A 288,358-nucleotide genomic window follows, 5' to 3' on the forward strand; every position below is an offset into this window, starting at 1 on the left:
AGATACAATTTTATAGCCTGAAACCTTATTATATTAAGATAGGTCTTTAAGTGCTGCAGAAATAGATGTTTCTGGGTTGGTCATGGTCACAAAGAACATCATCGCCACAAAGATAGTGTTCTTCATCACTTCAATATCCAAACAAGTCCTCATTAGTTCTTATGGTCCCATCCAGGGGTTGATTAATTAAATGCATAATTTGATTAAAACAATTAATCAGTTAAATGTCCATTTTATCTGGAAGAATAAACACCATTACATAAACAAATGAGAGTTGGTTGAACAAAATCTCCATTGGTAACGAATAATAAATAACGAACAATAAACTTATAGCCTTGACCACTTTGATTAAGGGATACAGTGTATACTCCAACAGAAATATCTTTAGGTATAGGAGGCTGCGACTTGCTGGACAAAAGATGTAACAGTACATTTCTCAAAAATGTTATGACTGCATACCGTTTTCCCTCTACTTCAAAAAGAATAAAGATCCAAAACGGTTTACTAGGATTGATATTGCTAGTATAAGAACTAAATGTCCTGTTTTCTCATTTGCCACCTAAAATTAATGTATACGTCAAGATATTAAACAGAATTTTCAATGTAATTACTTCGTAATGACTTTCCATGTAATTGACGTCTTGTCCTGATTTTCAAGTCTGGAGTGGTTAAAAAAGGTCCAAGAATTGTACAATGCACCGTAAAAAATTACTTAAAATCTGATGCATAATATATTTTTACGTTGTTAAAGAAATGTTGCGGCTGCTTAGAGAAGTTATTTCATCTCTTTGCAACATTTTTGTGTAAGTTTGACATTGCTGAACAGCTTGCAATTAAAAAAGTTCCACGATTGTTCACGTGACTAGGCATGTGACCAAGGACACAACTGAGCATGTCTGTTGGTCGCGACAATTACACTTCCTGGTTCGATCCCCTTAGATTATTAGTGGCGTTGCCGCCTCTACAAATACTATAGAGAAATCGATATTATAGTCAACTGTTAACATTTACAAAATTGCACCCGTCGAGTATAAACCACAAATTATGTGGATAATGAGCGATGACCTCAAACTACTATTTTTATTAGTAATCTAGTCTTACAGTAGTAGAGGATGTGACTGTCGACTGTTCAACGAAGTTGAGTCTTGACTATGAAAAGCTTTGTGCGTCTGCTATGCTTTTACTTGTTTTAAATAGCTTTTGCGCCATGGACACCGAGGGAATTGTGATCCGAATTAAAACACCCGCCGGGGATATGGATTCGTCTGTAGACTCTCCGTCACTGCTGGGCTTTAATGACTTGTTGGTAAGATCAATACTCACGCTTATTATTCGCTACTTAGTTAGCGAGCCATAGTTTAGGTTGAACAAATAGGACCAATTTGGGTAAATGATCATCAAGCCAGTAGTTTACGTTATTCATGTGTGGAGCTAAACGTGCCGAGAGGATTCAAGACAGTGGGGTTAAAATAATTAGTTTTCGAACTTGTTAGCCAGACAGCCACCTATAATGTAATTGGGCAGAGTTGCAAAGCGTGCTAACGTACACCTGACCATGCTGGTTAACCAAATGAGCACACGGATGTTGTAATAGTATGATTTTGTAAATAAAAACCAACCCATTCTGTCTGTTTGTGTGAAGGTCGCAATTAAGGAGGTTATGCCTGAAGCGACTATCACGGCATTTGAGTGTAAGTATCGTACTGCGTTCACTGTTGCTCTGAAATTGTTTTGACCTGTTATTTATCTGATGAAAAACGTTTCCAACGTACAAAAATGGCAAGTTCACACATACAAAGCACTGTCTGCAAGTCATTCATTAAAATCTAGGCCTACCATTAAAAGTATTGATGTCAAATTGTGCATGCAACAATATTGTCTATCCTAGCTCAGACAAATTAAGCGGGCTGTATTCCACAGAAATGCTACCCAATGTTCCCTAAATGTTTTCAAGTAGCTTGGTCCTGTGTGTACAAGCATACAGTGCATTAATTGGGTAAATATTTGTGTGGATAGGTTTTTAAGATTCTATATTTATGTAATAGGCCAACAAATTATATATCCTTTCTGGAGGAATATCCTTTCTTTAAGTATTGACCAGCAGTTTCATACATTCATCTAAATGCCTTGCATGAGCCTATTTTTGTTTTTAGATAATTGAAAGAATTGAGGAAACATTGGGTAGCATTGCTGTGGAATACAGCTTGTTTAATTTGTCTGAGCTAAGAGACAATATTGTTGCATGTAACTTGGCACAATTTTTATATCAATACTTTTAATGGTAGGCCTAGATTTGAATGAATGACTTATAGACATGCTTTGTATGTGTTTGTAACTTCGCATTTTTGTATGTTGAAAACGTGTTTTTCATCAGATATCATGTCTTTTTGTACTCTGTCATGAGTTAGTGATAATAGTAGCCTAATTCATATAAATGTAGACTGAGAGACATGCATACACATACATGCATGCAAACACACATTCTAGCTGAAAGAAACACGATTCAAGCATTTTTCTTTTATCATGAATGAGAAATAAATGAAAGTGTATTTTCTATTTTTAAATGGAAGCGTTTTCAATGGGCTATTGTACATGACAAACCTACAAATTGTTTATGTCAGTTGTGGGAGCCAAGTTACATTTATATATTTTTTAGTTGATAAAGAAGCGCAGTCTGTATTTTGTTTAATTGTTGAATGTAAGCATAATACTTTAATACAAGAACTCTGTGAACTCTGTGAAGTTAAAACGGTGACGTAGGTTACCGTCACTTTAAGAGAATTAGGACTGGATTCGTAAAAAACGTTGTGCAGTTGCACCTCAATTAGCTACCGAGCCACACGGTTTTCTTACCGTAGTACGATTTACAGATTTTGGAGAACTTAACTTTGAATACTCCTGTAGGAAGATAATGCAAACTGTGGAATAAAATTGCGTGTTCTATCTTTTACTACATCGGAGTCCTGTGGAAGTTTTTCCAACGCAAGTTGACGTACACGAGTTAAGCCAAGGCAAACGAGGAGCTGCAGCCCCCACATCAGTAGAGGATATACAGGGATAGGTAAAATTAAAATGTAGAAATGTGGCGTTGCAGTGTATAGCCATGCCTAGTTAAAAAGTATTGAACAGTAGAAACGGCAGAGCTGTGTATTTGACATTGTCACAAGTTTTTTAAGGAAATGGATATACGTGCCTTGAAGAAGTCATTGTCTTGCGCCAGTTTGTGTACGACCGGTATTGTTACCTACCAGACCGATGTGCAATGCTGATTATTGAGTTTAATTTGACAGCTGTCTGTAGGCCTACTATTATACTGTCGGTCTGTCATCTAGTTAGCGAGGTAGCTGACGTTAAACTCGGCCAAACGCGGAGCGGCGTAAAGTGTGGGTATATTTTATTTGTAGGCTAGTTGTGTAAATACGGACATATAAATTACTTTCCCGGAAAGGTTATACAGATGCAAAAGCAAGAGTTTAAATGTTTTATTTTTAGTTACCCAGTGAGGCAATGTAATGGACTGAGAGGTTTTCATGAGTCTGAGGGCGGCTCAAACTTGTGCTGTCACACCAAGAAGATTCGAATCTCTTTGGTCACACATCCAAAAGTGTTGCAGGCAGTCGCGCTGCCCAGTAAGCCAGTACGGAAGGAGACGTAGGAATCGCAGAATTTTATGATTTTAAACTAGTGCACTTCTATATATATATATATATATATATATATATATATACACGTCGTTTTGCATGTGTAGCCGATGACTAATCTTAACTCTGTAAGACGTGTTGGTCACCAGTCGGTACCCTGAGCCGACCAGAGGAGGATGGGTTTCCCCAGGCCCGGTTCTAGAGTCTTTTGCGCCCTGGGCAAAATTACATTTTGACGCCCCCACCCCGGTTCCATAGAACCCAAAATACATGAATCTCTAAACAATACCGATAGTGACCTAGCTAACGTTGGCTATATATAGGCCAACAGCAAACTGAATACGCTAGCTAGCTCCATGACGGATCTTTTACGTTAATCACTCAATCATACACATTAGAGCCCGACCGATGCCAGATTTTTGGGTCCGATGCTGATCCCGATTTTGGAGAGTCCTAGCCCACCGATTACCGATGTTTTGACCGATATTTTGTCAAAGTACAACATTTTCAGATCAATTTGAAAAAAATATATTTTATTAAAGTTTCTATATTTAAGAACATTTAACTTATAAGCAAACAAATAAAAATAAAAATAAACACACAAAGAACTTTTTAGATAGAAAAAGTAAAAGATATATCGGTCGGGCTCTAATACACATACGCTGTCAAATTAACTTCCTTGATGCCATTAAAAGTGAAGGCGGTATTGACAGTTCTGTAGACTATGCATTTGCAGAAATACAACCATCCATAGGCTTTATTACACAACTTGGGTTACTTCATTTCTATGTTACAAGCAAGTTACAAGCACAAGAGCCAAAGAGCAGACATTACTATGAAAACGTTATGAGACGTTGTGTTAATCACTCAGTCGTACAGCTATACACTCACCGGTCACTTCATTTGGTACACCTGTTCAACTGCAAACTGCACCCTTTAACGCAAATATCTAATCAGCCAATCACATGACAGCAGCTCAATGCATTTAGGCATGTAGACATGGTCAAGACGATCTGCTGAAGTTCAAACCAAGCATCAGAATGGGGAAGAAAGGTGATTTAAGTGACTTTGAATGTGGCATGGTTGTTGGTGCCGGACAGGCTGGTTTGAGTATTTCAGAAACTGCTTATCTACTGGGATTTTCACGCACCACCATCTCTAGGGTTTACAGAGAATGGTCCGAAAAAGAGAAAATATCCAGTGAGCGGCAGTTCCCTGGGTGAAAATGCCTTGTTGATGGCAGAGGTCAGAGAATGGCCAGACTGGTTTCGAGCTGATAGAAAGGCAACAGTAACTCAAATAACCACTCGTTACAACCGAGGTATACAGAAGAGCATCTCTGAACGCACACCACGTCATCCCTTGAAGCTAATGGGCTACAGCAGCAGAAGACCACACCAGGTGCCACTCCTGTCACCAAATGAAGTGGCCGGTGAGTGTATATGCTGCTGGAGTGCGTGTGATAAGAGAACACAGACGAGGTAGGAGCAAAAGTCAAAGAGAATGCCGTAGCTGTTTACTGTTAGCCACAGGAGTCAGCATTTCAATAATAACACATCCCAGTCGCTGTCTTTCTACGTCACTGAACAGGGATGGTCTTAAAAGGTAACGTACGGTACTTGCATACATGACGGTAACAGTGAATTATGTAACACAGTATAACATAACTATATGTGGCTGTTCGCCACACTGCATAATTAACCCCCTCAGTGCCAACGAAAGTGAAAGCAGGAACGTTATCGTCAATCTGTTCTGTACATATTTCTACAGTAGCCTACTGAAATCCAACATAGTATACATTACACAACTTATAGGCTTGGGCTAACATAACGTTACTTCATTATGTGATATTACAAGCAAGGCTATGATGAGCCAAAGAGCAGACGTTATGAAATTAGAGCGTAAGATTCAGATTACAATGCCTAGTGATAAAACAAAATGCAGGAAATAAAAGTGTCTTACCTTTTAGTGAAAATTGACCCGCCTGGCTTTTCTCATAGCAAAGGCATGCACTGTCAGTTAGGTCCAGTTGACTTGCAAGTTCATGCTCAGTAGATATTGTGGCCAGTCCATTCGGTCTCTGTTGAGCCATTGTTGATCGCAGGTAGTTTTTTTTTAATCAACTTCAGTTTGGAAAAGCTGCGTTCACCACTTGCGACAGTCACTGGGAGCGGGAGAAGCACTCTCAACGCAATAAATACATTGGGAAATATGTTTGACATGTCGTTCTTGCAGATGAATTGCAACACATTGATAGGTTCGGTTTTGGTCTGGATTCTTTGGCACAAAGCTATGAGTTCATCATACAATTCCTGTCCATCAATGTCCCGAGAGTCCCCGTGGGATAGGGCCTTTTCAATGGTTTTGCATTGATCGAATGCTGCATTACATTACATTACATTACAGGCATTTAGCAGACGCTCTTATCCAGAGCGACGTACAACAAGTGCATTGGTTTACGGTGTAGAGGTGCAAAAGAAACACACTAGAGTGAAGTAAGGATCATAGTGCCAGAAGTGACCACATCGATCAGGACTCCAACCCTGTAGAGTAACCTGTTCAGCAAACAACAATCCTACCAAGTACAAACTAGTACTGGAATTATATTTGCCTAATCAGACAAAAACAACAACAACAACAATCCTGCCAAATAAACTAACATAATCGTATTATCCTAACTAGGTACATTTGCTGCAGCTGCAGTTGCTTCCATTTCTTTAATTGTATGTATATCATAGTGAACACAAAAAATGTTGCTGTGTTCTTTCAGTTGTGAGAAGCGCTCTTCACCTGAATTAATTGCACAATCGAGGACTTGGTTGAAAAAATGAATTTTGAACTTTCCTTGTGGATCAGTGACCGGCTGGTCCTCGCTCTCATATGTGAAGTGCTGTTTCTCTCGACGAGGTCGAGCTGTGGCTTGAGTTGGAAAAGTGGGCTCTACTTCTAGTTCTTCTGCCAGCTGTTTGGCGTCTGTGAGTGCACCCGAAGAGCACTTGCCAGAGCGATAGTTCTGAAGAAACTGCAGGGTTGTGTTTAGCTGTGCCACGGCTTGTGGAAGATCAATGTGTACTACTTGCAGTGCTTTGCTAGATACGTTAACTTTGTATAAAATGTCATACCACACTACCAGGCTGCACATGAATTTGAAGTCCTTCAGTCTGGCTGCAATGTTTGCGCCTCTGCTCTAGATTTTACACCACAACTTCCAGTGGGATGAGTGTCTTCTGAAATGGAGAGCAGGGCATCATAAATGTCTCCTAATTGATAGCGAATGGCTTTAACAGCATCAACGCGACTCCCATTGCGTGTCACTAAGAGCTTTCAGTGTCAATCCGTCTTTAACGTGTCTTTTAAAAACATCCCAGCGATGGGTGGATGAGGAGAAGTACACATAGATTTTGTGAATGAGGTCAAAAAACTGGACTGCTTGCATACAGCAGGAGGCAGCATCGGACAATACTAAATTGAGACAGTGGGCGCTGCATGGAACGAAAAATGCTCTTGAGTTTAAGTCACAAATTCTTTTCTGGACTCCATTATGTTTCCCTTGCATATTCGCCCCATTATCGTACCCCTGCCCTTTCATGGCATCAATGTCTTTGCCATTTACCTGCAAATTCTGAACTTCTGTCATGCCAGCTCCACTGGTATCAGTCAGTTTGGTAAAGCCCAAATATGTTCTCTGATGCAGACAAGGCGAGCACCACCTTTGTTAACCACCACAAATCACACAATAATTGTAATTTGTTCAACTTTGGTCTGGTGTCAGTCTAACATAATTGAAAAATACTTGGCAGACTTGAGCATGGAAATAATCGTTTGCTCAATCTTAGATCTCAAAAGATCTATGATCTTGTTTTGAATGGTTTTACCTAGATAATGGTTGTGAATCTCTTTAAATGTAATCCTTTGCAGATGCTTTTTTATTACACTGTCAAAAAGGTTAATTGTTTCTATAAATTTCAAGAAATTTCCGTTGTTCTGTGCAAATAGTTTGTCAGAGGAACCACGAAATGCAATGTTCTGCGTAGCCATGACTCCTACCACTGCAACGAGTCATTCCAGTACCAGTTTCCAGTGCTGTGTTTCTTCAGAAATGATGCGTTGGTTTTCCTTGTCAATCGTCCTTCCTGATAGCAGTCGGACCTCGAGCTCTTTCCAGTTTTGATAAGAATTTATGTGATCAGAGGACTTCTCGTGGCTGTTTAAAAGGGTGGCAATGTGCTTCCAGTCATTACACCCTTGGCTGGCCAAAGCAAAGTTAGCATTTGGTAGAAAAAGTCTGCAGCAAAAGCAAAACACCCTGTCTTGGCTAACTGAATAAACCACCCATGACCTCTTCGCCGTCTCGCCTTTCGCTAGAATCCTCCTACTTGTTGCTGTCTCTCAGGAAATTAACACCCGTTAATTGTTCCGGTCCCTTCCCTACTGGCATGTCTCGCAGTGTGCTCATTGGCACACCGGGCCATTTACCTGGATTGACTTCCAGTTGACAGTCTTTGCTCATCTTTCTCTGCTTTCCGAGTCCGACTCACTTGCAGCAGTCGCAGTAGTTGTAGCAGCAGAGGGCGGCCTCTCCTCCACTTGAACCGCTTCAACCTCCGGTGGCTCGCTTTCGTCAGCAGGCCACTCATCATGCTCGTTGTCGCCAGTGGTAGCAACATTTTGCCGCTGCTGCTAGCCCTCGTCCAAGTTCAGTGGTGGATCCTGTACATAGATCCCACCGCCGGCGCCAGAAAAAAACTTTAGTGAACCCCTCTGACTGTTCACTAGTTCTTCTCTTTTCTTTTTATTTTTCCGAAATTCACTGCCAGATGGCTTGTGTCTCTTCATTTTTTCCATTTAGATGTGTTTAAGCTGGCTAGTTAGCTGTCTAACAGGCTGACCGTTTTCCCAGCCCCCATTTCGTATTTTCAAAGATATACAGTAACGCAATTGGTAACTTTCAGTGTGTTACATTTCATGATTGGACAAAATTGACATTGAGTTCAGAGTTCAACAGTAGTAAGGGGGGGTGACATCACAGTACACGCTAGCCCACATCCAGTGGCGTGTCCAGACAAATTTAGTAGTGGGGGCACAGAACCAAACAGGGGTGGTCATAAAAACAATAATAAATTTGATGTTCACACAGATAATATGATCACGTATCTCTCTATTGTTAGAGCCTAAGTCCACTTCTGTTGTTACTCCGTATACCACTTAAATCCAAATATAGTAACTTAAAAATGAGTGAACTAAATCATGCACCCTACTTTTTTAGGTTAACGTTTGCTGACTGACTGTCAATCACCATCATTTAACAATATAAAATGAGATGAGAACCACAAGCTTTAGCCTATAGCTACGTTAGCTTTTGTAATTTTGTTACAGAATCAGTCATATTTTCTGTAACGTTAACGTTATGCATTCACACGTAAAACAGTTAACTAATGTGAATTAAAAGGACATTACATTCATGCTGCTTAATTTAACGTTACAGAATAAAACACACAACTGAAAATGGTAGAACGTTATTCAGTCCAGCTAACCTAATGTTAACCGCTAGCCCATTTCAGCTAGCGATAGCTAACTAGTCTAGGTGTCTGGTACTAATTAGGGTTGAGCCGAATACTCAGACAAAAGGAGTATCCGGTACGAATAATGTACTTTTTACAAGCACGAGTACCATCCGAGTAAAATGTGTCAATATCTGTACTCGTGATAGGCCAGCCACACACAAAGCTCCTCCTCTACACAGAGCCTATACAAAGTTCACTGCTGCTGCGTAACACAACACAATCTTGCCATCGGCACAGCCACTCTGTCCACAGCGATCTATCAACTATTGTCATATATTTTCAATTAAATAAAGTTTGCAATTCTCAGATTCGGATCAACACATGATTCTCGCCATAGCTAAACACACATTTACTGGACATTCAAATGTAAGCACATATTACTGATTCTAGTTTCTAGCTTGCTACAGTGGGGCTAACTAGCTAGTTAGCTAGCGACTACATGATATAAGCATGTACTTGTATTTCCTAACATTTAGCAATCTCATACACACTCTCTACTAGCATCATTGACATCCTAGCATTCTTATACATCCACTGTACTAATGCAATATCACTTTTGTGCAAATTTAGAAGTTGTCACTCACCTGAAATCACAAGACATACAGTACATTGTGGTTAGCCAACTGTAACCTGGCGCGCTCTGTCTATGACTGTCTTCACACCGTCAGTTCATTTAAAAAACGAATAAAACCAGAGTAACGATAACAGCGTCTTTTACCTCTACCACAGAGTGAATGCGATGATAAGACCATTTTTGGTTACGCTGACCTATAAAACGCTATTCCAAAAGGAAAATTAGACATGTTATACATCGTTAGAAAGCTTATACTCTCATCTACTGAATGAATGAATTGTCAATCAAGCCAGTCTGTAATAAAAAGGGCGAAAACGCCATAAACGACACGTGTGGTATTACCCACAGCTATTTTGGAACGTACCCAAGCATCACAAATGCGCGTATATTTCACAAACGGATTGTCCAAGACAATATATGACCAATATATGGCATATCTTAGGGCTATTGTCGGGTTTATCTTGTCGCTATGACGGAATACGATTTTTGAGAGGTGAAAGAATATTTTTATGAATGCCCAGATAGACAATATTGTCCATTATGTCATGGGTGGGTGGTGTAGTTGCAGATGAGACTGCAGGGAGGGGGTGCATGTTAAATGAATGACCAGAGCGACAATGGTGGCGCGAAGAAATTCCGGCATAGTTGTCATGTATAGTCTACTAATGAAACTAAAACAAAGCGTTTCTGTTTTTAACTCATACTTTGGTTGCAGTAGCACTGAATGTCTGAGTTCAGTAATCTCGGCACGCCGGGGTGTCGACCACTAGGGGCTTTGCTAAGACTGTAAAATACCAACTTCCGGTTATGCCCCGTCCACTTCCGGTTTAAGCCCCGCCCATTCCGAGTACGGAAACGGATACTGATAATTTTGTTGGTTGAACAGATACAGATACAGGTACAGATAATGGTGTACTCGCTCATCCCTAGTACTAATGTTAACGATATATCAACTTCAGCTATCATCTTTCTTTTTGTTACTTAACTAGTTTTATTTCATCAAACTAAACAAACATGACGATTTAACCCTCTGGGGTCGAGAGCTCTGCCGGCGGAGCTCGACAAGATGAAATTAACTTTTGTTTCTATTTGGATGATTAACTTCACGTGCTGTTATCATACAGACGCAACAAAAACATTGACAGAAACCTTAGAATCGCGACTTTCCAATGTGCCCATTGGCAAATAATATGAATTGTTTTAAATGTTCTAAATTTGATTAATTAGATCATGTATGCTTCGTTAAACTTTACTCATTACTATGTGAATTTCGCTCAGCAGGAAGTCCGCCCAAATCGCATTCACATGTTAACAACATTATAATTACTCTCCATAGAAGGAGACTAAAGGAGGAGCGATGCGAGATCCATGTGAGAAATGCCAAGTCTGCGAAAGCGGGATAAAATGTCAAAGTGTCGCCTAATTCACTTCTTTTGAGGTGAACATTTCGTTTAATTTTGGAAAATGGTCCGTCCGGAAGCCGACACTGATGAAGAGCGGTGTCATTTCGAACAGCGAACTGATCCAGCTGAGGATCAACTTCATGCGTAAGTATATTTCTTATGATCATATTGGTAAATATGTGTACTGTATTGCAACGTATCTGTGTGTTCGTAGGAATATCCAGCAATATGCGCGTTTGTAAATTCCCACACTACGAACGATTCGAACTATTGCATCTCAAAATTATAGGCTATTCTCTCTGCGTCTGGTTGTGTTAGAAGTATCAGGTAGACTGTTTTTCGATCATATTGGTAATAAATAGCCAGTGGCGTGGCTAAGATTCTAAAACTGATGTCCTTGCACAATCGATATTAGCATACTGTTAGTAAATTCGGGAAATAGCAATATAATAACCACTTCGCTAAACAGACCTAGCCTACTTCAGATTGAGGCATTGTTATTGATGAGTTGCGTGTAGTTGAGCTGGAATAGCAATGTTTATTTAGTTTAGCTAATGTTGTTTCGTTGATAGCTTGCATTATTTGTAAATGTGTGCTGTATTGCATTCTCTGTGTGTTTGTAGGAATATTCACTAATATGCGCGCTTGTAAATTCCCACACTACGAACGATTCTAACCATTGCTTCTCAGAATTATAGGCTACCTCTCTGCATCTGGTTGTGTTTGTTTGGTTCTTTGTTTGTATATGATGTAACCATGTCACATTTCCTAAGTTTTGTTTTCATTAGTTAGTGCTTTGCCCCTTTTTTGTAAAGCACATTTAATTTTCACCTGTTGAAGGAAATGTGCTATATAAATAAAGTTTGATTTGATGTCACATTTCCTAACAATTTTGTTTTTATCATATTTACAGAGATGCTGATCAGGAAACACGGCCTAGTTCACCACTAGCTAAGAGGCCACGCAAAGCGTTGCAAGAGTACACCAGTCTCATCTCATCTTCCATGCGTATAGTTTGCTTCAATAAATGTTCTGAAAATCAAAAGATGTCTTTGTTTCTGTCTTCTAAATGGCTCACTGAGTCTTTGTCTTAGTGGTGGGGAGGCATGCGGCCAGGTGTGAATAGCCTACTTAGCTGGCAGGTCGTCCTACCCAATGCATATTCATTACAGAAAGGCCATTTGCCCTCCCATTCTCACCTGGTGTTGAAAAATAGTAGTCACAACACTAACTTTTAGCAATGTATTTTATATTTCTCATTGGATTTGCTAAAATATTTTGTCATCTTTTGATACCCAAGACCTTGATGAACACATTTCAGTGACCAAAAGTCTTATTCACAATTGTTCAGTGTGCTTTATTACAACATTCCTGTGCATGTTCAAAACTACTGTTTACAGTTTGTGTGTTTTTAGAGCAGTTTACAATCCACACATGATTATGACCTACTTACTGCTGCCATATTATTGTAGCTGAGTCTGTGCTGAAAACAAAGATATGAAACACTTTGGAATCACTGTATATAAAGTTGATGAAATTTACACAAATGTCAGAGCATCGCACAATCACCAGTGTGCCTTATTTTACCCTTAGACCCCAGAGGGTTAACGAAGGTAGCGTTAACTTACCTGGCTGTTCAAGTGATGCGTCCATAGACCAACAGATGTGGTGCTGGCAGGGCTCAAAAATAACTTTTTTACTTGGTAGCACTGGTGCTCCCAACTTCAAAAAGTTAGGAGCACCAGCAAAAATTTAGGAGCACCCACCAAAATGTAAGGAGCACCAACAATATATTTAATAGATTTTTTTATTGATAAAAACAACAATATAACCGTACAGTTTACATGTAACATAAAACGGTGAAAGTAGCCTTAAAAAAGCATGGTAGGCCACCACTGGGGCTTTACGCTATATCTTGGTATCTGCAATTACAGCGATGATGTTGGCACATGACTTGTCGTTGGCATAAGTCATGTTAATGCCGTTCTTTTTCATAAGATTGGTTTGGATTGGAACAGCATTGGTTTAAATTTAGTGTGTTTCACGCTGGCTCCGTGCTTAGTTAAACTCTCACACTTAAAGAGCATATTGCAGGTTGGAGACCCCAGTGAATCAATGTGTAGGAAAACGATGTCATAAAAATATACTTAACTTGGTGTATAGACGCTTTCATCGGACGCAAGCGTGTTGCCAATTATGCGCTTGGCCCTAAGTTAACTTCCGCTCTGTGTTTGTCAATGATTTTTCATTTTAGCTTTTGGTAACGCTAGCTAACGTTACCAATTTAGCTAGTTACTTAGGTAACGATAATAAATTGATCATAAACTTTTGTCTTCAGGTAACATTAGTTAACGCGTTAGCTCTCTGTGTCACGTGACACTGGAGTGCTGCGAAAGGGGAGTGATTGAAGGCTAATATTAACCAATCTAAAATCAGCATTAAAGGTAAGAATGTCAAGCTCACGTTTGATTGGTTAGAATGGTCACTGTCAGCTCACAAGGCAAATACTGAGTGTACTAACTAGCGAATGTACAGAGAAAGGGAAGTTCGACTGGAAAAAAGAAAGGTTGCACCAGAACAATTTCTCCGATTCACTCACTCTCACTCACTCATTGGCTGATCGAGACAGTCACACATGGCTGCGATAGGCTAACACGCTGGAAGCCGAGAGTTTTAAAAAGACTTGATTGACAACCTAAAAAGCTATCAAGTGCCAGATCCAGTAGGGGGGGCACCCGTGGTGGCCAATCAGATTTCAGTGTGGGTGGGTGCCACCCCTGGCCACCACGTAGACACGCCCCTGCCCACATCACTAAACTAGGCTGCTATGTCGGCGCTCATGTGCCGCCCCTCGACACCTGCCGCCCTGGGCGGTTGCCCAGAGTTGCCCAATGGACGGGCCGGCCCTGGGTTTCCCCCTTGAGCCTGGTTCCTTCCGAGGTTTCTTCCCATCTGCCACAGGGAGTTTTTCCTTGCCACTGTTGCATTAGGCTTGCTCCTGTGGGGGTTTAGGCCAGGGTTGTCTGTAAAGCGTATTGTGACAACTGCTGTAAAATACGCTATACAAATAAAATTTGATGTGATTTGATTTTGACTCTGTGAAAATTCCGAAAGCAGAACTGTCTGATGTGTGGGTGTATTTTGTTATTTTAGTGTCATTATCTGGCGCCAGCTTCTATAGAACCGGTAATGTTACCTACCAGACGGGAGTGCAATGCTGATTGTGGAGTTTAATTTGACAGCCGTCTGTACGCTGTATGCAGTCGGTCTGTCGTGTGGTTGGCAAGGTAGCTAATGTTAAACATGGTGAAAATCCTGAAAACGGAACTGTGTAAAATGCTGGTGTATTTTATTTTGATTTTCTGAAATATAAATGATTTTCCCGGAAAGATTTTACAGATGCAAAAGCAATAGTAAAAATGTTGTATTTTTAGTTAGTCAGCAAGCCATTGTAATGAGTTAGAAATTTGCTTCAGTCGGGGGGGGGGGGGTTTGAACCGGGGTCTATCAGTCGTGTAAAAAGTTTCAAAGGCGAAAACACTATCCAGTGAGCTATGAGGGGAAGTAGTCAGAGATGCACAGTTTTACTCGTTTAAACATGAGCACTTGTATATATGTTCATTTCTTGTTTGTATCCAATGTTTATATTGGCTGATGTACCTAAAATGACCAATGTGGAGACATTCTTTGTGGGCTAGGAGTATTTGAGGCAGGAAAAAGAAGGAGAAAACACAAAATCCCCTTAGTTTGGGGCTTTATTGTGTGGACGTGTGAAGTTGTTTGTGAATTCTGTCTGTTGAAATGGGGTCAGAATGTACAGAAATGACAGTTTGAGAGCAGGGTTGGGCCAATGTAAAAATTTTCAAACTGGTTTGATATTAAGCCAAATACTGGACCGGACCGGTAATACCGAATTTTACCATTAGGTGTCGCACGTGACTCAGCCGCTCCAGAGTGGAACTGTCATGCCAGTTTTGATCCGGGCTGCAAAAATGATCCGGGTGAGGTAATGACATTCTAAAACCATTGTGACGTACTTAAATTTTTGTTGCAGCGTTCGTTGCTATGCCGACGGTGCCAGCCTTGCTACATTCTTTGACGATAAAGATTCTAAGACAACTCAGCAATTTCTCTGGTTTAATGGGTTATTTTCCAGCCTGAAATGTGATCGTATTAGTAAATGGCTACACGTCATCTAACTTGCAAGTAGTTGGCTGTCTCCCTGAATATGAATTAAATGTTTTTAACAGAAAATAATAATTATAAATGCGATTTTATCCACGGAAATAGCTATACAAATAGGCAAACTAAATGTCGTGGTCACGGTCGCCGTCATAGACGTCAGAAGGAAATGTCACTGACAAAAAAAGTTTGCTCTCTTTGCAGTGGTTTGGGCTGGAAATGAGCTGTAACAGCAGAATAAGCCCCCGAAGTGAAGCCCAACACTGCCTACTGATCGTAGATAAGATCGCTGTGAGGTTGCTTTCCGTAGATGATTTCAGCTGCATGCTCCCATATTCCTGAAAATTCTGTAGTGGTGGCTAGCTATAAGTGCATACCAGCGTGTGTGCGTTGTGTTGATCGTAGCGTGGCGCTGAACTTCGGCTTACATTTTCTGAACCTCGGTGATAGTATATCAATGGGTACAGCAGTTCAATCTCACATCTCACAAATTAGTTAGCTGCTCCGCTAGCCTACGCTATGATCAGCACAACGCACTCAGGACTCATACACCGGTATGCATTTATAGCTAGCCACCGCTAAAGCATTTTCAGGAATATATGAATATAATTTGTGGGAGAGAAAAGAAATTCTACAAGTTTGCAACTGCTAAAGCATTTTTCTCTGTGAGTACAAATTCCACTGTCACGTGCTCAGTTGTTTTGCTCCAATAATACCATCACATAAGCCCTCACCCTTTTCCTCCATACGTAGTGCTGATCATTATGGCCAAACAGTTCAAATTTTGGATTTTTGGATTTTCCCACGCCATGAAGGGCAAAAAGGCAGTGGCTCTAAAGTTAGGCCCTTAAATACAGCCACAGGTGCCAATTAACTCCCAAATGACCATATGTCAAACTGAAGCTTCTAAAAAGTCATTACATCAATTTCTGGAATCTTCCAGACTGTTTAAAGAGACAGTCAATTTGGTATATGTAAACTTTCGACCCACTGGAATTCTGATATAGTGAATTAAAGCTGAAATAAATCTGTCTCTAATCAATTGTTTTAAAATGACCTCTGATGTAAACAAAGATGATGTCCTAATTGACTTGCCAAAAGAAATGTATGGTAACATGAAATGTGCGCCATTGTGACAAACTGAGTTTGAATATCTTTAGCCTCTGTGTATGTAAACTTTTGGCTTTTGAGTAATGATCTGCTTTTGGTTTGCAGATGAGGATGAGGTAGGTGACAGAATCACGGTGAGGAGTGACGAAGAGCTGAAAGCCATGCTGTCATATGTAAGTAACCCAGAACAACCCCAACCACCACCACCACTCCTGAATGGGTGAACAATGTTCGAAAGCACATTCTCACTAAAATTAGAGGCTTCATATTGTTTGAAAATGGCTTTGTATACCTTCTCAGTATGTTGAGCATTATCAATTGCTTTTCTGAGATCATCACAGGTTTTTTATCCTTGGCATGCTGTTTGAAAACGAACCTGAATATGCGCCAGACCAAGCTGTCAATGTTTCTGTTTTTATGTTCTGGTGGTTGCATTCCTGATGATGAAGTAGTTGTGTTCACCTGATGAGCAGTACCTTCGTAGTTCTTTTTAGTCATTTTGAATTAAAAAAAAAAAAAAAGCTGCCCAATCCAGGGCTGTATATATACAATTTCCACGAACATCAAGGAATGTACAACTGTAGGCAGCCACAGCCGTGCTGCATGCACAAACCACTTCGCCATTTCGAGAGAACTGAGGCATCCATGGTTCTCCTCCAAAACGTGGCATTCAACAGATACTTTTCACATCGCAGACCGCCGGTAAGCTAACACAGCGTGGGGTTGCAGGAAGACGTTTCTTTTGTGGCTATAACGTGCAGTTTTGCGAGTGCCCTTATTCACCAGTGGGGGTCGCTGAAGAGCAATGAAATTCAGAGCCCTATCTGACTGAATCCTCCCATACCCTGGGTGATGCAGGGGTTACCACGGTCAGCATTGGCACTGTCTGGATTCGATCTGAGGCCGTGTGAAATTTAATGCAGCGTATTTTAATGCGGTTTACACAAGTGTACCTCTTATCAGACCCCCAAAGGAATACAGACTGTTTACTGTGCTGACAGGGAATCAGTAGGTGTGATGAGACTGTGCTCATTTGCAAAACATCCTAATTAGGTTCTCCATAATATCATGTAATCATGTTTTGTATTGTTGGAAACCTGATGTCATGGGGAGCAAGTTGGTGTCTTTAGTGGTGGGGTGCTGACTAAAGATCTTTATACCTATGGGTCAGCACCTAGCCAGATACAAAGTTTAACCCGTGGTGGTATGCTTACAGAGATAGTGCAAGTAGGATTGTTGATGTACTATTTTGTTGTGATTGTGGGTTTATTTGATGACTTGGGGTTTTCTTTTAATCTTTGGGTATATAAAGGGAAAGACAATGGTTCAGGGCGACTCATCAACACTGTCTCCTACGCATCATATGCGTGTAGCCATTGAACTCCACACAAACTTATTCACCGTTGTATATTGCCATTATTAACATACTGTACAATAAATAGCATTCACTTTAACCTAGCATTCCTCTTTGACTCAAGATTACCACTGCACTCCAAGCAGATGTAAGGTCCTAATATACATATATTTTATTTATACTTTATTTAACCCCTTAGCACACATGCCAAATCTGGCCAATTCTTGTCCATTTAGGGGGTACCCTATTTAAAGCTTTATAATTCCAGATGTGAGCATCACAGAGACTTGAAAAATGGCTTGAATGAAGCAAGACATTTGTACCATTTACAATACTAACTTAGATTATTTTATATTCATAATTTAGGAAGAAATAAAGTGCCACAAATGCAATTGTCTAAGCAAAAAATAAAAAATCTATTTGTTCTTTTTTAGTTTGCAATGAAATACTGGGAGATTGCATATACACTCACCGACCACTTCATTATGTACACCTGGTCAACTGCGAACTGCACCGGTTAACGCAAATATCTTATCAGCCAATCACATGGCAGCAACTCAATGCATTTAGGCATGTAGACATAGTCAAGATGATCTGCTGAAGTTCAAACCAAGCATCAGATTGGGGAAGAAAGGTGATTTAAGTGACTTTGAACGTGGCATGGTTGTTGGTGCCAGACGGGCTAGTTTGAGTATTTCAGAAACTGCTGATCTACTGGGATTTTCATGCACAACCTTTTCTAGGGTTTACAGAGAATGGTCCGAAAAAGAGAAAATATCCAGTGAGCGGCAGTTCTCTGGGCGGAAATGCCTTGTTGATGGCAGAGGTCAGAGGAGAATGGCCAGACTGGTTCGAGCTGATAGAAAGACAACAGTAACTCAAATAATCACTTGTCACAACCCACGTATGCAGAAGAGCATCTCTGAATGCACACCAGGTCAAACTTTGAAGCAGATGGGCTACAGCAGCAGAAGACCACACTGGGTGCCACTCCTGTCACCTAATGAAGTGGCCGGTGAGTGTATACAGCAGGTTAACGTATACATGTCCTGGATCAAAAACCTCTTGACCGCAAGTTCATAAAATCTAAGGGTGGATATGTAGAACTACTAGAGATCTATGAAGCAAAAACTAAGCGTCTCCAAATCTACCCAAAATGTGTAAATTATGCATTGCTGTAAATCACAACAAATTCATGTATTTCACAACAAATCAACTGTTTTTACTCAAGAAAATCACTGTTGCATCATTTGTAAGTGGTAATTACAAGCTTTCAGTCAGTACAGTGGTCTAAAATAGCTAGGGGTCCAGAAACATATCCAAAATCTCTCCAAAAATGAATATAATGGTTTTTGTCCATTATAAAGCATATAAATGAGCCCCTTATGAAGGTTTAACCACGAGCCCTCTTTGGTCATGTTCAACTTCTCTTGCTCTGCGCAGATTAGACTATATGACAGGATTTCTTCTCTGTCATACAGCAAACCCTTTCAGTTGTTATACAAGTCAGCGAATCTGCGCAGACCGATCGGATCGAAAAGAGATGTTGAACACAGCAGTCGTGTTTAGATCTAGCTGATTATTCAGGGGAGTCAGTAATCTCCTGTACAGCAGATCTCCAGTATCAAGTGGACTAGGCTATCAAAGTTGCCCAAATGAATTCATGACCTCGGGAAATTAAAAAAAAAACATTTTTACACTGAAAGGAGTGCTTACTTCCTAGCGTTTCCCGCGCAGCTCCCAAGGATACGGGGGTAGATTTGTTTCATTATTCACAAATAACCCATACAAGGATGATCCCAGTTGACGGCAGAGAGCGCCGACGCGGGTCTGGTGGATACGGATTCCCACAATGTTGCTCTCCCGTGCCGTTTCATACCGACACAAACAGCACCGTTTCATACCGACACAAACAATAATTTTTACGGCACAAATGAGCACAAACCCAGCACAAACGAATGACTCCACTTTGGGCCAATTCGGAGATTGTTGGGGTAGAAGATGACGTCATGGCTAATAATAAACCGTTTCATATCTAAATAAACATAATGGCACTTAACAAAACAAATACAGCACATTTGTTTCTTTCAACAGCACAAATGAGCACAAACGTAGAACAAATGACCGCTTTGGAGCGATTTGGAGTTACTTGGGGTTGAAAGTGACATCACAGCTCGTAAAAAATAATGTGAAATATATCAAAAATCATACCGGCACAAATTATGATTTTTTTCGGTACAAACGCACCGCAAACGAATGATAATATTTTTATTCATGTTCTGATCACATGGGGTGCCAATTTAACGGAGGTCATACAGATGCATAAATAGCCCATGGTAGGTTAAACTTTGAATTATGGCGTTACTTAAGAGTCAGGGTGTGGAGAGGAGAGGAAGAGAGGAAAGAGGGATTTCCGCTATGTTCAAAGCCGGGAAAATGCAGCTTGGGCCAGGCCAGCTTGATCGGCGACACCAGACTCCCAACATGAACCCGTCAGTACTTCAAGGCGGTCCACACACGGTCCCAAAGTGGTGCGAAGTCCAACGGTACAGCGATCCAGGGTTATTCGGCGGGGACACCAAGGCTATGGTAGCTCCCTCAAAATCTATGTGAGCAATAGCTTGGGTACGGAGGGGGAAAAAATTGGAAAAGAAGAATTGGCCTCGGTGGACATTGACTGAAAATACCTGGCCAGGTGAGAAAGCGGTCTGAGCTGTCATTGGCTGTTTGGAAGGCACACCGTCATATCACGTCCGTCTTTCCCATTGGGGGCGGGCTTCAATAACGTAAATATGTATTCAATTTTGAACTAGTTGGATAATTATTTAGCAATGCAAGAAAGGTGAATATACTTTGTCCCCTGACCTTCGTCGGGAGTATTAAAAGATAACCATACCAAACATGATTACTTTTGCTTTAGCTTACGGGAAGATGAAGAATTATTTCTCAGTTGTGCAGGCTAGGGTACTCAGAAATGCGATAATGTAAGATTCTAATAGCCTGCACTCACTCGGTTTTTCAGACCCATTGGATATTGGAATCGTATTTGCTAATAATGCTTAATATGATAAGACTTTTCTCCATTCGCTGGCGTGAATGGAACGGCCATGAAATATCGAGGGTACCCGCTAGTTGTCGGTGATGTTCTATAGGAATACACAGCAATTATTTAGGCGCCGAGCTGGCACAGACCGAAGCTATCATACCTCAAGCGTGGTTAACAAGGAATGAACATTCATTACTATACCTCCACTACATGCAAGGAGGAATTATGGTGGAGAATTATGAGCATCTGGCATGAGGGGTCTGGCGATCCTGAAGGGAAGTGGAAGATCATTTTGAAATGTTGAAAGTAAAGGACACAGGCTCATTTGGGAGCTTATGCAGGAATAAAGCTTTTTGTGCCCTCAGAGAGAGGACTGCAGTTGCCCTACATACTGTATGTGGGGTATGTCGCTTAGTTTTAAATAACAACTAATTAGATTTTTTGGAGTGCTCTGCACATGAATTTATTATATGTTAAGTGGTCCATTTATTATATGTATACACCAGACCTGGGTCAAATACAAATACATATTTGCATTTGAAAATGGATGTAAATACTTATTTGAAGTATTTTCAAATACATTTATGCATTAAATATTTTGTATTTGGTTTATTTAAATAATTTTAATGGAAAACCAAATACTTTCACTAATGGTATTTAAAGATACATTCCTTTAAATAAATACTTTCCTGGGAAACCAAATTCTTTTTCAAATAGTATTTAGAGCCTTTTTAAAAATACATTAAAATATAAATACAATTTAAAAATTTTGAAATATTTCATACATACCAAGTCATTTGATATAATTAATTATAAATATTAAGTATAATAATATTATCATCTTTAAAACTAGGATTTATTCATCACAGAACACTATACAGTCAGTAGCCTATACAGAATACTAAACTGTCTGAAATATATAAAATATTCAGATGTGATGATTTCAATAATAGTGAACCTGCTTCCCACCCGTTGTCAACTTGCCAATCAAGCCAGCTGGCTTTATATACCCCAACCAGACATGCAGTCAATGGACTGGACAGGGGTTGCAGAGATGGCAGGAAAACCAAATCTTTAAGTGGTGTGTGTTAAGAGTGGTTGAGCAGCAGACCTGGGTTAAATACAGATGCGTATTTGTATTTATATTTTAAAATTCAGTATTTAAAATGTTTTTAAGACATATTTGAAAGTACATGCAAATGCTCCTTAAATGTATTTTCAAATACATTTTGTAATTTAAATTAAAATGTATTTGACCCAGGTCTGGTATACACATAGCCAACCGCTAGTAAAAAGGACATTGAATTTGTTACCGTCAGTGCATAACTGAAAGCTAGTGATAAGTTGGGAAGGTTGTGTATTTTTATTCACACTGAATTTGATAGGAGACCTACTGCCATTTTTTTCACAAAAGTTCATGGATTGTACCAGTTGTAGACTTGGACTAGCTTTAGCTTGTCATGTTATTAGCGGTAGGTAGCGTTTGGCCTAATAGTTTAACTAGACTAGTTATTATACACATGCTGGCATTGTGCCGGGAGTGAATTTTGAATGTGTTCTACAACGTCACCATTAGGTCAATTGCTACCATGTTCTAACAAATCTCTCATATGCTGTATATATAACTAATCAAGTGTTAGGCCTATATTGAGTCATTTTTTTCACAGGCCATATAGGAGATTTTATACTTATCATTTAATCATTATTAATTGATTAATGGGTGCCGGCGATCAGGGCCAGCCCTGACAATGTTGGAGCCCTAGGCGAGATTTTAGATTGGCGCCCCCCCCCCCCCACCTAATATGTGACAGGTGCTGGTGTTTTGGTCCGCAAGTAGGGCAAGGTCATTTTTCAGTTTTTTACAGATTACGAAAGTGCAGATTATAAGATTTCAAATGTGTCATACATTGAAATCTGAAAATAGTTGAAGAAGATATGCTTATTTGAATGTTGGTACTCCTAAAATCAAGTAGCAGAGAAAATCCCCTTGAAAGATCTTGAACTTTTCACACTTCTCACAGGGAGATAATGGGTGGGAACAATAGCTAGTTAACTCCACCCCAACCACTCCCCCACTAGAGTACCTGTAAATCCTTGCCCATTTAGGGGTTACCCTATTTAAAGCTTTATAACTCCAGATGTGAATACCACAGAGACTAGAAAAATGTCTTAAATGAAGCAATACATTTGTACCATTTATAATACTAGCTTAGATTACTTTATATTCATAATTTTGTAAGAAATAAAGTACCACAAATGCAATGGTCAAGGCAAAAAATCTAAAATGAATTTGCTCCTTTTTTAGTTCGCAATGAAATACTGGGAGATTGCGGATTTAAGTATACATGTCCTGGATCAAAAACTTCTTGACCACAAGTTCATAAAATCTAAAGGTGGATATGTAGAACTACTAAAGATCTATGAAGCAAAAACTAAGCAGTGTACCCAGCATCTCCAAATCTACCCACAATGTCTAAATTATTAACACTGGTCTAAAATAGCTAAGGGTCCAGGAACAAATCCAAAATCTCTCCAAAAAGGAATATAATGCTTTTTGTCCATTGTAAAGCATATGAGCCCCTTATGAAGGTTTAAGATGAAACATAGATATAATTTAAACATAATGCAAACATATAGTCACACAATGCTGCACAGTACCTAAATGTGTAATAATTAACTCTTGTATGTAGCCTATTTCTATACTCTGTACACTCCTATGTTTTCTTGTATGGGAATGGGACGATATAAAAACATTTTTCAGCCGTCCACCACGTTTTGGCAATGTTCCAACACTCTCCTCATCACTGTTGTATGCGTCACAAAAACCATTACACTACTAACTAACGCTTACATTACAGTGTGAAATATCCACATTACATAATACCACTAACCTATTTAAAGACACTCAATTTCTAAAATAACGTAATAACCGAAATATTTTGAGCAGTAATACTTACATAGCAATGATGAAATCTTATCTATGTTCAGTAGATGGAGACAGAGACAGTAAATCAATGACAGTTATATCCGCTTCTGTTTTGCTCCAGAAAACGATGTCAGATAGGTCTATCAGCAAACATATGGCTTAGCTATGCCCAGAAGTCCTCAATAATAATGGTATTTTCCAAGGAATGACGAAAAATCGTTGACAACGTTTCGTTAGGTGCAACATCTTTTAATGCTACCATATAGAGCGAATGCCATGGTAAGAAAATGTTCGGTTACGCTAACCTATAAAACGCTATTCCAAAAGCAAAATTAGACGTTATACATCGTTAGAAAGCTTATGCTCTCACCTACTGATTGAGCGTCCGCCATTTTAGCAACCTCACACAGTAAACAAACATAGGCTACTACCACACGGCTTTATTTATGGGCGGTGGCTTGACCGAAACAAAGTAACAATAGCCAACGAAATCAAACATGCTAATTAAACTGCACCCCCATCACGCCTCCAAAACCCGGCTGTAAGAATCACTAAAACAAGCCGACTTTGCTGACAAATGATAAGTATTTAGTGACCCTAAAAATGTTGTTTATTCTATTGAGTGACTTCTTCAACACTTTAACTTTCGTAATATGAAAAAAAGGAAAACAGTAAAAAAAAATTTAAAAAACCTTTTTTGCCTCCTAGCGTGATTTCAAGATTTGCGACTTGCGGACCTTTTCTCCAGCAGCCGTCACATATGTGCCCAACCTTAAACACTGAACACCACTTCATTTTTTAACTGAACACTTTAATGCAAGAAATTAAACATTGTAAAACAATATCAACAAGTAAAAGTAAAGTACAATATATAATAAATAACATATTAACTATAAATAATAATAAATCAAGAAACTTTTGAGAACTGCTAACAAGAATAGAAAAAAATACAAATAGGCAGAAAAGTGCAATGGTAGACTTCCCTTTCAAATCGTAACACGCCTTGACTTCTTTGTGTAGACAGAGAGCTTGAGGTCTTTTCAGAATAAAGTTGAGAAGAGGTAGAAGGAGAGGTTGGGTCACCTTGGTCACTGGGGGCTGGGTGAGAGGAGGTGGATGGAGAGGCTGGAGTCTCTTGTAAATACTTCATTAGAGAATCTTTTAGAATATGGAAGATACTAGACATGAGCCTTTAACACAAATAAAGACATGCACAGGCACACACCCACACACACAAGCACAAATGCAAATGTCCCTTCACTCAATAGGTTACACTCACTAGTTAATAAAACTGGTTAAAACATTTTTAAATATGAAATATGTATCTAAAGTAACATATATACTGAATGTGTAGATGATACATTACACATCATAATGCATTTGGTGTCTGCATTTTTAATGCAATATGAACGATAGGCTTGGGCTTGTCATATATGGGTATGTAATACATGAGGAAATGCAATACATTCTGTATTTAAAGTACTCTACATGTGTCAAATAGCCTGCCACTCATTCCCAAGAACTTGTGCACTGTGTAAAAAAAAAAGGCACTGGCTACAGCCTGAAATCAAAGGCTACTGTACTGACATCTAGCTAACTAGGCAAAATCTTACAGTGCATGCAGCAACGGCAGCCGTTAGAAAAAAGTAATCATGGAAAAATGTTTTTTTTATTTTTTAATGGCATAAAATGCAAAGCTGTATAGGCTACATGAACCGTGCACAAGATAGCTAGTTGCTAGGTGCTAGCTAGCTAACTGGAAGAACATAGACTATATTTATATAGCTAGCTCAAGGTATAGTACAATCACGTCATCAAATGAGGTATAACCATATTGTGATGATTTTACATAACAAACCAATGTAAGCAGTAGGCCTATTATGGAATTAAACTGGCTGGCTCCTACCAGACGCAAATTCTATCAATCAGCTGATAACAGGTCTTCCATCTGCTGACATTACCCGGCTAACTAACTAGCTGGCTAGTTAGTCTTTTTTTTTGAAGAAAAGCTAATCGAAAATAACTAAACATTAATGATGCGCACAATTGTGGTGATTCTTACCTCTATATTGTTCTTTCTTCTGCTGCTCTTCTTTGCGCTGCTTCCTGCCTTGTGCGCCTGATAATTTTGTCCTTTTTTTTGACTCATTTTGCAGCTGCAACTCAAAGGCAGACCTAGACGCTTAGACAGTCTTGTGTGTAATAGTGCGTAATATCGTGCATGCTATCATGCATTGGTTACATGTATCACGTCATGATAGCAGCAGTGTTTATTCCATCATGTTGTCAACTTGTGTCTGACAGTTCAGGGGGCGCAGTATGTTTATTATTGTAATTAAAAGGCTGTTTTTGTTGATAATGTTGTTACTGCATGATTAATAAAATTATGTTAGTGGCATATTCCGCTGCACTAGAAAAGAAAAGCGACACAACTCTGTTGTTGCCACGAGAGGGCGCACTATGTCGCCTATGCCACGGGCCGCCCCTGCCAACGATTGATTAAAGAATTGCATTAAATTTTCATCTCTATCTTGAAGTATCATCAAATTAAAAGGAAACTGTTTTATTTGACCATTTCAGTTCTTTGAGCATATTTCTGCCAGGTACTTTGCTGATATTTTTATACATATTTATCATCGCCACCAGGCGAGAGCCTGGAGGGGATTATGCGTTTGGTCACGTGTGTGTGTTTGTGTATATGTCCGCAGCTAATCTCGCATACTACTGGGCTGATCAGCCTAATACTTGTTGTGCATGCTGACAGCAGGCCAAGGACCTGAATTCTTGAATATTTTGCAAATCGGTCAAGTATTTTATTTGAATTAATTTCCATCATTGTCCATTGAAATACATTGAGTGATAACTCCTCACTCCTCCGAACCGGCCGGTAGGGGCCGCAAGTAATCAACAACTGCTTCCATTTGGAATGAAAGACCAGCGATGTAAAATGTCAATTTCAACGTTAAAATGCCAACAAAACAATGCGCCAAGTAAAGGGGTACGTTTATGTTTGAATCTGTGGCAATTATTTTGTTGGCATTTTCACGTTTAAATTGATATTTTACATCGCTGGTCTATTGGAATTGTTCCCGTCCAGATTGTTCCTGTCCGGATTTGAAACGAAAGTGCCAAACACTAACGTCAACGTTAGCTCTGTCTAACACATCGTGGCTGATAGGAATGAAATTAGCTAACATGTCACCACCGTTATGTCGGACAAGTAAGAATTAATTAAGAATATGTTTATTTTCTGAATCCAGCAGTTCCAACAGTCAGTGCCCTTGTTACAATGTCCAGCGCTCTGAATACTGAACACAAGAGATATTGCGTGCTAGAACCCCTCACTTAACCTACATGTAAAATATATTTTGTGTGATTTAATTTAATCATTATTATTTAAAATGGGAATTATTCATTAAATTGCCGAATTCATTGATAGGCCAGTCTACAGTGCACTGGTGGAATCAACCAACAAGTCTAAACCAGCTCTATACCAGGTTTTAAGATTAAATAATTGAATTCAATAAGAAGCAATCAATTATATTAATGAATTGGAAACATACATTCTTTATTGAATGCAGGCACTCTACTTCTAAATTACCCAACAGAAGACATAATACAAGACATTGAACAACTAATCTAGAAATACCAGAAAAGAGAGAGACAGAGAGAGAGAGACCGGTAAGCCAGACCTTGCCAAAGTATTACCCACTTCTAGTATAAGCGCCACAGGATGAAAGGAAATCAGCTACAAGCACACAACCAAGGAACCACCACCAAAATAAAAAGAGGAAAACTCTTCTTCTTCCAGGCTCTGAAACCAAATGTAACACAAACAACTTTCTCCTGTGGCCATCTTACCCAGCATGGCTTGAGGATGTTTGCCCTGATTGGGTGATGCCGGGTTAAGGTTTAGAAGAGAAAGGATTGGGGGTCAGACTAATAATAACTTGTAATATTGTATTTGTCTGCTTGCATTGATTGTGTAGCCTCTATTGTTGCATCAGCAAAGCTACCACACCTGGCAGGGGTCTGCACTCTACTGAGTTTATAAATGTTTTTACTTAGCAAAAATGATTTTTTCCGACTGTATTACCATATAATTGGCCTACCAACTAATCCATATCACATCCCGCCCTCATCTTGACATTTCCTTATAGGGACAAAATGTGAACAAAATGAGGGTTGCATGAGTGGTTATCTATTGGATAAACCTGTTTAATCTAGAAAACTGAGGGCAGTGAAAAAATGTCAAAATCACCTTATATATATATATATATATATAAAGGATATATTAAATATATCATTTATTTAACCTGGTAAAAGTCTCATTGAGATTAAAATCTCTTTTTCAAAAGTGACCTGGCCAAGAAAGCAGCATAAACATTGTTACAACAATAACACAAGAATACAAACAGACGAATACAACTGTCATACAATACAAATAAGTTAACACAATATCCAGTTAAAATGCAATACAAGGTCAAGGACACCTTATGGCTCAAAGAGTTGAATGTTTTTCAACAAATGCAAAATGGTGGAAAACTCAAAATGGTGGACACAATGACGCATACGGATTTGAGTCCATGAGAGACATGATGTGAAGTAGGATTCAAGTGTCTCACCCAAAAGGGCAGGCATTATGATTGTTTGAATATTGGAAATTCAATTTCAGTTATAACACCACCTTGGCCATTCAGTGCCAAAACTGGGGAATGAGGAAAATGGCTAATTGGATTGCATTTCCAAAATGGCAGCAATCCAAGATGGCGGTGACACAAGGTGCAGGTACCGCATGTATTCCTAATGAGTAAAGTAATCACTCCAATAAGTTTTAAATGTTGAAAAGACAACACCTGAACAACACATTTTTCAGGAATATAAATATTTTGTAAAATAATTGTGCTTTATAATGCCACTATTTGATTCTGTTGGGCCAATACTGTTGGATTGGGCTCTCCCTTAGGGTGGCGATAATAGGTACCAAATTTCATCAATTTATGTTGACTCCTTGGGAGTATTTAAGTATCATTTTTGTGTTAATATTTCATTCTCTAGCCCGAAATGGCTGGAAGATAGAAGAGAATGGCTAATAGCATTTCCGAAATGTCAGCGACAAATATGGTACAGATTTATGTTCCAGATGAGGAATTTGATCCCTTCAGCAAATTGTAAATGTCTAAAAGACATCACATTACATGCACTTTTTAAATAAAAAAAACAGCATTGTATCCATTTATACAGACACATACACCGATCAGCCACAGCATTAAAACCACCTGCATTTTTCAGCTTTTTTCTGATTTAAGATTTTATTTTCTCTGTTTGTACTCAAACAATTCACACGTGGTCAAAGTGCAGACTCCGAGCTTTTATTAAAGGGTATTCTTATACATTTTGGTTTCACCATGTAGTAATTACAGCACGTTTTATATGTAGTCCCCATTTCAGTGTTTTAGACAAATTAACATAATGTCAAATAAAAGAGTCATGTTTCGTATTTGGTTGCAAATCCTTTGCATGCCATGACTTCCTGATGTCTGTGACCTATCAACATCATCAGAGTCTGGATATCTTATTGTCAGGTTGTCCTACAAGCGATACAAAAACTCTTTCCATTTGAATAGATCTCTATGGGAATTGGAGGGTGGGACTAGATTCAGCTGTAAATTATGCTGATACAGTATGGAACACATTTTTTGGCTAAATGGCTTTCAGTCATCAAGGGTCCAAGGTATCAAATGAGCCTCAAACCACCGTGCTGCTGCCAGATATACAGTAGATACTACAACCATTGTTTCTCCTGAATATTTTTTCCAATGAGTTTAACCAATTGATTCTCGTTTTTCGATTTATGCTTTTAAAATGAAATGAATATCGAATACCCATTAATTTCTTGCTTTTTAATTTCTGTTCCTGAAATGGAAAACGATTGGCCAAAATACAAAGTACACAGATCCTTTCTCCGCAATGATAGATATTATTTGCTGAGGGAAGCAGCTAATTTTTTTTACATCGTATTAAAGGTATATTCATAACGGAACAGTTAAAGACTCTTCCTGTGTTCCAAATCTTATTGTGGTAACACTTAAGGTGAGGTCACATGAATTGGCATGAACTAATGCAGTTGCCAACTACTAAATATTGATAAGTAAATCTGTACAGCTTTGTTAATATATTCGTACATCATTAATTCATGTTAACAACTACATTTGTTAATGCCAATTCATGTGACCTTATTGTAAAAGTGTTACCCTACAGTGAAACCAGCTTTTAAGGTATTCGGCTAATTAGATAATTTGTCTAGTATAATTGGTGACAACAAAAACCTGCATAGACACTAGCCTTGCAGGAATGGATTTGACCACCCTTGGTGTTGAATGTCTGGTTTGATCCTGTATATCGCTGCTTGCAGCTACACTACATTGCCAAAAGTATGTGGACACCTGACATCCGACAACATGGGCATTAATATGGAGTTGGTCCACCCTGCTATAACCTTCACCTTCTGGGACATAATGAACTATCCACTGTTTGTTTATTACTCAGACATTATTTCTACAACATGTGCAATAAATTTGCCAGTTCAGGTTTAATTCAGTTCAATTCAGTTTTATTTGTATAGTGCTTTTAAGGGCATTGTCACAAAGCAGCTTACAGAGGTCTGGGCCTGAACTATCTAAGGGCAAGAAAATGTGTTCACGAGGTTTAGGAAAAGATTACCCTACCTGGAATTTTAAACTGCTACCTTTTTCTATCTCTCTGCAGTACTACAGCACAGTGATGGAGCAACGCATGAACGGGCATCTGCCTGAGCCACTCCACATCTTCCCCAGAGGTATGTGTGTGTCTGTGTGTGTTCATGGATTCGTGTGCACGTGTCCATGCCATATCAGCTTCACCACTATCAACATTTCTATACTATTAAAACACAGTACATTTTGCTGTTTGCAGTTTATATATTCATGTTGCTATTTGCCTGGTAATGCGGTTTCCTGTGCTGTTCAGTTGCTGTGGGTAATGCTCTGCCAGAGAAACAGTGCGACAGTGTGTTGTCTGTCTGTCTGTGTCATATATAAAGTATCTACATAAATCTCCATGCCATAATGACATATTTTTATGCAAATGGGGTATATGGGGTGTGTCTGATTCACAAAGACAATCATAAATAACCACTTGCCATAAGCATGCATAATTTAAGATTACCTGAAACCTGGCAGTAATGTGGCACAGTCAGTTTAAAAGCCATGCAATGTATCAATTGCTTAATGACCATGGCAGGCATCGCATTTGTAAATAGAAACCTCGTATTAACATGTTACGCGTGCAAGAGAGCAAATCTTCTGTGTTATTTAGAATTAAAGGCATATTAGGAGAATATGTTATGTTAATATTCAGCATGACAGGCATATGATAATTGCTTTATGTCAAAGGTGACATTGAACCTGCCCCATTTTATTTATTGTATGCTGTAATTTAAAGGAAAACTCCTACCTAAAACACTCTGACATTGTGTTTTGCATCAAAAATAGCAAATTATAACAATCGATTTTCCTATTTTGTGTTGTATTTTGAGCTGCGTTTTGTAGACACATAGTGATATTGCCACAGATGGTGCAATGGAGTTTAATGGAAGTGTGTGTCTTGAACTCGCTATAGCAGTGGTTCTCAAACTCGGTCCTGGGGGACGCCTGTGTATGCTGGTTTTCATTCCCACCTCAACAGCAATCCCAGAATTTTAACAAGCTGTTAATTTTTCTTAAATAGGTGCTTTTCATGTTTTAGAGCTGAGATTCCAGAAAGGGTCAGTGTGGGTACACACACCTGATTCTACTAATCCTAATCAATCACTAGAGTCATTGCTAAGCACCTTGATTAGTAGAATCAGGATCAGGTATGTGCGCCCACACTGACCCTTTCTGGATAAGACTGGGGACCCCAGCTCTAAAACATGAAAAGCACCTATTTAAGAAAAATTTACAGCTTGTTAAAATTCTGGGATTGCTGTTGAGGTTGGAAAAACCAGCATACACAGAGGTCCCCCAGGACCAAGTTTGAGAACCCCTGCGCTATAACAAACAAATATACGATATTCATCACTTTCAGCACTTTGGTCAGCTGTTGTTGTTTTTAAAGTGCTTTATAAATAAATTTGGATTGGATTGGATTCATTTCACCCCATTAGGGACAGCAAATCAGGTGTCTTGCCTTGAATCCCTGCTAATTAACTTTCTGCAATACTCCAACTGAGAGAAATCAGTTAGGCCTATATATGAAGAGGATATAGCTACTGGTTTCAACTAGGCTAGCAGCCTCAATAGTCCGGATTACAAAGTGTGGCTTTGTGTGGAATTGGAGCGTGGCCACAATCTCCAACTTTGATTTTGGCTATTTAGCTATCGTTCCTGAAGGGGGTGGTGAAAGTAGTTCTGAGTAGCAAAATAAAATGCTGGGGCAGATCCGGAAGAAGCCTGACAGGATAGCAAGTGAAAAATTGTAAATAGGGATAAGGTAAAATATATTGCAGAGAATAGATAATAAACCCAGGAATTAATTTCAAATTGCTGCTACATGTTTACTAACAATGTAAGTCTTTTAGCCTGGGATTTCCTTTAAGTAGGCTGTTTGACTGCACAGACACAAATATTTTGGCTACTTTATTAGGGGTCCAAGCAGCGAAGCTGGTGGAACCCTATTGTATCTGTTAGGATTATTATTATTATTATTAGGGGTCCAAGCAGCGAAGCTGGTGGAAACCTATTGTATTTGTTAGGATTATTATTATTAGGGGTCCAAGCAGTGAAGCTGGTGGAACCCTATTGTATTTGTTAGGATTATTAGGGGTCCAAGCAGCAAAGCTGGTGGAACCCTATTGTATCTGTTAGGATTATTATTATTAGGGGTCCAAGCAGCGAAGCTGGTGGAACCCTATTGTATCTGTTCGGATTATTATTAGGGGTCCAAGCAGCGAAGCTGGTGGAACCCTATTGTATTTGTTAGGATTATTATTATTAGGGGTCCAAGCAGCGAAGCTGGTGGAACCCTATTGTATTTGTTAGGATTATTATTATTCTTATTATTTTTCTCCGCTAAAAGTGTCTGAGGCTCAGCAACCATAAGTCCTAGAGCAACCAAATTTGGCAGGTGGGTTCCTATGGCCCCCCACTACTCAGGCACTAAAAATCACCTATGTCGGCCAGATGGTGGCGCTATAACAAAGGGTCATGCGTACAAGGCCATAACTCCCACACCATGGGGTAGATCAACCCAAAACTTCATGGACCTATGCATCTGAACGTGCTCTACAACTTTGCCATTGGCACCACCTATGTCCGCCATATTGTTTACCCGCCATTTTGACATTTTCATTGGGGCGTGGAAGCTTTCTCCACTAAAATGTCTGAGGCTCAGCAACCATAAATTGTAGACCAACCAAATTTGGTACGTGGGTTCCTATGGCCCCCCACTACTCAGGCACTAAAAATCACCTATGTCGGCCAGATGGTATGTTCGCCATATTGTTTTCCCGCCATTAGGACTTTATTATTAGGTGGGGTGCGGAAGAGCTGGAGCTCCAAATCTAAGTGTTACGACATCTAGTAAACTTTTTTACGGCAAGTGACAGCCATGGCGACACAAGTAATCCAACACCGTAGGGTCTAGTTTTTATCAGTGAGGGGAGGGTCTGAACGTCGGGGAAGCAATGGAAGACAGTGCCAGCCAGAGTACATGCTAGGCTACCAAAAGTTTGTTAGTAAAAGCTTTTTGAGAGGATCAATAATTACTATTCTTGAGCATGGATCCATTTGAAGGCAGTATCAGGTGAGTTCGTTTAGTCTTTAAATCTGTCATTATGCTGAGAAATAGCTAAACCATTTTATTGGTGGAGTTTCTGTGCACACGCGCGAAAACACGCTGGTATAATAAAACAATGATGGCAATACATATATAGTCCGCTTCGTTCTGTTGCTACCATAACATAAACTATCTTGTGTCTACAGCTGCAGTTTCTCGCTGCAATTATTAATATTGAATATAAAGAAAAGACGCAATTTATGCTGTAGTCTGCCAGTGTCTGAATAAATAATACGGTACTCTGCGCGTAGGTAGCATGGATGGCGAGTTGGTATTTCGTTTTTTGCTACTAAAAGTTTGTTCGTAAAAGCTTTTTGAGAGGATGAATCATTACTTTTCTTTGGCATGGATCCATTTGAAGACAATATCGGGTGAGTTCGTTTCGTTTTTGAATGTCGTTAAAAAGTTATTAGACTATGTCGGGCAGGAAATCATCCAAAGTGTGGGATCCTTTCGAGCGTGTAAAGGATGACCCCAAGAAGGTGACATGCAAACTCTGCATGCAAAGATGTGTTTGCAATGTAGGTGTTTTTTACTCTCTGTCTCGTAGCTTTAGTTTGGTCCCTGGAGTCCGGTTTGCTGGCGGACGTCCACTCGCTATGTCGGCTACAAAGCATGCGTGCGCTTAATGTGGTAGTAGAATGAATTGAAAACGCTGTCATCTTCTGCACGGCCGTCTATTCCACAAATGACAAGGAAATTAGGGCTACAACCATGTAGCCTACTCTATTTATCTGACTCGATAGCCATTTCAAAGTCAGGACCATAAACATGAAACGAATCACACACCACCAACTCATTGCTGCCGTTAACACTAGGAGCGCTGTGACAGGTCATTTGACCTGTCACTGAGATATTTCGGAGTTTAGGATTTTTTTCATTTAGTTACTAGCAAGCTACATCATCCGCATTCACTGACTTTTCCTAAATATTTGTTCTTTACGTACCAGCGTAGTAGGAATGTCAAAGTCCCGTTTGGAAAATGTTAAAAGCACCTTATTTCACTTCCGTGTGTGTTATAACAGTGTTGTTAAATTACGGCCGTCTTCAGACTAAGGAGTCAGTTTTCCTTCACCACACCAGGAGGCGCAAGGATATACTTTTCATCGCGGTGGACACGCATTTATATTTGTACGAATGTTTTATTTATTTTGTTATTAGAAATATTTGTTTATGTTTATTTTGAATAATACATTATATAATGTTTTAAATATGTGATCTTAAAAAATATTTTTATAGGCTATTGCGTTCGTTTTGTGATCATTTGTTTATGCCTATGCCTTTCCCTTGTGTTCTGAAATCATAGCCCTACATTTTATTTTTACAGTTATTATACAACTGGAAATTTCTAAATAAGGGTTAAAATAAAATTGATCCGTCTTCAAATGCATAAACAATTTTTTTTTTCAATTTTATGCATTATCATTCTCGTGCACAATGGCTGCATGCGACACGTTCACGTACAACAACAATGCTGCGTATGATATTGAAAAAACTAAATCTAAGCTAAAGAAACGACTACAATATAACAAGATAAAAATATATTCGAAGCGCTATTTGTTTCGGCTGTTAATTTGTTTATTCATAGAATATTACAGTGAATACGTCTTTTTGTAGGCCAACCCGGACGTTTCTTCCGCCATGGGTTCCCTCGGCAGATTGCCAATGCATTTTTCCAATAGGGATTTAGTTTTCTTCCGAAAATAAGACCTATGGTTAATTTATGCCTAAAACAGTTTCACGTTTTGTCTTACGAGTTCTATGGGTTCGCCGCTCACTCACGCTTAGCGTTCGACGCTCAGCGTGCATGCGAGCTAGTAAAACAAGAGTGGTTATTGCAAAAATGTGACCGCTCTTGTAGTTTCAATATAGAAACTTAGCCTACTTTTCAAAAGCACATGACAGCTTAGAAATCCACGGTTGACAAACAATCGTGAAGCTCATTTAGGCTTACGTTCACCACAAACCTTACTTTCGGCAGAAAACTAAATCCCCACGGGAGAAATCTGATGAGAACCCAATGCCAACTTACTTCCGGGTTTTAGGACTACAAACTGTAACACTATTGCAAAAACAATCTAAAATAAAGAAACCACTACAATACAGCATGATAAAAATATATTTGAATCAGCAGAACATCACTGCGGGCTGCAGAGAGAAAGTGGAGAAAATCCCGATCCTCTGATGACCTGACTGCATACCATACCCTGCTGGCGACTTTTACATCTGCCCTCACGTCTGCAAAAGTCTCTTTTTTCCAATCCAAGATCAGCGCATGTGTCTCTAATCCATGTAAACTATTCTCCACCTTCTCTTCCCTCCTCATTCCTCCTCCACCCCCACCTCCCTCTTCCCTCTCCGCAGATGACTTTCTGGCCGCCTTTGAAGGAAAGGTGGCTACAATCCGGAACTCCTTCACCCATCCAGTGAGCCCCCCAACCCCCCAGGACAACCCCACAGCCACACTGACCTCCTTTGAAATGCTGGAGGACTCCGATGTATTACAACTCATCACCTCTCATCGCGCAACCACCTGTCCACTTGACCCCATCCCATCTAAATTTCTCCAATCTATCTCCAGCGAGCTCCTTCCCTATCTGTCTTCCATTGTTAATTCCTCTCTCTCCTCTGGTCATGTTCCCTCTGTTTTTAAGACGGCTCGTGTTACCCCACTACTCAAAAAACCCACCTTAGACCCCTCCGATGTAGCAAATTATCGACCCGTATCCCTTCTACCCTTTCTGTCCAAAACCCTCGAACGAGCAGTTCTTAAACAATTAACCTCTTTTCTCCATCAGAACAACCTGCTAGACCCTCACCAGTCTGGCTTCCGATCTGGGCACTCAACAGAGACTGCACTCCTAGCTGTGACGGAGGCACTTGCCACTGCAAGAGCCTCACGCCTTTCCTCTGTCCTGATCCTTCTTGACCTGTCTGCAGCTTTTGACACGGTCAACCATAAAATACTCCTCTCCACCTTGGCTGGGATGGGAATTGCCGGGACTGCCCTGTCTTGGTTCGCTTCCTATCTTGCAGATAGGACCTACCAGGTCACCTGGAAGGGGTCTGCCTCTGCTTCCCATCCACTTGTTACGGGAGTGCCGCAGGGATCTGTACTGGGTCCTCTGCTGTTCTCCTTATACACCAGATCTCTTGGTTCAGTCATTAATTCACATGGTTTTTCCTATCATTGTTATGCAGATGACACACAACTCTTCTTTTCTTTCCCCCCCTCGGCCACACTGGTCAATGATAAGATCTCTTCCTGCCTGGCTGACATCTCCACCTGGATGGCCAGCCACCACCTGAAGCTCAACCTCAACAAAACTGAGCTGCTCTTCTTCCCGCACAAGACCTCCTTGCTTCGTGAACTCTCAATCACGGTTGATGGCACCACAGTGACTGCCTCTCACTCTGCCAAGAGCTTGGGGGTGGTCCTGGATGACCAACTGGACCTCAAGGAGCACATCAAGGCAACATCAAGGTCCTGCAGATTCCTCCTATACAACATCAGGAGGATTCGACCATACCTGACGACGCACTCCACCCAGCTGCTCGTCCAGGCTACGGTGACCTCTCGCCTTGATTACTGCAACTCTCTCCTTGCAAACCTGCCAGCTTGTGCCATACAGCCACTACAGATGATTCAGAATGCCGCTGCCCGGCTCATCTACAACCTCCCCAAATTCTCCCACGTCACTCCTCTGCTGCGATCACTTCACTGGCTACCGGTCGCTGCCAGGATCCGGTTCAAAGCCCTGACCCTTGCCTACACTGCCGCCAACAGGACAGCCCCCATCTACTTGCAGGACATGACTCAATTCTATGTGCCTGCTCGACCACTCCGCTCTGCAGCAGCAGGGCGTCTTGTAACCCCTCCCACCCGCCCAAAGGGATCACAGAGCTTCTCCACCCTAGCTCCCCAGTGGTGGAACGAACTCCCCGTCCCTCTCCGAACCTCCCCCTCACTATCCATCTTCCGCCGTGGCCTGAAGACTCATCTCTTCAGACTATACCTAGAATAACCACCACCATGCTGTGTATATATATATATATATATATATATATATATTAAAAAAAAAAAAAAAACCCTTTTCCTTGTCACTTGTTACATGTTGCCCCATCCCTGCACTTCTTGGTAAATTGTATTTGTCCTAATACTCTAGCTTAATCTTCTGCCTACTTTGGCTTTGCAGATGTTAGACCAGGATAGTGTTCATTGTTCTCAGCTAGAAATAGCTGTACAAAATAAGTAATTGTACCTTACTGAACCCGTGTTCAGCAGTTGTCTACGATCATGAAAATGCACTTCTTGTACGTCGCTTTGGATAAAAGCGTCTGCCAAATGAATGTAATGTAATGTAATAGCGTAGTTTGTTAGTTTATAGTTAGTCATGGTTTGTGTCGGCTGTTAATTAGTTTATTTATAGAGTGTTTCAGTGAAGACGTCTTTTTGTACACCAACTCGGACGTTTCTTCTGCCATGGGTTCCCTCGGCAGATTGCCAATGCATTTTTCCAATAGGGATTTAGTTTTCTTCCGAAAATAAGACCTATGGTTAATTTATGCCTAAAACAGTTTCACGTTTTGTCTTACGAGTTCTATGGGTTCGCCGCTCACTCACGCTTAGCGTTCGACGCTCAGCGTGCATGCGAGCTAGTAAAACAAGAGTGGTTATTGCAAAAATGTGACCGCTCTTGTAGTTTCAATATAGAAACTTAGCCTACTTTTCAAAAGCACATGACAGCTTAGAAATCCACGGTTGACAAACAATCGTGAAGCTCATTTAGGCTTACGTTCACCACAAACCTTACTTTCGGCAGAAAACTAAATCCCCACGGGAGAAATCTGATGAGAACCCAATGCCAACTTACTTCCGGGTTTTAGGACTACAAACTGTAACACTATTGCAAAAACAATCTAAAATAAAGAAACCACTACAATACAGCATGATAAAAATATATTTGAATCATAGCGTAGTTTGTTAGTTTATAGTTAGTCATGGTTTGTGTCGGCTGTTAATTAGTTTATTTATAGAGTGTTTCAGTGAAGACGTCTTTTTGTACACCAACTCGGACGTTTCTTCTGCCATCGGTTCCCTCGGCAAATTTCCTATGCATTTATCCCAGACGGATTACGTTTATTTAGTGCACTTGTTATCAGTGGACTTTCTGTGAGTTCTGATCAAGCATACCTTGCTCGTTGATGTATACACACACACACACACACACACACACAAAATATGCTAAAAAAATTATAGCTGTATCATATCCAGAGACCTATTTTCTGTGAGGTAAAAATGTGACGTGACACATTTGGCTTTTGAGGGACCAGGAAATAGGGGACATTCGTTTCAGGGAGTAAAGGTTTTGGGGGGAAAAAATCATTGTGGAAGCACGCGAGTGGTGACACGATGTCCGGTTAGGCTAGGCTTTGCAGTTGCTATTATGTATAACTCCACAATTTTTTAAAAACATAGTATTAACCTTTAGGCTACTTGAGAGAACAATAAATGTAACTATTACATAGCCTACAATCAAAAATGATTTCTCAAATGTGAAGTGTCTTGTGATGTGTTCGTGTGGTGTATGCTGTTATTCCGTTGAGTAAACTAGTAATAAAAATCTTTTTTTAAAAACAGTAAACTAAATAGAAAAAAAGAATAAAAATGTAGAAAAAAGTATAAGCAAGAGCGAGAGATTGTTGCGTAACTAAAAGTAATACAAGGCATACTTTGTAGCGTAACGAATTACGGCTAAGCAAAATACTTGTATTATTTTTTAGTAGGCTAACATAACATAATAATATTATGTGCCGGACAAATAGAACATTTTACCTCTCCCTGGAGAGATATCAACTTTCAAACATTCACACGTGGCATAAGTGAACCATTCTCAAGTGGGACATTCACATGTCAATCTAAGGGTAAGGGTAAGACCACTGATCTGTATGGGACATTCAACGCTCACCCCTCCCCCACCCGAGAACACAGAAAACTTCAGATGCTTTAGCGAAGCATGGCACAGCATGGTTATGCTGACCGTAATTTTTCTTACTTACTTAGAAACGAAAGCACATATTCATGCATGCACGTATAAAGATGAGACGGCATCTTGAGCAATGTGCTATCGACCGAACTTGCAATGTCAAATCACATGATGGCAAAGGCAGCTAAGCTTACAAACTCCGCGGCATATAGGCGACCAGCAGCTCTTTAGTTTGTTGGTCAGTTGGTCCACAAAAGTGTCCTCCTGTGGATGCATGCGCGGTCGCAGCTATTTGGGCTTGTTATTACTGATGTTTTATGTTTACTATTAACATTGAGCCTACTAATGTTTTATATTGATTTTCTTGTTTATTGATTTGATATCAATAAATACATTTGCTTATCCATAGATTGAATGGAAATTTTTAAATATTGTTTTCACAGTTGAAAATGTAGGTTTTGAAAATATAAGTTAGGTCTATTGAGGTGAAGTCTCCAATCGCCATCACTGGTGTCGTGAAGAGGAAGAAAATCACACCCCTCTGCGAAGCTGAACATTCACACCTACTGGGTTTGACTCGGGGCCATAGAGAAAAAACTATCAGCTCTGGTTTCGCTAAAGGCATCTAAAGAATTCAGTATTCTGGTGCTGGGGGAGGGGTGAGGGACGATTCAATGGATGAGCGTGAACGATCGTGCGTGAATAGCTGGTAGTTTTTTTGAAGCTATTATCATGAGTAGGCCTTTTAGGCCTACTGAGTAGTAAAACGATAAATGCCCAAAACAAAGATACAAGTGTCACATTTTTACTTGTTTTTTAAGTTTTACTTATTTCTAGTCATAATAGGTTCGGACCTTGTTTCATATTCAAAAATTAGAGCCTTGTACGTTAGGAACTGTGTTAGAAGACTGCTCACGCTGTCTGCGTAGATGCAACAGCACATGCATAAACTATCGGGATGCGTTGCGTGGGAATATAGGCGTCTCTGTGCTTTACCATGTCCACGCAACCATTGATAGGGTTTATGGAGTTTATGAAACTAATTGCCCACATAATTACTATTCCACTTTCAGCAATACATTTACAGTTACCAATCGGGAGAAACAGGTCGCTACCACTAATGTTACTAATGATCGGCACATGTAATGAACAATTTTCTTACACTATCATAGGATTGACAGCCCAAGCAAGAATCACGTCAAATAACCAGGAATAAATGTATCATTATTTATATTCTTTTAAAATATTTAAAATATTGCGATCGTTTCGTTATCATCTCTCTAAAATGTCTGTGAATTTCGTTTGTATTCCTACACAAACGAAAATCATAGTCCTACATAGTTATGCAAGTGGAAAAATTTATATAAGGGTTAAAATGAAATGCATCCATGTTAAAATACCACAATTTCTTCACATCGATTGCCCTGGCGAACAATCTACACGCAAAAAAAAACTACATTGGTGGGTACCATGAACAAAAAGAGGAGAGAAGTGCCCCCTTCTGCGAAGGCCCAAAATCAAGAGAGATTTTCCACCACGATCTGGAGAGCTGGACACGCTACACTTACGGTTTATCAGTGCAAGCCCAAGAAAAATGTGTGCATTTTGAGCACTATGCACAAAACCGTATCGATCGACAATGATGCCAAAAAACTGCCAGAAACCATCGCCCATTACAACGCAACAAAAATGGGAGTGGATGTTTTGGACCAGATGGCACGGCTGTATTCGGTCAAGGGGGGCAGTCGTCGTTGGCCAGTTTTTACAACATTTTGGATCTGGCTGCAATCAACGCCCATGTTTTGTACACGCAATGCATGAACAAAACAATTAGTCGGAGAAGATTTATTCTTGAGTTGGCCAAGGAGTTGCGTGCAAATCACATGACCGCAAAGGCAGCTCCGCGGCGTACCGTCCTAGCGCCCCTCTGCAGTCCAGAAACCCCCAACACACCACAGCGAGAGCGGTCACTAAAAAGAAAACGCTGCCAGGTATCCAGATGTGGAGGGAACAAAACTTGTGATATCTGTGACAAGTGTAAACGACTTGTCTGCGGCAAATGTACAAAAATGCAACCCAAGCTCTGTCTTGAATGCTGACGGCGTTACCGCATTACCAGCAGCTCTATTGCTAATGTTTTATATAGATTTTTTATTTATTGATTTGCGGGGTGATTCTAAATAATTCAACTTGCTAGCTATATATTTAGCTAACGTTATATTTTCAAAATCGTTTCAACTTCCTAACAATGTGCTGTATGCTTTTTGATCTAATAAAGCAAATTACTGAAGACAGGTGTCTCGTCTTTTTACTTTGTTGCTATCTCAATTTGACTTTGTGTGTGCGCTGAAGCGATAATCAGTTTTGAAATCCCACTTGGTTGCTAAGGTCTTATGTACAGTGCGGTATTATTCAGTGTTACGAATGGGTGTTTTTTGTAATTACGATGAATAAGAGACTTCTTTGGATTTCGAATCCCCAGTCGAATAGTCACAGCTAGCTAGGCTATGACCTGCTTGCCTGTATAGCCTACATGTTTTCTGGTCACCGGAAAAAACTCGTTTGAACAACAGGATTCTTGCATGTATATATTTGCCATGGTCTTATGTACAGTGCGGTATTATTCAGTGTTACGAATGGGTGTTTTTTGTAATTAGCCTACGATGAATAAGAGACTTTGGATTTCGAATCCCCAGTCGAATAGTCACAGCCAGCTATGACCTACTTGCCAGTGTAGCCTAGCCTACATGTTTTCTGGTCACCGGAAAAAAACTCGAAAAAAACGACAATATTTTTTACATGTATTTTTATAAAACAGAAAACCCGACCCTAAAATTCGCACGGGTGATGATGCGTTTCCCTCCAACGACAGTGATCAGTGATCACATGCGGAGGGAAGCGGCTAATTTTAAAAATCGTATTACAGTTATATTCTGGCAAATTGGCGATTTATATGTTGTTAGCCTATTTGATTATTAGCATTTATGATATTATGCATGAAGAATAAACTGTCAAATTTGTTTTTTGAAAAACAGGTTTGACCTCCCTACAATCTGTTTATTGTTAGCTTTTCATGACTCATTCTCTTCATACAGACATACTGTTTATTCTAAATACATTTATATTGCAACAATGTGTTGACTAGAATGCCGAGCCGTAACTAAAACATAACTTACTCTGATACTCTGACAGTCTAAAATCTCGCAAATATTTCATTAGGACAATGGGCTGGCAACCATTGTCAGCTCCTGTCTAATAAGCGCCATCTAGCGAACAATGCGAATATTTCCAGTTTGAAGGCTAATGTGTCATTTGACCCTGGCCGCGCGAAAAGTTATTTGAATGCCAGGAAATGGTCCGGCGCTCCTGGTGTTAAATGTGTTGATACATTTTTGTTTGCATTCTGACCTCAGAAAGCATTGAAAGTTTTCATTCCATGTTGAGGCTACTTCTCCGTAGGTCTGTTTATTTTTGCACTGATATTTCTCTTAAGTGTTTCAGTTTGCTGTATATTTATTTATTCGTTTGTTTATATAATTTATATGTATTTACATTTTAAAAGAAAAAAGAAACAAAAATATTTTTTCAATTTAGTTTTTTAACAAAAGGCTGTTTTTATTATCATTTGTTTTATAAGTTATTGTGTTGGTCTTACAAGTTAAGTTGTGTGATGTTATAGCCTAGTGTGTTGAAATAAATTAACAAAATGTTCAGTCTCCTTGTTCCGACACATTCAGAATCATTACCGCTTTTGCTGCTAGCATTGTCGTTAACAGGCGGCTCGCTTTGTGCGTGCACTTGTAAAATTTATATTTTAAAGGCTCATTATTACGGTTTTATATTTCTCTGTAATGTAGCACAGTGTTAACAATGTTACTCATAACATTCTCTCTCAGCCCTGGAACTCAAACCGTTTTCTGATGCCCCAAAAATATATATATTTAAATAATATCATAAACGTGCAACGACTAGTCGACTAATGGCTTGAACTAACGACTACTAGTCGACTAGGAAAATCTTTGGTCGGGGGCAGCCTTGTTGCAAATTTGCATAAACCTTTAGTGCATATTTCGGAAGTTATTCTCAACATAAAATGAACAACAGCAGGATCCAATTTACAAACTTATAAGCACAATTGACAAAAACAAAGACAAATACATCCCCCCCAAAAATAAATACATAAATAAATAATAATAATAAATAAAGAAAGAAAAAAAATAAAATTAAGAAAAAGGACATACTTCGCCACAGCAAACGTACAGCTGCGACAACCACCCCCCTTTCCTTTAATTAGGCAGTAGAAAGTCCAAACCGGAAGGATCTACCACATTTATGACTGGATGCCATATGTTAATAAATCCTTTCACATTGTCATGCAAGGTCAGTTTCTCTAAAGGCAGTCTTTTTAACACTTCCCCATACCAATCTTCCATTGAAGGCACATCTTTGGATATCCAGTATTTAAGGATCACCTTTCTTGCTATATATAACAGTATTCCAACCAACTTGGCATTATGTTTATTTTCCATATTGTTTACACCGGCTGCTAATATACATTGAAGGGGTTATAACTGTAGATTATTACCAATTATGGCCACTACTTCATCTGGCACGACATTTTTAAGCACAGCTTCATCGCCTAACGTTACTTCAGCTCACCCTAACATGTTCGCGTTTCGCCTACTTTAACTAACCTAGTAAGCGCGTACGGATCGCCTACTTCAGTTAACGTACTTAGCGCGTACGGATGCTATCCTGCATGCATCAGTAGGAGCTAAGGACACACAGCTTCAACCACTGATATAGATGTATGGACACACGGAGGACAACAAATAACGTTACAGAGGTGACGACGTGCCATAGCTAGCTACCTATATAGTACGGAGGCCAAAACGGAGCTTTACATTGTTGCCAGCAGTGTGTAGCCTTTTTTTGTTCATTACAGTGGTGGTACAAGTGACAAGCAGTAACTGCTACTGTGCTGTTAGCCTTTATTGATTGCCGTACAAGGTTCATGTAAAGTAGCTAGCACAATCTGATAGCAGTAACCCGTAAAAATGTACTATGAATGGTACTTGCTCAATCGAACGGTAAATGTGAAAAAACTTTCGCTTACAGTGAGTGCCACCAAAATTTTCTGTCACACCCTCAATAAACGGCAAAACTCCCAGTAGAACATTGAATTAAATCTTAACGTTATATATTTTCTGAAACGTTATCGATTCCACTTGGCCACAGTGAGTGAAACTAGGCTACGCGATCTGACCTTATAGTTTCTATGTACATTCAGTCAAAAGAATTCAGCCTTGTTGTTTGCTACCTAAACTTTACAGCACAGTCATTGCCGTTAGCATGCTTGTAGCATGAAGTGTCTCTTTTCAAAATCCATTACAACCATTCACAAATGACCTGGGACTTTGAAGTTATAAGGCGGTATCAAGTCTCCAGTGAAAACATTGTCCTGGCTATATCAGTCAGAATTGAAGTTGCGCCATGGGTCTGGACGGTTTTGTGCTTGTTCCAACTTAATCCGGAATTCCAGCTTTTTTGACAGTTCCAAATTACAACCCGCGTAAATGGAGATCCATAATAAACACGGGAAAATATACGCTAATTTTTGGCTAAATATAAAAATCATGAGTCAGCTTATCTGATGCTCCATCATATTCATTACATTACATTACAGGCATTTAGCAGACGCTCTTATCCAGAGCGACTTACACAACTTTTACATAGCATTTTACGTTGTATCCATTTATACAGCTGGATATATACTGAAGCAATTCCGGTTAAGTACCTTGCTCAAGGGTACAACGGCAGTGTCCTTACCCGGGAATCGCACTTGCGACCTTTCGGTTACAAGCCCAGTTCCTTACCCACTGTGCTGCACCCCCCCGTCCATAACCTGGATGCACAAAATGTGATTGTAGCAAGTGTTATCCTTAATTTAAGACAAGGGCGTTTTGTTTGTTAGCTACCTCTACTTACAGAATTTGTGCGAGGGAAGCAGCAAACTTTTGTAGGCGTGAATTACAGATCAATGTGGAAAACTTACCTAATATTTGCTTCATTAAAACTTGGTATAGTCTCCATAGTAATTTGCAAGTTAACACGTAGGGTGTAGTGATTTCAACTGAAAACTGAAATAAAATGAGCATTCCAGTCAAAGTATTAAAATAACAGACTGGGTCAGATAAATAATTTGATTTAATGTGGAGAACGAATGAGAGCTCTTTCAACCAGAAAATATTTACATTTATTCTACTTAATGAGTGACAGTGAAACAACTGTTGTATCAAAATTATTAGCAGTGCCAGAAGTCTGAGAGAGATCTTTCCAAACTTTGGCTAACAAAATAGCTACTCAAATGTACATTGTACCCCTTTCACGCACAAAACCCTATGTTGACATGGGGTATTGAACATGGATTCAACCGTCGTTTGGCACAATCACAACACATTATGGTAGGGAGGTTGAATGTTTTACTTGCAGTGTAATCAAATTTGTTATGCTAATTTGACGGTTTATAAGCATTTGTGCCTGCACTTCACCAAAATCAATAGGTTCATTATAAAAAATCTAACCACCATTGAAGGCATAATTACACATTACAAGAAAAGATTACAAGAAAAACTTTTAGATATTACGTGGTTATTTAGGTGTCCTAAAAACATTACAGCTGCCAGAGTCTTGAAGGAATTCAGCAACCATTTCAGCAGGAAAATGGCACCAAAAAAAATGGCACTTGCTGTCCCCAGGTGGGATTTTGTATTGGTGAAATGAAATGTTATTCAAATTGTGGCCAACCCTTGTTTTGACATCATGTTGATTGTTCAATTCTGATTTGTCCTATTTATGCTGGGGGAGAAGGCCCTATAAATTGTTATCTGACGTGGCTAAACAGCTTAACCTTGTTTTAACAACAACATTTTGACATGTATGTCAAATCAATTTTTGACAACTGCTTGCTACTAGTTTGAACCATGCTTGTTACTAGTTGTACCTAGCTAGCTAACTAGCTTTTCCAAACAGAACAAACTTTCAGTGGCACCTCAACCGGAACATAATAAGTAGCTAATTATAGCTGGCGCGCCACAACTTCTGACACAACTGAAATCCTTACTAGCAAGCTTACAAGCTAGCTTTGCCATAAGTCATTGGGTAAGGTTGCCGACAAGAAGTGTTGTGGACTTCATCAGCCATTCTCTGCCATCAGCCATTCTGTGTTTTCCCGTGTTACCCTGATCAAATTCATACTTGAAAAGCGACGATTGCAGACAGAAACAGCTAATATAATTCAGTTGGATTTGTCTGCTTGCTTTGTCTTGTGCGGTGTATGAAAGAAAGCAAAAGATTTCATGAATGTTATTAACTTTTTTCTTCAAATGAAAACAAACTATGTGCTTTATATTATTGGCTGTGTATCCAATATGTAGTAATAATATAAGAGCTTCTTACCTAAATGATATATTGGGTCATTTTCTTTATTTACAGGAAACAAGAACACACGATATTGCAGATTAAATTATTATTAAATTTTCAAACCGGTTTGATATTAAGCCAAATACCGGACTGGACCGGTAATACCGAATTTTACCACTAAAATCGCACGTGACTCAGCCCGTCCTGAGTGGAACATAATGAGAGCCCATGAATGAGAGTGTAGCGGCCGAGCGCCGTGTGCATCGTCTTCCCCCCCACCCACCTTTGAATGGTCTACTGAAATTTGATCTCCTTGTTGCTGGACTCGGCACTAAATTGCGCACGGCCTGTCGATCATTTTTTTTTTTTTGCGCTCAGACACTAGTGGCTCTGTCACAACAAATTTGATCCGGGCAGCAAAAATGATCCGGATGAGGTAATGACATTCTAAAACCATTGTGACGTACTTAAAGTTTTGTTACAGCGTCCGTTGCTATGCCGACGCAGACAGCCTTGCTACGTTCTTTGGCGATAAAGATTCTAAGACAACAATCAGCAATTTCTCTGGTTTAATGAGTTATTTTCCAGCCTGAAATGCAATCATATTAGTAAACGGCTACACATGTCATCTAACTTGTAAGTAGTATCTCCCTAAATATGAATGAAATGTTTTTAACAGAAAATAATAATAAATGTGATTTCATCCACGGAAATAGCTATACAAAAAGGCAAAATAAATGTTGTGGTCGCGATTGCGGGCGTACACGTCAGAAGGAAATGTCTCTGACAAAATCTTCAAAATCTTGCTCTCTTTGCAATTGTTTGGGCTGGAAATGAGCTGTAAGAGCGGAATAAGCCCCTGACGTAAAGCACAACAGGAACACAGCAGAAACAAAGCATTTACCCATGGCCTTACGCTGATTGTTAAATAGTCTACTTGCACCACTGTATCACCGAGGTTCAGAAAACGTAAGCCGAAAGTTCAGCGCTACTCTATAATCAACACAACGCACCAAGCACTCATACGCCGGCATGCACTTATAGCTAGCCACCGCTACAGCATTTTCAGTAATATGGGAGCATGCAGCAGAAATCCTCTACAGAAAGCAACCTCACAGCGATCTCGTCTACGATCAGTAGGCAGTGTTGTGCTTCACTTCGGGGGCTTATTTCGCTCTTACAGCTCGTTTCCAGCCCAAACCGCTGCAAAGAGAGCTAACTTTTTAATTTATTTTCAGTGACATTTCCTTCTGACATCTACAACGGCGATCACGACCACAACATTTATTTTGCCTTTTTGTATAGCTATTTCCGTGGATAAAATCAAATTCATTATTATTATTTTCTTAAACATTTAATTCATATTTAGGGAGATACTGCTTGCAAGTTAGATGACATGTGTAGCCGTTTACTAATACGAGGTGAGGGAGCTGTTGATAATTAGAAATGAAAACAAAATAAAAAAACTAATTGACGGGACAGTGAGAGACTTGAACGTCTACCAAGCTATTGCTGAACAGTTTAGCTAGCAAAACCAGAAACACCAGGGGTAACATTTTGCAAGGCAGTTGTTTCAAAAATATCACACAACAATCATTCATGAGAGAGACCATGTTTATTGTGCATGAGATACATAATTGCACGTGCCACAGCGAATCCCGCGGATTCTTCTTTGCAGTGTAAAGATGTTCATACCGGCCAAAAGGTGGATAAAGAACGTCTGTGGAAATTGATCAACACTAATTTTACCTCGCGTCTGCTACAGAATATTAACCCGGCTCGGCTGTGTAAAGATGGCTTTAGAATCTTTATCGCCACAAAATGCAATGCTGGCATAGCAACGGACCCGGTAACGAAACTGTAAGTACGTCGCAATGGCTATAACAGCTGTTTTAGAATGTCATTACGTCACCTGGATCATTTTTGCAGCTCGGATCAAATTTGTTGTGACGGCTCCATTTATAAACAAACATAATATTATGTTAAGCATGTTGTCATATTGCTTATTACTAATGCAGTACAAGTTGGATTTAGCGCCGTCGGCACTGGTTGCTGATGTAGGCTACTTTTTAATTTGCCAGAACGTCTCATAATGACAAATGCTGGTTCACTCGGTTTAAGCTCATACACCGGACCGGACCGGACCAGCAAAACCGGAAACCAACCCAACCCTATATGACAGCAAAGGTGGATTCATCTTAGGTCTCCTGGGAGGAACACTAAATGCATTCTAATACATTGGTTCTGTGAAGGCAACTTGAAAGCTTGGATGGCTTAACCCCCCCTCCCTATAATTGTCATAGCATCATGCTTCTTAATGCTCTGGTGTGCCTGTGTAAGCAGGTGCGTGCACTGTGATGTAGAACGATGCAGTTTAAAAAATCTAATATCTTTTCCTGTGGAACTCTGGATGCCTGGAGAGTAAAAAGATCTGTGAAGAAATTTTAGAATTTAAAAGTACTGTCCAAAATATTATAATTAGTATAGTTCCGACTTTTGAATGGACCTCAATGGGGAAATGTGCTTTTTGGCGCTAGAGACTTACTAAACTTCAATAACTATGTAACCACTGGTGTTTGCGAGCTTCACGGTGAATGCCGATCCCTGGTTCCCTGATATCGCTGCTATAATCATAGCACATACGCTACACAGACACTCAGCTGCCGCAAGAGCCAGGCCTGCAAATCAGTGACCCCAAGGCCAGTCTAGCCATTGTTTCCTTCTTGGTTTCTTACGTGTGTGTGCATGCCTTCATGCTTATGTATGCATGCATTTATATATGTGTACGCTTATACAAGCACATGTGTGGACATTTGCAGCGCTTCATACTCACATTCCAGCTCTCCAGAGCCTCCCCTTCCATCTTCTGCCTAATTTTTATTGTCACAATAATTTCTTTTTAAATCACTAATTTCTAGCTAAGTTTTCCAGTTTCAGTGAGCTATTCTCTACAACTCAATCAATTACTGTTCCAGCCGGCAAGACCCCAGGGATCCGGAACATTCACGGCCTGAAGGTATGCATTTTTGTTATGGTTTCCAAGAAAGCTGTGGAAGGATTGAGATCTGGAGTGCATCTTCTGCTTTTTAAAATATCAATTCAACCCAGGGAACCCATATCTTTATTGCTCCCTGTCTATTTATGCCTCTCTCCATCTGTCTCTCTGATTGCCACTTACACCTGTGTAGGAGGGTTTGTACCCTATTCCTATCTCATACAGGTGTTAGGAGTAAAGGGCTTCTTATTGTGCTGGGATGTTTACGTTAGGCCAACCTGCCTTCATAATTTTATTTTCTGTCAGAAGAATAAAGGCTGCAGGTCTGCCAGGAAAATTCAATTTTTCTAAATTCAGTTTCTGATCATTCACCGAGCTTCTGACTTGCTCAGGAAAAGGAGTAGAACGTGAATGCAATTAATTCTGCCTGTAGCCAATCATTCTTGATCTGTAAAAAGCGCCAATACATGAAGATTCATGCAGTCCATTTAAGATTACAATTGATAACTTGAGACCTGAGCCACCAGCCGCCGGCACATACAGGGCAATATTCAGATGAGATTTCTATGGTAGGGAAAACCCGGAAATCCACTCTGAAATATGTCCTCTAATTCCTGCTATCTTCATTTTAATAACAAGTATCTCATGTGGTACGTTATCAAATGCCTTTTGGAAATTAAAGGCGAATTTCACTTTATAACACTTCTGCTTCTCATGACTGATATTGTCCTTCTAATGAATGTGTCGCCCTTCATTTTTCGATTAGTTATTTCATTGTGTTAATATTTTACCCTGTTTTGTTGTTTTCCTTTACAAATGCAGGAAGTAGACCCAGGCAGTTTAGTGTCGAACTCGAGGATGCATATCATTGCGTGACTTCTGATGTGTGTGTACCTGCAGACAATAATATTAGATGGTCGTAGAAATAGTTGTTGTATGACTACTAGCTAGCAAAACTGAAAATGTCTGAGGATTAAGGAGATTTTGTTTTTAATCATGGGATTGTTGTGCCCTATCGATTCAAGCCGGAATACACAGAAGAGCTGGCTAATTTGCAGGCTGATCATGCGAGAGCGAGTCAGGAGCGGGCCGAGATTGAGGAACTTCAGGCTATTCCCAGGACAAACGGCAACTGGTGGTAGACATCCTATGTATCACAGACAGATGCGATAGCGTTAGCCAGCCCGCATAGTGCCTACCTCGAGCGGTTTGACCAACGATGGGAAAACGGTGGGTACTGCTCTAGGCTTCAGACGGTCGCCTTGGTAGTCGGTGCCTTCAAAGTGGTCGCTGCATACCTTAGTCATCGTTTACGAACTTCTTCAGGTGTTATGTTGGGGTGTCTGATTACATCCAGCCATGTCTGGCACAAAGTTGCATCGCGTGGAAAACTATGAAAATGTGCTTTCAAGGCATGTTTAATGGGGGCATTATAACAACCGGGTACAATGCACCTCATTATTACAACGATATCGCATCAAACAAAAGCTAGGAGACATTAGTTTGTTCGATTTCAACGCTAAGTTAACGGAATGTTTTGCTTCGCTTCTTCTCAATTTTGCCGTGAAATGAAATCGAAGAAGAAGAAAAAACCGGAAACTGTACTACTTGCGCTAAAAAAAAAAATAGGTTTTTGTTTCTAACGTTAGACATTTTAAATGAAATGACTAATCAAAAAATGAAGGGTGACACATTCATTAAAATGACAATATTAGTCATGAGAAGCAGAAGTGTTATAAAGTGAAGTTCCCCTTTAAGTATAATAGTATAATAATAATATCATAAACCTTGTTATAATCAGAACACTGGGTAACTTCTTCAAAGAACACTCAGAAGGTTTGTCAGGCATGTTCTTCCCTTGTGAAAACCGTGCTGGCTATCCCTTAGGATGTTGCTATTTCAAGAAATACTTCCAACTTGTCTGTAATGATGGATTCTAGTATTTTAGATGTAGCTAATGCAAGTTAAACTGACAGGCCTGTAGTTTCCTCGATCAGTATGGTCCCCTTTCTTATAAATTGGTATTATATTGTTATGCCCATCTCGGTATGGCCTTAACAAAGAAGGGGAGGTCCACACGGTAGCAACAGTTTTCCTAACAAAAGTTTATTAAACGAAATGTAAAATCAAGAAATGTGTGTGATCGAATCAGGAGTACTATGCAATGAAACAGTAGTGAAAGGTGTGGAGTGCACCAATGGTGAAGTGGAGAGAGTGTCAGTAAGCAGACACGGACAGAAAACAGTTATGGTCCTAAATGATACATACAATTAAAAATTGCAATTGTTTTTTCTTCACACCTTTCAATGTTTCACAGTTATTGACATAATTTTTTACGAGTACGACTTCATTTTTTACGATTACGATTCTGTTTTTCTCATGCTTGGGGTTTTGGCATGATTTTGACCAACCGCGAAAAAAACAATCGTAAAATGAAATCATACTCGTAAAAAATTCAATCGTAAACACGCGTGAGAAAAAACAATTGCAATTTTATTTTTTACATTTGTGAACATAACTTTTTCGTTTACAATTCTGAAAAATGCGTTTGATTTCATTTTTGCTGATCGCGAGAAACATTTCCACATCTACGCCTACAATTTTGTTTTTTACGTGTGCAATTTTTTTTCCTACACGGACAATACTTTCGATATTTTATTTTTTTTACTCGTGCAATTTTTTTTCCTATGCGTGCAGTTTTTTTTCCTACGCAGACAATACTTTTGGCACTAAATTTACTCCGTAAGTTACGAACAGGAAGTTCAAGACAAACAGGGAGGGCAGACGACCAGGGCCATCAGAGTATTACCTTGTTTCCAGTCCTCAGGTATTTCTTCAGTTTCTAAGGACTGTCTAAAAATACCTGCCAGTGGTTTAAAGATGATCACACCTAACTCTTTAAGTAGTCCTGGGTATTTGTTATCAGGGCCTGCTGCCTTATTTGTCTTTAGTTTAAGTCATTCATCCAGTACTTCTTTATCCTCTATTTAAATATCTAATCCTGAGTACTGAATATGCTTATTAGTAACCTTTTCTCTCATAAAACAAAATAACTATTTAAGGCATCAGCAATATCTTTATTCTTAGAAAACAACGCTACTTCGTTCCTGATGCACCTCATATTCTGTTGGACTTTGCTTTTCCAACTACAGCATTGAAAGAAATGTTTAGGATTACATTTAGCATCTTGGACAATTTGCCTTTTTGGCTCTTGGCTTCCCGTAGTTCTTTTTTAACCTTAGGACACATGTTACAATATTCAGCCTTATTAATCTCAGTGTTGTCATTTTTATATATCTTTTACAGTTTCTTTTTTCAAACTCTCTTGTGTGGCGAGATCGCTTCTTCTACTTACTTTTCCTTACCTTTGGAACAAATTTACATTGGGCCTCAAGAATAACCCTTTTGAACCAGTCCCACTTTTCATTCACAGTCTTGCAGTTAACCACTTCGCGCAATTCCCCTAGTGAATTTTCAGGCGTTCACCATGTTTTCCCAATGTTGCAGTTTAGGTCACATCTGGTGCATTAACCTATTAGCGCACACCCCCCAGTGGTCGGCACGGCGGCATGCCTAGATTGTTCAACTCAGACATTCATTACTCTTGTAACCAAAGTATGAGTCAAAAACAGAAACGCTTTGTTTTAGTTTCATTAGTAGACAATACACAACTATGCCAAATGAGGAGTTTTGCAGCGCAACCATTGTCGCTCTGGTCGTCCATTTACCAAGCACTCCCTCCCTGCAGTCTCATCTGTAACTACACCCACCACCCACGACACACTGGACAATCGTGTGTGTCTGGGAATAAATAAAAACATTATTTTACCACTAAAAATATGTATTCCGTCGTAGCTACAAGATAAAGCCAACAATAGGCGAAGGTATGCCAGTACAGTTGTGAAAAACACTGCTCACTGAACACTAAAATAAATGAGGAATTTTTCAAAAATTATAAGATGTAATTCTACTGTCAATATTTGCAACTAAATATGGAATAAATGTACAAATATACGTCCCTTTCAAGACGGTCATATATTGCCTTGGACAATCCGTTTGTAAAACATATGCTCATTTGTGATGCCTGGGTGATACCACACATGTTTTCTTATGGTGTTGTCGTCCTTTGTAGAACAATCTGGCTTGATCAACAATTAATCAACCCAATAGGTGGCAGAATAAGCTTTCTAACGATGTATAATATGTCTAATTTTACTTTTGGAATAGCATTTTATAGCTCAGTATAACTGCAAGTTTTGTCTCATTATTTCTGCATTATGCAGTCTGTGGTAGCAGTAAAAGACGCTGCACCTGGCGAAATCTTATTGATGACTTTCCTAATTTCTTAGAAAATATTATTATTCCTGAGAAACTCTGTGCAGGGCTAAGGCATACGTTTGCTGATAGACCTAGCTGATATACCATTTTGATGGATTAAGTTAGAACTGGGGAACGATGCCATTTATTCTGACTCTGTCTCAATGTACTGAACACAGATAAGATTTCATTGTCTATCTAAATGTGTTACTGCTGAAAATATTTTGGTTATTTGTGTTATTTTTGAAATTGGGTGTCTTTAAATAGGTTAATGGTGTTTCATAATGAGGATATTTCACAGTGAAACGTAAGCGTTTGTTGGTTTGCTAAGTAGTGTTTGTGTTTAACCCCTTAGTGCACATGCTAAATCTAGCCAGTCCTTGCCCATTTAGGGGGTATCCTATTTAAAGCTTTATAACTCCAGATTTGAACACCACAGAGACTTGAAAAATGGCTTTAACGAAGCAAGACATTTGTACCATTTACAATACTAACTTATATTAAATTATATTTATAATTTAGGAAAAAATAAAGTGCCACAAATGCAATTGTCTCTGCAAAAAATCAAAACTCAAGAAACTCACTGTTCCATCATTTTCAAGTGGGAATTACAAGCTCTCCATCAGTACATTACAGGCATTTAGCAGATGCTCTTATCCAGAGCGACTTACACAACTTTTACATAGCATTTTACATTGTATCCATTTATACAGCTGGATATATACTGAAGCAATTCCGGTTAAGTACCTTGCTCAAGGGTACAACGGCAGTGTCCTTACCCGGGAATCGAACCTGCGACCTTTCGGTTACAAGCCTAGTTCCTTACCCACTGTGCTACACTCCGTCCGTACACTGTACGCTGGTCTAAAATGGCTAGGGGTCCGGAAACGTATCCTAAATCCCCCCAAAATGGAATATAATGCTTTTTCTCCACTGTAAAGCATATAAATGAGTGCCGTAGGAAGGTTTAAGATAAAACTTTGATATCAGATTTAAAAATAATGCAAAAATATTGTCACACAATGCTGTACAGTACCTAAATGTGTAATAATTAACTCTCTACTCTGTACTCTTGTATGTTTTCTTGTATGGGGAAGGGATGACATGAAACAATTTTCAACATTCACCACGTTTTGGCAATGTTCCAACTCTTACGTCATCACTGTTGCATGCATCACAAAAACTACTAGACAACAACAAGCGCTTACATTGCAGTGTGAAATATCTTCATTGTAAAATACCACTATCCTATTTAAAAATTCAAAAATAACGTATATAACCTAAATATTTTGAGCAGTAATACTTACATAGCAATGATGGAATCTTATCTGTTTACAGTAGATAGAGACAGAGGCGGCAAATCAATATCTGCTTTTGTCTTCCTCCAGAAAATGATGTCAGCTAGGTATATCATCAAACATATGGCTTAGCTATGCCTAGAAGTCCTCAATAATAATAGTATTTTCCTAGAAATTACAAAAATTGTTGACAACGTTTCGTTAGGTGCAGCATCTTTTACTGCTACCACAGAGTGAATGCCTAAGTGAATGCGATGGTGAAAATTTTTTTGGTTACGCTGACCTATAAAACACTATTCCAAAAGCAAAATTATACATCGTTAGAAAGCTTATACTCTCACCTACTGTCAATCAAGCTAGACTATACTAAAAAGGGCGACAACGCCGTAAACAACACGTGTGGTATTACACACAGCTATTTTGGAAGGTACCCAGGCATCACAAATGCGCGTATATTTCACAAACGGATTGTCCAAGACAATACTTGCCCACTCAGTCTCAAAAGCGACATCTCTACGCCTAAACCCACTAGTATTGTTGTATATTCATTCAATATTTAGTCCCAGATATTGACTGTAGAATGACATGGTATAACTTTGTCTCGTTTATTTCGTTATTCAGTGAGCAGCGTTTTCACTGCTGTATTGGCATATCTTAGGGCTATTGCCGGGTTTATTTTGTTGCTATGACAGAATACGATCTTTGAGTGGTGAAAGAATATTTTTATGAATGCCCAGATAGACAGTATTGTCCATTATGTCATTGGTGGGGGGTGCAGTTGCAGATGAGACAGGGAGGGGATGCTTGTTAAATGAACGACCAAAGCAACAATGGTGGCACTGCTAAACTCCTTATTCGGCATAGTTGTCGCGTATCGTCTACTAATGAAGCTAAAACAAAACATTTTTGCTTTTAATGCATAATTTGGTTGCAGTAGCACTGAATGTCTGAGTTCAGTAATTTCGGCACGCTGGTGTGCCAACCACTAGGTGCTTTGCGCTGAGAGGTTAAAGTTTTTTAACTCCAGATGTGAACACCACAGAGACTTGAAAAATGGCTTCAAATGAAGCAAGACATTTGTACCATTTACAATACTAACTTATAGTAAATTATATTTATAATTTAGGAAAAAATAAAGTGCCACAAATGCAATTGTCTCTGCAAAAAATCAAAAATGAATTTGCTCTATTTTAGTTTGCAATGAAATACTGAGAGATTGCATACAGAAGGTTAAAGTATACATGTCCTGGATCAAAAACTCGTTCACCACAAGTGCGTAAAATCTAAGGGTGGATGAGCAGAACTACTAAATATCTATGAATCAAAAAGTAAGCATTGTACCCAGTGTCTCCAAATCTGGCATTACTGCCTTTGTCAGAGCATCTAGTAAAAATGAGTACGAGGTCAGTTCATATAACAAATGGAACAGTTGTGAACACAGGCGTTAACATTTGTCACAAACAAGCATGAGCAATCAATTCTACATAATTGAACAATGAAACAATTATTCAATTAGTAAGGTTGGCAATTCAAATTATTCATTTACAGCACAATTGGCAATTACAGCAAAATTAATTTTCCCATTTGGTAATTAGGTAAAAGATCAGTTTCAAACATGGTTCGACAATGACCAATAATAGATCATTTTTAACATGATAAAACAGTGAGGAGTTTTAGAGTTTTTACATTAGGCTATTCAAACATGTTGATGCAATCAGCAATTTTGTATTTACCGTACACAAATTCATTGGTGGATATTTAAAACAACAACAAGCGGCATCGACTATGACAACATTAAGTTACAGAAAACACTTGAGACTATAATCATCATTGAGTCCTGCTGGGGCCATCGTATTAAGTTTGTGAATGTGATACATCTCTCTTTGAGCAAGCCTTCTAGTCTATTTGCCAGCCTATAACGCCCTATTGTGAACCCGGAAATGTTGAGTACCCCAAAGTTTTATGTAAGAAATGATACAGTATGGGTCCCCAGCATTTAGAAACTGCTGGATGCTAACTTGCATATGTTTGGGCAATTAGCATAATTAGCATTAATTAGCATAATCACCTATATGGACAGTATTTCAGCAACTGCTTGGCCGATTTGGACAATGTTGAAGTGGTTTTGGGGGTTATTGAGGATGCTGAATCCATTTATGACATTTTAAATATTCAAAATGGCCGTTTAAACCAGAAGTGGCCATATTTCAACTCCCGGTGGGCCGATTTTGATGAATTTTGATTCGATTTTTGAGGTTGTTTATGTGCTTAATACATTGGACCTGCATTTAAAGCTGTTAAGTGTTGTCTTAATATAATCACTATCAAAAGTTGGCAAAGTGAGTTATGCTAATATTAGCTAGCTAACAAGCTAACAATAGCTAACTAATTAGCTAGCTAATGAGCAAACATTAGCTAAATGTTAGCTAAGCTAGCTTGTTGCTAATGTGATATAGGAAAACCTAGTGAATTCTTCTCCAGATCCATAGTTAGCATTACTATCTATCAAAAGTTGGCAAAGTGAATTATGCTAATATTAGCTAGCTAACAAGCTAATGTTAGCTAACTAACTAGCTAGCTACCCATGCTGTACATTTCTAACATAAAACTTTGGGGTACTCAACATTTCCGGGTTCACATTGCTGGCAAGTAGACTATTTGTAGGATATTGCCGCCCCGGTGAGAAGGTATAATGCGCTCAATGCCGATGAATCACAAGGATGAGGCCGAGCCATGGTTTTGTTCCATACAGTGACGCGCCATTGCGTATTCCACATTCTGAGTGCGTATGGCTGTTTTGTGTTCAGTGATACGGGTCTTCAGACTGCGTTTAGTCTGGCCTACGTAAGACATCCCGCAAATGCACGTGAGAAGGTAAATCACGTGAGTTAACTTGCAATTAATGAATTGCTTTATGGGGATGGTTTGGCCCATGATGGGATGCTTGAACAACTTGGAATTCACTGTATTGTTACAGCACGCACAATTTCCACAGCGGTACATACCGGTCAAGGAGAGCCATGTTGACTTGTCTGGAGCACTGTGTGTTTGCACGATGGTGTCTCCAATGGTAGAGGCTCTGCGAAATGAGAAAAGGGGAGGAGTTATGGAAACATCTTGTAAGGTAGGTTCAGCCTGTAGGATGTTTCTGTATGATTTCTTTGATGTTGTGAGCGCAATGGTTGAATTCGGTAATGAAACAGATTCTTTGTTGTTGTTTATTTTTGGCCTTGTCACAAAGGAGTTCTGATCGCGGGGTTCTAGCTGCACGTTGGGCGGCTTGTTGGATTGTCGTCATGGAATAGTCTTTTTCTTTGAAACGATTTGTCATTTCTTCAGATTTCAGTGTAAAATCAATGGGGTTCGAATAGTTCCTTTTTATCCGTAAGAATTGGCCGGTTGGGATGTTAGATTTTACATGTTTGGGGTGGTTACACATAACATGTAGGATAGAGTTTCTTGACATTGGTTTTCTGAATATGGATGTTTGAATTTTATTAGTGGCATCTTTGCTGATAGTTAAATCCAAGTATGATATTTCTGCATAACTGGATTCTGAAGTGAATTTGAGAAAGGGTGAGCTGTTATTGATGTAAATTACTAAATCAGTTAGTTCAGTCGGGTAGCCATCCAAAAGCAGAAGAACGTCATCAATATATCTCTTCCATAAATTAATTTTAGAGTGATAAGGGTTAATGGTAGGGTCATGTAGGCCTATCACATTTTGCTCCCACCTACCGACAACCAAACGGGCAACATGCCACCCAAAGCTTCTAACAACACCACTGAGGAATATGTCACCATGGCTCAAGTTTGTGAATTGTTGGACCAGCAAAAAGACTTCTACAGAACTTTGCTTGAACAACAGGAAAAAAGCTTCAAAACTTGTGTACTGATCATAGTTGATTCTTCAAATAAGAGGATTAATGATCTGTCAAAGCAAGTCTATGATCTCAAGGTGAGTCTGGAAATGACCCAAAAGGAATTTGATGATTTTAAAATCTCATGTAAAACTTGGTCCAAGACCTGTAATGAAACCAGGACAGATTTGGACACAATTTGCAAAAGTATGATCTCAACCTCAGACAAGACAGACTATCTGGAGGGCCAGTCAAGGCACCATAATATTGTTGTAGATGACATTAAAGAGTCTGGGAAAGAAAAGGTGTCTGAATGAAGAAAAAGTGAGAGAACTATTCAGTGAAAAACTACATCTGGATCATTTGAAAATGGAGTTGGATTGGGCTCAAAGGACTGGGAAGCCAATGTCATCATCAGAAAGGCCCCGACCCACTGTGGTCAGATTTCTGCGGCTGAAGGACAAACTTTCTGTTCTGGATAAAGCTAAAAAATTTAAGGGCTCAGGCATCTTCATCAATGAGGACTTCCCTGAAGCCATCCGGCAAAGAAGGAAATAACTACTCCCAGCAATGAAGGCAGCTCGAGAAAGAGGTGACGCTGTATATTTGAGATACGACAAACTTATTGTCCATCCACCTACCCAAATCTCGCCACAACAAAGAAATACCAACGCTCAGAGTTTGGCTCATTAGTCACCACCCTTAGGCATTTATACAGTACTTTGATTACTTAACCTCACATCTACAGCACATTATTCTTAACACATACTATGGACTACAACAAATCTGATTTTGAAGGCCAGATCTTTAAGCCCTTTGATCCCTCCGCAATTGACTGTTACAATTTTGATGTTGACCCAGACCTACATTTTTTTTCATCATTTTATGCCTCTAACCTCTGTAGTTTTTATAATGAAACCCAGTTAAATGACGTGTTTCTATGCCTCCAAATATATTCCCTATTTTTCATTTGAATATAAGATGTCTTTCCAGCAACTATGATAAATCCATTCATTATTTATCTTAACTCAAACATTTTTTTTCTGTTATTGCTTTATCAGAAACATGGCTTACAGTGGACTCTAGAGAAATCTTTAAATTACCCAAATACAATTCGGTTCACTACATAAGAGAGAATAAATCTGGAGTTGGAGTATCTCTGTTTATTCATGGTGACTATGATTTTAAAATTAGGGATGATCTCTCTCTGAAGTCAGATAGGGCTGGAATCTGTTTTTTTTAGAGCTCTCTGGTGTCTCTGGTGGAAAGAATGTTATTGTTGGTGTTATTTATCGCCCACCTGAGTCTGTCATCAAAGATTTTAATGAAAGTTTGTCCAGTTCTCTTGACCTGATAAACAATGAGGATAAACTCTGTTACATTTTAGGAGATTTCAGTATTAACCTCTTTAAAAATAAATTAGATACCCTTACTGGGGATTTTCTTAATATTCTTTATTCTAGCTACTTTTTCCCCCTTATTCATAAATCTACACAAGTTAATAAAAATTCAGCAACTTTGATTGATAACATTTTAGCTAACTCTTTGAGTGAATGAATGCAATCTGTATCTTGTATTCAGACTTGTCAGATCACTTTCCTATATTCCAGTACTCTTTAATCAAGGTTAATAGAGCTAAACATATCAAGAAAATAATGCACAAAAGAATTATGAGCAAGTCAAATATTTCAGAATTTAAAGACATGCTTGCCAGTATTTCATGGGATGATCTATATGAGGAAAATAATGCTGATTTTGCGTATCAAAATTTTATGAAAGTTATTAGCTTTAGTTTCAATGAATGTTTTCCAATTGGCAGCCCTACCAAGAAATAGAAGAAATACAGTCAAGACCTCAATAAGCCTTGGTTTACAGTTGATTTACTGAAGCTGTTGAGGAAAAAGAATAAACTGTGCAGAAAATATGTCTCAAATCCTACTCCTCTTACCCATGGTGTTTATAAATCCTATAGAAATAAATATATTCATTCCATCAGATTTGCAAAAAAGAAATATTTCAGTGAAAAATTTAAGAGGTGTTCAAAAGATATTAAAACTGTGTAAAGTAATAAATCAGTTGTTGCAAAGAGAAAAGACTACCCCAGTGCTACCTTCAGTCTTTTTGGATGGAGAAAATTCTCTCAACAATCCATTTGATCTAGCTCAAAAATTTAATACATTTTTTGTTAATATTGGTTATGAATTAGCTAACAAAATGTCTGCTTGTCATGGTAATTCACTGGATTTTATTCCAAGAATTATTCCTATTATTCCTATTTTAAGCCCCCTGATATCCAAGAAATAAGTGACATAATTGATGAACTAAAAACATCTTCAGCTGGTCATGACAATATTTCTGCATTCCTTGTCTAACAGGTGAAACAGTCAATATTGCAGCCACTTGCTCACATCTTTTCTTTGTCTTTGAAAACAGGCGTGGAGCCAGCGGATTAAAAAGTTGTCAAAGTTATTCCTCTGTTTAAAGCAGATGATCCATGTTGTTTTAATAGACCCATATATATTTTGCCATTTTTTTCAAAAATATTAGAAAAAATTATATACCAAAGGATTCTTTTTCATCTAGATTCTAATTCAATTCTTTACAAACATCAATATGGTTTCCTAAAAAATCACTCTACTTATTTGGCTCTGCTTCACCTGATTAACAAAGGTACATCTTCACTTGATAATAATGAATTTACTTGTAGTATTTTCATAGACCTTTCAAAAGCTTTTGATACAGTTAATCATCATATTTTATTGGAAAAGTTGCATAAATATGGTTTTCACGATACTACGTACAAATGGTTAAAAATGATGTCTCCAACAGAAGACAGTTTGTTTGTGTTAAAGGTTGTTATTCCAATAAGGCCAGTCTACTTTGTGGGGTTCCGCAGGGGTCCATTCTTGGACCATTATTATTCCTTATTTATATTAATGATTTGTCTGTCTCAAATATCCTTTCTCCAATAATGTTTGCAGATGACACAACCCTAGTTCTCTCTCATTCAAATTTCAATTCACTGATAAAGGATGCTAATGCTGGTTTAACTGCCTACGCTACATGGTACATGAACTGTGCAGACTACGCAGAAGTATACATTTTTGCAGAATTACCAGTTGGTTGATTGTAGCCAGCTAGCTAAATAATATCACAGATTGGAGGGCAACTAACATGTGTGTTCAATACAAATTAATGGTAATTTTTTTTTCAGTCAGTTAAACTGACTGGACATTATTGTCTGGTGGGACCACATCTGTACAAATGTGCAATTAGGCAAATGTGCCTAATTAGAAAACCAGGGTTAGTTGGCCAAGTGTCATGTTATGTTACCTTAGCTAACATTAGCTAGCTCTCCTACTAGTGAAATGGGATGTTGCTAGCTAAACATAAGCTTTTAGACGCAGCCTCTGGTTAGCTGTTTTGAATTATTCTGGTTTACTGGATGCGTAGGCACAAGCTAATTGCTTTCTCTAGAACTATAAAGGTCAGTAACAAAATCTAATTACGTGGCCTGTGCATGCTGCACAAGTACATGATCAGCCCGTTCACGAGTGCTGCACACAACGCAAATAGGGACTGAACTCATATATCAATTACCCTCCACTGTGTGATATTATTTAGCTAGCTGGCTACAATCAACCAACTGGTAATTCTGCAAAAATACAGTAATTGTGTGGGCACGCTCGTTAGCTATCATCAGGACTGTTTGCTATAGAACAACTAATATAAAACTGTTAATGCTGTGTCATGGGATTTTTAGTGCTCAATCACTATCTCTGCTGAAGAAGTGTGCGAGAGAAAACAAAAAAAACAAAAGACACTGTGTTTACTATCTGGACTCAAGACGCTGCTGTGTTTAAATGTTCTTTATTTTACGCAAGATCAAGCGGGAGAGTACTTCACACAGTATGTGGAATGAGTCTCAACATGACATGCAGTGAAATGGCCCTTTATGCCCTTCTAACATCATCAGATACTGCCTTTCTGTAATTTTCCTTCTCACCACCACCCTGACCTCGGGGTCATGCCTGGTTCACAATGCTTATCTTCGCCCCTTGACCAGGCCTCTAAATCAATTAGGATCTACTTCTTCATCTGGAAAACAACTGCTGTTTTCACATTCTTCCAAATTGGGACATTAGCTGAACAAAAACAAGTTTTAGTTGATTCTAGACACACACATAGTTTTCTTTGTTTAAATATAAGCACATCTGGGTAGTGTAGAGATATAAGCACTCGCCTGCCACCATAGAGACCCGGGTTCAATCCCTGGCAGCGGTACTTCCGGCTTGGTCAGACATTCCTGGGTTACTGCATGGGACAACCAGCTCTAACCTCACTAGGAAAGGTTTACATATGCCATTTATTACAAATATGAGTATTAATTAGCAGGAAACATGTCCGCGCTATGCTTATGCACTGAAAAGTTCACGATAATCTAATAGTGTTTATTACAATTAAATGTATATAATTGAGTTTAAAACTTGAAAGAATTATTTTTAAAAAAAGGCAGTTGTCAGTTATGGGGAATCCAGTCTGAATCCAGTTTTCTGGACCTTTAATGATGAACTAACTGTATAGGCCTACATTGCTTAATGTTTTTTTTCTTTTTACTCAAGATCATTGACTCAGTTATGCTTGTGGTCAAGAGGTGAATATCAGACAGCTGCCTGTCCTGTGTTTTTAGTTCATTTTTCTTTTAGATTTTCTCCACCATACTACTCTCTTCGGTGATTATTGGTAATGATGAGCTACAGTATATACACATCTCAACAAAAAAATGTTTTCAACATACAAAAATGTTATCTGCATAGTTGCGTGTCATCTGCATAACAGTGATAATTAACACCATGACAGCTTGTGATGTCCCCAAGAGGGAGCATGTACTTGGAAAAACCAAAGGACCCAACACCGATCCTTGAGGTACTCCAAAGTTTACCCTGAAATACTCAGAGGAATTATTATTTACCCTAACAGCCTGAGATCTGTCCGTGAGATAGGATTTAAACAACATAAGGGTTTGCCCATTGATACCAACTTATTTTGGAGGAGGATATGGTGGTTTATGGTATCAAAGGCAGCAGTCAGGTCAAGCAGGACAAAAACAGAGATACATCCACAATCAATGGAGGGAAACTGATCGTTCAGTACCCGGGCAAGGGCTGTCTCAGTGCTGTGATGCTTCCTAAAACCAGACTGAAACCTCTCATACACATCATTTTCTTGTAAAAAGAAGAGAGTTGTAGTGCTACAATTTTATCCAGAATCTTTGATAGAAATGGGCGATTTGATATAGGTCTATAGTAAGCCAGGTCTGTCCGATCCAAATTTGATCTCTTCAGAAGCTTGATTTCTGCCTTCTTTAAAGATATGGGAACATAGCTGGATAACAGTGAAGAGTTAATCATATGAAGAATTGGTTTGTTAAGAACAGGAAATAGCTCCTTCAGTAGTTTTGTGGGTATTGGGTCAAGAGTGCAAGTGGTTGATTTGGCAGAAGAAACTAGTTTGATTAGTTCACTCAGAAGTATGGGAGTAAAAATATGAGACTTTCCCTAACAAGTTGCACTTTTCAATCAAAGTTAAAAACGTATCTGTTTGCCGTTGCTTTTAATAAATATTGGGAAACCTACACTGTAAGTTTTAGTTTTAATTTTTCCCTCAACCTTTCATTATGCCATTTGGTTATGGTGTATGTTCTCCAGCTTTGTCTCTAAAAATAGGAAGACTACCATCAATTGCCGCAGTCAGAAAATCGCCATTCTCTCTACTCAGTTCATTTCCATTTCCTGGATTACTGTAAGATACAATTTAAATATCTCTTCAGTGTATCTCTCAGAAGGCAGAGAACTCAGCAAACAGATTAGATCCCATACCTAGGGCTTGCATTACAGCTTTCCGAAATATTTCTGCAGCATCACCCATTGCTTGGGTGGACTCAAACCTTGTTGTAGCCCATGCTGAATATTTATGATTTTTGCTTAGACTTGTCTAAACTGTTTTGGGACATTTAGCTCTAATTCGAGTACACAAATGAAAAGCGCACAGACCGCCTACTGCCATGTACTTCTCTATCTTACTCCAAAATGCTGAATTTGGGTTCTGTCTCTGCAAATCAGGTAGCCCTTCAACTATAATTTGTAAATCAGATGGGCTAAGAAGGGTGTGTTTTAACACCGCAACCATTGCATGCGTTTTTGCCCATCTGTGGGTCAGGAATTGTGTCATCAGCCACAGGTGCTATTGAGGGATTTAAAGAATCTTTTGGTGAAGCAGTGTTTTATTGCTTTGTTTCGGGGCTCAAAAAAGGATAAGCAGTGGTAGATTGGATAAATGTTTTTATTTTTTTTATTTTTACATTTTAAATCTTCCTTACATTGTTTCAGCTGTTTATCATATTCTTTTTTTTTGTTCCTACCATATCATTATTGTGCTTTCATGGCACAACACAACACACATTACAGCTTCTTTCTTTTTTTCATGTATTTATTAGGGCTGCTCCACCACTCAGTCATAGCTTGAGCAAGAGTTTGATCAGTTTGTGCTTTCAAAGCAAAATGTGGATTATCCTTAATCATACCACTATATCTAGGTACAATCACTTCTATACCATCTTTTCCTAATCTCTTCACTTATCATCTCTTTCTTCGTCGCTAGTCCAGCGATTTGTAACACTTCAGAGATTTTCAGATTAGCCATTATGAACAATACACAGCTAGAACAAAGGTGTTTAAATACTTGTCTGTAGCTATGTCCCCATGTGTAAGAGGGTTGCTAAGGGTAAGAAAATTGTTTTCTTCTCTATCATATTAAAGGGAATACAGGAGAAATTCCTATGTGTGTTACTATTATTATTATTATTATTATTATTATTGGTATTTCTTTTTTTTAACCTTACTCCCTTATTTTGGGCTCATATAGTGTCCGTGGTCCTTGGGCTATTAGACCAAAACCTAAACAAAGTTTATAGCACTATTTAAAATAATTTTATTATAGATAGGCTATTATGTTCTGTATAGGATATATTGTGTATAGCATATATAGCAAGCATATCACGTAGACGTAGCACAACAATACAGTGTTATTCTGCAGCCATTCAAGCACTTCAACTCGCGCACATAAAGTTTACAGACACAAAGAAAAAATTGAGCTCAGAACAAGCAAACAGTGCACTTTTTCTTGTGCATTCACTCGCATTGGCAAACAACCAAGGTACTCCTTTTGCATACACATTGGCACACAGCCCAGTTTCTCGCAACATACAGACTAGTCACTAAAGCAATCGCCCCTTTTACAAACGCGGCCCAGAATGTACATTCTACAACTTGGCGCTTGAAAGCACCCAATAACTGCTTCAAATACCTGAGGACTGGAAGTAAGGTAATATAATACCAATATATACGAAAGGGGATCATACTGATCCAGGAAACTACAGGCCTGTCAGTTTAACTTGCATCACATGTAAAATACTGGAATTTATCATTAGAGACAAGTTGCAAATATTTCTTGAAAATAGCAACATCCTAAGGGATAGCCAGCATGGCTTTTGTAAGGGAAGGTCCTACCTGACAAACCTTCTGGTATTCTTTGAAGAAGCAATTAAGTGTTTTGATTATAATAAGGCTTATGATATTATCTATTTAGATTTCCAAAAGGCATTTGATAAAGTACCACATGAGATTGTTAGTAAAATAAGACTGTAGGAATTAGAGGACGTATTTCAGAGTGGATTCGGAAGTGGCTACAGGGTAGAACACAAAGAATAGTAGTAGGAGGGATTTTATCTGAGCAGGGAACTGTTGGAAGTGTCCCACAAGGATCGGTACTGGGACCACTGCTCTTCCTCATTTATATGAATGACCTTGACAGGGACATATAAAGTACATTAGTCAAATTTGCAGATGATACAAAACTTGGGAGGCCCACCTAATGGTTTGAAATCTACGAAAGTATTCCAAGAAGATTTCAATAAAATCCAGAAGTGGGTGGGAACCTGAATGAAATTTAATATAGCCAAATGTAAAGTTCTGCATGTGGGAAATAAAAACATTAGGCAGAATTACTTCATGGGAGGAACAGTATTGGTATATGTGCTCAGTTTGAAAAAGACTTGGGAGTAATGGTTGATCAAAGCCTTTCAGGTTCTAGGCATTGTGCTGTAGCTGTAAAAAAGGCCAACAGGATGCTGGGATATATAACCAAAAGTATTCAGTATAAATCCAAGGACATTATACTTATCTTATACAATACATTTGATAGACCACACTTGGAGTATTGTGTGCAGTTCTGGGGACTGTACTACAAGAAAGATATAGAGGCTCTGGAAAAAGTTCAAAGAAGAGCAACCAAATTGATTCCGGGTATGAAAGATAAAAGCTATAATGCCTATAATGAAAGACAAAATGGGCATAAACCCTCAATTTAAAGAGAGGGGTTTGGGTGCTGGTATTACAAGTTAATTGAATTGCATGTTTATTATAATGCTGTGGGTTTTGCCTCTTATTGGCTGTGTTTGCCTACAGGTCAACACACGTTCTGGCCTCACCCAAAACTGCGCTCCTGCACCTCCTGATATTCTGCCAAACAACAGGTGAGTGAAATTTCAGTAATTATCCATTGGCTTTACCCACATTTGAGAACAGAACTTATTTGATTTATTGATATACTGTATGTCTTGAGTTGCTGTATATTTATAAGATTGGTTAAAAGGAGCTTTGTTCCGTTATCTTCTTTTTGCCCAGTTAGCTGCAGAATTGATCAGTGTAATATGAGTGTAGCTGTATGTTTATTAAACACTGACTTTCCGCCTCCAGAATATAAATTTACATCATGTTCCGCACATATACACACAAATACATGCATGCACACACCTGCTCACACTAGAGTTTGGGGCTACAATTTATGCATTTTTTGCCAGGGAATGTGTTTGGAAGGAATTCAGTTTATCAGACAAATAAATAGAATTCTGGCCTTATTTATTATCAATAAGTTCATAATTGGCAGGTGTGTTTAACAATATGTAATAATGTAATCTCGCATTCTTGGACAAAGATTATCATAAAAATTAAATATAAAAATGTACAACAGGATGCACTGGGGTAAGAAAAATAGGCAATTTGCATCAGTATGCATTTTAGTCATTGTGAGTAAATGTTTTCTCAAAATAATTTTTTTTTCCAATTTTTTCTTTAAAAGAAGCTGGTATGATCTTGCATCATTAGTTGTTTATTTTGATGTATTTGCATGTGATTAGAGGAATCATATCTTACTTATAACATTAAAAAAAACTCTTTAATGCAATTCCTGCTATTCACCACAGTGAGTGGGCCTAGTTGGATAGAAGAAAATGCGATAATTTGCTTTAGCCTGCGTTGCAGACCAATGCATTTTAGAAGACAATAAAATAATTTGCTGATCATTAAAAGCTCATCTTTTGGGTTCAAGTTCATCAAGTTTTGACAGAATAAAATCAAAATATTATTGCCAATCATTTTTTATACCTTTTATTGGCAACGATAGGTCATGGTGTGGAGGGGGCCAGCAGCTAACTTTAAATTGAATCTCTTGTACAGTTGAGGCCAAAAGTTTACATACACCTAGGCTAAAGATATTCAAACTCATTTTTTCACAACTCACAACTCTATGTTACCATTTCTTTTGGCAAGTCAATTAGGGCATCTACTTTGTTCACATCAGAGGTAATTTTAAAACAATCCATTAGAGACAGATTTATTTCAGCTTTAATTCACTATATCAGAATTTCAGTGGGTCTAAAGTTTACGTGCACCAAGTTGACTGTCTCTTTAAATAGTCTGGAAGATTCCATAAATTGATGTAATGACTTTTTAGAAGCTTCTGCTTGGCCAATTGTCATAATTAGGAGTTAATTGAGAGTTAATTGGCACCCGTGGCTGTATTTAAGGACTTACCTTTAGAAGCACTGCCGTTTTGCCCATGATACCATCGGAAAATCCAAGCAACCTCAGCTAAGACCTCAGAAAAATAATCCACAAGTCCACTTCCTCCTTAGGCGCAATTTCCAAACAACAAGGGAACCACAAGCATCTCTACAAACAATTGTATGCAAATATAAAAATTTTGGGACCACACAGACACTGCATAATTCAGGAAGGAGGCACAAATTAACTCCAAGCGCTGAATGAACTTTGGTCCGAATGGTTCAACTGAACCCCAAGACAACAACAAAGGAACTGGTGAAGGAGTTAGAGGCATCAGGTACCAAAGTATCTACATCCACCATTAAGAGTGTCCTACATCGCCATGACTTGAAAGACTGTCACGCAAGGAAGAAGCCCCTGCTCCAAGATCGGCATAAAAAAGCCAGAATGAAGTTTGCAGGTGATCACCAGGACGAAGACCTTGCCATTTGGAGGAGTGTTCTGTGGTCAGATGAAACAAAAATTGAACTGTTTGTTCATAATGATCAGCGCAATATATGGAGGAAAAAGGGTGAGGCTTTTAATCCGAGGAACATCATCCAAATGTGAAGCATGATGTTGTGGGGGTGTTTTGCTGGAAAAGGGACTGGTGCACTTCAGTAAATAGATGGCATAATGAAGAAGGAGGATTATCTAGAAATACTGAAGCAACACCTGAAGACATCAGCTAGAAAGTTGAAACTTGGTTGCAACTGAGTCTTCCAGCAGGACAATGATCCTAAGCATACCTCCACAGTTGTAACAATAGGGCTTAAGGCAACAAAGTGTAAGTATTGGAGTGGCCATCACAAAGCCCTGACCTGAATCCCATGGAAAATTTTTGGACTGAGCTGAAAAAGCATGTTTGAGCAAGGAGGCCCACAAACCTGTCTGAGTTACACCAGTTATGTCAGGAGGAATGGGCAAAAATTGGATTGTGAGAAGCTTGTGGAAGGCAGCCCCAAGTGTTTGATTCAAGTTAAGCAATTAAATGGCAATGCCACCAAATACTAACAAAGTCTATTAAACTTTTGACCCACTGAAAACCTGATATAGTACATAAAAGCTAAAACAAATTTGTCTCTTAGCTATTATTTTGAAATGACCTCTTATGGAAATAAAGTAGATGCCCTAATTGACTTAACACAGGAAATGTATGGTAACATGAAATGTGTGGAGTTGTGAAAAATTGAGTTTGAATGTCTTTAGCCTCGGTGTATGTAAACTTTTGGCCTCAACTGTATGTTTTAGTGCCGCTTGAGATTAGCCGCATAACCTTATCCTCCTGATGCAGGTTCTCAGTGCAGTTTTGATCCGATAGAAACTGCTCCATGCCTACTGCTTCATGCCTGCTGAGCTTACCAACTGTAGTGTGAGTGATGGCAGTGATAAGTTGAGACACAATGAGTCGAAGGCATATTTGAAATTCTAAGCATGGTTATTTGGTAAATGGTAAATGGACTGCATTTATATAGCGCTTTTATCCAAAGCGCTTTACAATTGATGCCTCTCATTCGCCAGAGCAGTTAGGGGTTAGGGGTTAGGTGTCTTGCTCAAGGACACTTCGACATGCCCAGGGTGAGGTTTGAACCGGCAACCCTCCGACTGCCAGACAATCGGTCTTACCTCCTGAGCTATGTCGCCCCCTATTTCCTGTACAGCCCAGAAATATCAATTTTGTTTATTTATTATTTTGTTTATATCAATTTTATTTATTTTTTATTGGTGGAAGGCTTTACATTTTCTGGACTTTGATCATTTTTACAAGCCAAGAACAATACACATGCACACGCATGCACATACACAGACACTCAAACACACACGCATGCATACACATACCCTTTCACATGAAACCATAGATGTAGACTTATATCCAAACCTGTGCTTTTAAAGTACTGTCACATACTGTATTTTGGAAATTAAAACCAATTCCATGTGTTTTTGTGAATTATTGTGTTTTTACTTGCACAGTTTAACAAAGTCATCAGCTGAGCTGAAGAAGATCCTGACAAATGGACAGGTGTGTCTTTGTGTGTATTAAATATATTTATAAATGCATACTGTTATTTTTACATGCAGTTACACAATTAAATATGTAAATGTGCAAATATATACTTCTGTCTTTACAGTTCCTATGGAGCTAGTTCTCTGGTTGCAACCACGCTCTTGTATTCATAGCTTTTTTATTTCCGATTTTTTTTCTCTGTACCTTTTAGGCCGTGTTCCTTAACAAAGGGGCTACACATTTTAAATGTTATTCCTACCTGGAGATATATATAGGACATATAGCAATGATTTTCATTTTTTATCTTCTTTATTTTCTTGTGGTTATTGCCTTGAAATTCCACCTAACTCATGATCTTTATTATTCATTATTAAAATAAGGTATTGTAAGCAGAGGTGTATGCTGCAGCTAATGCTAGCTAGGTGTTAGTTATTAAATGGAGCAATAGTAAACGAGGAACGGCTCAGCTAACTTGTTGCTTGTGTTTGTTTGGCTTATCAAGTTAGCCAAGCCGGCCTTTGAGGTACACAGCCTACAGTTGAGGCCCAATGTTTACGTACACCTAGCCGAAAGACATTCAAACTTATTTTTTCACAACTCCACACATTTCATGTTACCATACATTTCCTGTGTTAAGTCAATTAGGGTATCTACTTTATTTCCATGAGAGGTAATTTCAAAATAATAGCTAAGAGACAGATTTATTTCAGCTTTTATGTCCTATTTCAGATTTTCAGTGGCTCAAAAGTTTACATACACTTTTTTTGTATTTGGTGGCATTGTCTTTTAATTGCTTAACTTGAATCAATCGCTTGGGGTAGCCTTCCACAAGCTTCTCACAATACTAGCCAGAATTTTTGTCCTGACAGAGCTGCTCGGACACGCTTTTTCAGTTCAGTCCACAAATTTTTTATGGGATTCAGGTCAGGGCATTTTGTGGTAGCCACTCCAATATTTCACTTTGTTGTATTTAAGCCATTTTGTTACAACTTTGGAGGTATGCTTAAGATCATTGTCCTGCCAGAAGACCTAGTCACGACCAAGTTTTAACTTTCTAGGTGATGTCTTGCTTCAGTATTTCTTGATAATCATCCTTCTTCATGATGCCATCTATTTTCTGAAGTGCACCAGTCCCTTTTCCAGCAAAACACCCCCACAACATGGTGCTGCCACCCCCATGCTTCACAGTTGGGATGGTGTTCTTCGGATTAAAAGCCTCACACTTTTCCCTCCATAATGCTGATCATTATGGCCAAGCAGTTAAGTTTTTGTTTCATCTGACCTGAGAACACTCCTCCAAAAGGCTAGGTCTTCATCCTGGTGATCACCTGCAAACTTAATTCTGGCTTTTTTATACTGGTCTTGGAGTAGGTGCTTCTTCCTTGTGCGACTGCCGTTCAGGCCATGGCGATGTAGGATTCTCTGTTGGATGTAGATACCTTGGTACCTGATGCCTCCAACTCCTTCACCAGTTCCTTTGTTGTTATCTTTGGGTTCAGTTGAACCTTTTGGACCAAAGTTTGTTCAGCTCAGAGTTAATTTGTGCCTCCTTCCTGAACGATGCTGTGTCTGTGCAGTCCCAAGATTTTTATATTTGCATACAATTAATTGTACAGATGCTTGTGGTACCTTCAGTTGTTTGGAAATTGCTCCTAAGGAGTAACCGGACTTGTGGAGGTCCATAATTTTTTTTCTGAGGTCTTGGCTGAATTGCTTGGATTTTCCCATTGTATGAAGGGCAAAACGGCAGTGCCTTTAAAGGTAGGCCCTTAAATACAGCCACAGGTGCCAATTAACTCCTAATTATGACAATTAGCCAATTAGGAGCTTCTAAAAAGTCATTACATCAATTTATGGAATCTTTCAGACTGTTTAAAGAGACGTTCAACTTGGTATGTGTAAACTTTTGACCCACGGGAATTCTGATATAGTGAATTAAAGCTGAAATACATCTGTCTCTGATTGTTTTAAAATTACCTCTGGTGTGAACAAAGTAGATGTGCTAATTGACTTGCCAAAAGAAATTTATGGTAACATGAAATGTACAGAGTTTTGAAAAATTACGCCCAATACCCAATACGAAGGCAGGTGCCTCTAAAGATAGCGTTTTAACGGTAAAGGAACTTCAAAAGGCAACAAATTTGGGACGCACTTTAATGGCAGTACGACATCACAGAGAGTTCAGGAAACCAACACGAGATCAGTGTTCACTGTTACAACCATAGACTGTATACAAATTACCAACGGACAGACTCAGCGCATATAAATACGGATTCTGTTGTTGTAGCCACAGTTGTTCTGATTCTTTATTTAACCTCTTAGTGCAAAGCCCCTAGTGGTCGGCACGCCGGCGTGCCGAGATTACTAAACTCAGACATCCGGTGCTACTGCAACCAAAGTATGAGTTTAAAACAGAAACGTGTTGTTTTACTTTCATTAGTAGACGATACACGACAACTATTGTCGCTCTGGTTGTTCATTTAACACGCACCCCCTCCCTGCAGTCTCATCTACAAAACACCCCCCACCCTTGACAATAATGGACAATATTGTCTATTTTGGCATTCATAAAAATATTCTTTCAGCACTAAAAAATCATATTCCGTCATAGCAACAAGATAAACCCGACAGTTGCCCTAAATATGCCTATACACCAGTGAAAACGCTGCTCACTGAATAACGAAATAAACAAGAAAGTTTTTTAAAATGATACCGTGTCATTCTACAGTCAATATCTGGGACTAAATATTCTATAAATATACAACCTCATTGTTGGTTTTACGTGTAGAGATGTCCTTTTTGAGACTACGTGGTCATATACTGTCTTGGACAATCCGTTTGGGAAATATACGCGCATTTGTGACGCCTGGGTATCTTCCAAAATAGCTGTGCGTAATACCACACCTGTTGTTTACGGTGTAATCGCCCTTTTTAGTACAGTCTGGCTTGATTGACAATTCATTTATTCAGTAGGTGAGAGTATAAGCTTTCTAACGATGTATAACATGTCTAATGCTGCTTTTGGAATACTGTTTTATAGGTCAGCGTAACAGAAAATATTCTTAGCATCGCATTCACTTACGCATTCACTCTGTGGTAGCGAAACGTGGTCAACGATATTTCGTAATTTCTTGGAAAATACTATCGTTATTGCGGACTTCTGGACATAGCTAAGCCATATGTTTGCTGATAGACCTAGCTGACATCGTTTTCTGGGGCAAAACAGAAGCGAATAGAACTGTATCATTGATACTGTCTCTGTCTCCATCTACTGAACATAGATTAGATTTCATCATTGCTATGTATTACTGCTCAAAATATTTCGGTTATATACGTTATTTTTTAAATTGAGTATCTTTAAATAGGTTAGTGGTGTTATATAATGTGGATATTGCACACTAATGTAAGCGTTAGATGGTAGTGTAATAGTTTTTGTGAAGCATGCAACAGTGATGACGTGAGAGTTGGAACATTGCGAAAAGGTGGTGGACGATTGTGAAAATTGTTTTCGTGTCGTCCTATCCCCATACAAGAAAACATACGAAAGTACAGAGTATAGAAATACACACATGAGTTAATTATTACACATTTAGGTACTGTACCGCATTGTGTGAGATTTTGGATATGTTTCTGGACCCCTAGATATTTTAGACCACTGTACTGATGGAAAGCTTGTAATTCCCACTTGAAAATTATGCAACAGTGAGTTTCTTGAGTCAAAACAGTTGATTTGTAGTGAAATATGTGACTATGTTGTGATTTACAGCAATGCATAATTTAGACATTTCAGATAGATTTGGAGACGCTGGGTACACTGCTTAGTTTTTGCTTCATACATCCATAGTAGTTCTACATATCCACTCTTAGATTTTATGAACTTGTGGTCAAGTTTTTGATCCAGCACATGTATAGTTTAACCTGCTGTATATATGCAGTCTCTCAGTATTTCATTGCGAACTAAAAAAGAGCAAATTCATTTTTGATGTTTTGTATAGACAATTGCATTTGTGGCACTTTATTTCTTCCAAAATTATGAATATAAACTAATTTGCGTTAGTTTTGTAAATTGTACAAATGTCTTGCTTCATGTAAGCCATTTTTCACGTCTCTGTGGTGTTCACATCTGGAGTTATACAGCTTTAAATAGGGTACCCCCTAAATGGAGGATTGGCAAGATTTGGCTTGTGCGCTAAGGGGTTATGGACAATTTGGAAGTCACGTCTGTTTATGTGGACTTACGTGTGGCTTGACTATGAGTTGCCAACTTGAGTGCCCATCTCTGGCCTGATGTGTGTACATTAAGGGTACACCATACACGTGTTAGGGTGTGCTGTGAGTTTTACTCCTGTGAGAAGAGGAAGATATGAGCTCTGGGGAGAAGATTTGCCCTTTGAGTGCTGCACCATTCACCTACTGTAATTGCTTGAAAGTTGCTGTGTGGATGTCATTGAATGTCTGTGTATGCGCATGCATGAGTGAACGCATCAGTGAGATGGATTTACAGTATTAATCAGAATGGGATTGAGAGTGGGGATGAGAAGCGTGTCTGCTGTACTGCCATCTTATGAACTGGATATAAATGTTGTATTGGTCTCTTCTGCTATCAAAGAATTTTAAATGACCTGGTGTTTTATGGCCTCCCACATGGACTCCTCTTTGTCTTCCCTAGATACAATGCCACACCTCTTATCTTTTTTCCTGCACTTCCCTTCTTTTATTTGTCCAGATAAATGAGCAGGACATCAGAATCCAGGGGCTGCTGGGACATGGCAATGGAGGAACTGTATACAAGTGAGTCTCCTTAAAAATGGATCTGAGACTTGTTGAACAACACACTGAGAACATTTATCTCATTCCAACTGATTCGTTCCAGCGAAATAAAATGTCCCAACATTACCAAAATGTAAATTAAAATGCAATCATCCATTTAATATTTCCCTTTCTTTAATGTCTGAATGCTGCCATAATGAAAATTAAAATGTTAATTTGACATTTGAATGACATTTTCTTCTTGTGACTACAAGTGACTACAAAAAGTGCCAGTATTCAGATTGAAATTCTTTATTCAGATTGACAATTCATTTTTTGTGCCTTGAGTACTATGCTGCCAAAAGTGAAAATAGACGTACTATTTGGATGAACATTTTCATTTCCTCTATTAAATATGAATATGAAATAAAAGCAAACAATAACTGGTGGTTTAATCATTCAAAGACTGTCAAAGAGCGGTTCATTTGCACCACCACCGGAGGACAGTATTTTATCCAAAACAGTCTTGGGAACAAGGGAAGTTAGTCATAGATCAAACTATGGTTGTTTCCCAATTTAGGCTTCAGCCTCTTGCAAATTTCACTTGGGAGGATGTGACGCATGTACAAATAGAACAGTATACACTTGTGTTTAGTGTGTGGGAGGGAGCGAGGACAGAGCGGGTCATTTGAATTGAGACCAACTTCGCTCCCATTTATGCTCTGCAGTTTGGGAGGTAATCTTACTGCTGCACAAAGCTTTAATCAGTCACATACTGTGGGATGTAAAACACCTTTAAAATGTCTGCTCTCAACCTGTTTCCATTTATGTCTCTTTATCATTAATTAAGCGATTAACTCTATAAAAATATCAAAAAATATAGCAAGGTTTGTGTGCTTGCTGTTTTCTTTGTCATAAGATTTTATTGTTTTAAAATATATGTAGTGACAATCGGTGTGCTGTAAAAAGGGGGGGAAGTAAAGGATTACCTTTAAACCAAACAGTACTCAGTTTCCATTTATCTTGCTTGATTAACAATACAACAATTAATTCACTGAATAATCAAGTCCAATTTATAGCCTATAATGGTTAAGAAATGATAATGACAGAGGTAACTATACATGAAATTGTTTATATATAATAATAATTAGCAAAAACAATCCCAGTGCTTTCTCTGAATTTGTATCTCAGATTATATAAACATTTTCTTCTCATCACGTTAAAGAATGTGTCATTCATTTTCAAAGAGCATGCAATTTAGTGAAACATGTAAATTGGGAAACATGTCGTTGTCTGCAATGCATAACTCATAATTGAAACTAGAAAAATGATTTTATGAATATCTGTGCTCTTCATTGAGCATTTAATCTGCAGAATCTTCACATGACATAACACATTTTATGTCATCGGAAATGTGGATAGAGGAAAATTGACCCTCAAAGTCATTACAAACTACTAGTAAATTTCTTACCTAAGTTACTCTGACCGAACATTACATTGTCTGCTCAGGACTGGTCCTGTACAAATAATTAGAAAACTGGACATTTTGAACAAAAACGTCTGGCAACCCTAGTCGATATGTTGTTAGATCTTACCCAGCTCAGCTGTATCTTCCTTAGATACAGCTTGGTACCTGTTGCCATAGACTAGAAAGTGCTTGTGGCTTGTGCTTAGGAAGATACCAGCCACCATTTGCCATTAAAGATGATTCATGATGCTGCTGTCCAAGTTCTCTCATGTTACTCCTCTGCTGAGATCACTCCACTGGCTACCAGTTGCTGCCAGGATCAGGTTGAAAGTCCTGACCCTCACCTACACTGCAGCCAACAGGACTACTTACCTACTTACAGGACATGATTCAAACCTACACACTCGCTCGTTCCTACCACGGAGCTTCTTCACCCTACCTCCCCAGTGGTGGAACAAACTCCCTGTTCCTCTACGGACCACTCAGTCACTGCCCATCTTCCGTCATGGTCTGAAGACGCATCTCTTCAGACTATACTTGGACTAACTATCACCACTCTGCAGGGCACTCCCAATCTAGGATCGCTCTTATGACTTACTTACTTATCCTTCCACTTTTTGTATCTGTTAGGATCATTAGGGGTCCAAGCAGCGAAGCTGGTGGAACCCTATTGTATCGGTTAGGATTATTAGGGGTCCAAGCAGCAAAGCTGGTGGAACCCTATTGTATCTGTTAAGATTATTATTAGGGGTCCAAGCAGCGAAGCTGCTGGAACCTTATTGTATTTGTTAGGATTATTATTCTTATTTTTCTCCGCTAAAAGTGTCTGAGGCTCAGCAACCATAAGTCCTAGAGTATGGTTTCTCAACGGGGGCGTTCTGAGATTGCAAGGGGGGGCGCTGGAAGCACAATGGATGAGAGGGGGGCGTTGTGGCCATTACGGGGGGCGTTTGCCCAATATTAATGTTCAAAGAGAATATTGCAGGTTGGAGACCCCAGTGTGAATCAATGTGTAGGAAAATGATGGAGGAACTAGATTTTCATAAAAAAAAAAATACTTATATATACTACACTACACTACAGTGGCTTCTGGAGTCATTTTTGTGAGAGAATTTTACTTCCGCATCTAAAAACGCCAAACCGGAAGTGACGTAGCAGAAGGGAGGGCGGTCATGTTGAACAATAAAGAAGAATGGATCTCAACGCTAGTTTTTGACACTGAAGAGGTTGTAAATGTTTATGCAAACGCATATCACGGACCACAGCCTTATAATTATCAGCCTGCTAGGCGTCCAAGAGACCGGGAACAGACCAGGGTTAGAAGGAATAATGGTCAGAAGAGAGAAATTGAGTTGTGGTGTGAGGAGAACCAGTGGAGAACTGGGCAGGTGTCTTGGTATCCACATTATATAATACCACTAACCTATTTAAAGACACTCAATTTAAAAAATAAAGTATAACCGAAATATTTTGAGCAGTAATACTTACAAAGCAATGATGGAATCTTATATTTTCGGTAGATAGAGACAGAGACAGTAAATCAATGGTACAGTTCTATCCGCTTCTGTCTTCCTCCAGAAAACGATGTCAGCCAGGTCTATCAGCAAACAAATGGCTTAGCTATGCCCAGAAGTCCTCAATAATAATAGTATTTTCCAAGAAATTATGAAAAATCGTTGACAACGTTTCGTTAGGTGCAGCGTCTTTTACTGCTACCACAGAGTAAGTGGATGCGATGATGAGAAAAATTTTGGTTGCTGACCTATAAAACGCTATTCCAAATGCAAAATTAGTCATGTTATACATTGTTAGAAAGCTTATACTCTCACCTACTGAATAAATGAATTGTCAATCAAGCCAGACTGTGCTAAAAAGGTCGACAACGCCGTAAACAACAGGTGTGGTATTACGCACAGCTACTTCTGAAGGTACCCAGGCATCACAAATGTGCGTATATTTCACAAACTGATTGTCCAAGACAACATATGACCACTCAGTCTCAAAAGGGACATCTCTACGCGTAAAACCAATGATAAGGTTGTATATTTATTCAATATTTAATCACAATATTTTTATGAATGCCCAGATAGACAATACTGTCCATTATGTCATGGGTGGGGGTCTAAAATGAGCGCCACACACAACCGCGTTTTTGGTAACAGATGCAGCAGTGAAATCCCGTCTCTTCACCTGCACAAAACGCATCCAGGCACGAAAGCTAGCACCGTTCCTTTTCCTGGTAGGAAGGCTGTAGTTTGTGCAACCTGCACAAACACAATAATTTACCATGATGATACACGGTGAAATGCAATATAAAACTACTGAAAAAAGACCAACGCACTATATCACAACTGCTCAGACTCACTACTACTGCACATTGGGCGATGTGGGAAAAAAAAGGCGTTTTTAGGAGCTTTGCTCAAAACGGCCAATATTTCCTCTGAGTTTGTGCCCTTACGTCTTGTAAAAATGATTAAATCCTGCATTAACTTTTCAAATTGTCATTTTCAGACAAGGTTAAGTATACATTTCGTAAAAAATTTTACCTGCAAGGTGCTCTTTAATATTTCAGCTGTCCTCTTACTGTTGTGCTTTCCGTTGTGAAACACGTTTGACTGGTCTGTATCATTTTTCTGTGTCATTGCCCGTAGCAGTTGGCTAATTCATAGGCATATTTATGAGGAAATAATTGCTGGGCTATAGGCTGCCGCTATTGTGGCCAAAACATTTTTTCCTGTACAATCGCCTAGGCTTGTTTGATCTATGAAAAAACACAGCATATGCCCCAAAATAAAAAGAGCATGCCAAATTGTTACGAGATGTAGGCTACTGAGGTAAACAGAGAAACAAAAGGTAGGAACCAGGATAAACAAGGATGAGTTATTTAATTAACTATAATAAAATAAGCACGATTACAACGACCACAGCCAGCAAATGTAAGGCACTGAATACAAAAGATTAGACAAGTCATAAGTCATTTGCCCTCTGGTGGCAGCCAAGGGTTATGACACATAGCTAAAATGAAGTTCTTGTCTGAAAATTAAACAGCATAGGTAGGCTTGTTTGATTAAAAGAAAAATTACATAATATCACAAACATCAACAAATAACAACCTACATTTGGGGCTAATAATTCAGTTTTTGTTTTGGGGGGTGGGGGGGGGGATGGGATTTGAACATACGATAGGGGGGCATTCGTCTACAAAAGTTTGAGAACCCCTGTCCTAGAGCAACCAAATTTGGTAGGTGGGTTCCTATGGCCCCTCACTACTCAGGCACTACAAATCACCTATGTCGGCCAGATGGTGGTGCTATAACATGCTTAAAAGGTCATAACTCCCATACCATCAGTCAGATGAACACACAACTTCATCGACCGATGCATCTGAATGTGCTCTATAACTTTGCGATTGGGACCACCTATGTCCGCCATATTGCTTGCCCTCCATTTTGTCTTTTTAGTTGCAGCGCGGAAGCTTTCTCTGGTAAATGTGTCTGAGGCTCAGCAACATAAGTCCTAGACCAAATTTGGTAGGTGGGTTCCTATGGCCCCCCCCACTGCTCAGGCTCTACAAATCACCTATGTCGGCCAGATGGTGGCGCTATTACAAATGGTCATGCTTTAAAGGGCATACCTCCCACACCATAAGTCAGATCAACACAAAACTTCATCGACCTATGCACCTGAATGTGCTCTACAACTTTGCTATTAACTTTGCTTATGTCCGCCATATTGTTTGCCCGCCATTTCGACTTTTTTAGCGGAAGCGCTGCAGCTCTACATATGTGCCGGGGTCTAAGTGTTACGATATAGTAAAGGCCTTTACGGCAAGCGGCTAGGAGACATCCATGGCGATGCAACTAAGCAATCCGACACCGTTGGGTCTAGTTTTTATCAGTGAGGGGAGGGTCTGGACGTCGGGGAGGCAATGGAAGACAGTGCCAGAGTGCATGCTACTACAGGTTTGTTAGTAAAAGCTTTTTGAGACAATGAATAATTACTTTTCTTTGGCATGGATCCATTTGAAGACAATATCTGGTGAGTTTGTTTAGTCTTTGAATCCGTCATTATTCTGAGAAATAGCGAAACCATTTTTATTGATAGTATTTGAGTTTCTCTGCAAACACGCGAAAACACGCTGGTATAATAAAACTATGACGGTAAATATAGCCTAGGCCTATATATAGTCCGCTTTGTTCTGTTGCTACCATAATATAACAAACTTTCTTGTGTCTACAGCTGCAGTTTCTTGCTGTAGTTACTAATATTCAGTGTTGGGCAGTAGCGTCGCTACAAGTAGTGGCGTTTCTAGTTTAACTACTTTTCTCAGTAGTGTGGTGGTAGCGTCGCTGTTTTCTGAATCAAATAGCTTTTCTGTAGCGAAGCTCTTTTATTGACCAAGTAGAGTGGTAGCGTCCACACAAGCTACATTTTCCCAAGCATTTCTGAAGCTCAAGCGCAGCAGAGCTTTCTGCTGCAGTCTGAAATAAAACTGCTAAAGATCAGTGAGTGACGTCACTGCCATACACGGACCTGTATGAGAGAGATTCAAAGCTTAATATATAAAATATCTTTGGTGTAGCCGACAGAAGCACTTCCGTATGACGGTGACATCACGTACCAATCCTTGGGCTGATGCCTGCGACTTGTCTGCTGCAGGGGAATACAGACACACGTGAGCTTGATTTTACTTGATGAAAAGATAGGTATGTTGCGTAAACTTTTAGACAGTTTTGCTGCTGCTTTTGTTTGTGTTCATCAGATTAACCTACAGGGTCCAAGTTAAACTACACGGTTGCTCTCTGCACTTGGAACTGTACTTCCCTCTAGGGTTTTCAGCCCACTTGTCCCTGGTTACGGTTATACACTTTGTTGTACGTCGCTCTGTATAAGAGCGTCTGCCAAATGCCTGTAATGTAAAGATGGCAGAGGACGGAGAGGAATTGATCCCGAGTTTAAGTGAAACAATGGAGAAAAACTGTGTTCAGGTGCTTACTAATTTAAGAACACACATTCAGGTGATTCCCGAATAAGATAACTCAGCCATCGCCAACCAAGCTAGTCATCACAATTCAGTGCAGTCTGCAAACACCAGCTAGCAACTTGTCAACAGCTAACCACTAGCTAGCTACAATTTTTTCACTGTCTGTTCTATTGGCAGAAAATAAATAAAATGAAGCATGGGGAGGGGGGCTGCAAAAGACAAATTTAAACAATTAAACAAATACAGTACATATAGGAGGGAAGCGGTGGGGAAAAATGAGGGAACAGAGGAAACGTTGAAAAGTTTAGATTACTCTGAAATATGACTTTTGTAGTTTTTAACATTGACCAGCAGGGGGTACAACAAAAATGCAAGTCTCTACAAAACCAAAGTATGGTGGTTAATCAAAATGATTTGCTTGAAATTTATGGAGCTACTAGTACAGAGTGGACCTAATAAAAATACCAGTTTTTAAACTGCCAATTATATAGATAGAGTACTTTATTAATCCCAAAGGGAAATTAAAGTGTTACAGCAGCCACTTGACATAAATCAAAATACAAAAACAATGAGGTAGGTAAAAGAAACAAATACAATTAAAGGCTGAATTATATACAATAACTAAATAGACTAATTCAAATATAAAAAATAAATAGAATAGCTAAAACTAGAATAGAGACTAGAGAACCATAACCATAACTATAATATACTGTTTGTTGAGTATACACTGTTCAATTATGTTAATATGCTACAGTGTACTACAATGTACATTAGTGCAAGTCAGGTGCATGATTGTCCATGGATGTTAGAATTAAGTGTTCATTGATACTTGAATAATACAATATACAAATTATGGCTTCGATTTAGTAAACTACTTTTGCCATGTTGTAGCTTAGCTTGCCACATTTCTCTGGGGGGTAGCTTCAGTGTAGTGAAGCTTAATTTAATGTAGAGTAACTGGTAGCTTAGCTCACTACACTTTCAAAGTAGCTTGCCCAACACTGCTAATATTGAATATCAACAAAAGACGCAATTTATGCTGTAGTCTGCCAATGTCTAAATTTATAATACGGTACTCTGCATGCAGGTAGCAGGGAGGTGAGTTGATATTTCCTTTTTTTGCTACTATATGTTTGTTAGTAAAAGCTTTTTGAGAGGATGAATAATTACTCTTCTTTGGCCTGGATCCATTTGAAGACAATATCGGGTGAGTTTGTTTAGTCTTTGAATCCGCCATGCTGAGAAAAATCGTATTCCGTCATAGCGACATGATAAACCGAACATTAGCCCTAAGATATGCCAATACAGCAGTGAAAACGCTGCTCACTGAATAATGAAATAAACAAGACAATTTTTTAAAAAATGATACCATGTCATTCTGCAGTCAATATCTAGGAATAAATATTGAATAAATATACAACCTTACCATTGGTTTTACGCGTAGAGATGTCCCTTTTGAGACTGAGTGGTCATATATTGTCTTGGACAGTCCGTTTGTGAAATATACGCGCATTCGTGATGCTTGGGTACCTTCCAAAATAGCTGTGTGTAATACCACACCTGTTGTTTACGGCATTGTCGCCCTTTTTAATACAGTCTGGCTTGATTGACAATTCATTTATTCAGTAGGTGAGAGTAAGATTTTTAACGATGTATAACATGTCTGATTTTGCTTTTGGAATTGCGTTTTACAGGTCAGTATAACCGAAAATTTTCTTATCATCGCATTCACTTATCCATTCACTCTGTGGTAGCAGTAAAAAACGCTGCACCTAACGAAACATTGTCAACAATTTTTTCGTAATTTCTTGGAAAATACTATTATTATTGAGGACCTCTGGGCCTAGCTAAGCCATATGTTTGCTGATAGACCTATCTGACATCGCTTTCTGGAGCAAAACAGTAGTGTAATACTTTTTGTGATGCATGGAACAGTGAGGACGAGAGTGTTGGAACATTGCCAAAACGTGGTGGATGGTTAAAAATTGTTTTCATATCCTCCCATCCCCATACAAGAAAACATACGAGAGTAATGCCTGTAATAATAAATAATAATAATAATAATACTCATGAAACGAGTATCTGCTCTGATGTTGATCAAACTTTACGGACCTCTTTAATCCCAATGGGATCCAACGTGCTACGTGACCACTTGGCTCCGATTCGACCATTCAGCCGAAGACCCCTGGACACGACAGGCATCTTCCACTATTAATGATGAGCTCGACCCTTTGTGGGAGTTTCTATAAGGGTCAGTATAACACCCTGCCTTGATTTTGCGTTTTTATTTTGTTGTATTTTTACAGCCTACACGTCTAGCTGACATTTTCAGCTCGTCCAGGCTACTTGATTGTGGACCATTCATAATAACAGGCCCTCTCTTTCTCTTATGTTCTCCCCTTCTCTTTCTGTTTTCCTTCAGAATGACATTGCCAATTTGGTTTTATAGCACTCAGACTGTTTGGCCTACATCGTCGCGCTCTTGTCCAATTCTGCGCTGTCCTGTTCTTCACTCAACTGTGACCAATTACATGCAATCAAATCATCTGCATCCCTGCCTATCACCGTCTGTATGACTTTCACTTTTAAATATGGACGATAATTCTCGTTAGCCATCACTTAATGTGCTGTTGACATGTTTTCCACTTTTGGTATTTAGCTAGCTAATTGCATTATTCTGCATAAACTTTTTCAAACTTGTGCTTGTTTTAAAATGTCATAGGCCTAACTGTTTTAAAATTCTCAATTTCATTTCATGACTTCTCTCAGTTCTCTGGGACTCATTATGATCAGTCTAGGCCAGGGGTGCACAACTCCGGTCCTGGAGGGCCGATCTGCATGCTGGTTTTTGTTCCAACTGATTACCATTACTTGCAGCTCTATAAACTATGCTGCTTCACTCCTGTGCTTGAGCACAGTGAAATCTCTAGGATACACTTGCAGACTGTGACTCAAGCTGTTGCTTATACACATGTCAGATCAAGATATGATTGGGCCAATTCAATAAATGTTGGGAAACGTTGGCAAAAAATCCTGGATTGCCCCTGTTGTGCACCCCTGATCTAGGCCTACATCCATGACCACTGTCCATGTGCCTTTGTTCAACTTTTAAATACGGGCGATAATTATCGTTATAATTTCTAATGTGCTGTTGGCATGATTTTGGTATTTAGCTAATTAATTGTGCTTGTTCAGCATAAATTTTTAAAAAACTTTTAAAATACTCCCATTTCACGTTCCTATATTAATAATGTGCTGTATGGTGTGCTTGTATTTACGGTTTTGAAATAGCTTAATAAAACACGCACGTTATAAAGACACATGTCCGTCACATCTTTTTACTTGAATTTGTTGAGCACTGAAGCGATACGTTGTATTCATTGTTTGACTCATTCTACTGTCTGGCACCTACAGCATAGCCCATCGTATATCTAGACTAATTGGCTACCTACCGAAAGGGGGGGGGGGTGTAGCAAAGGCAAAAAATGTTTAAGACTATGAAAACATAACCTCTTGAGACTTCTTAACGGTTTATTTTTTATTATCTAAATCTATCTTATAGCTCTGAAGAGCTCTTGATACAAGGAATAACAGTTTGCAAGAGCTAAAAAGTACTTTTAGCTGTACTTTAAAACCATAAAAGGTTTGTTAACCCTTGTATTATTTGTAAATATTGAAGCAAAATAGGCCTGTATTTTGAGTTATGGTGGGGTGAGAACAATTAAAAGAGCACATTGTCCATCTAGAAGTTCTGTCTTCAAAAATAGAGCACTATATAACCAAAATTGATACTCAAGAAAAGTTACAGATTGCACTTTAAAAGGGACACTTCTGCTAAATTAACTCAATTACCATGACAAAATAGTACTTAGAATGTTTTATCTTTTTATTTAACAATATAATTTGAGCTGGGTCCACATTCAAAGCCCTCTCTCTCTGTCTCTCTCACACTCAATGACAGAGTTCACATGCATTGTCCATGCAAAAAAGTGAGAAAAATGGCTTTAAAGATTCTGTTCTGTTACATTCTAATTCTACTGAGAAGCATAATACAAAAATTTCCTAACTAACTTAGATGCTTGATTAATGTATTTTTTATTAGCTCGTTTTATCTGTATTCATTTCTGGACACTGCAGCAGCTTGTGAGACTGCTCCTCTCGTTATAATCATAATCGTCATTAGAATGCAGCCCTCTTTGTCAGCTGTAGCAACTGTAGCCTAACTCAGTTTTGCTAGCTCACTACATTCACAAAACCTTAAAAATAAACACTTTCCCTTTCGTTTTCATGGGAAAAAATCACCATGCTGTAGCATGGAAATGGAAGTAGTTGAATCACTCAAACATTTTAAATGCCCTAAAAATATATATTTTTTAAATTTGCGCTGTTTTGGCGATTTGCCAACAATTTGCGGTCGCGACATCTGACGGGCTTCTCCAGGTCACCATTTTAATCAGATGTATTGTACCATTATAACAGTAGCTCTAGATTAAAAAAAAAAAAAGGTAGGCACGTAGCCTACGTAGCTCAACTGGAACAGGTTCCCCTTCGGCTCAAACAAACACTGTTTATTTTCAGATAACGTTACATATTTATCACATTTATTTTTTACTTGTCCGATCAGACAACTGCATGAGGCATTCCACTTGCCCGAACAGAGTTAGGATCCGCCAGTTGTCATCACCGAATGATAGTTAACGCCAGTGCTTCAGATGGGCAGGAGCTGTCGAGACTTGTATATGAGTACCAACTCTTCTTTTGATTACCAACATTAATTTATTTAATTTAAACAGTATGTATTTTGAGGAGTAGGTACCGGCACTTATTTTGGTCCAATTAAAACACTGATTAACACTGGTATTTTTGTAATATTTGAAGCGTCGCTACCTACCTTTTCCTTGTCTTTCGGTGGCTGAAGAAAAAAAAGTGACGCTTTGACAGACCGTGCGACATTCGCGGCCTAGGCTCTTTTTGAAAATAAATATGTGGACGCGACAGTATGGATTTGAAAGCGCATTTAGGCAGAAATATTTAGAAAGTTTAACATTTTTAATTTATGAATTTAATATATACGGCAAAATCCCTGCCGCCACACCATAATAACATTAAAAAAAAAATTAAAAAAAATATATATATATATATATATATACTGTATATAGCCTATATATTAAATTCATAAATTAAAAATGTTAAACTTTCTAAAACCTTACCAGCGGAAACGTTGGTGACAGTATAGAGCCCACTGTCAGTGCAGTGTATAGGTGAGGGCACACTCACGGTAGTGTTGGTAATATTTTAGTGGCTGTACTGTTTTTTTCACTTTATATGTACACTGAACAAAAATATAAATGCAACACTTATTTTTGCAGCCATTTGTAATGTGTTTAAATAATACCTCAAATATTTGTTCTATGTGCACAAAGATCTTATTTCTCTTAAATTTTGTCCACAAATGTTTATATCACTGTTAGCTAGCATTTCTCCTTTGTCAGCATAATCCATCTCCTGCACAGGTGTGGCATATCAAGATTTTGATTAAAAGCCATGATCACTACGCAGGTGTTCCTTATGATGGGTCAATAAAAGGCCACCCTAAAATGTTGAGTTTTTTGTTGTTCAACACCATGTCACAGATTCCTCAAGTTAAGAGATCATGGAATTGGCATGCTGACTGCAGGAATGTCCTGTAGAGCTGTTGCCAGAGTAATGGATGTTAATTTCTCCACCATAAGACACCTCCAGCGTCGTTACAGAGATTTTGGAAGTTCATCCAACAGGCCTCACAACCGCAGACCGCGTGTAACCACGCCAGCCCAGGACCGCCACATCCGACTTCTTCACCTGCGGGGACCGTCTGAGACCAGCCACATGGACAGCTGATGAAACAGTTGGTTTACACAACCATAGAATTTCTGCACAAATCTGTCAAAAATCGCCTCAGGGAAGCTCATCTGCGTGCTCGACGTCCGCACCAGGGTCTTGATTTGTCTGCAGTTCTGTGTCACAATCGAAGCGAGTGGGCAAGAGCTCACCATCGATGGCCACTGGCGCGCTGGAGAACAGTCCTCTTCATGGGGACTGATGAATTACGGTTTCAGCTGTACAGGGCAGATGGCAGGCAGCGTGTATGGTGTCAGGTGGGTGAGCGGTTTGCTTATGTCAACGTTGTGAACAGAGTGGCCCATGGTGGTGGTGGGGTCTTGGTATGGGTAGGCATATCCTATGGGCAGAGAACTCAAGTGCGTTTTATCAATGGCAATATCATGATAGGATCCTGAGGCCCATTTCTGTGCCATTCATCCACCGCCATCACCTCATGTTTCAGCATGACAATGCACGGCCCCATGTTGCAAGGATCTGTACAAAATTCCTTGAAGCTGAAAATGTCCCAGTTCTTCCATAGCCTGCATACTCACCAGACATGTCACCCATTGAGCATGTTTGGGATGCTCTGGACCAGTGCATACGACAGCGTGTTCCAGTTCCCACCAATATCCAACAACTTCATACTGCTATTGAAGAGGAGTGCAACAATATTCCACAGGCTACAATCAACAATTTGATCCATTCAATGCGAAGGAGATGTGTTGCGTTGCATGAGGCAAATGGTGTTCACACAAGATACTGATCGGTATTCTGTTAATTTCATGGTATCTTCTTTTTTGTGGAATCTGTGACTAACAAATGCATATCTGTATCACATGAAATCAATAGGTAAGTGCTTAATGAATCTATTTCAGTTAACTGATTTACGTTTATTAACTTTGAACTCCATAAAATCTTTGAAATTGAGAAGTGTTGCATTTATATTTTTGTTCAGTGTTATATTATTGTTTATGGTCAATTTATAATGCACACCTTATTATGGTTATAGGGAGATTGACCCTCTCCTTGTAAACATAACGGTGACATTAAATATCAATATTTTGAGATCTTTTTGGGAGGGACAACTTTAGCTATTATGGGAATGTTGGTGAGCTACTATGTGGAGGCATTGGGTCAGGCAACAATTAAACCAACTTTCAGTAGTGACTGTCTGACTTCTGCTGTATTCTGGTATGGTCTGCCCAGAATATTGAACATGCTGCCCATCTTTTATTGACCAATTTTTAAGGTACAGAAATCAATGAGGACATGGTGTTTCCCTGTCCACCCCTGTTGACACACACACGCATGCATGCAGACCCACACTCACACAGGCACACACATTCACACCTGAAATGGTTACTCCCCCGGTTCCTGCTCTGGCTTATCTCCAGGGCCCAGGAGTTCAAAACTTTTTATCTCAATCAGATCCGATCAGATTTTGAAATCCCATATTTTGTGATCCAGTATCAGACAACTCAGCCTGATTTTGTCCCGGTATTTCAAAGCAAATCAGGGTAGGATCATCCTGATCCAAATTCGGACTTTTCAAGATTACCTGATCCTGATTATCAGTGCTTTAAAGCACTGGAACATTACTCAGAAAGATTACGGTTTTCTAATCTTCAAATTATATATAATATTCAGGGTCTTTAAAGGTGCAATATGTAACTTTTTGAGTGTCAATTTTTATGGCCCTACAAATGTAAACAACTTTTTCTTTTTTTACATCTAAAACTATCTTTTAGCTCTGACAGCTCTTGATACAAGGAATGGCAGTTTGCAAGTGCTAACATTTTTGTATTTTGATTTAAAAGCCACAAGTTTTGTTTGTAAACATGAAAGCAAAACAGGCTTGTATTTCGATAAACTATTTGGTTGAATGCACTGTTCTGAGAGGTAGGCTAGAGGCCACTGTAAATGTGACAGAAAAAAAGTAAATAAAAATTTTGCAACCATTGAGCCTACAAACAATGTATTATTTTAATTTACAAACTCTACCATCTTTTTTATATTGAAATGTATTTTGAAATGAATTGTATACTATATTTTGTTCTGGTAATCCACTCTAAATCCACCCTTCTACTGGGATCAAGGTAATCCTGATTTTTTTGATCAAAATGATGCCAATCCTATGGTAAAGTTTTGAACTACGCATTTTGAAGATTTGATCCAGATTAAAGCTAGGATTCGATTACCTGATCTGATCGGATTCCAAAGTGATCCCAATCCTGTTTTTTGGTTTTGAACTACCCATTTGCAGGATTTAACTCAACCCGATAGTCAAAATCTGATCAGATCGCTTTTGAACTCCTGGGCCCAGGACATGATGGCTGAGTGCTTTGAAGCTTCCCAGGTGTGAGACGAGGGAAAATGGTGAATTAGATGCCTGACAGACTATAAGCAGGAAAAGATTGAAAAATGTCAAAGTGGTTTTGCTCAATGTGAGATCTTTGAACAACAAAAGTTTTATTGTTGATGATTTTATTACTTCTCGCTGTCTTGACTTTTTGTGCCTGGAGAAACTTGGTTAAAAGTTAATACCACTGTCAATTGATTGAAGTTTGCCCTCCTAATTTTTATTTTATAAGCAAGCCTACAAGTTATGGCTTGGGAGGAGGACTTGCTGTTCTTCAGAAGAAGTTGTTCTTAACTTTTGCTCAGTGTCATCTCTGTGGTTTATTTGATTTTAATTCTTACTTTTTTTCTTTTACTCATACAGTTAAGATAAAAATGTTGGCCCCTCAAGAGAAATGAAACCTAAAAGAGAAATTTTCAGTTACAAAATTACAAAATTTACCAAATGGGGGCCTTTACACTGATTAATGTATCACGCTGTGAAGTGTGATACATTCATCAGTGTAAAGGCCCCAATTTGGTAAATTTTGTAATTTGTTTGAATCTTCTAGATTACAATATAACACATTTTTTGAACGTTGGGGCTGTAAAAATTACTACTCCTGTGTTGACGACTTCTAGAAAAATGGTAGCAAAATTAAGTATTGAGCTTTCAAACCACACCTGAACCTGTTGACTTAATAGGCTCAATCAGGTCCTGCTCAATAAATCAGCATTGTTTTTGACTAACTGGACTCAAATGAGCATGATTGGTGGCCTTTGAAGGCTAGAGTGAGAGGCATTGCTCTTTGTCGTGGTCGGCTCTGGTCATTGCCCAGCGTTACATTACATTACATGCCAGAGTCAAATATTGTTACCTCACTGTGATTTCCAGAAATTTTCATTATTTGTGGTGGAATGGGGTTATTGGGGAAAAAACAAAATCAATTTTAAGCTGCTTCGCACTAGAAAGGCCAGAGCCCATGCCATCTTTGAAATTTGAATTACTCCAATCCTCTTCCTTCCACGACTTTTCCTAAATATTTAGGCTTAAAATATTTGGGCTTAAAACAGTGTTTTTAAAAACAAAAACAATTGACTCATGAAAGAAATACAGGCTGTGGGCTACTACAGCTGGTGTTGGTACCCAGGCCACGTGTGAATGTGTTGGGCTCTCCCGGCACACTATTCAGCAACTGAATGACACTTTTATATGAATTGCTCGAACAAGCGCTATCAAAACTAATTTCACACATATAATTACTCAAAATTATTTCATTGCAATCGTGATGAAGTGTAAGACCTTTGGGTGGGGATGAATAACTGTGGGCTTTGTAGGTTTATAACTCCACAGAGATAACTCCTCAGACATATGTTCAGGTTTTCATTGACACTGAGACTTCGAATAAACTCTGAAAATGCGGGGTCAGTTTGGCAACTGCAGTTGGAATATGGCTAAAGGTAACTGCGTGAAGTGCAACTGATTTGTGTGTTGTCCCTGCTCACAAACCGCCAAAGCTGTTCGTTTTCTGTGGATTTGATGAGTCAGAGGCGGGAGACGCTGGGAGTGTAAAACCACACTTCAAACAGCGAAAGCAGGGGAAGGGAAAAGTGTAGCCTACTGAATTTGTTTTAATGGAAGAAATTACTCATTTAAAAATAATTAACTTTGTATTTCTTTAAATATCATTGGTGTGCAGAAAGGTCAACTACTTCTTGGCAACTTAAAAGTGATGCCTCTGAGTTTGGACTGATCTTGGTGCTTGAGTCCACAAAATAGTCAATCAGTGTGAGCATTTTTGTCTTTTCCTCTGGGATGACTACTTGGTAAATTTGTATGGCCTTCTATGGAATGTCATTCTTACAGACCCCATTCACACTCTTAACATGCTGTTCAATGTGGGAAACTTTGATTACCTTAATTTTCTCACAGCTCATGACCACCTTTTATTTATTTTATTAGCATTATCTCTCAAGAGGAGCCATGGCTACATTATCAAAGTTGACTACAGAAACTATTATTTAATTCTATTCTGTTGTCGCTACATAAGCATTTGCATATGCTTCAGCATCTTATATTTCAGTTTGATTTTTGCAGGCCATTGAAAATCTGATTAAACAGGTGGTGTCAAAGAATGCGGTCTAAACAATAGGTAATCATTGTGCTTTAAAAAACTTAATTGGTCATGAATTCTTTCATGTCACTGGGTGCTTCTGATCACTTGATCACTAGCATGTTTCCTTAAATGAAATCCTGTTGATCCCTGAGAATTGTCCAGAAAATGTGACCAGCGAAGAGTTAAGTTAAAGAATTAAGTTTTTCAGATACATACAGTCAGGTCCATAAGTATTTGGACAGTGACACAATTTTCCTCATTTTGGCTCTGTACGCCACCACAATGGATTTGAAATGAAACAATCAAGGTGTGATTTAAGTGTAGACTTTCAGCTTTAATTTAAGGGTTTTGTCAAAAATATTGTATGAACAATGTACAAATTACAACCATTTTATACATAGCCCCCCCCCCCTCCCATTTTAGGGGCTCAAAAGTAATTGGACAAACTAACAATCATAAATTAAATTGTCATTTTTAATACTTGGTTGCAAATCCTTTGCAGTCAATGAAGTCTGAAGTCTTGAGCCCATACTCATCACCAAACGCTGGGTTTCTTCCCTGGTGATGCTCTGCCAGGCCTCTACTACAGCTGTCTTCAGTTCCTGCTTGTTCTTGGGGCGTTTTGCCTTTAGCAAGTGAAATGCATGCTCAATTGGATTCAGGTCGGGTAATTGACTTGGTCATTGCAGAACAGTCCACTTCTTTGCCTTAAAAAAGTCTTGGGTTGCTTTCGCAGTATGCTTCAGGTCATTGTCCATCTGCTCTGTGAAGCGCCATCCAATGAGTTTTGATGCATTTGGCTGAATCTGAGCAGATAATCTAGCCCTATACACTTCAGAATTCATCCTGCTGCTTTTGTCAGCAGTCACATCATCAGTGAATACAATGGAACCAGTTCCAGTGGCAGCCATACATGCCCACGCCATAACACTACCTCCACCATGCTTCACAGATGAGGTGGTATGCTTTGGATAATGAGCAGTTCCTTCCCTTCTCCATACTCTTCTCTTCCCATCATTCTGGTACAAGTTGACCTTTGTCTCATCTGTTTGTAGGATGTTGTTCCGGAACTGTACAGGCTTTTTTAGATGTTTTTTGGCAAGCTCTAAGCTGGTCTTCATGTTTTTGAGGCTTACCAATGGTTTATATCTTGTGGTAAACCCTCTGTATCTACTCTGGTGAAAGTCTTCTCTTGGTTGTTGACTTTGATGCAGGTATGCCTACCTCCTGGAGGGTGTTCTTGATCTGGCCAACTGTTGTGAAGGGGTTTTTCTTCACCAGGGAAAGTATTCTTCTGTCATCCACCACAGTTGTTTTCCGTGGTCTTCCGGGGCTTTTGGTGTTCCTGAGCTCACCAGTGCATTCTTTCTTTTTAAGAATGTACCAAATAGTTGATTTGGTCACACCTAATGTTTTTGCTATCTCTCTGATGAGTTTTTTTTTTCAACCCCTCCGCCTCTTCCGAACCATCATGCAAACACAGTCAGCTACTCTGAGGCTTGCAAGCAGAGCCCTCAATATGTATGCTGTGTGAATGGAAGTATGACAACCTGTTTTATGCTCTTTTCTGTCTGTCTGTCCCCTCCTAGAGCTTACCATCACCTGGGAAAGCGGGTTCTAGCAGTCAAGGTAAGATGATTCTCCAATGCTCCTCTAATAATAATAATGTGTAGCACCCACCTGAGTAATGTATGGTAGCCATTTTGTGCCAGAACACTCACCACACATCAGCTCCAGTGAAGAGAGAGAGATCGATTTTTAGCCAGTGAAACTGAGGGATGAATCTTTTCTCCCTCTCCTTATTCCTGTGTCCCTCTCTCTCCACTCTCATTCCTCTCTCTTGGTGCTCCATTGTGATTTAACCACTGTTCGGACTCCGTTGCTTTGCCTGTGTGTATCAATTTTAGCACTGTCCACAGTGATTATCACTGTCACACACCTGCACTGCACAGCACTGCACAATGTTTGTGAGCACAACACAACCCTCAAATAATGGCTCTGAGTGTGTGAGAGCAACACAACCCTGCCCCTATGTGTGTGAGAGTAATAAAACCCTGCCTCTGAGTATGTAAGAGCAACCCTGCCCCTAAGTGTGTGAGCAAACCATTTCCCTTAAGCCTGGAAAAATAAAACTGCCCCATCCCTAAGTATGCGTGCTGATGGGAATTGTGGATAGATGCACACTGCCACACAGCTGTTCTCTGTTGGAAAGGCTTTGATTTAGCAGGTTATAGTTATCATTTATGCATTCATAGGAAAATAGAAAACAGATACAACATAATCCTCAGCAACCATCACCACCCTAGCATAAATCAGAAGCCATAAGCATATTCACCAGATGTTGCCAATCAGGCCAGATGAATAAGCAGTAATGTGACTGTCACATCTGTGTTTCTGCAACAGATGCAGGGCTAATTGAGCCAGACTGAGAGATTGTGTGTAATGGGCATAAAATAGAAAATAGGAGAGTTGTCACAGTTTACTCTACTTTCATTGGGGAAGTGGCATACCGGATCTTACGAGACAAAGCTGGGGGAACTGCACCCAAAAAAACACTGTGATTGAGGAGTGCAGAAAGATGTGGTGCCCTGTGCCAGGTTGCGTAGTGCAGAAAGCAGACATTGAGTACCATTGTTTGTCCTCAAAGAACATTGACAAATATGAGGAATGGCTGGTAGCAATATGAAACAAGAAATATGAGAATTGTCCGGTAGAAAAGTACTCTCATGTACGAGAATGTAGTCGTCATTTAACCCCTGATTGTTATGAACGGGACCACCATTCAAACTCATGGCGACAACTGGGAAAAAGAACATGAAGGACAGTACATGGAGTGGCGTACTAGTCTGAAAGAAGATTGGAAAGGTCACAGAGTTGCAACAGAGACCAGACAAAGAGGAAGCTGTGCAGTGACATCAGACAAGATTTACCAAGTGAAACCATTTGAAGAACAAAAGATGGCACTTAACCATGAGAGTCGAGAAGTTTTTGTAACTTCAATTACAGATTGCATCCCACTGCTTTTGAATATATATACATATACATTTATTTATGTGCATTGATATAAAAAAAAAATTTTTTAAACGTATGAAAGATGATGTCCAACGCACTTCAAGCCAGCTAAATAAAAGCGGACTGGATAGGTGCTCAACAGCCTTAACGGTCAAACTACAGTAAAAAAACAATATCTCCTTACCCCGACACTTTACTGGTACTGGCCCGAAATAAGGAACACTGGAGCACACTCAGCTCAGGTCAAAGCTAAGAAAAACACTTCTTTACTATAAAAAGAAACGTGTTCTTTTTCAAGTGATGAGGTAGTATAGCCTACCATAGTAGAAGTAAAGAGTAAATAAACATTGACATCCTATTTACATAAAGTTGTAATATGGTCTTGCCAAAATTTAATATAGGCTAAGAATAGAATGTTTGCAAGGTGTATCTTTAAATAATGAATTCAACTTGGAGGCTAAGTATTTATATGTAAAATGAGATACAATAAGCTAATTGTACAATTACAAATCTTGTGTTTTTTGTGTTTTTCGAAAACTTGTATAGTGTCCATCATTGTATAGTGATGGATACCCCTGTTGCATGGCAAACACAAAACAGGCTAGCAGAACACATCTCCTTCATTTGACCATGCAGTGCCGACTTCAAAATGAAGAGATAAGCTGCTAGCCAGCATTGCCTGAAGAAGAATTAATGAAGGTTAGGTCAACATAACAGCATAACCGCATTTACTAAACTTATGTTAGCGTACGAGTAGGCTACTTGTTCAAGTAACAAGCAGCTAATGTCATTCATCTTTTAGTAGTTTACTAGGTGATCATTTTTACTTACTTATTAGAGAGTCATCTGTTTGGACCTGATGGTTTGGGCTGCGTCTTCCAATTTATTTTGGGTAACAAGAAAAACTTCTCAAGTACTCCTCTGTTCAGAAACGCACTGGGGCTTCTGTGGCGAGTGAGGCAAAATTGATTACCCTCAGGAATCACATTGGCTAGCAAATGTACTCCTTTGTTCCACTCGTTGCAATGTAAAGATTCTTCCTCTGATGGCATTTCTTGACAGTGTACACAAACGCACCATGACAAGTTCTCTGCTCTTGGTTGCTGAGCTTCAACAGCATCACAGAGCTCCAAAACCGCTGCACTGTGCTAATTCAGAGTAATTCACTCTTGTTCTGGTAGTTGTTGGGGACTGTAATCTAGCTCAAAATCGATTAAACTGTCAATGTGCTCTTCACTTTCAAACACTGTTGAATCACTTACAGACGCTATTGCCATTTTGTCTGCTCGCTTGTGTATTGTTGACAAGGTAAAAAGAACTGTAGACATAGAGACAGAGAATAATGCATCACTCAATGAAGGCCACGCCCACGATGAGGGAAACAATCTGTTGTACTCCATGTCAGGGTACCCGAATTGGAATTGACTTCTCGATTTTTACTGCAAACTGCGGGTTTTAAGTCTGTAATATGGTAGCCTATAATGCACTTTGATAGGCCAGTCAGTGGTGTTCCCTAGTTTAGACCGCTTGAGAATGGTGAGCATTAAGGCTGTCAAAAGTGCCATGAAATTGAGTTTGAATATTAGCTTTTGTAATTAGTTAGAGTTTGAATATATTCAAATATCATTTGCCTATAATTCTCAAAAATAAGCTGCTTATTGTCGGGTGCAATATGCACGTGACGCTTACTCTGAACTGGCCTGCGCGTTATTTTCCACAAGCGGGCAGTAGAATAGAGGACATCGGTGAACTTTCATACTAGGTTACTACATCTGGGGCCTCATTTATAAAACGTATTTTAGATCAACTTTGTGGCGCGTACATAGAAAATCACGTCAAAGTAGTAGTGATTTAAAAAAAATCAGCATGACTCGATTTGACCGTGGAAACAGTTGTGGCTCTACGTCAGGTCTTCACTTCGCGTATGCACGCAAGTTCATTTTATAAATGAGCCCCCTGCAGTTTCTATAGCCTAATGCGCAAATGAATAAAGCACTTTCTCGTGGATGTAATTTGCCACAACTCGGCATTTATTAATCACAATAATAGGGAAATGATTGTTTATAGGAAATCCCTGTTTATTTCTTAACACAAAAACTATTCAAACGGCTAATACCTGTAGCCTAAAACAACACAAGTTACTTACTCTGTTTAGTTTGTTTAACTTTTTTCATCATCCAATTTTATCAAAATCTTCAGAACAGAAAGGAAACATAGCCTGGCATGGGAACATTATTTAGCCTAAATTGTTGACCAGATCTGTTGAACAAAGTGAGAAAAGAGACTGGCTCGCGAGGCTAGCTGACCAGTAACGTTAGGTGTCCATGGAGCTGAAAGTATCACCGGAGGTTATTGGCAAGGAAAACCAGACGATCCACTTGCTCTGGATCCAGGGAAGAACGTTTCTTGTTGGCAGAGGAAATGAACTTTGCGTGCATGAACATGATTCGCGGCATGAAATTAAAGCCTGTATATTCATCTTAATTACAAAACGTGGGATCCAAAACTAATATTTGAATGCTCAAATTTAGGTTCGAACTTAAAAAAAAGAAAAGATTTTCGATTAGTTTTCGAACTTCAAATATTTTTTGACAGCCCAAGTGAGAATACACTTGCCCTGATTAGCAATTCAATTTAAGCCTTAACTGGGCCCAAAATGAAGAAGAAATAAAAGCAAATCTATATTGGTAACAGCATGAATTAAACCAGTGACCATTATGCGCATCATACATACTTACCTAGGACCTAGGCTATGGCCTAAACTTACAAGTGCAATGTTTAATAGTTATTTTTTAATATATTTTATGGGATTTTCAGCTTTATTGGACAGGACAGTGTAGAGATTCAGAAAGAACAGGGAAAGAGACACTGAGACGTACGACAAAGTTTGCGTGGTCGGATTCAAACCACTGATGTCGCTGCTTGTAATATAATCCACTGACTCTTGATAATGTCTTGATCATCCAGTGATTTTGCCGATGATATACAAATCTATCTGCCTATAAAAACAAAAAGTAAAGATTCAATGCAGTCTTTGTTGAACTGCTTAAGACATCAAAACTTGGATGGATTTAAATTGCCTCAATCTTAACCCCTTATTGCACATGCCAAATCTTGCCAATCCTTTTTCGGGGGTTACCCTATTTAAAGCTTTATAAGATGTGAATCCAGATGTGAATACCACAGAGACTTGAAAAATGGCTTAAATGAAGCAAGACGTTTGTACAATTTACAGTACTAACGCAGATTAGTTTATATTCATAATTTTGGAAGAAATAAAGTGCCACAAATGCAATTATCTAGACAAAAAATCTAAAATTAATTTGCACTTTTTTAGTTTGCAATGAAATACTGAAATAATGAAATAGATTGCATATATACAGCAGGTTAAACTATAGATCTACTATAGATTTATGAAGCAAAAAATAAGCAGTGTACCCAGCGTCTCCAAATCTATCCAAATTATGCATTGCTGTAAATCACAACATATTCACATATTTCACTACAAATCAACTGTTTTGACTCAAGAAACTCACTGTTGCATAATTTTCAAGTGGGAATTACAAGCTTTCTGTCAGTACAGTGATCTTTAATATCTAGGGGTCCAGAAACATATCCAAAATCTCTCCAAAAATGAATAAAATGCTTTTTGTCTATTATAAAGCATATAAATGAGCCCCTTATAAAGGTTTAAGATGAAACATTGCTATCAGATTAAAAAATAATGCTAAAATATTGTCACACAATGCGGTACAGTACCTAAATGTGTACTAATTAACTCTTGTATGCACTTTGTATACTCTGTACTCTTGTATGTTTTCTTGCATGGGGGTGGGACGACATGAAAACAATTTTCAACCGTCAACCACGTTTTGGCAATGTTCCAGCTCTGACGTCATCACTGTTGCATGCTTCACAAAAACAATTACACTACTAACTAATGCTTACAATTACAGTGTGAAATATCCACATTATATAATATCACTAACCTATTTAAAGATACTCAATTTCAAAAATAACGTATATAACTGAAGTATTTTGAGCAGAAATACATAGCAATGATGATATCTTATCTATGTTCCGTAGATGGAGACAGAAACAGTAAATCAATGACACTGTTCTATTCGCTTCTGTTTTGCTCCAGAAAACGATGTCAGCTAGGTCTAGCAGCAAACATATGGCTTAGCTATGCTCAGAAGTCCTAAATAATAATAATAGTATTTTCCAAGAAATTACGAAAAATTGTTGACCACATTTCGTTAGGTGCATCATCTTTTACTGCTACCACAAAGTGAATGCTTAAGTTAATGTGATAATAAGAAAATTGTTAGTTACGCTGACCTATAAAACGCTATTCCAAAAGCAGAATTAGACATGTTATACATCACTAGAAAGCTTATACTCTCACCTACTGAGTGAATGAATTGACAATCAAGCCAGACTGTACTAAAAAGGGCTACAACGCCGTAAACAACACGTGTGGTATTATGCACAGCTATTTTGTAAGGTACCCAGGTGTCACAAATGCACGTATATTTCACAAACGGATTGTCCAAGACAATATGCGACCACTCAGTCTCAAAACGGACATCTCTACGCGTAAAACCAATGGTACGGTTGTATACTTATTCAACATTTAGTCCCAGATATTGACTGTAGAACGACATGGTATAATTTTTGAAAACTTTGTCTTGTTTATTTCGTTATTCAATGAGCAGCGTTTTTACTGCTGCATTGCCATATCTTAGGGCTATTGTCGGGTTTATCTTGTTGCTATGACGAAATATGATTTTTTAGCAGTGAAAGAATATTTTTATGAATGCCAAGATAGGCAATATTGTCCATTATGTCATGGGTGGGGGGTGTAGTTGTAGATGAGAATGCAGGGAGGGGGTGCGTGTTAAATGAACGACCAGAGCGACAATGGTGGTGCTGCGAATCTCCGTATTCGGCATAGTTGTTGTGTATCGTCTACTAATGAAACTAAAACAACGCGTTTCTATTTTTAACTCATACTTTGGTTGCAGTGGCACTGAGTTCAGTAATCTCTGCATGCCGGTATGCCGACCACTAGGGTCTTTGCACTAAGAGTTAATGAAAATAAGACTGAGATCATTATGTTTGGACAGCCTGACCTATTGGATGACCCTGATGGTACTCTTGGCCCTTTATCTTCCTATAATCGATCTTTTGAATCTTGGTGTGATTCTTGACAGCTCCCTCAAGTTTGATAAACAGATTAGTTCAGTTGTCAAAGCAAGCTTTTTTCAGTTAAGACATTTGGCCAAGGTAAAGCCCTATCTCTCTCCCAATGATTTCGAGAGAGTTATTCATGCTGTCATTACCTCTCGGTTAGATTATTGTATGTGGGTATAGATCAGTTGTCTCTTAGTCGTCTGCAGTTTGTGCAAAATGCAGCCGCTCGTCTTCTAACTGGGAAAAGAAGCGTGATCATATAACACCTGTATTGGCCTCCCTCCACTGGCTGCCTGTCCGCTTTAGGATTGATTTTAAGATTTTATTGCTTGTTTTTAAGGTTTTAAATGGGCTGGCGCCATTTTATCTAGCAGAACTTTTGCAGCATCATACTCGAGGTAGAGCACTAAGGTCGGCCAACCAGATGCTCTTGGATGTTCCGAGATCCAGGCACAAAAATAGAGGTGATAGCTGCGGTAGCTGCCCCTGATCTCTGGAACAGCTTACCTTTTCATATAAGAACTGCTCAGACCGTAGAATCTTTTTAGTCCCTGCTGAGGACCCACCTCTTCTCATTGGCATTCAATTCGAGTTGAGCTTGTCACCTTGATTTTATCTTCTATTGTGCCGTAATTTTTTTATTACTATGTTTGTTTCCTTTTATTCTTATTTTTATTTACTTTTATATTCGTTTTTTGGTATTTTAAGTCTGTTCAGCAGTTTGGTCAACTGTGGTTGTTGTAAATGTGCTATACAAATAAACTTTGACTTTGACTTGACTAATACGGTCCCTGAAGTGGTCTTGATTCGTTATTGGTATGAAGAAACACCTAGCACTTGTATTTCCTGCTCTTCCTTCTCAAAAAGGCAAAAGGGAAGGAATTGCAACCACCCCGGTGGCTCTTCGGTATGCCAGACTTGACTCTCTCTCTTGCTCACGTTGAAGTGGTATGCAGAAGTGGAAGTTCTGTTCTATAAGTTGGACTTTGAAGTTCAGAACCTGATTTTTTGAGCTTATATGGCCAAATAACATGATAAAATATAAAAACAAATAATTTTTTGGTGCAGTTCCCCTTTAAGGTTTCTGTGGTTCAGATGTGGTGTGTGTGATTCAGGTGAAGTCAAGAGTGGTGCAGGTGAGGTGTGAGCGGTGCATGTGAAGGTAAGTATATGATGTAAGTGGCACAGGTGAGGTACCAGTTGTGCAGATGAGGTGCCAATGGAGCAGGTGCTGTGTGAGTGTCACAGGTCAGGTGTGCATGGTGCTGATGTGGTCTGGGCCTGAGCAAGACTCAGCCTCTCTCTTTTTCTTGCAGGTCATCCCCCTGGACATTACAGTGGAGCTGCAGAAACAGATCATGTCTGAACTGGAGATCCTCTACAAAGTTGGGTTATTTAGGGATCAACTGGCTTCAAGGGGCTGTCTGTGCAGGCGGGGTCAATCTGGGGGTGGTGGTGATGAGGATGGGTGGGCAGTTGTGGTAAGAGTGCTGCGGGGACTTGGGTAGGTCTGGGTCTTCTCCCTGGTGATGCCAGCTGAATGTGCCCCCTGCTGTGAGGTCAAATGGTGCAGACTATAAATGAGACTCAGTGGTGCAGTATAGGTGGGAGGTTTTGCCCATACTCAGTGGAGAAAACAAGTTGAAGGCAGCTCATAGGGAACACACAAACACACATGTGATGCGAGTGTGTGTCTGTTCATTGTTTGTGTGTGATTGCATCCCTGTATAACAGTTACTCCCCCCCCATATCTTACAGTGTGACTCTCCGTACATCATCACCTTTTACAGTGCCTTCTTTGTAGAGAACCGGATATCCATCTGCACAGAGTTTATGGATGGTGAGTTTCCTGTCATTGGTATGCAGACCCATTTTCCCAAGTGTGTCTTTGCAGATGTGTTGTTTGTGTATGTTGAGACTAGACACATATTCTTGTGTGTGTTGCTGTTCTTGTTGGCCTGTAGGGGGCTCTCTGGATGTTTATCGGAAGATTCCAGAGCATGTTCTGGGCAGGATTGCTGTGCCAGTGAGTCATTGAATTTTCTGTGATTTAATGCATTTAGCCTATAGTACTTATCCCTTGGAATGCTGGGAGTTTATCTCCTGTCATTTTGGGTCAGGGTTTCATAATGTTCACAAGGAGATAATTCCATCCTGCTCTGCCCTGCCATGCACTGCCCTGTCCCACCTTGTCTTCAACAAGTGACTTTTTTTAAATGTAGCATCTCCAATCACATTCTCATTTGGAATGTCCAATTTGCAAGCTATGTGCATGCATGCTCATATATGACCCCTGCTGCTGGCTTGGGATAGTAAAGACAAGTGAAGTTCTCCTTCAAAACACCCGATGTCAGCCATCTGCTTTGTTTCACACCACAGCCACAAGAGTGGGGGCAGAGGAGACCCAATCATGCGTGTGCGCAGGGAGTGAGTCACGTGCCCAGATGGCCAACAAGTCGTTCGAGCACACTGCTATCCCCCTGACTGAATCCCTCCCATATATCCCTTAGGTGTCACAAAGCCTATTGTGTGGCCACAGTCGGCACTGGCATGGATCGGATTCCATCCAGGACCGTGGCACTCACTCATGCAACATATGACTTCTTTCAAAGGGGAACTCTATTGCTAAACTTAATACAGAAGCTATTCTGTGCCTTCTACCTTTAGGGGGGTCCAGGTAGGAAAAAGGTAGTGTTCATTCAGGATTTATTTTGTTGTTTTTAAAGTCTTTTCTGACCACAGGTAGTAAAAGGCCTGACCTATCTGTGGAGCCTGAAGATTTTGCACAGAGGTAAGGAGTGTGTGTGTGTGTGTATTTATTTGTGTATGTGTTTATGTGCCCTTAAATGATTCTGTTCTTCTATTCTCCCTCCAGATGTTAAGCCCTCTAACATGCTGGTGAATACACGAGGGGAGGTCAAACTCTGCGACTTTGGAGTCAGCACTCAAGTATGTACTGTGTGTGTCTGCGTGCCTTTCTATCACTGAACAATTTGACTGCAACTGGTGTATTTTCAGTTGAAAATCTTGCTAACTGCATTTTTTCCTCTCCCACAGTTGGTGAACTCCATTGCGAAGACATATGTGGGCACAAATGCATACATGGCGGTAAGTGCGATGAACGTTATTGTCAGGAATGTTTTTAGGGCACCATTGTGTTCCTTTGGTCTAGCAGCCATTGCAATGGTAAACAGGGTTAATCATGTTAGCATCACCTCTCTATGAACTGAGTGTCATCTAAGATCTTTTGTACTTTGCCATACATGCCTCCCTTGCTTGTGTTCATTGAAAAATCTACTCCTTCTTTGATACCCATTCACCGGAATAATTGCTGTAGGATGGAGATTAAGCACTTCTCAAAATGAATCAAAGTATTCATTACTAATTTTCAGATAGACAAGCTATCCATTTGTCATTGCTGAGTGGCTTTGAGTGTTGATGATTTGAAGATTGAGTGTTCTGTGTTTAAGTGCTGTTTAGCGGTGAGGTGAGCATACTGTGTGCTAATTAGCTTTGATTTGATTGCATTTCGTCCAGCCTGAGAGGATATCAGGGGAACAGTATGGAATCCACTCAGACGTATGGAGCGTTGGGATCTCATTCATGGAGGTAAGATTTCTGGCTAGTGTTGGTTAATCAAGATATTACCAAAAACAAGTAAAATGACCGTTATCCCAGGAAGAAGCAGATCAGAAGTTCGTAGTAAAAACAGGAAGATTTATTACGCAGCCGGCTACGGGAACAACTCAGCGAGAAAGTTCAAAATAGTACTGGTGGGTGATTAGATTTATACAGTTTAGAGTGGGTACATTTTGCATAATGTCAGTCTGAATCAATATGAAGGTGTAACACGCTCAAACGTATTATTTTTATTTTTTTTGTTTTTTTGTGCAATTTGAATAGTATTCAAATATTGAACCATCGTTTGACAGTCCTACTACTCATAGAAAAACAAATAAGGCACTCTAAATACAAGAAAAACAAACAGGAGCCTGTAACATTCAATCATTGGAAATGCCCAAATGTTTTGTCTAAATGTAGCCCTATTGGCTAATGTTTGATTGGTCGTGACCATCAAAAAAAAAGGAAAAATTGAGTAAATGTGCCGTCAAAACAATTCCATAATTTTGTCCTGCAGAACCTCAAGCCTAACCTTACCTATGTCCTTGGCTCCAATATGGACCCTACTCTAGCCAGGACTTGTCTGCTCACTCCAGTCGATTTCCTACCTGGGCACCAGGCAGGCAACGCACCATACGAGACTCCTTGTCAGGCTGCCTACACCTCTAATAACCAAGTCTCTCAGTTTTACCAACTCCCCTTTACTGGAGGATGTGGCCATCTGTACGCCACATGGCCCATCAATTCTACCTGAGAGAGGTAGGATTGATGAACCATACAAGCTGGGCAAGGTCAATTTCCTGCAAGGGCTGGGATTTGTTGGATACCGCAGCCTCTGAAGATAGTGTACATGCCCTTTTCTGTGCTTTCCCCCTACTGTCACCCCACTCTCTCCCTGCCTGCTCTGGAGGTCTCCCCATTCCCAGCTTTGGCGTGCACATCAGTTATTTAAAGGAAGTTCTATTTAGTTCTTGGAATTTTTCCAATTGTGAACTGTGGAGTCCAACAAGCTGGCCCTCATGATCAAGGATCCTTTTCTTGAGATGCTCAACAAGGTGGCAATGGTGGCAGACGAACTCCCCCGGGAAATTACCTTTTCAGAAGTTTTTCATTGATCATCTTGGCCACATTTTAACCCCCTAAGTATCTCCTTGTCTCTGCCTAAGTCTAGATAGAGTATTTCTGAGACAGAAACATCAAGACCTCAACTTAAAAATACCAGTTAGAAACCGGAGAAGATAAACAAGGCACTTTTAAAGGTATACTGCATGCAGTTTTTTTACGGTCCTTCTAGACTCCTTGAGCGCTCCAAGCAAAATGTCGAGGTGAGGTGGTCAGAGATCTTGAAAATGAATGATTCCATATAGATGGTAACAGTAATTTGGCAGTGTTAAAACGACCTTTTACACTGAGTACGCCCCTTAACATGTGAGAACATCATATGGTACTCTGTTGTGCAGCTATTTTGTGTGTTTCCTCGTTTGGTATTTAGCTATTCTGGATATTTAGTTGGAACTGGGATGTAAATATGGAATTGTGTGTGGAATATTTAACATTTGCAGGCCATAAGTACATTATGGGTGACTTCAATTACCCTGGTATTAATTGGGAAATGATGACTGGACAAGGAAAAAGTGAGGAAGATTTTCTAGATGTTGTTAATACCTTTTTTGCCACAGTATATCAATCAGCCCAAAAGAGGGAAATCAGTTCTGGATCTGGTGCTATGTAATGATCCGGACAGAATTTGTAGCATCGAGGTAATTGAGCTACTTGGGACTAGTGATCATTCTTTCTGCGCATGCCCACCGTCTTGACGTAAATGCCAGGTGACGTACGTTTCTCTCCACTGATCAAACACGTGATGTAGGGGTGGGCGATATGACCATATGTCTATGGATATGACAATATTAGATTGTGAACGATTAAAATGTCTCCACGATCTGCCTTTCCAGAGAGATCTGGAGTATCGGGCTACAGTGAAACTGCACATTCTATCAGTTGCACTGACAACGCTCATACAAGGAATCCAACGTTGTTTTCTCAGCCAAACCTAAAATCTATTTTTTTTGTACTTTCGCAATTTTTTTCTGTGACGGTAAGTAAGTCAGAGGTGGTCCAGCGAGTTCTTTTGGTTGCTAAGGGGATGTGTGTCGACCACCCCATATAAATGAATGGAACTTGACATAAATTTGCTAGCATACTGTAGAAGTGTCCTATCTTCCATATTTGAGATTAATTTGAGGAAGGGTGGTGACTATCAGCACGTCTAGGAATCTGTACATATTCACAGTTGTAAGCCAAGTCGCAGGATGCATAATAGCCGTTAGGAAAGCAGTTTGAAATTATTAAGCAATGTCTGCGCCGTTGCTTTTAATGGGTCGCGATTAGATCATTCCGAGCGTGTTGCTTGTCTTAAAGTTGATACTGTAAATAAGACTATTAATATAACTACATGTATATGTATGAAGTTGGTTTTTTACATTTAGAAAGTTTATTATGTGTATTGTTTATACAGGACTTACATTTTAATAGGTAACAATGTCCATTTATCTCTAATAAATATGAAGTAAATACACTACCGGTTAAGGTGATCGAAACACGTCCCCCCCCTCGGGTGGTCGATAATAGCTGCTCTCACTCTAGCTAGCTATATAGTTAGTACAGGTGCGCCATGGGTCTGGATGGCTGACACTATGGAGAAGTTGGTCCCTAAAAAAAATTTGACGTCTGTGATATGGAACTGGTTTGGGTTTTCCAAAACACCGTTATTTGCAAAGTTTGCAAAGAAAATGTTCGCACATCAGATGGCAACATGACAAACCTTTTTATAATCACCTCAAGAGAAAGCATTGTTGAATGTTAATACTTTGCAGAATTGCACTTGATTAAAATCTGGTACTTTGGTCTCTGTTATTCTTTTTCTTATAGGTTTTGTTCCCTTGAAAGGCAATATTTTCTTAAATAGGGATATTAGTTTGATTGCACTGTTCATTCACTTGCAAAATAGTCTTAAATACCAACATGAAAAATAATCGTGATCATGCCTGAAAATCGTGATATGATATTTTTGCCATATCGCCCACCCCTAACTTGATGTATTCATCACTTTTGCGCATGTCACACAGCTGTTCTGATTAAATGCGTCAGCGCATGAGAACACCAGACCGTATTAGATCATATCCAATGTAAACAGTTGACCCGAAATCTTCAATCGGAATGATTTTAAATCAGAATGAAAAAAAGTGTGCATGTAACCGCAGCTATTGACTGGGTGAAACTTTTTAGCTGAAAGACTGTGAATGAAAAGTGGGGTAGGTTCAAAAGGGTTATTGAAGCGCATTGTAAATTTATTCCAAAAGTAAGGAAAAGTAAGTTGAAGACGCGCTCTCCCCAGTGGATGAACAAAGCCATACGTGAGAGTTTGAGAAAAAAACAAAACAGTATAAGATATATAAAAATGACTCCCCTGAGAGTAATGAGGCTGAAGATTGTAATATGCGTCCTGAGGTTAAAAAAGAACTACGGGAAGCCAAGAGGGTCTTTGAAAGGCAGATTGCCCGAAATTCAAAAAATAATCCTCAACGTTTCTTTCAATACTGTAGAAGGAAAAGAAAAGTCAAAGAGGATTTCAGGTGCATCAGGAATGAAGAAGGAGCATTGCTTTCTAAGAACAAAGATATTGCTGATGCCTAGTTATTTTATTGAGAGTTTTACTAGAGAAGAGGTTACTAATAGACTGGAAGACATATTCAGTACTCAGAATGACTTATCAGATATTGAAATACAGAATAAAGAAGTACTGGATAAATTACTTGAACTAAATACAAACAAGGCATAGACCCAAGAGTACTAAAAGAGTTAGCGGAAATCATTTTTAAACCACTGGTAGTTATTTTTAGGTAGTCCTTAGAAACTGGAGAAATATAATAGCTAGATAGCATGCATGCTGTATCGAATTCAGTTCCTCTGATTGAAATAAATTCAGGTGAACTACCAATGCCTAGGCAGTTATGCCGCATTTTATCATTAGTGAATCCTGATGAGGGGCAGTCTTTGTTTGTGAAGTTGGCTACACGTCACTAAGATAACATGCAATTCAGTTCCTGATTGAAAGAAATGCCAAGCTAGCTAAGTTGCAACTATACTGAACAAAAATATAAATGCAACACTTATCAATTTCAAAGATTTAATTGAGTTCAAAGGTAATAAATGTAAATCAGTCAACTGAAATAGATCCATTGAGCACTTATCTATTGTTTTGGGGATACATATATGCGTTTGTTAATCACAGATTCCCCAAAAAAGAAGATACCATGAAATGAACAGAATACCGATCAGTGTCTAGTGTGACCACCATTTGCCTCATGCAACACATCTCCTTCACATTGAATTGATCAAATTGTTGATTGTAGCCTGTGGAATATTGTCCCACTCCTCTTCAGTAGCTGTACGAAGTTGTTGGATATTGGTGGGAACTGGAACACTCTGTTGTATGCACCAGTCCAGAGCATCCCAAACATGCTCAATGGGTGACATGTCTGGTGAGTATGCAGACCATGGAAGAACTGGGAGAACATGGAAGAAGTGGCCATCGAAGGTGAGCGCTTGCCCACTCACGTCGATTGTGACACCAAACTTCAGACAAATCAAGACCCCGGTGAGGATGTCGAGCACGCGGATGAGCTTCCCTGAGGCGATTTCTGACAGATCTGTGCAGAAATTCTATGGTTGTGTAAACCAACTGTTTCATCAGCTGTCCGTGTGGCTGGCCTCAGACGATCCCGTAGGTGAAGAAGTCGGATATGGCGATCCTGGGCTGGCGTGGTTACACGCGGTCTGCGGTTGTGAGGCCTGTTGGATGAACTTACAAAATCTCTAACGACGCTGGAGGTCGCTTACGGTGGAGAAAGGAACACCCACGACTCTGGCAACAGCTCTACAGGACATTCCTGCACTCAGCGTTCCAATTGCATGATCTCACAACTCTTGAGGCATCTGTGACATGGTGTTGAACAACAAAAAAACTCAGCATATAAGGGTGGCCTTTTATTGACCCCATCATAAGGAAAACCTGTGTAGTGATCATGGCTTTTAATCAGTATCTTGATATGCCACACCTGTGCAGGAGATGGATTATCTTGACAAAGGAGAAATGCTAGCTAACAGTGATATAAACAAATTTGTGGGCAAAATTTGAGAGAAATTAGATCTTTGTGCACATAGAACAAATCTTTGAGGTATTATTTATTACATATTAAAAATGGCTGCAAAAATAAAAGTGTTGCGTTTATATTTTTGTTCAGTGTATAAACAGTAACATCAGTTCCCATAGGGAGGAAGACATCTTGATGGGAGAACAGAATTGAATACAAATATTCCCCAACCTCGGGCATCTAGCTGCCTAACAAAACTAGCCAGCTAAAGTAAGTTTAGATCTAACAGAAAACAGCCCAACTTCATCCCCTTGGTGAACTTCAGTTGACGCCACTGAGGAAAAGCAATTCCAAGGTTGACTCTAGTTACTGAACGAGCCCTGTCAGCCTGTCTTTTTGCTTTGTTTTATCTAGGCTTCTTAGCATTCATTGCAGCAGCTAATAAGCAACAAGCACTTCTGGAATCTGATCCCAAACCACAGGCTCTGTAGCCACGCCCACCCCTCCCCTCCCCACACAGAAAAGCGTGCCACATGCAGAAACATCCCAAACACATTTTAGAATAACAAATACAGGTAAAAGGTGCAGAAATTTTATGAAACTAAGTAAAGACGTATATTTCCAGTGCATCATAAATATGCCTATGCATTGTTATTATACCCTGCAGTCTGCCTTCAACTATCTAACATTAAGCATTTAATTCATAGCACGAAAAAATAAGGACCAGATGCAGATTCAGTCAGGTTATAATCACCTAATTTAGCATTTACTAAATGAAAATTACTGAAAGAAAATACAGGTAACCCTTGTATGAGGTCATATTTTATATCTGAGGACAAAATGTAGCCAAATTTATCTAGAATTGGATTACAATAAACTATAGTTAATGTTAGCAACTTAACAATTAATTAGAACTATCTAACAACAGTTAGGACTGCTCCTGAGAGGGCGAAAAATCACAAAAAACCTTGTCAGCAAGAAGATGGCCGAATTAGCTATTTTGCCAGCCAAGTGCTTAACGGAGATTAAAAAAATTAACAATTTCACCTCTGTTCCCGAATGGCAACAAAGATTTTCACCTGAGGTGTCTTTCTTATGATATGGGTTTTAAAAACTCAATCAATTGCACACTTGAAAGCACAGTACAATATAATCCTCCTCCAAATCTTCCAGACTATTTGGAATTTGGAGGAAAGATACAGTCGCTATTGGGTGAAGTCTAGTCAGTGTTTTTGAGAAGCTAGCAGACATCTGTGTAGGACAACTGCAACCTGGCCTTAGCTCTGAGTTGTCATTTTTGTGAAATAAGACTATGGGCTATGTTTCTAGATGAGAGTGATGCCCTCCCAGGATTAGTGAACACCATCTCTTTTTAAAAGACCAGGTCTTCCCCAGAAAGTTTCCCAATTGTCTATAAAGCACGTTATTTTGATCCACACCTCTCCGATAACCCACAATTCTGATGTAGATTTTGACGCTACGCAGAATAGGGAATGGACCAGAGGATTGCAAATTGTAATAGTATTTTTTGGAAGTTTTAAATGTTCCTCCATTCCTGTCTCACTGACTATCTTGTCCTCTTTATGTGTGCCTCCAATCCTCCTCAAAAATGTCATTTGCAATTAGAGCCCGACCGATATATCGGTTTGGCCAATATATCGGCCATTATTTGACTTTTTTGACGACATTGGGATCGGCAGTTATGCAGCCGATGTGTCCTGATTTTTAAATAAGTATAATAAACAAATAAAAACATTGATTATTTATCTGTACTTGCCTGTTCGAACATTGTAATTACTATTTACTAGAATTATCCAGTAGAGGGAGCTCTAATACAAGTGTGAACTGCAGCAGCTGACGCGCTACTTCTGTAATAAGACGTTTGTCACTCGTGCCTCATCCAGTATTCTCCACTGCAAGACTTGTCTGCACAGATTCGATTGCCGCAATAAAGGTATGTATATTTAGTGAAAGTTTTTAATGAAATGCGTTTATACGACCACTATGTTTATCAATCCTCATTATCAAGCGAGCGAGCTAGCTAACATATTTGGTTCACTTTAGCAAGCTAGCTGGCTAGCAACCCTTTATGAAGTGGCAGTGAGCACATGAGCAGCGTAGGATCTACATTTCCAGAGGACATCGCTGTATTCTCAAATAAATAACCAGCCAAAATAAAATGGTGATTGAATGCATCACACATTTGTTTTTTATCTGAGATAATGATATTAGCTACTAGGCTATATGATGCTGTGTCAATAGCCAACACGTTATTGCAAGCGAGTGTGTCATCTAGTCACGCGTCATCGTAGCAAGCTAACCAGACAGTAAAAACTCTGATAAAACACTTCTAACGTGGATCATTTTAAGCCATGTTATCTAGCTTTGTCGTGATAACATGAGAGAAGGATTGCTGTTGGAGAAGTGAATCAACCAACAGTTAGCCTGGGTAACCTGCACGAAAGCGCATTGTAGTTTTTTTTCACGTATTTCATCCAGTCAATTTAATTTCATCTAACGTTACACTTGATTCACTCTTTAGCTCCGCTAGATAATGTCTTACTCTTTGAGATCATGTAGTAGAAATAAAATAAGAAAATATAATTCATTTAACTTACTGAGAATATATCATTTGAAATAATGAGGCTGTGTCAATAGCTAATGCGTTATTGCCAGCGAGTGTGTCATCTAATCACGCGTCAGAGCGCATTGTAGTTATTTTCACCACCGAATTCTTATGGACAGGGAAGCTTGGTAGATAAAGTTTTACTCTTTGAGATCATGTAGTAGGAATAAAATAAGAAAATTTTATTAATTTACTGAGAATAGATACTAAGAAATAATAAAAACGAATTAATAACAACAACAACAATAATTTTAATATTCATAAAAATACATGTTTGAAACTGGAAAACTGATTTTTTTAAATTAATTTTTTATAGATGACTGGAAAAGAAAGGAGTAAAAGCAAGGTGTGGAGTTATTTTGATTTCACACACTTAAAGATGGTGTTAATATATATATTTAATTTAATATCATCTTTTACATTTTTTTATCTAAAAAGTTCTTTGTGTGTTTATTTCTATTTTTATTTGTTTGCTTATAAGTTAAGTGTTCTTAAATATAGAAACTTTAATAAAATATAAGTTTTTCAAATTGATTTGAAAACGTTGCACTTTTTGACCGAATATCGGTCAAAACATCGGTAATCGGTGGGCTAGGACTCTCCAAAATCGGGATCGGCATCGGACCCAAAAATCTGGCATCGGTCGGGCTCTACTTGCAATGTCAGATGTCAGGTTTATTTCTGGAGAAGGGTGAAACTGAGAAGCAGAAGATGACTATAATCTAGAATTGCCTAAAATGCAAGAATAAAATGCAGCAAAATAACTCAATGGCTACATAAGTTACAATGCCTAGTAATATAAATATGAATTGTAGCAGAAAAGGTACAGATAAATATAATGTATGTATCTTAATGTAATAGTGTTACAGAATGCATCAAAGCTGTACTAGTTTTATCTTAATTAATTTTTCTAAGCCGAATACAAGGTATGTATACTGTATGATAGACCAGATGTATGAACTACCATGAATAATAATTGCGTTATGAGCTGACAATCGTCATTAAAATAAAAATGTGAAACATCACATCTTGCTATACAATTTCAACAAAAATCCAAGATGCTTAGACAGTAATGATGTGCCTACCGTGCTACCAAATGTGTAGTATGTGGAAGATGGATGACAAAAAAAGGTGACAAAAACATGTGACCATAAAAAGGTGCTGTTTACCTGTTTGAGAATGATTTCCTGAAAGACACATGACTGACAAAGGCTAAAGGTCCAGTAGCTGCATAGCATGAATATCCAGCAGGGAGCGACAAAAGCATCTGAAAGGTCAGTGATAACACAGAAAACAGAACACCCCCTGTCTATTACATGTCTAGTCCTAAAGAACAGAAATTCTGAAAGTCTGTATTTGCCCTTGTAGAGGTGATATAGCTCAGGAGGTAAGAGCGGTTGACTGGCAGTCGGAGGGTTGCCGGATCAATCCCCCGCCCTGGGCGTGTCTAAGTGTCCCTGAGCAAGACACCTAACCCCTAATTGCTCCCAATGAGTTGATTGGTACCTTGCATGGCAGCCTTTCACCATTGGTGTGTGTGTGTGAATGGGTGAATGAGAGGCATCAATTGTAAAGCGCTTTGGATAAAAGCGCTATATAAATGCAGTCCATTTACCATTTAGATTCCTGAGATGGGTATAAAGCTAATTATGGCCTGGTGAAGAGTTGGGCACCATCTTGTCCATACACCTTCATCTGTGCTTTGTGGACCTTCTCATCTTTGCTTCCAAGCTCAATATTTGGCTAGCTGAATTATTATTATTATTATTTCACATTTGCAGTGTTGAAAAGCATTACTTTTTCCATTTGTCCTAGAAAGCATTTCTGAGGCTCTGTACCTGATGTCGCTAACATTTATATAGATCTTTGATGTCAAATTTACTAGGGGAAGTTGAGAAAGTACCTACTTTCTGTGTAAGAAAGGGAGGGGTAAGTATATAAAGTCTGGGTTGGTGGACTCTGGACTCAAGGGTCTTGAGTTTGTGATAGCTAGGGTTGTAGGTGCCTTGTGAGCGAACCTTGGAGATCCAGCCGGTGAAAGTATTGAAACATGATTCTTCATGTGATTTCTATCATTCTCCCCCAATCTCTGCCCATAAGGGAGACATGAGATAGGTTGAACATCCATGTACAGTTTGTTCAAGCAAGTACCTTTCCACATGGGTACTGTTAGTGTTTGAGGGTACTCTGAGATTTTTGAAGGCCCCCATAAATTTGGTGCCCTGATCATAGAGAACCTGCTTGTCTGGGCTGCATATTGAGATGAACCACTAGAGAACCTTTACAAAGATTGATGTGTCCATGCACTCAATGACTACCAAATAAATGGCTCTGATAATTGGATATTTAAAGATGATGCCTCAACATCTGCTGTTTGAGTAACGTCTTCAAAGACAGACCAGATCCCAAACGTGACGACCAGCATTTGTGAATAGTGGTTCAGTGCTGTGTTGATGTGCATGTAGTTTGGCCATCAGATGTGTCTACAAAGTAGATCAGTTTATGTAAGGTCACAGGAAAATTATGCTGCTCACACATCTTTCATCGCAACTATCCACATAACAGTGGGTATAAATATGAGATGACACACATTCCACACTCTGAAATTATCCATAAATGTGAAAGCTCAGAGAACACACAAATGAGACATACGGTTGTTGACCTTCATATAGCAGGTAATGGCTGTAAAAAAAATAGCTAAATGCCTTACAATATTCATGTCCACTATTAAGGCAGTTAAGACAGTTTAGAACAACGGAAGCTGCGATAAACCTGCTTGGAAGAGGGGTCAAGTATATTTTGCCCCACACACTGAAACATTCTACAGGGAAAACGGGTGGAGAATTGCAACGGATGCTTACTGTAGTTTGCGATACATCATTGGAACTTTGATTGGAAACAAGAAGGTTAACTTTCTACGGAATCAAGCTTTGACAATGAACATCCAAGTCTACTGACCTCAAAACCCCATTGAAAGCTGAAGAGGAGAGTCCTCATGCAAAACCCATAGACTGATGAATTCTGAATAGCCTAGCCATGAATGAAGGGGTTCTTCAATTCTCAGATTCTGAATGGAGGAATTCAGAATCTCAGAAAATTCATCAGTCTATGGGTTTTGCTCATAGCTCAGAAGCTGTATGACAAACCCTGAGTCCTTCTGGAAAAACATTTTGTGGTATGATGAGGCTAAAATTGAGCTCTGCTATGTTTGGTGCAAACCAAACATTATTCCTATCATCAAGCATGGCTGTGGCAGCACCATGTTATGGGGCTGCTTTTTTAGCTGGAGGGAGTGGGAAGTTTGTTGCCATCATGGTCAAGATGGAGACAAATATAGGCAAAATCTGTTCCAGTCCACAAGAGATCTGCGTTCATATTCATATTCCAACAGGATAATGACCCAAAGCCCATGACAAAAACTATGAAAGAATGGTTTAAAAACAAGAATGTCAACATTCAAAGCTGGCCCACAATAAACAAAGTCTTTCACTTTTGGAGAGATGTTAAATAAAAATATTTTTCATTATAAATGTGAAATGTTTTTTTTTTTTTTTTTGGGGGGGGGGTATGCTGTCTTAAGGCACTGTAAATATTGATGCATACACAAAAGAAAAGAGCCATGTTGAAGATAATAATAATAATGTTACTTTCAAATTCAACTTTGTTTTTTTTTTTTTTGTTTTTTAGCTTTTTATTAATGAGCCTTTATTTTTTAAAAGTAAATAATCTCTTCTTTTGTTTTTATTCACAGCTAGCACTGGGAAACTTCCCCTACCCCCAGGTGAGTTTCAATTTACACACTTCACTAGAGCAGTGTCCTCCTGGTGGCAAGATTCTGTGCAGTGCAGTATATTTAAATGAAATGAGTAGTTCTTAATTTCAGTTCAACTGAATTTCTTTTGTATAACGCCTTTTTAGAGAGAATTGTCACAAAGGTGCTTTACAGAGACACTGAAAGAATACAATTAGCCCACTGCACTGGGTTATTGGTTGGTGGTGTCGGTGGGGGGTGTTGAGTAGTGGGGTCAGTTTTGGGTTGTTTTCTCAGGTACAAGTCAGATTTGGCCCACAAATTACATTGATTGGGGAATAATGTTAATAATTGGTGATTTGGGGGAGGGGTTGCAAAGGTCTGAGTTGCAAGGAAAAAACTACAAGATGTCAAAACAGCATCTTGATATTATCATCATGTCAGTTAAACAGTATGCCAATATGGTAGCCTTATAACAACTAGTCAAGGAATGGGCATCTAATCTAATCTAATCATATAACCAAGCAAAAATGAATAATATAACCTTAACTTTCGATGGTGAATTGAAGCTTCATGCTTTTCACTGCTGTATACTTGTCAGTCACTTGAGTAATTGTGATAGTCTGGGCCTTCTGTGCCTGTAGTATTCCCAAAATTTGAGACTTTGTGACAGCAGATAAATCTTTAGTTGTCTCAGTGATATAAAATGTCTGCTTATGCAGAGGTGACTGGTATATTCAGGTACAACATATTATGGCTGGCCCCGAACATTTGAATGGTTTGGAATTTGTTCGGTATATTGGCATTCGAATCTCAATTCAGGATTCGGGTGATTCGTTTTTTTAAATTATTATTATTATTATTATTGTTTGTAATTTGAGGATAGGTTAGATAACCTAAAAAAAAAACGCAACGGGCGTCACTCACTCTGCAAACGCTTCACTCCACGTGTTCATTAGCACAATGGCGACTACGAAGAAATCGGCAGTGTGGAAACACTTCAAAATTACCGATGACAAGAATGGTAAATGGACTGCATTTATATAGCGCTTTTATCCAAAGCGCTTTACAATTGATGCCTCTCATTCGCCAGAGCAGTTAGGGGTTAGGTGTCTTGCTCAAGGACACTTCAACACGCCCAGGGCGGGGTTTGAACCAGCAACCCTCCGACTGCCAGCCAATCGGTCTTACCTCCTGAACTATGTCGCCCCATCAAGAAAAAGGCTCAATGTCAAATATGTAACAAGCAACTGGCATACCATGGCGGCACATAAAATAACCAATACCTTCTTTAAAATAAAGAAGAAGAAATGTACCATTTACAATACTAGCTTAGATTACTTTATATTCATAATTTTGGAAGAAATAAAGTGCCAAAAATGCAGATTGTCTAGGCAAAAAATCTAAAATTTATTTTTAGTTCGCAATGAAATACTGGGAGATTGCATATATACAGCAGGTTAAAGTATACTTGTCCTGGATCAAAAAATTCTTGACCACATGTTCATAAAATCTATGGGTGGATATGTAGAATTAATAAAGATCTATGAAGCAAAAACTAAGCAGTGTACCCAGCCTCTCCAAATCTACCCAAAATGTCTAAATTATGCATTGCTGTAAATCACAACAAATTCACGTATTTCAATACAAATCAACTGTTTTTACTCAAGAAACTCATTGTGCATCATTTTCAAGTGGTAATTACATGCTTTCTGTCAGTACAGTGGTCTAAAATAGCTAGGGGTCCAGAAACAAATCCAAAATATCTCCAAAAAGGAATATAGTGCTTTTTGTCCATTGTAAAGCATATAAATGAGCCCCTTATGAAGGTTTAAGATGAAACATTGATATCAGATTTAAACATAATGCTAAAATATTGTCACACAATGCTGCACAGTACCTAAATGTGCAATAATTAACTCTTGTATGTATTTCTATACTCTGTACTCTTGTATGTTTTCTTGTATGGGGATGGGACGATATGAAAACAAATTTCAACCGTTCATCACCTTTTGGCAATGTTCCAACACTCCTCATCAGTGTTGTATGCGTCACAAAAACTATTACACTACTAACCAACACTTTACATTACAGTGTGAAATATCCACATTATATAATACCACTAACCTATTTAAAGACACTCAATTTCAAAAATAACGCATATAACCAAAATATTTTGAGCAGTAATACTTACACAGCAATGATTAAATCTTATCTATGTTCAGTAGATGGAGACAGAGACAGTAAATCAATGACAGTTCTATCCGCTTCTGTTTTTCTCCAGAAAACGATGTCAGATAGGTCTATCAGCAAACATATGGCTTAGCTATGCCCAGAAGTCCTCAATAATAATAGTATTTTCCAAGAAATTACGAAAAATCGTTGACGTTTTAATGCTACCTTAGAGTGAATGCGTAAGTGAATGCGATGATAACAAAACTTTCGATTATGCTGACCAATAAAACGCTATTTCAAAAGCAAAATTATACATGTTATACATCTTTAGAAAGCTCATACTCTCACCTACTGAATAAATTAATTGTCAGTCAAGCCAGACTGTACTAAATAGGGCGACAACGCCATAAACAACACGTGTGGTATTATGCACAGCTATTTTGGAAGGTACCCAGGCATCACAAATGCGCATATATTTCACAAACGGATTGTCCAAGACAATATATAACCACTCAGTCTCAAAAGGGACATCTCTATGCTTAAAACCAATGGTAAGGTTGTATATTTATTCAATATTTTGTCCCAGATATTGACTGTAGAATGACATGGTATAATTTTTTAAAACTATGTCTCATTGGTTGAATTTGCATTAATTATTGCGATCGCAATTTCCTGGAGGGATTAAAAAGTGGCACCAAAACAAGGCACCGAAACTTGCGTAGTGATTCGGTCCGGTCGGTGCTGACCATTAAGGCGCCGGTTTTCGGTACCCAACCTTACTTCTGACTCCTGTGTCCATGAGACATTATCCTGAAAGGCTTGGGGATCATCCAGGTATTTTTTTTTGCAAATATAAGACGAGAATTGATGTTTCCCTTGGTTAGCAGTGGTTTTCTCCCGTAGCAAGGCGGAAACCACCCTTTTTTTCCCAGTCTCTTTTTTATTGTGTAGTCATGAATATTGACCTTCGCTGTGGTTAAAGAGGCTTGAAGTTCCTTGGATGTTCTTCTGGGATCTTTTGTGTCTTCCTGGATGACTTGTCGCTGTGCTCTTGGAGAAATTTTGGCAGGCCTCAATGTGGTTCAGTAGAGTCCCAGAGCCTTAGAAATGGCTTTGTATCCCTTTCCAGACTGATATATACTGAACAAAAAACCCTCCTGTGCCATCATTTGTTTGTTTACTTTTGCTGCAGTGAACTGTTTTGGGAAAAGCTAGAAACAGGGAAATTCACTTATGCAGTAGACAAATTAACATAATGTCAAATAAGAGTCATGTTTTGTATTTGGTTCCATATCATTTGCATGCCATGACTTCCTGATGTCTGTGACCTATCAACATCATCAGAGTCTGGATATCTTATTTTCAGGTTGTCCTACAAGCGATACAAAAACTCTTTGCATTTGAATGGATCTCTATGGGAATTGGGGGGTGGAACTAGATTCAGCTGTAAATTATGCGGACAAAAATGGAACACATTTTTTGGCTAAATGGCTCTAAGTCATCAAGGGTCCAAGGTATCAAACCACCGTGCTGCTGCCAGATATGCAGTACATACTACAAGCATTGTTTCTCCTGAATATTTTTTCCATTGAGTTCGACAGGAACATTAATCAGGAGAAACAATGATTGTAGTATCTATTGCATATCTGGCAGCAGCACGGTGGTTTGAAGCTCATTTGATACCTTTTGGTGGAGAAATGAACACCCATGACTCTGGCAACAGCTCTACAGGACATTCCTGCAGTCAGCATGCTAATTGCATGATCTCTTAACTCTTGAGGCATCTGTGACATGGCGTTGAACAACAAAAAACTCAACATTTTAGGGTGGTCTTTTATTGACCCCATCATAAGGAAAACCTGTGTAGTGATCATGGCTTTTAATCAGCATCTTGATATGCCACACCTGTGCAGATAATGTATTATCTTGACAAAGGAGAAATGCTAGCTAACAGTGATATAAACAAATTTGTGGGCGAAATTTGAGAGAAATTAAATCTTTGTGCACATAGAACAAATATTTGAGGTATTATTTATTGTGCATTAAAAATGGCTGCAAAATTAAAAGTGTTGCGTTTATAATTTTGTTCAGTGTATTTCAACAAATTTTTTCTCATCTCTTCTGGAATATCCTTTGATCCTGGCAGTATGTTTATAGAAACCTTGTGGGGACTACTTCACTTTCATGTTAAGGTTCAATATGAGAGTATGGGTGTTTTTATAACTTTTTTCATTAAATGGAACCCCTCCTGTTAAGACTTGTATGGCTTAATATGTTGTAAATGCCCTCAGCTATGGAAATATATTGTAAAAACCATACAAAAGATTTCAGTTTTTTTTAACCCCAACCCTTATTTGAAATGTTGACCTATGCCATTATTTTACAGCGCACTTTGGGTAGATGACGTAAATTGTTGCACTGGAGGTGAACTCCATTGTTTTGTTCAGCAGTTGTGGTTATTAATAGTGAAAAATATTAATACAATACCACAGAATTATTTGTGTGTGATGTGTTACACGGGTTATCTGTGAAGAGGGTGGATTTAATAAACATCTTAGTGTATGAGCACATATTATCATTTAGGGATTAATCTATGCATTTAAAGGAGGTATTATCACCGGTTTAAGCTCATATCCTTATGTTGTTATTGATCCACGTCGTATATGTACAATAACATTACATCAATTAAATTAATGTGGATGATGACATTAATGTGGATGTGGTGATTTCAGTTTCACCAAAAATCATAGTTTGACCCATATGATAAAGTGACTTTGAACAGTTGCTGCTGGAAAGCACAGATCTTTACTAAGGCAACTTTTCCATCTCTGTTGGCATAGGCGAGCAGTTGCCACACAGACACGATCTCTAGGCTGTCCTCGATGCCCAACACTCGTCTCCTCCGATCATCATCGTTCTGATTTATTTGATGAGGGCTGTCCTCGATGCTTTCCTCCTGAGTAATGTCCCGCTCTGGTTTGAAACGAAAAGACTGAACAGAAGACATTTTATATGTCGCTCAATGGAAGAGAGCAATGGACCGAGACCCATGCAACCATTTGATGTCATTACCCAGAGTGCATTGCGATGGTAATAACAATGGCGACCTACAAGATGAAGGATTTAAAAAAATATTTAAATAACTAAAATTTTCATGTGGTTTAAATAACATATTAATATAATTGAAGGTATATACACCATATTAAGGCCTACAAGTCTTAACAGGGCTGTTCCCTTTAAATAAATTAAATTACATTACATTACATTACAGGCATTTAGCAGACGCTCTTATCCAGAGCGACGTACAACAAGTGCATAGGTTTCAAGATGTAGAGGCGCAAAAGAAACACTAGAGTGAAGTAAGGATCGTAGTGCCAGAAGTGACCACATCGATCAGGACTCCAACCCTGTAGAGTAAGCTTGTTCAGCAGCAAGAATCCTACCAAGTACAAAGTACAAACTAGCACTGGAATCACACCTAATCATACAAAAACAATCCTACCAGATACACTAACATAATCAAATTATCCTAGCTAGGTACAATGAGCTGAACTATAGGCTAGGGAGGGGTGGGGAGAGGTGCAGCCTGAAGAGATGAGTCTTCAGTCTGCGTTTGAAAGTGGTGAGATTCTCTGCTGTTCTGACCATCACGGGGAGGTCATTCCACCAGCGAGGGGCCAGGACAGACAGCAGACGGGAGCGGGAAGTGCAGACGCGAAGAGGGGGAGGTGCCAAGCGTCCAGAGGTGGCAGAACGGAGAGGTCTGGCTGGTGTGTAGGGTCTGATGATCCTCTGAATGTACCCTGGTGCTGACCCCTTAGCTGCCTGGTATGCAAGCACCAAGGACTTAAATTTGATGCGAGCCATAACAGGCAGCCAGTGGAGGTCAGTGAGCAGGGGGGTGACATGGGAATGTCTGGGGAGGTTGTAGACCAACGCGCTGCAGCATTCTGGATGAGCTGCAGGGGTCTGATGGCGGATGCTGGCAGACCAGCCAGTAGCGAGTTGCAGTAGTCCAAGCGGGACAGGACCATCGCTTGAACCAGGAGCTGGGTTGCGTAGGTGGTGAGGAAGGGGCGGATTCTCCGGATGTTGTACAGGAAGAACCTGCACGTTCGACTCACCGCCGTGATGTTCTGGGAGAGGGACAGTCTGTTGTCCATCACCACTCCAAGGTTTTTTGCGGTGGGTGATGATGACACCACAGTGTCCCCCAGGGAAATAGAAAAGTCAAGAAGGTTAGAGGATGGAGCAGGGATGAAGATCATCTCCGTCTTGCCTGGGTTCAGCTTAAGATGGTGGTTATCCATCCAGCTCTGGATGTCCCTCAGGCAGGCAGAGATGCGAGCAGAGACCTGAGTGTCAGAGGGCGGGAAGGAGAGAAAGAGTTGGGTGTCATCGGCATAACAATGATAGGACAACCATGGGCAGAGATTACAGGACCAAGAGATTGGGTGTACAGGGAGAATAGGAGGGGACCAAGGACAGAGCCCTGGGGAACTCCTGTGGCAAGGGGGCGAGGTGCTGATACTGCACCAGCCCAGGCGACTTGGAAGGAGCGACCGGAGAGGTAGGACTCAATCCAGTCAAGTGCTGTGCCACAGATCCCCATAGCTGCCAGGGAGGACAGGAGGATGGGATGGTTGACGGTGTCAAAGGCAGCAGAAAGGTCTAGGAGGATCAGGACAGATGAATGGGAGGCTGCTTGTGCGGCGTGAAGCGACTCATTGACCGAGAGGAGTGCGGTCTCTGTCGAGTGGCCAGGTCTGAAGCCAGACTGGTAGGGGTCTAGGAGGTTGTTCAGGAGAGAAAAGAGGAGAGTTGATTAGAAGCAGCTCGTTCAATTGTTTTGGATAGGAAAGGGAGAAGGGAGACAGGACGGTAGTTCTGGATGACAGAGGGTCCAGAGTGGGCTTTTTCAGCAGTGGGGTGACGTGGGCCAGCTTGAAAGAGGAGGGGAAACATCCAGAAGACAAGGAGGAGTTCACGAGGGAGGTGACATATGGGAGGATGTCAGGTGTGATGGTCTGGAGGAGAGAGGAAGGGATGGGGTCAAGAGCACAGGTGGTAGGGCGGTGGGAGAGTAGGAGCTGGGAAACATCAGAGTCAGTGAGGGAGAGAAAGTGGAGAAACAAGGGGAGGGAACAGAGCTGGGGAGTGGGGAAGGGTGGTGGTGGACGTGAAGGAGCTGCGGATGTCTGCAATTTTTCTCATCGAAGAAAACTGCAAAGTCATCTGCAGCGAGGGAGGACTGAGGTGGGGAAGGAGTGCTGAGGAGAGAGGAGAAAATGGAGAACAGCTGATGAGGGTTAGAGGCAGATTTATGGATTTTTGTTTGATAATAATTAATTTTGGCAGAGGTTACAGCGGTAGAAAATGTAGCTAGTAGAGACTGGTAGGCAGACAGGTCGGATTGAGCCATGGATTTCCTCCACTTCCTCTCCGCTGCACGTAGGCTGGCCCGGTTGGTTCGGAGGGGGTCAGACATCCACGGACTGGGAGGGGACGAGCGTGCCTGCCTGGAGACTAGAGGACAGAGAGAGTCAAGTGCTGAGGAGAGCGAGGAAGACAGAGTGGAGGATGCAGAGTCAGTGGGAAGGTTGGAGAAGGATTCAAGAGTGGGGAGTGAAGCAGTGACACTGGAAGCGAGAGAGGAGGGAGAGAGGGAGCGGAGATTCCGGCGGACCATGACAGTAGGAGTGGATGGAGGGGAGGGAGGGAGGGGAGTAAGAGGGAGGGAGAAGGAAATGAAGTGGTGGTCAGACTGGTGCAGAGGGGTCACTGTGGGATTGGAAGAGGAGCAATTCCTCAGGATAACCAGGTCTAGGAGATTGCCAGCTTTGTGTGTTGGTGGGGAGTGCATTAGGGAGAGATCGAATGAGTGAAGTAGAGGCAGGAAGGCTGCGGAGTGGGAGGCATCAAGGTGGATGTTGAAGTCTCCCAGGAGGATCAGTGGGGTGCCATCCTCTGGGAAGGAGCTCAGCAGGGTGTCGAGCTCATCAAGGAAGTTTCCCAGGGGCCCTGGAGGGCGATAGATAACTACAATATACAAGTTAACAGGATAGGTGATTGAGACAGAGTGGTATTCAAAGGTAGAGATGGAGAGGTGAGAGAGGGGGAGAACAGAGAATTTCCAGGAGGGAGAGATCAGCAAACCTGTGCCCCCACCACGGCCAGATGGGCGGGGGTGTGAGAGAAGGAGAAGGAGGAGGAGAGGGCTGCAGGGGTTGCAGTGTTGCCTGGTGTGATCCAGGTCTCAGTGAGGGCAAGGAAATGTAAAGAGAGGAGGGACGCGTAGGCTGAAATGAAGTCAGCCTTCCGCGTAGCAGACTGGCAGTTCCATAGCCCTCCTGCGACCGTGAAGTTGTCACAGGGGGTCAATGAGGGATAGCGAAGGTTGGAGGGGTTACGTCGCCGCGGGGGGCCTCGCCTGCAGAAGCGAGTTCTGAAGGGGAGAGAACAGGTTGGGATGGGATGGGCACATAGCATAGCAGTGAGGACACAATGACACAAACTGGGAGGGAGCGACGCTAGCGTCGCTCCAAGCCAGACTACAAGCCCTAATTAGCAAATCATTTTGGAAATGTGTCTTGTGTTTACTCAGCTGCCCTTTGTGGAATGTTGCATTTTATCTAAAGATTTGAAACCATTAAAAACCATTTAATTTTTTTATTTAGCAGTTTTAACTGCTAACACGCTTGTTTCATGTCCAGCACTCTGAATACCCAACACAACTGCATCAACAGTTACTTATTCAATATGCAAAATAAATTTAGTTGATTTAATTTAATTTTTATCAAAGATATCAATTATTAGTTGCCCAATTTGTTGATAAGCAGAGCAACCTGTTGGATCAACTTTTATCAAATGTATTAACAACTTACAACCAGATTAAAATTTAGAAATGTATTCAGTTACAACAAATATTCATGTCTGATCTAAAAAAAAAAAAAAGAGGTTCAACTAAAAAATATATGAATGTTGCAGACTGATTACAGTCACAAGAAATTAATGAAATAAAATACCAAACCACAGCTTTCTCCCAAAATAGTCCCATATGAAACCAAGATCAAAGTCCAAAGAAAGCCGAATATTCCAAAAAGCCAGGGATGAAAATGTAAAAATGTCAGGTGAACTACTTTCTTCCTCCTTACTCTGATTATCTAAAGAAAAGTCTGCAATTTTAAGTTATTATATGAGGGAGGCGGCGTGGTTGAGAGAGAGGGGCCAACCTGGCTACTTTAATTTGGTGAGGTGTGAAGTGAGGGTGTGTGGATGCAGACAGGGACTGTCTTATCTGAAAACTTGACAAATTTTCAAGTTTCAATTTTCATAAAGTTGCTATGTTGTTGGAAGCAGGGCTAAGCACTATGATCAGTTCAATAAAGATCAGTTTTGGGATGGCAGGTATGCCATCCCACCAAGTAATGCTTGCTGGGGCAGCATTTCCCCATACCCCGAGATGGGCAGTATTTCTGTTACTTGTATTTGAAATACGTATTTCAACTACTTTTGAGTATTTTGTATTTTGCTGATTGTAGTGACACAAATGAGCTGCAATGTTTTGGGTGCACCTAAATTAGGTGAAATTGGTGAAAGGTGAAAAATGAAAAAGTTAGGTGCACCAATGTAAAAAGTTTGTCTGGAGCTCTGTAGGCTGTTGCATAGCTAGTGGTTAGCAAGTTAGCTTGTCAGTTTGGTTGCTAATGGGAAGAGGGAGATTGGGAGCTTGTACACATTTTATGTTCATGATAACCTTATCAAGAGATGTCTGACCATCTAATTCTTTGCACTCCCTAACTTAGTTGTTGCTCAGTTGATGAGAGCCACTTAAAATGAATAGTGGCTAGCTTCCCTTGAACAACATTAGCCTAGTAGTTATGCTGTATCACCATGTGTGCATGCGTGGATATGTGTGCAAGTGTGTTTATGCCTGGGTAAAATATGTACATATACAGTACAGGCATATGCATATACAGTAGCATTCTACTTCCTGTTCTTCCTTCCTGTATGGTGCAAACTCTCACCAGAGCCTTGTGTACATTATAAAAATCTGAATGTTCTTCCATTTTTTACAAATTCAGAATACCCAATGTTACAAATGTATTTTCCTGTATTTTGAAAATACATGTATTTTATCTTGATACATTTTCTGGCTCCAGTATTTTATATTTTATTTTGATACAGTTAGTTGAGGGGTATTTTGTATTTTGTAACAAGATACATTTTGATGTATCTTTGCCCATCTCTGCCCATACCTATACAATACTGAGAGTTTGGCACTTTCTAGCATTTCCTACAGAAATGACCAAAATGGCTCCCATCCCTTGAGAACATCAACTTCTGTACCTTCTGACCTCATGTAAACAGACAGAATTCACAAATAGCTTCTCAGGTCCACAAAATAAAGCCCATTTTGTGATTTTTTTTTTTTCTACCTTTTTCTCCTGGCGATTACATCATCACAGGGCTGGCCCTAGGATTTTGGTGGCCCTACACAAGTCTGTAACCTCTCCTCAAAGTACATCTCAGATCAAAGTCGCTAATTGCAGGATACTCAAAAGTACAGGCAAAATGGACATATTAAAAAGTGCACATTATGGTCACCATGTTTTGCGTGGAAGCCAGGTAGCTTGCTAGCTAACTAACAATTGCCAAACATAATTAAAACTACTGCTTTTACAGCTGTATTGTCTTAGTTATATTTATGAAAGGTATTCTCTATCATTTCACATGCAAACCTCACATAATACTGTTTCATTACTAGGGATTGTTTCGATTTTGACAATACTCGTGTTAAAAAAAAAAAATCCTTTGAAACTTGAACTGATAGTCTACTCTGTGAAGCACCTTTGTGACAGTAAAAAGGGCTATCCAGATAAAATTTAATTGAATGGCATAATCTACTTTCTATATTAAAACAACATTAACAACAGTGTAATGTGGCTTGGGTCGGAGTTTGTGGCCACACATTATTATGAGTAAATAACCAATTTGTACTGGAAGCTAAAAGATTTTTTAAAATGACACAACAGAACAGTCCTGCAGCTTTTGCTTTGGGTGTTAAAAGTTTAGTGCTAAGCTCACTGAGGTGATTCAATCCCTGTTTTCCCATACCACAAACGGCAGGGAGGGGGTGCTTGTTAAATGAATGACCAGAGCGAAACTCCGAAACTCCATATTCGGCATAGTTGTCCTGAATCATCTACTAATGAAGCTAGAACACTGAGTTTGTGTTTTCAACTCATATTTTGGTTGCAGGAGCAATGAATGTCTGAGTTGAACAATCTAGGCATGCCGGCGTGCCACTAGGGGGTTTGCGCTAAGTGGTTAAAGGCAAGTTCAAAGCAAAACATAAGCAGCTGTGCCTCCATGTTTACGATGCCACTGTGACAATGAGCCGGAAGTACATATGTGCCGTTATATATATATATATTTCTTTGCAAGATCTTTTCAAAGATTTTGTGAGGGAATGCAAAAGTTTTGCGAGGATTTTCTTTTTTTTCTTACCCATGTCCCTTTAGGGCCTCTGTTGAGTGATAATTTGTCTGTAGGCTAATTTCTTTAAATCTGCACATGTAAGGGTGTAATATATTTTTCCTAATGAAAGTGATTTAGGCCACAATAATTTACACAACAATGTACTCTATGGCCACATTTCACCCCTCCTATATGTAGATATCAAATAAATAAATTCATAGCCAGGAGGTAAAATAAGATTATGAAAGATGATTTCTTGTCAGCTCCCAAATAATTCAATTTTAAAAGAAAATGTAATTATGTCATGGCATCCTGCTGGATAAGAGACAGTGTGTGTTATGTTAGAAATGTTTTATTCGGAATATAGTTCTGTAATAACAGTCTGTTTAATGTAATCTGTTGAGAGTGTTGTCGATTATGAAACACTAATACATTTTCTGTTCTTTGCAGATTCAGAAGAACCAAGGGTCTTTAATGGTGAGGGATCTCTATGCTCTGCCTGGAAGGGAAGGGGGGGCTGCAGAGCTTAAACTGCATTTTATCAATAAAAAATCAACAAGCAGTAAGCACTTAACTAACAGTGCTATTTATTTGTTTAGCGAATGCGAAGTGCTTAAGCAAAGCAGTTGCCACCTATTCTCCTGTATGGAGAGTGACTAGTCCTCTTAGTTTTTGGAGAGGACTGGCTTCAATGATATGCTCCATTGTTTGCTCCTCTCCACAAGCACTCAGTGGACTTAGGCTGCTGTCCCCCCTGTGAAGACTGGCTAAGCAGGGGCCATAGCCAGTCCAGAATTTATTGAGTGCTGAACATTTTTTTAATGCCTGGGACTTGTTTGGTGGGGGCTGACACCAGGGGCTCTATCTCAGTAACCAAAATGCAGTTGTGCTAGTTAGCAGCTGTCATTTTCCCATCTAGTGCCTCCGCTGTTAAAATAGCAAATGACCCTGTGCCAAAGTGGGGGGGGTTGGTCTTTAAATGAGTGTATTGCTATTTTGATGCAACTACAAGTGTTTGCACTATGACTAACCAAAATGTGGTGTGAGCACTAGTGGTGTGTCGTTCATGAACAATTTGTTCTTTTTGAACAAATTATTGTTAATTGTTTATGGCTGTTCTTATACTGCATTGTGGACCTGTATTTTTTTTTTCTTACATCCGTCTGTAATGAGAAGAATGACAATAATGCAACTTGAACAATTTTTAATTTTAATTGACTGTAGTTAAAATGATAGCAACAGTTCTGGCACAAATCATGGACAGAGACAGAGTTTGATGATTAATTCAGTATTTTACAATGATCTCTCTTTTTGGCATAAATGTAATAAACCTAATATCAATAAAAAACAAAAATGTAGAAATAATTAGCATTCAGTGAAACACGCAATAATCATTACACATTCCTATATGTATTATCATACTGACATAATTGAGTAGTCTAACATACTGTATCATACCGGTGGAAATCTTATAGCTTGATGTATTGCTTTGTCCTGTATTTTTCTACATAAAACAAATTATGTTTGCTGATGCTCACAGAATATGATTACCACTCGTTGTCAATGGTTTTGCCAAGAATGGTGTAGAAGAACTTGACTGGCCTGCGCACAGAGCCACAGTGCCCGACCTCATTAATGCTCTTCTGGCTGAATGGATGCAAATCCGTGCACCAATGCTCCAACATCTAGAATAAAGCCTTTCCAGAAGAGTGGAGGTTATTATGGCAACAAATATGGGACCAACTTCATATTAATGCCCATAATTTTGGATGAGATGTTGGATGTCAGGTTTCTACATATTTTGGACATGTAGTGTACTAATCGTGTGTGAGAATATACATATAGAAGGGTATATAGGAGGTGGTTTTACCTCTTCTATACCCTTCCGTATGTATGTGGTATTTACATTCTATATCAAGATGTGACAACTGTGTTGCATGTGGACAGACTTGCTGTTTACTCGCTTAGCAATGTCTATGAGTAAGTAAAGCAAGTCATACCTGTGCTGATTTGGAACCAGAAGACAAATAATGGAAATTAAAGTATTTAAAACATGATGAAACCACCACTCATCCAATCCCGCTCAGTTCAGTTAAGCCATACCATTGTGAATTAATAATGGACTCTGCGTTTATCATTTTTCTTTCTTTCATCTCCGCAACACAGAGTCAGTTTACTTCACTGGCATTGGTTTTATTTTGTTCAGTGAAACAAAAGATATTATTATGATTATTTCTTAGTTATAGAATGTAGCATTTAAGCTACTTAGCCACAAGTTTAATAGGAAATGAAACTGACCCATACTTATCATATAGGCAATGTTCTAATTCTGAATGAAAGAAAACTCAAACAAATTGTTGGAATTTCTTAACAAAAATGATGGTGAAGATAAATGACAGAGTCGGGAGTTCCTTTTTATAATTCAATAGGATGACTGGTCGGGAAGAGGTACAAGTACGATCTTCAAAAGTATGAAGTCCAATACATGAGTTTATATAGTTTTCGGAGACAAAGAACTGTTGTTCCAGCCTATGCAAAGATTTCATTTACTAGCCAATCATAAATTAGGATCAGGGAGCCCATACCAAGACTTGACTATGCGGGCTGTGGGACAAGCAAGGATTCATTAAAATATGTTTATTTTCTGAATCCAGTGGTTCCAACAGTCAGTGGCCATGTTAAAATTTTCAGCACTCTGAATACTGAACACAAGCGATATTGCGTGCTAATACCCCTTATTAACCTATATGTAAAATATATTTTTTTTTATTTAATAATAATAATTATTATTATTATTATTATTATTATTATTGAAAATGACAATTATCAATTAAATCACCAAATTCATTGATAGGTCAGTGCACTGGTGTAATCAACAAACACGTCAAAACAAGCTGTATATAAGGTTTCAAGATTAAATAATTGAATTCAATATGAAGCAATCAATTAGCTAAATTAATTGAAATCATACATTCTTTATTGAATGCAGGCACACTACTTCTAAATTACATAACAGAAGACATTACACAAAACATTAAACAATTAATCTATAAATACCAGAAAAGAGAGTGAGAGATGGATAAGCCAACCTTGCGAAAGTATCACCCACTTCCAGTTTAAGCGCAACGGGATGAAAGAAAACCAGCTAAAAAAACACAACCAAGGAACCACCACCAAAATAAAAAGAGAAAAACTCTTCTTCAAGGCCCCGAAACCAACACAACACAACTTTTTCCTGTGGCCATCTTAAATACCTTACCCAGCATGGCTTGAGGATGTTTGCCCTTATTGGGCGATGCTGAGTTAAGGTGTAGGAGAGAAGGAAAGGAGGGTCAGACTCATTTATGACAAGGACTGGCCTACCTAAAGATTGCATTCAAACTTAAAGAGGAATTGGGAAAGGGAAATGTTAGGCATGTAGCCATGCTGGGTCTCCGACCCTCAATATGACATCCTGTGTCCTTTGGTTTGTCTCTTCTGAGGAGGTGAGACCCATAGATTGTCTGCCTAGATTAGGGTATCAGTGGATTTGAAATCACCATTGCTTTTTATTGCTTGTGACAGGGAGGCCGAGCCACATTCTTATTCACCATTTCCCTCTCTAAGGCTATAATTTAAGCACTCCGTATCTGACAGGGCCTAGAGGTCCTTTAATCTCCTAAAGCACTTTTATTTATACTACAGCTGGAGAATCTCCTCTGGCTTACATTCCAACTGGAACATGGCATGAGGTGCAACAGCATACACTTAGATATATAGACTTTTAACAGTAAATTTTCAGAAGTACGTTTATCAAGTCTATATGATATTTTATATAATTGCTTGTATAACATTTTCAGTGGGTCAGTTTTTTAATCACAACCCAGCACTCCCACCTCTTGAAACAAAATTCTGAGATATCAGACATACTTTCTTAAAATACAATTAGATACTTTAAGAAAAGGGGAAGGGGAATTGGGATAAGGTTAGTCTGCCTCACAGGTTTGATTAGTATCTCTGTGAATGCTAGCATTCTCAAAGATACCCCTCTCAGTTCTTCGGCAGGGAAATTGTTTGTTTTCCTTCAGTAATCTGTTTTGGAGGTGTATTGATGAATGTCATTTGAACGAACACAAAAAAATAACATGACTATAAAAGTCAGGCACCACAAGGCTTAAATTTTTCTGATCATTAACTTACATACTAAATATGCATATAATCTACAACCATTCTCCTAAATGTATAATATAAAAAATGTATATGTAAAAAAAAAAAAAGCTATAATCAGAGTGACAATAGAAAGTGGCAAAACAATTTGAGAAAATAAATTTGAATGAAATTCCAGTCCCAGCAATAGCTTGACCTGCTTGGAACACTTTAATAACAGTGAATCTTTTCTGGACCTCTTTTACAAGACCTTTTGCACTATGGACACTTTTTTCAGCTTTATGATTTCAACCTTAGCATTAACATTTACATGCAAAGTTCAAAGTTCCCATTTCATGGGCCCTAATGCTATCACTTAGATTTTCCAATTTGTCTATTTCATAATCTATGCTCACTGACCATATATGTGACTCTTAAGTGAAAATTAGGAATATGCAGGGTCTGTAAAAGAACTTGTCCCATATAGGTCAAAGAGTAAGGGTTTGGGGTAAAACAGACTGGTCTCCTAGAACAATAGTTTTCACTAATAATCACTTCGCCTGTCCCACACCAGTAAGTGTGTGATAATTTGTACCACCCAGAGATTTGGCCACTTCAAAACTGTTGAACCAACCGGAGATATCAGTAGATAGGATCACGTGACATGACAGGTGAACATGGCGTGCTAGGTGATTGCTACTCATCAGACCGAAATTTGTTCGTCCAAAATAACCTGTTAAATAGATATTTTTCCTGATTAATTACTCAAACTCCGCTGTCTGAAGTCGGCATTAAACAAATGTCTACCCAAGAACGTAAAACCAGGCAGACAGCAAAGTCCCAGAAGAAAAAAGACCACAAGTCTGCTCACACAATGCTCACACAATGGAATCATCAGAAGACATCCAAGATGAAACGCTGCGATGGGCTCAGTGTCTGTGTTCGGAGAAACAGGATATCAAAAAGGGATTTGAGAATAAATTTGATACTCTCCAGAAGTCTATCCAGACAATGAGTAAAGGCACTTAACAGAATCTCTAATGCTGAGAAACACATAAGTTCCCTAGAAGACCAAGCCAACACCGACGGTGCGACGGTAAAACAACTGTCCAAGGTCGTGAAACTTTTGCATGAACGGCTTATTGATCTCGAGAGCAGAGGAAGAAGGAATAACATCAGACTCACCGGGCTGAAGGAAGGCGCTAAACAAAATCCTCCGATATATTCTGGATTTAGAAGATAGCGACCCGCTCCCCGAGATCGACCGGGCTCATCGGACCCTCAGACCCAAATCGAACCCCGGAGAACCCCCTCAAACCATCATCGTGCACCTGCTTTGGTGGGGCGACAGACAGATCATCTTACAGGCCTCTAGAAAGAAGCAGACGTTGCTTTGGGAGGGCCAGCGCTTCTTCGTTCGACAGGATTTGGCAATGGAGGTTCAAAAACAAAGCGCTGCCTACAAGGATATCATTGACAAAAAGTGAAGACCACCGGTCTGCAATTTGGATTACTTCATCCTGTGAAGTTTGTTATTGTTATTGTTATTATTATTGTTATTGTTAATGTTTTTGTTGCGTCTGTATGATAACAGCACGTGAAGTTAATCATCCAAATAGAAACAAAAGTTAATTTCATCTTGTCGAGCTCCGCCGGCGGAGCTCTCGACCCCAGAGGGTTAACACAACACTGCCAATGATGATCCAGTGACAGCACTAACCGCTCAGTCCACCAGAGACTCTATAACTATGCCCGCCACCCACTCCTGCCCCTCAAATATAGGAGAGACTAAAAAGATACGTTTTGAGCCTAGCTTTAAATAAAGTGATAGTGTTTGCGCCCCGAACATGGGCAGGCAACTTGTTCCACAGGAGGGTAGCACAATTGGAGAAGGCTCTACCACCTATGGTACTTTTAGCTATTCTAGGAATAACAAGGAGGCCTGCACCCTGCGAATGGAGCATTCGTGAGGGAATATAAAGAAGTAGTAAATCATTTAGAGGGCATGTTTATAAGTTAGTAGACTGTCTTTCCAGTCCTGGAGGAATACCTGTAATTTAGTAGAATGCCATTTGTGCTCAAGTTGGCATGAAGATTGTTTGAGAGCACGAGTAGGGTCATTGTACCTGGGTGCTAATTTCTTATAGCGGACTTTCCTCTTCATAAGAGGTGCGATAGTATCCAGGGTTCTGGAAAGTACATAATTTATGTTGTCTGTCAGCTGATAAATTGAGCTAATGCTTGCATTTTTGTATGCGTGTGGGCGGGAGCCCATGTAAATGGAATGTAAATGGAATTCAGAACATTGTCAAAAGATATAAAATCTTGATATTGACATAGCCACGTTACAGGAGACCCATTTGAATATGGAAGAATCACTCAAATTAAAGCAAAGATGGGTGGGCCAAATGTTCTCCACCCCAAAATCTAGAGGCACTAGAGGTGTTAGTATTTTGATATCTAAGAAAATATCCTTTAATCTAATTGATTTGTTTAGTGATAAGGAAGGTCGATATTTGGTGTTACATGGTACATTGCAGAATGAAAAATGCACACTAGTTAATATTTATGCACCAAATTCTCCCTAAGCATCTTTTCTGTGTCCTCTTGGCACCCTCTTGGCACAGTATGCTGACAGCCCTATTCTGTTGGGTGGTGATTTTAATCTACTTAAAGATGCCTCAGTAGACCGCTCAGGCCACCCTCTTCCAATAAACAGAACACTACCAAGCGCCTTTAAAGAGTTGTTAGAATCACTGGTATTGGCTGATGTATGGCGGTTACTGAATCCTCACTCCCGTGAATATACATTCTATTCCAAGGTGCACAACTCTTATTGTAGAATTGACTACCTCTTAACATCCAGCTCTCTTATTGAAAATGTAATTAATGCTGAAATACATAGTATAGTTATATCAGATCATGCCCCCCAGTCAATTACTTTTAGCCTAATTGCTGACGAAAACAAATCTAAACAATGGAGATTCAATAATTCACTGTTAAAAGATGATACTTTTATCTCCCTTATTGAAAAGAAAATAGACAAATTTATAACTATAAATGTAGACTCTGTTTCCTCAAACTGTATGGGAGGCCTTTGAGGCCACCTGCCGAGGTTGGATAATCAGTCATGTATCAGCCAAGCGCAGGAAAGCTATTGAAAAGAAAAATAATTTACTAACGGAACTAGAAACAATGGAGGTGCAACATATGCAGGGTCCTAAAAATCAGCTACTTCAGAAAGCTCTACTCACAGTAAGGGCTGACTTGTAAGCAATACTACATGAAGAGACTGCCTTTTCTCTTTATCGACTCCGTAGGAAACACTTTGAGTGTGGTGACAAAATAGGAAAGATGCTTGCTCTTCATCTTAAACAGCTGGAGAGAAAACGGTCAATTCAAAGAGATTCTAAAGGTATCATTATAAATGATCAAAAGTTAATTAACCATGCATTCAAAGATTTTTATTCCAATTTATATCAAGCTGAGTGCACAGTACAAGATCATAGCTTGGATCATTTCTTGAAAAATGTCCCACTTCCTGTATTAAATGTAACTCAGAAAGATGAGTTGGAGACTCCCATTATACCTAACGAAATAGTTTGCTATAAAATCTCTTTCATCTGGTAAGACCTCTGGAGGTGACGGTTTCACTATCGAATTTTATAAAAGGTTTTCTGGATGTGTTGTCTCCATTGTTGGTTAAGTTGTACAATGACATAATAGAAAATCAGTCAATGCCATTGACAATGCGTACCGCCACAATATGTCTTCTTCCAAAACCCAAGAAAGACCACCAGTTAATGAGCAATTTCCGACCTTTAAGTCTCCTAAACAACGATTATAAAGTGTTTGCAAAAGTCCTTGCTCTTTGTCTGGAGAAAGTTATTCCATCTCTAGTGAATCTGGACCAGGTGGGATTCGTAGCTGGGCGTCAGTCAGTTAACATGAGGAGGCTGTCTCAGGTAATGTTTAGTGCTAGCTCTCTCCGGCGACCAGTGATTGCAATATCGCTGGACGCCAAGAAAGCCTTTGACAGGATAGAATGGCCATATTTATTTAATATTTATCAAAATTTGGATTTGGTCCCGTCTGTATAAAATGATTTAGAGCACTCTACCATGAACCAGTCTCCTCAGTCAGAAGCAACAACATTCTTTCTGACCCTTTCCATCTATATCGGGGGACACGGCAGGGGTGCCCAATATCCCCTTTAATATTTATTTTAGCCCTTGAGCCCTTAGCCTGTGCTATTCGTGAAAATCCAGAAATAATGGGTATCTCAGTGGACGGACATCAGTTCAAAATTAATTTATACGCTGATATTCTATTGACATTATCTGATCCACTTACCTCTATGCCCAAGGTGTTAGAGATAATCAAATCATTTAGCTTATTTTCAGGATATAAAATATATTGGAATAAAAGTGAAGCCATCCCGCTAAATTATTTTACTTGTTCTGTTCATTTAGGCTCTGCCCCTTTTGTCTGGAAACCTGAAGGAAAGAAATACTTAGGCATAAATATCAGAACACCAATAAACAAGATTTTCGAATTCAATGGTCCAGGTTTACTAAGAACCATTAGAGATGATTTGAGAAGATGGACAACTCAACCTTTGTGGGGAAGGGTAGATATATTAAAAATGAATGTCCTCCCAAGATTGGCTTACATCATATCCTACATTCCCCTTTAAATCTCTCAATTGGTTTGGTTTAAAGAAATAAATACTATATTTTCTCAATTTCTATGGAAAGATAAAAAACCTGGAATAAATCATAAGACGTTGTCTATGCCGAGGAGTAAAGATTGGGTGTGCCTGACTTGTATCTCTGTTACCTTTCATGCAATGCCAGATTCCCCATTGAATGGGGTTATGGAGGTACAACTTCAAAAGCAAACTGGGATTGGCTGGAGGGACAGATAATCACAGAGCATAACAAATATTTTTCTAGCATCTTTATGGTATTGTCCCAAACCAATTGCAAGGTTGAATAATCCATTGATACAATTCTCTGTTAGTGTGGTTAAAATTATATACAGGAGGTTAGGTACCATGGGTACTTCTCTCCCTTCATGTCCACTATGGAAAAATCCGCTTCCTTCAGCAGGCGGTAACCCGTTGATCAACATACCTATGCAAGGATATAACATACACCAAGTAGGTCAAATTGTGAAGGACAATACCATAATCCCATTTTCAGAAATGATAACAAAATTCAATCTGAATTAGGGCTGTCAATCGATTAACATTTTTAATCAAATTAATTACATGATATGCTGATTAATTAATCAAATTAATCGCATATATTAATATTTGCTTGGAAAAGTCCCCAAATGAAGATATTTCAACTCAAAAACATTACATTATTGTGGCACATGAGTAAAGCATTGAATAGAAATATCAAAAGAGGCATTAGAAATCAATAAATTGTTTTATTTCCAATCATTTTTTCCAAATACATTTCTTTTTATCATTGAACATAAGCCTATAAGATAAGCCTAAAATGTGGCCAAAAGGTTTTTTTTAAAATTATTTAACATAAGCTTATCACTTAAAGTAATAATCTCAAAGATTTTCATTTAAATAAATGTCTGTTAAGTCACTATCTATCACTGAATTAGGTAACACAATGGTGATTGAGCCTATTATTATATTAATTTATATTATTATTATTATTTTTATTGTTGTTATTATAATTTATGATTAAAGAACTGGGTGTCTGTGGCGACATTCCCGGGAGAACATCACAAGTGGCGCACAGTTAGTGACGCGTTTTCCATCACCCATAAGTGGTTGGTTCGCCAGAGAGGGTAGGCGGAGCTAACGCAACAGACTCGCTCTTCAACTCACTTGTGTGTGAGCGGCGTACTCAGAGACTGTATAAAAATAGGGCATACTGTTTTTTTCCAGTGTCTGCTAGCGTTACAATAACAGTGAAGTGGGGGGGGGCATTAACCCCAGGGTATAGGTGGAGCAGAGCCGGGTTTGATTTCTGTTTAAAGATGTCAAGCTGGAGAAAACTAAATAAAAAAAATACGGCAGTATGGATTAGCGTTGTTATTATTTTATTATGCTTCCTCATATGTCCCTTCAGCCTTGATGCCTTTTTTTGATGAAATCTCCTTTGTTTCTGTTTTATTCTTCTTGTTCTGATTGCTAATTTAACATTCAGCTCAGCTTTCTTTTTGAACAGTTTAGCTAGCAAAACCAGAAACACCAGGGGTAACATTTTGCAAGGCAGTTGTTTCGAAAATATCACACAACAATCATTCATGAGAAAGACAATATTTATTGTGCACGAGATAGATAATTGCACGAGCCACAGCAAATCCCACGGATTCTTCTCTGCACTGCAGTGTAAAGATGTTCATACCGAGCAAAAGGTAGATAAAGAACGTCTGTGGAAATTGATCATCACTAATTCTACCCCAGGTCTGCTACAGCATTTTAACCCGGCTCGGCAGTGTAAAGACAGCTTAAGTTAGTCTAATGTTAGACAATGAATGAGTATGTACATAACGTTAATTTTATAACAACCATTTTTTATTCAGTAAATAGTAAGTGTTATAGTTTGCGTGGCCCAGGTGCGAACTGACTGACGTCACACAGGCGACACTGGTTGGATCCGGTTGGATCTCTGGGAAGTGAGGTCCAAAAACACACCTGCAATTACCGCTTCTCGCCATTGGTACCGCCAAAGAGAACGAAACTGAGATCTTCGAGATTGTAACTTTAAGTACCAATTTGGCCATAACAGTCTTTTTCCCACGGTGCGCAGGAACAGGACATTTTGTGGGACGCATGCGCAGGTGGTGGTTCATTTAGTAGGACGCATGCGCAAAATCACCACTTCGAATGGCACAAGATTTTTAAACACAGCTTTATCGCCTAACATTACTTTAGCTAACCCTAAAATGTTCGCGTTTCGCCTACTTTAGTTAACCTAGTTAGCGCGTACCACCGATACAGATGTATGGACACACGGAGGACAACAAATAATGTTACAGAGGTGAGGACATGCCATCGCTAGCTAGCTATATAGTTAGCCAAGTTTTACTCATGATACTTTTTACAGGTGCGCCATGGGTCTGGACGGTTGAGTGCTTGTTTAACTATTTAACATACTATTTACATGTGCAACTAACGCACTGACCAGTTGGAATTGTGCAACGCACGGTGTCAGAAAATGCGTTTGTAAATTCACTCCAGTGGTGTCAGTGGCACCCTGAGTGCTCTCTTGTCGTTTAGAAATTAGCACTGCGCTCAGAGGCTCAGAGCCACACCAACCGCTCCAGCTTGAGTGGGACAGAATTTGGAGGCACTCAGTATCACTGTCCAAATGTGTAAGATTTAGGGTAATACAATTGAAACTACTGCAGAGAGCATACATCACCCCCTCTAGACTTCAAAATATGGATCAAACCCTCTCAGGCTTATGCTGGCATGGTTGTGGGGAGGTGGACACCCTTGTGCACTCTATGGCTCTGTCCAGCTGTTAAGGCCCTCTGGGATGTAGTTAGAGATACACTTTCAAAAATGCTTGCTGGACATCCAGCCCAATGGCATTCATTGTACATCTGCACAAAAAATTGTAGCATTAGCATGCCTTGCAACAAAATGCATAATTCTTATGAATTGGAAAGTTAGAAAAGCCAATTGTTTTAACTTGTATAAATGGTTGGAGGATTTTCTGAACTTTATAAGCATGGAAGAAGCTGCATCATCTCTTTTATATCTGGATAGGGGAGGGAATGGCTTATGGGACACAATAAGGTCATTCCTGGACTCACAACATCTTGCCCTCTTCTCTTTGTAATATAACAAGGTCATTATTGGACTCACAATATTCACTCCTGGTCTCAACCATCTTGTCTGGTCCTGTAAAGTAATGCTTTTTTTTTATTTTTTAAATAAACTATATATATATATATATATATATATATATATATATATATATATATATATATATACACACACTCACCGGCCAGTTCATTAGGTGACAGGAGTGGCACCCGGTGTGGTCTTCTGATGCTGTAGCCCATCTGCTTTAAGGTTTGACGTGGTTTGCATTCAGCGATGCTCTTCTGCATACCTCCGTTGTAACGAGTGGTTATTTGAGTTACTGTTGCCTTTCTATCAGCTCGAACCAGTCTGGCCATTCTCCTCTGACCTCTGCCATCAACAAGGCATTTCCGCCCAGAGAACTGCCGCTCACTGGATATTTTCTCTTTTTCGGACCATTCTCTGTAAACCCTAGAGATGGTTGTGCATGAAAATCCCAGTAGATCAGCAGTTTCTGAAATACTCAAACCAGCCTGTCTGGCATCAACAACCATGCCACATTCAAAGTCACTTAAATCACCTTTCTTCCCCATTCTGATGCTTGGTTTGAACTTCAGCAGATCGTCTTGACCATGTCTACATGCCTAAATGCATTGCGTTGCTGCCACGTGATTGGCTGATTTAGATATTTGCGTTAACGGGTGCAGTTTGCAGTTGAACAGGGGTACCTAATGAAGTGGTCGGTGAGTGTATGTAGTATATATAAATAAGTGTATTTATGTGTTGGAGCAAAGCATGTGTTGATGTAAGATCATGCGCATGCATTTGTTCCTATGGACACACTGTGTGTTAAATGGAAATGCATGCATAAAATAATTTAACACTGTAACCCTCCGCCTCCCTCCTTCCACTGGTTTGTCATGTCTGTGCAATAGCCACATCCTTGAATTGTCATACTGATTTTCTTGTGTGTTTGTCTGTCATGGAAAATCTATAATAAAATCTAAATAAAAAAAAAATAAAAAAAAATAAAAACTGTTGAACCAAAAAAAAGTCTGCAAACTTGTAGGGCAGATTGTTTCTGGATTTTACCACCATTTCACTGTTCCTTTCAGATGTTCTTTGAAAGGCAAGATAACTTCCAGGTATGATTAAGTTGTGGTGTCTACTCAGCTGGATGTTTAGCTTCTTGAGTGTTCATGTTGTAGAGGTGAAATGTGCTGGGGACTGTTTTTGCTGGGCTTGATTTTAGATGCCTGGTCTTTCAGTACTGCTTCAGTTTTCAGATGTCTTCAGTTAGTACCTGCTCCAGTGAGTTGAATTCGGGTGTGTGAGTTGCTGGGCAGATATCATTGGGTCAGTGAATTTGTGGGACCTAGTTTCAGGTAGGCTGCGTACAGGTTGAACACAACCTGTACACAACCTCGGGGAGGCTCGGGGAAAGGATTGATCCTTGTGGGAGCCTGTTTGTCTGTCTCCTTTATGCCTTTTTGTTCTGTTTGAGGTATAGTCTGAACCTTTGGTTGGTAAGCAGGGTTTTTATTGGTTCTGTTGCCCAAACCTTTGTGGCTGGTGGTATCATCGGTGGCTGCAAAGTCAAACAACAGTGTTCTTTTCTTTGGCTTGTTCTGAAAGCCATTCTCAATGTAGGCAGTGAGGGCCAGTACTTGTTCCCCACTCCCCCCTGTAGAATCCAACCTCTACTCCTGAAGAAATGCATTGGAGGATACGGTGTTCAAGGATTTTAAAGAGAACGCAGATTAGGGAGATAGTTTTCTTATACTTTATGGTCTTTTCCAGGCTTTGGTTTGGCAATGACTTTTGCGGCCTGCCATTTCTTTGTGATTGAGTTTGTGTGTCTGATTCTAGTGTAGAAAAATTATACCTCAAGGGCCCAGATGTTTTATAAACTCTGGCAAAATGTTGTCATATCCTGCTGCCTTTCAGACTTGTGAGAGTTTTTCCAGTTAAGGAACCTGTTAAAAGGCTTCAAAACAACTGAGAAAAACAAGACTTGTTCCTCTCTGAGTTGCTGGCGGTGTGTCTTTAGCTTTCTCGCAATGGCTGTGCTTGTTGTGCTGCCTTTGCTATGTTGAACAGGTGGCTGGCAACTTGATTGGGCTTACAGTGGTTTAGTCTTTCATTTGGTGATTCCGCCCCGAGAGATGCTCCTAGCAGAGGCAGATTTGCATACTTTCCTTTTCCTTTTTTGCACAGGAACTACTTGTTGTGAGCGCTCAATCCATTTGTGACTGTTCACACTTCAACTGCGGGACTCACACACTAGAACAGCGGCTTGTATCACGTGTTAATTTGAAAATTCTGTCATTCATGAGCAGTCGGTCTCTTAGCAATCATGTGAAAGACTAAATGGGGCTCAACCAACCGCAGTCTTTCCTACAATTGGTCAGCAAACACTATGTCAATGGCCAAAGGTGATGCCATTGGATATTTAGACTTTAGAATTACTCCAAGACTGTAAATGGAATAACTACCCTCCTCCTTCCATGACTTTTCCTGAATAATTGGGCTTAATATTTAAATTTAAAATGCTGAAGTATTGAATCAGTAAAAAAGTACAGACAGTTTATGCCATTTTCTTTACAAAAATCCCCGCCGGACAATAGGCATCATGTTTCCCTGTCAGGTGAAAATGTGTTGGTCTCTCCTCTGGCACGCTGTTGAGCTACTGAATGACCGACCCTTTGATTTGAATTACTTGAATTGTTTTGAATTGTTTATCACTTTCATGTGATGAAAGTGATAAAGACTTGGGGGGGGGGGGGGTGCACAATAACACCTCAAACATATTTCTGAGGTTTTCACTGAAATTGAGACTTTGAATAAATTGAATAGACTACTTGACAACTGCTGAAATGTAACCAATTTGTATGTGGTCCCTGTCTGTTATGACTGATGAAAAAATTACTTTTAAAATACTGTACCTTGCATTTCTTTTAACAATTTTTTTCCATTTTGTGTTTTGTCGTGTTTTCACATTTTAGCGCTTTTCTCAGTGTGCCGGTAATATGCCTTGATGCATTTTTCCCTTTACCTATGTAACAAAACCGCTATAATTTAGAAATACAACTGTTGGAATTGATTCAGTTGTGTCCTTTATTTCAAGAAAATAGTTTTGCGACAGTTTTGTAATATTTATGAAATTAGGTCACTGGGCGCAGAAGTCGATGTAGCAATTTTGGACAGTAATATGAATTAATAAAAACGTAGCCTTTCTGGTGCTAAAAATTTGTGTAAAACCCCACAGAAACTGTTTTTTAAATGTTCTATTTACTCCAAAATTTTAAAGAAAGCAACTGAAATGATCTTAACTAAATTTCATTTGTGGATCTCCATTCACCCTGCACCACACAGGTTCCTTTTGTTTTGCACATGAGCAGTTGGAGGTGTAAATCGAAGTCTATTATCAAAGAAATTGATGAAGAGTGTTGTATCAGGTCATCTATTGCTTGAAGAGATATAGACAATCAGGGATGTAGTGTAGTGCTCATTATCTAATTAAGAAAATGAATATCTTGTTTGCAACCTAGATTGCAAACTCATAACAAGATGAATGTAAAAATGTGAAAGTAAACTGTCAAAAAATTTTTTTTAAGTAATTCTGTCAGACTATTATTGAGCTTGTTTGAATAAAAATGTCCAAAGGATCACCTTCTTCCTAAAAATGACTAACTAACTTCGTGCTGCTCTGAACCTTTTGGTTCTGCCCACAATGTAATCACAATGGGTTTTCCACACACAAACATAAAACAAAATTGGCATCTGGACTCAATTTCACAAAATGATGGAAGCTCTCCTTATGAGATAAAATGACACTCTTCTGGCCCCTACTGTCAGAAACACACAACTATTTCTCTCTGCCCTGCAGAATCAACAAATGAAACCCTACACCACTGTAGCCTTCCATAATTAATAAGGGAGACCTTAGAAGAATGTGCTGTTTTGCGGTGTTTGTTTTTGTTGTTTTTTTAATTTATTTTTATTAATGTCTTATTGTTGTCTCTCTTTCTCTCTCTGTCTCTTTCAGCCTCTTCAGTTATTGCAGTGTATTGTTGATGAGGTGAGTATCAACCTACTATAGTCCACCTTAATGGAGTGAACTGTGTGAATTTTGTTTTATAGTGAAGTCCAGAGCTTTGCTGTAACTAACTTGGTTGTGCGTGAAAATCCCAGTAGATCAGCAGTTTCTGAAATACTCAAACCAGCCCGTCTGGCACCAACAACCATGCCACGTTCAAAGTCACTTAAATCACCTTTCTTCCCCATTCTGATGCTTGGTTTGAACTTTAGCAGATCGTCTTGAACATGTCTACATGCCTAAATGCATTGAGTTGCTGCCACGTGATTGGCTGATTAGATATTTGCGTTAACAAGCAGTTGAACAGGTGTGCCTAATAAAGTGGCCGGTGAGTGTATATGCTCCCCCTATAAATTATGTAGGCCTATCCAAAAAATCATGTTCATAGTTGTAACAAAAGACAACCATAAGCCAATGCTACCTGAAATTTACATTAAAAAGGTGACCGGATTAAATGTTGCCTTTGAATATTGATTAGGTTAACATATCATAATATAGTCATATAACCATTAGGTTCATGTAAAATTTACTTGGCACAAATTATGTATATATTTCATTGATAAACACTGTTTGATGATTAATGCAATGTCACACAAAAATTTCTATTTTTTGGCTTAATACATGTAATATGTGATTAATGTAATATCAACATAAAACAAAAAATTTTGAAATAAGCATTTGTATTAAACAAGTAATAATTATCTTCCTGTGTTGCCTATTAGTTCACACATAGGCCTACATAATTGAGCAGTCAAATGTAGTCAAATAGTCAAATCTTATAGGCTACTGTTAGAAGTTTTATAATGAGCTTCACCATGTGTTTATATGTCCAGTACTTTTCAACATAAAATGAAAATGCAAAGAAAACCATTTTTTCTTTTCTGGTTTGTATAGGCTACTTTATTTTAAATTACTGATGGTCATATAATGCCATTACCTCTCATGGTCAAGAAGTTACATTTTTACATACGAAAATGTCTTCAAGAAACAACAAAAGAAGAAAGGTCACCAAATTTTAAAGACTATTGAACTTATTTAGGCATGGCATTTCTGTGATTTGTATCGGTGCTGTAGGTGTAAGTGGTAAACTGTGGGTTAAAGTAACTAGTTTTTGCTAATGTATATTATAACTTTGCTGCACTATTTTTACGTTAAGCATGGGTTTAAAAGTTAGGCCTAATTTGACGAAACAGGCAATATTACTTATGTGTATTTATAAGAAAAGCTATACTTTCTCAACAATAACATTACGTTTTGCCTTAGCTTCTGAGTATAAACGACTTGTTTCTCGTGCAGTTTAAGTTGAGGTACAAAATATCCTTGTAACGGTAAAAATGGCTCCTCTTCAATGGTATCCCCCAAAGTACTGAACATGATGTTATACTGCTAGCATTAACAGATGTTTTTTTAGAGAAATCCCTCTGAGAGTTCTGAACATAATGTTATATCCTAACCAAGATGGGCCGTTGAGCGAATGTCGCCGAATGCCGCCCTAAGGACGTTTTAAGAACATCCTGAGAATAACGTCACGTCATAATATACAGAGGACCAAGAAGCCAGATCACCAAATGTCCCCAGAACGTCCCTTGTTAGCCGTATGGCAAGCTCCCGATAATAAATTATATATTTAGCTCAGCGTTTAAACTGATTTTAATTGCTGACTGAGAACGGAGGCCTCCGTAGTTCAACTGGTTTTTGTTAGTGGAAAATCTGTTCAGTTAATTTCAGAAGAGATGACCTAAGCCAAGGTTATTAGGGGTCCAAGCAGCGAAGCTAGGTTCCAATAGGGTTCCACCAGCTTCGCTGCTTGGACCCCTAATGTATCTGTTAGGATTATTATTCTTATTTTTCTCCGCTAAAAGTGTCTGAGGTTTAGCAACCATAAGTCCTAGAGCAACCAAATTTGGCAGGTGGGTTCCTATGGCCCCCCACTACTCAGGCACTAAAAATTACCTATGTCGGCCAGGGTCATGCATAAAAGGCCATAACTCCCACACCATAAGTTAGATCAACACAAAACGTCATGGGCCTATGCATCTGAACATGCTCTACAACTTTGCCATTGGGAACACCTATGTGCTATCTGTTTGGATTATTTTCTTATTTTTCTCACTAAAAGTGTCTGAGGTCTAGCAACCATAAGTTTCTAGAGCAACCAAATTTGGCAGGTGGGTTCCTATGGCCCCCCACTACTCAGGCACTAAAAATTACCTATGTCGGCCAGGGTCATGCATAAAAGGCCATAACTCCCACACCATAAGTTAGATCAACACAAAACGTCATGGGCCTATGCATCTGAACATGCTCTACAACTTTGCCATTGGGATCACCTATGTCCGCCATATTGTTTGCCCGCCATTTTGACTTTTTAGTTGGGGAGTGGAAGCTTTCTCTGCTAAAATGTCTGAGGCTCAGCAACCATAAGTTGTAGAAAACCAAATTTGGTAGGTGGGTTCCTATGGCCCCCCACTACTCAGGCACTACAAATTACCCATGTTGGCCAGATGGTGGCGCTATAACAAAGGGTCATGTTTAAAAGGTCATAACTCCCACACTGTAAGTCAGATCAACACAAAACTTCATTGACCAATGCATCTGAATGTGCTCTACAACTTTGCTATTGGGACCACCTATGTCCGCCATATTGTTTGCCCGCCATTTGGACTTTTTTATTAGGTGGGGTGCGGAAGAGCTGGAGCTCCAAATCTAAGTGTTACGACATCTAGTAAACTTCTTTACGGCAAGCGACATCCATGGCGAGGCAAGTAATCCGACACCGTAGGGTCTAGTTTTTATCAGTGAGGGCAGGGTCTGAACGTCGGGGAAGCAATGGAAGACAGTGCCAGCCAGAGTGCATGCTAGGCTACCAAAAGTTTGTTAGTAAAAGCTTTTTGAGAGGATGATTACTTTTCTTGAGCCTGGATCCATTTGAAGACAGTATCGGGTGAGTTCGTTTAGTCTTTGAATCTGTCATTATGCTGAGAAATAGCTAAACCATTTTATTGATAGTTTTTGAGTTTCTGTGCAAACGCGCGGAAACACGCTGGTATAATAAAACAATTTGAATATAAACAAAAGACGCAATATATGCTGTACTCTGCCAATGTCTAAATAAATAATACGGTACTCTGAGCGTAGGAAGCAGTTAGCATGGATGGCGAGTTGATATTTCATTTTTTGCTTCTAAAAGTTTGTTAGTAAAAGCTTTGAGAGGATGAATCATCGTATTCCGTAGCAACAAGATAAACCTGACATTAGTCCTAAGATATGCCAATACGGCAGTGAAAACGCTGCTCACTGAGTAACGAAATAAACGAGACAACGTTTTAAATAATGATATCATGTCATTCTACAGTCAATATCTGGGACTAACCGTTGGTTTTACGCGTAGAGGTGTCCCTTTTGAGTCTGAGTGGTCATATATTGTTTTGGACAATCCATTTGTGAAATATACGCGCATCTGTGATGCCTGGGTAGGCTACCTTCAAAAATAGCTGTGCGTAACACCACATCTGTTGTTTACAGCATTGTCGCCCTTTTTAGTACAGCCTGGCTTGATTGACAATTCATTTATTCAGTAGGTGAGAGTATAAGCTTTCTAACGATGTATAACATGTCTGATTTTGCTTTTGGAATAGCGTTTTATCGGTCAGCATAACGGAACATTTTCTTATCATCGCATTCACTTGCGCATCTGGGGCAGCATTAAAAGACGCTGCACCTAACGAAACGTTGTCAACGATTTTCATAATTTCTTGGAGAGTACTATTATTATTGAGGACTTCGGGGCATAGCGAAGCCATATCTTTGCTTATAGACCTATCTGACATCGTTTTCTGACGCAAAACAGAAGCGGATAGGACTTTGTCATTGATTTACTGTCTCTATACTACTGAACACAGATAAAATGTCATATTGCTATGTAAGTATTACTGTTCAAAATATTATGGTTATACGTTATTTTTGAAATTGAGTGTCTTTAAATTGGTTAGTGGTATTATATAATGGGGATATTGTACACTAGTGTTTTTGTGATGCAGCAGTGATGACGAGAGTGTTGGAATATTGCCAAAACGTGGTTGACAGTTGAAAATTGTTTTCATATAGGCTAGTCCCATCCCCATCCGCCATTATGCTGAGATACAGCTAAACCATTTTTATTGATAGTATTTGAGTTTCTCGACAAACGCGCGAGAACACGCTGGTATAATAAATGACGGTCAATATAGCCTATATATATAGTCCGCTTCGTTCCGTTGCTACCATAATATAACAAACGTTCTTGTGTAGCTGCAATTTCTCGCGGCAATTGCTAATATAGAATATAAACAAAAGACGCAATTTATGCTGTAGGCTGCCAATGTCAAAATAAATGATCAGGTAGGCTACTGTGCGCGCAGCTTGCAGGGATGGCAAGTTGATATTTCGTTTAGTTTTTTTTTTTCAATGTCGTATTTATTATTTGAAATATGTATTATTATTCTATCTGTCTCCAAGGCGCTCTGAAGTGTGCATTCTCTGCTAAGCTGAGCAATGGATTGGAATATGTGTCTGATGTAGTGTTGCACAGTATACCAAAACTCCAGCACTTTTTCGGTACTTAAAAAAAAAAGAAAAAAAAAAGAAACGGTTCCGTATTAGAATTTTCTGACGTTCGGTAGTTTTGTGTCAAATATAAAAGCCAGGGAAATGTGTCTTCCACATTACTGATTGAGAGGATGAAAAGTGTAATTTGTCAGAATCTTCACTAGATGGCAGTAGCAACTAAGGTTGCCAAGTGAGGTGACGTTGCGCTTGTGCACTTACTCGTTGATCCAGCGTAAGTTTCGACTCAGTTCACTTCAGTAGTAATGGGTGTTCTAATTTGGAAATATTTTATTATAGGAAGATGCTGTATTGTTATTAAAATATGCTGTTTTTTAGATCTATTTAAATGTGAAAGACCTGTTTAAGGATTATTTAGTTTACAATTGTTTGATTATCGAAATTTATTTAATACATTTTTCTATTGTTTAGTGTTGTAACACTATAGGCCTATGCTTATTAATTTGTTGAACAGGCTTCAACTTAAAGGTTGTTAATAAGCCTCGAAAAATCGAAAATAAGGTCAACCCTTGTGGACATTATGTTTCTGTTCTCTTAAGGTAATTTCAGTTTTGTTAGGTACCGAGTATCGAACCAGTATCATTTAAGTTTCAAGTATCATTTCAGTATCGAGTATCGTAATACTAAACCTGGTATTGGTATCAAAGTCAAAATTTTGGTATTGTGACAACAATAATCTAACGCCTTTTTTAGTTGCGGTGCGGAAGCGCTGCAGCTCTACATACATGCCAGGCCATCTAAGTGTTACGACATGCCATGTAAGTGCTACGACGTAGTAAAGGCCTTTACGGCAAGCGGCCAGGACACATCCATGGCGAAGCAACTAAGCATTCCGACAGCGTCTCTTAGCCCAAAATTGGCCATAAGTCATCAATATTTTATACAATCATCATGAAATTCAGTAGATATGTTGGGTGAAGGCATAAGATCATGAGGAAAAAGCCATTTTAAAATCGCTCCATAGGGGGCACGATGGTGCCAATGCTTGGACCCCTCCCAACGCCGCTTGCAGCTTTAATTTTTTCTTATGTCCTGCATTGCAAATTTCATCAGAAGGGAGCACCATTTACCAAAATATAACAGTAGGCCAGTACATAGCTATACCTCATTATTCCTCGAAAAGTATTTATATTGTGTTATATGTGTGTACACTCCGTAAATGAACATCAAAAATGTGTGCCAAATTTGTCAACACGACTAGCCAGTTATTTCAGCAAAGCTACTGAAATCCAATTGTTTTTTTTTCAGATTTTTATTGTTGTTATTATTATTATTATTGTTGTTAGGGGTCCAAGCAGTGAAACCTTAGCACAACCACACTAATTGCACTGAATGTTATCTAAAAATGAAAATATCGAAATATTTTATTTGCAACACATTAAAGCCACTATAGCTATGTAGATTTTTTTTTTTTTACTGGCTCTGTCTGCGGATGAAAATGAATTCTGTACTGCAATTTCTGTGCCATATATAACCACATACAAATTCTAAACCTAAGTTACAGGCTTTTAAATTGTTGCCTGATAATGTGCAAACTGCCTTGATTTCTAGAGAACAGAAAGCTTTTCATCAATTTGAATTAAAGCAAAAGCTAGCTGACTGTTAACATTGCCACGGTTACTATAACTATAACTTATGGAAACTTACTTGTCGTGCAGTTTCTCCTTTCTACTCTAGCCTTCTTTTTTAAAGAAGTATATTTCTATACCCAGATGTGCCAAAAGCAAAAAGTTTGACGTTTTTATTAGCCTAACTCCAGCTATCTAACCTAATGTTAGCTGTTGACTAACTAAATTAATTACTGTATACTACTATAGAATCAAGATTACTTTTAAAAGCCAAGAAGAAACAATGTGAGTTTATGTTTTACCACTTAAACAATGTCATTTTATGCAGAAAGTGGAAAAAAAGAGGTGCAGTAAAGGTATACTGTAGATGCAATGGAAATTTTATTTAGCCTGCATAAACCAAATTATGCAGAAGTTCAAAAACATAAAAAATTAATATGCTTCCAATCGAGCTGGTACAGGCTCCACCACTGGCTTCATTACAGTCGCTAGCTGGAAGATGTGCTATGATCAATCCTATAGCGGGACTTTTGCCGTTTATTGAAGGTGCAACAGAAATGTTTGGTGCCGTTGACCATAATCAAATGCTTTCATTTTTATTGTTCGACTAACCAAGTACCGTTAAAAAGCTAATTTTATGGGTTAGTGCTATTGGCTTATGCTAGCTATATCATATAAACCTCATACAGGGATCAGTAAAGGCTAACAACACACTAGCACGTACTTCTTGTTAGTTTTATCACCACTGCTGTGAAGTGAAAGGTGGACAAACTACGTTTTCTATGAGAAATGATATGTCTATGCGGCATGCCAGCATGGCTAGTGAAACCGGCTATAATTTTAGCAATGCAGCTACAAGTACTGCTGAAGCCAGTTCATATGAATATTTGACAGACTTTTATGAACAAATTTATATATAGGCTTATTTGAGATTACTTTCGGCTCGCCTCGAAAACAGGTGAGTGTAGCTGATTGCAGTCGGGGGAGGAGTCAAAAAGTCGGACACTTCTTGGTTGACTAGCCTGCTCGTCTAGCAATGGCAGATATTGCGTTGGTGTTTTTTGCTGCCGATGAAGTGGATGCAATAAAAATCCCACTACATCTGACAGTTTTGGCTAATTATAATTTCGAGACCATTGATAATGTTTGGCCAGCTAATTATTCTTTGGTTTACTGGGGGGTATATGAGAACAGCTACAACTACTATAGCACTCACTACATTACATTACAGGCATTTAGCAGACGCTCTTATCCAGAGTGACGTACAACAAGTGCATTAGTTCAAGGTGCAGAGGTGCAAAAGAAACAAACTAGAGTTAAGTAAAGATCGTAGTGCCAGAAGTGACCACATAGATCAGAACTCCAACCCTGTAGAGTAACCTGTTCAGCAAACAAACAAACAATCCTGCCAAGTACAAACTAGCACTGAAATCACATTTGCCTAATCAGAATCAGACAAAAACAATCCTGCCAAATAAGAACTAATGTGACCGTATTAGCCTAACTAGGTACATTGAGCTAAACTATAGGCTAGGGAGGGGTGGGGAGAGGTGCAGCCTGAAGAGATGAGTCTTTAGTCTGCGTTTGAAGGTAGTCAGATTCTCTGCTGTTCTGACCGTCACGGGGAGGTCATTCCACCAGCGAGGGGCCAGGACAGACAGCAGACGGGAGCGGGAAGTACAGACACGAAGAGGGGGAGGTGCCAAGCGTCCAGAGGTGGCAGAACGGAGAGGTCTGGCTGGTGTGTAGGGTCTGATGATCCTCTGGATATATCCTGGTGCTGACCCCTTAGCTGCCTGGTATGCAAGCACCAAGGTCTTAAATTTGATGCGAGCCATAATAGGTAGCCAGTGGAGGTCAGTGAGCAGGGGGGGTGACATGGGAATGTCTGGGGAGGTTGTAGACCACTACAAATTGATGTGAATCAAGTCTTCCATTTATTATTATTATTATTATTATTATTATTATTATTATTATTATTGGATACAGGAGTTTGTGTATCATGAGCTTCTTATAATTACTTTCTCATTATATTTTATTCTGAGGTTTTGATAGTTATTTCGATATAAACTCCATTGCAGAGATGTTTATTAAGACATCATTTTTGAGGAATGTGTAAAGCATTCAATTGTGAACGTCAGTACTCTGATAAAAATAATTTGGTAGTTAACTCTCGCGAGAGTTAACAACGCTCACATTCACGTTCAATTAGTTGCAAAAGGACATGTTCAGTTCACCGTTCACCAGAAGTATGAGCACGTTCAATGAACGCCGGTCTTTTAGCGCATTCATGCACAACACTGCATTAGAGTATTTAAACGGTAATAATTTTTTAACCAACTGTTGTAGAGAGACGGGGCTAATGTCCCTGGATTCCTCTCCTCATGCCCAAAAACAGTGTTGGACCATTGAAAGTGTGTCTGGTTAGATTTTTAGCTATTTTGAATTTTCTGAAATACACTTAAACTACAACTCCTCTGAAGGCAACTGACCGATTTCCATAAAACTTGTGATAATATGGTCAGGGGACACTTCCCTTTAAAAGCTGTATAAAGAAAGTTTCCATGTGAAAAATTCGGGCTGCAGTGTTAAATAAAATTTTTGTTTTCATGCATTAATTATTCAAATTAAATAATTCTTGACTTAGTTTATAGGATTGCAACTGAAATGTACTTCACATCAGTATGAAGAAAACAAAATTTGAACGGTGTCGATCAGTTCAAAAATGTAGAAACTACCACTAATTTTCTGTTTATGCAGGAAAGCTGATTGAATCAAATTGTTTTGAATGGGCTTAGTTGTTATTTTACTGTGTCATGATGTTTTCCTCTTTTTCGGGATTTGTTCTGTTCAAATTCAGTGAAACTTGGGACAGTGGAAGGTAGTTATTTGCAGAAATGCAGGGGTATTTTTGATGCCGATTCATCACTTGGTGGCGCTTAATAGTTGAAATTGCAGTTATTAATCAATCATAACTTCTACACTCTTCAACCTAGAGACATTTTATGTCTTGTTAACGATGCTAATAATTCCAAAAATGGTTTGGCATAAAGTTAAAATTTATATCAACACTCCAGCTCTAAAGTCATAGCTAGATTGAACCACATGGCGGTGCTATTGAGATCAAAATATAAACAGCATTGAGAAAGTCACTTAAAATCACTGTTACATTAGACGGGTCCCTACATTGATGGCATAGTCCACATGTAAAGAGTTTGTGTCCACCTTCAATGACTCTCTGTGCTTGTCAACTGCTCTTATTCAATTCAGTTAAATTTTATTGTAGCACTTTTTACAGAGAACTGTCACAAAGACACTTTACAGAGTAGCAAGGCACGAGACAGAGCAAACACCAGGCCTGAACCCCCAAATAGCAGGTACATAAGGTTATAATAATAATACCTCAGATTTATATAGCGCTTTTCTAAGTACCCAAAGGCACTTTACATGGGGGGGGGGGGGGGAAAGATAAATAAAACTTTATTAGGTGAAAGAATAAAAGAAATTATGTTTAAAAGGAAAAACAGTAAAAACAATAGGGGGGTGGGGGTTAGCTGGGGAAAGCAAGTCTAAAGAGGTGGGTTTTGAGGGCGGTTTTGCAGGATGGGAGGGTGGGGGCATCTTTGATGTGGTTAGGGAGTGCGTTCCACAGGGAGGGAGCCCTATCACCTCAGGTTTGGTGCTTGGTCCTGAGGGTTTGCAGGAGGTTGGCATCACCGGACCTGAGGGATCGGGAGGGGACGTGATGGTGGAGGAGGTTGGAGAGGTAGGGGGGAGCTAGGTTGTTGAGGGCCTTGTAGTTAAGACGAGTGCATTAACTAAGTCACCTACGAAACAGCTACCTAGTTACAACCCTAAGCTTACAGTCAATTTAGGGATTACAGGGAGGTAGGGAGGGATGGGGAGAGGTGCAGCCTGAAGAGGTGAGTCTTCAGTTGTCGCTTGAAGTGGGTCAGTGTCTCAGCTGTTCTGACCTCCACGGGGAGGTCATTCCACCATCGTGGGGCCAGAACAGACAGGAGACATGTTCAGGAAGTGCAGGTGCGAAGAGGGGGAGGTGCCAGGCGTCCTGAGGTAGCGGAACGGAGGGTTTTTCATCATCCAATTTTATCAAAATCTTCAGAACAGAAAGGAAACATAGCCTGCCATGGGAACATTATTTAGCCTAAATTGTTGACCAGATCTGTTGAACGAAGTGAAAAAAGAGACTGGCTCGCGAGGCTAGCTGACCAGTAATGTTAGGTGTCCATGGAGCTGAAAGTATCACCGGAGGTTTTTGGCAAGGAAAGCCAGACGATCCACTTGCTCTGGATCCAGGGAAGAACGTTTTTTGTTGGCAGAGGAACGTTAGCACAGGAAATGAACTTTGCATGCATGAACATGATTCGCCGCATGAAATTAAAGCCTGTATATTCATGTTAATTACAAAACGCAGGATCCAAAACTAATGTTCGAATGCTCAAACTTAGGTTCGAACTTAAAAAATAAAATAAAAAATTTCGAATAGTTTTCGAACTTCAAATATTTTTGACAGCCCTACTGGAGACGTGTGATGAAGGACGTGTGATGAAGGTAAAACACTCCCAATGGGAAGAAATCTTGAGAGAGATATTTTAGACTGCTCTACTGACTGAAAGCTTGGAATTCCCACTTGAAAATGATGCAAATGTTTCTTCAAAACAGTTGATTTGTGGTGAAATACATGATTATGTTGTGATTTACAGCAATGCGTAATTTACACAATTTGGGTAGATTTGGAGACACTGGGTACACTGCTTACTTTTTGCTTTGTAGATCTTTAGTAGTTCTGCATATCCATCCTTAGATTTTATGCACTAGTGGCCAAAGGAGTTTTTGATGCAGGATATATATAGTTTAACCTGCTATATATATATATGCAATCTCTCAGTATTTCATTGCAAACTAAAAAAAGAACAAGTTCATTTTTTGCTTTTTGCTGAGACAATTGCATTTGTGGCGCTTTTTTTCTTCCTAAATCATAAATATAAACTAATCTAAGTTAGTATTTAAAATGGCACAAAGGTACCATTTGCTTCATTTAAGCCATTTCCCAAGTCCCTGTGATGTTCAATCCTGGAGTTACACATTTTTAAATAGTGGCTCAACAATATCTTCGTAAAAGTATGATGAATAATTAGCTAGTGCAAGATTTGGATTTTCAACATTATCTTATAAAGGTAACCCACCTTCAAGTTAAAAATGTACTTGCACCTTTTGAGAGCTTACCGGATATCGACTTTTCCGCAGCGACTACGGCATTACATTACATTACATTATAGATTCTTAGCAGACGCTCTTATCCAGAGCGACTTACAACAAGTGCATTACAAAACTCAGAGACAAGCGCTTTACAACATTCCTGCAAGAGAGCTACAATAGGTATAACTTTGCAAAAAGTGTGAATTGTACCCCTTTTTTTTTTTTTTTTTTTTTTTTTAAATATATATAAATTCCCACCCCCCACCCACCTAGTTGTAGATGAACCTAGTTACATGAAAATAACATGACGCGTGGTTACTCAGTTGAGGTTTAATGGATGTTAGAGGGTAGTGGGGGGTGATGAGGTGAGATGTAGCTTGAAGAGGTGAGTCTTCAGTCTACGTTTGAAGACGGCCAGGGTCTCTGCTGTTCTGACTTGCACAGGAAGGTCATTCCACCACCGTGGGGCTAGAACAGACAGGAGGCGTGACCGGGTGCTGGTGCGAGCCGGGGCAGGGACCAGGCGACATGTGGCAGCAGAACGGAGAGGTCTAGCTGGGGTGTAGGGTCTGATGAGTTGACGTAGATAGGGAGGGGCTGACCCCCTGGCTGCTTTGAAGGCAAGCACTAATGTTTTAAATTTGATGCGAGCCATCACGGGGAGCCAGTGGAGGGTGGTGAGCAGGGGGGTAACGTGGGAATGTCTGGGGAGGTTGAAGACCAGACGCGCTGCTGCGTTCTGGATGAGTTGCAGGGGTCTGATAGATGATGCTGGGAGGCCAGCAAGCAGGGAGTTACAGTAGTCCAGGCGGGACAGGACCACTGCCTGGACGAGGAGTTGGGTCGAGTAAGTTGTGAGGAAGGGGTGGATCCTCCGGATGTTATACAGGAAGAACCTGCATGAACGTGTCACTGCTGAAATGTGCTCGGTGAGGGACATCACCACGCCAAGGTTTCTAGTTGAGGGTGATGGTGTGAGGATGGTATTACCTAGGGAGATAGAGAGATCAGAGAGAGGGGAGTTAAGAGCCGGAATATAAATGAGCTCTGTCTTACCTGGATTGAGCTTGAGATGGTGGCGGACCATCCAGCTCTGAATATCACTCAGGCAGGCAGTGATGCGGGCTGAGACCTGTGTGTCAGAGGGTGGGAAGGAGAGAAACAGTTGTGTGTCATCAGCATAGCAATGGTAAGACATACCATGAGCTGTGATGACAGGGCCAAGGGACTGGGTGTAGAGAGAGAAGAGGAGAGGACCAAGGACCGAGCCCTGTGGGACTCCGGTGGTGAGGGGGTGTGGCGCAGATACTTTACCAGCCCAGGCTACCTGGAAGGAGCGATCTGAGAGGTAAGACTCAATCCAATTGAGGACTGTGCCACAGATCCCCATTGCAGATAGGGAGGACAGGAGGGTGGGGTGGTCGACTGTGTCGAAGGCTGCCGATAGGTCCAGAAGTAATAAGACGGAGGAGAGGGAGGCTGCTCGGGCTGCGTGGAGAGCTTCGTTGACAGAGAGGAGTGCGGTCTCTGTCGAGTGGCCTGGTCTGAATCCAGACTGATGGGGATCGAGGAGCTCATTCTGTGAAAGAAACACAGAGAGTTGATTTGATGCAGCACGTTCAATGGTTTTTGACAGAAATGGAAGGAGAGATACCGGTCTGTAGTTTCCAATGATGGAGGGGTCTAGTGTAGTCTTTTTCAGGAGGGGGAGATGAGGGCCTTCTTGAAGGTTGACGGAAGCAGCCGGATGTCAGGGAGGAGTTAACCAGGGAGGTGATGAATGGGAGAATCTCGGGTGAGATTGCCTGGAGGAGTGGTGAGGGAATGGGGTCAAGGGCACAGGTTGTGGGGCGATGGGAAAGTAGGAGTTGTGAAACCTCAGAATCGGTGAGGGGAGAGAAGTCGGAGAAACAAGGGGAAATGGTGAGGGAGGGGGAGAGTACAGGTTGAGGGGTGGGGAGTTGGGAGCCAGTGACCGTAAGCAGAGGAGTGGAGAGACAGGGGGAGGGGAGCATAGGGTGAGGTGGAGTGCAGAAGGAGTTGCGGATGACTGCAATCTTCTCGTCAAAGAAGGTTGCAAAGTCGTCAGCAGTGAGCGAGGACTGAGGGCGTGCAGATGGCTGGCTGAGGAGAGAGGAAAAAACAGAAAACAATGACACGGCAGATGTCATTACGTCCATCATTGCATTGAAACGTCTTCTAACGTGGTGTGAAGCTGTCAAAATGAACTATTCTTTAATCAGTTGAGAAAAGATCAACAATCAGAGCTCCTTCACTGTGTGGCTACGGCAACAATAATGTCAATAATAATTAGAAGAATAATAATGAAAGTGTCTGAATGTATTGGTAGCCTATAGAGCAAATAAATAACCTTATGTTTTATTTGTTACCTGTTGCTTTAAAAATACTTTTTTTTTTTTTAAACTTTAAAAGTCAGCCATCGGAATCTGAATCGACTGATTTGGCTTTTAAAAATCGGCAAATGGAATCAGCCATAAAAGTTAATTAATGATCGGTGCACCCCCATTTGTACTAGTATTATTCTTATTATCTTTTTCCTTCTACTTCACACTACATTTTTCTTATGCTCATGCACAACATTTTCCAGGCATGTTCGATATGGCTGCCGATTTATTATGCATGACACACATGCAAATGTCATGTACCACCTGCAAAATTGCAACACTTAAAAAACTATTATGCCCATCCCATTTGATGTACATCCGTGATATTCATTTGTGAATATGCAAAAACTGTGGAAGATATATTTGACCACACTTCCTGAAAATCCAGCCACTTTTCAAAGTTAGGAAATATACAAATTTAAAAGGACACATGTAGATCATGTGTGTCACATTTTATGAACCGACCACCCAAAGTGGCGCTACAGCACTTAAAAATTGCAGTATTCAAATCATTACTGCAGATATGCCCTTACTTCCAATAAACACCAAATTTGGTATGGGTGATATTTGGTTAAGGTGTGCTGTCCATGAAAAAGTATACGTTGCTATGATAAATTTTTGCTGAACAACAATAACTTTACTGGTAGAACTTAGTTCAAATGCACAGGCTGAATTATATCTCTGTCAGTCCCCCTCCCTTCTCCCACCTTCCTGCTCTGATGAGAGCTGCAAGCTGGCCATAAATCTCTCCTCCTCTCCCCACCCCCTCCACTCACACAACTGCTGTGTTCAGTTGATCCTTAACATATAGCTATATTCTGTTTTCTACAGTATAACGGCCTTGAAAATGGTTTCACCCTTCAATTAAAAAACTAAATTAGAATTTTTGCGGTAAAATCCCTGCGGGATGGGGCGGGGTCAGATGTTAGAAGTCAGGGGGGCGGTAAGGGAAGAAGGGACATGGATCTCCTATGTCGGACTGGGTGTTTGCTAGCAGCTTGCCATTTTCTTTGCTAGGTTTGACTAGAGGCGATCTTAAGGTTGAAGTTACATCAAATTTGCCTTTTTTCATTTACTGTATATAGTTTAACATGCATGCTGGCTACCATACCTTCAATGTAAAATCATTAAGCAATAGGTGTTACACTTCGAAATTCAGAAGATCAGGTAATCAGGTACACAGTGTGTTTGGGGATGCTTTTATTATAAAGAGGGTGGAAATAAGTGGTAGTGATAAATAGGGATGTATCCGAATCCAAATACAGTATTCGGGAAGGCACGAAAAATGCGATGGAAACAGATGTTTATTCTACCCAAAGTTGCTTGTTATTATTTGGATTCGGGAAAAAAAAAAGTCAGCCCCATGTTGAGTTCTCATAGCCTCTATGCACGGGCGGGGGAGGGGGGGGGGGGGCACAAGTTACACACACCAACAAACTTTGAGCCATTGCGCTGCAAAACGTTTAATAAACAAGTTCTGTGTGTCAGCCATTATGTTTCTTCAAATCGATTCATATCATTGGATGGCCACTAAATAAAAATGCCCATTCTGTTTGCAACATAGGACTTCGATTTCACTAACTAGTCATTTAATTTACTACACATTATTGAAAAGTGATCGCTATATTCTGTAGTCGTCCCCACCAAGGCAGCGCACAGCAGGCAGCGGGCTGAGAGCTGACCGTTCCCGACTATCACTCGAGGAAACTCTCGCATCGAGGAGGAGGTGCGGGAGCTAGCAAGACGCAAGCCTGGTGTGGCAGCTGGATTTCTTTCAAACCCCCGCAACCTATACATCAAAATGAAGCTTAGAACCTGTAGTTTTTAGCTGTATGTGTTAATTTCCTCCATTAAAAATAAAAAAAACCCCAGTCAAAATATTGAAAAAAACTGATGTTTTACCTTGTATTTCAGTCAATATTCATCCGTTTAAGATGTAACATGATGTATGTATCAGTCATAGGTCTTGGCTATAATGAACACGAAATCCATTCATGGTAACAGTTGCCACCAAGGGAAAATATGAGGACATCTGATGGTTTGTATACTATCCAAACTTAGTTCAGTAGGGGAGAAAAATAAATAAATAAAAATAAACAGGCAAAAAAAGTTCATGTAGGCTATTACTGTTATGTAATGTAGTAATTCACGTTTCCCTAGCGAACTGCAGTAACGTTAACACATCAAGAAACGCGAACGCAGCATCATTGGAATTTAAGATTATTCCATTCAACTGAAGGACATGTTTCCACATATCTGTACTGTAATTAGTTTGAATCTTTCGATTCATAAAACATTTTTTTCTGTTTCTGATTGTTCAATGTACCCCAGTTAAGGGGGAAGGGGGGGGGTGGTGGGGTTCAGACAGTTCATAAAACTTAGTTTAGTTAAAAATAAATAAGAGAGAGAGATGAGAAGTACAGTATGAGGATGTGGAAATATATTTCATAATTAATTATATGCCAATATTAAATCAATTTGATGCTTTGAAGGCACAGCAATTGCATTGGCAATTAATGTTAGGTTAAAAAAATACAACATTTGCCTGATTTAACGTGACTTCCGGTATAAACCACACCCACTTCCGGTCTTATATCCGAATACAGATACGGATACAGATAATTTTGTTGGTTGAACAGATGCAGATACAGATAATGACGTCTCTGTACACCCCTACTGTCTGCTGAATCAGAGGTTCCCCACACCAACCAGGCCCGGAATACCTCTTTCTCACCGCTGGAGTCCACCAACGGGTCCTTACATTGCTGCCAGGACATGCACCAGCCAGCTTTTGACCACAACCTCTTGTAGCTGCTTCCACAATCAAGGTATTGGACAGGGTCCTTTCAGACTCAATGTCCCCAAGCTCTTCCGGGATATGGGAATAGCGGTCTCAGAGGTGGGAGTTGAAATCCCTCATGACAGATTATTCTGCCAGGCTTTCCCAGCAGACCCTCACTACATGCTTGGGCCTACCCAGTGTGTCTGGTAGCTTCCTCTGCCATCTGATGCAACTCACCACCAGATAATGATCAGTTGACAGCTCTGCTCCTCTCTTCATCCGAATATCCATCACAAATAGCCACCAGTCTGATGAAACAACCACAAAGTTGATTATCAACCATTAGCCCAAGGTGTTCTGGCACCACGTGCACCCATGAACACATGATGTTCATTATGGACAAACCATGACCAGCACAGAAGTCCAATGACAAAGCACCGCTTGGGTTCATATCAGAGAGGCCGTTCCTCCCAATCACAACCCTCAAAGTTTCCCTGTCATTGCCAATATGAGCATTGAAGTCTCCCAGTAGGACAATGGAGTCAGTAGGTGGGGCCTTTTCCAGCACCCCTCCCATCTTCTCCAAGAAGGCCGAATACTCTGAGCTGCTATTTGGTGCATAAGCATATATAACATTCAAAGTTTTCCTCTCCGCTGCATGCAGTCGCTTTGAGGCGACCTCGTCCACTGCAGTAAACTCCAACTGAGTGGCCACCAGCCCGGGGGCTTGTGAGTATCCCCACTTCCGCCGGCACCTCTCAACCTGGACAACTCCCGAGTAGGAGAGAGACCAGCTCCCATCAAAGAGTTTGGTTCCAGAGCCAACACTGTGGTTAGAGGTGAGGCCAACTATATCTAGTAGGTACCTCACAACCTCACAGACCAGTTCCGACTCCTTCCCCACCAGGTTACATTCCACGTATGAAAATCAGTTTCCGCAGTCTGGACAGATGATGCCTGAAACTACCAGTGCCCACCTTAAAATATGACACAATGTAAAAAATTAAAATGTTATACAGTAATACATACATCATCGTATGTACTCTTCTGAGTTCTGACCCACTCCCAAGAAAATTTTCTTTAGTGTGGCTAATCACTGAAATGTTAATAGCTGCCAAACTGTTTGATGTAAATTGATGAAATTTGGCTGCTACATTGGCACACTCATCCTGTGCCAAATGCTAAAATGTTGCCCCAATAAATCATATGTTAGTGCTGTACAGTTCAATATTTCTTTTTAATGCGAAAAATCACTGTTGTCTTTTAGACCTTAAAAACTTGATGCGATGATCAACTTCCTCATCTGGAATATATACCTTTACCTTATATGTTGCTGCCATCTTGGATTGCTGGAAATGCCAGAAATATTGGAAATGCTATTAGCTATTAAAGTCTGCCCCCAGTTTTGGGCTAAACACATGGGTGAGACCTCTGAAGCCTGGCACAGTGACACAGGGTTACCTCCCTTTGGCCATGATTTTGGCATGGAGTGGTGTAATATTGGTTATGTGTGCTTGGACCCTATGCATTGCTGAAGCTGTATTTATTTTTATTGTTATTTTTCTTCCTTAAAACAGTGTGGAGCAAAAACTGTAAATCATAGAGCTATGAAACTTAGCAGGTATGTTGCTTTGCCCTGCTGCACTCTAACACAACTATTTACATTTTGGACTATAACTTCAATAAATTTACCCCATAAATCAAAATAGTTTTTCCCCAGATTCCTTGGCTCATGCCGAACAAAACGAATTTCCTAATTTAATTTGCGCCTGCCAAAATTTCTGCCTACTCTTGCAAAGTAGTCTGGGATAGTTTGACCCATCGTCACCAAATTAGGCTAGAAAGAATCTTTGGAGTCTGACCCTCAATAAATTATCAAACAAATGTTCACTTTTCTAACAAATATGGCTGCTGAATGTCATTAAATGGTTGTGGGCTTGGCCAATTTTATGAAAAAGCTATAACTTATGAATGTAATGTTCAATCCTCACAAAATGTGATATACAACTACAGCAAGCGATTCTGAGGATGTCCACAAGTTTTGGCTTTTCTCTGTCAATAGGTGCTGCTATAAGAACCAATTAACTAAATGTCTGTAGCAGCATTCTTTCTGATTTTCAAATGTGCAACTACTGAGTTAGAGTCCATGTAAAAAGCAGACTTGACATGACTTGACATACTGCCCCTCTGGAGTCCGGTAATGTTTTTATTACTCTTCCCATTATCCAAGAATTGCGCAGGGCAGATTCGTCTACTATCAAGACGACATCTCCTGGTAGGAAGTTCCTTTTTGTTCTGGACCACTTCTGTCATTCCTGAAGGAGTGGCAGGTATTCTCTGGTCCATCTGGTCTAGAACAGATCAGCCATGTACTGGACCTGTTTCCAACGTTGTCGTGCATACTGATCATCTTTGGTGAAGATTCCTGAGGGGATGCTGGGTTGTGTTTTCAGTAGCAACAAATGGTTGGGTGTTAGTGCCTCTAGGTCATTAAGGTCATCCGATGTCTTAGTGATTGGTCTGTTATTGATGATTGCTTCAACTTCACACATGATGGTCTGGAGACCTTCATCATCTAGCGGCTGAAGTTTGAGCACTGAGTTGAGAATCTTCCTTACCGTGCGGATTTGTCTTTCCCACACACCGTCGTGGTGGGAGGCTGCTGGTGTGTTGAATATCCATTTGATTCCTTTATGCATCATGGTGTTATGTATCTATATGCCTGATTCAGCTTTTCAACTTCCTCACGTAGCTCTCTTTCCCGCCAACAAAATTAGTCCCATTGTCTGAGCGCATGAGTGTTACTTGTCCTCTTCTGCATATAAAGGACATAGGGCGTTGATGCAGGAATCAGTGTCCAGACTGTGGGCTATTTCGATATGCACAGCTCTTATGGCGAGGTGAAGAGCACGCCATATCTTTTGACAAGGCTACGCCCACGCTTGACTTCGAACAATCCGAAGTAGTTAACCCCAACATTAGTAAAGGGTGGCTGGTCAGATAACAAGCGCTCCTCTGGCAGGTCTGCCATTTTTTGTTCTCCAGCTTTTGTGTTGAGTCTCCTGCACACTGTGCACCTTCGGGTGATTTTCCTGATAGCTGAATTAGCTTGGGGAATCCAGTATTTTTGACGAAGTTTTGCAAGCATGAAGTTGCGCCCACAATGTCCAATTTCTTGATGGATGTGTTGTAGTATGAGACTGGCGAGATGTGAATCTTTAGAGAGGATTGCTGGATTCTTAGCCTCCTGTGGCATAGCAGCTTTAGTGAGCCTGCCACCGACTCTCAGTATTCTATCCTGCAGAATGGGGTCCAGCTTATAGATTTGACTGTTTTTCTTCACAGGAGTGTCTTTCTGAAGGGCCTTGATTTCATCTGTGTATTCCTGTAGCTGACTGAAGTGTATAAGCTCTACTTCAGCTTTGGCTAAGTCCTCCAGAGAGAGTGGGCTTGACTCCATTGTCGGCTTGTGTTTCTTCAGGTGCTGTTTGACGAGCGTTTTCTGTTTTTCTGGGTTGCTCTCAGCCTGACTAATTGTAGCTTCAAGTTCTTTCCTCTTGTTTTTCAGCTGTATCAGTATTCCTCTGAGTCTGAGAAACCATGCTACTGACTTCCTGAGCCGTAGCCATTCTGAGTAGTGAGTGATAAGCTTGTTCGCTGAGTCAACTTTCTCCTCTGCACTTACTATGTTGACTGTAGCACACTTCTTGACTTCAGGGTCATCTTCTGAAAATGAACTCACTTGATCATGTCGCTTTGGCCAGTCACTTTCTGGTTTCAGCAGGAGGTCTTGAATCTAAGTCTTACTTTGGATGAAGGTCTCAGCTTTTAATCCCCTCGATGCCTGATCAGCTGGATTTAATGTAGAGTTGACATACTGCCACTGTGAAGACTGAGAATATTCCCTTATCACTGTGATTCGGTTGGCTACAAACATTTTGAAGCGAGTGCTTTTATTTGAGATGTACTTCAGTACCATAGTGCTATCCGTCCAAAAGATGGATTCTTGGAGTGGGACTTGAATTTCATGTCTGAGCATCTTGTTTATCTTGATGGCGACAATGGCTGCCGTCAGCTCCAGTCTTGGTATAGTGATGTGCTTCAGCAGTGCTACCCTTGACAGTGCTTCTTGCCCTCGTCGTTAGTCAGGAGAAGGTAGGTAGCTGTGCCGTAGCCATCCTCACTGGCGTTGGTGAAATGGTGCAGCTGTGTCTTCTGTGTGAGTCCAAACCCTTCTGGTTTGATGCATTTGCATACACTAAAGCTTTCAAGTAGCTCCAGGTCTGAAAGCCATACTTCTGAGCATGACCTTCTTTTATCTTCTCATCCCAGCCGTGCTTCTTCTTACACAGGTCTCTTAGGATAAGCTTCATTGGCAGTATGAGCGGTGCCAAAAATCCAAGAGGGTCGTAAGTTGAGCTGACAATGGACAAGATTCCACGTCTTGTGATAGGCTTGTCCTGCACATTCGTCTGGAACTTAAAGCTGTCAGTCTTCGTGTACCATTGGACACCATGGGCTCGCTCCATAGAAAGTGTGTTGTGGCTTAGGTCCAAGTCTTTGACTCCAGTGGCCCTTTCTTCTTCTGGGATAGACAACAAGACACTCCTGCTGTTGCTCACCCACTTAGTCAGATGGAAACCTCCTTTGGAACGTAAAGCTTGGAGGTCGTTTACCAGGTCAACTGCCAGATCCTCTGATGGCACTGATCTTAAGCAGTCGTCCACATAAAAGTTTTTGAGCACTGTCTCAACCACTTCTGGACTTGTTGTCTCTCTTCCATCTTCTGCCGTTCTTCTCAGGGCATAGGAAGCGCAACTGGGTGAAGATGTGGCACCAAAAAGGTGTACAGTCATCCTGCAGTCCTCCATCTCTCCACTCAGATCGCCCTCTGGCCACCACAGGAATCGAAGAAGAGCAGCATCTTCATCCGGCACTCCCACATGATAGAACATGGATTCAATATCCGCCATCAGTGCTATCAGGTCCTCTCTGAATCTTGTTAGGACAGCAATGAGCATCTTGGTGAGGTCTGGCCCTTGAAGTAACTGCCCATTAAGAGAGGTCTGGTATGTAGCAGTGCAATCGAAGACTATGCAGATCTTCTTTTTCTTTGGGTGGTATACTCTGTGGTTAGGAATGTACCACACCTTGCCAGACTCAGCTGCTCCTTGGGCATTTTGACAGCGTAGCCATATATGCAATCTCTCAGTATTTCATTGAAAAGTAAAAAAGTGCAAATTCATTTTTGATTTTTTGTCTAGACAATTGCATTTATGGCACTTTATTTCTTCCCAAATTATGAATATAAACTAATATGCATTAGTATTGTAAATTGTACAGATGTTTTGCTTCATTTAAGCCATTTTTCAAGTCTCTGTGGTGTTCACATCTGGAGTTACAAAGCTTTAAATAGGGTACCCCTATTTAAGTGGGCAAGGATTGGCCAAATTTGGCATGTGCGCTAAGGGGTTAATCAATGCACAAACTGCTTGCAAAAGCTTCAAAACTCTTCAGATTCCTTTTCCAACAAAACTATTGCCTAGCAATTTCCTTTTAAGTGCAAAGACTCTCCAAAAATAGCTTGTTTTCAAACTTCAATGACATAAACCAGTTCCACAAAATGTAGCTCTCTGAATGCTCTTGACTTAATTAGCAAAGCTTTGACTTTGATTTGGCTAGCTTCAGCATCAGATTCGTTTTAGCCTTCTTTATCCTTTTCTTTCAATTTACTGGCAAATTAATTTGATAATTATTTCCAGTTCAGCATCCACAGTACCTTATTTTCTTGCCTTGCTAATGATTTTCACGTGGTCATTCATCCGTGAAACTCCTGCTATTTGTGTCATCTATCCTTGGCGAGTTGCGTGGCATCCATCGTCCTTGATGAGCAGAGTTTTTTGACTAACATGTAGCAGCACTCTTTCTGATTTTCAAATGTGCAACTACTGAGTTAGAGTCCATGTAAAAAGCAATGAGTCTGATGCGAAATAACATTTCTGGAAACCAGTAACTCCATTTCAAAAGGTTTAGTTAACAAGACCAGGTCAAAATCTAATATATGGCTGGACCTAACACACTTCATCCGGCCGACCAATGGTCTAACTTCATCACTCAGTGACTCAGTCACAGACATTCGCGTTTGTAGGGCTGGCCTCGCTGTTGCGGTCCAGCCAAAAAATGCAAAAGTTACAGGTTATTTTTGTCTCGTTTTCTGTCTCATTTTCTGTCTCAGTCAAAACTGTGTTGCTCCATGAATGAAGAACTCCGACTGATGCTAAAGACAGTGACATGGTTAAAGGTAATGGAGCATCTAAATTAAAGGGAATGTATTATGCCTACATAAAATACAAAGGAAAAAATATTAAGATCTGAAATAGTCAACAAATATGAATTACTGTAGCAATAACTGAAACTAATATTTCAATGAACAAATATGTACATAATTTCAAAATATAAAATCACAAAATATATCTTCGTATATAAATATATTTTCTCTTATTATGGCTCTTACAATGCCCATAGCTCTTCCACTGTTTTACCAATCAGGTTGAAAGTAAACTCCATCTCTGAACAATTCCACCAGGGCTTGCAAATATCTATAGATATCTTAATATACAGGGCCGCTATCAGCCAACTGGATATCTGCAGCCATTTGATGGGATACAGTGGTCAGTCACCATGAAACATGGTGAGCATGTTGAACACTTGAATTGGTACTGCCATGTAAAATGTGGGATCAGTTGGTCGTTGTGAGTTTAACATAAATGCAGGATTTCAAAGACTGTATCTTTGGCTGTGCTTAGCATGAAATCATGTCATTTACATCAGTAGATCTTGCATCCTTCAGATGAACAACCCTGTCTCCAATATCGGTTTTGAAAAGTCATTTTGAATTTTTGAGTAAACCTACTTTGTCCGATCGTTATAAAGATTTTCCATTTATGTGCAATGGATGTTTCTGAGACAGCAAAGGTAGCACTGTAAGAGAAAGTTTTGTATGGAATGTTGAAGTTGAAGTTTGAATGTTATGTCTATGCTGAATGTTCCAAAAGTACTTGCAAGAAACTAGTAGTATCTTAGAAAATATGAGTGTCATCATCCATTCAGATTTTAGTAGGTATTTGACAGGCTTCCCCATGGATGATGCTCATGAGACTTGGTATGTATGTTCACCTGACTTTGTACTACTCTATAAGTTAGTTGTGGTTAATAGGCCATTATGGGGGGCTATTGCATTATATCAAGTTTTGAATAAGTGTATATCTAGTTGCTTTAAGTTTACGATCATGCATCTGTATCGGTAGGTTCGGCTACAATGAACAGCTGTACCTCAATAATCTACCGCGGCAACCATTTTCAATTTTTAACAGTATCTGGTCCACGGCCAATCAGTAGTTGTTGGATGTGGCCTTTTTGACCAAAGTAGCTCATGGACGCTTTGTCATGGTACTGTTGTGCAATGCAAGTCTCTGTGACTGCATGCTAAATTTGGTGAACTTATGCTTCCTGATGCAGCTATGAAATAGAAATAATATATGACATTGAATAATAATAAAAAATCTAAGAATAATAAAAAAGTCCTATAATTTCTCAAATGTTTTGCTAATGAAGTTAAAACTTAGCATGCTTCATCTTTGTGGATGTATATGCTGCAGTATATGCAAAGATGATATGATATATCAAAAAACATTGCCAACCAACTTGACACAATCACGGGCTTAGCTATGGCAGATCATCTGAAATCTTGGTATGTATGTTGACATTTAAACATGGTAATTCTAACATTTTTGGTAAACTGGCCATAAGGCTACACTGTAGAATTAATTTAGGTTTCAAGCAAGTTGCATGTCTAGCTACATCTTATGTACACTTCCATCAACAGATTCAGCTTCTTTCAATGAACAACTTTGCCTGAAGAACACATCATATCATGTGCAAGATGTATTTCCAGCTGTAGACCTCTTTTGCAATGGAAGTTTTATTATTTTTTATTTATTATTTGGTAGGGACAATGTAAGTTAACATAGTACCACTCATTACAAAAGTTGATGTAACTGATGTATCGCATACAGAGATTATAGCTATTGCTAGTTTCCAACACCTGTCCCTAGTTAGGCTTTTAATAAGAAAAAAAGAAATACAAAAACATTTAATTATACAACATTATTTAAAGATTATTTAAAAATTTTAATTACTAAATAAACTTACTTAAAAAAAATACTTAAAACTTAATTAAAAAAAAAAAAAATCATGAAGTAATTAAACATGCATACAGCTCTGATTTAGCTTCAGCTAGCCTTTAACATTTTTATTAAAAACCTTAATATCTTGAGTTAATTTTATTTCGGTTGGCAGCATGTTCCACAATTGAGAGCCCTTTATGGAAAAAGCTGACTGCCCAAAGGAGGTCTTACGGCGTGCGATTTTACAATTGCCACTTACTGTGCCCCTGGTGATCCTACTACTATTTTGCCTGCTTATAAACTTGCATAAAATATCTGGTGCTAAGTTTTGTAAACATTTAAAAACCAATTTAATGTACGAAAATTTTAAGAAATTATCAAAACTGAGCAAATTATACTGCTTCAGTATGTGACAGTGATGCCATCTCATGGGTTTATCCATTATTTTAACACATTATTTTATTTGTGTTGAGTGCAAAAATGTGGTTTTACAGTAGCTTATTAATTTCACGACATTTGATTAATGTATTCACTTGAATCACATTTGTTTTTTGTTGCTGAATGCTACAATTAATAAGTAGTAATAGTAGTTGTAACAGGAATTTAATTAATTTTTATTACATTCTATAATCCAAAGGGAAAAGGTGCAAGTAATGAAAAATATAATTAGAAATTGAACGGTGTTTGAATTTAATTTTATACTAGCCTTCTGCACTTACCCATAAATACAAATGGCTGTCACAAAATTTAAAAAAACATGAATACATTTTATTACTTTGTAAGCTACTGAAACTCCTACATCAGCCTGATGACCACGAAATTAGCAGCTATGTCGTCACATATTTCTCTCTTGCATGTGAGTGCAAACAGCATGTGTTTTTACAATAAAAGAGCACAAATAATTTCAGTATATGGATGAAGAAATGATGACTGAAACACAAACACAAATCTGCACAAGTTTTATTTGGTTTAAAAAAAAAAATCATTTTCTTAACCCCTTTGCTCAATGCCTAGATTGCTGAACTCAGACATTCATTGCCCCTGCAACCAAACCATGACTTGAAAACAGAAGCTCTGTGCACTAGTTTCATTAGTAAGCGATACACAATAACGATGCTGAATATGAGTTTTACAGTGCCACCATTGTTGTGCTGGTCGTTCATTTAACAAGCACCCCCTCCCTCATCTGCTACTACACCCCCACCCATAATACACAGGACAATAGTGTCTATCTGGGCATTAATAAAAATATTCTTTCACCACTAAAAAATTGTATTCTGTTATAGCAACACTGAATAAAGAAATAAACAAGACAATTTTTTCTAAAATTGTACCATGTCATCTATACCATTCACATCTACTGTCAATATCTGGGTCTAAATATGGAATAAATATACAATCTTACCATTTGTTTTACGCATAGAGATGTCCCTTTTGAGACTGAGTGGTCATAAATTGGCTAGGACAATCCGTTTGTGAAATACATAAAAGCTGCGCCTAATACCATGCGCGCAGTTTACGTTGATGTCGCCTTTTGTAGTACAATCTGGCTTGATTGACAATTAATTGATCTGATAGGTGACAGTATAAGCTTTCTAATGATGTATAGCATGTGTAGTTTTCATTTTTTTAATAGCATTATATAAACCTGCGTAACCAAAAGTTGTGGTGAATCATCAACGCTACCTTACGCATTCACTCAGTGGTAGCAGTAAAAGACACTGCACCAGGCAAAACGATATCGATTAGTTTCATCTTATTTTGTAAGATATTATTATTATCGAGGACTTCTGAGCACAGCTAAGCCATATGTTTGCTGATAGACCTAGCTGACATAGTTTTCTGGAGGAAGTCAGGAGAGGAGACAGATGACAGCATTGATTATCTGTCTCTGTCTCTGTCTATTGAACACAGATAAGATTTCTTTGTCAATATGTAAGTGTTACTGCTCAAAATATGTCTGTTATGTGTGTTATTTTTTGAAATTGAGTGTCTTCAAATAGGTTAGTGGAATGTTATAATGAGGATATTTACAATGTAAGTGTTCATTGGCAGAGTTTGTGTTCATGCACCTGATGTGATATGAGCTGGAAGATTGCCAAACACCAGTAAAGTTGTGAAACTTCCAAAATGTTAAGGGTAAATAGCTTACCTTTAGACTCTGACGACCACATTATTTTGATCCAAATTCAGAAGGCTATTTCTGGAATGTGTAGTAGCATCCCAATTATAAAACCACATGCAGAATAGTATGAGCCACTCCAGTCTGCCTTTCGCTTGAAGCACAGCACAGAAACTTCCCTGGTGAAGGTGATTAACAATCTGCTCATAGCTGCCGATGCAGGTGCAGTCAGGATTATTGGTTCATTTAGACCTAAGTGCAGCATTTGATATGGTCAGTCACTCACTGTTACTGGATTGTATGCAGCATTGCCTTTCCATTTCTGCCACTGACCTGTACTGGTTAAAGTTTTACCTGACTGATAGAAAGGACTTTGTTAACCTAGGTGACTTCAAATCGCTCCTAGCCCCTGTCACACAGGGAGTGCCCCAGGGCTCAGTACTAGGAACACTACTTTTTCTGATCTACATGCTACCCCTTGGTGAGATAATTCAAAGGCATGGTCTTAGTTTCCACTGTTTTGCAGATGATACCCAAATTTATGTCAGCACCTCTCCTTCCAATCTCCCTCCCTCTGCTCACTTGCCTCCAAGACTTAAAGCATGGCCAACTTCCTTTAGTTAAATAGCAACAAATGAGAAATTCTACTTATTGCAAATAATTCCCAACTATCCAAACTAAACCACTTTACTTTACTAGAGTTTCCCAGTTCAAGATTCAGAGGCAGTTTGTAACCTTGGTGTCATACTCGATCCTCTGTCTTTTCAACCTCATGGCAATATAAGCTGGTCAAAACATAATTTTTTCACCTTAATATTGATAAGAAATATTGCTCACCTTCGCCCTTCACTGTCTACCTCCACTGCTGAATGCTTAATTCTTGCTTTTATTACCTCCTGTCTTGACTTCTGTAATTCTCTACTTTACGCCCTCCCTAATACCCTACTGACTAAACTGCAACATGTCCAAAACTCTGTTGCAAGAATGCTAACTCACACTAGAACCTGGCAACACATCACACCCACTTTCAAAAACCTACACTGGCTTCCCATCAAGGCACATATCAATTACAAAATTAATAAATAAAATGTATGTTAATAAAATGTATTATTATTATTATTTGTATTTGAAAACTTATTCAGGGTTGTATGTGACTCATCTACAACCTCCCCAAATTCTCCCACGTCACTCCTCTGCTGCGATCACTTCACTGGCTACCGGTCGCCGCCAGGATCCGGTTGAAAGCCCTGACCCTTGCCTACACTGCTGCCAACAGGACAGCCCCCATCTACTTGCAGGCCATGACTCAATTCTATGTTCCTGCTCGACCACTCCGCTCTGCGGCAGCAGGGCGCCTTGTAACCCCTCCCACCCGCCCAAAGGGATCACAGAGCTTCTCCACCCTAGCTCCCCAGTGTTGGAACGAACTCCCCGTCCCTCTCCGAACCTCCCCCTCACTACCCATCTTCCGCCGTGGCCTGAAGACTCATCTCTTCAGACTATACCTAGACTAACCACCACCACGTTGTATATTTCACTCTTTTATATAAAAAAAAATTAAAAAAAAAAAAAACCCTTCCTGTCACTTGTTACATGTTGCCCCATCCCAGCACTTCTTGGTAATTTGTCTTTGTCCTAATACTGCAGCTTATTCTTCTGCCTAGTTGGCTTTGCAGATGTTAGGCCAGAATAGTGTTCACTGTTCTCGGCTAGAAATAGCTGTACAAAATAAGTATTGTGCCTTACTGAACCCGTGTTTAGCAGTTGTCTACGACCATGAAATGCACTTTTTTGTACGTCGCTTTGGATAAAAGCGTCTGCCAAATGAATGTAATGTAATATTTACTAAGCATGCCACAAATTACCGTCAGTGCTGCAGAATTCTGCATCGCCGCAGGTTTTCAATTTAGCGAAATATTTATTAAGACTGGTTATGTAAATTAGCAGAGCAGTATCAAGTTAATTTAAATGCACTGCCCGTATTTAAGATGCGTCTTTCACATAGCAGGAAATCAACATTGTTGTACCCTCCATCACTGGTGAAGCTGGGTTTTGGACAGGTGTCAGGATTCATGGATGCAATGGATAGGCACTGTTACCTTGTCTCATTAAAAAAAAAAAAAACCCAGAACAGTTTTAATATTTCAAGTTGTTTAATTCCATACTAACTAGACAACCATCTCCATAGTCACCATCTCTCAACTTTTTTAACAAGCAGCTGTTCCTAAAGATGAAGAAGTCATGTTTTAAAAAGATTTAAAAAGATTCTTTCCTTTCGCAAACGTATGGGATGTAACATTTAAGAATTGTTTATTTATTAAAGAAATTAATTTTACTCATCAATGTGTTGATCAGGCATTTATAATAAGAACACACCTGATTAGTCTGTATAGTCGGCTATTTGTTATGAAAAAGTTCTTCAGAATGTTAAGAAGCAAACAAAAGCAGCTTTTCTTATCTATTTAGACATTATAAACTGTCACGGTAAGCTACGAAGTTACTCGTGCGCTGATGTTTACCTACAGTCATTTTCATGAATAAATGCCCATGCTTCATAATCTGAGGATGTGACTGGTCTCATATTACTATTGGATATGTTTCTTTGATGAACATAAGTACATTCAGGAAAAAACAGATAATGGGGCATTTTCATTTACTGTTAAAATTATTCTGCTCCTCTTATACACCCATACCAACTAGGTGATATGAATGTAGCATCGAACTGTGTATATCTTGATTTTCATTCTATCCAACTTGTTTGTGAATGTTTCAATGTAATTTAATTAGTTACTACTGACTACTGACATGGCAAAGCTGTTTGAAGGAAAATTCAAAAGTAGACTAAATATTTTCTGAATAAAAGAGCAAAATCTGAATACTGTTACATTTATGGGACTCTCCCCTACTCTAACATGCTGGTGTCTCCTCTTATGATTGGCCATGCTGGTCTTGTGCCAGAGAGAAGTTAACACTTGCTTTTTGCAGATGTCAAAAAACAGATTCAAGTACCTTTGCCACAACGACCACCAGCCATGATAAATCACCTCTAGCAGGTCATATTGTATATATACATTTCCATTCTTTGCATTGAACAACCTAAAATACATATGCACACATTTTTATCGTTCTACCAGCACAAACTTTAAATGCGGCACTTTAGTAAATATGGAAAGATGCTGTTTGTCTCGTTAGTGTCTATAAAAGCCCTGTAAATCCTCAGTAAATATGGCCCTTAGTCCACAACTTAGGTCTATGTAATAAATTTAAGTCGGCATATTTTTTAACGTGGTCCCACTTATGGGTAATGAGTAGAGGCCAAGTTATGTTAACAAGTGCAAAAATATGTAGGCCTGTATATGTTGGTTTCTTCATTTTTAAAAAGTAACATAAATGTGTGGTAGGATTCTTGCTGCTGAACAAGCTTACTCTACAGGGTTGGAGTCCTGATCGATGTGGTCACTTCTGGCACTACGATCCTTACTTCACTCTAGTGTTTCTTTTGCGCCTCTACATCTTGAAACCTATGCACTTGTTGTACGTCGCTCTGGATAAGAGCGTCTGCTAAATGCCTATAATGTAATGTAATGTAATGTAATGTGTGCAATGTAGCTATCAATATTACAAGTGAACACAGCTTGAAACTGGCCATGTGAATAAAATTTGATAGTGATGGTTAACTTTTTTTTTTTTAAACACTTTTTTTTTTAAACAGATTTTTCCATTTATCAGACAAGACATTAACATAAGGTATTATCTCAAGGTACAAATATGTACAGAAAAATAAGGAAAGAAAGAAAAAAAACAAAACCAACAACTACAACCGAAACAGACAGATCACAAAAAACAAAGAAGAAGAAAAAAAACACTTGCATCATAGTGCATTTAAGCATAGATAGGACAGATCACCTGTAGGTATGAGTTCATAGTTCCAGGCCAGGTAAACTATTCACATAGTTTATTAATGGGTACCAGGTTTTGTAAAATCTCTTAATGGAGCCGTTGAGGGTGCATCTGATTTTTTCCAGCTTGATGTTCTGCATCACTCTCTGATCCATTAGTTGTGTGATGGAGGGGTCACATCCTCCATTTAAATAGAATTGAGTGTCTAGCTAATAGAGGAAAAGGCAATGACTTTCTGCAAGTGAGCAGGGAGATTGGAATCATCTACAACTGAGAATATACCAAAAAATAGCAATTGTAGGAGAAGGCATAATATTACAGCTATAGGTCTTAGAAATTGTGTCAAAAAAGGATGACCAGTGATGGTTAACTTTACCAGACATTTTGGCAGATTAAAAAAGTGAGCATGTGATATTGTTTCTTAATACACAAAAAAACAATTTAATTATAAAATGTTTCGGTCCTGCTTGCTGGTTGGCTGAAACAGCATTCGGAAGTTGTCCGATACTGGTTAAGAGGCAACTCAAAATGTCCCTGAGTAGACAATATTGTGATGGCAAGTATGTCATTCTGCTAAGTTAAGGCTTTGTGGAACAGCATGCCCCCATACCGATACAGCACTAGGAGTTTGGCACATTTCAGGATTCCCTACAGTATTAACCACAATGACCACTGTCTCTCAGCCCTTAAAAACATTCATTTCTGTACCTTCTGACCCCATTTCAGCAGATTCAGCAATTCACCAACAACTTCACACGTCCACACAATAAAGCCCCAAATTTAGGGGATTTTGTGTTTTTTTCCTTCTTCTTCTGATTACATCATCGCAAATGCTCCAAGCTCACTAAGAATGTATCCCCATTGGAAATGTAAGAACATCGGCCAATAAAAACAATGGATACAGGCACAAAATGGACATATATACAAGTGCACAGCCTCATACTCATTTATGCGTGGGAGTGCCCGTGTACTGTATGCGGATGCGTTCACTGTGATGTACGGACCAATTTGGAATTAAATAAATCTTATATCTTTTTTTGTGGACTCAGAAAAAAAATTTATGCCTGGAGAGTAATTAGTTCAGTGCGAAGAAATATTAGATTTTAGATTCGTAGTTTTGAATGGACTTCAATGGAGAAATTAGCTTGTTGGCAACCACTGGGGTCTGCGAACTTCACACAGAATGGCAATCCCAGGTCCCCTGGTAGGCAACAGGGGGGGTATTTCACAAGGCAGGGTTATGAGTTAGCTGTATAACTGCGCTGAGAAAAACCTGGAACAGCTTTTTTACTTCAGTCCATGTTCCTGATTTGGGAGGGTTCTGGGTTTTACTCATTAACTGGCTAACTCCGTAATCCTGTTTCCTGAAACAAGGCCCAGAGTGCTCACTTGATGTCCTTGATATTGTTTTAAATATGTAGCTATGTCAGTCGACCACTACATGCTAATCAGCAGTTGTGGGCGTGGCCATTTTTACTACAGCAGCTGTGACCCATTTATGTTTTGATCATCACAAAACTTGGCATACATATGCAGTGATTGCCTGTGAAGCAGCTTGCTAATCTTGGTGGCATTTCACAAATAGGCGGTACTGTGAGCAGAAAATAAATAAAAATGCCTCTAACTCCTCAATTGCTTGACCAATCAAGTTGAAACATGCATTATCTTTGTTTCAGTCCGCCATTGGATGTACAATGATAAAGTCATATCTGAAACAATATGGCCGCCATCAGTCAGTTGTCTGTGGCCATGTGACAGGCTTAGTAATGGATGATCATTATGAAACTTGTATATTTATTGACCTCTAAGATTGCGAATACCATGTATGATTTTTATTTTATTTATTTTTTACCATTCAGCCAATGTGTGTCCTTGCAGCTTAAAATGTGTAATTGCTGAATGCTGCTTGGTCCCTGAATTACTGTTTTCAGTTATATATTAAAACTGAATGGGCAGCAAAAACCATAAATCTTAGAGCTATGTTTCCTATGCCACCCTACAACTCAGATTATTGCAATGATACCTGTTGTAATGCAACTTTTAATGTTTTATCCCATAACTCCTGAACTATGTAGTCTAGAATTGCAATTATTTTTTTCCCTGGATTCCTTGGGTCATGCCAAGTATCTTCCTGCATTTCCACAATACCGGATTTCCTGCTCTTTTATATTTTTTGCAAAATCTACGTTTGCAAGCTAGTCTTAAACTGTTTGGCCCATCGTCACCAAATTAGGCTTGAAAGTATCTCCTGAGTCTGACCCTTAAGAATTATCTAAACATTTTGATATTTCAAAACCATGCCATGGTTGCCACACATCAATCAATTGTTGTGGATGTGGCCATTTTTACGAAGACAGCTGTAACTCATAAATGATATGTCCAATCCCCACCAAACTTGGTAGTCTTGGACTTGTTTGTGAGGCCAGCATTTATTTTTTTTTTTTTATTTAACCTTTATTTACCCAGGGTAGGTTCACTGAGCACGGGTGCTCTTTTGCCTGCTTCACACTCAGACACATTCACACCTAACCAATTAAATCAGGGGATGATTAGGTGGCAAGTTTTTGCGAGAGCCAGATCTGGGATTTTAGCCAGGACATCGGGGAACCCCCTAGTCTTTGCGAATAGTGTCATGGGATCTTTAATGACCACAGTGAGTCAGGACCTCGGTTTAACGTCTCATCCGAAAGACGGAATCTCCTACAGCACAGTGTCCCCGTCACTGCACTGGGGCATTGGGGTTTATTTGACCAGAGGGAAGATTTCCCCCTGCTGGCCCACCAACACCACTTCCAGCAGCAACTCAGTATTCCCTGGTGGTCTCCCATCCAAGTACTAACCAAGCCCACACCTGCTTAGCTTCAGCCAGTCAGCAGGAGCAGAGTGCGTGGTGGTATGGCTGCTGGTGGAACATTTTTTAGGATTTGGAATACCTTTACCAATAGGTAGTACTGTAAGGAGCAAATTATTTTAAATGCCTATAACTCATCCAATCATCCATCCATCATCTGTACCCACTTATCCTGGGCAGGGTCGCGGGGGGTGCTAGAGCCCATCTCTGCATGCATTGGGCGAGAGGCAGGAATACACCCTGGACAGCCCGCCAATCTATCACAGAGCACACCATTCACTCACACACTCATACCTATGAGCAATTTAGAGTCTCCGATTAGCCTACATATCTTTGAACTTTGGGAGGTAACCGGTGTACCCGGAGGAAACCCACACAGACACGGGGAGAACATGCAAACTCCATACAGAAAAGCCCAGTCCAGATTTGAACCCAAGACCCACTGCACCATTGTGCCACTCATGCCTATAACTCATTGTTTCACCAATCAAGTTAAAATTTAGCATACTACATCTGTGTACAAGTCCCAACCAGTTTTTTAAATGATCAAAAGATATCTTCAAAAACATAGCTAACATCAGCCAATCAGACATCATTAGCAATTTGACAAGCTTAGCAATGGCCAATCATCATGAAACTTGGTGAGTATGTTGACCTCTTGACTTGGCACTGCCTTGTAAAATGGGATCAGTCTGCCATTAGGAGGCACTATAGTAAATATACAGGTTTTCAAAGAGTATCTTTGGCTGTGGTTAATGCAAAATCAAATTATTTACATTAGTACATCCTACTCTTTTAGTTGTGATAACTGTTTTTTACTGTTGTGACAACCCTTCATTTTGAATTTTTTACTAAACCTATTTTCGCAAATTAGTCCTAGGCCAGTCAACCATGCATTACCAAATGAGGTTTGACAGAATCTATGGAGTCTGTACCTCAATAATTTTCAAAAAATGTTTTCAAAATAATTTTATTCTAAAAAGTTCCCCTGTTTGTACTTCTATTATTTAAATAGAGAAAATTTAAATAAATAGGGTGTCCGCTCAACCTAAAGTTTAATTTGAATCTTTTATTTAAAGTTACAATCTCGAAGATTTCCGTTTCGTTCTCTTTGGCGGTACCAATGGCGAGAAGTGGTAGTTGCACGTGTGTTTTTGGACCTCACTTCCCATAGATCCAACCGGATCCAACCAGTGTCGCCTGTGTGACGTCAGTCAGTTGGCACCTGGGCCACGCCAACTATAACACTTATTATTTACTGAATAAAAAATGGTTGTTATAAAAGTAACGTTATGTACATATACTCATTCATTGTCTAACATTAGGCTAAATTAAGCTGTCTTTACACTGCTGAGCCGGGTTAAAATGCTGTAGCAGACCTGGGGTAGAATTAGTGATGATCAATTTCCACAAACGTTCTTTATCCACCTTTTGCCTGGTATGAACATCTTCACACTGCAGAGAAGAATTTCCGGGATTCGCTGTGGCTCGTGCAATTATGTATCTCCTGCACAATAAACAGTCTTTTTCGTGAATGACTGTTGCGTGATATTTTTGAAACAACTGCCTTGCAAAATGTTACTCTTGGTGTTTCTGGTTTTGCTAGCTAAAAGCTGAGCTGGGTGTTAAATTAGCAATAAAATAATAACAACGCTAATCCATACTGCCGTATTCCTTTATTTTGTTTTCTCCGGCTTGACATCTTTACACAGAAATCAGATCCGGCTCTGCTCCACCTGTACCCCAGCTTTATTCTGATCATTATGAACTTGATGGCAATGTAAGTAACAGTAAGGTTATAGCCATTTCAGATCAATGATTCGCAACAAGACGAAACAGTTTTACAATGTTGCAGAGAAAATTGTAGCGGTGTGAACTGGTTAGTTACAGAGCGTCTGAAGCAGAGGTCTGAAGCGGTTGCCTGGGGTCTCAAAAGACCTACCTAGTCAAATCGCCAAGTGCAGTTTTAGAACGTTTACAATCAGACGTCTTGGAATTTTGCAAGTTGCATCCAGTCTCGTTGGGAATCATTGATCTGAACTGGCCTTTAGTTAGCTACACTGCAACGTTGCAACAAGGTAGCATTGCATTTGAGAAACAGTTTGCGAGGTCGGTACCGGTCGGTAGCGTTAGCTAACGTTTTTTTTATAATTGTCAGCTGACATTAGATTGTGTTATTTGCATTAGCTAGCTAGCTAACGCAACGTTGCCTGATATGAGAGATGGATACTGTGCGCAACGTTGTCTAAACTAATGTTGCCTTTCTTGACACGGTCCGGTAGCTAGCGTTACCCGTGCAAATAGCTATGTAATTTAGTAACGTTACATTGTCATCAAATGTAATACGAAATCTACATCAACAAATAATATGACCTCTCATGTTACACAAAAACTTTTTAGGATTCCATAACCCCCCCTACTTTCTCTGTTATTTTAACGCTGGCAGCCACCTGAAAAAACAGTATGCCACTCACACACAAGTGAGTTGAAGAGCGAGCCTGTTGCGTTAGCTCCACCTACACTCTCTGAAGGACCAACCACTAATGGGTGATGGAAAACACGTCACTAACTATGCGCCGCTTGTGATTTTTTCCCGGGAATGTCGCCACAGACACCCAGTTCTTTAATCATAAATAATTAGGGGTCCAAGCAGCAAAGCTGGTGGAACCCTATTGTATCTGTTAGGATTATTCTTATTAGGGGTCCAAGCAGCGAAGCTGGTGGAACCCTATTGTATCTGTTAGGATTATTCTTATTATTATTTTTCTCCGCTAAAAGTGTCTGAGGGTCAGCAACCATAAGTCCTGGAGCAACCAAATTTGGCAGGTGGGTTCCTATGGCCCCCCACTACTCAGGCACTAAAAATCACCTATGTTGGCCAGATGGTGGCGCTATAACACGAAGGTCATACTTTAAAAGGCCATAACTCCCACACCGTAAGTCAGATCAACACAAAATTTCATCGACTGATGCATCTGAATGTGCTCTACAACTTTCCTATTGGGAGCACCTATGTCCGCCATATGGTTTGCACACCATTTGGACTTTTTCATTAGGTGGGGTGTGGAAAAGCTGGAGCTCCAAATCCAAACGATTACGACATCGAGTAAACTTCTTTACGGCAAGCGACAACCATGGCGACGCAAGTAATCCGACACCGTAGGGTCTAGTTTTTATCAGTGAAAGGGCGGTCTTGCACTGCCACCTAGCGTGCATGCTAGGATAGGCTACCCAAAGTTTTTCAGTAAAACCTTTCTGAGAGGATGAATAATTACTTTTCTTTGGCATGGATCCATTTGAAGACAGTATCGGGTGAGTTCGTTAAGTTTTTAAATCTGTCATTATGGTGAGAAAACGCTAAACCATTTTATTGGTAGTTTTTGAGTTTCTGTGCAAACGCGCGAAAACACGCTGGTCTAATGAAACAATGACGGTAGTCCAATACATATATAGTCCGCTTCGTTCCGTTGCTACCATAACATAACGACCTACAGCTGCAGTTTCTCGCTGCATTTACTAATATTGAATATAAACAAAAGACGCAATTTATGCTGTAAATCGTATTCTCAATTTAATCTCTAAATCGACTGTAAGCTTAGGGTTGTAACTAGGTAGTTGTTCGTAGGTGACTTAACTCGTCTTAACTATTGCCGTAGGGTCTAGTTTTTATCAGTGAGGGGACTGTCTGACCGTCGGGAAGCATTGGAAGACAGTGTCGGGTGAGTTCGTTTAATTTTTAAATCTGTCATTATGCTGAGAAATAGGTAAACCATTTTATTGATAGGTTCTGAGTTTCTGTGCAAACGCGCGAAAACACGCTGGTATAATTAAACAATGACGGTAGCCTAATACATATATGTAGTCCGCTTCGTTCCGTTGCTACCATAACATAACGACCTACAGCTGCAGTTTCTCGCTGCAATTACTAATATTGAATATAAACAAAAGACGCATTTTACGCTGTAGTCTGCCAATGTCTACATAAATACTACGGTCCATTTGAAGACAATATCGGGTGAGTTCGTTTAGTCTTTAAATCCGTCATTGTGCTGAGAAATCGTATTCTCTATTTTATCTCTAAATTGACTGTAAACTTGGGGTTGTAACTAGGTAGTTGTTCTGTAGGTGACTTAGTCTTAACTCGTCTTAACTATTGCTTGAATGTTCTCATAGACTGCGTTGTTGCTGTTCTTGTTTGTGTTAGCGTTAATCAGTTTAACCTACAAGGTCCAAGTTGAATTAAAGCCGCAAGCGGCGTTGGGAGGGGTCCAAGCATTGGCACCATCGCGCCCCCTATGGAGCGATTTTAAAATGGCTTTGTCCTCATGATCATATGCCTTCACCCAACATATCTACTGAATATCACGATGATCGTATAAAATATTGATGACTTGCGGCCAATTTGGGCTAAGAGACGCTGTCGGATGACTTAGTTACGTCGCCATGGATGTGTCCGGGCCGCTTCCCGTCAAGGCCTTTACTATGTCGTAACACTTAGATGGCATGTCGTAACACTTAGATGGTCCGGCGTGTATGCACAGCTGCAGCGTTTCTGCGCCACAACTAAAAAAGGCGTCACACTAGTGTTGTCACGATACCAAAATTTTGACTTTGATAGTGATACCAGGTTTAGTATTACGATACTCAATACTGAAATGATATTTGAAACTTAAACGATGCTAATTAGATACTCGGTACCTAACGATACTGAAATTACCTTAATAGATCAGAAACATAATGTCCACAAGGGTTGACCTCATTTTCGAATTCATGGTTTATGAACAACCTGGTTCATTAACAACCTTTAAGTTGAAGCCTCTTCAACATATTAATATGCATAGGCCTATAGTGTTACAACACTGAACAATAGAAAAATGTTAAAAATATTTCAAAAATTAAACAGTTGTAAAGTAAATAATTTTTAAAACAGGTCTTTCACCTTTAAATAGATTGAAAAACAGCATATTTTAATAACAATACAGCATCTATGTATAATAAAATATTTCCAAATTGGAACACCTATTGCTACTGAAGTGAACTGAGTCAAAGCTTGCGCTGTATTAGGGAAGTGAATGCTCAAGCGCAGGTCACCTCACTTGGCAACCTTAGTTGCTACTGCCATCTAGCGAAGATTCTGACAAACTACACTTTTCATCCTCTAAATCAGTATTGCGGGAGACACATTTACCTGGCTTTTACATTTGACACAGAACTACCGAACATCGGGAAATTCAAATACGAAACCGTTTTTTTTTTTCTGTTTTTTTTTTTTTTTAAGTACCCAGAAAGTGCTGAAGTTTTGGCATACCGTGCAACACTACGTCAGACACATATTCCAATCCATTGCTCAGTTTAGCAGAGAATGCACATTTCAGAGCGCCACAGAGACAGATAGAATAATGACACGAAATGCACATTTCAAATAATAAAGACGACATTGAGAAAAAACTAAAAAAAGGACTTAATATCAACTCGCGACCCGCGTGCTGACCGCAGAGCAGCCTACCGGTTTATTTATGTAGACATTGGCAGATCAGAAAATTTTCGGTTAAGCTGACCTATAAAACGCTATTCCAAAAGCCAAATCAGACATGTTATACATCGTTAGAAAGCTTATACTCTCACCTACTGAATAAATGAATTGTCAATCAAGCCAAATTGGACTAAGAAGAACGACAACGCCGTAAGCAACAGGTGTGGTATTACGCACAGCTATTTTTGAAAATATCCGACATTTCACAAACGGATTATCCAAGACAATATATAACCACTCATTCGCAAAAGGGACATCTCTACGCGTAAAACCGATGGTAAGATTGTATATTTATTAAATGTTTAGTCCCAGATATTGACTGTAGAATGACATGGTATAATTTTTTTTTTAATTGTCTCGTTTATTTCGTTATTCAGTGAGCAGCCTTTTCACTGCTGTATTGGCATATTTTAGGGCTAATGTCGGGTTTATCTTGTTGCTACGGAATATTGCATTACATTACATTACATTACAGGCATTTGGCAGACGCTCTTATCCAGAGCGACGTACAACAAAATGTATAACCATAACCAGGAATTAGTGTGCCGAAAACCCTAGAGAGAAATACCGTTCCAAGTGCAGGAAACATCCGCATAGTTCAACTTGGACCCAGTTGGTTAAACTGATTAACGCTAACACAAACAAGAACAGCAACAACGCAGTCTATGAGAACATTCAAGCAATAGTTAAGACGAGTTAAGACTAAGTCACCTACGGAACAACTACCTAGTTACAACCCTAAGCTTACAGTCAATTTAGAAATTAAATTGAGAATACAATTTCTCAGCACAATGACGGATTTAAAGACTAAACGAACTCACCCGATGTTGTCTTCAAATGGACCGTATTATTTTAGACATTGGCAGACTACAGCGTAAAATGCGCCTTCTGTTTATATTCAATATTAGTAATTGCAGCGAGAAACTGCAGCTGTAGGTCGTTATGTTATGGTAGCAACGGAACGAAGCGGACCATATATGTATTAGGCTACCGTCATTGTTTCATTATACCAGCGTGTTTTCGCGCGTTTGCACAGAAACTCGGAACCTATCAATGAAATGGTTTAGCTATTTCTCAGCATAATGACAGATTTAAAGACTTAACGAACTCAGCCGATACTGTCTTCAAATGGATCCATGCCAAAGAAAAGTAATTATTCATCCTCTCAAAGCTTTACCGGAGCGTATTATTTATTTAGACATTGGCAAAGTACAGCATAAATTGCGTCTTTTGTGAATATTCAATGTTTGAAATTGCAGCGAGAAACTGCAGCTGTAGACACAAGATAGTCTGTTATGTTATGGTAGCAACGGAACGAAGCGGACTATATATGTATTAGGCTACCGTCATTGTTTCATTATACCAGCGTGTTTTCGCGCGTGTGCACAGAAACTCAGAACCTATTTACATTACATTACAGGCATTTAGCAGACGCTCTTATCCAGAGCGACTTACACAACTTTTTTTTTTTTTTTTTTTTTTACATAGCATTTTACATTGTATCCATTTTATACAGCTGGATATATACTGAAGCAATTTCGGTTAAGTACCTTGCTCAAGGGTACAACGGCAGTGTCCTTACTCGGGAATCGAACCTGCGACCTTTCGGTTACAAGCCCATTTCCTTACCCACTGTGCTACACTCCGACCTATCAATACAATGGTTTAGCTATTTCTCACCATAATGACAGATTCAAAGACTAAACGAACTCACCCGATACTGTTTTCAAATGGATCCATGCCAAAGAAAAGTAATTATTCATCCTCTCAGAAAGCTTTTACTGAAAAACTTTTGGTCACCTATCCTAGCATGCACGCTAGGTGGCAGTGTCAGACCGTGCTTTCACTGATAAAAACTAGCGTCGCCATGGTTGTCGCTTGCCGTAAAGAAGTTTACTCGATGTCGTAATCGTTTGGATTTGGAGCTCCAGCTTTTCCGAACCCCACCTAATGAAAAAGTCCAAATGGTGTGCAAACCATATGGCGGACATAGGTGCTCCCAATAGGAAAGTTGTAGAGCACATTCAGATGCATCAGTCGATGAAGTTTTGTGTTGATCTGACTTACGGTGTGGGAGTTATGACCTTTTAAACTATGATCCTTTGTTATAGCGCCACCATCTGGCCGACATAGGTGATTTTTAGTGCCTGGGTAGTGGGGTGCCATAGGAACCCACCTACCAAATTTGGTTGGTCTACAACTTATGGTTGCTGAGCCTCAGACTTTTTTGCGGAGAAAACTGCCACGCCCCAACTAAAAAGTCAAAATGGCGGGCAAACAATATGGTGGACACAGGTGGTCCCAATGGCAAAGGAATAGAGCACGTTCACATGCATATGTTGATGAAGTTTTGTGTTGATCGGACTTATGGTGTGGGAGTTATGGCCTTTTACGCAAAACCCTTTGTTATAGCGCCACCATCTGGCCGACGTATGTGATTTTTAGTGCCTGAGTAGTGGGGGCACATAGAAACCCACCTGCCAAATTTGGTTGCTCCAGGACTTATGGTTGCTGAGCCTCAGACACTTTTAGTGGAGAAAAATAATAAGAATAATAATAATCCTAACAGATACAATAGGGTTCCACCAGCTTCGCTGCTTGGACCCCTAATTATGCGGTTGTTCCCTGCACTTAGAACGGTAGGCTACTGCCCTCTAGGGTTTTCGACACACTTGTTCCTCGTTATGGTAATACATTTTGTTGTACGTCGCTCTGGATGAGAGCGTCTGCCAAATGTCTGTAATGTAGGCTACTGTAATATTCCGTAGCAACAAGATAAATCCGGCGTTAGCCCTGAAAAATGCCAATACAGCAGTGAAAACGCTGCTCACTGAATAACGAAATAAACGAGACAAAGTTTTTTTTTTAATTATGCCCTGTCATTCTACATTCAATATCTGGGACTAAACTTTGAATAATTATACAATCTTACCACTGGTTTCACGCGTAGAGATGTCCCTTTTGCGACTGAGTGGTCATATATTGTCTTGGACAATCCGTTTGTGATTCCTGTTGCTTCTCATATGCCAATAAATAAATAAAACGGTCGGCTGCTCTGCGCGTAGGTCGCGACTTGATAACTCGTCTTTTGTTTCGTTTTTTGTTTCGTTTTTTCTCAATATCGTATTTATTATTTGAAATGTGTATTTATGTGTTATTATTCTATCTGTCTCTGAGGCGCTCTGAAATGGGCATTCTCTGCTAAAATGAGCAATGGATTGGAATATGTGACTGACATAGTGTTGCACAGTATACCAAAACTTCAGCACTTTCTCGGTACTTAAAAAAAAAAAAAAAAAAAACGGTTTCGTATTTGAATTTTCCGACGTTCGGTAGTTCTGCGTCAATTGTAAAAGCCAGGGAAATGTGTCTGATTTACTGATTTAGAGGATGAAAAGTGTAGTTTGTCAGAATCTTCGCTAGATGGCAGTAGCAACTAAGGTTGCCAAGTGAGGTGACCTGCGCTTGTACATTCACTTCCCTGAAACAGCGCAAGCTTTGACTCAGTTCACTTCAGTAGCAATAGGTGTTCCAATTTGGAAATATTTTATTATAGATAGATGCTATATTGTTATTAAAATATGCTGTTTTTAAATCTATTTAAAGGTGAAAGACCTGTTTTAAAGATTATTTATTTACAACTGTTTAATTTTTGAAATATATTTAACATATTTTTCTATTGTTCAGTGTAACACTATAGGCCTATGCATATTAATATGTTGACGAGACTTCAGCTTACAGGTTGTAAATGAACCAGGTTGTTAATAAACCATGAATTCGAAAATGAGGTCAACCCTTGTGGACATTACGTTTCTGATCTATTAAGGTAATTTTTGTATTGTTAGGTACCGAGTATCGAATTAGCACCGTTTAAGTTTCAAGTATCATTTCAGTATTGAGTATCGTAATACTAAACCTGGTATCAGTATCAAAGTCAAAATTTCGGTATCATGACAACACTACTGTGACGCCTTTTTTAGTTGCGGCGCAGAAACACTGCAGCTGTGCATGCACACCGGACCATCTAAGTGTTATGACATGCCATCTAAGTGTTACGACATAGTAAAGGCCTTGACGGGAAGTGGCCAGGACACATCCATGGCGACGTAACTAAGTCATCCGACAGCGTCTCTTAGCACAAAATTGGCCATAAGTCATCAATATTTCATATGATCATCATGATATTCAGTAGATATGTTGGATGAAGGCATATGATCATGAGGACAAAGCCATTTTAAAATCGCTCCATAGGGGGCGCGATGCTGCCAATGCTTGGACCCCTTCCAACGCCGCTTGCGGCTTTAATTATAATAATAATAATATAAATTAATATAATAATACACTTAATCACCATTTTTACCTAATTTGGCGATAGATAGTGACTTAACACATTTATTTTAATGAAAATCTTCAAGATTATTACTTTAAGAATAACAGCAATTAGAATGTTCTTGAATATTAATGGCGAAATTTGCCTCATTACTGCATTGCCATAAGGATGCTTATAGTTCCTTTCTGTTATGCATGTTATGTCACCATAACCAAAGTATATTAAATAAATCATTTTGTGGACCTGCCACTAAACACAGAATGTTAATATACAATGGGATCAGAGCACATATGTAAAGGGGGGTTTCCTTATGACTCCTAAATGATGTTACCACAGGGTGAACCTGCTGTGGACATGGATGTCTGAATTCTTGAAAACATTCCTCTTGCTCGTTTCCTCGTCTTGTCCTTTTTTTCATCTTTCCTTGTGAAATGTTCTGGAATCAAGGAAGGGGGGAAAATAAAGAAGAATTTCAAGGAGAATTCTGTCAGAGCCTTGCTACAGTACATTAATTGTTTGTTTGTTTTTTTAGTTTAATTCAGAACATGATTGGCTTTGTCCTGGTAGATAAAGGGGTTATTCAGGTGCAAAAGGTAATGTTTGTAAACATGCAACACTTTGGATTTTAAATGTGTAAAAATTATTTTTTCCTCTTTTTTGAGGAATACTGAAATATTGAATCTCAATCTGACAGCACTAGTAGTCTTCAAAATGCATAATTCTTTGTCTTCAGGCTTCAGCAGTATTTCAGCTCTTAGTAAATCATTTTTCCATCCTTCTCTTTCCCACAGAATCCCCCTGTACTTCCTGTTGGCCAGTTCAGTGAGACGTTTATTAATTTCGTCACACAGTGGTGAGTATGTGAATTGAGTGGCTGAATGGCTGAATGAGAACAAATTATTTGCATTTAAATAGTCAATATTTCATCCCTCCATTAAGGACATCAAAAGTACTTTACATTGGTTGTGGGGAATTGGGTTGTGGGTTTACATTTTACTGTAGCATGGGTGCTGCTTGGCTGTTTTATACCAGAACCTCTTCCAGTTAAACTGAAAGTTGATTAGCTGGTGGGTTGGTCAAGTTTCCAAGAAAGCAGGCAAACTGAATACCTTTAAAAATCTGGATGTTGGTGTTCCTCCACTAGAGGGCCACCGTGGATAGGGTATGAGAAAATGCAAAAGATTTATTAAGGTATGCACACATAGTAGCCTAGCCTTGTCATGTGTTACAATTATTTTTTGGATGACCTGAGATGTAAAGTAGCCAAAACAAAATATGAACACTGACAGAAACTAGGAAGGAGTTGGTCTTGTAACCTAAAAGTCACAGTTTTGATTCCCCGGTAGAACACTGCCGTTGTACCCTTGAGCAAGGTACTTAACCTGTATTGCCTCAGTATATATCCAGCTGTATAATTGGATTAGTGTTGTCACGATACCAAAATTTTGACTTCGATACCGATACCAGGTTTAGTACCATGATACTCGATACTGAAAAGAAACTTGAAACTTAAAGTAATAATCTCAAAGATTTTCATTAAAATAAATGTCTTTTAAGTCACTATCTATCGCTGCATTGGGTAACACAATGGTGATTGAGCCTATTTTTATATTAATTTATACTATTATTATTATCATAATTCATGATTAAAAAACTGTGATTAAAAAATGTCTGTGGCGACATTCTCGGGAAAAAATCACAAGCGGCGCACAGTTAGTGACACGTTTTTCATCACCCATCAGTGGTTGGTTCACCAGAGAAGGTAGGCGGAACTAACGCAACAGGCTCGCTCTTCAATTCACTTGTGTGTGAGCGGCATACTGTTTTTTCCGGTGTCTGCATGCGTTACAATAACAGAGAAAGTAGGGGGAGTTATGGAACCCTAAAAAGTTTTTGTGTAACATGAGAGATCATATTATTTGTTGATGTAGATTTCGTATTACATTTAATGACAATGTAACTTTACTAAATTACATAGCTATTTGCACAGCTAACGCTAGCTACCGGACCATGTCAAGAAAGACAACATTAGTTTAGATAACGTTGCGCACAGTATCCATCTCTCATATCAGGTAACGTTGCGTTAGCTAGCAGTTGTTTCAAAAATACCACACAACAGTCATTCACGAGAAAGACTGCTTATTGTGCACGAGATACATAATTGCACGAGCCACAGCGAATCCCGCAAATTTTTCTCTGCAGTGTAAAGATGTTCATACCGGGCAAAAGGTGGATAAAGAACGTTTGCAGTGATTTTTTAACCCGGCTCGGCAGTGTAAAGACATCTTGAGTTAGCCTAATGTTAGACAACGAATGAGTATGTACATAACGTTACTTTTATAACAACCGTTTTTTATTCAGTAAATAGTAAGTGTTATAGTTGGCGTGCCAACTGACAACACAGACGACACTGGTTGGATCCGGTTGGATCTATGTGAAGTGAGGTCCAAAAACAAACCTGCAATTACCGCTTCTCGCCATTGGCACCGCCATAGAGAACGAAACTGAAATCTTCGTGATTGTAACTTTAAACGATACTGATTTGATACTCGGTACCTAACGCTACTGAAATGACCTTAAAGAGCATCTTGCAGGTTAAATTTTTTATGAAATGTATACTTAACCTTGTCTGAAAATGACCATTTGAAAAGTTAGTGCAGGATTTAATAATTTTTACAAGACATAAGGGCACAAATTCAGAGGAACTAGTGGCTGTTTAGAGCAAAGCTCCTAAAAACACCTTTTTTTCCAACATCGCGTCATATTATGTAACAGAAGGGAGTGGCTCACTGGCTCTGCAGTAGTAGGTGGTTGTGAGTCTGAGCGGTCGTGATATAGTGAGTTGGTCTTTTTTCAGTAGTTTTATATTGCATTTCACCATATCATCATGGGAAATTATTGTGTTTGTGCAGGTTGCACAAACTCCAGCCTATTTGCAAAGCGTTGCAGTGATATGGGCTCCGAGTATGATAATTTGATTTTTCACACAGAGGCACGGTGGTTGTCAAGGGGGAGAGTCCTGCAGAGATTTTTCGAACTGAGGGATGAATTGTTGGCTTTTTTTATGGACGTAATGGACGTTTATGTGACCAGAACAAAATGTGTCTCCTTGCTTATGTAACGAACATAGGCATGCAGGGGCGAAACGAACATATAATGCAGATGAGTGTTAATGGGTTCAGGGGGAAACTAGCATTCTGGAGAGAGAACCTTTCGAAAGGAAATTGTGCCCCTTTTCCACAGTTGTGCATGTTTTTGACCGACAATAGCATCGCTGATCAGTCCCCCACACAAAGAATGACTGATCATCTGAAAAGCCTAGAGGAGCTCTTTACCACCTACTTTAGAGGTTTGGATATGTCACAGTTTGATTGGGTGATTGACCCTACCATCTACTGTGATGCAGGCTCCGTGGATCTGCTGATTGAGCTGTCATGCAATCAAATGTTACAACGTCTGCATTCTCGAGTTTCGGTGGAGGAGTTTTGTTTGGGACAAGAGGGGATTACCCAGAGGTGGCACTGTGTGCTTTAAAACTTATGGTTCCCTTCACAAGCACCTATTTGTGCGAAGCAGGATTTAGCGCTCTTGTTTGCATGAAATCAAAGTACTAGTCCAGGTTAGACGTGACAGATGAGATGAGATGCTTGCTCTCTACTACATCCCCTGATTTTGATAAGCTGCAGCACAACGCACAAGTGCAACTATCTCATTAGACATGGTGAGTTCAAATGAACGATCAGTGCCAACATATTGTGCTTTACTGGAGTCTTAGCAGTGATTTTATACTAAAACGTCACTGTCTGTGATATGTAACTCTTATAAACTTTTTTAACCCTCTGGGGTCTAAGGGAAAAATGAGGCACACTGGTGATTGTGCCATGCTCTGACATTTGTGTAAATTTCATCAACTTTATATGTAGTGATTCCAAAGTGTTTCATATCTCTGTTTTCAGCACAAACTCAGCTACAATAATATGGCAGCAGTAAATAGGTCATAATCATATGTGGATTGCAAATTGCTCTAAAAACACACAAACTGTAAACAGTAGTTTTGAACATGCACAGGAATGTTGTAATAAAACACACTAAACAATTGTGACTAAGATTTTTGGTCACTGAAATGTGTTCATCAAGGTTTTGGGTATCAAAAGATGACTAAATATTTTATCAAATCCAATGAGAAATATAAAATAAATTGCTAAAGGTTAGTGTTGTGACTACTATTTTTCAACACCAGGTGAGAATGGGAGGGCAAATTTCTGTAATGAATATGCATTGAGTAGGACGACCTGCCAGCTACGTAGGCTATTCACACCTGGCCGCATGCATTACATTACATTACATTATAGGCATTTAGCAGACGCTCTTATCCAGAGCGACGTACAACAATAGGTTTCATGATGTAGAGGCGCAAAAGAAACACTAGAGTGAAGTAAGGATCGTAGTGCCAGAAGTGACCACATCGATCAGGACTCCAACCCTGTAGAGTAAGCTTGTTCAGCAAGCAAGAATCCTACCAAGTACAAACTAGCACTGGAATCACACCTAATCATACAAAAACAATCCTGCCAGATACACTAACATAATCAAATTATCCTAGCTATGTACAGTGAGCTGAACTATAGGCTAGGGAGGGGTGGGGAGAGGTGCAGCCTGAAGAGATGAGTCTTCAGTCTGCGTTTGAAAGTGGTGAGATTCTCTGCTGTTCTGACCGTCACGGGGAGGTCATTCCACCAGCGAGGGGCCAGGACAGACAGCAGACGGGAGCGGGAAGTGCAGACGCGAAGAGGGGGAGGTGCCAAGCGTCCAGAGGTGGCAGAACGGAGAGCTCTGGCTGGAGTGTAGGGTCTGATGATCCTCTGGATGTATCCTGGTGCTGACCCCTTAGCTGCCTGGTATGCAAGCACCAAGGACTTAAATTTGATGCGAGCCATAACAGGCAGCCAGTGGAGGTCAGTGAGCAGGGGGGTGACATGGGAATGTCTGGGGAGGTTGTAGACCAGACGCGCTGCAGCATTCTGGATGAGCTGCAGGGGTCTGATGGCGGATGCTGGCAGACCAGCCAGTAGCGAGTTGCAGTAGTCCAAGCGGGACAGGACCATCGCTTGAACCAGGAGCTGGGTTGCGTAGGTGGTGAGGAAGGGGCGGATTCTCCGGATGTTGTACAGGAAGAACCTGCACGTTCGACTCACCGCCGTGATGTTCTGGGAGAGGGACAGTCTGTTGTCCATCACCACTCCAAGGTTTTTTGCGGTGGGTGATGACACCACAGTGTCCCCCAGGGAAATAGAAAAGTCGAGAAGGTTAGAGGATGGAGCAGGGATGAAGATCATCTCCGTCTTGCCTGGGTTTAGCTTAAGATGGTGGTTATCCATCCAGCTCTGGATGTCCCTCAGGCAAGCAGAGATGCGAGCAGAGACCCGAGTGTCAGAGGGCGGGAAGGAGAGAAAGAGTTGGGTGTCATCGGCATAACAATGATAGGACAACCCATGGGCAGAGATTACAGGACCAAGAGATTGGGTGTACAGGGAGAATAGGAGGGGACCAAGGACAGAGCCCTGGGGAACTCCTGTGGCAAGGGGCGAGGTGCTGATACTGCACCAGCCCAGGCGACTTGGAAGGAGCGACCGGAGAGGTAGGACTCAATCCAGTCTAGTGCTGTGCCACAGATCCCCATAGCTGCCAGGGAGGACAGGAGGATGGGATGGTTGACGGTGTCAAAGGCAGCAGAAAGGTCTAGGAGGATCAGGACAGATGAATGGGAGGCTGCTTGTGCGGCGTGAAGCGACTCATTGACCGAGAGGAGTGCGGTCTCTGTCGAGTGGCCAGGTCTGAAGCCAGACTGGTAGGGGTCTAGGAGGTTGTTCAGGGAGAGAAAAGAGGAGAGTTGATTAGAAGCAGCTCGTTCAATTGTTTTGGATAGGAAAGGGAGAAGGGAGACAGGACGGTAGTTCTGGATGACAGAGGGATCCAGAGTGGGCTTTTTTAGCAGTGGGGTGACGTGGGCCAGCTTGAAAGAAGAGGGGAAACATCCAGAAGACAAGGAGGAGTTCACGAGGGAGGTGACATATGGGAGGATGTCAGGTGTGATGGTCTGGAGGAGAGAGGAAGGGATGGGGTCAAGAGCACAGGTGGTAGGGCGGTGGGAGAGTAGGAGCTGGGAAACATCAGAGTCAGTGAGGGGAGAGAAAGTGGAGAAACAAGGGGAGGGAACAGAGCTGGGGGAGTGGGGAAGGGTGGTGGTGGACGTGAAGGAGCTGCGGATGTCTGCAATTTTCTCATCGAAGAAAACTGCAAAGTCATCTGCAGCGAGGGAGGACTGAGGTGGGGAAGGAGTGCTGAGGAGAGAGGAGAAAATGGAGAACAGCTGATGAGGGTTAGAGGCAGATTTATGAATTTTTGTTTGATAATAATTAGTTTTGGCAGAGGTTACAGCGGTAGAAAATGTAGCTAGCATAGACTGGTAGGCAGACAGGTCGGATTGAGCCATGGATTTCCTCCACTTCCTCTCCGCTGCACGTAGGCTGGCCCGGTTGGTTCGGAGGGGGTCAGACATCCACGGACTGGGAGGGGACGAGCGTGCCTGCCTGGAGACTAGAGGACAGAGAGAGTCAAGTGCTGAGGAGAGCGAGGAAGACAGAGTGGAGGATGCAGCGTCAGTGGGAAGGTTGGAGAAGGATTCAAGAGTGGGGAATGAAGCAGTGACACTGGAAGCGAGAGAGGAGGGAGAGAGGGAGCGGAGATTACGGCGGACCATAACAGTAGGAGTGGATGGAGGGGAGGGAGGGAGAAGGAAATGAAGTGGTGGTCAGACTGGTGCAGAGGGGTCACTGTGGGATTGGAAGAGGAGCAATTCCTCAGGATAACCAGGTCTAGGAGATTGCCAGCTTTGTGTGTTGGTGGGGAGTGCTTTAGGGAGAGATCGAATGAGTGAAGTAGAGGCAGGAAGGCTGCGGAGTGGGAGGCATCAAGGTGGATGTTGAAGTCTCCCAGGAGGATCAGTGGGGTGCCATCCTCTGGGAAGGAGCTCAGCAGGGTGTCGAGCTCATCAAGGAAGCTTCCCAGGGGCCCTGGAGGGCGATAGATAACTACAATATACAAGTTAACAGGATAGGTGATTGAGACAGAGTGGTATTCAAAGGTAGAGATGGAGAGGTGAGAGAAGGGGGAGAACAGAGAATTTCCAGGAGGGAGAGATCAGCAAACCTGTGCCCCCACCATGGCCAGATGGGCGGGGGGTGTGAGAGAAGGAGAAGGAGGAGGAGAGGGCTGCAGGGGTTGCAGTGTTGCCTGGTGTGATCCAGGTCTCAGTGAGGGCAAGGAAATGTAAAGAGAGGAGTGACGCGTAGGCTGAAATGAAGTCAGCCTTCCGCGTAGCAGACTGGCAGTTCCATAGCCCTCCTGCGACCGTGAAGTTGTCACAGGGGGTCAATGAGGGATAGCGAAGGTTGGAGGGGTTCCGTCGCCGCGGGGGGCCTTGCCTGCAGAAGCGAGTTCTGAAGGGGAGAGAACAGGTTGGGATGGGATGGGCACATAGCATAGCAGTGAGGACAGGGAGTAGAGAGAGGAAGGGTGATGGTAGAAGGATAGGGATGCAATGACACAAACTGGGAGGGAGCGACGCTAGAGTCGCTCCAAGCCAGACTACAAGCCCTAATTAGCAAATGAAAAGCAGCTGGTGACTAAGCAATTGCCCCACAAACCAGCAGCTAACTAGCTCCACACAATACCTGCTTGATGCAGTCAGTTAAGAGCAAATGAGGCTAATAAGATATGCCTCCCCACCACTAAGACAAAGACTCAGTGAGCCATTTAGAAGACAAAGACATCTTTTGATTTTCAGAACATTTATTGAAGCAAACTATACGCATGGAATATGCGATGAGACTGGTGTACTCTTGCAACGCTTGCGTGGCCTCTTAGCTAGTGGTGAACTAGGCCGTGTTTCCTGATCAGCATCTCTGTAAATATGATAAAAACAAAATTGTTAGGAAATGTGACATCAAATCAAACTTTATTTATATAGCACATTTCCTTCAACAGGTGAAAATTAAATGTGCTTTACAAAAAAGGGGCAAACCACTAACTAATGAAAACAAAACTTAGGAAATGTGACATGGTTACATTATATACAAACAAAGAACCAAACAAGCACAACCAGACGCAGAGAGGTAGCCTGTAATTTTGAGAAGCAATGGTTAGAATCGTTCGTAGTGTGGGAATTTACAAGCGCGCATATTAGTGAATATTCCTACAAACACACAGAGAATGTAATACAGCACACATTTACAAACAATGCAAGCTATCAACGAAACAACATTAGCTAAACTAAATAAACATTGATATTCCAGCTCAACTACACAAAACTCATCAATAACAATGCCTCAATCTGAAGTAGGCTAGGTCTGTTTAGCTAAGTGGTTATTATATTGCTATTTCCTGAATTTACTTACAGTATGCTAATATCGATTGTGCGAGGACATCAGTTTTAGAATCCTAATCACGCCACAGGCTATTTATTACCAATATGATCAAAAAAATACAGTCTACCTGCTACTTCTAACACAACCAGACGCAGAGAGCCTAGCCTATAATTCTGAGATGCAATAGTTTGAATCGTTCGTAGTGTGGGAATTTACAAACGCGCATATTGCTGGATATTCGTACAAACACAGAGATTGCAATCCAGTACACATATTTACCAATATGATCATAAGAAATATACTTACTCATGAAGTTGATCCTCAGCTGGATCAGTTCGCTGTTAGAAATGACACCGCTCTTCGTCAATGTCGGCTTCCGGACGGACCATTTTCCAAAATTAAACGAAATGTTTACCTCAAAAGAAGTGAATTAGGCTACACTTTCACAAGGGGAGGGAACAGAGCTGGGGGACTACACTACACTACACATTCTATCCTGCTTTCGCAGGCTTGGCATTTTTCACATGGATCTCGCATTGCCCCTCCCCTACTCTCCTTCTATGTAGAGTAGTTATAATGTCGTTAACATGTGAATGCGATTTGGGCGGACTTCCTGATGAGCGAAATTCACATAGTAATGAGTAAAGATTAACGAAGCATACATGGTTTAATTAATCAAATTTAGTACTTTTAAAACAATTCATATCATTTGTCAATGGGCGCATTGGAAAGTCGCGATTCTAAGGTTTCTGACAATGTTTTTGTTGCGTCTGTATGATAACAACTCGTGAAGTTAATCATCCAAATAGATGAGCTCCGCCGGCGGAGCTCTCGACCCCAGAGGGTTAATATAAAAAAGTATCCAAATAGCAAAGAAATGACAATATTTTAAATGGCTGGGGTCGCGAATTTCAGACATAAAATCGTGGTTCTGTGCCAAAAAAGGTTGGGAACCCCTGTTCTACGTATTCAAACATTCGGTGCTACTGCAACCAAAGTGTGAGATGAAAACAGAAGCGCGTTGTTTCAGTTTCATTAGTAGACGATACATGACAACTATGCCGAAAACGAAGTTTCGCAGCCCCACCATTGTCGCTCCCGTCGTTCATTTAACACACACCCCCTCCCTGCAGTCTCATCTAAAAAACACCCCCCACCCTTGACATAATGGACAATATTGTCTATCTTGGCATTCATAAAAATATTCTTTCACCACTAAAAAATCGTATTCCGTCATAGCAACAAGATAAACCCGACAATAGCCCTAAGATATGCCTATACAGCAGTGAAAACGCTGCTCACTGAATAACAAAATAAACGAGAAAGTTTTTAAAAATGATACCATGTCATTCTACAGTCAATATCTGGGACTAAATATTGAATAAATATAAAACCTTACTGTTGGTTTTACGTGTAGAGATGTCCATTTTGAGACTGCGTGGTCATATATTGTCTTGGACAATCCGTTTGGGAAATATAGGCGCATCTGTGACGCCTGGGTATCTTCCAAAATAGCTGTGCGTAACACCACACCTGTTGTTTACGGCGTCGTCGCCCTTTTTAGTACAGTCTGACTAGATTTACAATTCATTTATTCGGTAGGCGAGAGTATAAGCTTTCTAACGACGTATAACATGTCTAATTCTGCTTTCGGAATAGCGTTTTATAGGTCAGCGTAACAGAAAATATTCTTAGCATAGCATTCACTTACGCAATCACACTCTGTTAGCAGACAAATACGATGCACCTAACGAAACATGTTCAAGGATATTTCGTAATTTCTTGGAAAATACTATTATTATTGAGGACTTCTGAACATAGCTAAGCCATATGTTTGCTGATAGACCTAGCTGACATCGTTTTCTGGAGCAAAACAGAAGCGAATAGAACAATATAATTGATACTGTCTCTCTGTCTCTATCTACTGAACATAGAGGAGATCTCACTATTGCTATGTAAGTATTATCGTTCAAAATATTTCGGTTATATACGTTCTTTTTGAAATTGAGTATTTTTAAATAGGTTAGTGGTGTTATATAATGTAAATATTTCACACTGTAATGTAAGCGTTAGATGGAAGTGTAATAGTTTTTGTGAAGCATGCAACAGTGATGACGTCAGAGCTGGAACATTGCCAAAACGTGGTGGACGGGTGAAAATTGTTTTCATGTTGTCTCATCCCCATACAATAAAACATACGAGAGTACAGAGTATAGAAATACACACGAATTAATTATTACACATTTAGGTACTGTACCGCATTGTGTGACAATGTTTTTGCATTATTTTTTTAATCTGATAGCAATGTTTCATCTTAAACCCTCATAAGGGGCTCATTTATATGCTTTATAATGGACAAAAAACATTTTATTCAATTTTGGAGAGATTTTGGATATGTTTCTGGACACCTAGCTATTTTAGACCACTGTACTGACTGAAAGCTTGTAATTCCCATTTAAAAATTATGCAACAGTGATTTTCTTGAGTCAAAACAGTTGATTTGTAGTGAAATACATGGATATGTTATGATTTACAGCAATGCATAATTTAGACATTTTGGATAGATTTGGAGATGCTGGGTACACTGCTTAGTTTTTGCTTCATACATCTATAGTAGTTCTACATATCCACCCTTAGATTTTATGAACTTGTGGTCAAGAAGTTTTTGACTTAGCACATGTATAGTTTAACCTCCTGCATATATTCAATCTCGCAGTATTTCATTGCGAACTTAAAAATGCAAATTTATTTTGGATTTTTTGTCAAAACAATTGCATTTGTGGCACTTTATTTCTTCCAAAATTATGAATATAAACTAATCTGTGTTAGTATTGTAAATTGTACAAATGTCTTGCTTCATTTAAGCCATTTTTCAAGTCTCTGTGGTGTTCACGTCTGGAGTTATAAAGCTTTAAATAGGGTACCCCCTAAATGGGCAAGGATTGGCAAAATTTGGCTTGTGGATATTTATTCAATATTTAGTCCCAGATATTGACTGTAGAATTCGCTAGTTAACGTTACTCTCTCTTGCTGTTGTGGTATTTAAAAATGGTGGTTGCTGTCGGTGAACAAACTGAACATGGGATGACGTATTTGTGACGATTTCCATTGACCAATCAATGGTCTGCAGTATCGAATTGCAGCATGGATAGTACCTTTGGTACCTACCCCAGAGCAGTAGCTAAAATCTGCACGGGTACTTGCAGCCCGGCACAGGTCAGGTGGCAGTGGAGAAAGCAAAACAAAGCGGGAGCACAGATTCTGGCACGGCACGGTGGTGGAGAACTGCCATTACACTGCAGCACCTGAAATGCCCGCATTAGAGAATAGCGCAAACCTCTTGAAAGACACTCAGTTTCTTTGCAAGTGGTTTGAATTCTGACAAAACAGTCCACTAACAATCACTACATTAACACTGCCCAGGGCACACTAACAATGCCCCTATACTAACAGCTGGGCCTACTAGTTAGCCCCCAATACATATATGCTGAGCATTATTAACAAAGGCTAATAGTTGTCTCTTATGACCAATGGGAACATAAATATCAAAAATTTGACAACGTAAATAACTGTAATGTTGCAAGCAGTAATCTGTACATTTTTGCCATGTTTGTATGTCTGCTCATGTTACGACCTGGTCTAGGGTCAGACCGCAACAGGATAAATGATAAGGAAAATGGGTTGGGAAATGAACTACAATCTCTAACTCAAACTACAGGTCCCTACCTGCCTATCCAAATCTAACTGAATGCTGACTAGTCTTCAAAGGTTACTGGGCATGGGGCGGCTTTGAATGCTGAACTTCGGACAGTTAGCTGAATGTCGGAAACTAAAAGTTTGAATAGCGTACCCCCTACAGAGTGTAGCTTCAAAAACAATAAAGGAAAAATAACAAGGCAAAATAACAAACTTATGTCCTGATGAAAGGATTCATAGTCCAGCTGGGAACACACTAACTAACTGGAGCACTATACGGCAAGCTGAGGGCAAAAACGTTACTTGAGGTCAAAAACTAGTATACAAAAACAAAAAAATCCAATCAGCAAACAAAGCAGAGAAGCTAGACGAGAATCAGAATCGAATAAGAGAGCAAATAGTCAGAAACACAAAATCATGGGGCCAACAAACTAGAAGGGCTAAGGCAAGGATCATAGTCGAAGGGAATGAGTCATACACACGATAAAATCAGCAAACAAAGCAGAGGGGCTAGGCGAGAATCGAACAAACATCAGGGTCAAATACCCAAAGTCAAATTAAGCAATTACTATACACAACACAACAACTGTGTGTTCGAAGAGCTAGTTTCTGCTGGTAGGTGGCAAAAAAAAGGTTTTCAAGCCGAGCAACCGGTTATGGGAACAGCCAGTTAAATGACAACCGGAACAAAGAAACACATGCAAAAGAAACAAATGTAACCACAAACTTACGACTGGGGCCGTAACTGCTCGCTATACTTTATTCTTACTCCTCTTCTGCCCCACTTCTCAGATCATTTGCTTTAGCCATGCTGACGAGTTGGCAAAATCAGTAAAATATTCCAAAAATGGAATAAAAAGCAATTACACCTCAACAAGTGTTTTTATATTTCTGTGTAATGTTATGGTTGACGGCGCAACGCTGTGAAGAAATCATTCTTACTGTTTGCGCAAGGCTCTCCGTCTTATAAAATTCAAATGAAACAAGCCTTACAAAGTTGGGAAAGCTTATCCTGTCCTCTACTGGATAAAAGAGTTATGGATCAAAACAACAAACTGAAGGAGTTATCATGTCATAAAAAGTAAGTGGGGTTTTGCACATGGCTGGTGTAAATGCCTACCCCTCCTTTCTACTTTTGTTTTACTTCTCATATGGATTGTTCAAGACAATAAATGACTACTGAATCATTGAAACTGTGTAATACCAATTGAAAGATTATATATTTATTCCATAGTTAGTTGTAGATATTGATAGTAGAATGGCGTGGTATAATTATACAAAAATTCCTCTTGTTTATTTCACTATTCAGTGAGCAGCATTTTGCACCACTGTATTGGTATACCTTCTGGTTATTGTTGGCTTTATCTTGTTGCTATGATGTAATACAAATGTTTGGTAGTGAAAAAACATTTTTGTGAACTGCTATTGTCCAGTCCTATCCTGTTAAATGGACAACCTACCCAACAATCGTGGAACTTAAAAAACTCAAGATTTAACATGGTTGTATAGTTTATTAATAAAGCGAGAACACAGTTTATTATCATTTATAGTTTGGTTACAGGAGCACAGAATGTTGAGCAATCTCTGGACACCTGCGTCGTGCCCTCTAGGGGGCGCAAAGTGGTTTATCTTTAAGTCCAAGACAAAAGGAGTCCACAGTGCTCATACAGAAACAAGGATACAAAATGAAATTGGATTCTACATATAAGAAATTAACATCCAGTCATCTGGATAAGTAAATGTGTGTGCATGAATACATACATGCCAGTGTGTATACCTATGTGTATGTGTTTGCCTGCTTTCATGTAAAGGAACTTTTTTTGTTTGTTAACAGCATGAAAAAACTTCCCAAAGAACGACCTGCACCAAACAATCTCATGGTAAGCCATGCCATTTTTGACACTCCCACGCCTACCTTTATCCTCCCATCGCTCTCTCTATGCCTTTCCCTCTGTTTTCTCCCCCCTTTCTGTCCCCATTATAGACAGTGACTGAGTGGGATCAGAAAATGGCTCTGACATTTGCGACTGACCAGCACTATTTTCAAATCCAACGCCATCCCCAATTCACCCTTCACTAAGCCTTGCACTCTTGTTTACTGTTGCTATGTCCATCAAGCTTTCTGTATCCGACAAAGCAAACTAGGCATCAACCTTGAAATCATGGAAAAATGGCTCTTCGATTTCAGAGAGAAGCAGACAAAATAAATTAAATGGGAGACCAAACATTTGCTGAGTTTGATAAACAGAATTACAATGTTTCTTTGTCTGTTAATAACTCCACTTTGGCCATGCGTTCTTATCGGTTACGTGTTTATACATTTTATAAGCGACAGCGTTGAATATCAAAGTCGAGTGATAATGCAATGTTGGTAACAATGTAGCAATCTAAAGCAATAGCATTGTTTTTGTACAGCAGGCTGGGTCATAGATAAGATATATAACACATTATTTTATATAATTATGTGTTTATAATTTAATTATTAACTATATTTGCTATAGGAATCTTTGTAGATGTGCTAAATAAATCCACTTCAGTGTCGGTGGATTCACATTACTGATCACACTCCCCGGTCACACTGCTATCATTTAAAGTGAAAGCCAAATATATCCGATATTTCTCTAGTAATGTTTTTTCTACTAATTTGTTGCGTTGCAGAATCTCATGTTTACGTGGCTGTACGTATTTAAAGATACAAACCGCAGACTTTGCTTTGACTATGCCGGGAAATGTCATTGCCATCAGCTGACTTTTCTGTGGTATAAAACGGCGCAATTTCGTTTTAATTACGGGCTGAGTTTGGGCTCATGGAATTGAGCTTATGGCAAGATTGACACTACAGATGTAATCAATACACGGGCAGAACAGATGGACGTCATTTCAGGTATAATAACAATAGTCAAGGTTTACTGCCTCCTTCCGATTTTCTTACTTCCCTAACTAAGATGCCTCTTAACTGGAATTATTTCCAATACAATGGCAAATTCAACCTACAGACTCAGGGTACTGCAGTGGGTGCAGCTTTTGCACCTAACTATGCTAATTTATTTATGGGTCATTGGGAAGAGAGATTTATTTAACTTTGCAAACCCCTTTCTTTTCAAAATTTCCTTGTGTCATAGGTACTGTAGATTACATACTACTCATTTGGGATAGAACTGTAGATGAACTTACAGAGTTTTTGAGGTATGTCAATTCCACTGTCAGTTGTGCTTTACTGAGGAATACAGCGAGAGCTCTATTAACTTTTTAGACCTGACTATTTTCAAGGATGCAAACAGTAAATTTGAATCTACCATTTTCCATAAACCCCTTAGCAGAAACACCTTGCTGACAGCAGACAGCAGTAACTACCCCCGTCAAACTTAACATAGGTCAGTTCTTGCTATTGAGATGCAACTCTAGTACTGATACTCAATTTGAAGACAATATCTGCCAAATGCAGAACAGATTTCTTCAGAGATTATATAATGTTGCTGATGTGTGCTTGACATACTGACAGGAAGTCCTTCCTCTCCATAAAGCCAAAGTGCACCCCGCCCCCCCCACCATATTTTCTTTTCCACAATTTAATCCGTTTGTTGGGAAAGTGAAGAACATCATTCTGAAACATTAGCCTAATATTCAGTGATCCTCTATAAAAATGTGTTGATCTGATCCTCTGCTTGTATGCTTCAGAAGGCCTTGCAACGTAAAAGATAAAGTAGTTCGCAGTGTTGTGAGAAACCCTGAGACTAAACCCTCCTGGCTACCAGTCATTGTGTTTACTGCTCTAACTCTAGCAATGTCAAGGTTTTCTGCCATACCTGTTCAGATAAAGAATACAAAATAAAATATTTCATTAATTGCAACACTACCCATTGGGATGGCAGGTATGCCATCCCGCCAAGTTACGCCTTGGCGGGGGCATGCCCCATACCTATACAGCACCGAGAGTTTGGCACTTTTCAGGGTTCCCCACAGAAATAACCACAACAGCCACAGACACTCAGCCCTTAAAAACATTAAATTCTGTACATTCTGACCCCATTTCAACAGACAGATTTCATAAACAACTTCACATGTCCCCACAATAAAGCCCCAAACTAAGGGGATTTTGCGTTTTCTCCTTCTTCTTCTTCTCTATCTTCTTCTTCTTCTTCTTCTCATTCTTATTTTTCCTGCCGCCTATCCCACTAATAACATGTCTCCCCATTGGACATTTTACCGACACCAGCCAAATCTTCACCGACACAAGCCAATCAAAAACTTGCATACACACACAAAATACCCATACCTTTTTACTCTGAAACATTTTCAGTACAAACACCTAGTCCGCCTGTGGCCTAGTGGGCAAGGTAACAGTCTTGGGAACACAGGGTCGTAGGTTCAAGCCCAGCTAGGAGCGTGTTTCTTTAACCTGCTTTTACCCTCACTAATAATTGTCTACTACTTCTCAATTATTGCTTTTGCTACCCGCCGTTCACCGAACATATACACTGCATTATGACGTACCGTCTGCACGTTCAATTATTAATCGGCTACAATATTGCAAAGCCATATGGATTCAACGGGAGCTCTTCTGTGCTTACTGGCCTGTGTTCTTCTTTAAAACCACGAACAGGTTTGCTAATGATATTTCATGCATTGCATAGCTATGTCATGGTGCTGCCCTAACAAAGTCACAGACTGGTAAACCTCCGGTTGAAGGCTTGAATCCCGCCTCGCCCTCAGGCAGATAATTTCCTCTTTTACACTAACGTTTTCTTACGCCTATATTTGCTTTACCAAAACTCACTCATGGCCACCCATATGCATTTCATGACGGCAAATGTATTCATTTTATTAAAAAGTTACACCAGTTCACCGCTGTGCCATTTCTACTAACTATATTTCTTCACTTGGCTACCGTACAAAACCTTCTTATCGGCAAACGCCACGTTTCTACATTCAGGTTACCTCGCCCTGTTCTCCATCTAGCCTCATACAAACAATTACTACGTATGTACGTCCTGCCCGTATGAAACGTCAGTCCCACCTTGTTCATTAAAACTGTGTCTTGTGCCCTGAGCAATGTGTGCTCTAGTGTTCCTTATTTTGGGCCAGTCCCCATGAAGTGTCTGGGTAAGGAGTTAATTTACTCAGATCTACAGTACATAACAATCTCTGCCCTGGGCCAAATGGTTCAAAAGTTTAAGTTCAAATTTGGCCTATTGGTGGTGCTAGAGGGGTAAATTTACTGACCCCAAATTTGGTGGACTGTCCTCTATCGGTGTGCCAAAATTCATAAAATATCACTAAGTGGTTCTAGGGGCTGCCATAGACTCCCATAGACTATGCTGCTATGGTGCTGCTTGGCCCCTAATAAGTATGTAAGAGAACATAATTCATGCAAAAATGAATATTGCAAGTTTATTCATAAACTTTACATTCTAGTTAGTGTGGTTGCTTCAGCATTTATTCAACTGTTACCAGATGAAATATTCATTTTTTCATGCAACAAATGTTCTAGAAAATAACTCAATTGTAATGATAATGCCCTGATCCTGTGGAAGTATTTTCACTCCGTAAACATACAGAACATATTTATTCTGAAAAACAACAAAGAAATCCAAAAACGTTTTGTATTTAGTGATTATATGTACTCCTGAAACTGGACAAAACCATATTTCTTTTTCCAATTGTACCCTTGGATAATATACAACACCAGGAAAAAGTGGATTTGGAGTGGATTGAACAAAGCAGGAAAATCTGACATGCGTTTTCCCAAAGGTGGGCCCAAATCTCACAAAAACCTCTCCGAATAGCACCAAACCTCTCCAAATTGGGATATTGTGTATCTTTTTTCCCCAGCCATTTTCAACTTCCAGATGCTAAATCGATTGAGGGTGGTACCCTCAGGAACCCCACAAAGCAAATACCCATTCTCTCTTTTCAACTAAGCCCTGTATTTCAATCAAATGCTGTCCTTTTGGAGAGCTTCTATGTACAAAATGTGTTCATAATGGTTAGTTATCACACAAACTAAATTCACTTTGAAACAATCAAACCACTTTTTTTCCTTTCTGTGCTCAGACCCGCAATTGGCTGCCAGACTGCTTATCAGCAGTAAACCTCCTGATCACAACAGAGAGTTCACAAGGAGGAGAATGACAAAAATATAAAATTGAATCATAAACTATTTATAATAATATAGTGCCCTTTATCACCACTGCAGTGTCTTTTATGCAAAGCATTTGCCGATAAGCAAAGTTCCAATAAAGCATGTGCTAAGGTTCCACTCATGCACTATGTGAAAATGCAAAGTGAAAGTATGACCTTAGGTATGTACTTATTGTACGTCACTTTGGATAAAAGCATCTGCCAAAATGTGATGTAATGTAACATCTAGTATATTCACAGAACGGTAGAGGTTGTTATAGTAGCAAAGGGTAGATCAACTCCATATTAATGCCCATAATTTTGGATTAAATGTTGGATGTCATAATTTTGGCCATGTCGTGTGACCCTACATGATCATGGCTTAGGTTAGGTCTTCTGAAATGCACTGTACAGACTTGCCACTAACAAAAACCAGTTGAACAATTCAGGCCTCCGTCCTCTCTCATCAGGTAATATCTGTTTAAATGCAAAGCTAAAAATATATTTTATTCTTGGGAGCAAGCTAAATGCCAACATGCACCACAGTTGTCTGAAACTTTGCCTGAATGTCCTATGACTTTCAGTAGGCTACTGCAGAATGCTGGGGCTATCTGGCCAATTAGACAAAATAAAGAGAAACATGTCAATGCAAAAGTAACGGGTCCAATTCTGCCCTTGTTACATGTTTATTTGTTTGAGTTAGCAGATAGCAAACCACTCCAGTGAAGTTCCAGACTCTTAAAATGGAGTTACTGGTACTTTAATGGCAATATAATTTCTTGTAAATGACAGATATAAAGTTTGTTACAAGAACAAAAATAAAGGTACAATAATATTTTTGTATTAGCCTATTATTAACATACACTAGGATTAGCAGTGGTCAGGAGATTATAGGAACAATACATCTTGGCTATAATTTATTACTTTGCAGTAACCTAATAAGCATTGAACACATCTCAAATCATCTTTTAATAAACTTAGGAACAACAAAAGTATGTAGTCTAACATATTACCATGTCTTTTTGCAACCTTGGTAAAAAAAAAAAAAAAAGGTTTAGGTTATTTTCTGAATCCAGCAGTTCCAACAGTCAATGCCCTTGTTAAAATGTTCAGCACTCTGAATACTGAACACAACCGATATTGCATGCTAGAACCCCTCACTTAACCTACATTTAAAATATATTTGATTTGATTTCATTTAATAGTGTTTAAAATTACAATCTCGAAGATCTCCGTTTCGTTCTCTTTGGCGGTACCAATGGCAAGAAGCAGTAATTGCAGGTGTGTTTCTGGATCTCACTTCCTAGAGATCCAACCGGTGTCGCCTGTGTGACGTCAGTCAGTTGGTATCAGGGCCATGCCAACTATAACACTTACTATTTACTGAATAAAAAATGGTTGTTATAAAAGTAACGTTATGTACATACTCATTCATTGTCTAACATTAGGCTAACGTAAGCTGTCTTTACACTGCCGATCCGGGTTAAAATGCTGTAGCAGACCTGCGGTAGAGTTAGTGATGATCAATTTCCACAGACGTTCTTTATCCACCTTTTGCCCGGTATGAACATCTTTACACTGCAGAGAAGAATTTGCGGGATTCGCTGTGGCTCGTGCAATTATGTATCTCGTGCACAATGAACATTGTGTTTCTCGTGAATGATTGTTGTGTGATATTTTTGAAACAACTGCCTTGCAAATGTTACCCCTGGTGTTTCTGGTTTTACTAGCTAAACTGTTCGAGAATAAAGCTGAGCTGGGTGTTAAATTAGCAATCAGAACAAGAAGAATAAAACAAAAACAAAGGATATTTCATCAAAAAAGGACATCAAGGCTGAAGGAACATATGAGGAAGCGTAATAAAATAATAACAACACTAATCCAGTTTTCTCCGGTTTGACATCTTTACACAGAAATCAGATCCGGCTCTGCTCCACCTATATACCCAGGGTTAATGCTCTGTGTAAAGACGGCGTTATTCCGATCATTATAATATATTGATGAACTTGATGGCAATGTAAATAACGGTAACTTTAACGCGAGTTCAGATCAGTGATTCGCAACGAGACAAAACGGTTTTAGAATGTTGCAGATAAAATTGCAGCGGTGTGAACTGGTTAGTTGCAGAGCGTCTGAAGCCATTGACTGGGGTCTCAAAGACTCACATTGTCAAATCGCCAAGTGCAGATTTAGAACGTTTACAATCAGACGTCTCGGAATTTAGCAAGTTGCATCCAGTCTCGTTGCAAATCATTGATCTGAACTGGCCTTTAGTTAGCTACATTGCAACGTTGCAACAAGGTAGTGTTGCATTCGAGAGACAGTTTGCAAGGTCGGTAGCGTTAACTAGCATTTTTTCTAATTGTTAGCTGACCTTAGATTATGTTAATTACATTAGCTAGCTAGCTAATGCAATGTCTCTCATATGAGAGATGGCTACTGTGCGCAACAGTGTCTAAACTATTGTTGCCTTTCTTGACATGGTCCGGTAGCTAGCGTTAGTTGTGCAAATAGCTATGTAATTTAGTAACGTTACATTGTCATCAAATGTAATACGAAATCTACATCAACAAATAATATGACTCTCCCCCCCCCCCCCCCCTCACTGTTATTGTAAAGCTAGCAGACACTGGGAAAAAAAACCGTATGCCGCTCACACACAAGTGAGTTGAAGAGTGAACCTGTTGTGTTAGCTCCGCCTACCCTCTCTGGCGGACCAACCACTGATGGGTGATGGAAAACGTGTCACTAACTGTGCGCCCCTTGTGATTTTTTCCCGGGAATGTCACCACAGACACCCAGTTCTTTAATCATAAATTATTATAATAATAATAATATAAATTTATATAATAATAGGCTCAATCACCATTGTGTTACCTAATTCGGCGATAGATAGTGACTTAACAGACATTTATTTTAATGAAAATCTTCAAGATAATTACTTTAAAATTAGAATTATCGATTAAATCGCCAAATTCATTGGTAGGCCAGTCTACAGAAAACTGGTGGAATCAACCAACAAGTCAAAACAAGCTTTGTATCAGGTTTTAAGATTAATTAATTGAATTTACTACAAAGCAGTCAATTAGATTAATGCGTTGTAGTCATATATTATTTATTGAATGAAGGCTCACTACTTGTAAATTACAAAACAGAAGACATACACCAAAACATTAAACAATTGATTAAATAATAGAGAATGATAAGCCAGACCTTGCCAAAGCATCACCTACTTCCAGTTTAAGTGCCACAGGGTAAAAGGAAACCAGCTGAAAACTTACAACCAAGGAACCACCACCAAAACGAAGAGAGAAAAACTCTTCTTCTTTAAGGCTGTGAAACCAACAGCAACAGTACAACTTTTTCCTGTTACTAGCTTAAATACCTTACCCAGCATAGCTTGAGGGTGTTTGCCCTGATTGGGTGATGGCGAGTTAAGGTGTAGGAGAGAAGGCAAGGGGGGTCAGACTAACTTATGAAAAGGACTGGCCTACCTAAAGATTGCAGTCAAACTTAAAGAGGAAATGGTGTCCTGTGTCTTTGTGAGACAAACTCTGCCAGAGGTGAGTTCTGCCTAGATTAGGGTATATGGGGATATTGAACGGCCCCATTCACATTTGCTTTGATGCTTGTGAAGGGGAGGGCAGAGCGCATTCTTAGAAACAATATAATATTGTATCAAATTTACTTGGTTTCCCTCTCTAATTTAAGCAAAATCGGTCAGTAGCCTTCAGAGTAGTCACCGTTTAAGCATATTTCAGAAAATTCAAAATAGCAAAAAATCTAACGATAGATTTTAATGGTTCAGGTGCCTTTTTTGTTCAGCATGAGGGGAGAAATCTAAGGACACTAGCTCCTTCCTTCTACAATAATCGGTTCAAAAAGTTAAGACCATTTAAATATTGAATATTCTATTGATAACTATAGTGCCAAAAACTGGCCTATCGGTGTCATTTTAATAGCAATCATAGCCTAAACAGTCTAACCAATTTTCATCAGTTCTCTCTAGTCCAAACAGACGTTATAAGCTTTTATGCTGAAACCCGGGAGAAAAAATTAAATAATAATAATAATAATAACAGTAAAAATCTGAGGATAAACAGTGGTGTTCGGACCCCTAATAATAAAAATCAGAAGAAAAACAATAGGGTTCCAGCAGCTTTGCTGGTCCAGCAGCTTCACTTATATCTTAGCTTCAACACGTTACATATAGCTATGCATTTTTGTGAATAGAGGTGCAGTATTAAGTTTGGAAATATTAACATAGCGCAGTTATATAGGCTAGATACAGTGATACAGCCATCTGGCTTTCATGATATTGGTAGCTAAGTGCAGTTTTCATCTGTAGTGGGTTGGGAACTTGCCTATAGTCAGTTGAAAGAAAAACAGGCAACCCCTTTTTTAATTTATAAACTAAAGCTTATCTACTTAATGCTATCTCTAATAATAGTAATGCTATTGGTTATGTGCCGCCTGACCAATATGTGATGTTCTTGCTTTGGATTGTTAGAGAAGTGTCAGCCTCTGGGCCAGTCATAGACATGCATATAGAGTGTTACAGCAATGACGTTTCGTAGCCCACCCTGGAAGTTTCTTCCGCCATAAGGTCTGTGGTTAACGTATGTCGAACAGTTTTACATTTAGTTCTACCAGATAAATTACACCCATTAATATATCAACCGTGAATTTTGAAGCAGTTATGTGCTTTAAAAAATAAGTTCCTAACAAGTTGCTTTATTGAAACTACAATGATTGTCACGTGCAGGCGGGCTAGTATGGAAACTTGAGTGGCGGTTGCCAGAAAGCGACTATTGTTATATGGCAACTTATTAGCTACTTAGCAATGCGTATGTGTCATTTTTTCCCCAAAGCACTTTAGCGCAAACCACGCCCTGTAGTTGCAACGAACGTTCAGAATCTATTCCATTGGTCAACACGATAAGGGCGCTGACCGCGCCCTGTTTATGTTTTTAAAGAAATATTAATAAATAAATGAGTCAATGAAAAAAAAATTAAAATGTGGAGGAAAGAAAAAAAAACAAAATTAAGTTAATACCTGGTCAGATATAAGCATGCTGGTTCTAATATTCATTTCACTTTAACAAGTAAGGATGTACGAGGGGGGGTGGGGGGGGATAAAATAACAAATAAAAAAACATATATTTTTATTATACGCTGTGCTTGTATACAGTATATATATATATATGTATATATATATATAAATAAGAGTAAAAATGATTCGCCTGATAAAATATTCTACACCCCCCCCCCCCCGCCCCCATAAATTTCCTATGCTGTGCTATGTTGTTAAACGCTTTAATATACATGGATTGAATCTAATGTGCACATCCATGGCATGTCATTTGCAGCAAATCAAATCAACAAGACTCTGGTGGACTGGCAATACATCTTCAAATACAGTTGACAGTCAAATCAAATCAAATCATGGCAGAGATCCAAGAAATTATAGCCAGCCAGCATGCATTAAACTATACACAGTGCTGTAAATTAAAAAGACCAAACTCGGCACCACTACACGAGCCAAATTTAACCAATCAGCGCTCTCACCAGTGCAACTACAGGTCGTGGTTTATGCTAAATATTGTTGACCAATGTTGCAACTACGGGGCGTGGTTTGTGCTAAAAAAAATGGTTTTGGAAAATAAATGACGAAGGGCGTACATAGGAACTGGAGAGGGGGGTAGGACTGGCCAGGCAGTGAAGCCTAGGAAGTATTGGGAAATGGCCTCTACTGTGCATGTTCACAACTGTTGAGGGCAAAAGAGCTTGCTGCCCATTGGATTCAGTGTAGAAATCCAAGCTGATTTAACAACCAAAGAAAACCTCATTGGTCCATTTTTTGTGATCGTAAATTTTCTTGTTTCAGTTTCTAAAACAATGGTTGTTTTGGTCCAGAAGTCTTGGGAAAATATTTATTAAATTGTGCATATTTTATTACATAATGCAAATGTTTGCAATCTGCTTTTCATATGAAACCTAACGGTTGTTAATCGAGTTTCAAAATACCATCGGGGAAGTTTTATTTTACCTTCAAAAGTCTGATGTTCCCCATTCACTTTGATGGGGAGCTCAATGTTTTGCCCTCAACAATGAAGACATGCACAGTACAAGCTTACTTTCGGGGCTACGCAGCTAAGTTTGGTTCGCTGAACTCTATGATATTGAACGAACGTCGCCACTTACTTCGATAGGCTCTATACACGTTGTGACATCACAAAAGCGGAAAACAGGCTTGTTTACTTCCGGTTACTGGGTGGTCTATTCAGAAACAGGGCAGGAAAATTTCTCATTTTTAATAAGACATACAAATTTAAAAAATAGCAAAAGGTATTATATTGAATAATATTTATTGTTTATTAATTCAATAAATTAGGAAAAATCTGTTCCAAAAAAGGGAGAACATAAATAACAATCATTGCTGCGTCCCGCAATGCACAGACAGTGTCTGGAACTTCAAATTCTTCGTAAGTCTCTTTCCTTTGCTATGTGAGATGCAAAGATTACTAACATTACTAACTAACAGAGTTACAGTAAGAGGCCACATTGTAGCTTTTTTACTAATCACTCAGCTACCGAAGTAGTAACACAAATCTTTGGGCTACCAAATTTGAGAGGTGACCGAGAGAGAGGCTTTTCCTCATTCAAAGTGGGATTGTTTGTTCTACTGGTGGAGCAGTGAGTTTGAGAAGAAAGTCGTTCACTTTACTTGCAACAACTACTCTCACATCAAGCCAACCTGTACAGCGGGATGACAGGTGTATGCAAACGGGAACTGCATATGGAATTAACTTGATAACTAAGTTTCCATTGACCTTTCGAACAAATTCTAGCGAGCCACCTCAAACACTAACATATTTACAGTGCCTTTGGAAAGTATTGAGACCCCTTCACTTTTTCCACATTTTGTCACATTACAGCCTTATTATAAAATGGAATAAATTCATTTTATTCTCATCAACACAATACCCCATAATGACAAAGTGAAAACAGGTTTTTAGAAATTTTTTAAAATTTATTAAAAATAAAAAACTTAAATATCACATTTACATAAGCATTCAGACCCTTTACTCAGTACTTTGTTGAGGCACCTTTGGCAGCAATTACAGCCTCGATTTTTATTGGGTATGATGCTACAAGCTTGGCACACCTGTATTTGGGGTATTTCTCCTATTCTTCTCTGCAGATCCTCTCAAGCTCTGTCAGGTTGGATGGGGAGCGTTGCTGCACAGCTATTTTCAGGTCTCTCCAGAGATGTTCGATCAAGTTCAAGTCCGGGCTCTGGCTGGGCCACTCAAGGACATTCACAGACTGTCACTTCTGCGTTGTCTTGGCTGTGTGCTTAGGGTCATTGTCCTTTTGGAAGGTGAACCTTCGCCCCTGTCTGAGGTCCTGAGCGCTCTGGCACAGGTTGTCATCAAGGATCTCTCTGTACTTTGCTCTGTTCATCTTTCCCTAAATTCTGACAAGTCTCCCAGTTCCTGCGGCTGAAAAACATTCCCACAGCATGATGCTGGCACCACCATGCTTCACCGTAGAGATGGTATTGGCCAGGTGATGACCGGTGCCTGGTTTCCTCCAGACGAGAAACTTGGCATTGTGGAAAATCTAGCTCATAGGCTATGACCACATCAATCGGACAGCAAGGCTTTATCACAAACACGGTTAGGTTAACAAAAACATTTCTAAGTATTACCCTGTAGGATATGTAGAGTTTAGATTATGGCCTTAGAGAATGTGGCCTGGCCTCCCCGTCACAAGCACCAAAGAAAATGTGATTGGGGCAATTTAAAATCCACTGATACCCTAATCTATGCAGTCTATGGGTCCTCCTCAGAAGAGACAAACCAGAAGACACAGGACACCATATCGGGGGTCAGAGACCCTGCATAGCTATGTGCCTAACATTTCCCTTTCCCATGTCCTCTTTAAGTTTAAATGCAATCTTTAGGTAGGCCAGTCCTTGTCATAAATTAGTCCGACCCCCCTTCCCTTCTACACCTTAACTTGGCATCACCCAATCAGGGCAAACATCCCCAAGCCATGCTGGGTAAGGTATTTAAGAGTCTTAAAAGTCTTGTGTTGCGTTTGGTTTCAGAGCCTTGGAAAAGAATAGTTTTTCTCTTTTTATTTTGGTGGTTTTTCCTTGGTTGTGTCTGTTTAGCTGGTTTTCTTTTCATTTTGTGGTCCTTAAACTGGAAGTGAGTAACACTTTGGCAAGGTCTGGCTTACCAGTCTCTATTATTTAATCAATTGTTTAATGTTTTGGCTTATTACATTACATTACATTACATTATAGGCATTTAGCAGACGCTCTTATCCAGAGCGACGTACAACAAGTGCATAGGTTCATGATGTAGAGGTGCAAAAGAAACACTAGAGTGAAGTAAGGATCGTAGTGCCAGAAGTGACCACATCGATCAGGACTCCAACCCTGTAGAATAAGCTTGTTCAGCAAGCAAGACTCCTACCAAGTACAAACTAGCACTGGAATCACACCTAATCAAACAAAAAACAATCCTGCCAGATACACTAACATAATCATTATCCTAACTAGGTACAGTGAGCTGAACTATAGGCTAGGGAGGGCTGGGGAGAGGTGCAGCCTGAAGAGATGAGTCTTCAGTCTGCGTTTGAAAGTGGTGAGATTCTCTGCTGTTCTGACCGTCACGGGGAGGTCATTCCACCAGCGAGGGGCCAGGACAGACAGCAGACGGGAGCGGGAAGTGCAGACGCGAAGAGGGGGAGGTGCCAAGCGTCCAGATCTTATCTGTTTCCCTCTCTCTTTTCCAGTATTTCTATATTAAACCATTGGACCCTAAAATGTTCTTTTTTTGCCAATTTCTCCCCATTTTTCTGCCAATTTAGTCATTATACCAGTTCACCATGTGTGTCATGGTCCTGGTCGATGCGCTATCCTCTGTTGGTCTGGGGAGGGTGTAGACTACCACATGCCTCTTCTGATACATGTGGAGTCGCCAGCCGCTTCTTTTCATCTGACAGCGAGGAGTTTCACTGAGAGAGCGTAACACGTGCGGAGGTTCACACTGTCTCCCCCAGATCCCCTCCCTGCTGAACAGGCGCCCCGACCAACCAGTAGGAGTTGCTAATGCAACGATCAGGACTCACCCTCACTGGCTTCCCACCCACGAACACTGCCAATTGTGTTCGTAGGAATGTCTGACCAAGCCGGAAGTACCACTGCCTGGGATTGAACCCGGGTCTCGGGACCCGTGAATAGTTAAGCTTAACATCCCTTAACTTTTCACATTCATTCTCAATAGTAGTTCTTAACACTACGGATGTAATATATTTTCGGCCACACGATGTCGTGGCGCTGTTCCATCCTGAATGAATGAATGACAGTATCAACAGTAAAAGTTCAAATACTAAATGCACGCGAGGCATTTTGCGGTTATTTTGTGGTACCTACGCTTCGGTAAGTCTTTATAATTTTATTACAAACAGGTTCCTATTTTATATTGATGTCATCAAGGTATTCTGTCATTATTTCAGTTAAAAGATCAGTAGTTGCATTTTTCCTATTTGACTTCATTATTGGTTTTCACGTCCCGGTTGTTGCCTTGCCCATACATAATAACACTTTTAAGTGGGAATATTGCAGGTGAATGGGGTAGTGTCTGTACTTGTGCACGTTTGCGTCTCAATATATCAGCTAGTATTAACATGGCCCTGCAATCATATTAGGGTGTAGTTTACAATATGTTTAATTTCCCCCTCAATATATTATTGCTGGTGTCATCATCATTATTTGTATTGCCCCCTTCACATGTGCTTTGTGTAACACTTCAAGGTCTAGACATAAAAATTTTTATTATTAGGGGTCCAAACAGCGAAGCTGGTGGAACCCTATTGTATTTGTTAGGATTATTATTATTCTTATTATTTTTCTCCGCTAAAAGTGTCTGAGGCTCAGCAACCATAAGTCAAATTTGGCAGGCACTAAAAATCACCTATGTCGGCCAGATGGTGGCGCTATAACAAAGGGTTATGCGTAAAAGGCCATAACTCCCACACCGTAGGTTAGATCAACACAAAACTTCATCGACCTATGCATCTGAACGTGCTCTACAATTTTGCTATTGGCACCACCTATGTCCGCCATATTGTTTGCCCGCCATTTTGACTTTTTCGTTGGGGCATGGAAGCTTTCTCCGCTAAAATGTCTGAGGCTCAGCAACCATAAGTTGTACACCAACCAAATTTGGTGGGTGGGTTCCTATGGCCCCGCACTACTCAGGCACTACAAATCACCTATGTCGGCCAGATGGTGGCGCTATAACAAAAGGGTCATGTTTAAAAGGTCATAACTCCCACTACGATCAATACAAAATTTATTGGACCAATGAATCTGAATGTGCTCTACAACTTTGCCATTGGGAGCACCTATGTCTGCCATTTTGTTTGCCCGCCATTTGGACTTTATTATTAGTAGGGGTGCGGAAGAGCTGGAGCTCCAAATCTAAGTGTTACGACATCTAGTAAACTTCTTTTCGGCAAGCGACATCCATGGCGACGCAAGTAATCCGACACCGTAGGGTCTAGTTTTTATCAGTGAGGGGAGGGTCTGAACGTCGGGGAAGCAATGGAAGACAGTGCCAGCCAGAGTACATGCTAGGCTACCAAAAGTTTGTTAGTAAAAGCTTTTTGAGAGGATCAATAATTACTATTCTTGAGCATGGATCCATTTGAAGGCAGTATCAGGTGAGTTCGTTTAGTCTTTAAATCTGTCATTATGCTGAGAAATAGCTAAACCATTTTATTGGTGGAGTTTCTGTGCACACGCGCGAAAACACGCTGGTATAATAAAACAATGATGGCAATACATATATAGTCCGCTTCGTTCTGTTGCTACCATAACATAAACTATCTTGTGTCTACAGCTGCAGTTTCTCGCTGCAATTATTAATATTGAGTATAAAGAAAAGACGCAATTTATGCTGTAGTCTGCCAGTGTCTGAATAAATAATACGGTACTCTGCGCGTAGGTAGCATGGATGGCGAGTTGGTATTTCGTTTTTTGCTACTAAAAGTTTGTTCGTAAAAGCTTTTTGAGAGGATGAATCATTACTTTTCTTTGGCATGGATCCATTTGAAGACAATATCGGGTGAGTTCGTTTAGTCTTTGAATCCGGCATTATGCTGAGAGAAATCGTATTCCGTAGCAACAAGATAAACCCGACATTAGCCCTAAGATATGTCAATTCGGCAGTGAAAACGCTGCTCACTGAGTAACGAAATAAACAAGAACACGTTTTAAATAATGATACCATGTCATTCTACAGTCAATATCTGGGACTAAGTATTGAATAAATATACAACCTCGCCATTGGATTTACGCGTAGAGGTGTCCCTTTTGAGTCTGAGTGGTCATATATTGTTTTGGACAATCCGTTTGTGAAATATACGCGCATCTCTGATGCCTGGGTAGGCTACCTTCAAAAATAGCTGTGCGTAACACCACACCTGTTGTTTACGGCTTTTTTTACTACAGCCTGGCTTGATTGACAATTCATTTATTCAGTAGGTGAGAGTTTAAGCTTTCTAACGATGTATAACATGTCTGATTTTGCTTTTGGAATAGCGTTTTATCGTTCAGCGTAACGGAAAATGTTCTTATCATCGCATTCACTTGCGCATCTGGGGCAGCATTAAAAGACGCTGCACCTAACGAAACGTTGTCAACGATTTTCATAATTTCTTGGAGAGTACTATTATTATTGAGGACTTCGGGGCATGGCGAAGCGATGTCTTTGCTTATAGACCTATCTGACATCGTTTTCTGACGCAAAACAGAAGCGGATAGGACTTTGTCATTGATTTACTATCTCTGTCTCTATACTACTGAACACAGATAAAATGTCATATTGCTATGTAAGTATTACTGCTCAAAATATTTCGGTTACACGTTATTTTTGAAATTGAGTGTCTTTAAATAGGTTAGTGGTATTATATAATGTGGATATTGCACACTGTAGTGTTTTTGTGATGCAGCAGTGATGACGAGAGTGTTGGAACATTGCCAAAACGTGGTTGACGGTTGACAATTGTTTTCATATAGTCCCATCCCCATCCGCCATTATGCTGAGATACAGCTAAACCATTTTTATTGATAGTATTTGAGTTTCTCGACAAACGCGCGAAAACACGCTGGTATAATAAAACAATGAAGGTCAATATAGCCTATATGTATATAGTCCGCTTCGTTCCGTTGCTATCATAACATAACACACTATCTTGTGTCCACAGCTGCAGTTTCTTGCTGCAATTACTAACATTGAATATAAACAAAAGACGCAATTTATGCTGTACTCTGCCAATGTCTAAATAAATAATACAGTACTCTGAGCGTAGGAAGCAGGTAGCATGGATGGCGAGTTGATATTTTTTACTACTAAAAGTTTGTTAGTAAAAGCTTTGAGAGGATGAATCATTACTTTTCTTTGGCATGGATCCATTTGAAGACAATATCAGGTGAGTTCGTTTAGTCTTTAAATCCGTCATTATGCTGAGAGAAATCGTATTCTCAATTTAATCTCTAAATTGACTGTAAGCTTAGGGTTGTAACTAGGTAGCTGTTTCGTAGGTCACTTAGTTAATGCACTCGTTTTAACTATTGCTTGTATTTTTGCATAGACTGCGTTGTTGCTGTTCTTGTTTGTGTTAGTGTTAATCAGTGTAACCTACAGGGTCCAAGTTGAACTATGCGGTTGTTCCCTGCACTTGGAACGGTACTACTCTCTATGGTTTTTGATTCACTTGTTCCTGATTATGATTATACACTTTGTTGTACGTCGCTCTGGATAAGAGCGTCTGCCAAATGCCTGTAATGTAATGTAATATTCCGTAGCAACAAGATAAACCCGACATTAGCCCTAAAATATGCCAATACAGCAGTGAAAACGCTGCTCACTGAATAACGAAATAAACGAGACAAAATTTTTTAGAATTATACCATGTCATTCTACAGTCAATATCTGGGACTTAACATTGAATAAATATACAATCTTACCATTGATTTTACGCGTAGAGATGTCCCTTTTGCGACTGAGTGGTCATATATTGTCTTGGACAATCCGTTTGTGAAATATATGCACATTTGTGATTCCTGGGTAGGCTACCTTCAAAGATAGCTGTGCGTAATACCACACCTGTTGCTTACGGTGTTGTCGCCCTTTTTAGTACAATTTGGCTTGATTGACAACTCATTTATTCCGTAGGTGAGAGTATAAGCTTTCTAACGATGAATAACATGTCTGATTTTTCTTTTGGAATAGCGTTTTATAGGTCAGCGTAACTGAAAATTTTCTCATCTGCCAATGTCTAAATAAATAATACGGTAGGCTGTTCTGTGCGCACCACGCAGGTCGCGAGTTGATATTTCGTCTTTTGTTTCGTTTTTTCTCAATGTCCTATCTATTATTTGAAATGTGTATTTATGTGTTATTATTCTATTTGTCTCTGAGGCGCTCTGAAATGTGCATTCTCTGCTAAGTTGAGCAATGGATTGGAATAGGTATGTGTCTGACGTTATGTTGCACGGTATACCAAAACTTCAGCACTTTTTCGATACTTAAAAAAAAAAAAAGAAACGGTTCTGTATTAGATTTTTCCAACGTTCGGTAGTTTTGCGTCAAATGTAAAAGCCAGGGAAATGTGTCCCCCGCATTACCGATTGAGAGGATGAAAAGTGTAATTTGTCAGAATCTTCGCTAGATGGCAGTAGCAACTAAGGTTGGCAAGTGAGGTGACCTGCGCTTGTGCATTCTCGTGGTTGATACAGCGCAAGCTTAGACTCAGTTCACTTCAGTAGTAATAGCTGTTCTAATTTGTAAATATTTTATTATAGGAAGATGCTGTACTGTTATTGAAATGTGTTGTTTTTAGATATATTTTAAAGTGAAAGACCTGTTTACAGATAATTTACTTTACAATTGTTTAATTTTTGAAATATATTTAATGTAGTTTTCTATGGTTTAGTGTTGTAACATTATAGTCCTATGCTTATTGATATGTTGAACAGGCTTCAACTTAAAGGTTGTTAATAAACCAGGTTTTTAATAAACCGTGAATTCGAAAATGAGGTCATCCCTTGTGGACATTACGTTTCTGATCTATTAAGGTAATTTCAGTATCGTTAGGTACAGAGTATTGAATCAGTATCGTTTCAGTATCAATTATCGTGATACTAAACCTGGTATTGGTATCAAAGTCAAAATTTTGGTATCGTGACAACACTAGTGTGACACCTTTTTTAGTTGCGGCATGGAACCGCTGCAGCTGTACATGCACACCGGGCCATCTAACTGTTACGACATGCCATCTAAGTGTTACAACATAGTAAAGGCCTTTATGGGAAGCGGCCAGGACACATCCGTGGCGACGCAACTAAGTCATCCGCCAGCGTCTCTTAGCACAAAATTGGCCATAAGTCATCAATATTTTATACAATCATCATGATATTCAGTAGATATGTTTGGGTGAAGGTATATGATCATGAGGACAAAGCCTTTTTAAAATTGCTCCATAGGGGGTGCGATAGTGCCAATGCTTGGACCCCTCCCAATGCCGCTTGCGGCTTTAATTACTCTTATTACACTATTGTTGTCAAGGCAATAAGTAGGACCATCTCTAATTGTTCATTGTCAGTACTGTCATTCAGCCATCTTAACAAACACTTTGCTATCTATATGTTCCTATACTAACCATGGATATATTATTATTATTGTTAGTCAGTTTAACCATTCAATATAGTACAGGACACATACAAATATTGCTGCCTCCACCTTCAGACAATACAGAACTTGTATAATGCAATTCATATTAACTACCCCCTCCCCCCCTGGATTGACAGCAAACAAAAAATTGAGGTCAGTGGAAAAGCATTATAATAACAATAATAATTTTCATGTTGAGAATTTGAAAATACTTGGTGATAGAGCTACACAAGTTTGTGTATCAAAATGGCAAAACATAAGGTCAAGGGCCTACCATTTATACAGCATCATAATGTACAGTTCCCATGTAAATAATAAACCCTCCCCAAATTTTACTGTCCAGGTGTTTTAGAGTTCAGGTTATTTCAAGGTTATTTCATTATGGCCGGAATTCTTTGGTCATCAACTGCAGAGGTCCACCCTGGCCTACCACTCCCTTTGTGATTACTGAGCTCACCAGTGCTCTCGTTCTTAATGATGTTCCAAGTGGTTTATTTTGGTAAGCTTAAGGTTTGGCCTATGTTTCTGACTGTCTTTCTATATATCCCAGCCTCATAATGGCTTCCTTAGTTTTCATTGGCATACCTTATACTTGTACTGAAGAAGCAACTGAACATACCTGACTAATCAGAAATGCATGTGAAACCATTTGTCCTGAACATTATGGTACCCTGAAAATATGTATGTATAACCCCAATTCTAAAAAAGTTGGGATGGTAAATGAAATGCAAATACAAACAGAAAGCAGTAATTAGTACATTTACTTTGACTTGTATTCAAACAAAAACAGTATAAAGACAAGGTATTTCATGTTTTACCTAATCAACTTAATTGCTTTTTGAAGATATACGTTTATTATGAAATTTATGCCTGCAACACGTTCCAAAGAAGTTTGGGCAGGGGCAATTTAGGACTAATAACAATGTGACAACTGGAAATAACAAGGTGATGTGAACCAGGTGATGTTAAACAGGTGAGGCAATCGTGTTATAAGGAGATATAAGGAGCCTCCAAGAAAGGCCTAGTCCTTCAAGAGCAAGGATGGGTTGAGGCTTGCCAATTTGCCGACAGATGTGTCAGCGGATAATCCAGCACTTTGAGAACAACGTTCCCCAAAGACAAATCGGTAGGATTTGGGGCATTTCCCCCTCTGCACAATATAATTAATGGATTCAAAGAATCCGGTCAAATCTCGGTGCGTAAAGGGCAAGGCCGATAACCACTTCTGAATACATGTGATCTCCGATACCTCAGACGTCACTGTCTTAAAAGTCATCATGCGTCTGTAATGGATATCATGACATGAGCTAGGGAATACTTCGGTAACATACTTCAGTCTTCGGTCAGTCAACACCATTCGCCGCTACATCTACAGATGCAAGTTAAGGCTTTATTATGCAAAGCAGAAGCCATACATCAACACTGTCCAGAAGCGCCACCGACTTCTGTGGGCTTGGTCTCATCTGAGATTTGTGTTTTGTGGTCGGACAAGTCAACATTTCAAAGAGTTTTCGGACAAAACAGACGTTGTGTTTTCTGGGCCAAAGAGGAAAAGGACCATCCAAGCTGTTTATCAGCATCAGGTCCAAAAGCCAGCGTCTGTCATGGTATGGGGGTATGTCAGTGCCTATGGCATGGGTAACTTGCACATCTGTGAGGGCACCATTAATGCAGAAATATATGTACAAATTTTGGAGCAACATATGCTGCCATCCAGACGTCGTCTTCTCCAGGGACGTCCCTGCATCTTCCAGCAGGACAACGCCGAACCACATTCTGCCCGGATTAGAAGTGCATGGCTGCGTAAGCAGAGTGCGGGTGCTAGATTGGCCTGCCTGCAGTCCTGACCTGTCTCCGATTGAGAATGTGGCGCATTATGAAGAACAAAATATGGCAACAAAGGCCCCATACAATTGCGCAGCTGAAGACCTACATAATGGAAGAATAGGGGAAAATCGCGCTTGCTAAACATAACCAACTGGTGTCTTCAGTGTCCAAACACTTAATAAGCGTTATTAAAAGAAATGGTGATGTTACAGAGTGGTAAACACTCAACTGTCCCAACTTTTTTGGAGCGTGTTGCAGTCAACAGATTTGAAATGAGTGTATATTTTAAAAAAACAATTAAATTTACAAGGTTAAACATAAAATAATGTGCTGTTGTAGTGTTTTCAATATAGTACAGGATAAATAAAATTTACATCATTTACATTATCACTCTTTTTTGTTTTTATTAGCATTTTCCATACTGTCCCAACTTTTTTGGAATCTATCTATGTATAGAGAGTGCTGTTATTTCTACAGGGTGAAACCAAAATATATTACAATAACCTTTCATAAAAGCTGAGAGCTGTTAGCTGCACTTTAACCACATATGAATTGTTTGATTACAAATCTAAAATTATGAAGTACAGAACGAAGTAAAGAAAATATGGCTTTGTCCCTAACGTTAAGGAGCTCACTGTATATAAAAATATAATTTGTGCTTCAGAAGTGGCCCATGAAGGACTTGGCAAAAGCAGACCAATGCCAGTACTTCACTTAACTCCCAAGCTCCGAGGAGCTTCAGGAGACCCAGCAGCTGTGGTAGCATGTGACTGCAGGGAGTCTGACTACATGTGTGGCAGTTGTCACCTTGCAGCCTTGGTAAATCCACCTGCTCCAGTCCCAGCCCCAATCCATTTCATACTTGTGCATATCAACCCTGCTAATACTATTATGAACAAAAATACAAATATAGCTTGACATTTATACCTAGCTGTTGTTGTATTTATATGTTTATTAAGAATTGTAATATGTAATCTTATTTGTACTGTTGCAATAATTGATCTGATGTAAATACTTTGATAACTTTCTATGTTTTGATTTGGCAGAAAAGATTTCCTGATCCTCTCCAAAATAAAATGGAGGTGGAGAATAAATATCATGTTAATATCAAACCTAAAAAAGAAGAAGCAGAAAAAACAAATCAATTATAAACAACTATTTATTTGACCATGGGTGGATTCTAACCATGGTTTCCATGTCACGTGTTACACCTACTGTTACACGGCTGGCCGGGTCTTGGTAGGCGAGTGTTTATACCTCTACACTACCCAGAACGCCCTCATTTTTTTGTTTTTTACATGGTAATTAAGAAGTATGACATACCAGTTTTATTGAAAGTCTCTTGGCAACCCAAATCCGGGCACCCACCGCACGCGTATCGACCACACTACGCGCGTAACTGAAGCGTAGTTGAAGTACTGTTATTACAACGGCAGCGGGCGACGTCGTCTCCACCAGATGCGAAGGCGTCGCAAACAGGCTGCGAAGCTCGCGCGACACAAGCGACTAGCGTAGTTTCCTTCTGTTCATTTTCCGCTGTCGCGTCCGATGGCCTGTTAACACAGAAATATGTCTAAATGCTAGTATACATTGATTATTTTCATCCTTATATTACTGGGGGTGTGTCCCTAGTTACCTCCCAGATATTTTATAAGCAGCTAAAAAAAATACAAGCCTTTTCGTTTTTGTATTGTCCTTGCAGAAAAAAAAAAAAAAAAAACTGGAACCTGGGGAAAAGGCAAACTTAGTTTCGCTATCCTATTTTGCGGGGTAAATTTGAAAATACACCACAGAAAGACGTAGCTTATTGAATGACGTAGAAGTGAATGCACCGAGCAGCGGTTTGTTAGCTCGAGTGTTGGAAGGTAGTTTTTAACCAACCATTGCTCAGCCTATTTGACTTCTCCGATGTCTTCGTTCGCCGTGCTTTCAAAAAGGGCTTGTTAATAAAAATCAGATAATCAACAGAGCTTTAAAAAAAATCTGATTATTTAGTGGTCTTGCCGATGAAAATGCACCTATTTTATAAATGAAGCAAGCCTTTATTGCACTTGTACTTCAAAGATTCTGGTGTTCATGGCGTTGTGGTGTTCATATCCCTTCAAGATTAAACTATTACGCTATCTTTTTGATTATTAGCTGATTTTACTAAATCTGGTCCTATAAATGTTTTGACGTGAATGACAAGACAACACGGGAATTCCCAATGGTTGATTACGGATTATTTATTATTATTATGATCATTACATATTCTTCATGAAATTGGCACGCTTGTTAACCAAGCAAACAAATTAATACAGTTTGAGATTGATTATTATGCAGGCTACGTTGCGATTTAAGCTTATGGTAATTCTTGAAAGCGTTTACTTTCTCACGTATTTACATGAGTTAACGAAATATTACCAAATTAACAAACTGAAAAAGGTCTCTCACCAAAGTATTCACTTAACCCATAATCAACAGTCGTGAACAAACGTGAAATACATGATGTAATCCCACTGCAGACTGCAAAAGCTACTATGAATATAGAGCTTTAAGCAAGCCTTTGCGCGACACAAACGGAACCAGTGGAGACACGCTACGTGCTGCGCCGTGCTGCTTCGCCGTGCTGCGGGTGCCCGGCGTAAGAGTTAGATAATCAGAAATACAGTGAGCACCATAATTCATTGGACAGTGACACATTTTTTGTTATTTTGGTTCTCTACTCTAGCACTTTGAGTTTGAAAGGATACAATGACAATGAGGTTGAAGTGCAGACTGTCAGCTTTAATTTGAGGTTATTTTCATACATATCGGATGAACCGTTTAGAAATTATAGAGCCTTTTGTACATAGTCCGCCCCATTTTCGGGCATCAAAAGATATTGGACAGTTTAACATAATGTAGAATAAAGTAATCATTTTTAATATTTGGTAGCATATCCTTTGCATGCAATGACTGCTTGAAGCCTGCAACGCATAGAAATCACCAGACGCTGGGTATCTTCCCTGGTGGTGCTCTGCCAGGCCTGTACTGCAGCCATCTTCAGTTCCTGCTTGTTTTGAGGACTTTTTGCCTTCAGTCTCCTCTTCAGCATGTAAAATGCATGTTCAATTGGATTCAGATTCGGTGATTGACTCAGCCAGTCAAGGATTTTCCACTGTTTGGCTGTCAAAAACCCCTTTGTTGCTCTAGCAGTATGTTTCGGGTCATTGTCTTGTTGCATGATGAAGTGCCGTCCAATGAGTTTGGAGGCATTTGGTTTTCTCTGAGCAGGTAAAATATTTCTGTAGACTTCAGAATTCATTCTTCTACTTCTGTCTGCAGTCACATCATCGATGAAGACAAGTGAGCCCGTTCCACTGGCAGCCTTACTGGCCCAAGCCATAACACCCCCTCCACCATGTTTCACAGATGAGGTGGTATGCTTTGGATCATGGGCATTTCCTTTTTTTCTCCACACTTTCCTCTTTCCATCACTCTGGTACATGTTAATCTTTATCTCATCTGTCCACAAGACTTTGTTCCAGAACTCAAGGGGCTCTTTTAGGTGCTTTTTAGCAAACTGTAATCTCGCCTTTCTGTTCTTCAGGCTTATCAGTGGTTTGCATCTTGTAGTGTACCCTCTGTAGTCCTGCTGGTGTAGTCTTCTACGTATGGTAGACTTTGACACATCTACACCTGCATCCAGGAGAGTGTTTTTGATCTGTTGGGCTGTTGTCAGGGGGGTTTTCTTCACCGTAGAGAGTATTCTCCGGTCATCCATTACAGTGGTCTTCCTTGGTCTACCGGGTCTTTTGACACCAGTTGTTTTTTTCTTGTTAATGATGAACCAAAATGTTGGCTTGGGCATGCCCAGGGTTTTTGCAATGTTCCTTATTGATTGATTTTCATTTCTGAGCCTTATGACAGCCAGCTTAATTTGCATCGACACTGCTGTTTTCCTCATGTTGTCACACCCCAACAACAATCTCCAAAGGCAATTGCAAAGACTAGAATCAAGATTAGACATCAACAGCTCTCTTCTGCAAAATGAATACACCTGCCTAATGAAACACTGTGAAGCAAATTCAACAAATACTTGTTGTACCTTAAAATGGGGGACCATGTACAAAAGGTGCTGTCATGTCATAAACGGTTAATCCGATATGGATGAAAATACCCTCAAATTAAAGCTGACAGTCTGTACTTCAACCTCATTGTCATTGTATCCTCTCAAACTCAGTGCTAGAGTACAGAACCAAAATAACAAAAAATGTGTCACTGTCCAGTGAATTATGGTGCTCAATGTAGCAGTTCAAAGCAAAAAATTTAATTTATGAAAAAAAGTTTTTTGTAATATATTTCCAAAAGTACGTCTCACCACAATGTAAGTCCAGGGTGTATGTAGTACCCACACCAAATATCATGTCAATTGAACTTGCCATTGCTTTACAATGTGGCATTAAGTACATGAAGAGCCTGGCACCTGAGCCTTGCACTAGAAAGGACACTAGACCAAAAAATGTTGATAGAAATGTTTTTATTCCAAAAGCACAATTGAAATTATATATATATATATATATATATATATGTATATATATATAAACTAATGCCCAAGAACTATATACCATAAATAAAAATGTATTTTTATTTATAGGGAAATTTTTTTTTTGGTTTTTGAACAATAGTAAACTACAAAGAAAACAAAAATATAACTTTTTTTTTACTTTATTATTACTATATTATTTTAACTGCTGTTGGGGGAGGGGAGGGGGGGTAGGGGGAGTTGATGGCAAAGCTGAGGGGCAGGACAGTGCATTGATGTGCTGATAGCTGTTACCTGAGAAAAAACAAGGCATCAGACACATATTCCAATCCATTGCTCAGCTAAGCAGAGAATGCACATTTCAGAGCGCCTCAGAGACAGATAGAATAATAAGACGTTGAAAGAAAACAAAATATCAACTTGCCATCCTTGCTACCTGCGTGCTGCACGCAGAGTACCGTATTATTTATTTAGACATTGGCAGACTACAGCATAAATTGCATCTTTTGTTTATATTCAATATTAGTAATTGCAGCGAGAAACTGCAGCTGTAGACACAAGAAAGTTTGTTACATTATGGTATGCAACGGAACGATGTTGGCTATATATATATTTAGCGTTATTGTTTTATTATACCAGGGTGTTTTCACACGTTTGCAGAGAAACGCAAATACTCTCAATAAAAATGGTTTAGCAATTTCTCTGCATAATGATGGATTCAAAGACTAAACAAACTCACCCGATATTGTCTTCAAATGGATCCATGCCAAAGAAAAGTAATTATTCATTGTAGGTGCCATATTCAAATTGAAATAGAAAAGGTGGAATATCTGTATATTTTTGTTTATTATTATTGAAAGTTATGGACAGTGTGATTAGCCTGTTTTGAGGACACTGTCATTGGTGCTTCTATTTTGAAGGCCTGATGCACTGTCCGCACACCTGTGCAAGTTTTAGACAATCAGGTCATATCAGTGCAGGAAGCCAGTGATGTAGGTTGGAAGGGGCAGTTGCCAAACAGTTTTCAACCGCTTTACATTTTTTGGATATTTTTGAGCCTTTTTTGTTTTATACTTTGAATGCAGTGCATTGCCCTTTTGTTTTCCTTTCGATTTTGTGGTGATACCGCTATTTTCTTTGAGTTTTTGATTACTTTGGATTGGAGTGAACTAACTAGCCTACACTGACGGACCCGACTACGAACTTTGAACTTACGAAATTTGCGTCTATTGTGCTTATTAAAAAATGGAACGAAGCCAATACATTCATCCTCTCAAAAAGCTTTTACTGACAAACTTTACAGTAGCATGAACTCTGGCACTCGTCCATCGCTTTCCCAAATCGAAAAATTTGGGCGGGTTTTGTTGACATAGTTAAAGCACCATAGATTGCACCCGAATGGCTAAAGATCAATGCCACTTAAAGTTCAGACCCTCCCCTCATTGATAAATAAAAAAGAAAACCAAGTCAGCATCGGAAATTACAGAGATCTTCGTTGACGATGAATTGTAGTGATTTATGACACCAAAAGGCGTTATCCCGGTCCATGCAGTTAATTATTTAATGTTTTGTATAATGTCTTCTGTTTTGTAATTAGAAGTAGTGTGTCTGCATTCAATGAAGAATGTATGATTTCAATTCATTAATCTAATTGATTGCTTTGTATTAAATTCAATTATTATATCTTAAAACCTGATATAGAACTTGTTTTTGACTTGTTGGTTGATTCCACCCGTTTTCTGTAGACTGACCTATCAATTAATTTGGTGACTTATTTGCTAATTTTAAACATAATTATTAAATTAAATCAAATATATTTTACATGTAGGTTAAGTGAGGGGTTCTAGCATGCAATATCGCTTGTGTTCAGTATTCAGAGTGCTGAACATTTTAACAGGGGCATTGACTGTTGGAACCGCTGGATTCTGGAATAAACATATTTTTAATGAATCCTTGCTTGTCGCACAACCCATAGCCCTTTAACCCCTTTGTGCATATGCCAAATGTAGCCAATCCTTGCCCATTTAGGGAATACCCTATTTAAAGCTATATATTTATAACTCTGGATGTGAGCATCACAGAGACTTGAAAAATGGATTAAATGAAGCAAGACATTTCTACCATTTACAATACTTAGATTAGTTTATATTCATAATTTAGGAAGAAATATAGTGCCACAAGTGCATTTGTCTAAAATATCAAAAATGAATTAGCTGTTTTTTAGGTTTGCAATGAAATACTGAGATTTCAAATATACAGCAGGTTAAACTATACATGTCCTGGATCAAAAACTCTTTGACCACAAGTGCGTCAAATCTAAGGGTGGATGCGCAGAACTACTCTAGATCTATGAATCAAAAAGAAAGCAGCATACCCAGTGTCTCCAAATCTATCCAAAATGTCTAAATTATGCATTGCTGTAAATCAAAACATAATCATGTGTTTTACTACAAATCAACTGTTTTGACACAAGAAACTCACTGTTGCATCATTTTCAAGTGAGAATTACAAGCTTTCCATCAGTACAGTGGCTTAAAATATCTAGGTGTCCTGAAACATATCCAAAATCTCTCCAAAAATGAAGTAAATGCTTTTTGTCCATTATATTACATGTGCTCCTTATGAAGGTTTAAGGTGAAACATTGATATCAGATTTAAAAATGCAAAAACTTTATCACACTATGTGGTACAGTATCTAAATGTGTAATCATTAACTCTCATATGTTTTTCTGTACAGTATATGATGTTTTCTTGTATGGAGATGGGACAACATTAAAGCAATATTCAACCGTCCAACATGTTTTGGCAATGTTCCAGTTGAGGTCACATCTGGTGCATTAAACATAAACACTACTCAGCAAACCAACAAACACTTATGTCACAGTGTGAAATATCCTCATAATAAAATACCACTAATCTATTTAAAGATTAAACGAAAAGGTTTCACTAGAGAGCACTAGAGAACAAATGTTTAATATAGAGCACTAAAAATCACATATTTTTAGATATTTGAAACTTGCTACAGCAATTAAACGTCTCATTAGGAATATGTATTATGATTTATTATTGTTGTATTATTTTGGTGCAATATTGAATTTGAGACCATTTTGAATTCTGTTTGTTCATATGCTACTTTTCCCACTTTCACATGGTTCACTTGGCATACTGATAGAGGGTATCTTCAAAACCACTGGCCACATTTTAGTGTTGATCTGCTGTTTGGTGGCACTATCGCAGTCAACTGAATTTCAAGAGAACAATAAGTCCTGCTCTGATTGACTTACTAATCATGTCATAAGATTCACACAGAATACATTTGCCTCGGACCCATGAGATCACCATTATTACATTACATTACATTACAGGCATTTAGCAGACGCTCTTATCCAAAGCGACTTACACAACTTTTACATTGTATCCATTTATACAGCTGGATATATACTGAAGCAATTTCGGTTAAGTACCTTGCTCAAGGGTACAACGGCAGTGTCCTACCCGGGAATCGAACCTGCGACCTTTCGGTTACAAGCCCAGTTCCTTACCCACTGTGCTACACTCCGTCCACTCAATTATGCACCACCACATTTGGATCAATCTCCTGCTAGACTGTTTGTCAAATTTACATGGCAAAAACTTCTACAGTTCAGTCTCTCTAAATTTTGCAGAAACAAAATTGCTATGCAGAAAATTGTGGCAACTGTATGTGGCAGACATAATGCGATTGACCTCTTAATTGGCACTGGCCTGTATTCAGGCCAGAGTGGGTTTATTTGTATTAATTGTTCATTGTTTATGGTAAAATGTTCTGTAAATCTGCTCACACAATGTTTGAAGTGGTTAAAACCAATGGTTTTAGCTTTATAAACTTTTATAAAAATTTTGTAATCCCAATGTTATCATGCCAACAGTTCTTTATTTTGTTACTTGTGGACAAAAAACAGGCTTGGGGGTCCTCACATTTTATGTTTTGGAAATCCACAAATGCCATGCATCATGGTAAAGTTCTGGTTTGTTTCTACTCTGTATACAAAGCAGAACTTTTTCATTACACTCAAGCTGGCAGTATGCTCAGTAAGAAGAAAGAACTTCAGGATTGAGAACCACTGGCGAACATGTCCACGAATACTGTTGTCGGTATACTCAGTGAGAACACCGCACCGTTTAAAGTCACTCCATGCCGCTGGGGCGTGAATAATTACGAATAATTACGAGGCAGCTGGAATCTCGCCCAGACCTCCGTCTCGCGGCTACGCCATGGATGTATAAAGAGAAGGCCTACGCGAGATCACAACACAAAACAAAAAGTTTAAAGTGTTTAAAATGGCTTTAGTTTATCTGGCTATGCAAAAGAAGAAAAAAAGGCGAAGGAGATGGTACGTTCGCCCCCTAGGACAGAGAATGGAGAGTTTTGTCTGTACATTTGGCAAATGCCGAGTTTAGACGAGGGGGTCCACTTTCTCTTATTTCCGAATGTGTGCTAGGCATTTTGATGACTAACTGAAACGAGTAGCATCATTCATCAAACGTGCAGGAACTCACAGACTTCCCATCTCAACAGAAGAGAGATTGGCGTTGACTCTCCGCACATTAGCATCAAAGATATTTAGTCTGCCCTCTGCCGTGACATAACCAACCACGTGATATTTGGACCAATAGCTGAGAGGGGGAGGTCGGAGAACAAGAAAGAAGTTTTCCAAAAGTTCTTCCTGGAGACCGTCGCACACTGCACCGTACGAACACACAACACCGCGTCTTTTTGTTCTTCAGTTGTTCTCATTGCTTCGGTTTGCTCAAAAAGTTCTACTTCTTACGAAGTATACTGCCTACTTCACTGAGAACGTTACGCACAGGCAAAAAAGTTGTTTAGACTCTATACATAAATAGGTTTTTTTCAACTGCATTTGGAGGCCTTGGAACAAATCACGTGATGAGTGAAAATTCCTGAGGATGGTGAAAATGGCTTTGGCTTATTCAGTGACTAGATCCCATTTTAGGTTAGTGGGCATCTAAATACATTCTCAAAATATTATTATTCAGTACACATAAATAATTAGCCTGATTTTGAATAATAAATGTGGCATGTGAAATTGTGGGATGTGGTTGACATGTTGGTGGGGGTGAGGTATTTGACTCAAATTTCAATCAATGAACCTAGATTTTTATTCTTTATCATAGGCAGTTTGGCAGCCCTGTGGAGCTGCTGGTCATCGTTGCCACTATCACAGTCCAGATTTGATCAGATCATAGGACCCATTCACATACCGGGACAGTGCTTTATCAGTATGAGTCCCATATTTTACCACCTCTCATATCATATGCCTTATATCTTATCTTTTACCTCTGTCTTTCCTTCTTTCCCTGCAGGATCATCCATTCATCATGCAGTACAATGATGGCTCTGTCGAGGTGGTGTCCATGTGGGTGTGCAGGAGCCTGGAGGAACGTCGGTCCCAGCAGCAGCAACAAGCTATATAGTGTTCCATCAACCACAAAAGTCACAGCAACATGCCTCGCCCCTAAAACTTCCATCCTGTGCCCCAGCTATGGACAGGCTTTAATGGAGCTGGCATGAAATATCAAAGCTTACACATACACACATGCGCCTGCACATGCTTGCCAAATACAGATTGTCTCATTCCTGCAGCAATGGCTAAATTTCCTGTGCTGAAGGTTTGTCTGTGTTTTTTTGGCAATGCCCTGGGATGTGTGGAAGTGTTGCTCCATGGTTCATCATCGTCATCATCATCTCAAAGAACACTCACTTTAGAGGAAGTGGATGTGGGTCTGGCCCAGGACCCCAGGGCTCAATGGCTTTTTATTAGTGCAGAGGGAGGTCACGCCTTGGAATGAGATGGTCTCATTTTCCTTGACCTCCGAAACACAGGTGTAGCTCTGGTAAAGCCTGCAGACCAGTGATGCATTCAGGCCAGCCTCTAGATGCTGCCAGTATCCCAGTTAGCCTGTGAGAGGACAGGTTGATCTATTACAGCAGCTCTTCTTCGGGTTTTGTTGCCCTGGTGACAGGTGAGAATCGGCTTATCACCCTGCTCCACTGTGACGACTCCTCTGGAGAGATTTAAAGCATCAGGAGACACTGTGTTGCTTTCCTCCTCACTAGCTGGCGCTAGTAGCAGGGACGTGCAGGCCAATTCTTTGTGGTTCCCTTGCCTTACTGCAGGTGGAGCACTTAAAATGTAATTGTTTGTGTGTTTTACTTTCTTTTACGTGTGGCTGTTGGCATTTTCACAAAAAACTGATATTGTTTACCACATAACACAATCAACATGGTTCTGTTGCAGTTTGGTTATGTCACCAAACTTATAGTGAGAAGCACTTGTGGGAGTGAAACGAAAGACTGTGAATGTAAATGAGCAAGTTTTGCTGTGTAGTGATTTCTAGAGATGAGATTTAAAGCCTGCATGGAAGCCACCCTTGTAATGGCAGAAAAAGGCTTCGTACAGCTGCCACAGGCAATCAAGCTGAGTCAACCAATTAGAAGTGCAGTGGCATGAAGAGAGAAGCATTTTCACTGGTTCGGAACATTGGTGGGACATTGAAGCCTCCTGTCCCAGTCCTGGTTTTAATTATTCAAACATATAGATGTTTTTTTAATTTTTTAATCATTATTTCTGTTGATTTGTTTTGCTTTTGTTTTACTTAAAGCAGAGTTGTGCAGGATGTTTGTATCATGTTACTATTATTTTATGTATTGAATAGTATTTCCCTGAAAAAAATTTACCATTAATTTTATACTGAATTTTAATTTCACAGCTGTTATGGCCCAACGTCTCATTTATACTTCTCAGTTTATGCTTAAACTTATACCCTGAATTTACTCTTATTGAAACCTACACACCTACCTAAGGCTAGATAAAAAAAGATACAATACACTTTATTGAACTCTGTGGCGTAATGTGTCCTCTGCATTTGACCCACCACTTGGGAGCAGGGACCAACTCCAGGTTTGAGACCAGTGCCTTAGTCAATGGCAACAATGGGAGTATACCAGACCTGACATGCATGTCTTGGTGTGGGACGAAAACCCACGTTAAACATGGGAAGAACATGCAAACTGGATATGGCCGGCCAGTACTCAAACCCGGAACCTCAAGTGGTTTGTAGTGCTAACCACTAAACCCATCGTACTCCCCTCATCTAATTAATTGGCTAATATTCATACTGAATGGTGGAATTTCAAGATCTTTATTTGGTGACTGTGACAGCTACATTTTGAAGAATTTGCATATTTTAGCACAACTGGACATAAGTGGCTGTTAAAGAAAAAAGTACCTGTTTGTTACATTGCTGTGATTAATGTTCTCTTGTACTGCATGACTGGGGTCAGGATTGAATGTAAAATTAAACTTTTGAAGTGGGTTATTTCTTTCTAGCTGTCTTGGAACTCCAGTGGAGTTTAATGTTATTAGAGCCCCTCTGATGAAAGCTACATATTAACCTTTCTTAGTGAGATGTGATTGTACTCATTGGGTACTGCTGATCCCAGTCTGTTACAAGTTAAAAATGCTCCTGAAATTAGACTTTTATACATGAGAATATTGTAAAGTCTTCAAAGAGAGCTCTGTGCTACAGTACAGAAATGAAAAAGTGACACGCATCAGAGCTAAACATCTTTCCCAAAACCTGTGTCAAATAATGCTCTCAGATGGGGGGAGGGGGCATATTCAGTCCAGCTCCTTGGCAATTTTCCCTCTCAAATTGAAAAATGCATTTATTCTCCCAAGTTAAGGCATTTCAAGTTCATTTAAAAATTCACAATCATTTTAAAATATATCAAATTCTTGTTTCCATTTCCTTTTGCTTTGTGGTTAGATCAAGTCCCCCTTTGCATTGTGCAGAAACTTAAAAATAAATGGCAGGTTTTCAAATGGATGACTATACCTGCATAGATATTGGGATGGGATCTATATGGTGGCCTTAACTGGAAGGGAGCAGAGTATGGCAGGTCATCACAGTGGAGTATTTGGGAAGCTGGCATGTGTCATATTCGTATGAATACTGGCTAGTGCCATATTGAGATGTGCTGGGGCAGTGTGTACGTTCAGCGTTGGCTTAACCGTCCTTCTCGCTATAGTGCTGTGGACTCCCAATCTAATTAGCACAATTGTAAATGGTAAATGGACTGCATTTATATAGCGCTTTTATCCAAAGCGCTTTACAATTGATGCCTCTCATTCGCCTGAGCAGTTAGGAGTTAGGGGTTAGGTGTCTTGCTCAAGGACACTTCGACACGCCCAGGGCGGGGTTTGAACCGGCAACCCTCCGACTGCCAGACAATCGGTCTTACCTCCTGAGCTATGTCGCCCCTGTTTCACTACATTCTTCTTTATCTCCCAGCATTGTGTGGCACAGGGCATTGAAATGTTTGCCTTCGATCAATTTGTGTCCTTCGCAAATCCTGGTTAAATGTGCCAATGGTAATTGTTGTTTAAGTATTTGGTATATAACTTGAGCTGTAATTAAGAATAGGGTAGGGCATGGGGGAGGGTAGCTGGGCCTGAATGGGGTATGTGCAATATACCCATTGTAAATTTCAATTTACAGTTTGGGTAGCACCTTCAATGCGCAAGTAGTTTTAAGTCATGTCTGATAAGAAAATTGTTTTGTGTTTTTAATAGATGCATGAATTATGTATGACCTTAAAACAAACAAGGTTAAAATGAGCTTTTCTGGGTTGGAGAAATTTTCTGCTTAGTTGTTTTATATTTGAAATGAATCCGTTTGGCAAGGCATTTTGCTCAAATTCAAAATAGTATGCAAAGTATTCCATCCTGCCTCTATTTAGCTCCAGCACAAACCTTTTATGGCCTTTCCCAGCTAAGGTTGAACAGGAGTAACTACACGTGTGTTAGTGTTCTCCTTAGGACAGTAGTTCCTTTGGAAAATAGATATAAACAAAATTGCTATTTTGAGTCGTCTTCGTACAGTCATTTTCTTTGCTATAATTTGATGTAAATAAAGATATTTAATAATATATAAAGAAAATAAATATGAAAGATTTTTTTAAATTCCACAATAAGGCCAACAACATTAATTACACAGTAATGTTACGGTTTTAATCTGGAGGTGGTGTTTTAATCAGACACAAGGTACAGTACATTTACTGTAGGCATTATGTGTGTTGAATTGAAATTGAACCTCTTGATCATCATTCAACTGCCACTACTATCGCACACCTAGCAACCTATCAGGTACCAGCCTTCTGCACCATCAGCCATTTACACAACTACCCAGCATCCTATCAGCCAGTCACATTACCACACACCCAAAGACCTAAGGTACCTGCATGCTTACATACCACAGAGTAACTCTGTTATTGTGCAAATAGTATATTTTGACTGTTTCGTATTTTGTGCATACAGTCCTTGCTGATTTTGTTGAATAAAGTTTTCTAATGACAGTTGTAATGAACAAAGTTTCTTTATTTGGCATATAGAAAAAATGCACATAAGACAACACTTAAACCCTCAATTTTTCTATCCTCCACAAGAGCCCCACCCCACCACTTTAGTCCATAAGATGATGTGAATGTGATATGATGTGAAAACAATGAAATAATAATAAAAAGAAGAATGGCACTCAGAGAGCTGACTACTTCTGCGCCCCTGCCCATGTGTGATTTGTATAACATTACTACTGGTAATCAAGTAGGGTTGCAAAGGGTCGGAAAATTCCCGGTAAATTTCCGGAAATTTTGGAAGGGAAGTTAAGCCCAGGAATTTTGGTAATTTCGCATAATTTCAATATATAAACCTTACCTTTTAATAGTGAACTTATCTGGGGGGGGAATATGCATAAGAAAAGCAATACTAGGTCTTATGGCATGTTTTGGTTAAAAGGATTCCCATTGAATTGTAACCATGCACTGCATTCAGCAGCGCACTCTTCCATCATATGTACTGATAATTTGCCAGCATCCCTTTAAAGGTGCAGTGTGTAGAATTTAGTGGCATCTAGCGGAACGGACATGGCAGAAATGGAATATATTTTGGTTATATACGTTATTTTTGAAATTGAGTGTCTTTAAATAGGTTAGTGGTATTTTATAATGAGGATATTTCACATTGTAATGTAAGTAGTGTAATAGTTTTTCTATGATTTACCATGCAAAGCAGCTAACGTTAACAATAAAACGCTACTACAATGCGGAACAATTAACAATCATAATCGCTATCTTGTAAGCTATGATCTATAGTTTTACAGACTAAATAACTAAATACAATTTATAAATCTATCAAGGAACCTCATCACTTGACACTTGGCTACTCGATGCTGTCATAGACGATGACATCACTTTTGGAACTTACAGGCCACCGTAGCTTCTGCTATGTCGTTGGAAAGGGAGGGGTGAGGGGGGGGGTATTCAGTTGGTTGCAACCTCACCGATAGATGCCACGAAATTCTACACACTGTACCTTTAAATAGGAATTCAGTAAAATTACAACCCTCTGCATGCACAGTGCATTCTCCCATCACATGTGCAGCCCACATTACTGCCAACACTACCGCGCTGTCTGAGCCAAAGGACTACATGCTTTCAGGTAAGTTTTGATTATATTACTGGAGTAAATATATGTTATATTTTTTATGATATTTCAGTTAACCGGCAGATAGTAGCCTAATGCAAAGTACACAGTTTATACCTTGTTAACACCTTCTGCTAGCTAGCTGTTACCATGTGATTGAGCATGCTAATTGAGGAGTTTTAATTAATCTATTTTCATTCATTCATACTTTATTGTAAAACATTTATTTTATAAATTAGTTGTTCACTTTAAACCCTAAGGCCTATTCTGAATTTTTTTTGTTATGTTTTGTTTTCGTCATGGAAAAAGGGGTCGTAACAAATATTTTTAGTTGACGAAATTAACGCGGTCTGATAAGTACGATATTTTTATCGCTGTGAAGCGGCATGGAGACGTCGTATAAATATTGGTCATTTTGGACAAGCAGTTAGCTTCTCTTCAAAACATTCCATCTATGGTCACATAGTGTGCTGCCGACGTCACTTGGCCCTACTTATGGTATACTGCTTGTCACTAGAACCGCGGGGTCAACTGACCCCTTGCGCAGTAAAATGGGATGTGTTTTGTTAATGTTTATTCCACATGTCTGTCATTCCTTGACTTTTTCTAAAAACTCGCGCTTCAACTATCTATGTAAATAGAAATCTAAAACAACACTCAGAAGACTGTTTTTAGGGGGGTTTTTTTTAGGTGTTAAGAGAAAAGTCTTATTTTTGGAGGGGGGTCATAGAGAATGTTTGCAATTATGTCTGCTTATGATATGGTAAAAGGTTTGTTTCTATCTGAATATGACATAGTAAATGCAGCCTGAGCAAATAGGGCTATATTTCCATTTTATTCCATTTATTTCCCGTTAATTCCCATAAATTCCTGTTAATTCCCATGGAAAGTTTCCATCCTTGAATATTCCCAGAATTTTGCAACCCTAGTATCAAGGTAAATTGCGGTTAGGCAAGCTATGTTAACTTGCTAGCTAAATATCTGATCCAGTTTGCTGGAATGCTTTAAAATAAAGTTAATGGGTAGGTGGCTACAAAAACAGTACAATATTTAGTGTTTTACAGTCCTGAGCTTATGTTATGTCTAATGTTGGCTGCAATCAAATAGTGTTGGTAGTAGCTAAGCTCAGCAAGCAAGGTTTTTCGGTACATTTATGATCTGGCGTGAATGTACAGTGCAGATTTTAGCTATAGATAAGCTTGTTGCGAAAACAGCAGGGGCCTCATTTATAAAAATGTTCTTAAATTTGTACTTGAACTTAGTCTTAAGATCATTTCCGACAGTGTGCTTACATTCGATTCATAAAAGATACTGAGCATTAAAAAACCGTGCTTACGCAGGTTCTAAGAAGCCCATTTGTAACTTATGCACCTGTGATCTATAAATCTCAAATTAACTTAAAGATGACGGCACCTGAACGTGCCTTACAATCAGCGATTTCCCCTTATATAATGCTAGCACAAATGAGGGTTTAGTCAGGAATAACCATGGACCAAAAGAGAAAAGCAAACTTTTTGGAAGATCATCATGTGCAAAAAAAGTAATTCCGGTCTCTGAAAACTCTCTCCCTTCTAAAAGCACGGTTTTCAATGTCTTCCAATAACGCAAGAACATCCATGGTTACTTTTTTCTAATTTGACACACTATTTATAGAACATCACATCCTGTTTTTAATTCAAAACACCTTGCGTCTGGCAATTAATTCCTCACACCTTTAATTGATGATTCCTATCAAATTGTTCATAAAGCTAATGCAAAGTACACCACAGGCTTGGACGCAGATGCGTCCCAAACTGCAATACCCCTACATAACCAGCAGGAAAATCACTTACTTCAAGTCTGTGTAGAGATAAGATCATTTCCACGTCAATGTAAGGTTTTATAAATAACTACTTATACGTGGTTTTCCGCGTAAGTCAAAATTGATCGTAAGACCGTTCTATAAATGAGGCCCCAGGGATTTATTGGAAAACCAACTCCGAGCAAGGCCTTAATAGCCCAATCAGTGCCCAACCTCACAAATGTTCTTCTTCCTTAATGAAAGCAAATCCCTGCAGCAATGGGTGCTTTATATCTCTATAAAGCCTTCCCAGAATGAGTTGAGGGTTTTATAACAGCAAAAGGTAGACTCCGAATGACCATAATTTTGGATGTGATGTTGGATGTCAGGTATGCGCACTCACACATACAGTGGGATCACAAAAGGAACGTCATGTTTTCATTTATATTTATTTCAAATATATTGCAAGTATTTATTGAAGTAAATTATACATTTAATAATGTATCAAACAGGAAAGACAGAAATTTGCATTTCTCTCTATATATATATAACATAACATAAGACGAGAATTAGGCCATTCAGCCCAACACTGCTCATCTATTCCCACCACTAAACTGTACTTAATGCTTAGTTTACTTAAAAGCTAGGTAGTATGTAACACTGTATCAAGCCGGGCCTTGAATACCCCCAGTGTTTCTGCCTCCCCTACTTGTCCAGGCAAGTTAATTCCACACATTGACCACTCTCTGTGTGAAAAAATATTTCCTAATGTCTGCGTGAAATTTACCCCAGTTTCCATTTATCCCCCCTCGTTCTGCTAACTGAGCTCAACTTGAATAATTTTCTGTAGTTCACTTTGTTAATCCCTTTAATAAATCCCTGAATCAAATCTCCCATAAGTCTCCTTTTACTAAGCCTGAAAAGTCCAAGCATCTACACCTTTCCTCATAACACTTATCTTTTACCCGGAATCAATCTGGTTGCCCGTCTTTGGACCTTTTCCAGCGCCTCTATATCTACGGTCCCCAGAACTGCACACAATACTCTAAGTGTGGTCTGACAAGGGTATTGTATAGGGTGAGTATGACCTCCTTAGATTTATACTCAATAATCCTGGCTATGTATCCCAGCATCCTGTTAGCTTTCTTTTACTGCTTTACGTGTGCTCGGGTTTCTCTTCATTTATTCACGAGTCTACTGCCCTCTACTGGAGGACAGTGGGCTCGTGAGTTTGTGGTGTGTAATCAGAGCGGACGTGCCTCTCTCTTCTCTCTCTCTCTCTCTCCCTTTACTTCCTCTCTCTTTCTGAAGGTCTGGTGTAGTGGCGCAGTACCAGTGGCTTGACCGCGGCTGTGTCCACTGCATCGGACCGGCGGACCAGGCCGGACCTACAGCGTTGGGGATAGGCAGGTACCAGTGGCGTGACCGCGGCCTGCTGAATCCCCAGCGCCGAAGCCAGGACAGCGCTAGGAGGACCCCTGCCAGAAGACTCCCACCATCCGGGGACCACACCACTGCTGCGGACGACCATCGCCGGAGACCAGAGGGGAGTTCAGCGCTGCCCGGAGAGAAGGCCCGTAGCGGCTCGCTCTCCGGGCCTTTCCATCTTCGCTGAGTCTTCGCCCTCGCTTCCTGGCTCCCCTCCTTTGCTCTCCAGACCGCAGCAGGACCATCAGGTGGACCCGGAGGATGAGGCCGAGGAGCAGGCAGACGGGGGACCCGAGGACCTCCCTCCAACGACGGCGGAGGCGCCCGGATCCAGCCAGACCATCCGTCAGGATCAATTTGGCGCCAACTGCCGGAAGGGAGGTCCCACTGCGCTTTGAGGAGCTGACCTTCGATCAGCTCCCTCATTGCTGCAAGTCTTGGTCCCCCTGGGACGGACTAACAACAGCGCTGTACCTGTGCTTCTTCCTCCACTTAGGTCCGGCCTGAGAGAGAGGGAGGATGGCCACGGGAGCTCAGCCAGGAATCCGACGCCACAACGCCGTCCGGATGACACTCCAGAACAGCGGAGAAGGGGGCAGCGGTGCTAGTGGTCCCCCCCAGGTGGCACAAGGGGCGAAGAGCGCAGCCGTAAGGGGCGCCGCAGAGCCAGCAGCTACTGGGGGGGCAAGCAATGCCGCTGCCCCCAACGTCAGCAGGAGAGTGACAGGTTTGACCCGCCTAGAGTTTAGCCGGGCAGTGCTCCAGCGAGCCATGGGCTTTGTGCCTGGTGACCTGAACTGCCTGGTGAAGGTTCCTGGTAATGCAGACATTTTTGAGATTAGTTTCAGGTCTGCAAACATCCTGGAGAGGTTCTGGAACCTCTACAGAGAGGGGAAGGGTAAGGCTCCCCTCAGTAATTTTGATGTAGAGCCCCTGTCCGACACAGAAAACAAGGTGGTCACTGTGCAGTTTTACAACGAAGCTGTACAGGACCACGACGTGAGTACGTGGTTGGGCAGGTATGGTCTTGTTAGATCTGAAGCCCGGAGAGTCCTTGATGAGGACGGAGTCTGGACCGGAGCCAGGAAGTGGCTGGTCCAGCTCAAGCCCGACCCCTCTGCACCTGGGGGGGTATGCCACATCCCCAGCTCCATCACGCTGGGGAGACATAGGGGGGTGGTGTTTTATTACAGCATGCCCAAGCTGTGCAGGAACTGCGGCGAGTTAGGTCACTTAGCCGCGGCCTGCACAGTGGTCAAGTGCAAGACGTGCGGCGGCGAGCACGAGACCAGGGCATGCCGTGATCCAAAGCCCTGTAACCTCTGCGGAGCGAGGGGGCATCTCTTTAGGGATTGTCCCCTCTCGTACGCGAACAGGGCTAGGAGCACCGCGCCCCCTCCACCATCTGCTGCCCCCCCTCCGGCCCCACCGCCTCCCCCGCCCACCCCCATGCCACGCACCAGACCACCCACCCCTACCTCCTCCCAGCCTGGAAGCCCACCCCCACATGCACAGATCTCAGCACAAGACCCTATCCTCTGTATCCCCACCGCCGGAACCCCCAATACCACAGTGTCCCCTGCTGACTTAGGTCCCACCAACCCCGTCACCGTCACTGTCAAGGAGGAGCCTGACTCCGACACCCCCATTGTGGTGTTGGAGTCAGACTCCTCAACCTCAGAATCAGACTCAATTACACCGTGGCAAAAAATTAAGAAAAAGAAGGGAAAACGTGTCAGATCACCAACAACAACAACCTAGTCAACCTCCCAACCCAGCAATAGTCCGCCACACAACAAGAACCACAAAAACATTAACACAGTTACACTCAAAACCGGTACACAGAACAGAACTTGCAGCCAGGCCTGAGCCACCTCTCCGCCCAATAAAACCACCCACACCACCGCCCATACACCATACGGAAATTCTACAAACCACCATCAACACTCTACCAAGAACCACTAGGGACCAGCCAGCCTCCGGTCCAGACCCTGTTAAAGGATCTGGAGAATCATCCTCCTCTCAGGGCACTCCAGGGACTGGGGGGAAGCCTGGGGCAAGAACACCTGCCCCCACCTCTCCAGGACGGAACCTCCCAGGCAGTCAGGAGGGGAGGCCTGTGAGTGTACATGGTCCGGGGGTGAGTAGGCGCCTTAATAACCAGGACATTGTTAATGATAAACTCAACAAAATCTGCAAACAAATCGCCAATAGCAACATCGATACATAAATCACACACAACAATAAAACTCATGGTACACAAAATAACAATTTCAACACTAAACACTCGCAGTATCAAAGACCCTGCCAAAAGACACACAGTTTTCTCCATTCTATCTCAGGTCCCCTCAGACGTCATCCTGCTCCAGGAATGTGGCATTCCGTTCCGGGAATTGGATGGCGTTCTGGGGGAGAAATGGAGAATGGGAGACTCTCTCTGGTCTGGCTCCAACATCGCCAGAGCTGATGGGGTCGGCACGTTGGTGAAAAATCCCTACGTTCGTATAACATCAGGCAACATCATAGAGAGTGGGCGAATCCTCGTCACCGATTTCGAGGTCGGGGGTTCCCCACTCAGGGTAATCAACGTGTACGGCACCACCAGCATAGCCGAGAGGGTCTCCCTCTTCACAAAACTAGCACCACTAATCCACTGCACAATGCCGGTTGTCGTGGGGGGGGATTTCAACTGTGCTTTAACAGACGAGGACCGCAGCAGACCCAGACGGGACCGTTCCAGCGACCTGCTGCGGTCCCTCATAGAGGATTTCTCCCTCCGCGACGCCGGGGGCGCCTCTCCCCCCCAACACACGTGGGTGAGTTCCTCTGGTAGCTCTTCTTCGAGAATCGATTTGTTTCTGCTCTCCCCAGGCCTGGGGGTGCCCGCTTATTCCATCCAGGCGGTGCACTTCTCGGACCACCACATGGTGACCGTGTCCCTGGCCTGGAAGAAACCCATAACCGTGGGTAAGGGGCTCTGGCGAATGAACATCAGCCATCTCCAAGACCCCCAGGTGCGACTCTCCTTCTCGAGACGTTACCTGGAGTGGGAGAGTCTAAAACATCTCTTTGACTCCCCGGTGGAGTGGTGGGAGATGGTGAAGGAGCGAGTGCGAGGCTACTTCCGGGCAGTCGGGCGGAGGAAGGCGAAGGAAAGGAGGGCAGTTTTTGAACATCACAATGCTGCCCTCCAGAGACTGAGCCTCCTCCAGTCCCGAGGCCTGGATGTTAGCAGTGAAATTGCACGGACTCGGCAGAGCCTCACCACCCTCTACCGGGAAGAGCGTGAAAAATTTACTTTCCGCTCCAAGCTCCAGGGCCTCGAGGAGGATGAGAAGTGCACACGGTTTTTCTTCCGCAGGGCGCGGTCTAAGACTAACAACATCTTGTCTCTCTATAACAACAGAGGTGTGGTGGTGTCTGAAAAGGCGGAGGTCCGGGAGGTGGCCGGGGAGTTCTACGGGGGCCTTTATAATGAGAAGCCCTCCGATGGGGCTCTCATGGACACCTTCCTGGGCTGCCTTGACAGACGTCTGGGTGACGAGCAGATGGACTCGGAGTTGAGCACCGAGGAGCTCACCCGGGCCGTGCTCTCCCTCAATCAACATAAAGCTCCGGGTCCTGACGGAATCCCAGCCGAGTTCTACCAAACTTACTGGGATCTCCTGAAGGAGGACGTGGCTGAAGTTTTCAGAGCGGTGTACAGGGAGGGGCGGTTGGGGGCCTCACTGAGACAGAGCTTAGTAGCTCTTGTCCCAAAGAAGGGGGACCTGAAGGACCTCCGCAACTGGCGGCCGATTAACCTCCTCTCAGTCGACTATAAAATCATGGCAAAGGCGCTGATGAGGAGGTTCCAAGGCCTGATTACATCGGTGATCGGACCGGACCAGACCTGCAGCGTGCAGGGGAGGTCCATTAATGACAACCTGCTCCTCGTGAGGGATTTAATCATCCACTCCGGGGAGCGGCGGTCCCCCTTGTGCCTTCTCAGCCTCGACTAGGAGAAGGCATTTGACCGGGTGAGTCATGTGTGCCTGGAGAGAGTGCTAGAGAGAATGAACATCCCTGGGCCCCTCCGGCGTTGGACGAAGATCTGCCTGACTGGCATAACGGGCAGAGTGGTTGTCAACAGGCAGCTCTCTGCCCCGTTTGCCATCAGGTCTGGCGTCAGGCAGGGGTGCCCTCTAGCATCTCTCCTGTACGTCATCTACCTGGAACCGTTTCTCCGGGCCATCAGGGCCAGCCCCGGAGTGGCGGGTTACCCGCTGCCGGGAGCTAGGGGAGAGCGGCTAAAGGTGATGGCGTACATGGACGACATCGTCGCCACAGATAGTCGCTCCATCGCTTGTGCCACCAAGGTGTTGGACGACTTCTGTGTGGCCACTGGCGCCCTGGTCAACAGGGACAAGAGCAAACTGTTTCTGTCTCCCTATTATAGTGAGCCTCTAACTGTTTCCTTCCCTGTACGCAGAAATACCATCAAGCTCTTGGGGGTGACCTTCCAGGCTGACGGCGGAGGGCGAACAAGCTGGGAGGGAGCCCTACGCCACGTCCAAAACAAAACCCGGAGCTGGAGTGCGCGGCCCCTGACCATGGCGGGTAAGATCCTCGTCCTGAAGGCAATTGTCCTGCCCATTTTTCTCTATGTGGGGAGGGTGTTTCCCCCAGACAAGGCCACCAGCAAGAAAATTGCTAGGTTGGCCTTCCGCTTTGTCTGGGGGAGCAGTATGGAAAAACTCAGTAGAGCCACCCTCCTCAAAGAGGAGAGGAATGGGGGGCGGGGGGTCCCGGACATAGTTACCATTCTTATGGTGCAAGGTCTGGCCGCCCTGGTCCAGAACGTCGGGAAGGAGGGAAAGGCCTCTGGTGCCTTTGCCAGGTACTATGCCACCCCCTTCCTGCGGACAATGGGCCTGGGTGTGCTAGACCTCACCACACCATATAGCTGGGACCCCCCCTATGTCTATCAGGCCCTGAGGGACTTTGCTTTCAGGACAGGATTGCCCAGGGCTGGCCTGACCTCGTGGAGCTACAAAATCATAATGGCTCACCTAAGATCTAACGAGACCGCCACGCTCCCGAGGTCAGGGCCGGCCCGGGACCCGCAAGTCATCTGGGCAAATGTAACACACAAGTGTCTTACTAACAAGCAAAAAGACATTGCCTGGATGACAGCTCACGGGTGTCTCCCCACAAGAGTTTTTATGTACTGCAGGCACTTAGCCCTCACTGAGCACTGCCCCCACAATCAGAACACAATCACCATCTGTTCTGGGAGTGCACCGTGGCGAGGCGGGTCTGGGGCCTTGTTGTTTCCTCTGTCTCCCAAAACAGGTTGCTGCCGATGTCCTCCCTGACGTCTGAGAGAGTCCTCTACGGTCCCCGAGAGGGACTCAAAACGATGGAGCTCCAGCGTCAGTGGGGGATCATTAACACCGTCCGGCAGGTCCTGTGGGAGACAAGAAACATCAAGGTCTACCAAAAAACATCAGTGGACCTCGTCACTCTCAGGAGGAGGATACAAAACCTCCTCCAGGACGGCGTTTTGGTGGACTTTCGAAAAAACAAGGACCTGGCGAGAGAGAAATGGGGGATGGACCACTGGAAAGAACTTATCATATAGTCCACCCCCCCAGGAGGGGCACTCGCTCTGCACACCACCCCGAGCGCACGTATTTTTGTTTAAATTTTTAAAAAAATACTATTTATTGTAAATATTCTTAAAATAATTATTGTTGTGTGATTATTAGTTAAATATATGTATGGGTTGATGGTATTGGGTTTTCTTTTTTTTCTGTTTCTTATTTTCATGAAATTTAGTGAATGTCTAATGTTTAAATGTATTTTGAGTTCCTTTTTGACTTTTTAAAAGGAATATGTTTTAAAAAATGTAAAATGTTAAAAACCATTAAAGATACATTTCTTTTACTGCTACAGCACATTGTTTATTTATTTAATTTATTTAACCTTTATTTACCCAGGGTAGGTTCGCTGAGCACAGATGCTCTTTTGCAGGAACGCCCTGCTTCACACTCATACACATTCACACCTGGGAGCTGCCCAGTACAACCACAATCCTCTATTGTTAGCCACTGAGCAGCTCCACTGGAGGGAGAGAACATTTTTTTTAGCCAATTAAATCAGGGGATGATTAGGTGGCAAGTTTTTGCGAGAGCCAGATCTGGGATTTTAGCCAGGACACCGGGGAACCCCCTACTCTTTGTGAATAGTTTCATGGGATCTTTAATGACCACAGTGAGTCAGGACCTTGGTTTAACGTCTCATCCGAAAGACGGCATCTCCTACAGCACAGTGTCCCCGTCACTGCACTGGGGCATTGGGGTTTATTTGACCAGAAGGAAGATTTCCCCCTGCTGGCCCACCAACACCACTTCCAGCAGCAACTCAGTATTCCCTGGTGGTCTCCCATCCAAGTACTAACCATGCCCATACTTGCTTAGCTCCAGCCAGTCAGCAGGAGCAGATTGAGGTGGACATTTACCAGACCCTGATAGGCTTTGATCAACTATTACTCCCAAGTCTTTTTCTACATGTGCACATTCTAAGTTTGTACCACCCATAAAGTAATCCTGCCCTATGTTTTTATTTCCCACATGTAGAACTTTACATTTAGTTATACTGAATTTCATTTGCCAGGTTTCTGCCCACTTCTGGATTCTGTTTAAATCTTCTTGGATCACTTTAGTAGATTCCAAACTGTTGGCTGAACCCCCCAGTTTTCTATCATCTGTAAATTTAACTAGTGTACTTTCAATGTCCGTGTCAAGGTCATTTATGTAAATGAGGAAGAGCAATGGACCCAGCACCGATCCATGTGGAACTCCACTTCCCACAATACCCTGCTCAGATAAGATCCCTCCTACAACTACCCTTTGCGCTCTATTCCGTAACCTGTTCCTAACCCACTCTGAAATGCCTCCTGTAATTCCTGCTGTCATCATTTTGATAATGAGTTTGTCATGTGGTGCTTTTTGGAAATCTAAGTATATAATATCATAAGCCCTGCTCCCATTCAGACACTTGGTAGCTACCGTTTTTCAGGCATGACCTTCCCTTGCAAAAACCATTTTGGCTTAGGATGTTATTATTTTCAAGAAATAATTCTAGTTTGTCTCTAATGATAGATTCAAGTATTTTACATGTGATGCAAGTTAAACTGACAGGCCTGTAGTTTCCTGGATCAGTACGGTCCCCTTTCTTATATATTGGTATTACAATACCCTGTTTCCAGTCATTCGGTATTTCTCCAGTTTCTAAAGATTGTCTAAAATTACTTGCCAGTGGTTTAAAAATAATCTCACTTAACTCCTTTAGTACCCTTGGGTATATGCCATCAGGGCCTGTTGCTTTATTTGTCTTCAGTTTATGTAATTTATCTAATACTTTTATATCCCCTATCTCAATATCTTCCAAGATATTCTGAGTATTGAATATGCCTTCCAGCCTATTAGTAACCTCTTCTCTGGTAAAACTCTCAACAAAGTAGCGATTTAGGGCATCAGCAATATGCTTATTCTCATAAAGTAGTGCTCCATCATTATTTTTAATGCCCTTAACCTCCTCTTTAACTTTCCTTTTCTTACTACAGTATTGAAAGAAACGCTTAGGATTACTTTTAGCATCTTCTGCAATTTGCCTTTCATAGAGCCTTTTGGCTACCTTTAGTTCTTTTTTAACCTTAGCACGCATACTACAATATTCAGCCTTATTACTGTCAGTACTGTCATTTTTATATATCTTAAAAAGTTTATTCTTTTTCCTCAAACTCTTCCGTATAGCTTTATTCATCCACTGTGGAGACTGCTTTTGCAACTTACTTTTCCGCACCTTTGGAATGAATTTACACTGTGCATCAATTATAATCCTTTTGAACCTGCCCCACTTTTCATTCACAGTCCTGCAATCAAGAAGCTGCACCCAGTCTACCTTACTTAATTCTGATCGCATCTTTCTAAAGTTGGCACGCCTAAAATTTAAAATCCTGGAGTTAGATGGGGCCCTCTTAGTTTGCCAAAATACATCAAACCTAATTGTGGAATGATCACTTGTCCCAAGTGGTTCCATTACTTCTATACTACAAATTCTGTCAGAGTCTAGATCTAGAATTGATTTCCCTCTTGTAGGCTGTCTGACATACTGTGCTAAAAACAGGTCATTTATAACATCTAAAAATTCCTCCTCCCTTTTTCCTTGTCCTATCACCAATTCCCAATTAATACTGGGGTAATTGAAGTCGCCCATGATAATAGTCTCTCGTCCTCTGCAAGCTTGTTTTATATTTTCAAAGAGCATTGTATTCACACTACTGTCTGAAGCTGGCGGTCGGTAACACACTCCTATGTTAAGCCCCTTCTCATGTTCCCCTATGAGCTTAATCCAAACATCCTCACTAGGCATGAACTGGTCAATTTCTGGAATTTCTTGCACATTAAGATTATCTTTTACATATAGAGCCACACCCCCACCTCTCTTACTGGATCTATCCTTCCTAATAAGTTCATACCCTTCTATATTATATGCATCCCCATCCTCTTCCCCCAGCCATGTCTCTGTAATCCCTACTATGTCATAGCCCTTACTATTAATATATTTGTTTTTTATACTTCTAGCATTTAAACAATGACATTTCAGACTATTGCTTCTACACATCATCTCCTGTTCCTTCACTCCCCGCTGTCCCAAGCCACCCTTACTAAAATTTTGCTTTAAAAAGACTTTATTAATGTTTTCACTATTATAGGTAGCATTGACAGCTTCCATCTGGGCAGTCTGCGCTTCCCTACCCATTTCACTCCCTATCCTCCCTGCCCCCCAAGTGTCTAGTTTAAATAATCCTGTACTACCCTGAGCATAGGCTGGCCCAGTGCAAAGGTACCCCTCCGGTTCAGGTGCAGACCATCATGTTTGTACAGCTCACTCCTGTCCCAAAAGGAATCCAGGTGCCCCATAAACCTGTACCCCTCTTTCCTACAAAAGGATTGTAGCCACGTGTTAAACCTCCAGATAAAGTTAGATTAGATTAGCCTTTATTGTCTCCCTTAGGAGAAATTTGTCTTGGGCATTCGAGACACAGGACCAGATAAACTCGCCAGCCTCCAACAAATTTCAACACTTGACTTTACAGACTTAGACAAAACTTAGACAGGACTTTTCAACAAACATACGCCCGTCTCTCGTGCCCGAGTCGCAGCAGCGCCATGCCGTAAGTCCCACTATGAATAACTCCCTTTTCCTGGAGGATGTGGCCATCTGGGTGCCCTGAGGCTCACCAGTCCCCCCCACTCTCAGGGTCAAGGGCCAGGTCCAATTCCTGCAAGGGCTGGAATCGGTTGGACACCACAACCTCTGGAGATGCCGCCCCTATGTGGTGTGCAAGCCCTTTCCTGCGCTTACGCCCTACTGTCACCCAATTGTCTCTCCCTGCCTGCTCTGAAGCCTTCCCCCCTCCCGGCCTAGGCGTGCACACCAGGTCTTTAAAGGACGTACTATTTAGTTCTGGCAACTCTTCCAATTGTGAACTACGTGATGGTTCAGCCACTTGGCTCTCGAGAACACGAATCTTGCTCTCAAGATGCTCAATATACTGACAACGGTGACAGACGAACAGCCCAAGGAAATCACTTTCCAGCAGAGCAATCATTCTACACCCCTCACATAATTTTGGCCACATTTTAACCCCTAACTATCTCCCTATCTCTCCCTAAGTTAAGATAAAGTTACTGCCGAGACGGAGTCAGCAACACCACACTTAAAAACACGCTAGGTGGCTCCGGACAGCAAGCAGTAGAAGCTGGAGAGGAAAAAAGCCTCTTTTAGCTAACTTCCCAGGTAATGTTAGCTAAGTATTTAGTTTATACACAAAAGAATGACCATGTGTGGAATCAATCTGATTTGTAATCAGCTAACTTAGCTTTTGCTAAATGCCAGTAACTCAAAGAAAAGAAACCGTTGTACTTAGCTAGCTAGGTAATATTTTGTCACATGCTAAAATACACCCAAAATTTATCTGGAATCTGTTTATAATACTAGACTAACTACTATATTTAATATTAGTACTTAACAACGGAGGCAAACTATTTAGTTAACCATATGCTACAGAGACAAAAACACCAATCCACGACTTAAAAACACACAAGATGGCTCTGGACAACTAACGGTAGAAACCGGAGAGGAGAAAAGCCTCTTTTAACTTTCTAACGTAAAGCGATTAGTTTATAATATACTACAGTTAACATTAGCACTTAGTTAGCTAACACTGGAGGCAGCTAGGATTTGCTTCCAAGAGGGTGAACAACCCCCCCAAAAAAACCTTGTTAGCTTGAGTGTGCCAAATGTACTAACCGGCTTGCTAGCCGAGTGCTAACGAGGGGAAAAAAGCATGGTAAATGTCCCTCTCTGTTCCTTCAACGCCAACAAAAGTTTTCACCTTAGGAGCAAATCTTGCTTATAATAATTAGTTTTAGAAATGTGAACTAATATCAGAACTTCAAACTCCACAGAAAAACTCCACTCCAAACTACACAGAACTCCAACTCCAGTCCAAACAAGCAAACACCCAAAAACAAATTAATCAAACACACAGCACCCAACACCCAACAAACAATTTGCTAGCACCACTCATTCGTCTCGCTCTAACTCCAATCCAAACAAGCAAACACCCAAAAAAACAAATAAACACACAACACCCAACAAACACTTAGCTTGCACCACTCGTTCGTCTCGATCCCACAACAGGAAGTGCGTATCCAGTTCGTAATCAGTAGAGCGCAGTACAGCAACACCACCCAGCAGACGCAACGCCAACCAGTAGAGCAACCAAAAAACATTGCTAAGGTGTGGGGTTTTATTTCACAGTCTGATTCAGATAAACTAGTACATGCTTTTATTAATAGCAGGCTTGATTATAGTAATGCTCTTTTTTCTGGTCTCCCCAAAAAACTATTGGTTGATTACAACTCATACAAAATGCAGCGGCACAAGTTCTGACCAGGACCAGGAAGAGAGCACATATTGCACCTATTTTAAAACCTTTACATTGGCTTACTGTCAGTTTTAGAATTGATTTAAACATTATTTTATCAGTTTGCAAATCCCTACCGCTAGTTCCGCGATAGGGGATGAATGACGTAATTGCGAAAATAACGTTATTTACCTTAGATAAACATTGGATTTGTTGTACGTCGCTCTGGATAAGAGCGTCTGCCAAATGCCTGTAATGGATCGTGTGGCCCCCCTCGTGGTCATGTGGCCCCCCCTAGCGGTTGTGGCCCTAAACAACCGCATAGACCGTTTATGCCACGGGCCGCCCTACTGGAGAGGCAGCTTTTAGCTTCTATGCCCCCAGGCGTTGGAACACCCTGCCAGAGGATCTGAGGAACACAGAAACAGTAGATGGTTTTAAAAGGAAATTAGCATGGCCTTTACCTAGAATGCTCTTATATCTTAATTTAATACTACATCGATCTCAAATTAGTGTTTGTCTCTCTGCCGCCCCCAATTTTTAAATTTTATTTTATTTTATTTAGCTCTTTAAGTATCATGTTTTTGGCATCTCTTTGTATCATTTGTACTGTTTTCTATTTTTCCTCTGTAATATTTTTTAATTCCTTCTTTTTTTATTTTTATGTACAGCATATTGAGCTGCATCACTTGTATGAAATGTGCTCTATAAATAAAATTAGATTTGATTTTAAACTTTCCATGAGACACCCCTAGCATGCCCACTCACTCACATGTATGCACGTACATACACTCATGTCTATATACTTCTCACCTGTGTATCATAAGCAGATCCCCAGGATCACTGCACCATGTTAAGTGCAGGCTGAGAACCCAGGACATCCTGTACCTTAGTACCTTAGCCTGTTAGCACTCCATTTCTAATGGCCTGTTTACACTCAAGGAGGCAACAATATGGGTGTAGGCCAGATGGTTTGTAAGTATTCCAAATATACAGCCTAAACAGGAGAAGGAGGTGTAGTGGAGAGTGTATTAGTGAGAGGGATGTGTAGTATTCAGTTCAATTAACTGTTATTGGTCTAGTCCTTTTTAAACAATGACAGTTTACAGAGAAATGGTAGAAGGTGTAGCAGTGATAGAATGGAATGGTGGAGTGAAATAAGTTATTTTTGCTATACACTTAGGGAATTTGTATTTGAGACCAAAAGATGAATGAAACAAAAGTATAATCACCTTTTATTTCATGGTATTTATATTAGTTTTTTTTAAACCATTTTACGAAGGTTGAGGGGGGCTTTGAGGGGGTATCGACCACCTCAAATGCTGTTGTATTTATTTCATATTTCATATTTATTCCACAGGAGTGAATGTCGTTACATATTAAAAGTCCTGAAGTTTGTAAAAAAAATACACATAAGAAAACAAATGAATTAAATGAAATGAAAAAAAAATTAAATTCCATACGTGTATTTTATTTTTCCTTAATCGTAACGATTAAGTGCAGCTGTCCTAATCTGGCTTCACGGTTTCCAACCTAACTTTTTTAACAGCTGTTTTACTTCCTGTGACATGGGATGACTATGTATCATACATGGGTCAAATACAAATACGTATTTGTATTTTAAAATGTAGTTAAATACATATTTATTTTCAAATACATTCACGCATTAAATACTTTGTATTTGATTTAAATTATTTGAATGGGAAACAAAACAGCTACCTAGTTACAACCCTAAGCTTACAGGGAGGTAGGGAGGGATGGGGAGAGGTGCAGCCTGAAGAGGTGAGTCTTCAGTTGTCGCTTGATGTGGGTCTGGGTCTCAGCTGTTCTGACCTCCACGGGGAGGTCATTCCACCATCGTGGGGCCAGAACAGACAGGAGACGTGATCGGGAAGAGCAGATGCGAAGAGGGGAGGTGCCAGGCATCCTGAGGTAGCGGAACGGAGGGATCTGGCTGGCATGTAGGGTTTGAAGATCTTGTGGAGGTATGCTGGGGCTGATCCCTTGAATGCCTGGTATGCTAGGACCAATGTTTTAAATTTGATGCGAGCCATAACAGGCAGCCAGTGGAGGGTAGTGAGCAGGGGAGTGACGTGGGAGTGTCTGGGGAGGTTGAAGACCAGACGAGCTGCAGCATTCTGAATGAGTTGCAGGGGTCTGATGGCAGATGCCAGTAGTCCAGCCAGAAGAGAGTTGCAGTAGTCCAGGCGGGATAGTACCATTGCTTTGACCAGGAGCTGGGTTGAGTAGGTTTTCCGTTTCAGGAACAGAAATGAAAAAGCAAGAAATTAATGAGTGTTCGATATTCATTTTAAAAACATAAATCGAAAAACGAGAATCAATTGGTTACATGTGTTGCTGACTGATATTAAACATACAATTACATAAAATGAACTTGCTGTTATAAAGTTTATGGTGCAATGTTCAGATTTCCGTTTTCTCAAGGAGAAGGGAAGAAGTTCCTCAGGACAGCTTTACACTATAGAACATGTATGAAAGCATGACTACATAATAACCGAATAACATAAAAAATTGCTGTGAAATGTTTTACATTATAACAAAAATGTGTAATAATATCTTCAATGAAGTTAGATTTTTTTATAATGACCCAATTGACTTGGGTGCAGCGTTAGGTGCAGGCACAAATTATCGTAAACAAAGTCAAATGACCTGTTAAAGTGAACCCAAATTCCAATCTTGTTTTAATGTTTGTGCGTGGAACGCCCGTGAATACATTGCCAGCAGAAAGTGTCACCTCCCTCTGCATCTACACAGGGAGAGGGAAGTGGATAATAAATCCTATTAAAGAAAATATATATTTTCTGATAAGTTAGGTATTTATGTTGTGATTTGAGTAGCATTTATGACATTGTAAAAAATAAACTGTTTGTTTGCTGAAAAATCGCCAAAACGGGTTTGACATCCTTATTAGGATCTTATGAGTTTTATGTTGCAAACTGTTGTAATAATATTTTAAAAAAGAGAGTTACCAGATCCATAAAAATTTTTGAATGGCTTCTATGCTGACACCAGCCCAATATCAGCTGGTATTAGAGCTTTATTTTTCCCAAGTAGCCTACTAATGTTATCTTAAAATCACAGACCGAAACTCATTTTAAGATTGCAAATCACCCCGAAATGCAACGTGGCGTGACGTCAAGTAGCCTACAATGCAGAAGAGTGGAAGCTGTCCTTATGAGGAAATATTACACTCTGCTGCCCTCTACTGTCAGCACCCCACATCCATTTCCTTATGGCCGGCAGAACTTCCACCGTGGAGGCAAACGTGTCATCTGAAACCAGTGACCACTGTATATCTATGCACATATCAGTGCTTGTTATGTCCGGTCCAAGTAATTGATGGTAGAAATGTACCACTTGTTTTTAATGAATCTGTGTGTCAATGACACCGCATATTTAACGTCAAGTTGATAATACCACCAAAAATGTGCATTGCAACGTTCCGCATAGTTTTTTTCCTGAGGTCAAGGTAGGTTTCCAAAAAAGCCATGGAGACCACAAAAAGACACTTGGTAACCAAGTGACATTATACACATTAGAGGTGTAAAATTACATATACTTTATACTATATTCTCATGGATGAAATAGTGGTTTGCTTTCCCCCTGCCTGTCACCCTCCCCATCCCTCTCCCACTTCTACGCCCCCCCCCCCCCCCACCCCACCTTCCTCTCTTAGCTGATCCACTGATTTGTCAGGATTTTGGCGGGTGGGGAGGAAAACCTCCTCTTAGGTTCGATGGGTGAGTCGGCAATGTAAGAAGAAAGACTAGAAACTATGATTTCTTCTAATACTCTTTTACTTTCTTCTTCTTATCTTTTTATTTCACATAGGCCTATGGGAGGTCTCCAGTACCATAAAGACACACAGAGAGCTCCCCGAATTACATTTTACATCCTTTTTTATACATTCAGATCACCTTCTACCATGATGTATCTTCCCTCTAAAACAACCAATTCCAGCCTAGGTCACACTTATGTTTCACCAGCTAGTTTAACAATGGCTTGAATTTAAAACTGTCACTTTTATTTATTTCAATGACGCTACATGTACGACATGAAATAAGGCTTGGAATTAAAACCGTCACTTTCACCCATCAAAGTTGGGAGGGCAGGCTCTAGCGAGTACACAAAACACAGGAGGCTTAGTGACAGGTTGAGTATTTCTGAGAGACCCGCCTCTAGTGGCTACAGTCTACAGCAATCCAGTGATTATAATTACGATAGGATTCCCAAGGCAAGCAAAGCTCAGTAGCACACTTTGTTGTGCCAGCAGGCGGTCAGTGGCGGTCATGACAAGCAGAAAAAAGTTGCCCACAATTACTCTGCGACATGGCTACTTTGATTCAAGAGGCACTGAATTCCTCGCAGGTCTCTCCAGAATCAACTCCAGAATCATTTTTTGTAAATGTACCATCTATTCACTCCACTACTCCTGAGGTGCGTTCAAATTCAGCAAACCAGGCAAACGTTTGCAAACTATTTCAAACTTTTTTCTGTTAGCTTTGTGTTTGTGTTCGCCACGAACGTTCGCCTCTGTTCGCTGAATTTGAACACACCTCTCTTCAAGGTAATATCAGTGGTCCTGAGCTAGCTTTTCAGTGTGCCAAGCTAGGTTTTTCAGGCATCATCCTTATGCTAGCTCATCCTGATGTTCCTGTGCCCTATGTTCCTTCCCTCCTTGCTACATGTCAACAGTTCAAATGTGTTGCTTCTTTTATTCAACAGCACAGGTAGCACAGTTATTAGCACCATATGGGGGCTCCAACAACGCACCTCCAGTGCAGCCATGTTGAATTAGGTATGAACAATCGAATCAAGTCGATGCAACAATCAAAAAACTTTTGATATCTTTTCAGAATGTTTTTAGATGCTCACTATGGCATGGTTCAGTTTGTGGGAGAGGTTCACGGCAATCAAAGGACTACATCCACTGGTTAAGAGGGCACACGCACCTGGAGTGCGTTAAAAGTGTGCTCTTTTCCCAGTAGGCAGCTGTGACTGGGGAGATAGCAGATTGAGAGAGAGAGCTACACCAGCTGAGGAGCTGGAAAGCTGTTGTGGGGCTGTTTGTTTTGTCTTTGTTATTATGCCTCCGTGACGGCACAGCCGTGGCATTATGGCATTATGTTTTCGGGTTGTCCGTCTGTTCTTCCGTCCATCTGTCCGTCCCGAATCTCGTGAACGCCTTGAGGGAATTTCTTCAAATTTGGCACAAACGTCCACTTGGACTCAAGGATGAACGGATTAGATTTTGGTGGTCAAAGGTCAAGGTCACTGTGACCTCACAAAACGTGTTTTTACCTTGAGGGAATACAAAACATGTTTTTGCCTAGCCAGGAAAAGGAACCAGGGAAGGAGTGAATTATCACATGCATGAAGCCTTTCCTCCTAGCTAGACCCCATTGTTTAGAGAAGTGGTTTTCAACCCTGGTCCTGGGGGCACACTGTGTATGCTGGTTTTCTTTCCAACCACAATTGCAATCTCAGAACAGAGTAAGGCAAACAAAGAACTTATATACACAAGAGGGCTAACAAGACACAGGAGAACACAATGCACGATTAACCCAGAGAGGTGAGGGATAACGAGACACAGGTGAGTACAATGATTGAATAGCGAGACTACAATAATAGAATAACGAGACAGACGTGTGGAATGTGAACACACAATAACCCATTACCAACCAATTAACACTAACCAGACAAGAAACGCAGGCAGACCAAACTAAGGCACGCACGACAGGAAAAAAACTATGGGGAGGTGGGAACCGAGGAGGCTCACCCATGACACAACCAGACAGAGCTTGCGAGGATCTGCAGAGAAGAATGGGAGAAATACCACAAATACAGGTGTGCCAAGTTTCTTCTTACCCAAGACTCAAGGCTGTAATCTCTGCCAAAGGTGCCTCAACAAAGTACTGAATAAAGGGTCTGAATACTTATGTAAATGTGATATTTCAGTTTTTTATTTTTAATAAATTTGCTAAAATTTCTCATTATTTCACTCATTATGAAGTATTGTGTGCTGATTTTAATTTTATAATAAGGCTGTAATGTAACAAAATGCGGAAAAAGTGAAGGGGTCTGAATACTTTCCAAGGGCACTGTATTTTATCTTGTTGTTTTAGTTTGTTTTTACCCAGAACCCATGAGGGGGAAGGGCGCTCTTTCTGAAGGTGAAGGTGTCCGTTCACTTGATTTCGTGTTTGTGTAGGTGCGTTCTTTCTCTCTCTCCATGTGGCAACCAACAGTGTTTCCCGCCACTGCCACACCTCCCTCCCAGGGGTGTCATGCTGTCATGTGACACTCACCAATATAAAATGGGATTAAGTCCTTCTTTGACTATACCCTCTGCTGTGGAATCAAAGCAGTTTTCACTGTCCTCCTCAAAAATATTCACTCAGACGCGTGACTTTTGTTGTAAAACAACAACCTTTTTAGGCATAAATTCTCAAGAAGATTGAGACTCAATGGGCCTCATTCACCAACCGTTCTTAAGAAGAATTTTCTTCTTAAAACCCACTTACGCAGTTTTCACAAAGATTCTGACATTCACCAATGTTTTCTTATTTGGGATTTGTTCTTAGGTAAGAACAGAATCTACGCACACTCAAGAGCACACTTACACACATTTGAGTGCTGACATGTTTGTGCAAAATAATTGGTTATTGCTTTTTCTTCAATTCTACAGTTGTATAATATTATAGGATTTAAATTACAACAATGTTTTTATTATTTATAATATTTTAAAATTATTATTTTCATTATTTTACGAAGCATTAAGTTGCCAGGTTCCGCCTCAGAGGGTGGTTGCCTCAGCGGGAGTTCATCTGTAAATAAATATAAAAATAAAACCATTGTAGTGACCTTTTATTTTAGGGGGTTTCAATTATGCAATGTTTGGTCTATACTACAAAAGCAAATGTTTAAATTTTGAATACAAACTAAGCACTTAGGTAACACTTTTTAAACACATGGACATGTTGAAGAAGAGAACACTTATTCAGAGGCGTCACTAGGGGGGTGCAGACCGCCCCGGGTGACACCATCAGAGGGGCGTGACACCAAAATGACTGGCAATAATTTTTTTGTGCAGCGACGGGTTGAAACAGCTAGTTTCTCTGATGCAGTTTACTGCCAGTTGATTTAATTAGCGGTATTAATATGACGAGAAGCACTTTGTCGTTTGAATGCATAACACGCAATTCCTTGCACCCACGCCCACCTGCATTTTTTTTTGTCTCAGATTTGACATCAAACCATTTTTTTTTACTTCATCAGTTGTGCACCCTTCTCCGGATACAGCGTTCACTGAACGAGTAATAGCATCCCATGCATCTTTTTAATGTTATTTTATATGCACAACTGACGCTACTAAATATGACAGGTCGTTTGCTGTTCACTTCCCGCAGCAATATCTCCACTTCAGAACTACTGAAGTTTTTCTTACGTTTGGAGTCCGGTGCTCCACCGTCTTTAGATTTTCATTTGGGCATTATTGACTCCGTTCGCTCTCAACTTTTCTTTTCGATTTCTGTGTGTGCACACGGCCATGCAGTCTCATGCCCTTTTATGGGGATTGGCGGGGCGTTTACCTATGCTAATTAGGAACAACTGGCACGCGCTTTACATTTACGAGGACAATGGGATTCATCATTTTAAGAACACGTGCAAACAATTCTGCGGTTTAAGAACACGTCGTGAATCTGACGTAGACTTTTCTTAGGATCTTTCTAAAGAACAAATTTAAGAAAAAACTTAGAAAGATATTGGTGAATGAGGCCCAATGTTTTCAGCATGTGCACTGAAAAAGATTTTATTTATGCAGGAGAAACAATGTGTGTCCTTTTATGCAAGCCTAACATACACAAACCGATACACTGTTAGAAATGTAATTTCATTATCGAAAATGCTTCTTAGTGGCAGTGTACTGGGCAGAAGTTATACTGTCCATGTTGAGTTGTTTCCCATTGGCTGGAACTGTTTGGCCAGTACTGGTCAGAGAAGCTTATAGGTGGACTCGTTTTGTTCCAGAGAGTCTATACAAACCGAAGATAACAAAATTCTTTTGTACACAATATTTTCAATGTGTGTGCAATGGTGAAACAGGGAACAATAATAGAGAATTTTTAAGTAAACAATGGACATTCCATGAAGGTTTCTCCAAATCAGCATTTCTGGGACTAAAAATGACAATAGATTTTGTTTGCTGGATTCTTTCTGTGATAAGCATACCGACTTTATCACGATGTGTGTCCTCTGTGGATTTCAAAAACGCAAAGGTGAGGACCCCCAAGCTTGTTTTGATACCCCATATGTTACTGTTGTCGTTAAAACACTCATAAAATCGTTTATAGATTTAGAACCATGAGTCTTTACACTTTCAAATGGTGGATTGTATGACCAGATTACACTATAAAAAAAACAGAATGAATGCAAATAAACCTACTCTAGACCGAATACAGGTTAGGAACTTGCTTTGAGATAATATTGCTGAAGGGTCTGTGGAGGGGTGGTGTGGTTAGGGAGCCATCTGCAGGTGGAGAGAGAATGGTTTAGCTGGCCTGCAACCGTAGCTGTAGGAAATTACAGTGATTGTTCTGCCTGCAGTGAGACTGGGGCTCAGGAATGAGAGACGCACGCAGGAGCTACGTGGTTTATAATTCCTTCACCTGCCATGTGTTTTGTTTGTTTGTTTGCCTGTGTGTTTTTATGCGCACAATAAAGCCTGTGTGCATCTCAGAATTGAGGACTGTGAGGTTTGTTGGGAGAGGACCTTCAGAACTTGTTACAGGGCCCTTTGTGAATGTAAGGTTAATATGAGAAAGGGCATTTCTAGTGATCCATGCATATACAGTGAGCACCATAATTCATTGGACAGTGACACATTTTATGTTATTTTGGTTCTGTACTCTAGCACATTGAGTTTGAAAGGATAAAATGACAATGAGGTTGAAGTGCAGACTGTCAGCTTTAATTTGAGGGAATTTTCATACATATCGGATTAACTGTTTAGAAATTATAGAACCTTTTGTACATAGTCCCCCCCATTTTCGGGCATCAAAAAGTATTGGACAGTTTAAAATAATGTAGAATAAAGTAATAATTTTTAATATTTGGTCGCATATCCTTTGCATGCAATGACTGCTTGAAGTCTGCGACGCATAGACATCACCAGACGCTGGGTATCTTCCCTGGTGATGCTCTGCCAGGCCCGTACTGCAGCCACCTTCAGTTCCTGCTTGTTTCGGGGACTTTTTGCCTTCAGTCTCGCCTTCAGCATGTAAAATGCATGTTCAATTGGATTCAGATTCGGTGATTGACTCGGCCAGTCAAGGATTTTCCACTTTTTGGCTGTCAAAAACCCCTTCGTTGCTCTAGCGGTATGTTTCGGGTCATTGTCTTGTTGCATGACGAAGTGCCGTCCAATGAGTTTGGAGGCATTTGGTTTTATCTGAGCAGATAAAATATTTCTGTAGACTTCAAAATTCATTGTTCTACTTCTGTCTGCAGTCACATCATCGATGAAGACAAGTGAGCCCGTTCCACTGGCAGCCATGCAGGAAAAGGCCACTAAATTTTTAAATATTGCATGGGTATAAATAAACTGGCATGTAGCTTATCAAGAAATCTGAGTTTTCCATACCCCCCATGCAAAGACATGCACATGCCCCTAGTAGTTCCCCTGGAGTGCCCCCAGTATTATAACTCGCTGACATCACATCGAGGGCCACTCACAAAGATTGTGCAAAGAACTATGGGATACTCCCTTTAGTATGAAGCCTACATTGTTGCTGGCTCAGTCATTTCTGTTGTCTATCACTGGGATCCAGAGTACACTAACACTGTAGTAAATCCAAAATCCAACAATCTAACCATCCAATTTATTCTAATTCATCCACAAAGTATTGTTTTTTTAAGTGTGTTTAACCAGCCACTCTTACTGCTCAAACACTCTTAACAAACACCACTTGGAGATTCAGTTTGCCTACCGTCTCTGCAACCACCATCCTCTCCATTGACTGCATGTCTGGTTGGGGTATATAAAGCCAGCTGGCTTAATTGGCAAATTGACAACAGGTGTGAAGCAGGGTCATGACATCTGAACATTTTACATGTTATAATTGCATAGAATGTATAGAATTCTGAGATAAATACATTCTGGTAAGACAACGATAATAATAATTTAAATATTATTATACTTAATTTTTGTAATGAATTATAATTAATTTTTATTGTTTGGTATGTATTTGAAAAATTTCTAAATATTTTAAAATTATATTTGTATGTTTTAAATTCTAATTTAAAACAATTAATTTTGCATTGAAACCAAATAGCATAAGCCTACTATACAGACCAAACTGGCGTTTGCTTATAATACATGCATGTGATAAGTGCAGTTTCTTTTTGATTAATTATTGTGTATAGGACAGATATGTGCGCATACAAACTTCAGTTATGATGCGTTACATTTATCCCCTATGATATCCTAACATGGATGACGTTAGACTGTGCTCAAAACTATCAGACTATTGTTAAGTTTCAGTCTGACCACAAAGTTAGTTGAATAACCGTTTATAGATGTACATTTCACTGAAATACGCACAAAAACTAATGGATAACAAGCATGTCCCTATTTTCAACTTGTCTTTATAATGTATTTTCCTCTCCATTCCCGTTAATATAAAAGCAGCGGTAACACTGTTCTACTTTGCTCCTGCGTCCCACGGTTGGAGTGTTAACTGTCAGATATGGTTTTGAGTGCTCACATTTGCAACCTGGTGGTGGTTTTGCGAACAAAAGTAGTTCCTGTAGGAATACCAAGAAATTAAGGCTGCAAGCAGCGTTGAGAGGGGTCCAAGAATTGGCACTATCGTGCCCCCTACAGAGCGATTGTAAAATGGTTTTGCCCTCATGATCATATACCTTCACCCAACATCTACGGAATATGATGATGACTCATGATGGAGCGATTTTAACCCCTTAGTGCACATGCCAAATCTAGCCAATCCTTGCCCATTTAGGGGGTACCCTATTTAAAGCTTTATAACCCCAGAGACTTGAACAATGACTTAAATGAAGCCAGACATTTGTACCATTTACAATACTAGTTTAGATTACTTTATATTCATAATTTTGGTAGAAATAAAGTGTCACAAATGCAACTGTGTAGGCAAAATATCTAAAATGAATTTGCTCTTTTTTAGTTCGCAATGAAATACTGGGAGATTGTATATATACAGCAGGTTCAAGTATACGTGTCCTGGATCAAAAACTTCTTGAGCACAAGTTCATAAAATCTATGGGTGGATATGTAAAACTACTAAAGATATATGAAGCAAAACCTAAGCAGCGTACCCAGCGTCTCCAGATCTACCCAAATTTTCTGAATTATGCATTGCTGTAAATCACAACAAATTCACGTATTTCACTACAAATCAACTGTTTTTACTCAAGAAACTCACTGTTGCATCATTTTCAAGTGGTAAATACAAGCTTTCTGTCAGTACAGTGGTCTAAAATAGCTAGGGGTCCAGAAACATATCCAAAATCTTTCCAAATAGAATATAATGCTTTTTGTCCATTGTAAAGCATATAAATGAGCCCCTTATGAAGGTTTAAGATGAAAAATTGATATCAGATTTAAACATAATGCAAAAATATTGTCTCACAATGCTGCACAGTACCTAAATGCATAATAATTAACTATTATAGTATAGTATATATAGTAGTATATATTTCTATACTCTGTACTCTGGTATGTTTTCTTGTATGGGGATGGGACGATATGAAGGCAATGTTCCAACACTCTCGTTATCACTGTTACTTGCATCACAAAAACAATTACACTACTAACTAATGCTTACATTACAGTGTGAAATATCCACATTATATAATACCTGTAGGATATGTAGTGTTTAGATTTTGGCCTTTGAGAGGGAATCAGTGAATAAGAATGTGGCCTGGCCTCCCCGTCACAAGCATCAAAGCAAATGTGATTGGGGCAATATAAAATCCACTGATACCCTAATCTAGGCAGACAATCTATAGGTATCGCCCCCTCTGAAGAGACAAAGCATATGACACAGAACACCATATCGGGGATCGGAGACCCTACATGTCTAACATTTCCCTTTCCCTTGTCTTCTTTAAGTTTGAATGCAATTTTTAGTTAGGCCAGTCCTTGTCATAAATTAGTCTGACCCCCCTTCCCTTCTATCCTACACCTTTACATTACATTACATAACATTTATTTGGCAGACACTTTTATCCAAAGCGACGTACAAAAAGTGCATTTCATGGTCATGGACCACTACAAAACACATGTTCAATAAGATACAATACTTATTTTGTACAGCTATTTCTAGCCAAGACCACAGTTTAGTTCACACAGTGAACACTATTCTGACCTAACCTCTGCAAAACCAACTAGGCAGAAGAATAAGCTACAGTATTAGGACAAATACAAATGACTAAAAAGTGCTGGGATGGGGGAACATGTAACAAGTGTCATGAAGGGGGGGGGGGGGTGGATTTAGAGTGAAATATACAGAGTAGTGGTAGTTAGTCCAGGTATAATCTGAAGAGATGAATCTTCAGGCCATGGCGGAAGATGGGTAGTGAGGGAGAGGTTCAAAGAGGGACAGGGAGTTCATTCCACCACTGGGGAGCTAGGGTGGAGAAGCTCTGTGATCCCTTTGGTCGGGTGGGAGGGGGTACAAGGCGTCCTGCTGCTGCAGAGCGGAGTGGTTGAGCAGGCATATAGGATCTAATCATGTCCTGCAAGTAGATGGGGGCTGTCCTGTTGGCTGCAATGTAGGCCAGGGTCAGGGCTTTGAACCGGATCCTGGCAGCGACCAGTAGCCAGTGGAGTGATCACAGCAGAGGAGTGACGTGGGAGAATTTGGGAAGGTTGTAGATGAGTCGGGCAGCGGCATTCTGAATCATCTGTAGTGGCTGTATGGCACAAGCTGGCAGGCTTGCAAGGAGAGAGTTGCAATAATCAAGGCGGGAGGTCACCGTAGCCTGGACGAGCAGCTGGGTAGAGTGCGTAGTCAGGTGTGGTCGAATCCTACTGATGTTGTACAGAAGGAATCTGCAGGACTGTGATGTTGCCTTGATGTGCTCCTTGAGGTTCAGTTGGTCATCCAGGACCACCCCCAAGCTCTTGGCAGAGTGAGAGGCAGTCACTGTGGTGCCATCAACCGTGATTGAGAGCTCATGTAGTAAGGAGGTCTTGTATCGGAAGAAGAGCAGCTCAGTTTTGTTGAGGTTGAGCTTCAGGTGGTGACTGGCCATCCAGGTGGAGATGTCAGCCAGGCAGGAAGATATCTTATCGACCTGTGAGGCCGAGGGGGGGAAGAAAATAAGAGTTGCGTGTCATCTGAATAACAATGATAGGAGAAGCCATGTGAATTAATAACTGAACCGAGAGATTTGGTGTACATGGAGAACAGCAGAGGACCCAGTACAAATCCCTGCAATACTCCCGTAACAAGGGGATGAGAAGCAGAGGCAGACGCCTTCCAGGTGACCTGGTAGGACCTATCTGCAAGATAGGAAGCGAACCAAGACAGGGCAGTCCCAGCAATGCCCATCTCAGCCAAGGTGGAGAGGAGTATTTTGTGGTTGACTGTGTCGAATGCTGCAGACAGGTCAAGAAGGATCAGGACAGAGGAGAGGCGTGAGGCTCTTGCAGTGGCAAGTGCCTCTGTCACAGCCAGGAGCGTAGTCTCTGTTGAGTGCCTGGATTGGAAGCCAGACTGATGAGGGTCTAGCAGGTTGTTCTGATAGAGAAAAGACGTTAGTTGTTTAAGAACTGCTCGCTCAAAGGTTTTGGACAGAAAGGGTAGAAGCGATACGGGTCGATAATTCATTACATCGGAGGGGTCTGAGGTGGGTTTCTTGAGGAGTGGGGTAACAAGAGAGGAATTAACAATGGAGGACAGATAGGGAAGGATCTCCCTGGAAATGGATTGGAGAACTGTAGATGGGATGGGGTCAAGTGGACAGGTGGTTGCACGAGGTGAGGTGATGAGTTGTAGCACATCGGAGTCCTCCAGCATCTCAAAGTAGGTCAGTGTGGCTGTGGGTTTGTCCCGGGGGGTTGGGGGGCTCACTGGATGGGCAAAGGAGTTCCGGATTGTAGCCACCTTTCCTTCAAAGGCGGCCAGAAAGTCATCTGCGGAAAGGGAAGAGGGAGATGTTGGTGGAGGAGGAATGAGGAGGGAAGAGAAGGTGGAGAATAGTTCGCGTGGGTTAGAGACACATGCACTGATCTTAGATTGGAAAAATTAGGCTTTAGCTGATGTGAGGGCAGATGTGAAAGTCACCAGCAGGGTATGATATGCGGTCAGGTCATCAGAGGATCAGGATTTCCTCCACTTCCTCTCTGCAGCCTGCAGTGATGTTCTGCTGGAGCGTAGTGTCTCAGTCAGCCATGGGCAGGGGGGTGAGGAGCATGCTGGTTTGCAGACAAGAGGACAAAGTGAGTCGAGGGACTGGGAGAGACAGGAGTTGAAGGTGTAGGTAGCAAGATCAACTGGCAGGTTAGAGAAAGAAGCAGGAGGGGGAAGTGTAGAGAGAGCAGTGGAGAGAAAGGATTGTGACAGTAGAGAGATTTCTCCTGAAAGTTACTGTGGGTGAGCTATTGGATGAATTGTGGGGGAGTAAGTAGGAGAGGGAGAAAGAAAGAAAGAAGTGGTCTGAGACACGTCACCGTGAGTTGGGGAATGGAGCAGCTTCTGGTGAATACAAGGTCTAGTTGGTTACCAGCCTTGTGTGTGGGGGGGAAGAAGATTGGGATAGGACAAAAGACTGGAGGAGTGAGGCAACCCTGGACAGTTGGGAGGTCTCTGGTGGGAGGTTGAAGTCTCCCAGTAGAATAGCAGGAGTGTCATCCTCAGGGAGGGAGCTCAGAAGAGTGTCCAGCTCGTCCAGGAAAGAGCCGAGTGGACCTGGAGGATGGTACAGAACAATAATGTGAAATTTTGAAGGATGAGTTACAGTAATTGCATGAAATTCAAAGGAGGAGGAAGTAGGGTTAGGACTGGGGAGGAGACAGAACTTCTAGGACAAGGAAAAGAGCAAACCGGTACCCTCGCCTCGGCCAGAGGCCCTGGGGGTGTGCGAGAAGGAGTATCCCGCAGACAGTGCAGCTGGGGTGGCGGTGTTGTCGGGAGTGATCCAGGTTTCTGTGAGAGCCAGGAAGTCAAGAGACTTCGTCTTGGCAAAAGCAGTAATGAAGTCAGCTTTCTGGACAGCTGACTGGCAGTTCCATAGTCCACCTGTGATAGTGAATTCCTGAGGTGTGGATAAGGGTGGGTAGATCAGGTTAGATAAATTGCGCCTGCGGTGGATGGTCCATCTGGGGCGAAGCAATGCACATAAGGGAATTGGGTTTAGAAACATGATAAACTGCCTATGGCAGCCTCCACTGGAGCTATAAATACGGGGTGGAAATTACCTAATTGCATTACCGTCATTAGGGCACCAGGTGAAGCTACTCGAAATGAGCTAAACAATAACGGGCAATTTAACACCAACACCCCCACACAGTTTCACTAAAGCCCTATTCGCACAGGACTAGTATTACCTGGGGGCCTCGTGATTTAGAAATTACCCCCCCACGTCTGTGTTTCATGCGGCGCATTTGCACGGGATAAGCGAAGTCTGTATTTTACTCAAATTTACTCATATACGCCGCATTGACTGCTTCGGCCCGTTGCTGTGATACGCCAACGTCGCCATCATATCAGTCCAGGCAAGACTGGCCTGAAAACAAATAGAAGTAAATGGGGGAGCTGCAGTTTTTCTGGATAAAAAGCACTATAACGTTTACATTTCTCAACCGATTTCAATGAGTCTTTTTTATATTCAAGGGTTTATGATCTACGTGGAGTACAAAAAAAGTTTTACCTCCAGTTACTTAGAATCTCGATAGTTAGGCTATAATCGCTGCTAGACGCTCAAGAAAGGAGTGTGTAGGTAGGTAACAAGCAAAGGTAGCCTTACAATCAAGGTTATTTGATGCTTACAGTCCTACTCAAGTTAGCTAGCAATGCATTTATTACTTTCTAGCCAGCTTGCCAGGTTCAAATTAACTGTGGCAATTCCTTATGACAATGAATTATTTTCCACCACGTAAGTAATTCAGTTCATGTAAACCTAACCTTGATACACACTCCTCTCTTGAGCGTCTATGTCTATGAATTTACTGACATTATCCCCCCGGATTTTATTGAAAATGTCAAGGCTCTGCTCTGCGTAATAGTAAAATACGGCCCCAAATCACAGAGATGATGATTTTCATGGGACTAATATTATCACATGAACTCTGTGTTTGGCAAAATATGGTAGGTAATTTGCAGTGGAATTTTTACTTTACAAATTACAGACATGGCAGATTCGCACGGGATTAAGATCACAGACAACCTCCGCAATTAGGCTATTACAAGTTACTAGAGGTCCCCAGATAATACTAGTCCCGTGCTAATAGGGCATAACGAGTAAGTATGTTCTTTAGTTTAACTAACAACAGAGAGTCAGTTAGGGAGATTCTGAGCTAACGCACAACTCTGTTTGCTGACTAGCAAGAGCTGAGACAAATTTAAAAAGATTATCTAAATTACACACAACTATGTTCTCTAACTAGCAACAGCAGAAACAAATCAAGTAAAGATACGCTTATCTGAAACGCTTAACTCAGTATCACCCAATCAGGGCAAAACATCCTCAAGCTATGCTGGGTAAGGTATTTAAGATTGCCACAGGAAAAAGGTTGTTGTGTTGCATTTGGTTTCAGAGCCTGGAAGAAGAAGAGTTTTCCTCTTTTTATTTTGGTGGCGGTTCCTTGGTTGTGTACTTGTAGCTGGTTACCTTTCATCACCTTCACTCTCTTATCTGTCTGTCTCTCTCTATTTTCTGGTATTTCTAGGTTAGTTGTTTAATGTTTTGCTGAATGTCTTCTGTTGTGTAATTTAGAAGTGGTGCGCCTGCATTCAGTAAAGAATGTATGTTTTCAATTCATTAATATAACTGAATTGTATTCTATTAAATTATTTAATCTGAAAACTTGATATACAGCTTGTTTTGACTTGTTGGTTGATTCCACCAGTTTTCTGTAGTCTGACCTATCAAAGAATTTGGTGATTTAATTGATAATTCTAATTTTAAACATAATTATTATATTAAATCTAATCAAATATATTTTACATATAAGTTAAGTGAGGGGTTCTAGCAGGCAACTTGTCTTGTGTTCAGTATTCAGAGTGCTGGACATTTTAACAAGGACATTGACTGTTGGAACCGCTGGATTCAGAAAATAAATATTCTTAATTAATCCTTGCTTGTCCGACATACCACTAACCTATTTAAAGACACTCAATTTCAAAAATAACGTATATTCCGAAATATTTTGAGCAGTAATACTTACATAGCGATAATGAAATGTAATCTGTGTTCAGTAGATAGAGACAGAGACAGTAAATCAATGACAGTTCTAACTGCTTCTGTTTTGATCCAGACAACATGTCAGATAGGTCTATCAGCAAACACATGGCGTAGCTATGCCCAGAAGTCCTCAATAATAATAGTATTTTCCAAAAAATTACAAAAAATCGTTGACAACGTTTCGTTAGGTGCAGCGTCTTTTACTGCTATGACAGAGTGAATGCGTAAGTGAATGCGATGATAAGAAAATTTTCAGTTACGATGACCTATAAAACGCTATTCCAAAAGAAAAATTAGACATTATACATCATTAGAAAGCTTAAACTCTCACCTACTGAATAAATGAATTGTGAATCAAGCCAGGCTGTACAACAAAGGGCGACAACGCCATAAACAACAGGTGTGGTATTACGCACAGCTATTTTTGAAGGTACCCAGGCATCACAGATGCGCGTATATTTCACAAACGGATTGTCCAAGACAATATATGACCACTCAGTTTCAAAAGGGACATCTTTATGCATAAAACCAATGGTAAGGTTGTATATTTATTCAATACTTAGTCCCAGATATTGACTGTAGAATGATATGGTATCATTTTTTAAAACGTTGTCTCGTTTATTTCGTTACTCAGTGAGCGGTGAGTGGTGAAAGAATATTTTTATGAATGCCCAGATAGACAATATTGTCCATCATGAAGATCAGATCCTCCCCTCACTTATAAAAACTAGACCCGACGGTGTCGAATTACTTAGTTGCGTCGCCATTGATGTCTTCTAGCCGCTTGCCATAAAGAAGTTTACTAGATGTCGTAACACTTAGATTTGGAGCCACAGCTCTTCCGCACCCCACCTAATAAAAACGGTCAAATGGCGGGCAAATAATATGGCGGACATAGGTGGTCCCAATGACAAAGTTGTACAGCACGTTCAGATGCATCAGTCGATGAAGTTTTGTGTTGGTATGACTTATGGTGTGGGAGTTGTGACCTTTTAAACATGACCCTTTGTTACAGCACCACCATCTGGCCAACATAGGAGATCTGTAGTGCCTGAGTAGTGGGGGGCCATGGGAACCCACCTACCAAATTTGGTTTGTCTACAGCTTCGCTGCTTGGACCCCTAATAATAATAATCCTAACATATACAATAGGGTTCCACCAGCTTCGCTGCTTGGACCCCTAAATATATACAGTGATGTTTTGCTGTAATTTGTGTCAAATAAGTGGAGAACATATACAGTGAGTGGTTGATTGCTAGACTTTAAGTCACTGCTCCACAGCCTACTTGTTGCAAAGTTTGCAGTGTTTGTTTGAACATCGTATTTTACAGGGTTTGTGAAAAAATATTCCAATGCAGTATTATATGGGAAGTCATCAGGATGGGGTCCATTTATGGAGATGCTCAAGGAGGCAGCCAGGTGTTGTCCTTGAAGCTGGTTTCGGGGGGGTGTTTTCACCTGAGGATAAAGCAAAAAGGAAAAGAGAAAGAAAACCAGAAAGTGCAGTAACATAAAGGAAATGTGTAATTATTTGTTGTGCTTTTCAAACTTTTCAAAGTGATGCTCTTACCCTGTTCATCGTCAAGAAATGATGTTGACAGATCATACTGGAAACGGGGATAACTAGTGCAATGCATTTACAGGGTATAGTATTTTCCCCCAAAGATGCTATATGTCGATAATTGTGGTGCTGTGTTAACAGTTTACTGTGTTTTTGGGTAAGGCAGTCTTCATCATAAGAAATTTTATGTTAGCACTTCTGATATTGCTTGTGTTGAAAGTGCTGCGACGGAAACAGTGATAGATGTACCCAGTAGTCACGTGTTCAAAATGTAAACAAGTCAGGTAGTTTTCACGGTAGGGCGAAATTGTATGAGTGTGTGCTAACCTTGACAGGCCAGCTGCATTGTAATGTTAACTTATAGTGATCCTTAGTAGCTAGGCTCCTTACATGCTTGTTAAACTTACTTGAAGAGTTGGGGGTCTGAGATTGACAGTGTTGTATTAAGAACATAGATAGGTGAACTTAGAGTTAAGTTGAATGCATTGGGTATCAGGTCTTTCTCTCCTTCTCCCCATCAGACACACAGGTCCCTGCCCGCATCTCCACCTGCCTGAGGGACATCCAGAGCTGGATGGACAATCACCACCTGAAGCTCAACCCGGGAAAGACGGAGCTAATCTTTATTCCTGCTCTAACCTCTCCCCTCCTCAATTTTTCCATTTCCCTAGGGGACACCTTAGTGACATCATCACCCTGTGCCAAGAATCTCGGAGTGGTGATGGACAACAGGTTGTCCCTCTCCAAGAACATCGCAGCAATAAGCCGGGCATGCAGATTTTTCCTGTATAACATCCGGAGAATCCGCCCCTTTCTCACCACCTACTCAACCCAGCTCCTGGTCCAAGCAATGGTTCTATCCCGCCTGGACTACTGCAACTCTCTTCTGGCTGGACTACCGACATCTGCCATCAGACCCCTGCAACTCATTCAGAATGCTGCAGCTCGTCTGATCTTCAACCTCCCCAGACACTCCCACATCACTCCCCTGCTCACTACCCTTCACTGGCTGCCTGTTATAGCTCGCATCAAATTTAAAACATTGGTCCTAGCATACCAGGCAGTCAAGGGATCAGCCCCAGCATACCTCCACAAGATATTCAAACCCTACATGCCAGCCAAATCCCTCCGTTCTGCTACCTCAGGACGCCTGGCACCTCCCCCACTTCGCACCTGCGCTTCCAGAACAGGCCTCCTGTCTGTTCTGGCCCCACAATGGTGGAATGACCTCCCTGTGGAGGTCAGAACAGCTGAGACACTGACCCATTTCAAGCGACGACTGAAGACTCACCTCTTCAGGCTACACCTCTCCCCATTCCTCCCTACCTCCCTGCAATCTCTTTAATGACTGTAAACTTAGGGTTGTAACTAGGTAGCTGTTTCGTAGGTGACTTAGTTAATGCACCTGTCTTAACTACTGCTTGTATTTTTGCATAGACTGTGTTGCTGCTGTTCTCGTTTGTGTTAATCAGTTTAACCTTCAGGGTCCAAGTTGAACTATGCGGTTGTTCCCTGCACTTGGACCGGTACTTCACTCTAGGGTTTTCGTCATACTTGTTCCTGGTTATGGTTATACACTTGGTTGTACGTCGCTCTGGATAAGAGCGTCTGCCAAATGCCTGTAATGTAATGTAATGTAATGTACGGTGTGGCACCGTACTGGGCGTGACGGTGCAGGCGGGGCGGCACAGAAATACACAGACCGGAGGTTTGGGGAAAAATAGCCCAACAGGGCCTTTTATTTAACCAAAATGATATACACAAACAAAACCGAACTCAACAACTAAAGTCTGAATTAAATTAAAGTAAAGTAACCAAAATTAGGGGTAGTGACGGCCGGGAGACAGCTGAGGGGATCCCTCTTTAAAGCAGGAAGAGGGATGTGATCCTGCGTCTCCACCGGACTCTGAAAGACAAGGAAAAAGTTTCAACCATTTATTGACAGCCCTTCTGCAGCCCAAAAACCGCCCGCTCAAGGAAGACAAAGGCCTCCTTTTAGGCTCCCAGCCAATTTCCCTGGAGTGGCGGCAGCTGTGTTGCCTCATTGATTGCAGGTGCGTTGAGTGCACAGGAGGGAGTTGGGGAATTTCCAGGTTGCCGCTCTCCAGGGTCCTGTGGCTGGGCTTCATAGTGTGACGCTGTCCCGGGTCCTGAACAGCTGGGCTGGCCTGGCGAGGTTTAAGCTGATGCCTATAAGGCTGGGAGGGGCACTGCGGGGGCATGCCCCGATCCACGCCACAATGGGAAAATGTGTGCAGAGGTGTTCATGAGACTGTTTGTGAAGTCCGGATTGATTGTATTCAGGAATTCAGGCAGCCGTGTTGTCTGTGGAGAAAAGCAACGACAAACCTTCCTATCATGTATGATTATGTTTTCATTGAGTGTGCACGGAGAGGAGGGGCTATTCAGAGATGGGTCTTTTGTCAATGTATTTGTGTGTGAGAGAGAAAGAGAGAGAGATAGAGGGGCAAGGGGTTGTGGAAGTTGTGGAATGAAAGAAGATTTTACCCATTTTAAAGAGTAAAGAAAATATAAAATCAATATGTGGTGGGCTGGCAGAAAGAAATCAATGTATCGGAAACAGCAGTGGATGGATTAGTGCAGTTCATTTCATAGTTGTCTTCAGTTACGTAATGGAATTGGTCTTGTGTTGTAGGCTGCATGACACCCAATAATTTGATTGAGCATTTGTTGTGTGGAACTTCTGTTGATTTACTGGAAAACAAGAATCACAACACAGTTATGGAAACTGAAATATGTTTGGATTATTTGAACATCAATTTTATGAACGGTGTTATCTTTGACATATATATGGTCGATTAAGGTGGCCTTTTCAGTGGTTGCTTGTTTAACAACTTGAGTGTATCCATGTTGCTGCATAAAATCTTCAACACTTTGTGTAATGAAGAGATTTTCATTGAAGTCGCCCATTATTATTTTGGTTCCCATGAATGTGTCTAGATGATGAATCAAATCCAGCAGTTTTCTTCTGAAAGTAACCAAACTGTAGGATGGTGGTCTGTACAGGATGGCAACATTTGCTTCCAGTAGCTTTATGTTGAATGTTAAACATTCAATGTTTAGACATGGCAAATCTGTGATGTTGCAGTGTGCATCATTTTTAAATTAAACTCCAACACCACCATGCTGCTGTTTTTTCAGTTCCATGAAGATATGTTCAGTGTCATCATATGCAAGGCATCTTGGTTTGCTGTAAAATGAAAAGTTGTTCAGATGAGTGTCTTGGGTAGAATGTTCTTGTTTGAGCCATGTTTCTGTCACAGAAATGACGTCAGCTGCCAAATATCTGTGATCACATCGAATGTCTTTGATATGAGCAGAAAGGCCTTGAACATTGTGCAGAAAAATTCTGTACATTGTATTGAAGGATTGAAGTGGTGGCTCAATGAATGCAGGCATGTTTTGTATTGAAGTGTGAATTGTGTCATTAGCATATATAGCAGTGGCTTTAAAATCTTCGATGATGAGTCCTTCAAGAGATGTTACACGACTCAGTGCTACATATGCTTGTCCAGAGCTAAACATTTTCTTGAGAGAGACAACAGCTTTCTCCACTGTTAAGCCTTGTACTTTGTGAACAGTGCAAGCCCAAGCTAATTTCAGAGCAAACTGACGTCTCACACCACCACTGTTTGTTATTCTGTCCTCTTCAGGCTCAATTGGTGTGGCTTTTTCCAGTCCAGATTTTGAAGATGGTTTTTTATTTCGAGCCATTTTTCCAACTTTTTCATTATCAAAGGTGACATATATCCTTGATGGAAAAGTGTCATCATCCTTGTAACAAATGTCAGAAACTGTTCCAAATACTCCATTTGCAAGTCCATCTGAAACATCAATGTTTTTCAGTAACATCACATGTGCATGTATGCCAAGATGCAGTGTATTTACCAAACAAGTATTGTAAACTTTGAGATGGTGTGTCATTTTTCTTTTCAAGCGACCAGTTTTAGCATCCCTGTCAAAATCTTGAGCTTCAATGGAAGTGGTATGAGGGCACATTTTGTCCAACATCTGAAAATTATAAGTGTCAACTTGTTGGTTTGTTGCATAAATGTGAAGATCTTCACTGAATTCTCCTTCTCCTGTCTCATGACTTTTCAGCATGTTGATATCTTGTTGATGCAGTGGTTGCTTTTTCTTGTGTGTTCTTAAGCGATTCAGCAACTGTGCAAACTGTGTGTCTTTCTGTCTGAGTATTTCTGTGAGTTCTGTTACAGCAAAATGATTTTGCCATAAGTTGACACCACTTGGTTGTGTATACAAGGGTTTTCCTTTGACTGGTGGTAATTGATATAGGTCTCCTACTGCAATGATAGACACTTTACCAAAAGAGGAATAGTCACCTGTTTGTTTGATCTGTCTTAACCGTACGTGGATATGTGTAAAAAGTTTATGATCAACCATGGACATTTCATCAATAATCAGTATTTGGAGCTTGTTGAGTTTGGCTCTCAAATTAATTTTTTCTTCTGCAAGTGGTTGATATGGTAATGAGACATCTATTCCAATTGAAAAACAATTGTGTATTGTAGCAGCATCAATGTTGTAAGCAGCAACATCAGTTGGAGCAGTCAATAACACATGCATGTCATCGGGGTTTTCTGATGACAAGATACGAGATGCTTCATAATTGATTGCTTTTATCAGGTGGGACTTGCCTGTGCCAGCTCCTCCGATGATAAATACATAAAATGGATCTGGGTTTTCATTGTTGAGTTTTTGTAAACACCACTGCCGAATCTTGTAAAATAATTGCAGCTGTTTTTCATTTAGTGACCGTAGGAGACACATTGCAGTGTCCTTTTGTAACCCACAAAACATAGGTTCAATAGTGAAAGTGTTGCTTTCATCTGGCTGCAGATCGGGATTTGTGTCAACCAGAAATTTCACAGCCTTAAGTTCGGTGGTCATGATTTTGACAAAGCCTGTGTGATAGAATTCTTCAAAGGTGTTGAAGTTTGGTGGTTTTAACTCACAATCATTGTAATGAGGAAGGAATAACTGTAGAAAACTGTGGTAATATTTATCAGGATTTTTTGTGCGTGAGAAGCGGGCATAACGCAACAGCAGCATCTGTGCGTGTCCTCTTCATTACAAATCCTAAGTCCTTATCCAGTTTTATGATGTTAGGTGATGACTTGTCTGATTTTGACAGAATTCTGTACTGTGATGCAAAGGTTGCCAAACACATTTCAGGAAATGCTTCTGTTTTTGGTCTTCCTTTGTATTTGTCTGTGATGCTGTTCATCCATATGCTGTCTTTTTCAGGGTTAATACATTCAAGTAGCAATAATCCCATTTCTCTCTCTTGCTTAGATATATAAGATATTATATACATAATGCAAGAGTAGGCGTCAACAACATACTGAATATCCATATTTGCATTCCAGCATCTGAGAAGGTGTGTGTTATACTGATTTATCCAAACATCGGATGGTTTTCTCTGTAAAACAACATTGGTTTTTTTTGTCATGCGTATGTATGCAGCTTGAAACAGCTCCTGGGATATACCAATTGTTGGAAAACATGGGAGCCAGTTTACCCTTCTGAGGTGTCTCACATTGTAGTGGGCCAGTTACAGACAACATTGATTGTTTACCACCACACTCAGTTAAATTAACCTTTTAATCACACCCTTTGTGCTACATCCTCTACCCCCTTGCCCAGTCAAATTGTCTCACTTTGATATGCAGTACCATTGTGTGATATCCTCTACCCCCTACTTCAGTCCAACTCCCCCACACCTTGTTTCTTCCCCCCCAATGACTGATTACCTCCCCCCCCCCTTTCCCCGTGATGTGTTTAAGATAACCATTTGGCCCTTTGTTTCCTTGAAGGAACAGGGTATAAGTATTCACTGTCTCCGTCATTTGTTGGTTCTGTGTTTATCTGTACTTGGGTAACAGACCCACTAGTTCCTTTGCTACATTAAACGACCTATTTTGAAACGAAGACGTGCCTGCATTTATTTTTCTACTTACAAAAGTACGGCGGAATAAATTGAACTCTTAAAAATTCCACATTATTGGCGAGCCAGCCCAAATCTGTCGTTCTTGTTGCGTTTTTCAAAAAAAAAAAAAAAAAAAACTGGGGAGGCTGACATTTGCGTGTGACACTGGCCTACAGAAGAGACTTTCTTTTTTACGTTGACACCGAATTCAAGAAAGGATTACAGTAAGAGGACTGTTTTGGAAGCCATTTGCCAACGCTGAAGGAAAAACGGACTTGAAGGCACGGAACGGACCACGTACATTTGTGAGTATGAAATATTTATGTATGTAATATTGTAGAGGAATAGTTACGAAAATTGTGTAATGTTTTAAAATACAAGTGGCTAGAATTGATTGTACATGTGTACAGTGTTCTAGGTAGGGGCTTGTATAAAGTTGCACAGACCTTGGACAACTTCAAGTACCAAAAGTTTGTTTGTCCATTGTACAGGAGTTTAGGAATGGCAGTGAATGGTTGGAAATTGTGGGCCGCTAGGTGGTTGGCCAAACATTGTAAGGAGGATTCTTATAACGTACCACAGGAAGTGGATGTTGTTGAATATCTTCAGACTGCTTGTGAAGAGCGCAATGAAAATGAGACAGGCTAACTGTGTGATGGCTATGGTCCAAACAATTAAGTTTTTGACCGATAAAGTTGTAGAGGTTCCTTAATTGCGAGGTGAAGTTGAAAGTTTGAATAAAGCACTGGAGGTAAATTCAAGGAAGTTGCAAGCATCTGTTGCAGAACGTATATTACATGCCACAACACACTTAGAATTTAGAAAAGAAATTTGCCAGTTGAGAGAGAAATTGAGTACCACAACTGCAGAATTGGTTAAAACGCAGGGACAGTTACGCGATGCTCAGGTGGCATATAAAGAGTTATGGAATGTGTCTGGGGATAATAAGGATAATGCGATTGTACAGAAGTTCAGGTCGCTGAAAGAAAAAATGGCAAAGCAAAAACTTGCAAATACCATAATGAAACGGCGAGTGGCAGTGATTTTAAGGACATTAGAGGAGCAGAGTGAGTCAGTATACAGTTCTGATGATGACGAATGGGAAGTCAGACAGACAAACTGCCAAACAGCTCCTTTGTTAGATGTGGATGATGAAAGAAGTGATAATTACATTTTAGATGAGGAGCCGGGGTTTCATAGGCCTACTGGGGGGACAGAATGTAATGCATCTATTACCAATTCACTTATTTCCAATTGCCGAAGGTTGGTTTCTAGAAGTTCTACATCACAAATAGCAACTAAATCAGTCGGGACAAAAAACACAAAAATCGCACCAATAATAACACGCAGAGTTCGTACAAGCGCAACACAAAATCCTGTCAATGGGGCTATCACATATGAATATGCAGATCAACAGGTGGATCACAATCTTACACTTTCAGAGTTGATTACACTGCAACAACAACTTCCCACGTGGGACGGAGTTAGTGTTGAAAAGGTGCAAACGCTGCAGCGAATACACTCGCTAACTGACAAGGACTGTTGTAAATTATTGCAATCTGTGCTCCCTACATCGGTTACTATTCCGTTAGAATTCATACAGGGTCAGGGAAACCCTGTTGTTTTCCCCAATCATGACGCAAGGTTAAGGCTAATGAGCGAGGCTGTGGGTTATAGCTGACATGAATAAAATTCTTGAGTTTGTACCTAAGAAAGGGCAGCATCCCACTGATTTTCTTAGAACATTTGTGATTGTGTACAATCGAAACATAGGTGGAGGGAACAGAGCACTACTAACAGGTGACGATCCAATGTTTTGGAGTTTGGTAATCGATAAATATAAAGATCTCGTCTCGCCTACTTGCCAACATTTATTGTTACAGTTGAATAGAGAACTGGGTGCACAGCCAGTCAGACAGCACATAGGCAGGGATATCCAAGACTGTTTAACTGTGTGGAATGAGTCGCAACTCAGTTCACTGAGCCCTAAACAGAGCTCTAGAAAAAGGGTTGCTGTGCTAGCATCTAATAAGGGCCAGGCCAAATTTCATTGTTTTAACTGTGGGAAGCCAGGTCACATTCAGAATGAGTGTAGAAGCCCCCGTGTGTGTGCCAATTGCAAGCGTGTTGGCCATTCCAAGTGACACTGCTGGTCAAAAGGAGGAGGGATGGAAGGAAAAGGGCCAAAACAGCTGCGTGCACAGCAGCCTCAGACAGAACAGCCCCAGATTGAAGGCACTCTTACATACACAGACCTATTGTCTATGATTAAGGCATATGCTGAGCAGAGCAGCCAGAAAGGCTCTGAGAATCCCTTTCACAGTCCAACCCCACATACAGTGACTTTCTAAATCGGGGATGCTTAAAAAAAATAATAATAATAAAAATTTAAAAGGGGGAAGCTGGGAAGCAAACTGAGAAGGTTCATAAGAAGTTATGAACAAACTTGGTGAAACAAATTTGAAATTGGTGATACAAAAGCGGGGTAGGGCAATACAGTATTTCTGATATCATTGGGACCAATGCAAATTATATAACAAAGCTGAACTTGATACCAATGTCAATGTTTAAATGATTAAAACTGCATAAGAATATACACTCACACTTGGTCTTTCTCTCCCCTACAGAATTAATCGTGATGAGGATGAGGCTCCTGGTATTCAGGAACAGGTTGGAGGTCAGCACTAAGTGGGACATTCCTATCATATTCATAAACAGCACACAATGTGTCAAGGACAATACGCGCAGTTGATGTTGGATTCACCGAATGGACATCAGACAGGTGGAAAGATGGTGAAGCATTCACAACAGAGGACACATGGAAAGTATCAAGTGAATCTTCATTTAGAACACATGATTGAGGGTGGAAGACAGCTTCCAAGAATACAAGAATTCATTGTGACAGTAAAAGCACGTAATTGGACACATTATGATAACGCAATAACTAGTTGGGATGAGGGACAGGATAACCAGGGGAGATGGGCCGTGGAGCATGAATCTACATATTACCCTGGTCTAACAATGATGCATCTAAATTTATACGGTTAAATAAATAAATAAATAAATAAAATAAATAATAAGAATAATACATATATGTATGAAGTTACATTTGAGAATAGACAATGCCAACCTCTAAAGGAATGGGAAGACTCAAGCAGTTGGACTGAAGCAAATGTCCTCCACTGTACCCTATTCCTAGAGAAGGCATCATTTTTGGACCAGAAGAAGAAAAAAAAAAAAAGGGTTTATAATATGATGTAAATATGGTATTCATGCATGCTGTTTATGATTGAGCTAATGTCATTGTCATGTTTGATCAGTATTGTTTATTACATTACATTACATTACATTATAGGCATTTAGCAGACGCTCTTATCCAGAGCGACGTACAACAAGTGCATAGGTTTCATGATGTAGAGGCGCAAAAGAAACACTAGAGTGAAGTAAGGATCGTAGTGCCAGAAGTGACCACATCGATCAGGACTCCAACCCTGTAGAGTAAGCTTGTTCAGCAAGCAAGAATCCTACCAAGTACAAACTAGCACTGGAATCACACCTAATCATACAAAAACAATCCTGCCAGATACACTAACATAATCAAATTATCCTAGCTAGATGCAGTGAGCTGAACTATAGGCTAGAGAGGGGTGGGGAGAGGTGCAGCCTGAAGAGATGAGTCTTCAGTCTGCGTTTGAAAGTGGTGAGATTCTCTGCTGTTCTGACCGTCACGGGGAGGTCATTCCACCAGCGAGGGGCCAGGACAGACAGCAGACGGGAGCGGGAAGTGCAGACGCGAAGAGGGGGAGGTGCCAAGCGTCCAGAGGTGGCCGAACGGAGAGGTCTGGCTGGTGTGTAGGGTCTGATGATCCTCTGAATGTACCCTGGTGCTGACCCCTTAGCTGCCTGGTATGCAAGCACCAAGGACTTAAATTTGATGCGAGCCATAACAGGCAGCCAGTGGAGGTCAGTGAGCAGGGGGGTGACATGGGAATGTCTGGGGAGGTTGTAGACCAGACGCGCTGCAGCATTCTGGATGAGCTGCAGGGGTCTGATGGCGGATGCTGGCAGACCAGCCAGTAGCGAGTTGCAGTAGTCCAAGCGGGACAGGACTATCGCTTGAACCAGGAGCTGGGTTGCGTAGGTGGTGAGGAAGGGGCGGATTCTCCGGATGTTGTACAGGAAGAACCTGCACGTTCGACTCACCGCCGTGATGTTCTGGGAGAGGGGCAGTCTGTTGTCCATCACCACTCCAAGGTTTTTTGCGGTGGGTGATGATGACACCACAGTGTCCCCCAGGGAAATAGAAAAGTCGAGAAGGTTAGAGGATGGAGCAGGGATGAAGATCATCTCCGTCTTGCCTGGGTTCAGCTTAAGATGGTGGTTATCCATCCAGCTCTGGATGTCCCTCAGGCAAGCAGAGATGCGAGCAGAGACCCGAGTGTCAGAGGGCGGGAAGGAGAGAAAGAGTTGGGTGTCATCGGCATAACAATGATAGGACAACCCATGGGCAGAGATTACAGGACCAAGAGATTGGGTGTACAGGGAGAATAGGAGGGGACCAAGGACAGAGCCCTGGGGAACTCCTGTGGCAAGGGGGCGAGGTGCTGATACTGCACCAGCCCAGGCGACTTGAAAGGAGCGACCGGAGAGGTAGGACTCAATCCAGTCAAGTGCTGTGCCACAGATCCCCATAGCTGCCAGGGAGGACAGGAGGATGGGATGGTTGATGGTGTCAAAGGCAGCAGAAAGGTCTAGGAGGATCAGGACAGATGAATGGGAGGCTGCTTGTGCGGCGTGAAGCGACTCATTGACCGAGAGGAGTGCGGTCTCTGTCGAGTGGCCAGGTCTGAAGCCAGACTGGTAGGGGTCTAGGAGGTTGTTCAGGGAGAGAAAAGAGGAGAGTTGATTAGAAGCAGCTCGTTCAATTATTTTGGATAGGAAAGGGAGAAGGGAGACAGGACGATAGTTCTGGATGACAGAGGGATCCAGAGTGGGCTTTTTCAGCAGTGGGGTGACGTGGGCCAGCTTGAAAGAAGAGGGGAAACATCCAGAAGACAAGGAGGAGTTCACGAGGGAGGTGACATATGGGAGGATGTCAGGTGTGATGGTCTGGAGGAGAGAGAAAGGGATGGGGTCAAGAGCACAGGTGGTAGGGCGGTGGGAGAGTAGGAGCTGGGAAACATCAGAGTCAGTGAGGGGAGAGAAAGTGGAGAAACAAGGGGAGGGAACAGAGCTGGGGAGTGGGGAAGGGTGGTGGTGGACGTGAAGGAGCTGCGGATGTCTGCAATTTTCTCATCGAAGAAAACTGCAAAGTCATCTGCAGCGAGGGAGGACTGAGGTGGGGAAGGAGTGCTGAGGAGAGAGGAGAAAATGGAGAACAGCTGATGAGGGTTAGAGGCAGATTTATGAATTTTTGTTTGATAATAATTAATTTTGGCAGAGGTTACAGCGGTAGAAAATGTAGCTAGTAGAGACTGGCAGGCAGACAGGTCGGATTGAGCCATGGATTTCCTCCACTTCCTCTCCGCTGCACGTAGGCTGGCCCGGTTGGTTCGGAGGGGGTCAGACATCCACGGACTGGGAGGGGACGTGCGTGCCTGCCTGGAGACTAGAGGACAGAGAGAGTCAAGTGCTGAGGAGAGCGAGGAAGACAGAGTGGAGGATGCGGAGTCAGTGGGAAGGTTGGAGAAGGATTCAAGAGTGGGGAGTGAAGCAGTGACACTGGAAGCGAGAGAGGAGGGAGAGAGGGAGTGGAGGTTACGGCGAACCATGACAGTAGAGGGGATGGAGGGGAGGGAGGGAGGGGAGTAAGAGGGAGGGAGAAGGAAATGAAGTGGTGGTCAGACTGGTGCAGAGGGGTCACTGTGGGATTGGAAGAGGAGCAATTCCTCAGGATAACCAGGTCTAGGAGATTGCCAGCTTTGTGTGTTGGTGGGGAGTGCATTAGGGAGAGATCGAATGAGTGAAGTAGAGGCAGGAAGGCTGCGGAGTGGGAGGCATCAAGGTGGATGTTGAAGTCTCCCAGGAGGATCAGTGGGGTGCCATCCTCTGGGAAGGAGCTCAGCAGGGTGTCGAGCTCATCAAGGAAGCTTCCCAGGGGCCCTGGAGGGCGATAGATAACTACAATTATCTATCAAACCTTATTATTCTTAAGGTTTGAACTGGTAAGGGAATGGCTGAATCAACAGATTATTACATTCATACATGTTATGCATGAAAGTCATGCAATAATTATATCTATTAACTATAATGAACTGTCCACAGAGAGGAATGTTCACCCTTTAGAGGAAGTGGAGAGCGTGGTGGACCAGTGTCACTGGTGTATTCTGAGTCACCCCACAATATTTCCATATGGTAATATAAGGTGTTAATCACCCCCTGGTTTCTGGTTTACACCAGCATACACTGTTCAGATGGGGAACATTCGTTTACCTACTACTGATGCCAGTGAGTCCAACAGCTTGGCCATGTGGGAGGATGCCTACCTGGTTCCTCAGTCAAATGTGTTTGCAGGTATTCATGCTCAGGTGAAGAAAGCTCTAATGGAGAGTGATTCAACACTACTCAGAACAAAAATGGAGGTGAGCTTGGCCCAGGCAGAGGCCACAGTCCTGAAGCGACAAGGATGCTCTGATGAAAACACATTTTTGGAACTGGATATTCCTGGCAATTGTAGGTCTAATAGTAATTCATATCCCTAATGATCAAACACAGTGTTATTGCTGGCATAAACAGAAAAAGACAGTTGGAGAAAGTCATTGATAGAAATGAAACTGTGGGATGGCTCAGAAATAACCCCTGAATAATTTGTGGGTTTGTTTTAATTTTTATGTTTTATTTTTTGTTTTTGCTTCATATTCTTTGCTTTACATACACCTTTGAATATAGAATACTTTCTTATAAAAAATAAAAAAAAGTAGGGAATGTTGGAAAACATGGGAGCCAGTTTACCCTTCTGAGGTGTCTCACATTGTAGTGGGCCAGTTACAGACAACATTGATTGTTTACCACCACACTCAGTTAAATTAACCTTTTAATCACACCCTTTGTGCTACATCCTCTACCCCCTTGCCCAGTCAAATTGTCTCACTTTGATATGCAGTACCATTGTGTGATATCCTCTACCCCCTACTTCAGTCCAACTCCCCCACACCTTGTTTCTTCCCCCCCAATGTCTGATTACCTCCCCCCCCCCCCCCCCCCTTCCCCGTGATGTGTTTAAGATAACCATTTGGCCCTTTGTTTCCTTGAAGGAACAGGGTATAAGTATTCACTGTCTCCGTCATTTGTTGGTTCTGTGTTTATCTGTACTTGGGTAACAGACCCACTAGTTCCTTTGCTACATTAAACGACCTATTTTGAAACGAAGACGTGCCTGCATTTATTTTTCTACTTACAAAAGTACGGCGGAATAAATTGAACTCTTAAAAATTCCACACCAATAGATGCAAAGAGGGAATCTGCAGAGTCAAAAGATGTGTCAGCATTCATCACAATTTGCCGTACTCTCTCCATAATCTGTCCTGCAAGTTCCATTGAAAGCCTTGGGTGATTGATTTGTTGTTGTGGTTCTTTCTGGTTAGGCTCACTATTGTGGTGCATTTGTTCTTCAGAAATTTTATTCCTTGTGATGAAAGTGTTTTTTGATGGTGGCCGTGGGAAGTTAAAGCGACAGACAGTTTTGTTTTTTCTGCAGCTCTTTGAATGCCTTTTGCTGTGTTGTTGCACAGTAGAGACAATGTCGTGCATTTCCTTATCATCAACAGGTGGCATTTCACATGTCACATATTGATCACATTGTCACATAATGCTACAACATCTGCATCATCAGCTTTATCAACTTGAGGTGCATTTTCAACCCAGAATAGACAATGAGTATGAGGTGAACCTCATTGTTGAAATTCCACTCTGTAGAAGTAGTCAACAATTTTTCCAATTGGTTGAGCTGGTGACATGATGACATCTTTAAGGAAACAACGAAAGCGATAATCAAACATTCTGGCAGCTGTTACGGGATTCTTTCTCAAGAGATCACATCTCTCTGACCAGTCCAGATGATCAGCATTTATATGTTTCCCTTCTAGCCGGAGGAAAATTTCCATTGTCTCTTTCCATCGCATGTCAACTGAAGAAAATGAACAAAACCATGTTGGGATTCCAAGTTGTCTGACCATTGCAAAAAGATCTTTCTGAACACTTTGCCAGAAAGCAGGTGTGCCTCTGATAAGTTTCATGAATTTGTATCCCTCGTCAAAATTGAGAATTCTTTGAAGTGAATCTTTGTTCATTAGCATGTCTGGTGCAATTTTTTTAACACTAACACAAACGAGAACAGCAACAACAGTTATTGAAATATCTACACAAGGTCAACTTTTCTTCCCTAATATCATTAAAAGTACCGGTTCCTTTGGGGAAAAGAACAGGAAAGCATTTTGATTCATTGCCTTCATTGGTTAATAATCTGACTGGATTGTTGTCTTGTGCTGGGGCCAGAGACAAGATTCCATCAAAGTGCTGATCCATCACCTCTTGGACAATATCAACAGGTTGTAAACATGTATCATTGAACATTCGATGTTGCTGTGTATCATGTATTGATTCATCAATGTCTTCATCATCTGGTTTTGTTTCAGTGGATTGTTCATCAGTAGCGTTTTCTGGATTAACCTCAACATAGGTTTCATTGTCAAAAGACATAGCTTCACGTGTGCTGATTTATGTCATCATTTTCATTGGGTTGTTCAATTTTGTTCAGTGGATTAATCCATTCGTTGTTGAAGGTAATTTCTTTATACCATGGGTTATGTTGTTTCAAATACGAGAAAGCTTTATGAATAGCAGCAGTGTTTACATATTGATATTCATAGTGGCCTTTGTATGTTAACTTTCTCTTTAATTTCACACGGATCATTAAATCATCATGCTCTGGTCTTGGAAGTATACTTGCAATCTGAGGGACATTAGATGGTACACACGTGACAGGTCCATGAACACCATTTTGTCCCCCTTTAAAGCAAGCGTCTTCATAAAAGGAATGTTTATTGCAATCAAATGTTGTTCCAACGAATTTAAGTTCTTCAGCTGTGGTGGAATGGGATCCAAAACCAAATTATACACTTTCCGGAAGCATTCTGCCATCAAGAAGTTTTCTGAGACGTGTAACAAATCCACAGTGTACTATTAGGATCTGTACAGTGTTTTACAGAGGTGCTTTCGTATTTGTGAAGGTACATTTCAGTAATGCATTTACTGGCTAATGAAGCTATAGCATTCCCTCTTTTTCCATATGTGGCTTTTTTACATTGTATGACTTGATGTTTAACCTCTTAAGGCACAAGCCAAATTTTGCCAATCCTTGCCCATTTAGGGGGTACCCTATTTAAAGCTTTATAACTCCATACGTGAACACCACAGAGACTTGAAAAATGGCTTAAATGAAGCAAGACATTTGTACAATTTACAATACTAACACAGATGAGTTTATATTCATAATTTTGGAAGAAATAAAGTGCCACAAATGCAATTGTTTTGACAAAAAATCCAAAATAAATTTGCACTTTTTAAGTTCGCAATGAAATACTGCGAGATTGAATATATGCAGGAGGTTAAACTATACATGTGCTAGGTCAAAAACTTCTTGACCACAAGTTCATAAAATCTAAGGGTGGATATGTAGAACTACTATAGATGTATGAAGCAAAAACTAAGCAGTGTACCCAGCATCTCCAAATCTATCCAAAATGTCTAAATTATGCATTGCTGTAAATCATAACATATCCATGTATTTCACTACAAATCAACTGTTTTGACTCAAGAAAATCACTGTTGCATAATTTTCAAATGGGAATTACAAGCTTTCAGTCAGTACAGTGGTCTAAAATAGCTAGGTGTCCAGAAACATATCCAAAATCTCTCCAAAATTGAATAAAATGTTTTTTGTCCATTATAAAGCATATAAATGAGCCCCTTATGAGGGTTTAAGATGAAACATTGCTATCAGATTAAAAAATAATGCAAAACATTGTCACACAATGCGGTACAGTACCTAAATGTGTAATAATTAACTCGTGTGTATTTCTATACTCTGTACTCTCGTATGTTTTCTTGTATGGGATGAGACAACATGAAAACAATTTTCACCCGTCCACCACGTTTTGGCAATGTTCCAGCTCTGACGTCATCACTGTTGCGTGCTTCACAAAAACTATTACACTTCCGTCTAACGCTTACATTACAGTGTGAAATATTTACATTATATAACACCACTAACCTATTTAAAAATACTCAATTTCAAAAAGAACGTATATAACCGAAATATTTTGAACGATAATACTTACATAGCAATGGTGAAATCTCCTCTATGTTCAGTAGATAGAGACAGAGAGACAGTATCTTGTTCTATATTGTTCTATTCGCTTCTGTTTTGCTCCAGAAAACGATGTCAGCTAGGTCTATCAGCAAACATATGGCTTAGCTATGTTCAGAAGTCCTCAATAATAATAGTATTTTCCAAGAAATTACGAAATATCCTTGAACATGTTTCGTTAGGTGCATCGTATTTGTCTGCTAACAGAGTGTGATTGCGTAAGTGAATGCTATGCTAAGAATATTTTCTGTTACGCTGACCTATAAAACGCTATTCCGAAAGCAGAATTAGACATGTTATACATCGTTAGAAAGCTTATACTCTCGCCTACCGAATAAATGAATTGTAAATCTAGTCAGACTGTACTAAAAAGGGCAACGACGCCGTAAACAACAGGTGTGGTGTTACGCACAGCTATTTTGGAAGATACCCAGGCGTCACAGATGCGCCTATATTTCCCAAACGGATTGTCCAAGACAATATACACGTAAAACCAACAGTAAGGTTTTATATTTATTCAATATTTAGTCCCAGATATTGACTGTAGAATGACATGGTATCATTTTTAAAAACTTTTTCTCGTTTATTTCGTTATTCAGTGAGCAGCGTTTTCACTGCTGTATAGGCATATCTTAGGGCTATTGTCGGGTTTATCTTGTTGCTATGACGGAATACGATTTTTTAGTGGTGAAAGAATATTTTTATGAATGCCAAGATAGACAATATTGTCCATTATGTCAAGGGGGGGGTGTTTTTAGATGAGACTGCAGGGAGGGGGTGTGTGTTAAATGAACGACGGAGCGACAATGGTGGGGCTGCGAAACTCCGTTTTCGGCATAGTTGTCATGTATCGTCTACTAATGAAACTGAAACAACGCGTTTCTGTTTTCATCTCACACTTTGGTTGCAGTAGCACCGAATGTTTGAGTTTAGTAATTTAGGCACGCGGGCGTGCCCACCACTAGGGGCTGTGCGCTAAGAGGTTAAACAATTGTCGATGGCATACGGAGCACACATATTGGGGACCAGTCCTAACCTTGTATTTGAATTTCTGAACAATGTAGTCCATTTGTTGTCTTTGTTTCTTTGATTCAATCCTTCTGGTAATATTGTACTGTTTCAGATTTTCCTTGTGTTGTTCATCAGTGGCATATTTGTCTATGCTGTATCGTTTTGTACTTGCATGGTGTTGTTGATCAGTGGCATATTTGTCTATGCTGTATTGTTTCACAGTTGTGCGGTGTTGGTCATGAGTGGCATATTTGTCTATGCTGTATTGTTTTGTACTTGCACGGTGTTGTTTATCAGTGGCATATTTTTCTATGCTGCACTTTTTCTTATTTGCACGGTGTTGTTCATCAGTGGCATATCTGTGTGCACTGTATTGTTTCACATTT

At 40.2% G+C, this 288,358-nt stretch overlaps 2 protein-coding genes, 2 long non-coding RNA genes and 1 pseudogene across 20 annotated transcripts in view; 2 read left to right on the forward strand and 3 right to left on the reverse strand.

Annotated features, from left to right (window-relative positions):
- Nucleotides 1-893: 893 nt before the first annotated feature.
- map2k5 (mitogen-activated protein kinase kinase 5) lies at nt 894-236,279 on the forward strand. 17 transcript variants are annotated; one of them, XR_010330020.1, is made up of 25 exons: nt 897-1,306; nt 1,643-1,691; nt 15,109-15,183; nt 16,580-16,647; nt 30,569-30,638; nt 50,040-50,080; nt 68,060-68,127; nt 71,447-71,495; nt 76,207-76,271; nt 94,590-94,629; nt 102,525-102,593; nt 102,967-103,048; nt 103,173-103,234; nt 103,951-103,999; nt 104,084-104,157; nt 104,266-104,316; nt 104,746-104,817; nt 116,363-116,392; nt 128,468-128,494; nt 141,044-141,073; nt 143,977-144,009; nt 160,518-160,653; nt 188,321-188,382; nt 201,486-201,531; nt 232,226-232,319. XR_010330020.1 is itself a non-coding variant. In XM_064335644.1 (24 exons), the coding sequence occupies exons 1-24, from the start codon at nt 1,175-1,177 to the stop codon at nt 232,334-232,336; spliced, it is 1,455 nt and encodes a 484-aa protein (XP_064191714.1). In that variant the 5' UTR covers nt 898-1,174; the 3' UTR covers nt 232,337-236,279. The 17 variants fall into 17 exon arrangements, 15 of the variants coding, with proteins under 15 accessions (XP_064191711.1, XP_064191712.1, XP_064191716.1 ...); XR_010330021.1 differs by lacking the exon at nt 141,044-141,073; XM_064335644.1 differs by lacking the exon at nt 160,518-160,653 and having other exon boundaries at nt 898-1,306; nt 232,226-236,279.
- Nucleotides 121,793-123,099, reverse strand: LOC135254988 (uncharacterized; annotated as a pseudogene).
- LOC135256012 (uncharacterized) lies at nt 155,736-159,541 on the reverse strand. The gene is made up of 4 exons (XM_064337886.1): nt 159,483-159,541; nt 157,298-157,544; nt 156,748-157,113; nt 155,736-156,552 (listed from the first exon to the last, which is right to left on the reverse strand). The coding sequence occupies exons 1-4, from the start codon at nt 159,539-159,541 to the stop codon at nt 155,761-155,763; spliced, it is 1,464 nt and encodes a 487-aa protein (XP_064193956.1). The 3' UTR covers nt 155,736-155,760.
- A 39,872-nt stretch (nt 236,280-276,151) lies between the features above and the next one.
- Nucleotides 276,152-279,644, forward strand: LOC135254991 (uncharacterized). Its single transcript, XR_010330025.1, has 2 exons — nt 276,152-276,900; nt 279,223-279,644. It is a non-coding gene; the product is annotated as an uncharacterized LOC135254991 (long non-coding RNA).
- Nucleotides 279,645-288,051: 8,407 nt separating this feature from the next.
- LOC135254989 (uncharacterized) overlaps nt 288,052-288,358 on the reverse strand; it is a 4,362-nt gene continuing 4,055 nt past the window's right edge. The window contains exon 6 of the long non-coding RNA XR_010330024.1: nt 288,052-288,358. This exon is cut by the window's right edge and continues 1,136 nt beyond it. This is a non-coding gene — a long non-coding RNA (uncharacterized LOC135254989).

Source organism: Anguilla rostrata, chromosome 5 (genome assembly GCF_018555375.3).
Source record: "Anguilla rostrata isolate EN2019 chromosome 5, ASM1855537v3, whole genome shotgun sequence".
Lineage (NCBI taxonomy): Eukaryota > Metazoa > Chordata > Actinopteri > Anguilliformes > Anguillidae > Anguilla > Anguilla rostrata.

Coding starts and splice junctions, on each gene's coding strand:
- map2k5 (XM_064335641.1), top strand. CDS start 1,175: ATGCTTTTACTTGTTTTAAATAGCTTTTGCGCCATGGACACCGAGGGA. Junction 1,692..15,108: donor GACTATCACGGCATTTGAGT/GTAAGTATCGTA, acceptor TTTTACCATTAG/GTGTCGCACGTGACTCAGCC. Junction 15,184..16,579: donor GGGCTGCAAAAATGATCCGG/GTGAGGTAATGA, acceptor TTTGGTTTGCAG/ATGAGGATGAGGTAGGTGAC.
- LOC135256012 (XM_064337886.1), bottom strand. CDS start 159,541: ATGCGAGAGTTTCCTCGAGTGATAGTCGGGAACGGTCAGCTCTCAGCC. Junction 157,545..159,482: donor CTCTCAGCCCGCTGCCTGCT/GTGCGCTGCCTT, acceptor CTCTCTCCTCAG/CCAGCCATCTGCACGCCCTC. Junction 157,114..157,297: donor CTCCCCTCACCGATTCTGAG/GTTTCACAACTC, acceptor CTCCTGAAAAAG/ACTACACTAGACCCCTCCAT.